General features: G+C 40.8%; 2 protein-coding genes across 8 annotated transcripts; both read left to right on the forward strand.

Annotated features, from left to right (window-relative positions):
- The first annotated feature begins 3,321 nt into the window (after positions 1–3,321).
- PTPN13 (protein tyrosine phosphatase non-receptor type 13) lies at positions 3,322–116,768 on the forward strand. 6 transcript variants are annotated; one of them, XM_032108513.1, is made up of 48 exons: positions 3,322–3,399; positions 29,659–29,778; positions 37,411–37,580; positions 41,270–41,335; positions 43,982–44,167; positions 47,140–47,233; positions 58,728–59,291; positions 68,798–68,893; positions 70,541–70,640; positions 76,985–77,204; positions 78,135–78,209; positions 78,319–78,493; positions 78,704–78,857; positions 78,992–79,130; positions 79,561–79,713; positions 81,060–81,242; positions 82,247–82,409; positions 85,581–86,004; positions 86,172–86,269; positions 88,097–88,153; positions 89,862–89,954; positions 91,242–91,349; positions 92,064–92,195; positions 92,445–92,911; positions 93,868–94,011; positions 95,814–95,907; positions 96,689–96,774; positions 97,308–97,470; positions 98,351–98,565; positions 98,647–98,745; positions 100,413–100,774; positions 100,972–101,146; positions 102,482–102,640; positions 102,876–103,047; positions 103,152–103,362; positions 104,409–104,479; positions 105,150–105,211; positions 105,878–106,034; positions 106,361–106,537; positions 107,831–107,913; positions 109,100–109,155; positions 110,245–110,348; positions 111,470–111,618; positions 112,198–112,288; positions 112,944–113,281; positions 113,808–114,023; positions 114,844–114,906; positions 115,918–116,768. In XM_032108513.1, exons 2-48 carry the CDS (start codon positions 29,664–29,666, stop codon positions 115,996–115,998), a joined length of 7,560 nt encoding a protein of 2,519 aa, XP_031964404.1. In that variant the 5' UTR covers positions 3,322–3,399; positions 29,659–29,663; the 3' UTR covers positions 115,999–116,768. The 6 variants fall into 6 exon arrangements, with proteins under 6 accessions (XP_031964404.1, XP_031964403.1, XP_031964399.1 ...); XM_032108512.1 differs by lacking the exon at positions 3,322–3,399 and adding an exon at positions 3,532–3,685; XM_032108508.1 differs by lacking the exon at positions 3,322–3,399 and adding an exon at positions 3,599–3,681.
- Positions 116,769–130,162: 13,394 nt separating this feature from the next.
- Positions 130,163–198,436, forward strand: AFF1 (AF4/FMR2 family member 1). Of its 2 annotated transcripts, none has more exons than XM_032108827.1 (21): positions 130,163–130,346; positions 153,097–153,217; positions 153,724–154,722; positions 173,207–173,251; positions 174,255–174,341; positions 174,928–174,964; positions 175,328–175,379; positions 179,667–179,721; positions 179,850–179,893; positions 181,313–181,469; positions 182,770–183,648; positions 185,308–185,405; positions 188,112–188,352; positions 189,141–189,232; positions 189,443–189,506; positions 190,309–190,445; positions 190,684–190,755; positions 191,378–191,471; positions 191,574–191,617; positions 192,375–192,619; positions 195,256–198,436. In XM_032108827.1, exons 1-21 carry the CDS (start codon positions 130,330–130,332, stop codon positions 195,375–195,377), a joined length of 3,702 nt encoding a protein of 1,233 aa, XP_031964718.1. In that variant the 5' UTR covers positions 130,163–130,329; the 3' UTR covers positions 195,378–198,436. The 2 variants fall into 2 exon arrangements, with proteins under 2 accessions (XP_031964718.1, XP_031964719.1); XM_032108828.1 differs by having other exon boundaries at positions 130,164–130,346; positions 179,850–179,887.
- Positions 198,437–288,358: the final 89,922 nt, after the last annotated feature.

The following is a 288,358-nucleotide window of genomic DNA, read 5'->3' on the forward strand; positions in this document are numbered from 1 at the left end:
TAATTGGCTCCTGTAAATTAGATTTTCTTGAAGATTGTCCTCAAGACCTGTAAGTCTTGATGTAAGAGCTACTTTCCTAGTAAACTTCCTATTTTTTTTTTCAATTTTTTTTACATGGTACCAATGTAACTATATTCCCAAATATATTTCAAGCTTCTTTTTTGCAACTGTACTGATATAGGGCCAACAAGAGCACTACAGCCTTCACTGAAATTAGCCTACCCATGGATTTCATTGCAAATGGGGACCGAAAATACTTCCACTGGCATTGAGCCTCATCAAATGTTTGTAGGCAGTGTTTTCCCTATCCCTTGATTGTCATTTAGCCAAAAACCATAAAATGGCCAGTAGTTCTAAAGGGATCTGTCAATCAAGCTGCTAAACTTCAGATACCACTTGTTCTGTACATTTTGAAAATAAGGTCCCCATTTGTGCACCAAAACTGGGAAACGCCCAGAATTAATTGTCACTTTTGAAAATCCCAGACAGTCATTGTACTGTCTTAATATTTCCCAGAGATTTAATCTTTGTGGTAGCTATTTCCCTTTGCTGCTTCTTTCTGAGCCACTCATATAATTTCCTTAGGATCTTTTAGATAATACAAGGAAAACACCTAACACAGACAAACAGAAGGTGCTTTGTGGGCCAAGGACTTGTGTGTGAATTACTATAAGATGCACCTATGTTGGGCTTTTTTCTTTTTCTTTTTTTTTATGGTTTTCCTTAGCTGCAAAGCATGAATTGTCAAACTTAGTGTCCCTCTAAACTGACCTCTACATGTACACTGCAGCAAGCCACACAGTTTTTGATTCTCAGTTGCCCATATTCATGAGCTTAAGGGAGGGTTCTGTCCAGTTTATGCACAGGTTTTGTCCTAATATACAGCCAAGGTGTGGCCAGGCATGCATCCCAAACCAGGAACTTGGAGGTGCTCTTGAATCTCCCAGTTTAGGCATAGATAAGAAGCACAACTCTTCAGTAAAGAAGTTTCAACATGAACAGTACATAACAAGTACATAACATAAATTGGCTTCTTTTTTTTTTTTCTTAAGCAAAGTTGCACTACATTAAACATAAGCTATAAGTAAATGATGCAAGATTTTGATGGTGGAGTAATTGGAGGACATTTATTTGCCAGACAATCTCTTCAGAGGAAAGTTTAATGTTTGCATCTCTGGTTAACATTTCTCTGAAACTTTCTCTGAACAGGTATGGAAAAAGTCACCCTCAGGAATCTCTTAAGTACTGGAATGTCAATCTCTGCAGTAAATGTGTTGTATTCAAAACAAATCCAGAAGTACCACACTGGCAAAAGCCATTTCATTTTTCCACAGTGGAGGCATTCCAAGGCATCAGTCTTTGTGCACAACATGCTATGTCTTTCTTCTAGTCAGTGATGCAATAAGTTTCTAAAGTTATGACAATGTTTTCCATGTATTTGCATCCCTGTAAAATGCACAGTAGGTGAAGATGATAATTATATTTTTCATTGATCCTAAGCTCCAAGTTTCCTTGTTGAAGATGTTTAATTAAAAATATAATCAAATAGTCTAATGAGATAATTGTTAAGGCATTCACATACATTTACAAGGCCAAGGAAAATGCTGTCCCAAACAGATGCTCGTTAGTAGAATGAAGAACAAGGAACTAAATCTTCTTTTGAGGAAAGTAAATTACAATCAAATTTACAGTCTTTTAAGAGAGGTGACTCTCTGGGGAGGAGACTTCTACATTCAGAGGCATATGCCAGTACAAGTATACAATATTACCTTGCTGTGTACGTTGGGTTTTAACACATCCCCCAGTCCCGCTTCACTCGTTCTGTTTACTTGAACTAATAAAGCATCTTTCCAAAAAATCATATTCCTACAAAGAGTTCTTTCTGTGCTCTATCTTCAAATACAGTGAAGACAGAACATACAGTGACATGGGTTAGGGCCACTGTGAATTGATCTGAAGTGTGGAAGCAGAGGTTTAGGATAAAACCTACTCTAGATCGTTAACACCTATAAAAAAATCTCTTTCACTGAGACACTAACCTGTAGAAAGAGGAGGTGCCATAGAATGTTTAAATGCACAGGGACCAAAATGAGCTCTTGTTGGAAATATGGATACCAACATACTCAGTTCACCTTAAAATGTAAGTAGATAGTTATCAACTTCAAGAACTTGTATTACAAGAAAATTATATTTAAATTACAACTAAATTACTTAAATTATTTAAATTACTTCAAACAATGTTAATTCGTTTTACTACTCATCTTTATTTTTGTTATGACTTACACAAAGTCCCTGACACTATTAGTTACGGTAGACTGACTTTTATGCTGAGTCCTTAATACTTTAGTTAATACAAAGCAATCGGTATTTCACTAGGAAACAGTTACAGTCAAACATTTTTATTTACTCTAATGCAACTGTTTCTACTTTTTTTTTTTTTTTTTTAATGGAAATTACTCTTCCAGACTATCATTCTGGAAGTTCATTTTCACACAGCCCCAGTTTGGGGGCACATCTCTGGTGGGATTATTCTTTGCGACTTGAAAGTGTTTTCCCTGCCCTGTGACTAGTTTCTTTCACAGTCTGTCTCCACAAAGGAGGGAGCTACTGCAGAAACCCCAGAGGAACCCACTGGGGAAGCTCCAACCCCACTGCACAAGTGGGCAGTGGGTTCCCAGAGTGGATATCACATTCAAACTGGAAAAAGCAGCCTTATTTAAAAAAAAAAAAAAAAAAAAAAAAAGAAAGAAGAAAAAACCAAAAACAAACCCCCCAATTTTCACCTCATCAAGTGGACCTTTCCCTCACCTCAGTTTGTCTGACAGCTACGAACAATCGGCCATGTTTGAAAGCTTTGCCATTAAGGCTTTTGTTTGAGGACCAAGACTTCCAGCTGAAGAGCCAAAGTCTGGGAACAGCCAGAAGATCATCCCCGAGAAAAAAAAAAAAAAAAAAAGGAAAAGAAAACAAAAAAACCCCAAAGAAACGCCTTTGGGGCCAAGAACAGGCTACTGTCACTAGGGCTGAAGTTCGCCCCCAAGAGAGGCAACTCCCGAGTCAATCCTCAAGTCGCTGTGGAGCTCCGGCTGCACCCTGAGGGCAGGAAGGGGCCGGGGCCGGTCGGGGCGCGGAGGGAGCGGGCGGGGCCGGGCGTGTGTCAGCATCTTCCCCGCTGCCCCGGGGGCGGGAGGGAGAGAGAGAGAGGAGAAGAGAGAGACAGAGAGAGAGAGGGAGGGAGGGGAGGAAGGCGCGGCGGTCGGGGGCGGTGGGCGGTGCGCTCCCGCCTCCCCGCGCTGCTGGCGGCCCCGAGGGGCAGCGACCGGCGCAGCGACGCGGAGCGGAGCGGGCAGCGGCAGCGCCGGGCCGGCGGGGCCGGGCGGCCGCGGTGCGTACCCGCAGGTACCGGGGCACTCGCAGGGGCGGCTGCGGGCGGCGGGCCGGCCGTGCACAGCGGGAGGGAGGGAGGGAGGGAGGGAGAAGGAGGGAGCCAGGGGGCGGGGAGCGCCGCCGCTCCCGCCCTCTCCGCGCCGGGTCTGGCGGCCGGCGGGGAGGAGATGCTGCTCCGCGCTGCCTCCCTGCCCGCGCTCCCAGCGCAGCCCTGCGCGGCCGCTCCGGGCGAAGCTCCGCGCTGCTCGGCTCCATCGCCGCCCTGCGAGCGCGGACGGCGGCTCTAGAGGGGCGGTAGGTGCGCGGCTGCCGCGCCGAGCGGGGCAGTGAGCCCAGCGGCGGCCTCCGCCGAGCGGGACTTTCCCGGAGGGATGGGGGCTTTCCCGGAGGGATGGCCGCCGGTGGGCGTGTGAGCGCCTGGCTTCGCTTGTCGGATCGCAGGGGGGCCGGCGGCGGGGTGTGGGAGAGGTGAAAAAAGGCCGCACGGAGCGGCGGGAGATGTTGGTGCTCCCATCGGAACTTCCAGCCCGGGTCCCGTGGGATTTGACTGGGCGCTCGGAGCAGCGGGACGCGCTCTGCCGGCCGAGAAGGGCTTGGGTTTGCCTGCGCCAGCCAAACAAAGCAACCCCCGCAGCCCTGCACTTGTTAACAGAGAGGAAACTTTTTCCTCATTAACGTTTTTGGAGAAGCAGAAATGAAGGATAAATCTGTTGGCCGGTGATGAGAAATAGCGTAGGTGTCATTGGCTTTTTATCTCCTAGCAATCGACACCTCCGCAGACCGCAGGATAATCTCTCTCATATTCTAGATTGTGTCATTCTCTTTAAATTGCATGTTTAAAGCAACAAAGTCAGTGACTTCATAGGGAACCGCCAGGAGCTGTTCTGTACCCCTCCTGTTTACTGGGGAAACATTTGGGAACCGGTTTGGTTTTGTAGGTAGGATCAGAAGTAAATGTAGGACATGGAAACTGTAAAGTTGGTTGCAGGTAATCTGTGTCTAGCCATCTTATTAAGGTGTGAGTTTGGGAGAAAGGAATATGAAAGTCTTTGCATGTGGAACTAGCTGGGGCAGTAACCGTGATCAGTTCCTGAAACCTTTTCAGGGAAGAGGACGTGTTTTATGAAACTGGGTCAGAATCCACAGACATTTTCCTGAGGGTTGAACCTCATGTGAGAAAGCTGTCATTGAATATATATATTCCGAGGTGTCATGACTCCCAGGTCATTTGTTTGGGCTCAGGTTAGTGAAATGGTGACATTTAGTACCCATTCCAGAGCAGTACTGCTGTCGGTGTTCACATTAAGCATCAAGGCTCTGACTGAACGTGGCCTCTGCAAGTCTGTCTTTGGATGGCCAGAAATAGGTTCTAAAGGCATTTCTGCAAGAGTTAGAATCAGCCAGGATAGAGGTACAAATGGGAAAACAAACATTTTGGGTCTTGTGCAAGAAATACTGATGAGGAAAGAGTAAATCTAGTCAGAGGATCTTTTGGTAGTGCAGTTACGACAGAATTTGCTACCACTCCTAGTGCTATCAGTCGGACGTATCTGTTCAGTTTTCACATGCAACAGATGTGTTTCACTTGGAGTGTCTTTTTTTTTATCTGCCAACAAGCATGTCTTTCCATGAACAGTTCTAGAATTTAAGTAGTAATTTAAGGAAAGAAGAGAATGACAGCAAGAGAGACAAAATCTAACTTTTAAAGATATTTTGTAACTCTTTTTTCACCTATCAACCCTGTTTGGTGAGTGGAAAGGCACATAATGTATTCCTTCCATAATGGGACTTGTTTTGTCCTTTTGCTTGTGCATGATAAAAGTGAACCTAATTTAGATTAGGGTTTTTATATTGATTTTTTTCTAATCAGAGTGTGGTTGTTTGGGTTTTTTAAGTTAAAGGTGCAGTAAAAGTAAGTACTTTTGAATATACCAGATGTAAAAGGAGACAGGCTGTATGACAGGGTGTTGTTCTAATGGCTTAATGAAAAAAATGCCTCTTAATTCTGAGACTGTTGTTGAGTGGAATTGAAGGCTGTGAGAACCACAGGCTCAAGGACATTTGAGTGGATGGAAGAGCAAGGAAGTATCTGTGTGAGAAGGCTGGGCAGAATGTTAAAGCATAAGTGGGTACACTGCATTTATTTTCACCGGGATAACAGAGCCTCGTGAAATGATGTGACCTAGTAGTCTATTTACAGCTTCACAGGCCTGTGAAAGTGAAAATGGACTGTGTGGATGAGCGGTAAATAACCACTGTGGCTAGTCATCATGAGCCTGTGATAACTTGTGCATAGCATTGTCGTTTTCAATGCCTTGAAGGGAAGTAGTGAAGAAGCCTATTGAAGGGATGAGATTGCACTCCTGAGAGTGAGAAGCTACCAGGACACAAATGTCACTTGTTCTGGTGGCAGGAAATTGTAGTGTCTTTGCTTTTTTTTTTCCCTTATGGTGGGACTTTTTCAGCCACGTGGTTCGTACAGGTTGACTATCACAGTGAAGACCTGAAAGTAAAAATACAATCTTTTAGCTGTTTACTTTTTAAAGAGCACAGCAGGGCAAATATTTTTATTTTTACATGTGGAACAGAAATTATTTCGCACACAGCTATTTTTCTCCCAACCAAATGCAGGTATGAACAATAATAATTAGTGGTTGTATGGTACAATAAATCTTCCAAGTGCCTTCAAATCTTAATCAGCAAGCCTTAATAGCATGCTATTCCTGCAAGGGAGGTAAGTAATTAGATAAAATGAGACTGGGCAGACTCTTAAATGGAGTTTATTGTTGGAGTGCCTGTCAGTTTCACAAAGCTCTTCTTTATCACTAAGGTCTCTGAATGCTGCTGTACTTAAATGGCTTCAAATATGGCTTCAAATATTTGCATGTTGAAATACACGACATTATGGCCCAGAGGGCCTTGTTAATATTGACATTCTCTTGTTCAAAATTCTTTACAGTGAAGGAGACCTTACTGTAGGAACCCAGAGTGCCGAGAATATTTCTCTGCCTATTTTGAAGGGTTCTTACCTCCCTGAACAACACTGTTTTAACCTCCAACCTTGGAAAAAATTACCAATGAACCGACAAGAACTAGAAAATACAGTGGTGTGAATTAGGTGATAGACTACTATGTAAGATTGTCACAGGGAGAAGAATTTAGAGGTTTTGGGCTTCTCTTTGTAGTAAATAGATAAGAGTAAAAAAATATCAAAATGAAGGATTGTTGTTGTTCTCTAAACCTTCTTCTCCTTCTTCTACTACTCCATGTTCTGCAGTAAAAGTAGTTTGGAATGATCGGATAGAGAATTCCGCAGTTCCTGCCCGTGTTACTGAATAATTGGTAGGAAAGTGAAAATAATATATGTTTTTAGTAACTATTGGTTAAATTATCTTTAAAAGACCATGTAAGTCTTGATAATGAGACTTCTCTCCTGCTTTCTGTGCTCCATGCTGTACCTGGGTCACGCTAGTGGCTCTGTTCCTCTGATAAGACTTAATAAACAACTATCCAGCAGCACTGAAACTCAAGGAAAAGTCTTCATTCATCTTTGAAACTCCTTGCAAGGACTTTTAGAAAATTCTCTCCCATCAGGAGGGATTTGATTTATGGCATGGTTCAGTGTCACCTTACACTCAAGAGCGTCTGTAGTGGTTGTTCCAGAGCACATGTGAAAACTTACTAACATGAACAAGAGTAAGATCAGCTCTTTAAGGGGACTGATTTTCTTCTGAAGAGCTTTCCAGTTTACTTGTGTGACAAGCCTAGAACCTTTAGTCCACTGATGGTAAAATTTAAAGTGATTTCACCAGTAGTTTGTTAAACCTAAGAACATTAAGTATTGCTCTGGTTGCTGCATTTTTGGAAGGCGTGTCGGTTATCTGCTCAACAGTCTGTCACTTTTTTTCCCCTCTGCTTACAGAAAGAATTGGCTGGAATTTTACTGTTTCAAAGTGAGCTAGTTAGTGAGACTAAAAGATTAAAAAGCAAGTCTTGGGGTAGTGTGTATTTGTAAGCAGTTGCCCCAAGCTGTCGCTTACCATGGGACAAGCGTGGATGGAAAGCTGTGAATACCAGAGTAAGTTAATGTTGTATGTCGCCAGTTAACTATTAATGAAATCTGTGCATCTGTAAAGAAGGGTGGAACTTCTGAAAGAAGTGTTTCCCAGCCCCACCTCCTCCTGAAGTACAGAGAAGGAAGATGGCATTTACAGATGGGAAGGGCACAAGACGACTGTTTGGTGCCATTTTTTATTTCATCCGGGCTTCTCTTTCTCCTGGGCCGCTTAAATACCTGGTGAGGAACCAGGCATGTTCTTTGTGCATCATTATCCATTAAAATGCTTTCATAAAAGGCAATGAATTGAGTAGGCTGCCTTGGGACAGTGATATGCCCTGTGAATTTGAAATTCACTTGGTAGGATAGAGATCTGCTCCAGTTGTGACACTGTAGAAAGAATAACAGACGTGGGAAGGCTTTGTTCTCAGGGTTTCATTTGTCCTTTATCTTTTATATGTAAATTTAATATGCCACAGAAATGTCTGCAAGTAATATGTCAAGAATTAAAGGAGAGCTGCTATTAAAACTGCCTATTTTTGATTGCTGGTATTTGTAGGGAATACTGGAGTTTTGCAGGACGTGTAGTGTTTTTAATGATTTGCAGGTGGTAGGGTAATGTCAGATTTTGGACTAGGTGCTGTGTCGGCTTGTGGTTCCTGCTTCTAAGAATTGGTCATTAAATTAGGTGAGATGGGGCACTTGGAAAGGAGAGGAAAGCTTTATCTCCTGTTTTGCAGGTAAAAGTAAAGCACAGGGAGAACTGACTGAGGTAAAGGTGATGAAAATTTATGTGCACAAGTTTGGAACCAAACCTCTTCATGAACTAATCTGATGCTGTCCAAAATATCACGCTTTTTTAGTAGACTTTGAGATTTTTGATTTGTTCAAATTTCTGTGTGGTTCTGCCTTGTCAGAGGAAGCATGTGGTTTTCTGGGGTTTCATGGTTTCTTTGTCCAGCTCTGCCTAAAGATTATTTTTTGTGTGTGTTTCTTGGAAGTTGTCTTACAAAAGAGCATTTGTCTGTATCTGTGGGAGAAATATGGGTGGGAACATTCTATAGAGCTTGCTGAAATTTTTGAAAGTGAACCTGGAAATGGCTTTCATGTGGTGTTGACATCTTCTCTGAGTGTTTGTATGTAGTGTGGGTACTTGGCTTCAGGCATGTGCAGAGAGGTACCTTGGAAGTGGCATATCTGAAGTCTGGTTTCTTCAGAAAAGTAGATCTGGAGCTGGAAGTCTTTTTGGGTGACTTTTCTTGAGCAATGCTGTTGCATGTGACTTACATTCGTGCTGTAAGCTTGAAATTGATGCTGAAATTGATTGTTAGGAAACACTCCTGTTTATTTCTCAAGTAAAAGAACTTAAGGAAGAGGCTTTTTCCTATCAGACTTTTCCTTGAAAGCCAGTTTTGTTTGTTGAGGGGAGAAGGCTGTTAGAGTGTACAAATTCCTAATTTTTTGATGTGCTTTTCATCATCGTGAAAGCAAAACTCTTAACTGGATAAATCAGTGGAAACACAGGTTCTCCCGTGTTTCATATGCAGTTTCACAACAGCTGTAAAAGCTGTTTTGGCTACATCTGTATACGTATGTTGGTGCAGCTGATCGTCTCTAGCACCATGCTATGTGCTGTATGAAACTGACAGTACTAGTTCATTGCAGTAGCATAATTATGCCAATGTTGTTGAAATTGCTGCATTTTTTGTTGACTTAAGTACTGTTTCAGAATAGACATTGACAGGCATAAGGATTTGTTAATGTAAATAGTTTCTGTAGTAAAATTGCGTGCTTGGAGATGGAAGCTTCTCTGAGTCTCGTGTCCATTCTATAAGTCTGTCTTTATTTTTATTCATGGAACAGCCAATGTTCTGCTCATGTAGTGGGCAGGCCCTCAAAACCTGTTAGAGAAAAAAACCCAAGGAGCTGAGTGCAAAGGTTTTTTCTAAGTTACTGCTGAGGACAGACAGAACACGGCTTATCTCATAATCTCTGGGGCTATAGACACTCTCATTTGCAGCTCCCTGTTTGCGCAGGGGAATTGGTTCCCAGTGATAAATTTTATGTTTCAGATTAGGATTTTTCCCTTTTTAATATTAATTTATTCAGCATCTCAATAGCATGTGCCTGTTCACTGTATTTTCCAGTTTTCAGATGGACATGAATGGCTACATGGAGGGCATAAATTCCCACCTCAATAAACCTGTGTGACGCACGTGGTTCCAGGGCTTTCTTAGGGTCACCAGGGAAAGGTAATGGGACTTGACTCATAAAACAATGTCTGCTTTACCCTGTGGAATGTTGCTGTTGAAATATTAACTACAATATTTCAAACATGTAAGCAGCATTAATTTGGTGTTGAATGTGTTCCATCTTTCTTGATGGGGACTGTTGACTTTTTCTGCTAACCACTTCTGTATATTGTAATTTTAAAAAGAGCCAAATTAAAGTCTGAAACTTCAGCTGTTAGAAATAGTTGTGCTTCCTGGCAAAGCCATGCCTGGTTTAAATGATGATATATTTGGACTTGGGTATTGCCTTAAGTAATAGAGCGGTAAAAAATGAAGCATGTGGATATTTAACCATGTCACACATAGATAGTCTAACTTTTCTACCTAGTTTGCTCATCAGGATATCAGTAGTGTAAAATATCTTGTGGGTTTTTCTTCTCTCTTCACAATTCATCAAGGGCCAGCATTATGTTATTTCTGATTTTACCCATTTCTCTCTTAACATAATTTAGTGTTTCAACAGAGAAAAGTTAGAGAAGGGAAATAGAGCAGAAGTTTTGCCTTTTAGTACTTTTACTGTAAAATCAGTAGGTGGAAAATCCCCTCCTAGTGCTTAGGATTATGGTCAGTGAAATAATAGCTCTATTTTGTCAAGTCAGTGCAAAGCTGTATTTGCCTTCGATGAATTCACTTGGGAGTTTGAATCCCAGGCAAGCAAGTGGTCGATACGGTTGTCCAAGTGCTGCTTTTATGCCTTGCTTTTTAATGTCAGCGAGGAACAGCACACGTGTTGCTTTGAGAGACATCTCAGTACGTGTCACTGACTGGACAATTGTGTGGTTAGGTTGATGTGGAGCTATCCCTCCAGCAGCCTAATTAAAGACTATGTGTAACTTCCTTAAATGGGATGCTTCAACAGGTGATAAGTACTAGTTTCTCCTTCAGAGGTTTTGTTATGGTATTTCTTTCAAGTGCCTTAGTGTGTTTTAACTTTTTTTCGGTGATTGAGGTGCATTTTTTGTTTGTTCTTCTGAAGCCAGTTTGCTTTCAACTTTTCTAAGTCTTGAAATTGGACTTCTTCCCATTACTTTGACATTTAGGAAATAAGAGAGTACTGCCTGTATGCAAGCATTATTCAGAGATTTTTTTGTTAATAAGCTCCCTCTGCACTTTTTGGTAAAGGATTTATCTTGGGTAGGTTTCTAGGAGGAAAGAGATTCTGTCCAGCCTTCATAGACTCTGTATTTTAGAGTTTTCATGTATCTTCAATTATCTTTTCTATGTTCTTAGACCAGTGCCCCTGAAGGGCTTTCCTCTTAACCATTAGACAAAGCTTCAGAAACACTTGCAGAAACATTCAGCTTATTAATTAATGTTAGAAAACTGTACAGAAAGTGGCAGCAAAAAATAACAGCACATCTAATGAATCCACTGGCATAATAAAAAAAAAGTTGCAGTCTAGCAAAAACTAAGAATTTGATTATATTTTTCCATAAAAATAACTTTGATGGTTTTGTTTGGCTTCTGAATTGATGCACCCTGAAGAACAATGAGTCTCTCCTTACTAACTTCACTGGGAATTGGAGTGGGATGCAAGTGGAATAGAAATGCTATTGACATCCTTATTGATACATAACATTACAGTTGACAGTGCAGTGTATGTCTGTAAATTAGCAGTGCTCTGTACAAGAGTAGCAGTTTTGAGCTGTTAAATGGCTTGTCTCTGACAATGGAAGAAATTATTTTACAAGGTAGCCAGAGTACCTGCACAGCACCTGGAAAACTTTGACCTAGAAGGTCTAGCTTGTGAAAAAAATGTTAGAAAATGGTTATTTTTTGGAGGAGCACACAGCTTGGAGAAAAAAAAGGAAGGTGAGGTAAAGAAGTGGGGAGAGAAAGAAAGGGTTGGACTCATTCAAGGTGTGCTGGGATACCTTCAGTTGCCTCCAGTTCAGGTTTGTGGGCTTACCAGAATGTCCCTATCTCACGTGCTGGTGGTGGAGGCTTCTGTGAGCTGAGGTTTCTTCCTCATAAAGATTGGGATGAGTTTTCAGACCTTCATAGCTGCAAGTACTTTTGGTGTTCCCAGCTTAGTGGTTATGTTTAAGGTCTTCAAGGGTTAATAACTATCTGATGTGTATTTTGTGTTTTTTTATTTGTTTGTTTTCTTGGTTTTTTTGTAGGTTTTTAGAAGTATTTATCCTTTTATCCCTTTTTATTTGTAAGGTTGTTCAGACTGAAAAGCAGAAATTTGTCTAGGAAGTCTTGTCATATTGATCTGTTTAATAAGAACTGCAAGAAATACACACTATAAGTTTTTGAGGAACCCCAGAACTTTAGACTTAGATTTCCTGAAAGAGGTTTCTTCTGAACCTTATAATCTGATGATGCATATCAAAACAAGCTAATATTCAAGAACCTTAAATTTTGAACAGCTTCTTTTTTCAGTGTGCCCTGTCACTGAATCCCTTGAATGACCTTAATATAGAATTTAAAGATTATCTGATTATAAAAGATTTGCTAGCTGGCAGTGCTGAAAGTTTGTTTCATCAGAAATATAGACTCGTTTATTGAGTGGCTTTGCAGTTAGGTTATCACATGTGTGGAACAGCCAAACCAGCCTGGAGCTTTAAGCACATGGGCTAACACGTAGAACTGAATTACTGAAATAGCTTTGTAGAGCTCCTTCATGTCAGTTTAAAATGTGTATGCTCACCATGAGTGGCACAAGACTTCATGTTTCAGAAGTGTGATGCATTGTAAAAATGAAGTATTTCTTTTTAATTATTCTTGTTTTCAGAGGTTTTTTGATACCACGGAATCACATTAGTTTGTTTTAATCTGCTGGCAAACAGTTTTGGTAAGAATAATTTTTCCGTTTTTCCTTGATCTGTGATCCAGTTTGATCCTCGGTGTATTTGAGGAATATGGTGTGTAAAGGAAGAAAACTTTAAGCCTGGTTTTTGTTGTTTTGTCACAAACTGCTAAGGAAAATCCTAAAAAGTGGTTTTATAATAATTTTGAAATTTTATGTCCATGCAGTGCCTTAAGAAGAGAAAATATTTAGTATGCTGGAAGATTGGTTTTGTTGGAAGAAAACATTTTCTGTTATTTTTGGTAGCTGCAAACATTTACTGTTGTTCAGTAAAAGTCAGGCAACTTTGAGGCGTGTCTGGGTCCTTCAAGACCTTTAGCATGTTCTTCTCTAGTGAAATTTGAGAAGTAAGTTGCTGTCTTACAGCAAACAAAAGAAAATACTCTTTGTGAACTGCTTAATTGCAGCTGTGTTGCTGGAACAAAATGTCATGTGGAGTGAAAGTGTACATGTGCTCAGAAGGGGATTAGAGAAGTTAACAGAACAGAAACCATTAGTGGCTATTAGATTTGACTGTGCAGCTTGAGCTCAGGAACTCAATAAACTGGTGATTGCCAGGAAAGGGGATGGGAGAGCTGTCCTGATCCAGCTTAGTACTTCTTGTATTAAACATTGGTTAAGTTTCTAAACCCACAGAAATGGGAAGCTCTTTCAAACAAAGAACTTCTTTAACCCATTAAAAAAAAAAAAAAAAAAAGCCCAAAAGCTTAGAAGAAATCTTTTGTAATCTGCCTCTGAAGCTCATGTGTGTCCACGTGGGCTTGACTTGATGTTCAGAGAAGAACAGCTGTCAGGTTCCAGCTGCAATTCCTTGCTTGTTTTCTCATCCTTTGTGTCATGGAATCTGTATTTCCTTTTCTTCAGATCACATAAGGAGGGGATTAAATGATGGATGGTCAGGTTATCAGGGGAATTAATTTTCATGCATGCGACTCTAGAGTAAAAATAGCTGCTCAGGAAGAGAGGAGAAAAAGACAGGAACACCTTGGTGATATCACAGTTTCAGTTGTAGTCTTAGGTGAATGGGAAAGTGAAAATATACTGCTAGATAAAATAGGAAAATATGTAAGTAAACTCATTCTAAATGGCATCACATGAAAAGCACAACAGAAACCAACTTGTGGAGACATAAATAATTGGATTCCTTTTACAGATGAGAAACATTACTTAAGAAGGGAAGGACAGTCTGTGGTAAGAAGAGGCATTCTTTTTGTCCTTGCTTCCCTCAACATCAGATTCTTGTGCTCCGTTGATACTACCACATGTGCTGTGTGTGCTCTTTGGCCTTGCACAGAATGGTTGGAAAGAGCATTCTTCAATGTAGAGCCCTTAGTTTTGTGATATCGTCAGACACTGAAGGAATTTGTGTCTCCAACTACTCAGTATTAATGAGCAGAATAGAATTGAATTAGAAATTGAATTTAACCTGGTATGTGGAAATTTCCCTGGTGCTTGTGCAGTGCAGAATACAGTTTGCTGTGTTACAGAAAATATTTTTGTGCTTGACATTAACTGAGCTCTTTGAGATACACATTAATTATCACTGGTTCAGTCCCACCCATTGCCTTTGCTTTGAGAATATTAAAGAGCTGAAGATCACAGAATCTGACTTTTCACCGTAATATGAACTGCTGGTTGGGAAGTCTGCTGCTGATGCAAAATCTGTTTGTTCTGCTTCCCTCTTCAGTGGTTTTGGAGAAATGGAAGAGAAACTATTGCCTGTCTAGACTTTAATAGTTTATATATATATATTTCTTATGTAGACAACATTCATTTCAAGGCTTACAATGTATTTTCAGTGATAGGCTATAAATGCCAGTTCAAAAAAAACCTAGCAACAAAACAACACCGTGGTTGTGCCAAGAGCTAATATGCATCTAAAAAGAGAGATTGCTTTTTATAATAGTTTTGGAACCCCAAGGTATAAAGCCTTCCAACTCTTTCCAAAGAATTTGTGGAATTCAGATTTTGCTGTGTGAAAAAAGCTGTAATTAGTCACCAGCAGGCGCCTGGATATATAGAGCAGCTGTAAATTGTGTGTGACTTCTGGGTCGGGAAGGTTTGGCTTTCCTTCACCTTTTTTTTTCCCCCACTCCCATCTGTCTGTGGGAGACATTGGGTTTTTTATTGCCTGTTTTTAGACTGATGGTGTAAAATCAAGGGTGAAGTCTTACAGCAACTTCCATATAAGTAATTATTGTAAAAGATCCCTTAAAAATGGGAGAGGTCACTCATCAGCATGGTAGGAAGCAAAACATAGGTTACTGCCAGCTGTCTTCAGTTAAATTTTTTGCCAAAGCTCAAAATTTTAATCTCTACCTTTTAAAATGCAGGCTGTAAACAGTTCTATGCCTTTATTTCCCCCTGAATAACTGGGTTAATATTCAGCATCTATGTATGTGGATGAAAAAGGGTCAGTAGTGTAAAACCAAATGGTAAAACAATTTTTTGAGGAAAAAGTACTTTTCTTCTGGAGTTGATTAGTAATGGTCCATTGAATCCCTTAGTTTTGCCAGCAAGGCTTGGTATCTATAATTCTAATTTATATTTAATTTATTTTAAAAATTTATTTTAATTTATTTTTAAATTTTTTTTTTTGGTGAAAGTTTCTAATGTTCCTGACTGCTCCTTTTTCTGTAAGCTTGGTATTTCTTCCCTGGCTAAATAAAGCACACAGCCTATGTGTGTTTTAGTGCAAGCACACTTTCTTTCCATTCTTCTCTCTCAACTCTCTGATGAAGTCTTGGTTCCAGCTCCTGTGCTTTTGTTCACAGTGAGGAATCTATGGATAACTTCCCACTGTGGACTAAGAAGATAATACATTTTCCTGTCTCTAAGATTTCCATCCCAAGACTGTAAAGTTTTGTTTCTCCCCTCCTTTATTTTTTCCCTCCTTGCCTCTTTACATTACTACCAATTTGGGTATTTCTGTAAGTGGTGAGCACTTGATGCTTCTCACTGATTGCTGCTACTACTTTTTCTCAGGTAAGTGTGTATGCAAGCTGAGGTAAACCAGTACAACTGGTCCAGTTTGATAAACTATCATTCAAATTCAGTATTTTGTAAGCAAAGTTTATGGGAGGATGTTTTGAAACTATTGGTAAAACATTTGAAAGTTTTGAAATCTGTTTCAGACTGCTGTCCAAGTGTTTTTTTATGAGTTTTCTGTGTGATGTATCAATGAATAACCTCTAAAGTGTTTAGTTAGCAATAAAAGATGGAAATAGGAGTTGAAGAGGTTCAGCCCATGTTTTTTTTTTCACACAGATTTGTGAAAATTTTTTTGTAAAAGCTGAATTTTCTCCTAGGAGTTTATGCCGTTTGTATACTGAAAATGTAAATATTGCTTTTTAAATAACATACCCATTTTCTTAAGTTTGCAAGAATAAAATTGAAATACTATATTCAGGACTGGAAGAAAATTTGGATTGTTGTCAAAGTTCTAGACATACATGGAAAGGATGAAAGTTGGTATATTGTGTGCTGACTATATTATATAAGACTTGAGCTCTCATGTTTTGAAGGCAGGATTTTTTTGGTTTTTTTGTGTCAGTCTGGTGTTTCTGTTTATTTTAGGCAGTTGTAGTCAGTGTTCTCTTGGGTCTCCATGCAGTAACAGAGTTAAGCTGTTGTACATGGTATAATCAAATTGATTGTGAAGGTAGCAAAATTTGATGCATTCCTCAACTGGTCTAACTCCCTTTGGTCCAGTTGCATGAATAAAAAATTCAAGTGCTGTTATATTCTCCTTTCACTTAGTCTCTCACCAGCCCAGTGACTTCAGAGATTAATGTGACCTTCTGCTTGGTTCTGTTCCAGTATAGCAAACACAATTTGTACATGGGCATTACCTGTGTATGTCCTCAGTCCGGCTAGCCTTCCATTACTATTCGTAGGAATGTTCTTCAAAGAAAAGGAAAGAAGGATGATGCTGTGAATCACTTTCCTCTCCGTTTCTAGGCCTGTAGAGGAAAAGTTTCTGCTAATATGCCTTTGTTATGCAGCCCAAGGGTGTAATACGGCTTTTTGTCCTTCTAATATGAATGTTTATCATCCAGACAAAGCAAAACTTCCCAGAACTCTGGGGGTTTTTTTTGGTGATAGCAGGCTTAGTATTATGCCATGGGAGGAGGTGCTGCTGTCTTGTTTTTCCTGTTTTTTTGGCAGTGCCATCTTCTGTAGCTTGTTCTTTCCTGTAATCTCTCCAAGTACCAAAACATTATGGAGTGCAGATAGTGATCAGATGGAGTTCTTTGTCCATTCTGGTGTGTGAAGCTAAATCAAATCTGTTACCACATGGACTATTTGTCTTTGCTATAGATCAGGCAGTGTGTTTTGCGTGGAAGGTCTGCTGAGGAGTTGTAGAAATCACTCTTGCAGGTTTTTCATGCTGCTGTCAAGCGATACTGAAGCTTATGTTCTTTGTGGTGAGGGTCTTTTTTACACTCCAAATCCCATTCACTTTCTTGGCTCAGAAACCATAAGCTTGGTAAGCACTTGAGGCTGGGCAGGAATAACAAGTAGATGAATCTCTTCTGAAAGAGAAATGCCAAGTTTTCCCATCTAACAGGAAAAGGACTAATAATCACACCACCTTTGAGGGCAGTTAAGCCATGGAGAATGTCGTGGCTGTAGGACTGAATAAATCATGCATAACCACTGAATTTAAGATGAATCATAAATTGGGTGTGTGTAAGAAATTTGTTCAAGGGGCAGTATAGTCAATTTAACAATTGTTCAGTTGTAAACACCTACTGAATCATGCAGTATATAATTATATATTTTTCTGAAGTGCAGTGAGCAGAGTGACAGGCTGAGGGACTCAAGTTAACTGGTCAGGTTCTGATTAACTTGTATGATTTTGGCACAAAGCCATATGTGCTTTGTCAACTCATGTTTTGAAGGATGATCATGATTTCCTAACCATAGGCATTCCAAGTCTTCAAGTGCCTTTGTCTACTAATTAATCTGGAGCTAAAACCTCCTAATAGCAGGATTTAAACTAGACAGTATAAGCTGCTCAGTAAGGTTTTGGCCTCCATAAAGAGCTCACTTAAAAAGCAGGCTTCCATGACCAAAAATCTTCATGTTTTATGTGGAATCTTTGAACTGATGGCTATCTCTAGATGTGCTGCTAAATAGTTGTCGCACAGACTGTACTGTTTTCAGTACTTGGTGTATACCACATCTAAAGAGATGAGTGGGCAAACAGTAGGTAAATTTTGATGTACGCTATCAGTTGCAGGAAATGGATCAGCTATGGATGGTTGGATAAGGAAAATCTGACTTTAAAATCCAGTATTTTTTCAGTGTTTGCAGAATGGTGGTGGGTAATGTGCTTAAAGACCCTGCTAATGATAGATTTAACAGAGAAGTCAAAGAACTTGGGAAATACTGAAATATGAAATCACCAGCAGCAGATAATTCAGAATTTAGGGAAATCCTATATGACCCTATAGGGAATAATATCCTTCATGTAAAAGCTTGTCTTCTATTTTCTGGGTAGTGGGTCTATTTCTCAGCATGGAAGAATATACAGCATGTTTTCTGCTTGCTCTCAGATTTTTAAGTGCCCTGCAGATTGGTTACTAGTTAGGAGTGTGTATGCAGAGAATGAGCACAGCTTTAGTCTTAAATTAATTTCTCTATGCATGAGTATGGAAGAAAGTGGAGAAAGAAGGGATCTATATTCAGAGAGGACAAATGATCACCTTGTGGTGTGGAAACAGTCTCTGGGCTTGGAACAGGCACGTGTTAAGCAGAAGAAGAAAACTCTGTGTTGGCACTGTATGCATTTAACTCAGAGGTCTGGTATCTCATATTATCCGGTTGGGGTTTTTGTCATTAATGGTTTACTGAATACTGTTTCATGTAGGTCATGTTGGACCTTATTGGTAGATCACCTAAATTACATTACAGAGATGGATTCTAAGTTACTAGGTGAAAAACTGAGATGTGTCCTGTTCAAGGATAGTTTCCAACAGTCTGCTCTTCAGCTCAGCATTAGTTCAGGAAAGGGAATATCTTTCCTATCACTTGAACAGCAATTAAGTGCTTTCAAGAAGTAGCAGTTGAATAGATAGCTTTTTCTCTGCAAAGTTTGTGGAGAGAAGAAAGTGCTGTGAGGTCTCTTCTGAGGACAGGGGTATATAAAGACGATGGATACTTTTGAAGTGCTTTGCTGGAAATGGTTCTACCTTTTAAGACTTGCTAATGCTACACTTGCAATACCGTGTGTGTAGAGTGGCAAGCTGGTTTCTGGACAGATGGAGGTCTGTTTTTAGAGTTGCAACCCATCTGCTGGTATCAAATCTGTTTTTACAAATCCTTGCAGTATCTTACTTAAATCTGCCTTGGCCAAAACCTTTAATAGGCTTTAGGGACCCTCTAACAAGGCTTTCAGGTAGTTAATGTTGACTTCTCAAGATAGATCTTGTAACTCTGTTTGTCCTTCAGGGTTTTTCTCTTGTCCTTCAGCAGAAGAATATAGCAAAATTGAAGTGGTTGGTCTGTATGGAGTATATGTGTGCACACAAGTGGACACACACTTTTTATATAGATAGTGGGTAACACATGCATGTGTGGGGACATGCACACGCTTTCTCAACATGAGTGTGCCCTGAAAAAGCACATCCTTCCTGAAGGCTGACAGACATAAAGTGCAGAGGGCCAGGTATGTAACCTCACTTGCCAGTGCTTCTCATTTCCTTAGGATCAGCTTGCCTTCATTATCCAGCCAGCTGCCTGTTCACATCTCTGCCATTCCCTTGGAGTGTTCATGTTTCCTGATGAGGTGTCAGGGTGAGAACAGGGTATTGTGAGTTATGGTTCTCAATTGGAAGTGTATGAAGTTGCTTTATAAGATTAGTCACTGATTCCCCCTGCTTAAATCTTTGTAAAGGTTTTCACACCTAACAGGAGGATATTGCAGACATTTTGAATTGTGTTTTGGTGCATATAAAAAGTATTAATTTGGTGCATATAAAAAGTATTAATCTCATGTCTGAGTAGAGGCTCTCTGCCTGAGAGCAAAGTTACTTTTCTTTTTCTGTTACAGAAGAGTGGAGAAAATGGAGTACTCTCTGAATAAGACTTGATATTTGCTATTATGCTTGAATTAGTCTTTATTTCAACTTACAGGAGAGCAGAGCAGGTATCTCTGAGCTTACGCCTTGGTCCTAGAGATAGATTTTCTTGTGTGTACAGTTCTTGACAGCTAAAATGTAGGCCTCTGTTCCATCTTGTCTGTTTTTCAGGCTAGAAATTCAGACTTTCACAATAATAATTAGTCATCACTTGAATAATAGCTTTACTCCCAGTCAGGTGAGTTCACAGATAAGATATCCATGGTGTCATCTATCTGCAGACCTTATAATGTTCTGTTTCTTATGCCATATCTCCCTCTTTTTTTTTTTCTTTTTTCACAAAAATGAACCTAAGAAATCATAACTGTATGAGAAAGCAACACACTTTCACACTTTTTTTTTTTTCTGCTGCAACTTCTGGGTGTCTGTGGTGTTGTTTGTGCTGTAGAGCATATGTAATTGCTTAAGGAAATCTGAATTTTCCAGGAGTTGGGAATATTACTTTTTTGAGCATCAAAGACTGAAGACTCAGTAGACCCTCCAGATGATCTTTCTCCATCAGTAATTATTTGGACTCTCATCAACTATTTTCACTAAGTCACAGGGAGAAAAAATGTGTGTGAGGATGTAGTTCAGCTTAGGGCATTGGGTAAGAAAGCCATTGGAGTATTTGTGAAAACTGAGTAGCTGCAGAGAATGCTGGCTGGGTAGTAACTTTTAAATTGGTTAGATTTTTTTTTTCCTTTTTAATTTTCATAGCAAAACCCACACAAGCATACAAGTGCAGTTTAATAGAAATATTGGTACATGGGGTGATCCACGTGGGAGTTTGTTAGCACTCAAATTAAATGTGTGCTTAAACAAAAAAATCCTTGTGTTGTAGCACTGCAGCTTCTTTACCTGTATACACCTGAGGTAAAGCAATCCTGGAGGAATCAGATGCAGGTGAATGTCATTTTCAAACTTGGTTCTGTTATTCAGCCAGTTTTATCTCCATTATTGAATATTATTTCCTTCCCAGGCAGGGCATGTGAGGTAGCTGCTAGTAGGAACTGTCCTTGAACACCAGGACTTTTTTCTGGTTGAGTACACAAGTCAGCAGCTCTCTTTCTTCTCATGAGTGTGTAAGGGTGCTGCTTTCAAATGAAGAGCACAGCACTTCCTTCTGAATCCAGTGGATTTTTCACGAGTACCGTACATGAGGTCATTTTTAACTATGGAAAAACTGCTTTGATATGCCATAATGATGGTATCTTTTCTACTAACTTCTTTCTCCAAAATGTCTGATAGTCAAATATATGAGGCTGACAAAGATTTTTTTGCTCAGATCCACCTTTTCTCCCACAGGGGGAAGAAATCTCAAAACCCAAGAGAACCATGGAGTTTACTCACCTGAAAAGCCTAAAAAGCCATTTGTGGAAGGATTGGATGTGAATATGTAGGATTAAAGTCAGGCTTTGAAATAATATATGGTAGGGTTGGTCTTTATACCTGTTGTGTATGTTGACTTCTATGTTATTTACAAATATACTGCAAACAACCTAGCACTTTTCTTTATTACTAAGGTTGGTGGGTGATACTGATTCCCTCCTCCCCCCCTCAGTATTATAGCACATTAACATAATATTTTTGTACCTCTCTGAAGGACTTTTTGAGTGTCACATCCAAGAAAATAGAGAACTCTTATTCACTTGACTCAATTTCTTGCTGATCCAGAAATTGTGCTACCTTCATGACACTGATTATTTACATTACAGCAAGGGGCCATGTTACCAAGAAAAGGCATTTTTAAAGGAAGATACATTCTCTGAGACTGAAAGAGTTAGCATCTGCAGAATCTGAGCCCTTTGGTACTAGAGAATTTGTCTGATACAGTAAAAGCTGTATCACCTCATTACCATGGAGAGGCCTTAAGCTAAGCTTTTACAAATCTACTCTAAAGTAAGATGATCCATTAGTGAAACTTATTGGTAGAGTCACTGAATTTCTAGTCTGTGGTAATTTATATCTTGGTGCTAAATATTTGAGCATTATTCTTCTCAAACACTGGGGACTGATTATGAATAATATTACAATATAATTATAAAATAATGTTGCAGTGAATGAAAAAGCAGTCACTGTAGTAAGTAATTGCCACTGCTCCCTTGATGTGCTGACCAGAGCCCCAGTATTTTATTTGTAGAAAGCTTTAGAATGTCACAGATGGTGGGAAGTAGTACTTACTGACTTAGAATAATGCTTTCTAGTGGCTCCATGACATTTAAATCAGTTGTCTGCTACTATTTCTGCTCCCCTGACAAAAGCTTTCATTCCCTCTTCAGCTGTGCTGAGAGCTGAGTGAGTAAGGACAGACTTCAGTCATGACCTTTTTAGAGTATGTGAGGAATGCATGGCTCTTGCATGCAACAATGGAATAACTGCTGGACTAAAGCTAGAGGTGCCATTCTTAGTGCCTTTTGTCTGATAGACAGCACATCATCACTCCATCGTGAAGTTATGCTGTCAATATGCTGTCAATAGTAAGATGCCTTTTTGCTTGTGGTTATATCAGGTCATTAGAAGGGTTTAATTTGTTATATGTGAAGAAGGGTGTTAGTGGTTCATGTGCTGTTTGAAAAGTGTCACTATTGCCAAGCTGCTTTGTAGTCCTGAAATTTCTTTTTTTTTTTCTAAAGCTTGCCTTAGTCACAGGTCTTCTGCTCCTGCTTAGCAATTAAAATGAAAGTTGCAAGTATGAGAAATGCATCAAGGAGACGTGCCCTCTCCGAGGTGGAGCAGATCAACAGCAAAATAAGGGAGTTGCCCAAGAATCTTACGCCGACAATTAAACAAAGAGAGGGATACAAGAGTCATGCTACGATTTATGTGGATTAAGCTTACTTTGTAGTGATAATTATATACTCTTCTGAATAAAATTTTAATATCAAATGTGAAACATCAGCTACCCTCATGTATAAAAAAGCATTCTACAGTTGCCTAGAAAACATGACTTTCATGGTCGTTATATACAATTTGGACTGGCTTTACTAGTTTGCTTAACACGAAGCTTCAGATAAACAAGTTTATCTGGTTCTGGTGATGGAGACAGAAGAGCAAAGGAGGGAGTCAACACTAACCTTTGCTTCTCTTCCATTGTGTGTTCAGGCCAATGCCAAAAGCTGATTTCTTTCCACCTTCCAGGAAAGAAAGCAAGCACTTTTTGAGTAAAATAAACACTGCTTGTCCTGGAGGTGCGAGCCAAGATTCTCAGTATGTCACATTCCTCTGTCTTCCAGATATGGGAATATAATACCAATTTAAGGTTTTGGGAGGAAAACTGCTAACATCTCATCTGATCATCTGTGTGTGTTCAAATAAAATTCATTTATACTTCTGGGAGTGTTTTCATATTGTGTTTTCTCATAAATTTGAGCTAGTTTCTGTTCCTTATTTGGGAGGTCTGGGCTCAAGCATCAAGCTATCAGTTTGAAGAGGAAATGCAGTTTTAAAGAAATTTTCTTGGTATAGGTTGAGGATTTGCCCAGGAGCATGAGATTTTTGTTTTGCTGGCATTTCATCCTGTCTGCCTATGGGGGAGAAAGAGGAGAACATGGAGGGAAAAATGGGAGTGGAAGAAGCTAACCTGTTCCATAACTGGAGGAGGGGAGAAATACTTGGGTGGTAATACTAATCTCTGCTGACCTCTGAAAAATGAAAAGGAATAGTGCTGAGGTAATATTATTGTCAGGTCACAGGTTAAATGAAAAGCACCATGAAAGTGTGGGGTTTTTTTCACAAAAATTTTGGTTCACCTGGTTTCTGGCAGCTCTTTAAATACTTGAAAAAACAGGGGGGAGATGGTATTTGGATCTTGTGGGGCTGTTTGTGCCCTCTTTGTATCTATAGGAGAAATGAAAAAGTGGTTATGACACAAGGGTTTGTTTCCTTGTCCTTCAAGACATTAATTGAGAATAATGTGCAGTAATTAACTTGAGAGCAGGACTCTAAAAGAAAAAAATTCTTGAAGCACAGTTGACTTGATTAGCTTGTGTATTTGACTTGATTGCATGCTTGACTTGACTATTTGCAAATAATGCCTTAGTTTCTGGATAGTCTATGCAAATTGGACTTGCAGCCATAGGAAAACCACATTTTATGTGTGTATTTGAAAATAAGGTTTCAAAGACTACTGAAGTGCAAGCTTTCTAACTTGGCTCCAGGGTTCTGCGCTTCAGCCCAGTTTCAGCAACAGTATTATTGGGGATAAACTAATTGGTAGATGTAGTCCAGATCTTGTTCGGGGGTATAAGGTGTGGGCCAATGTAAATAAATAGGATGGATGCCAGGATTCTGAAATTAAAGGGCATGGTAATGACTTAAGGTGCTTAGGTTCTGAAATGGGAGAGACCAGACTTTCAAAACTGTCCAGATCTAGCTGCAGTTCAGTGCCTGTCGAGTGCTTTTAGAAAGCACTTCATGCTCAGTGAGTGCTGAATGAAAGTGTCAGGGTTTTATTTTCAGGCAGCTAATCATGGCATAAGAAAGGTGAATTTTAAGAGGTTCTCTGGATAGAATTGTCTTGTTAAATGTACTTCTGGCTTCAGGCATTTATATCTACAGAGGAGGGGCCAAGAAGGGGCTCTTGGCTTATGTTCTAAGAGAAAGTCTCCTCAGAACCTGCCACTTTTTCCCTAATTGTCTCTGTGGAACAAGGAGCAATATTGCTCATATTCAGGACAGTTAAGGTCAGCTAACAGTGGTTTTTCTATGGGACAAATAAGGTGGGTTTTTTCTCCACAGGAAGTATTTTGTATGCCTTCTTGCTCTCTCTTACTTGTTTTAAATTTTGTCAAAGGGTAAAAATTAATATCAGAGTATTTTATGTGATTATCTAGAAATTCTAACAGTGTTTGATATTCTAGATTTTTTTCACTGCTTCTTGCACATCTGAAAGCACCTGCAGCGTGGATGCCTAGAGCAGCTGCTTTTCATGTTTCTTTGCATCATATCCCTATGAAATATCAAGTAGTATGGGGTAGTGCAGGCATTGCAGTTAGCTGATGTTAAAGCACAGCTTTTGACTAAAAGTTTTTGTTCTGAAGTTATAACATTGACGAAAAATGTTGATGCTCAAGGTGAGAAAAAAGCAAGGGATATGTCTTACTAAAACTGAAACACCAAGTTGAAGCAGTTTAGCCTTTTGACTGTTAGTCTGTTTTTAGGAACTTTTTGACAAAAAATTACTGTATTACAGTCTAATAATCACAGTTATAGCAATAGCTTTTTAATATTTTGTCTGGTGGCAGTTCAATAAAATTTGGAAAGAACAGGCCATTACAATTTTCCTAATTCTTCGTTGCTGTTGGAGACCTTCAATTTCAAATTTAAAATGTGTAAGGAAAAATGGTGGTGGTTGGGGGAAATGAGAATTTTGAGCATTTAATTTCTGTTCTGCATACATAAGTAATTAAAAAGTGAGGTGTTGTGAAGACTTTGTAAGTGGTAGGGGAAAAAGCATATGCCTTGCAGATAGTAATTTTGATGGAGTTACATGGTGTGAAGGGCTGCTCCTGTTGTGCTTTCCCTCTTACTTGGGACAGAGCAAGTGGGAGGCTGCCTCATGGGCCATGCTGGCACTGTGGATGCTCTATAGGTGGTGTGCTTTTAACATGGGTTGCTGGGACTTTAAAATGAGACTTTTAAAAGCCAAGAGGTCACTGAGCTTGTTTTCAGGTGAGAGACAGAGCCCCATCCCACCCATTGGGGAGTGTGTCAGCTGTCTGTCTAGAGGGAGGTCCTCATAAGGCAGACAGGCTCTTTTTAAAAAGTGTCTGAGATACGGGAGAGGCTTCTGGCTTAGGCAACATTTTTCCCTGTGACTGTGCTGCCTGCATGGCTTAGGGCTGAGTGGTGCTGAGAAATTGCACTCAGAGCTTGTTAATACAAATGATTTACACCTGAAGTTACTCTCTTGTCCTGGAGCATAAAAGCTGCCTCCACATGATGCAACTCCTTTCCTGTGGAAATAGTACTCCTGTGTGGTCTGGGAGGAAATTCTGCCCCAGAACAAGCAACCTGTCAAGTTCATGTCTATGCACCTCCAGCACTAACTATTTTAATTTGTCCACTGTCTTCCTACACTGTGTTGTGCTCTCTGCTGTGTGAATGTCCCTGTTTGGACATGCTGTGGCTGTGATCTCGTCTGAATTTTGGGTGTATGGATTATCCATGCCCTAGCAGTTCATGTGGCGTTCATACCCCCTAACCCTGTGACTTGCCTACCCCAATCCCATCTCCAGCCAAGTGTCCGTGTGGCTTCATATTAAGATACCATCATAACGCTGTCCCAAGAAAAAGGGAAGTCAACTCGTCCTTGGAAGGTGCACCTTTCAATGTTCTTTAATCTGTCCATTCTTGTTACAAGGAGTGAAAGGAACAGGGCACAGGATTCCAGATCTTCCTTTCCTTAGATAAAGAGGAGGCAGGAAGATGACTCACTGCAAGAAAAATGGCCTGACATGAACTGACTAAGAGTCCACAGAGAACTCTGCTAGTGCATCTAAATTTCTTTGCCAGTCAACCTGGAACACTAAAAAATTTTGATATGGTATTCTATGAAAACTTTAAATGTTTTTCCCATAGAAAAATTACTCAATATAGTCCTTATGTTGCAGTTTATCATAATGTCCAGGTATTGCATAGAACTAAAAGCTTTTGTATGTATTGAGCATTTAGGTTTCTGTATTCTCATAGGACCACGCACTGTTGAAGGTTCCCAGAATCTAAGGAGACAGCAAATTTGGAAGAGTTGTGCATTGTAAACGTTGGCATTCCTACAAATATCTTCTTGTGAAAAACATCTGACACAAACAAACTGGTGGGGGAGAAATATGTATTGTGCCAGGCACTCCCACTGTCAGCTCCAAATCCGTGCCTGGCTGATAACAGCTGCACTGTACAGGTGGAGAAACCTGGCCTTGCATTTTCCTGCCAACCACTTCACCCCAGCTTGCCTCAGTCAGTTCCTCCATGCTAGAGAACCACTTTGTGGGAGGTTCTTTAATCCTCATAACTAGCCTGTTGGCCGGCTCATTGCTGAGGCAGACAAGCACTGCAGCTAAAGATAATTTTGAGGAAGAAAAGTTACAGAGAAAGTTACCAAAAAGTTACTGAAACATCTACTTCAATGAGAATCCCACTCAAATCCCAGCTTGTGGCATTTTGCATGTGGCTGTGCTTGTAATGACTGGTTCTGTGATGGATTCTGCTCGGGCTTTCAAAATCAGTTTGAAATGGTTTGGGCTCGGTGTGTTGTGTGTCTGATTTTTATTTGTCAAGCTCCTAGTATCTGTAAAATGCAAGCAGATCTTGTTGGTTGCCCTGCTACAGCTGAGGGTTGGGTGTGTATGTTCATATGCTTCTTACTGTGATCAAGAAATTGTTTGCTGTAGGATTCCTTTGCTGTGGATGTAATGTGTTTGGGAGTTTCAGCAGACACGCTTATGGTCTCTGTTGTGCTGTTAAATAGGGAATTGGCTTATATCTGCTACAGAACAGTCCACACAATTTAATCACAGCTGAAAGGATTCAGGGTTTTGCAGGATGGGGAAAAGGGTGTTATTGTCGGTGTTATGCTCAGCATACTCCTTTAAAATATTTATCGCAAAAAGTTTTCATTTGCAGTTCATGTGTTTTTAGTCCCTAGGAGAAGATGAGATCTTTTAATCTGAATAATCCAGATAGCTTGATTCTAGATGTACATACTGCAATTTGAGACAGTGGCATGAAATGACAGAATTTCCTAGAGCAGATGATAGACCAGGCACTCGCTCTGTGCCAGGTGTATGTGAATATCATGCTGACTCGAAACACACTTGTTTCTGCTTTTCCATCCATTTATTGCAAGTCTGTGTTGGCCCCTACCTTTGTGTTTTTAATGGTTTATTTATTTTTCTCTTTGGGAATGCAGATTTCATCTTTCTTTTAAATGTGATCTGATTTTGCTTTCCCTTCCATCATCTTTTGTTGATGACTTTTGAACATTTATTGTTGAAAATATATCTGGCTTAGTAAATACGCACAGTAATAGAATGCTGGAAACTGGCAAGTTGTGAAATAAGGAAAAATAAGCTGTGCTGAAAAGCAGCCAGCAATATGTAATTTTTCAGTAGTTGTATGGAATTCTAGGTGAAAAGGCTAGTATTTTAGCAAGTACTGTCAAAACCCATGTTTTCAGTTAGAAACTACAGGATATTCAGCCTTTTATGTTGCCATTATATGTGTATAAGCCTGGTTATCTGTAAGTAAAACGACATGGAAGGCATGAAGCTGCCTAGACAGTTGGGACACTAAATATAGCCTGTAAGCCTGTCCCTCTTTAAATTTGTTAGGTTAATATCTGAGTTAGTATCCATACACCTGAGCCGGGATTTTGTGCTGATGAGGAGGCTCTGGGTAGGTGATTTAAAGGAAGGGGGAGGAGCCTCCAGCAGTACCATTGGGTCATCTAAAACTGTTGATACCAATTACTGATTTCCAGACGATGAGCATTGCTTGTGGAACTGTATTTTCCATTTCCAGCAGCAGTTTTGGAGCCTTTGAGACATAACAAACTTACCAGTGATGACTGACAGTACACCTTAGGCTCGTACTACAGCTCACTGCCTCAAGATTTTATTCTCTGGGGTTTGGAGAGAAGCAGAGAAAGAAGCCACTGCAGCTGCATCCTAATCAGAAATATAAATTGACATGAATGCTCAGTCTGAGAACATTCCATAGAAAGCTGGAGTAATTAAGTAGACACATGGGTTATTTGCTCTGAGCTCAAACAGATGAAGCTTTGACTTTGCCAGAATATTTAAGGATGCGTTCTTCAGTTTTCAAGATGGTTTTGGACAACAGAACATTATATTGTAGTATGGTCAAAATGGTTTAGCTCTTTGAAAAAATATTGAAGCATAACCTCTTTTATCCAGGGAAGGAAACCTTGATATGTTTTCTGGGGAGGTAATAAGTAGAGTGCCACTAACAGTTTTACTTTTTTTTTAACTGCAAGGAGAAGCTGAACAGAGGAGTTCACTATCAGTTCCATAGCTGTTTTGCTTGTGTACATGTTTGCTGGTAGAGCTTCTCATAATATGGTTGTGAAATACTATAAACAACCTTGTGAAAGGAAGAAGAGCTTCCTTTCCTACCAACAGCTTCACTGACTTGAACCTGTCAAAATTGTGTTAATAGCTGATTTGTTTTAATAAACCTGTAACTACTGATCGATCTGTCATCTTTATAAACACAGCAAACTCTTGCCCATAGCATATGGATTGATGCCAGTTTGTTGAGTTTATTGATGTAGAGTCTACAACATTAATATAGATCATTATTTTCTTAGCCTGAGTTTTTCTGGAGTAGGTGCTCAAAATTCTTTATCGCCATAGTGAACATTTTGTATTATTTATATTTGGTGGGTTCTGTTAATGCTGGAGAATTTTTGTGACTAAGGTTTGAACATGCGTTATTACTACTTGTGATGCCATGATGATTTTTTGCCTTTTCTTGTATACCCCGTTTATACCTTTTTATGATATTGGCTTTTTGCCTCCATTCTTGGACTTGTTGAGTGTCCTAGCTTAACAAACATTTTAGAAGCTTCGTAGTTAGGGATCAAAATGCCCCAGACCCCAAGGTCCTCTCCAGAACACATTCTGTAAACTAAGATAGAACCATCCAGGGGAAGGTTCCTTGGGGAGAGGGGCGCTCACTCGAGCCTCTCATTGGGGAATCTTTGATAGATATGCTAATTAGTAAAACCTATAATGTTATACCAGATCCTTTGGGAGGTGGGCATTGTGGTGTGCATTGGGGTGCGTTCAACCTGGACATGTGCACCTAAGGATCCTTCAAATAAATACCAAGGTAAAATCCCTTTTTCCCTTCTAACCATGTTTGACTCTTGATTTTAAGACCGGGAAAAGGCATCACTTGAATACTGCATGCAAGGAGAAGAAAAGTGTTATTTAGTCTTACATCAGTCTGTTTATTTCCCAGGTAACATGCATGTGTCACTAGCAGAGGCTCTGGAGGTTCGGGGGGGACCATTGCAGGAAGAGGAAATATGGGCTATTTTGAATCAAAGTGCAGAGAGCCTTCAAGAGCTATTCCGAAAAGGTAAGCGTTTTTAAAGACTGATGAATACAGAGCTGGAAACATCTTGGTTATGCTCAGGTGCCATAAAAGTAAACTGCCTTGTCCTTCCTAGGCTCTAAACCCAAACAATAACTTGCTCCTAAGTTGTCTCTGGGTAAGTGCCTCGCTGCACCCCAGCCCAAAGGTTGCTTTCAACCATCACTTCAAGTTCTGCCAGAGTCTGTGGCATATCCCGTTTCTTGTGGCGGTAACTTCAATTATTTTAGACTCATTGGAGTGAGCTGAAAACACAGGAAAAAGGTGATAAATAAGTGTGAGACCATTGGAACACTTCAGTACCGAAGGGGGCACAGAAATGGGTACAGTACTGTGCAGTCATGACCAGTGTGCTCTGAAGAGATTCAGTCTCAGGGGAGGCAAAGGTGAACAACAGAAAACTTGACCAGAGGGCTAGGTATGATTCCCCAGAATGCAAGTGGCAACACCTACACGCTACTGAGAGGAATGTGGTGTTGTCTTGGACTTCAAAGGAGTACAAGTATTTCTTCTCCCTCCCCCCTCCCACCTTAGTAGGCTCCAGGTTGAGCATCTGAAATACTGCTAATAATACACATTTTAGCACTAGGTCTCAATATGGAACCTTTCCCCTTCCTTGTATTTTTCTCCCTTTTCTTTAAAATCTGTAAATCCTTAAGGTCCTTCCCTCCCTTTCTTGCTTTTTTTTATAGCAATAAATGCTTAACCCAAATATTGAACTTCAGTAACATCTTTAACTTGTTCTCAGATAAAGTATATATTCCTATGATGCACCTAGTATTTCAGCACCTTTGTGGGGGGTCGTCCCCTTGTATCTAAGCATGTATATGTAAGCTTATTCAGTTTTATTAATGAAAAGCAAAGGGTCACACTTTGAAAATAGTCATTGTTTTGCCACATTACGATGCAAAGGGCACATCTTTGTTATTGAGGGAAAAATGTTTTGTATTTTTTGCAAGTATTTGATGTAGAATTTCATTAAGATTCAACATTGAAGTTGTTTTGGGTTGGTTTTATTAAGATTTGGTTTAGACAATCTGTTGAGTCAGATACTGGTTCTGTCTTATGCATTGTGCAGCCTCTGAGACTGGTCTCAACTGGACTGTTGGACAGTTCACAGGCCCCAGAGAAGGCAGATGTGGGTAAAACCTGCTATATGGTGCTTGATTTCTGATCAAGCTTGACTTAGCTTTACAAATATGAATGTTATCAACTTCTCCAATGTATTTTTTGGTAGGTGAGTTATAGGTAGTTTTGACATCCCATTCAAATTTACCTTTTTCCCTTTACCCGTGTTCTCACAGGCCATGTGTAGTAAAAAGCGTTCCCTATTAGGAATGCTGAGTTTATTGTTGCAGTTTGACCAACTGACCTGTCCTGCTGCTTCTCATATTGCAAGAAAGGGAAAGCTGGCATCTGCTTTCCTCTGTCTTTCATTCTTTGTTGTCTCTTGGAGACAGTCAGGAGAATTATTTCTTTTAAGAGGGCAGGTTGTTAAGACCTTGACTTAAGAAGGATCTTGAATGATTAGAGGTTTACTCTTGTAAACTTTACAGGAATTGACACATGAAGCTCCATCTTTTAATCCACCTGCAAAATTGCAGTTGTATGAGCCCATAGCAGTGAAACCACTTAAAATTTTGTCCTAGATTTTTTTCCAGAAGGGAGTCTCCACTGAAAATAAGAGCTCACCCTTTCTTGTCCTGAGAGTAGTGCAGAAGAGTTATCATAGTTTCTATGAAGACTGCAGGCAGGCATCCACAATGAGAACACAGTCAGTGCTCCTTCAGAAGAACAAGTACTGAAAGATGAGAGCACAAAACAGAAATATGCCCCAGGACTTCTGATACGTGTTTTTAAGGCAGGGGAATGTTTGCCAGCAAGGACTGGGTAAGGTGGCAGAAGCTTCTGATCTTGCTTCCTATCCGTGAAGACCAAAACACAAATTCAGATAAAATCAGTGCCAGAAGAATCTGTCTCTTTTTTGGAGGTGAAGCTGTTTTATTGAGTTGTTTTTCTGCTAGTTCAGCAAACTGTTTTCAGTTGCATGCTATTAATTAACCTGGGATATAGCCTTTGGTAAAACACACTTCAAGAGACACTCAAATGAAAGAGCTTTTCTGTGTAGCTAAGGTTGATAAAGGTAATCTAATTCCTCCCAGCAAGAGTTGAATAACCAGTCTTTAATGAAGGTTTGTCTTCACTAATGAAGCAGTCTAGAGACTTTTTTTGTCATCTTGAATATCAGTTTCTATGCTGGGTTGTAAAGGTGTCGTGGACATGCAGGAATGTCCATGTGGAAATGTGGAGGTTCCTGTAGGCTTGTCTGACTCAATTTCGTTCTTTATTTGTGGAGGACTTGTAGCAAATGGGGAATCCTAAAGAAATCTTGTTTTCCTTGGTCGAATTTCAGGCCCATTTCTTCCATGGATATGGCATGGAAGAGCTATTTTATGGCAGAGGATGAGTTTCCAAAATTTTTCAGAACTGACTGATCGCTCCTGGGCAGAGGGCAATAGGTCAAGCTTTTAGCTTCTGCAAGATCACAGCGTGTTCAGCTTTGACCAGCTCTCAAAAGTGTTCTTCCTTCCTGTACGGAGTCCTGAAGTCCCTGAACTTGCTGTTCTGTAACAAAATATAAGTTTTCTGAGTGTTTTGTACATTGTTTCTTCAAAAAAATTAAATAAGGCATATTGGTCAACAGTCTGTGTTCCAGCTGTTTTGAAATGAGGGGGATAAAAAAGGTCATGTCAACTCTTAAACTGCTACCTGTTGGCAGCCTCTCCACACCAGTCCAGGAACCACACAAACTTAAAGGATTTACCAGTCCAAGTAATAATTCATTTATGTATGTAGTCCTGGTAGAGTTTTGGTAGTTTATTTCAAGTTGGAAATCTTGCTATTACTCTGTCAACTGAGAACCTGTTCTTCAATTAATTTCTTACTTAAGCTAGTTTCTAGAAATTAGAAAAAAGTGTCCAAAACAAGCTTCTGTTACAGATTTGATGGCTTCTTTATATTTAAAAGTTGTGCATGTCTTTTAGTTGGTCTACTTATCCATCAAAGCACTGAATAAAAGATGCACAGGATGAAAATCCATTGTCTTACATGGTTAATTGCATATCACATCATGTCTGATTCAGCAACAGATATAGAAATGTGCATATTTTTATCCCTCTTCATATTTACAATTCTAACAGATGTTGAACTCCTTAAAAATACTTCACAAATTTATTTCTATAGTTATAAAAAATGAAAGCTTGGATTGAATTGCCCAGTTGCTAATCACCAATTCAGAAGATCAACTCTGGTAGCTGTCTTGTCAGCATATTATAAGCTGTTAAATGAAGGAGAAAGACAATCTAGGACTCACTTGCAGATCTGACATCAGTTGCACTGGTGATGTTGAGATTAATCTGGAGATTTGAAAAGGCCGATACCAGACCTGCCCTTCTCTTACATCTGTTTAATTATCTGCAATAACTATTTTGTTGTTGAAAGAGTGTATCAGCTGTTTCAGACGTGCTGTATCTTGCACTCAGAACTCCATGAGGTCAAAGGAACAAGTCTTTGAAGTAATCTCAAATGTGAGTGTATAAGCGTAAGGAGAATGCTGTGCTCGCTGCTGCTGAGAATTATAAAACAGGCGTCCCTCTAATTTGGTAGGTTTAACTGGAAAAGATTTATCTAAGCTTGAAAGTCGGAAAGCCTTCATATGTCACTTAAGCCACTCCCATTCTAAAGTGTGCGTTGAGGATTCTGAAAATAATTGGATCTTAAATTTGGAGACATGTATCTAAATGAAGGGGGAAGAGAAGGGGGAAAGTGAGTCTGATATTAAAAAGACAGGTTGAGCAAAGAAAGAGAGTCTTCGCAAGTTGAATGTCTTACAAATTTGTATGTGGGAAATGATTTATGTAAAGAAAAGTTGTATCATCTGAAAGTGGATGTGAAGAAAGAAGATTATGGTTTTCAGGGACCTGTAAATCTTGTTGACAGTCAAACTACTGTAGCTGCTTAGCTTGAGTAGGTGTAATGAAAAGAAGGAAGGCAAAGTGTGAAATGTGCTGATGGGGACTAGTGGTGAGTCCAAAGTAGTCATAGACCTAGTTGGGATGGAGCAGGAAATGGATTGGTTTGGTTGACAAGAGGAAAAATGAATAGGAAGGGGTAAAAACCCAAATCCTCATTTTCTAGCTAGTCCTTGTTGGCAGGCAATAAATGATTGCTTTTTCCCTTTGCCAGTAACTGTTAGGGAATGATTTTTTTTTTTCCCCCCATCATCTGGTGACATTTGATCTTTTGGTTGCTGAGAAGGAGAGAGATTGAGCTTTTGTAATTTTATTGGGATTTAAAAAATTTTTAGTTTCTATTCCTCATCCCTTCCTCCACCCACCCTACTCACACCAAAGAGGCTTGGTGACTACGTGCACTCTTTGCAGAGCTCTGCTGGATGTAGTCAGCACAACAGTGTAGTGTGGTGTTAGACTGACTGTGGGGCAGTTCAGGGACAACATGTGATCTCAGAAATTAATTGTTCACCTTGTTTCTTGCTCCAGTATCCTCAGGAAAGAGTAAATTTCAGTTTTCCAAGGGGTTCAGTATCCCATCAGAGCTCTCCTATCCCTTTGTGCCGAAGGGAAAGGGAGCAGAGACGCTGCAGTGCTGCTTGCCCTGCACACCAGGCATGCAGGGACATGCTGCACCAGCCCAAGGAGGAGAGGATTTACAGCATAAGTGGTCCTGTGTGCTGGCATAATCCTGGCCAGGCTGCAGATGAGTCAGTGGTCTGCCTGCCTCCAGCCTGGCCTGAGCATACACATTTTCAGGGTCCTTTGCTCTAGGAGAAATTTTACGTGTCTCAGTGAGGGCTACGGAGGGAAGCAAAGATGAGTGTTGAAAACCTCATGTATATTTTTGGATTGTTCTGTGGTTTTTAGAGATTTTTGTCAATGTGTGTGTTCTGTGCTAATGGTTGAGGCCTAAGAGAGAAGTGGGGGAAAAAGATCCTGAAGGACTGACTTGAATTGTGACTGTAGCTTGGGAATTCAAAATTGCCTGCCATCAATATTGTAAAATAGATCCATTTCAAATATTTGTATTCATGTCCCTTATAATATGGTGGGTCTTTTTTATCTTAGGCTATTTGTCTGCTGTTAAAGCACATAAAGGACTTTTTCCTTCTCTCATTTGTTTGGCAGATGCTCTGTAGCTGAAGATTATTTCTGTTTTTATTGTGTTTAAAGCCAGTTCACTCTCTCACTTTAAGTAAGACCACGCTATTTATCTCTGTCTTGGCACTGCTTGATATACTGTGCTCTCACAAGTGTTTTGTTACCGAGTTGCATAGTTCTGGAATTAACTCAGAAGGCTGGCAGCTCTAGCACAGTTGAAAACCTGTTGGATAGAAAATTGACCAGGAGCCATATCCTGAATTCCAGTGCTTTTAGAAAAAGGGGTTGGGGGTTTTTTTGTCATTTTCCTCTGTATTTTCAGGAGTATGTTACCCTTACTGCTCTTGTAAATTCTTCTGAAAGCCTAAACAGAAGATGACATGAATATTATCACTGGAAGATAGTTTCTGTTGTTGTCTTATAGTTGCTGGCTATTTGACACATTGCATCTTTGCTTCTTTTTTGTTAAAGTAAGAGTAATGTTACTGAAGAGTATTTTCCTAGGTAGGTCTACCTAGTTGGAGCTTTGAGACAGTTATTTTGGTTTATGATGCACGCCTTAAGGAAGGAACTGGACAATTAATTGTTTTGTCCTCATCCTTTGTAACAATAGATTAGATTCCCTGGAGTTGGGATGGGCCAGTATGATCTGCTATGTTAGTTGTAAGCTACTGAAAGAGGAAGCTAAAAAAATGTCAATAGAACGAGTTTGGCAAAACCAGTCCCTTTTCTAAACTTATTATTTGTCACATTAATTTTACATTGCTTCAGGTCATGAAGATTCTTGAGTAGGGGTGGATCAATAAATTCAGACTCTACATCTGTAGGGGACAAATGCTTTAAAGTTTGTTGAAATTAATATCGGGAAGACTTCAGACTAATTGTGGGAGGGGTTTTAATTGTTCTCAAAACTAAATCAATTTTTTGTCTTAGTATGTTTCAGAATATGAAGAGTTTTTATGCATTTCAAATATTATACAAAATGTTAAATTAAGATAAAAGCATCTACATTTCCTAGGGTTCTTGAGTTGGGACTTATAAGCAGAAATCTTACAATATTTTAAGATGTTGCTTGTTTAGGGTTTTTATATCAGTGTTGAATACACACAGAAGTGGTGAAAAATCCAGTAGTTACCCTCAGGATAATTTTTGAAAGTCAGTGGCCATCTAAAGTAGTCTTCCTAAAAATGTTTTTGGAAGCCTTGCTATATAATGTAGTATTTTCTTGTTACATATAGTAGGAATGGTCTGTCCATCTTTATGTTTCTTTCATTTAACATCTAAACTTACTGCTACAACAGTGAACAGCACTTACTCTGTTTGTTTCAAAGGAAGTGGGGTTAGAAAATTGAAGGACTTACTTGGTAGATCCTTTTACACCTGATACCTGCAAGCAGTAATTTAATACATTTCCTAGGAGATTAGAAATATTCTAGATTACAAGATAGTTCAGCAGTCTAGGAACCAGCACTGTAGGAATAGCCTGAGATGGAGAGTGGAAAATGTTAATGGTGATGCTGAAGGATGAAATTATTATTCTGCTGGTTTTCCTTACAATATCAAGGGAAAAGGATGTATCATTCAAACGTGTTTCCTCACATCTTGGATATATTGTGCAGCAGAAGACAGAGATATTGCCTTTTTGCCTATGAAAAAATGAAAATTAACTTTTAGTTTTACTTAGGTAAAATCCTGTGCCTCCTCCAGTGAAATTGGGTTGATTCATGTTTGAGTTGTAGAAAAAATATTTTGACTCAAGGAAATGGTATTTATTTTTCCTGCCTTTTTGTGTTACAGTAGTTTGACAGCAGTATTATTGGACATCAAAAATCTATCTGGCAAATTGCATATTCTAGATCACTTTTGGTTTTGCAATTTCAGTGCTTGTTTTGATATTTTCAGGTATTTTTAATTTTTTTTTTGCTTTAGACTAAAAAGGATTTCTGTGCCACAAAACTCTTCTGTTTTGTCCCCTTCTATTAGCCATTCTAATGAGTATTTTCCTTCTCCACTAATGTTGTCTACTGTCTTCAAAACATTGCTGCTGCAGTAATGCTATGATGGTATAGGAGCAAACTCCATTCTATTGTAGGAATTAGCATTATTGACGTGCACTACAGAAGGGGAACATTTTATATGTCAACTGTAGCATAATTGAAATAACTTTAGGATGGGAAAGATTTGTGAGTATTTTAGCAGGCTCTTCCTGAGCTTGCTGTTATGAATAAGAACAGTCATAAAAGATAGGTGTTACTCCTCAGTGTGATTAAAATCGAGGTGGTTGTTGTGGTTACGAAACACCGCAGGTGGAAAAGGAAGTATGAATCTATTCCACTAATAGTATGTAGGCTGATAATAAAAGAACATCAAGCAAGGGCATCAAACACAACATTGCTTCATTTTCAGGGTGGTTTTTGGTTTTTTTTTCCCTTTTCAATTACAGCTGATCCTGCTGCTCTGGGATTCATCATTTCTCCATGGTCTCTCCTGTTGCTTCCATCTGGCAGTGTGTCATTTACTGATGAAAATGTGTCCCAACAAGACCTGCGAGCATTCACAGCACCAGAGGTTCTGCAGAACCATTCGCTGTCATCCCTGTCAGATGTTGAAAAGGTAGAGTGCCTCTTCCTTGGCAGACAGCTCTGGTGTTTTGCTGTTGATCCCTTCACAAAATAGCTTTAAACTGTCCTTTTTATCTCCCCATGGTTTGTGATTCGTGTAATTTCTTTTGTGAGGAGGGGAGGGATCCTCCTACTTTGTTTTTCCTGGTAAAAGTGGAATTATAGTTGTATGCAGTTGTGAGGAAGAGTCTCTACTGCACCTGGCCGTGTGCATACTTGAGCAAGGGCTGCACAGAATTTCCACTTCTCCTTTTTAACCCTTTCACAAGGGTAAATGTTCAGACAGATGATGTTTGTATATGTGATCTCCTCCAGGTCATTGACAGGTACAGTTAAAATGAGTATCTTCTCAGCTGTGCTCTTAAGAATTTGTTGCAAATGGTAACACTTTCTCCAGAAAACCATTGCCTTGGCTTAGTCAAAGATATTTAGCAGTGGGAGTGAAAAGGAAGCTGAGCTATTTCTATCTCCTTGGCTTCCCTGGATCAATAATCCTTAGAGGGAAGCTAGCCACAGCCAGTGTTGTAATCTGGGAACAATTATGGCATTTGGCAGTGTTCCTCCAGGAAGAACAGCTCTTACTCCAGAGGAAAGTGGTATTGGCATGGGTAGCTGTTGTGTGCACAAGGACTATTAAAACATGTATTTCTGTGTTGAATATTTGGTGTTTACAGCTTTTTGTATATAACCAGTTTTCTTTAGGGCTCTATCACCAAATACCTACTGTAAACCCTCTGTTACTCCCAAGTCCTTTAGACATCCTTCTTGACCTGCATATTGTCAAAATTAATGGTATGGTAAAATATGTTTACAGTTTTATTTATGTCAAAACTATAAACAATTAGAAACCTAGGCTGAAAGTTAGAGAAATAATAGAGGAATAAAAATAACACTGACATAATGAAGACTCAGGTTCAGTTATGTAGGATGCAGCTGCCAAGTTCTGTAGTCATACTGCTGGAATTGTTTATTTTCTTTCAAGAGGGACAATGCTTTTGAAGACAGCAATGTTACCTCTAGTGCCAACTCTGAAGTTAATGTACAAAACAGGCCTTTAAAAATGGCAGAAAAAATAGTTTTGAAGGGACAAGTTTGTGACCTTTGTCAGAGTTGATTGCATTCTTTGCTCTGTGCCAGTATTCAATATGCTACTTTTTTTCTTTTTGAAATAAATGGAGGACTGTTACTATGAAAAGCCATGCTGTGGTGTTTCTTAATCTTTAGGAAGGAAACCCTCAGAGGGACCTCTGTGGCCTGTAAACGCCAACACAGAGCACATCAATAGGCGATGACCAAATGCTGGCACTCTGTGTGTGTGCAGCGCTAACTAATCCTCTCTGGTTAGGGCTGTGTGAATTACTTTCCTGGTGTCAGCATAACCTTGCTTGCTGGATGGAAGGTGATCCACCTACTTCCTTATGTGGAAGAAGAAAGCTCACTGAAACATAGCTTTGTCCAAAAACCAGTGTCCTTTTATGACTTTATTCGTTGAAGTTCGTAGGGCTGATAAATAGCTTATACGTGCATCCCTCTTTTTTTGACTGCTTCCCTTTGCGTTCCTGTTAAACTCTGTATCAGGTGGTACACTGGTTATTTGTAAGGAGTATGTTGACTTCATGTTTCTTAGATCACAGAATCAGATCTTGCTTTGCTGACTGTGGTAACTTTTAACACATTTAAACTTTTTTTTTTTCTTCTGTCACAACTGGCTGTAGTTCACTGAATTCATTTACTGGAAATCATTGGTGTTTTCCTTTTTGATTGTTCTACTAAAAGCTGCTGAAGCAGAAAAATACCTTGTTTTTTAAGGCCTTGTATCAGACAGTGACGGGGTTGCATTTGTCTTTTCAGTTATGATTGTGTTTGCTAATACAAGTTAAGTGTATTCACGAGAAATGCTAAATAAAAATTATCGTCAATAAGTGAATACCCTTTTGATTCCAAGACACACAGTCAGCTTGAATCCAAATATGTGTGAGGTAACTGCAGGCTTATTGGAAATAGAGTAACCAAACCATTCAATATTAGAATGAAGATTGATTTGGGAAATTAATTTCATGTTGATTTATATATTGTGGAACATATTTAAAGTATCATAGTACAGAAATTAATTACAATTTTTGAATAAATGCTTTTATTTTGAAAGCTGTTTTCAGATAGATTAGTAGAGTAGCATGTTTTAGTTTAGAGGACTGATCGCACATAGCATTTTTGGAAATATCTTCTGTTATTTTGAAGCGCAGAGTCATAGAATGATGGAATAACCTGAGCTGAAAGGGTCAAAGAGTCATCAAGTTCAACTCCAGATTCCAGAGAGGGCAACCCAGAAATGAAATCATGTATTTGACCATTGTCCAAATTTTTCTTGAACACTGACAGACTCAAGACAATGACAATGTCTCTAATTAGAAGTAACTAATTTTATAATAGTATTTTCAATTGCTGTTGTTGCATTATTGGGGGACTGAAAGAGTTGGCAAGCTTCTGTTTTTGTTTGGGGTTTTTTTTCTTGATTGCTTTTGAATTATTTTGGGTTTTGTTGCCTGTTTTTTCTGAAAAGGTTTTTTTTTGCATTCATTACTGCCCTGAAAGCATGTTCACCTCTTTCTGCATAGCTGCAGTATATCTTGATATATAAGGAAGACTTTGTAGCATTTCAGTTGAAAGGGTAATGGGTAATAAACCAGATAAAGAGCAATTTTCTCAGTATTTGAAAGAGAATGTTTCTGGTTGAATGGGGCAGTGGTATTAACTGAGAACCCCTGATGCATTTTTCTGACTACTGTCCTAATCTGTTCAGATTTTTGTCAATTTATATATCTAGAACTTAACTAAGATGTTTTGCTTTGGTGAAGAGGCTGACTTAAGTGAACTTTTATTTTATCTCTGTCCTTGTAATTGTTGTTCATTGCCTTCAGAGTTATTCAATAAATTTGTTGCTTTAAGTAACATAAATATTACTAATAACATGGTATAGGGAGCCGTCACTAGTGTAAATTACTTATACAGTCCAGAAAAACTGTGCTTTCTTTCTACACTTACCTGTTTTGTTTTGACAGTCACCTACAGAGCATGTGCTTGTGCTCTTAATTCTGCAGTATTTAAAGGTTTTATTCCCTGTACTGATGGGTGTATTATGTTGAAGATATATTAATCGTTAATTATAATGTGTAATGGTTAATGTATTCGTACCTTAAAATATCAGTTATAGATTAAGGTACTGCTTTAAATGTTTATATTGTTTTGTTCATTCCTTCTTTTTCCTTTGATCTCAATCTTAGTAATCTCATTAGGATAGCCCCCTGCTTGAGTCGTGCTAAGGTCTGCCTTACTTTCACACTCAAATTTTAAGGATCCTTGAGCACAACCATGCAGTCTTTACCCCACACCAGGCTGATTGTATGGATTACATGACTTTCTGGCTTCAATGTGAGATGAAAGCTTAAAATTGCACAGAGATGATGGGGGCACTAATTAGATGCAGTGTATTTTGTAGCAGTAGGATTTACTTCTCTGAACCTCATGTAAAGGAGAAGTAGGATTTGAAAGACAACTGAGCTTAAATACCAGAAATTTATTTATAAGCAAAATTATGTTAAGCTAGTTGCTCTCCTTTAAAAGTCTGCTTTGCATTTCCATTCCTGTTCAATGAGTTGACAAGTATCTTGTGTCTTATGGCAGGTCCATATTTATTCTCTTGGTATGGCACTCTTTTGGGGAGCTGACCACGAAGTTCCTCAAAGTCAGGTAAGTTTAGATTTGGTTTTGTTTAATATTGCAACTTCAGACTTGATATCGTTGGACTGACTCTGCATTTAAGTTTACAGGGCAGGGTTGTCATACTGAGATGCTTAGGAGAAAGGTGCCTTTCCCAGAATTTTACAGAATGGGTCAGGTTGGAGGGGACCACAGTGGTTCATCTGGTCCAACCTCCCTGCTCAAGCAGGGTGATCCCAGAGCACCTGGCAATGGATTGTGTCCACATGGTTCAGTGAGGTGACTCCACAGGTTCTCTGGGCAGTCTGTTCCAATGTGCAGTCACTGCACAGTACAGAAGTTTTCTTTCCTATACTTGGAGCTTTTTCTTGTGAAGCGTGGTGTTGTCTTGGAGGGAGAAGGTGCTGATAGTACATTTCTGTTAGTTTCCATGAAGATGTATCTGGCCTAGTCTAGCCTGTAATGCCACAGGCTGAAAGACAGCAGTTCAAGTTGCTGACAAAGGAGAAAATAATTTGTTTTGGTTTAGGCTTATATGAAAACAAGTATTGAAGTAACACACTTATTTTACACATAACAAAACAACTTGTTCTCTATGCTGCCATAGCTTCTGTGAGTCTGGATTTGGCACATATAGATACCTACCTTTCACAATGGCCAAGAAAGGGTATGAATTGTTCGGAGCAGGGAGTAGACTCTTGCTATTGACTTGTCAGTCAATGCAGATGCAGTTGCAGACTGCGCAGAGCTGAGTGTTATTGCTCAATGTGGTTATTTTACACACCCAGCAGAGCTCTTAGACTGTCTTGCCAAAACTGACTGAAGATAAATGTGATTCATTATCTTCCTGAGTGCTCCTTCCCTGCCCCCAGTTAAACTTTTAAAAGTAAATATCTAAAAGAGTGAAAATAAGATGAAATGCTTCTGAAAAAGCATTTAATGATGGACTTGCAGTTGTGGAAGAAGCAATTTGTGGTTCATATTTGGATTTGTTCCTACTAGTTGATGTTATGTATAAGACTAAGGAAGGAAATTTTTAATGACTTCAGCATTTTAGGCGTTCAGTTCCTAGTATTTTCTTTAACAGAGTGGTAGTTGGGATCTCAGTTGTACTTACTTGGAAGTAGCTGCCTGAATGCAGCTAAGTGAGGTAAAAAACTTTGAAACTCTGACTGTTTAGGGTACCTGTTTATAAGGCCTACTGTGCCTGTCCCAAAAGCCTTAGTGTTTTCCTAGATACTAGGGCTTTTCTCTTCCTTTGCTTTCCTGTCTTGTAGGAGATGAGAGGAGCAGTATTCAGCAGTAGTAGGAGAGTGACTTAAAGTAGGTAGAGATAGGTGTTGAGAGGAATGTAGGCATGAATTTTAGTCCCTGTTCTCTTTGTTTCTTACTTTGGTGTTAAGAGTGTAGCAACAGTTTCTCAGTAATGCAGTGGGAAGGCATCTACCTGTTAATAAAAGAGTATTTTCCCAAAGACAGTGTGTGGGGGGGAGGCCTGGAAGGAATTTGCTTTTGGGATGTTGTCAGGTGGATCCTCTGTCCTGTGGAGTTAGTGTAGGCAAAAGGACAGTCTTTTGTATGGCATTACTTTTGAGTGTTAATTTGCATGTGCAGATTTCCCCCTTTTTTTAATACTTTTCTGTATTTGTCTGCCTGCATTCGTTAATGAGCTGCTTCTCTGCTGGGAGTGTGGCTGAACATGAGATTCATATCTTATTCACATACGTGATTTTTATGATTAGTTAGAAGTGATAAACAGATAGATGGGAAAAGGCTACATTAATTAAATCGGGGTGGTCCAGAGTGCCTTTTAAAGGCTCACCTTAAGAGTGCTCACATGGGGAAGATTGAAAGATTGCAATTGTTTGAAGCACTCTGTGATGCAATAAGCTTGACAGTGTTTGTGGGTAACCACCCACTTTGGGAGAGTTGCAAATCAGAAAGCTCAGGTCCCAAGTGCCTGCAGCATCTGAGAACAAGTGTTATCACCAAGTGCTGCATACCCTGGGGAGTGATATTCCACATACGGTGTCTGCATTCACTGAATGGGGAGAGCAGAAAGACATCTGGATTTACTTTTTTTAGACTGTATGGGTGTTGTCCTGCAGTTAGGAAGCTCTGCTTCATTAACCAGTGGCTTGGTTGTTTTATTCCTTAATTTTTGTTGATACTGTTTGGTGATGTCACTAGAATTTGGAAATGCTAACACATCTGCTGCAAAGTATTGGTGAGGTGAAGAACTGTAGAAAATGAACATAGAGGGTTGCTCCAAATTATTGTAATGAGGATTGAGTTTTATACTCCTGACTGGCAGAATGTTCAAAATCAAGATATAAAGCTTCTCTGAACCTTTTCCCTTTCATTTTATTTTTACTTTTTCATTAAGCATTTGAGAAAGGAAAGCATTCGTGTCCTGACCTTACAGATCAGGCAGCTTGTTTAGGCCAGATTGCTGTAGAGGAGTTGAATCCAGAGGCTAAATGCCTGTCTCCTGTTCTACAGCCACTATGTTTTCCACCACCTAGGTGGTGACTTCCAAATTGGCACTCACATAATGTAGGCAATAAGTCTCATGAATAGGTACTGTACATTATTGAATGTCTTTTGTTTCTGAGTGTTCCCCAAGTCACTGCTAAAACTGATTCTCCTGTGTCCCTTGTCCTTGTTTGTCACTAGCCTATCAAGCTTGGAGACCATCTCAACAGCATACTGCTGGGCATGTGTGAGGATGTCATTTATGCCCGTGTGTCTGTACGGACTGTTCTGGATGCCTGCAGTGCCCACATAAGGAACAGCAACTGTGCCCCTTCTTTTTCATATGTGAAGCAGCTGGTCAGACTTGTTCTGGGAAGCCTGTCTGGGGTAAGTCTGTGTCAGCGTTTGAGGAAATAGTGAAGGTGAGCAGGAAAAGAGCAAAAGTGCTAATTCACAGTCACTCTGCAGTCATTCTTCCTCTTGTTTTGATATGTTGCAATTTTGACAAGGGTGAGTGTTGAAAGGAGAGAACTGCTTCCCTCCCCATGTAGCAGTCTGTTCTCTTGACAATTCCTCCTGGAACATGCATTCACGAGTTTCTGAGGAGGTCATTTTGTGAACTGTCTTCATTAAAAAAAAGGTAGGAAGAAACAGAAGAACAAGGTAATGAACTGTAGGGCAAGCCTTAGACTTGTTGCTACTCGAAATGCTTCAGAAATTATTGCTGTGAGTTTACTTTATCTTGAATTTATGCTTGACTTTTTGGGAGTTGCTTATTAACAGAAAGAAGGACTGATTAGGCAGTGTGCCAATTCTCTTGCACTTCTTCTCAGCTCTTGAATATGAGAATTGTGGATGATTTTATTGAGTAATAATGACCAAACTGTTTTTAGAAGTGAAAGAAGTTATGTGAACTCATCTCACAAAGTTACTATTCCTGATGGGCAACGTCTCTCTTCACCTAAACCATTACAGCATAACTTCAGAATAGTTAAATAATTTTAAGTAAATAAATGAAGACCGTAAATTGTCATAGAACCATAGAATGGTTTGGGTTAAAAGGGACCTTAAAGCTAGATCCAACCTCCCTGCCATGGTCAGGGATACCTTTTGCAAGAACAGGTTGCTCAGAGCTCCATCCAGCCTGGCCTTGAACACTTCCAGGGAAGGGCATCCTTAACGTCTCTGGGGAACCTGTGCCAGTGCCTCACCACCCTCACAGTAAAGAACTTCTTCCTAATAGCTAATCTAAATCCACTCTCACTTTGAAGCCATTTTCCTTTGTCCTGTCACTACGTGTTCTTGTAAATAGTTTCTTTCTATCTTTCTTGTAGGCTCCCTTCAGGTACTGGAAGGTCACAGTTAGGTCACCCCTAAGCCTTTTCTTCTCCAGCCTGAACAACCCCAATTCTCTCAGCCTTTCCTCATAGGAGAGGTGCTCTGGCCCTCTAATCAACTTGATGTCCCTCCTCTGGACTCACCCCAGCAGGTCCATGTAAAAATTGGTGTCTAGAGAGGCAGCACTGACATGGCATGAAAAATGTTTAATTTGCTGATGCTTCCTTTTCTTTATAAAAAAAAAAAGTTATGATCTAATTGTTAGATAGTTTCTTCATATATCTGGTTTGGAAATGCTTGCAGAAAGCGAGAGTTCCCTGCATTTGTCTAGTATTTGACAGCAGCTGATTATGCCAAGCCTCCAGAAACAGTGCTGAGCCTGAGCTCCGTGAAGCATTGTCTAGTGTGTGAGGTATGTCTGTCAGTCCAGTGCTCCTTACTGTAGTGTCTGAAGTCTTGTGTAGTTGCCAAGTGGAATTAGTCTGTGGTTCAGTGGAATAAAGGGCTACAGGGCCTTCATCAGTGTTAAAATAAAGATCCAATTTTAAATCAGGGCACAAGCTATAGAAACAGCCACTCTGGAAAGTGAGTCATTATTCTCCAAGTTGTTGATGGTCATTTCAGCTTAGCACATTTTCTTCTTTCCCTCCTCTTGTTCTTGTCAGCAGGCTTTCAGGGAGTCTGGGGTTAGTGCGGCAGACTGATCCAGACCATCCTGCCAAAGACAGTGACAGTGCTCCCAAATGCTTGTACTGAAATCCAGTGGAGACCTGAATCCAGCAAGTGGGCTCACATCTCCTGTCCATGTTGTTAATGAAGGAGTGGGACTAGCAGTTATCCACTGCTGAAGCTTTGCTCATTTCCCCTGCCAGTAACCTTTTCAATTCTGAATGTGTCACTGCACTGGCTTTGCAAGAAGACAAGAAAAAAACCAAGAGTTGACAGAACAGTGACAGCATAGCTGTGCTGCCAGGTTTTTGTGCACCTTAGCCAGCCATCCCTGCTGGTTTTAATGTTCAGTGCTCTGTATGTGTGCTAGAATTTTTTAAGTTAACAAGAAAAATGTATAAATTTTGGTTTTTTAGAGGCAGAATACAACTTACTATTCCAAGGTTGGCATGCCTCTAATCTTGATGGGCCTTATCAAAGGCTCAAGTGGTCTTATCTCTGTAACTGGTCATTTGGTGGTGTCTGAAGCATAGCTGAGAGGTCCCATTTGAATGTTTTCATTTGCCATGTTAATATGCCTTGTAAAGGGCAATATAGCCCAAGGCTGATTCAGTCTGTTTAATGTTAACTGAGTTGTATTTTAACTGTGAAGTCTGTTTGATTTCACCTTCCCTCCTCTCAGCTAAGCTGCTGTCCAGGTTATGCTCCCACTATATCAAAAGATCTCACTAAAAATGTTTCATTGTAGCAAATAAACTCTTCTTTGAATGATTATACATGTGAAAGTTTTTCCTAGGGAAGTAGTGATTTTAAAAGAAAAAGGTTGAGTGAAGAGTTAGTGGGAGTAGTTAAAGCCTGACACATGAAAGGAATGTGCCTGAGGGGCAACAGAAACTCCTCACAAATGCCTGCATGTGATTTGACATGTGCAGTAAGTCCTGTGAGGGTACAAGACAGTTCTTCCTGCTATACAGAAAACTCATCAGTAGAACTAGGCAAGTTCTAGTCACATTGTAATCATGGAAGATGGTTTTTGAGTGTTGCTGTTCCTTCAGTTTGCTGTAGGGGTGGAACGTGTTTAAGTTACATGCTTGTGAACTTAATTTATTCTTAGTGTTAAAAAGGTAGACCAAATGTGTTGTAAAATAATGCACAGACTATTCAAACATGGATAATTCTAGGGGATATTCTCACTGATTAATCAGTTTTTTATTAAAAAGTTTGAATGCCTGTGCTGCACTTAACTGTTTGGCACTGACTAATATCATGCATTTACATAAAAACAATGCTTGTTTCATACTAATATGAGCTCTTCCAACATTTTGACTTTATGTTGCTGCCTTTTTTTGCAGATGGATCAGCTGTCTTGTAATGGAGATAGAAAATTGCAGCCAGACAGGAGCCAGGCTATTCGGGAGAGGCTGAGGGGAAAAGGGCTTCCCACAGGTAAGTGCTTCATTGCAGCCCTGTGGAAGACCAAGTTTGGGTAGATTTTGCAAGCAAAGAAATCAAATAGAGGAGGACTTGCTTACATTCACAGAATTCTCTGATGGTTCAGTGTCTAGCTAAATGTTGATGATGGTGACAGGAGAATAATGGTTTCAAGAAAATATTTATCTTCTTTTGGTTCAGTCCTTATGGTAGGAACAGGTTTTAAAGGTTCTTGGCCAAATACTTTGTTTCTGGAGAAAGGAGGTGCTGAAAGTCGGTCAGCCAGAGGAGCAGGAAGCAGCTTTTCCTTGTTCCCTCTTTCTTGTGGACTCTGCTCTCTCATCTTAACTCTAATTGCACAAAACATCTCTCCCTGCTTCCAGGGCAGCCCTGGACTCTTTTCCCTGCACACAAAGCTTTTTTTGCTGCCTTTTCTTTTTTTCTGAAGAGAAGTGATATATGTTCCATCACAGTTCTGCTATGCTTTGACAGTGTGAGGTAGATATGGAGGCCAGGCAGGGCTGTACTTTACTTCAGGGAAGTAAGGAAAGAGGAAACTGGGAGACCAGGGAGGAGACAGACAGTTGCTATTGCCACTGTGAAGGAAAAAGGATAAAGTGATGTAGGTTGAATGCTGATGTTTGCCGTGATTTTTTGTTGTTTAAGGTCATAGACGTTGTTGTTTAAGGTCATTGGCAGCATCAGCTCTGTGCTAGGCTTTTCAGACGAGAGGATATATTCTTCCAAAAGGCTGGTCTCTGATTTTTCTGAAAGAATTGTGGAGCTGAGGTGGAGCCTTTTATAAGGCATCAGCTTGGACCAGTGTAAGTCATTGCAACAAAGATACGTTGCTTATGTGCTTGAGTTGCTCCTCAGTTCTTTAGTTTTGTGTCAAGCAAGAGTGCAGGGAATTGCAGGAGCTGAAATAACCCATGCAGCTGTCAGTGACAATACAAACTGCAAAAGTTAGGTACAAGTCTGGCAAAGGATTGGTGGTCTTCCTTTATTGATTCTTTTTCTTTTTTTTTTTTTCTTTGAGATGGGGCTAGATTAGGCTACTGCTTGATATAAAACACTTATGGCAGTGGTTGTCAGCCCTTCCAGTACGGCACTATGTGTTCAGGAACAGTTTCTGGTACAAGCTGTTTCTTCATTTTCTGGCACAAATTCACTGTTCTGACTGCTTTCTCAGGGGTTTTGTTTTCTTACTGTTTTTTTTTTCTTCTTCTTCTTTTCCAGAATATTTCTGTAGCAATAGGGAGATCTTTTAGAAATACAGGATTTGGGACTGGATCAATCTAGTTGACTGGGTTTGTAAACCTTGTAATGTCTGCCTTTTCTGAATTTTTTAAGCGCTTTCTCAAAATAAATTCTTTTCCTGGTTCCCAGCAATTTTAAAGTTTGAACCAGAACCTTACTATTCTGGTTGTTAATTTGTGTTTTCTTTAACCCTATGCTTCCCTGTCTCCAGTGTTGTCCAATAAACAGTTTCTTTATATACTTTTGTTCTTTTGCCAGTACTACCCTATTCCATATTTTTTCAAGAACTTTATTTAAGCAGAATGCCTTACTACCTCAAGCTTTTCATTTCTATACCCTCTTTCCATAATCTATTCTTCTTTTTATTCCATAATCATATTTAACTGTGTTTTGGTAACGATCAAAGTATTTGTAAAGTTTTGGAGACGTAGCAGGGTTGTCTTTAAAGTCTGTTCTCATTGCATTAGCAAATTCTGATTATTCTTTTCTATGTTGTTTCTAGTTTTCATGTTCTCTGATACAACTGACCAGTCTTTTGCTGTTTTGTTATTCATTTTCTTAGAAAATCTTTAACTTCTTTAAAATGTTTGTGGTTTAAGGAGTTTGTTTCTTTGTCCATTTGTTTTCCTACCCACAACTTCGTTTAAGCTTTTTAGCAGATTTTTCTTTCTCCTGAAGTAATGCTTGTCCCCAGTGTCTTCATTATATCTTAATAAAAAAGCTTTGGTTTTAGGATCTACTAAATTTTGAAGATTACTGTAGTAGCTCCAGCCAATATCTTCATGGCTTTCTGGGTCAGCACATGTAATGTCTGAAACTTTCTCTGAGGACTCTCTCTTTAACTCAAAGGAAGTAGACTAGATGATCCAATTGCTGTTTTTTTACTGTATTCTCTAACTTGAAAAAAATGTTGTGGCTAGAATGTTTTTTCCTCTTATTCCTGGAGACTGAGTCCACTTGGCTCAGCTGCTATCAACCAGTAAGTCCAACAGAGAGTTTTAAGCCGCCTTGGTCAAAATGACCTTCTGAAGGGTTTCTCTTGTTAGGTAACTTCATATTATCTGAAGAGTTCTAATTTAACAGAATCTTTACTCAAATAATATTTGTGGAATGAGAGGTACTGATAACCCCCAGACTATAAAGTTGGCTGAATAGCCCTCGTCCCTTAACACCTGTTCCTGTGAAGCTCATTGAAAGTGCTTGCATGTGTAGAGTGTTACAGATAATGTGTGACACCCCAGGGAAGAAATGTTTGTGCCTCACTGTTCCAGTGCAAACATTATATTGTCTGCATCATTGCAAGCCTGGTCTGAAAGGTACAAGTTACTAATGAGATACTCTTGAATACTTGACTTTTTCTATTCTTTTCAAGATGAACTGTCAACGAGCAAAAATTGCTTTTCATTTACCTTGTGGGGTTGATGGTATTTTGGTATTACAATTCTGTCTTCCCCCTATCCCTAGAAGCAGAAAATATTTTTCATATGTTCTTGTATTTGAGTCTTTATTTTCATAAAAAAAGATAAATTGACATCACTTATTCCTTTGTTTAATGTTTTGCCTGACCTGCTTCCACTCAACCATTTCCAGTTTCTCTGTATCACATCTGTGGAACTCATTTTTCTCCTTTTCCTTAGAAGTTTTACAACCCTCTTAGCTTCTCCCAAACCCTTCCCAATTCTACTTCTGTTATCAGTCACTTTTCTTAGTATGCCTTAATAGCACCATCTTCTCTTTATTTCAATCTTAGATACATTGCTTTATCTCCACTTTGCTGAGACCTCAGGGAATTGTAAACTACAAAACAGAACCCCTCAAATAACCAAACCAGCTCTAGCTGTTTTCAGTTCTGATTTTACACTGATGTTAAGTACACTGAGTCATGTGTTTGGAAGTAAGTGAGGGCCCAGTGAAACTGGGCGTCTGATATTGGTGGGAGACAGCTTGTGTTTAATTCAGGGCAGTTCAGTGCTTGTTATTTCTTTTCCTGCAGTGGTGTGTTGGTTTGCTGGTGCAAATTCTGTCAGTAACAGCACAGATCAGCTGCCCTGGGGGCACAGCTTTAAATTTCTGCTAAAGTGAGCTATAGAATGCAGGGCTGATTATACTGGTTGATAATCTCATACATTGAGGAGCCACAAGTAGAAGGCCAGATGAAGGTTTAAGAAAAATGTTACAGTAAAAAAAAAAAGCCGACAAAATCAAAACAGCTCAGGAGTGCGCATAGTCCTTTTGCTGTGTGTAGCTGGAATAAATGACTCTTAGTCCTGTTGCAAGATGGCAAACATTTAGAAGGTCAGGAAGCTACTAGACAGGATTATGATTTTTGAGTGCGTCTTTCTAATGAGTGAGAAGTTCTTTGAGTCATCTTTTACCCTTTTCTTGGGTTTAACTGCCTCTGAGAACATGTTTTGGGTCAAGTTTAGCACTGGGATGATTGGAGGGGGCGAGATGGTGCACATAAGGATGTGTATAACTTTACTAGCCACTTCCCCAGTGTATTGTAAGTCAAGTAAATACAGTGATCCAAACTCTTTGCTGGAAAGGACAGAAGACTTGTCTGATACTCAGTGAGATGAAGTTCTGTTGAGTTGTTGTGAGAATCTTAGAATTCATGATTAATAGAACAGCTGTCATACGGAGAAAAAAACAGCATAGGGGTATGGCATTTATTGTGAACTTCAGAGTATCGGAAATTTACTTGGAGCATGTAACTAAAGCTAGCTGTTAAATCGTGCTCAGGTCATGAATATAGAGATGGTTCAGTAAGAGAGATGTGCTTCTAATTGGAGAGTAGCCAACTAATACCATAGATATTTGCAGTCTTTGAAAAATGCTATGATTTTTCCTTTATTTGAATTTCATTTTTATTAGGATCAGTTTTCCATACCATGTTAATCCACAGTTATGATTGCTGGGACTGTATTGTTGACTTAGGATAAATGTTTTGAAATTTTTCCACTTCACATGTTTAAATCAAATATTTTGCTCTCCTTATGTAGCTAGCTTTGATATTTTCAGCTATTCATTTCCATCTTTATGTCTGGAAGATTATTAAATTAATGAACAGCTTTGTGTAATATTCTCCCCAGATAAATTTATTTTTTGTCTCTTCCGTGACTCACTTTCTGTGGTTATCTTGGTGAATGAGTTTTACAGCAGGGCTGGCTGCAGAAGTAATTTATTGTAAATTAATATTACAGAATGTTTGCTTTTAGTCAAGTCATACTAAGAACACAGTGTTTAGGAACTGACTTAGCCAGCAGAAATAAAAGCAATAAGACCTGTCATGAGTCATCTGAAACAATGAGTTACTTAATTTTTGTAGTTAAAACACTTTAGACCTTAAAAGAGTTTTTACATCAACAATTATATGTGAAAGTTACTTGATTGGCTTCATAAAATTCTTTTGGTGTGACAAAAGATTAGGTAACTGTCAGACTCTTCCAAATATAAAGCAAGAATTAATTCACTATGTTACTCTTTGCCACAAACTATTCTTGAAAAGGATGTGTAGGCTATTTAGTGCTCAGTTGGAATCTCCCTAACTTGTACTTGCCTGGAAACCTGCTTCCCAGACATCTAATACCCGAAATCCTGCACCTTGTGTGTTTATTTGCAAAGTTCCAGTTTATGTTGATGATCCACGAACACCAAGGACAGACCTTTGCCAGAGATGTTTCATCTTCTAAAGAGATGCAGCTAACAGGTGTCTTGGCTTTCCTACCATGAGGATCCCTGATTTTAACTTGACTTTTACGATGTGGTAGACTGTCACAAGTCCAACTTGTATATTATAATGTTACAGTTGTATTCTGACCTTTGTCTCTGCCAAAAATATGTGTCACATGAATGAAGGCTTGAAATGAATTTAAAAGATCATTTAGATTCACCTTAACTGTACACAATAGGAAGTATTTGGAAATACTGATCAAAATTGTGGATGTTGATCTGTTCAATTACACTGCATGCACTATCAGATGTAACAAAAATGGTAGGTGTTGGAAACTGAATGAAAAATGCTAAGGCTAAGTGAAGCTGCTTTTAATTTTAACAAGATATTCTAGCCTTTAATTACCACTCTCCATAAAAACAAAACAAAAAGGTCAACAAAAACCTCTCAAATAAATGAAAATGTACCCTTTTTTCTTTTGATCCAGGGAAGTTGACTGTGGATTATGTTTTAGTTATGATCTGGGTGAAAACACAACTTTTAGTCTATAAAGAAATGGTTTGTAGTGATGACCTCTGTGTGTGAACTGAAGTAGCTTAAACATTATCGTGATAAATCCAAACACACAGACTTAAATTATCAAAAACTGCAGCACAAACTTAATTCCATTGACTTGAAAATCTGTCATCTGTAAATATACTAAATATAGTCCTTTTTAAATTATTTTATTTTTTATTTCCCCTGGCTCCTCAGTTCTAGAAAAAAAGAACTGAGTAGGTGGAGAATAACTTCCAGAGTTCAGCAAAACCAAATGAAAGCCAGATGAAAGTTTGTTGTTGAAAGAAAAAAAAAAAGTATTATTTTTCACTACAAAAACCATGCCTGTTTTCTTCCAATAAGTGTTTCTGTTTGCATCTAACAGTACTGGTGGTTGGCACTGGTAAGATCTTTTAAATTTAGATATAGTTTCTCCAGGTGTAGGGAGCTTCCAGCCTGGCACTATTGGAAATGCTGCCACAGTGGTGCTGAGGACAAACTCAGAACTCTGAAGACAAAACAAGAGCAGAGAAAAGATCAGTGAGGACACCAATCCAGAGAATGCCAAACGCTGTCTCTGTGCAAAAAAGCAGCTGTATCACTGAGCTTCTCCTGGGATACACAGAAATCCAGGAAGAGAGTAGCTAGGTGGAACTTTTGCCTACTTGGTTGAGAAATGTACCAAAAAAAGAATTGGCCCATACAGCTGAGTGGGAAAGAGTGATGGCTGTCTGTCTTGCAGAGATGCTGAGGAAGGGAAAAGGTAAAATGTTGCGTTTATGAAATATGAAGTGCTGCTTGGCAAGGCTCACTACCACTGTTCTGAACAAGACGCCTGGTTTTTGGAGCTGCTTGGTGGTTTTTGATAGAAGAGCTGTCAGTCCAACGCAGAATGCAAATTGCTATACAGGATTTATAACTTGGCCATTACATATAGTGCTTTCAACAGTCCCCGTGTCCAGTTCATTTCTTCCTTCACAGAGAATGCATTGTTTAGGAGTACTTCTGGCTGAAACTTGGATTCTTCTCAACAATTTAGAAAGTAAAAGAAAAGAGGGGGTGCCTTTCCTAGCAGTCAACCCACAGGCCACATCTGGCTGTGTTGTCTTCTGTTTGGCTTTTAGCCTGCCCCAAAGGGATTGCAAACCCAACTCCTCCATCAGCTACCCACTCATATTTTAGAAACTAACCGCATTGTCTTGGGAGAAAGAGGTTTCTTCTGTTGCTTTGTTTTCCACACAAAGATGGCGTGGGAGATGTTTTTTAAACTCCTGTATAATAATTTCCTCTCTTGAGACCTTCCAATCTGGAAGTGATGGTGTGCATTCTCATGCACATGTGGGTAGTCTCTCTCTGCTCCCCCCCCCCAGCCCCTCTCTCTTCCTAACCACCCCCCACTCCCATATGTGTGCATGTACATACATCCACAAGTTGAATAACATAACAATCCATAGAAGAGTTGAAAAAGGTGTTCAGTTTTGTGCAAACAAAAGGAAGGGGCAGGCAGAAAGATTTTAAAGAAAATTGAGCTGAGTTTAAGCAGTAAAAACAGATACAGTATGTGATGGTACTGACTGTGTTTGCACTTACATAATATTGGATTAATTGCCTGTTTGATCAAGCTGTCTGCAAGTAATTGCAGACAGACTGGATTTAGTTAGAACTAGACAACAACTCTTTCTCAGAGGAAAATCAATCAGATTACTGTCAGCGTGAGTGAAAGATGGTCTGTGAATGACACTGGTGTAAAAGAGAGTATAGTTGCATTCATAGCTGAAAACACCAAAGGAAGAAGGAAACAGATCTATGGTTATTTAGAAAATATAATATCTGCCAGTTGAAGGTGTGTGTGGAAGACTGGAGTTTCATTTTAGCGCCACAAGGGAATTTAATCGTGAACTCCTGGTGATTAATTGCTATTTTTATTGTATGTATTCCCTCACTGTATATTATACGTTGGAATCATACAGTTGCTGTAATTGCATTTGAATTATTTACAGTAATTATAAATAATTGCACTAATGTAACATCAAGTAGAGGATAAACACCCAAGGGCGATACGAGAAATCAAGAACCCAGACACTCTTCAGATGAGCAAGGAGGAGAGTTTAGTGCAACAGAGAAGTAATTGGGAAAGGGGAAAGTGTTCCTTTTGAAGCTGCTTACATGCTGCAGCATCTTAATTGCTAATGGCTTGTTCTATCACCTGCACTGACAAACAGGGAGGCACTTCTCTGTCCTATTACACACCTGGGTAACTGAAGCCTGGGGTTGCTCTGTGTGGTCTCAGGTGATATAATTAATGTCTTTAGTCGAGCCAAGATACTTGGGATAGGTCTCCAGAGTTTCCATTATAAATACAAACCTTTTTTTTTTTTTTTTTAAAAGGAAGGTGCTAACATGACTCTACCCGTGCATTATAAAGACGTACAAGTTCCCTTATGCAGGTTCTTTTTGGTCATTAGTTAGATATTTATTCATTCCTTATATATAGGTTTCTGCTGGTAGTTCTTTCCTTCCTTTTCCCACACATTTCACCATAAAAGCTAGGGGAAAAAAGCTGAAGGATAAACCATGTATTGACTTAATGAATTTGGTCTTGATTCTGCCATTCAACTGAAAATCCATGTTTTAAAGAAGGGCGTATTATTCCAGTCTGCTCTGTTTTGGAGGTGTACTGTTTTCTGAAAGCTGGATACGTGAGCCTTATGCTGAGAGAGACTTCCTGAAGCCATTTAAGACTCTTGATCCAAGTAATGCTGAGGTGGTGGAAGAAGTCCAGGATTAAAAAAGTGAAAATACCTTAACAGTTGATCCTGTGACTTACAAAGTCTATAATAGTACTTCAAAAAAAAGGAAGAAGGGATGAGGACAGATTTAAGTTATTAAAAATAGAAATATTGGCTTGGACTGATTGCTGGTTGCCTAATCCAGTTTTACTACTGGTATCTGCAGTTGAGTTGCTTATGTATTGAGAAGTCTTGCCCTTGATCCTTGGCCTCTGCACTCTGGTGCTAAAAACAGCGTGCAGTTTTGGCTGGGATAAAGTACAGGTCAGAAAGTTCTCTATTGCTGCTTTGTTTCAGTTTGCCCTCTCAAGATACCCAGGTTATACACATCTTGCTCCAAAATCTCTTCTTTACCCTTCTCTGAGGATGATTTTTAAGCAGCTCATGTTGGCACTGTCAGTCAGTTTGGGCAGAGCTTGTCGAAATAATGTAATGTAGAGAGGGATAGGTTTTGCAGAGGTGGCAAGGCTGATGAAAAGCAGAAGTGGGAATGGGGAGAGTAATAAAGGAAAGATTGAAGACATCCAAGAGAATTTTGCAATCTCAAGCCTGAATACCAAAGCCAGCTGTAGATTAATTTTGCTACTATGTAAAAATCTCATGTTGACTGCTTAAGTCAGTGTGAATCTGAGTTAGAGCTGTGGAGTGGAAGTGAAACACCTCCTGCACTGCTTCCTGATGGGACAGCTCATCTCCTAGGAGTCTCATCATGCAGTTGGCTGGTTGAGTGGCAAAGCTGTAGCCATGAGTACTTTGCTAGTCACTGCCCATGAGGCAGTGTTCGCGGACTTCACCTTTTCTTGTGAGGGGAGCCCCAGTGAGTGGCTGATGTGGGGAATAGAGAGCATCTCTTGTGTGCTGAGGCAAAGGAGCTCGTGTCTTCAGTGCCTCTGTACAAACAGGAAATAGCCTCTGGTATATCCAAGTCCATGGGAACTACAGCTTTGGTGAGGAGCTCCTTTCCCCCAGCACTCTTTTTGACTGAGAGGTGGGTTCTTTCACTGCTGTTCCCAGCAGCACACAGCAAGACAGGGTTGTGTCTCTGGGGTGCTGTGGTGAGGATACCCACAGGTACTAAAAGTACCTTGTGACTCTTTTCATTGCATGTGATCCTGCAAGAGGATCAGGCTTAAGTGTGCAGAGACCTAAATGATCTTTGGAACCAGGAATGTTCTTCTGAGTCATGACCGATGCTGTACTGAGTAATCCTGCATGTATAGCTGTGGTATTGTATTGGAGTTGCAGCTCTCTGCTTCTCTTGGGTATTTTTCTGCTTTGTTTGCCTTTGTTTTGTTCAGAAAGGTCCCTGCATGTAAATAGTTTCAGTGTTAAAGAAGTGGGTGTTTGGGATTTTTTACATTTAAAAAAAAAAAGTGAAAACAGTGTGTAGAGGAGGCTGTTCTGGTTTTTTCTGGCCTAAAATTATCTTGGAGCTTTCATTACTGGGGAGGATTCTCAGAGCTCTTTTTGATTTGCGTTTCTGACCATCTTAAAAAGCAAACTGCAGTGTTTAGTTTTTTATCTCACAAATTACTGAGTTAAAATCCTTTTTAGGAATGTTTGTCCTTGGTTGCATGTACATGAATGTGAAGAAGTTTGCAAGAATGGATATCATCCCGCTGCTTTAGATGGATAGTGGGAACTTCACAATGAACACCTATTTTTAAAAGGCTTTTTTTGTGTGTGAATATTATACATAGTTCACCAGCCTTAGGATGATGTATAGTCTGAGAATAAGGTAATAATGTAATATTTACTTGACCACAGAGATAATTATGTTTAGTTTAGTATTAAAGCTATATTTGTAAAATATGAAACGAGGCATCTTTTAGAAGATTAGTTCATTCTCATTGGCAAAACTTGTTTATTTTTCTGGCTAGAGCATGTGGAAACTGTGTGATTTCTTACAAGACACTTTTTAGTGTCTTTAATCCAAATCCTAACATTTTACCGTCACATGTTTGCATGGTGGTAGGAAGCAAGGAATTACTTGGTTGCATTTGGCTTTAGTCTTGCTGGTTTTGATTGCTAGCTAAATATCACAGAAATAAAACCTACAAACTAAAAGCACAGCCCCTCTTCAAGTAGAATATCAGAGTTGAAAGGTGTTTACAGCTTTAAAAGCCATAAGCTTTTCAAGCATTAGTGACTACATTTCCAAACATCCCTAAAGCATTCTGTGAAATTCTGTTTGGAATGATAACACTCTAGATAAAGATCATCGGGAGCCTGCTGTGCAAGTGGGGCAGTTAATTTCAATCGATGCAGGCAGGACTATGTAGCATTCTTTAAGAGTAGTAGATACAGTACAGTGATTACTTTGAACTCATGACTGCTTGCTTTTGCAATGCAATCTTCAAGGCTGCTGCTCATTAGAGAATGCACATGGGAATATCACATAAAGAGGGAGCTAGCTCTGAGGAAGTCATCACAGGCCATGACTCCACCTGGGTCAAAGCTTCTTGGTCACCATGATATGATATTCTTCAGAGACCACATATTTCATTGATATTATTCTACCTCTGGCAGTTTCTTCTATTCTGGAAGTAATTTCATGAGAAGGGAGAGTGAGAAGAGATACTTCCTAAGTATTGGTGGATCCATGTATGTATGAAACATGAAGGGTGCAGACTCGTAGAATCATTTTAACCCTGGAGGCTTTGTTGGTTTTGTTTCAGAATATTCTTTATCTGGAGAGACTGCAGTCACTAAAATTAGTCACTAGAGAAAGATCCAGGATTTTTATAATTCCGAAGTACACAGTCATTGTTTTCTTACTGCTGACTCTATTGCAGGGCATCAGTAAATCTGTTGAACAAACCTGGACTTGTTATTAAAACCTGTAGGCGGTGTATTTGGGTGTGAGAGGAATGGCTGATTTCAGATTGATTATTAAGTAGTATTAAGTAGTAGATAGTCCGGGCTATTTTGAAAATGAAACTAATGAGAAAACAACTTTCAGCAATTATGTGATAGTTTGGGGGGTTTTAATATTAATACTGAATTACAGTAGGTTTTTTTTTTTTTTCTTGAGTATTTTAGAAATAAAAGAAAGAAAATGGTTGTCATGCATGAAGCAGTTGGAATTCTGTCTTTGTTGACTGAGGGAGCCCTTTAAGTAGCCTTCTCAGTGTTTTGCTTGGTAAAACCAATGCCCAAGCATGTGTTCATCATATACTTTAACTAATTTGTGTTGGACTCCTGTGTATTAGGTAGAAAATTACATGTATGAAATGTCTCCTTATTCCAGGAAAAACACTGGCGGTTGATGCACCTGATGGACACAGAGCTCACTTCTCCCAACAGACCACCCTTAACAAAGGACTTAGCAAGTCTATGGGATTTCTGTCCATTAGAGGAACACAAGATGAGGAAGAGTTTTTCCAGGGCATTTCTGCAGATTACAGTTCGGGTCAGGAAGATGCTTTCTGTCCTCATAGGTGTAAAACCAGTGAGCTTGAGAAAAAATGTCACCTTCACACAGATGTTCCTCCCAAACGGAAAATATGGGCTTCTTCCACAGATTTGCTTTGCACTACTGACAAGGCAGCTGAGAGGGACCATGCTGGAGGCTCTCACAGGCACAGCCATCAGTGTGAAACGTTTACAGTACGGACTTCTACTACTGCCAGAAACAAGGAAGCGAGATACTCTGATGGGAGCATAGCACTGGATGTCTTCGGACCACAGAAACTGGACCAAACGCGCCACATGCCTGAGACATCAGCTTCTGCAGCAATATCAAGTGCCTTTGACAGGATAAGAGAGAGACAGAAGAAGTTGCAGCTTCTGAGGGAAGCTATGAATGTAGAAGGTTAGTGAAGCTTTTTGATTTTCTGAGTATTCCGGTCGTCAAACAAGGATTTCTTGTTGTGATAAATTTGAGTTCTCTTGTAGCAGCTCTTGAAACGGCCAAGATCTTTGCTTCATCTTTTTTACATAAAGTGAAGTCATTAGAGCATCTGTTGCCAGTGAAGATAAATGTGCTTGTCCAGATTGTTTACTTAGTACAGTTGATCTCTCTAAGTCAACCAATATCAAGCTCATCAATTACAATTAGAAAAAAAAAAGACTGGTAACAGCCAATTGTCAAGTAATTTTCCTCAAAGGAAGATTCTCATCTCCAGCTATTAGAGATGGATTTATGCCCGAGGAAAGGCAGAATTTCATCTCCAGGTCTCTGTTTTAGTGCTGTTTAGCTCTGGACTAAAGCCCTTAAATATGAAATTTTTTTTGGCCTCATGTTCAGATCTTTACTTCAGTGGGAATACTTCACACAAGTTCCATCAGTTCATTACAAAAATGCATGGGGGAAAACAAGTCTTTGTAGTTGTTGTGCGGAAAGTTATAATATGATCTTGATGCAGAACCCTGTAAGTGGAACTGCATGTTTTGCTTGGTTTGGTTTTGTGATGTGATTTTCAGGGGCTTTAAGTTTGAGACAGTTGGATAGAAACTGAGCAGAGCTGGATCTTGCATGTGCTGGGCCAGAAAGCATAACTTGATTACCTAATGTACACTGTACAAGAGCTGTATGTACAGAGCTAGCTCAGGCATTTACTCAGGTGCACTCAAAGACTCATGAGTTAGCCTGCCTGTTGTGTGACAAAAGTAACTGTGAAAACACACCCTACCTTGGCCTCCTTCTTCTGCCAGAGGTGTGAACACCTCCAGATTAGGAAGAGATGATAAAGCCTTTTGTCAAGGCTGAATTTCTGAAAATGCCTGCCCATGCCCTTTGTGGCCATCCTGCTTGTATTGCAATTAGCACGGGAAGCCAGTCCTTTCCTGTGCGTGTGAGCCTTTTGTTCCAGAAAGGAGGAGTGTTACTGAAATGGCATAGGCAGTTAAAAAAGCTGCTGTCATTTCTGTACAGCTGGAGTTCTCTTGTGCTGACAAATTATCATCTTCTGATGAGGGTTACGTTATCATGTGAAGAAATGAACATAGATGAAAACAGCACTGTGGAGATACCATTGTTTATAGAAGTTTACTATCTGTTGTTATCTACCAGGATGTCTGATGAGGTACAGGGAAGCTTGGTTGGGTTTTGGTTTAAGAGTCTGAAATCGACAGGGTCCATCTCAAGTATATGAGTCAACTTGGATCGCTGGAGATAGGCAGCTGACAAAGTTTAAGAGGAGGCCACTCCCAGCATTGGGAAAGCTCAATAGCCTTGTTGTTCAGGAGCGCAGCTTTGTGCAGGTTTGTGTTGCACAAGAGCAAAACCAAAAGCATGGCCAAACCCATTGATGAGCAATGGGTTTATCATTCTAATTCGAGCAGATTGGGAGATGGCAGAAAACAAAACATGCCCATGCCTTGCAAACTGAGATAGGTCAGATGTGTGAAACTACTCTATTCATAAAGGGAATGGGTGAAAGTGCAGTCAAAGTAAACTGGGAGCTGGACTTTAATAGTCTCAGAGGCTGAGTGACAAACAAGTACACGGAAGATTGAGGCAATAGCCAGTGACTCACTGCCCATCCTTCTGAACTCAGTCATTACTTGCTAGGAAAAAAGTAAAGACATTTTCTCAACAGGTAGCTGGGTTTCAGAGTTCTCTATTTTCAAGGAAGGTGTGTTTCGCTCTTGAAGTTGGGAGTGTGCTTTACTGTTATATTTTAGGCATTCCATTGTTCGATTTCTTTGGTCAGTTAACTACTTAAAGAAAATCTTTTAGACCAGAACCTGGTTGTGAATGTGAATTTTTAATGAGAGCCAGTTTAAAGGAGTATTTTAGCAAGATGGATGATGAATGCTTTTTCACATAGGAGTTAGTTGCTGTTATGTCTTATAGGGCTTGAGAAGCCTGACTGGAAGTATCTACTCTGCTTTAGTGAGCAGATTCACAAGTCTGAATACATAAAGTCTGCTAGCCTATGAAGACCTCTTTCGCTTTTCCTTTTTTTGTTCCATATGTTGTACTGTTCCTCATCTTACATTTTTTACACCAGACATGTCCATTGGGATCTTTCATAAAAAGTCTAGTGCCAGTTTCATCTGTCAAAGAAATGAAAAATACAGTCTTGAGTTTTTTGTGCGTTACTGTTGTATGTAATTTTGAAGTACTTAGTGGGTAGACAGATATTTCCACGTCCAACACTATCAAGTGTCAAGTGTGTGTGGAATTGCTCTTCTGACCAGCATAGCTGAGAGGTATGAGCAAAAATTAGAGAAGGAGAATAACTTACTTCAAAAGTTCAGCAGTTTGGAATAAGGGTTCAGTTCCATTTGGAGGGGGAGTCACTGGAAACAGGGTTATGGTTGGGTGTAGCAGAGGGGACACAGTCTGCTTTCTCTTTGGTAGGTCTGGGGTTAGCCCTAGGTCTAGGTTACAGCTAAGCCTGTGTAAATTGTATTAAGCCTCTGCTTTTGGCTGTATATATTGTTTTTCCATTTTTGAATTGTGAAGTGACATTGGACTCTCTGTGAATTGAACTTGGCAAGATAAAACTTCCCTCCTCAAACTACAAAGGAATTTAAGTGACATGTGGCTTATTTTTCTTTAACTTACTTTGGGTTAAGCTGGAAAACTTTTCTGTTATTCATAAAACCTTAAGGAGCTGACTGCCTTGGAAAAAGAAAATGTTCTTATGCACAGGCTCTAGTTTGCCAAGCTTTCACTCAGAACAGATTTTTACAATCTAAATTATAAACTCATGAAAAGCAGAGTTTATAGTGGAAAGAATGACAGAGCTTTAATTACAGCTGTGCTGTAATAGTTTGTAGTGAGCTGCAGACCATCTAAAGTGCACTATAATCTACTGTCGGAACATCTCAGATTTAGCCTCACAAGGCTAAAGTGTCCTTGCGACTGCCTTGCTCTTGAACTTGCTGGCTTATGTTAATCTGCTGTACAGTTTCAGGGTCTTCTACACTGCAGATGATTGTTCATGATTAGGTGCCATTTAGCCAGATGGGGGCAAGGCCAAGAGTCTGCTATTTTACTTAAGGTGTAGCCAATTCTGATCACTAAGAGGAGAGTCCAAAAATATGTGTTAATTGTACCGAGAGAGTAAGTTCTGCATCTTCGCCCTTTTGTTCATTCTTGATTTGTGATGGGGGTTTTGTGACTTCAGAATTGATCAGTTATGAAGTTGTTAGGTGTTAAACCCAAACATCTTACCTGTAGCAGGAGAGCAGGTTTTGTTTTTGTTGTTATTTTGAAACTTGGAAATTGTTGCCCGGCACCTACTGATAGTGTCCCATTTCTTTCAGAAAGAAAATAATATTCTTTTACATTTTGCAAGCCTGCGCTGCAGCTCAAGAGCATGAAAGTGTCGTCTGTTCTCCCTTGCTCCAGTTTTCTTTGCCTTCTCACCCACCAAACTGATGGTATCTCCTGACACTTGTGAAGTGTACATACACTCAAATTTTCCTATCCTAGGCCTGCCTTCAAATGGCTCAGTAATAAGGCACAAAGCCGTGAGATGGTAATGGAAGCCTTGTCTGAACCTCTGCTTTTGCTTCGGCAGCTCCTCCCCCCACCCCTTGTTTTGAGTGCATGCATAGTTCAAAGTGAAAGGGTTTATGTGTTACTTGAGTGAATGAGTATCCTTTGTTAAAATGTTTTTAAATGCAGTGTTGTTTATGAGGATATTGTAAGTGAGATGCATGAGGGAGCATAAAGTTTTCCCATGTCCTTGTGGAATACAGGAGGACAAAACCAGTTAGGAGAGTAGTAATATAGCTGGCTGTGGGTTGAAATAGCAGACAGGACAAAAAAAGATGGGAGGATACCGAAAAAGTTGATCTTGCTGAAGCTCTGGAATGCTGAATCCGGGGGTGGGGAAATGGGGGTGGTTTGGGAATATTCTCAAGCCTTTGTTAAATGTTTTTGCAGTTGGGAACCATGTGAATTCCAGAGCCACAAGTTGTGTTTATTCCTCTCTCTTTTTACCTTTTTTTTCCCAACAGAAGACCCAGATTATGAAATCCTCAGATTTTTTTTTGGTCCTCTTACCGCTGTTGCTTCACAGAGTCAGCAGGAAGAGACAGTAATATTCTGTATTTCTAGAGAAGGATCTCTTCCTCCTAAGTCTTCTTCCATGTGTTTATCTCATGAAACTGTTCTCATTAACTACCTTGAAGACTCATTTGGACCCCATTTATAAAATTTCCATGTTATGATGGCTAGGAAGGTTGCAGTTGAAGGTTGCAGTTAAATGTTGCAGTGAGGGATACTGTAAATATCTGGGTTTTAAACTCTCTCTTAGTTTGAAGTTGCATTTTTGAATAAGGGAAAATTTCTGCAGGTAATCAGGCAGCTGTTGGTAGCAAATTTATCCCAGCAGATTAAGCCCCAGAGATTTGATTTTGGGAGCTTCTGTAGAAGTGGGTTAAATGGGGGATTGTATTTAGAGGGGGGGGGAAAGGAATAGTTGCTTTACAAACCTAGCTCTGTGAATTCATTGAAGTGCTCATACTTCCTTTTTCTCTTGAATTGTGTGTTCTGGGTTTCTGAGTTCACTGTAGGCGGTTGGAGTCATGCACAATGGCACATCTGTTTGCATGTGAAAGCAAAGGAAGGGGCAGTTTGCAAGTCTCCTTGTGATGCAGTGTGATTTAAATTCCCTGCTGGCAAAATAGATTCTCGCGTGGTTGGTCTGTCCAGTAGAACAATATTCTCAAATAATTTTAATGAATCTGAGAGGTAGGATTATGGACCGATACTATTTCGGTTAGAAAACTCCAGCTGTTGATTTTACTGAGACTACAGAAGTTGGCTTTTCAAGGAAAAAGAAAGATATTTGTGGGATATCTGTGAAGTACAAGTACTATGGCACTAGCAGCTATTACTTTGTGCTGAATTACACAGCTTAACATTAGATAGTGAACCAGCTCTTACAATTGCATAATTGCACAGCATAGTGACATCTGCTTTATCTCATCTATCACGCTTTCAGCAGCTCACACAGTCTGAGATTATCAATTTTTAGTCAATACATTACATTCTCAGTTGGATAAAGTATTTAAATTAAAACAGGCAAACAGCTTTATTGGACAAACTCAGTCTGGACCTGTCTTAGTTTACATACCGTATCCCACATGGCATGATCCAGATCCAGAAAAGAAAGGTCTCTTTCTAAATAGAGGGCTCTTGAGTTCTTACAAGACCCTGGCATTGTTATTGTTGATCTGTCTGTTGTCCTTTCCAGCCTAGCACTAGAGATATGTGTTCTCTGCAGTTTTACAAGGCTGCATTTTTCTCTGTAGATTAGATCCTGCCAGGCCCTCTGCATCATATTGGGCTCCCTAGGGGGTTGCCTGGATGGCTGGTGATTTGGGCTGCATGTGAAATACAGCTTTTTCATGTAGAATATGAGTGGTGGAAATCTTGCAAGTTAAAATGAGCCTGCTCCTCTGGAAGACTGAATGGGTTAGTTTCCTTTGTCAGTTGTTGGATGTGAATCCTTACCAGGAATTTGAACTAGATCTCTATGTCCCTCCTGTTAAACCTATGCTGCTTGGCTGAAGATAATTCAAATTTTCTTAGATGAAAAGAGGAAAAGAAAAGGAAGAGTAAATATGAGTCTAACCTATAGATTAAACTCATGGGAAAGAAGTGAGTCCCAGCCTCTACTGAAGGACAGTTAATGTGTTTTAAGTGGTATTATAGTACCACTCTCCTGTAATAGACACCCACCAGCAAACTTCAAAGGGCCAACAAGAGCTCTCTCCCTGTCATGAAACTGTTGGTTTAGTCCTGCTGCCTTCTCTGTGCAGCCAGAAATCATTCTGTAATGATGTGTATTTGAAAACCTGTGTATCTGATGTGACTCGTGTTCAGAATAACGAAATTCCAAGCTGAATGTGGTTCTCAGATTTCTGTTGAAGTTGGCTGAGATGAGGCTCTCTGTAAGAGACTTGTCTGGGCTTGCGCGTCTCACCTTGCGTAAATAGCGTGTTTTGTTATTTTATGCTGCGTGAGGTGCCTGGAAGGTTGTGCTCTGCTGGCTTTGATAGGGAGTTTGAACAAGCACTGCTGCAGCACAGAGACAGACTCTTCAACTTGTAATGCATCATCTACCTTTGCATCATGGGGCTACCATATGTTAGCTTAGCTTATTAGTACAAGTTTTATGTATCCATTTTAGTTACAAACTCTTAAAACGTGCTTAAACTCAGGTTGATTTTTCTATTAAGGAATGAAGTAGTTCAAAGTGTTCTGGGAAGAAACTGGAATCTAAAACCCTGAGATGTTACGGAGAGTAACTGATACAATTATTTTTGCTACAATGTGTTTGGTGTTTTATAGAATAAATCAATTCTGAAGTCTTTCTTCGGTCACCAAACATTTTTTTAAAAATGAACAGAAAAAACCTCAAGAAACCAAGGCTGTTCAGAATTCCCAGGGAAGAATGTAAATATGGGAGATAAGTTGTTTTATTGTTGTCTTTAGCTTTTGTTGCATTTTTCAGCTCCTTCCCAGCCAGCCAGACTAGAAGTTTGTCCTTATTTTTGAAACTTCTGTGTGAAAAACTAAACTTTGATCCCAGAACTGGGACTTTGTGACCTTTGGAAGCCAATTCTTAATTAGAAGCTTAGCTTGGACACGATCCAAGTGCCTTCTTTGAAGTTAAATCCTAATATGATATGTTAGAATTGAGGAGAACTTGCTGGAGGAGAGGAGAGAGCCTAAATTATTTGGATAACTATGGGAGCTTTATAGATAGAATAGTCTCAGTATTTACATTTTAACTGAGTGTTTGCAGGTCTGCAGTGCATATTCCATCTGTGCCCCAGAAAAGAAGGCACTTGGTTAAGACAGGGTGCAGTGCTGGGGGGATGTGTAAGGGATGTACACAGACATTTATGTAGACCAGCAGAGAACTGGAAGGCAGTTGCCAAAGAGAGGGTGCTCCAGCAGCAATCAGTTCCACATCTGTATATATTTTCTCTAAACTGAGTAAAATGAATATAAATCTAGAGGATTTACGTGGAATTTCAGGATGTAGCTTCTTAAGTGCCTTTAAACTTTGCCTGGTAGTCATCGGTGCAGCCCTGCGTGGAAAGGTTGTTCAGGGCCTCCAGCAGATGAGAGGAATACCTTTGCTTGTGTTCTTGGGTTAAAGTTGTACAGTCTTGATTAGGGAGAAGGATGTGGCAAGACAGGAGTGTGGTCCTGTCTCCAGCTCTACTTGTGCATAGGTTTGAGCCTTGTTGGGCCTTGTGTGGGGGTCGGTGACAACACTGAGATAAAGTGTGTGGAAATCTTGCTTTTTGTTTCTGGGCTCATGGACTTCTTGGCCTACAGGATGGCACCAGCTCCTGCTAAGAGGAGAGTCAGGAGAAGTCAAACACCCTGCAGAGTCCCGTATCATGCCACCACCTACAAACACTTGTCTTGTGGTTTAACTGCATACTTCTGTTTTACCACGTTTGGGGTTTTTTTCAAAATTTAATGTCTCAAAGAACCAGAATGGAGCCATAATTTGTGTGCAAATTGAGAAGCCCAGGCTGCTGACTAAGTGGAAAAAAATAAGTCTGTTTAAAATCTCATGTCATATTTTATTGTTCCCTCTCCATCATCTTGCTTCAAAGTCAGTTCAGCAGACTTGAAAAACCTACAGCTAATAAAACTACTGGGAAACAAGAGGTCTGGTTTTAGTTAAACATTTCAGTACTGTAGCTCCAGTGTCATGTTTGGATTGATGCCTCACTTAAGGGCTGGGAGCATTTTAAAAAGACATCTCCAAAAGCTACCCACTGAATTTGGTTTTTATTTCCCATGGTAGGCAAGTAATTGCTAGACTGGGGGCAGATTCGTTTGTTGTAAAATCCACAACGTTGAAAGTAGCCATTGTGAAAGATTGAAACAACCTCACTGCTCCCACACAGCCCCAGTGGATTCTTTTCATCTTGCTGTAGGTCCACACTGCTCCTTTCTGAGAGTAGTGTGAAATGTTCTTTGGATTAATTGGGTTTTATCCTGCTAAACTGTGCAGCTGGGATGGGCTGGTGAGCCCTGGTGGTTTCATGAGTTGATTTGCAGCTTTGCTTACCTTTCCCAGTTTTTTTAAAAGTTCCCTGCACAGCCCAAGTGAGCTGGGTAGAAATGGGAAAAATACTGGCTTTTAAAGAGGAAGGTTTTGGGAACAGATAGTCCAAAGTGAACATGAACTAGTCTTTAGTTCATGGACTACTGCATTATCTTACCTCTTTTTGTGCTTTTTTCCTATTTGGAATTTTTCCTACTTCTGTAGGAAGTCTAAATGAGAAGTGTTGTTGACTAACCTGTCCTCTGACCTAATAGAAGTTATGCAGCAGGTTTAATGTTCCCTCAGAGTTTTTCACTAGCCATTGTGTTTTCAGGAAGTTGAAACTCCTTTTTTCAGCCTCTGGACGTATCTGCTCATGTGTTCCCCATTTTGTATTCTTGCATTGCCTATTCCTTGCTCTAGTGACTGGCACTTGTTTTTGCAGCAATTGCATGTGTTTTTTCCGTATCGCTGCTTTTGTTTTCAAAAACATTAACTATAGTCAGACCAGAAACAGCCTTCTGCAAATAAGGACACCTGAGATTTTTTCTCTCACTTTGACAGTGAAGCATTGGTATTCCCAAGATGTAGAGACTTTTTTTGTGTGTGTTCTGCTTCTGTGCACATTCTGTGGGTGGTTGTTGGCTTGTGCTTAGGAAAGTTCTGGGAGATGGTTGCAAATGTCAAGTACATACCCGCTTCTGTGGAGTCTTTTGCTCCAGTATGTTATTTACATAATCCCCTGAGAGTCGGAACTGAGACTGCTGCATTGATTTCTCATCACATCAATTTAACTGTTCTGGTTAATTAAATATCCTCTAGGGGCTTACTAATTGATCATTAATCATATTTTGTGGATGTCAGAGATGAGCTGAATTACAATTTTCCAGTGCTTGCTTCGTCTCTGTGGATATTTTTCTTTTTGTGTTGTAAAGGAACCAGGAACCACGTTCTGGTGATTGCTTTTTTACATGCAAGAGGTGCACACCAAATGTTTGCACCTGTTTTGTTTGCAGGAGGGATCTGTTCTTGTCTTGTGTCTCATTGGGGTTTTTTAAATACTAGTTTTAACTTGGAATTGATGTTGAGAGAAGTTCAGAGGAGGTGGCTGTGTTGGGAGAGCCAAGAGGGTCCAGGCTGACCACAGAACACTCAGGCCATGGGAACAGAATGGGACTGCACAGCATCCCCTGGGTGTTTGCTTTTAGACTCCATAGCCACAGACAGGCATTTTAGAATGGTTTGAAAATATTTCAAAAAATTTCAAATGTTTGGTTTTGATTTTTACATTGTGACTGTTGCTTTCCTCTTCTGATACCTTGATTTCAACTTTCAGAGCCTTTGAGAAGGTACAAGTCTTATCACAGCGACGTTTATAGTACTTCGAGTGAAAGTCCATCTGTTATTTCTTCAGAACCAGATTTCAGGCAAGGTAAGACCTATGTTTTAAAACCAACCAACCAAACTAACAAAAACCCACAGAAACAAAAAACCTAAAGAAAAAAGTTCAAGATAAAAACCAGATCCCAAAAGTCTTCAGTGGGAGTCTTCATAATTGCCCTGATACAAGGTTATAAGATGATGAAATGACAACATTGTCTACAGATCAGCATAGTTGGCAGTTTGTTCAGAGAAGAGTTTGACATTTAGCACTCTGGGAGGGAACTTGGTAGGAAAAGCTGGAAATAGTTAACTTTTTACTAGAAGTGGGGTTTTTTTAAATAACATGCCGCAAAAAAATGATGGAGTTGTTGTTAGTGCACAGTAACAGTGTATTACAAAAGCTTTATATGGGACCTCCATGGTATAATTGTGTCGATGGGTTTTACTATGAGGGTTAAGTGGCTTATAATTTATATGCCAGGGATTTCAGTGTAATGCAGAAGTACTGCATAATACCAGCTGTTTGTATGATAAATTTAAGTAATTTCTATTAAATCAACGGCTTGGAAAAGCAGGAGATGGTACAAAGGATGGTACAAAGATTATTCTTCTGCCGAATCATTGTAAAAAATGGAGACAAATCGTTTGGTGAAAATTAGGGAAGAAAATAATAGTTAGGAAGCTGGAGTATACCTGCACCATGTGTATTCTGCATGCACAGTATTCTGGCCCAGCCTCCATGTACTTGCTGCTCTCTCAACCTTCTTTGTCATTGTCTGTCCTTGTGCTTACTGATCCAGAAGCCTGAGGAGCAGTAACAAGTATTGAGGCTCCTGTAATTTCTCTTTGCTTGCTTGCAATTTGGAACAGACTGTTTAAGTGTTCCAGTCCAAAGTCAACAACTCCTAAGTTTGTACAGGCAAGATAGAGCTGCCTTCTGCCTTCTAGTAGTAGTATATCTGGGCTCAATGAAATGGCTGTCAGAAAGAACTGTTTCTAAATCAGTGTGGCTGTAATGTGTTCTGCAAGAGCTTTACTGTCAGCTCTCTTTGCTGAGGGTACAGGAAGAGGGGGAAGTGTAATGGTTTGCAAAATCAAGCGTGAAGTGTAGCATCTCAGGTGCTACTACAGGAAGATCTCCCAGCAAAAACTGTAATTTTACAAAGAGAATCACAGGTTAATATATTGCCAAAAGGAAAAAAACCCAATTATAAATTATAATGAGGAGTCAGATTCCAGGGATAATGATTAGAACTTCAGATACTGCTTTCTTAACTCCTTTCTTGTGTACTGCATACTTAACTAGCTGCTCTCTTTCTGGTCTGGAGTGGTTTTGTACGATGTCTCTGCCATGTGTTTGTCTCAACTCATGGCTGACAAGAAATGTGTTGCCTTGGGAAGGTGTCTGTGCAATTGTGTGGGTTTTTATTGTGATTTCTTTTAGGCCTTCCTTAGTATTCTTCTTCAAAGGACTATCAGCTATTTTTGTTGGGGTAAACCTTTGAGATAGCTCTGAAAACTGAAATCAGCTTCATAACATTAATTTGTTTGATACTGTAATGCCATTGTGCAGAACACATGAATTCGATTCCTTCTGAGTAATCTCATATGACTGATAAATCCTCGAGTTTTAGATGGGATTACTCTGTGGGCTTTGTTGCCCAGTCAGGTATTAATTTGTCTTTTGGTTTGCTAGTGAGAAGAAATGAAGGTTTCAAGAGAGATGATGCCGGTGGTGTGTTATCAGGTGCTGATGATATCTCCACATCAAGTCAAGCTAATTCTCAGAGAACAAGGTAAACCCTTTGAAAACAGTGTGTCTTGGAGTGCTTTTTCTTCATCAAAGAATGTATTCTAAATCTGCAGGTGAAGATTTTCACTCCCATCCCAGCCTCTGATTAAGGTTATAAAAAGGCAAGTAATACTTGAATGAAAATTATAGTTATCTTATATTATTGCATTCTGAATCAACAGTCTCATGATACACTGTGATGCAGAGGTAAGTTGGGAGTCCAAATTCAATTCCCATGTTTAATGGAGACTGGGTTGAACTCTATCAAGTTGTTGTAACTGTCAGAAGGTCAAGGGCTATGTTCTGCTTGGAAGTATTTAATTATTTTTTAATTGTACTTTTCTAAAATAAATATTTCAAATTGCTGATATTAATACAGATTTATTTGTGGGTTTTTTTCTTTTAATAAGGAAATGGAAGCATGCTTATTTCCTTGAAATAAGTCAAAAGCCATATATTTGGTTTGGTTATTTTGGCAAACTCTTAGTTCATGTTTTTGTGTTTGGATTAATTTTTTTTTAATACCTCATCACTTATTAAGCAGGCCAATTCAGTAACAGTTTATGCTTTTTGAAAATTACTTTGCTGTGCAGTGTATTCTAGTATTGTACCTGTTTGAGTTCCATTTATTCAAATGCCATTCATCAATACAGCTTTAAAAAGTAGGTTCTTCTTTGAACATCACTTTCATACAGCATCTTTCTATGGCAGAAGCGTATCTTGCCATACCTGTTACATTTTGAGAACGGTTCCACTCTAAAATTTTGAAAAATTTTATTGGCATTGACCTTCTGGATTTAAAATTTTCTTCTGGTCTCTGCCAGATACCTAATCACCTTGGGATATTTTATCAAAATGCAGATAATTTTTGTAACGAGGCGGAAAAATAAAGGCAGATCTCTTTCTCCCCTATTCCCTCACCACTTCATAACAACAAAGCCTTCTCTTGGCATCTTTTTGCTTTGTATGCCATAGAGCAGGAGAAATATTGCTGCTGTGCTCGATATTCTAGGATATTGATATATTTTCAGCGTAAGTTGGAGGGCAATCCTCCTCTGTCCTATTAAAGAAACTTGGAGGTCTGTGGAGATTGGGACTGTGCTGGGTGATGTGACACTGCTGGTGAATGTGTCCTCCACATTCACTTAATGCAAAGGGTGATATGCAGTTAATGGGGCTTAGAGCCATTCTTTGAACATGGAGATGAAAATAAGTGAGTGTCTTCTCCTTGCACTATATTGTGTGCCAAAAATGGATCTGGGTAAAGCAGGGTCTCAAATGAACTGTATCTCAGTGCAGGTGAGCAAGAGAAGAGATCCTTGGAAGTCATACAGCTTTTGGTTACCTGGTTTGATGAATTGGTTTCCTTACTACCTGCACTTTGCCTGACAAATGCAGAGTCATCTAGAAACCTATACATTGGCATTTCTTGCAGGGAAGAAGTAGTTAGGTGCAGCTCGACTGAGTCCACATGGGGCTTTTTTTGTCAGGAATATGATATCTATCTGTGTAATGCTGCATGTGTTAGTGGTGTCCAAGCAGTCATGGGAATCCAGCCCATCTTCACATAGGAAGAGGATTTTGGCTAATATGTGTGTTTATAGCAGACTTCTAAAGGGGAGGGTTACTGGTTTATAATCCATGTAACCCTGTTCAAGAACTGTAAATTTTTACTTTGCGTTTCATGCTGTTTTAGCAGCACACTAAAATGGCAAAGCAGATTATTGCCAATGTTTGTACAGAATCAATATATAGCTTTCTTAACTTATTTGCCTTTTTTTTTTTCATTGTGTTGAAAACTGCTAAGTCAACCTTCATTCTGCTTTGCCTTGAACCCAGGAAATTGCCCATTCAGCGCTGTTGCTGTGCTTCCAAATAAACCGGCAGCAATTTGCGGATGCTGATAGAGAACTTTTGTTTCTATTTACAAAGTATTTCAGAAACAGAAAGTAGTATGTGGTATGTAAATGAGTCACATTGTAAATGAGTCATTGTTGTAAATGAATCGGGCCTATTATGCAAGTGAAAATGCTGAGGTAAAGCAGTACATAGTTTCTCATGGTTTGTTTCACATTATTTTATATTACTCTGTTAAGACTGGTACCTTTAATGGACATAATTTGTATATGTGTGAAATCTAGAAGGAGAATATGTTTTGCAAGCACAGCACAGACTTACCTGTTGTGCTTAGCAATGGAATGAATTTCACATGTATGTAAGTATACAGCCTTATCTTAAGGCTTAGTACTTCTTTTAATCTCCTGTATCCTTGACCCCCTCTCTGTGGTTTTGCTAAAAGATACCACTCTGTACTTGCACAAAAATGTCGTAGTAGGGTACCACAGATAATTATTTACTGTTTTTCATAATTGCTCACCCATTTTCCTAAGGTAAACAAGTTTGGCTTTTTTTATTAATCTAACTACCAGGCAGTACGTATATCCAAGATGAAAAAATAAGGCTGCCACATAGTTTCACTAGCTTTTTTTGCAGAGCTTCTGAGAAACAGAACAGCAGCCACAAGCAGAACTCAGTCCTGTAGTCATACTTTGATTATACCTCTGTTAGTAATATGAGCTGAATAGAAAACAACGTGCTCTCTCTGTCTTACTATAGCAGCTCCTAAAACATTCCAATGCTAACAAGTGTAAAAGGAATTCCATCCCAGATGGTAGTTAGTTAAGTGGGGGATTTCTAAGAAAGTAACTTAGTATTTTCATCCAGGACATTGCATGTTGCTGTAAAACATCCATGTACCAACAAACCATGGCTTTTATAGCTTCAGAAACCTCAGGTCTCAAAGTAAAACAAGTGATAACAAGTAGTTCCAAGGAGCAGGATCTCAGAGTTTACATGCTTTGGCTGGCCATTTGATTGATTCCAGGATCTGGGGAAGTATATGCAACTTAATCCATTACTTAAATTCCATCAGCGCTTGGGAGCATGTTTCAGTGTCTCTCTTGTGTTCAAGAGATACCACCTGTACTTCAATACATATTCATTTTACTGCTCCTGTAACATATTTTTAGAGCCAGTCTGTTTAATTATACATGAATTATCCTTATAAAACTGAGTTGTAAATCTACTAGGAGAATCTGGATTTGAGGGAGGTTTCTTTTAAAAGAAGCAACAAAGCTGTTCAGAGTTATCAGAAGGTGCAGCTTGTGCTGTTTGGGTGGGCTGACCTGATCTTAAATTAGCAGAAGCCATAGACATTCAGTATTACCCTTCTTGTGGTCTGTGACTGTTGTTATCCTTTAAGCTTCTTGGAATGCATTCCTTGTGGCAATGGCTTGTATCTTGTTTCCTCTCTGCTTCTTGTATTCCTTATTTTTTTCCTTTTTTTCTTTTGTTTTCTTTTTCTTCCTTTACTATTTCTTCCTTTTTCTCTCTAGGAGCAGCAGCTGACATGGATCTCTTCCTTCTGTTGTCTTTTCCTTCCAGTAGATTTCATTTGCATATCCTTCCTACTTTACCAAAAGGCATCCATCTTTCTCAGTCTACTCCTGACCTTCCCACTGCACTTATCATTAGAGAATGCCTACCTGCTTCCCTTCTTCCAACTTCCTTCTCTGATCCAATACCTGCTAATTTCTTGGTAAGTACCCCAGGTGAAGAGAGAATTCACTTCCCTTTTTTCAGAAGCGTCAGCTTTCCAGGTTCCTGCTCCCCTACCATCTGCAGGTTAATAAGCAGTTGTGAGATTCTGGTTTGCAGTCAGACACTGATGAAAATACAGAGTAGCAGCCAAGTACTTGTCTGATGAAGCACCACACAAAACACACTTCCGTGATGCTATCTGTTAGGAATGTAATTTAGATTTTATTTTTTAATTTTTTTTTTGTTTTTATAACAACACTTGCATATTCAGAGCTTCACGAATGAGCTCTCCCGTATAGGTCAACAGTATTTCCTTTTCTGTAGGAGAGATGCATTCCTTGTCTTGGAACCTAAAGACTGAATCGTGTTGCTCCCCATAAAAAACTGGCAGTCTGACCATGCCAGAGTTAATTTAACTGACCCAGGACGCTGAAACATGCAGATTTATGCTTGGTGATAGTGCTTATGTACTAAGTTAGGAAATTTTTTAAACCCTTAGGTTTTTGAGCTTCCTCCACGGACATCCCACACCCACTCCAGTTTTCAGAGAAATTAATATGCATCAACAGAGATGATAAAACAAGCCTAATGACAAAGAACTTCTCATTGCTTCTGTGCTGTATGTTTTTTAAAAGGCAAGATATTTTTTTGCACTTGGTGTTTTCACAGCAGCAAGTTTTTCAATAGAGCCAGTTGCAACATGTCTTTTTCATATGTCTTTGATAATTCATAGATATTTATGTTCAGAAAGTGTTTGGTTTTGTTTTATTTCAGAGCCCATCCTTAGACCTTGATCTGAAGGGCACTTGTGGGTGTATTTAACTTAGGGCTTTGTCAATATTCCCATATATGTTAATCCTAACAAGTTTCCTCATGGTGAAAAGCTAAGCACATGCACATGTGTTGACAAGTCTGAGGCCTTTTCTCATTTCTTTGTCATTTTAGGTGCACATTATTCAGTCTATTGTAGATAGAAGCAGAGGAGGGAGAAGGGAAAAAATGCTATGAAAGCCCTGCACAGGGGAAAGGATAATGGACTTATATTAATACCTTCGTTCTGTAACTACTCTGTGTCTGCCCTGAAATTCCATTTGAGGAACTTCAGCATTGTATGTAACTCTTATTTTAGTGCTGGATTTGGATCCAGTGACACTTAAGTATTAGGAGACTGTGATGCACTGTTCATAACATTGGTATTCATTAGTAGCTTCGTAAAAAGATGAAAATAAAATTTGAAATCACATCCACCAATTTAGCATAGACAACTGTACTGTCTTGGACAGGTGCATTTTTCTCTTAGTTTATTAACAGATTTGTCACTCATCAAACATATCTTTAGGTTCTCCTAGGAAGTAGGTTTATAAACTTAATGTATTTTTAAAAAGCCTGTATATTACCTTACTACAAAGGGCCGTGTGTCACTGTCAGTGCAGGGTTACTCTATATTTATCCATACTTTTAAACATGACTGCAATGATACACAGGCTTCTAAACATTTTCTTTGCCTTTTCATGTTTTTACTCAGTTTAGGTGGTGTGCTAAACATTCAGTTTAGAATTGCCAAAAATTGTTTTTTGTGCTTGAAAGCTACCTTAGTTTCCCCTGTTCATTTTTGTTTAAAAGTTGCCTCTGTATAATTATATTCGTTGCTTTTTCTTGTTTTTGAATTTCTACAGAAGGCTTGATTGGTTTATGTTTAGTTTGGGGTTTGAAGGTGTTCATTTGTAATCATAGGACAGAGGGAAGGGGAGTGGAAGTTGGTTTTACTTTTCTTGGATTTCTCAATTCTTCACATTTCCTAACCATATTTTTATTTTTCAAACAAAAAATGGCTTTTGTTCACCCAAGCAAGACATGAATTTCTTTCCTTCCATAGAAAATAAAACTGATAGGATGTTTGAGATCAATACTTGCTGAGAAAAGAAACTGTAGATACGTTGCTGTGGTTTTTTGAAATACTTAAGCATTTTTTTGTTTGTTTTTCCTTATTTTTTCCTTCAGATTATAAATTTAGATTTAATTTAGTTATTGTGATGATTGCATATCAGCCATGCCATTCTTGGGAATTTAAAAAAAAGGAACCATTTTCAGCAAATAAGATTGTGGAAACATTATTTTTTCCATTAATAATGGAAACATTATTATTACGCAATAGTGTATGATATTTAGAATAATTTAGTATATAGGATGTTATTACATAGGCATTTTTATGTAAATATTTCAAGCTGTACTACTTCTCAGGAGAAATCAGGGAATAAACATCAGGCCCATGCAAACAGAAAGTGTTGGAGCAATATTTACTTAGAGAAAATGCACCATTATTTCAGTTTTTTCTCTAATGACATGTTTTTGAGCGTGCCTTTTTCGTAGTCCCTGCTTGAACACAGAGATTAAGATATTTGCAAAGCATTAATACTTTTCTTCTTGTGCATCTACTAATTTTGCACTGATTCACTGGGTTTGTAGTGTTGAGTATTTTTTTAGACTGCAGCTGAGCCTTTCTTTTCATATGAATAAATGAGGCAGTTCTACAGGCAGCTGCAGAAACCTGGTGTGTTTGCTTGTTTTCTACTCTACAGTGACGGGTTGCTGCACAGAGGTAACCTCCTGGCTGCTGAATAAATGTGTTTAATGCAGTATTTGATGACTGGTGCTTGTGCTCTGTGTTTCCACTTAGGGATGTGCTTACAGCAGCAGAATGTCTTAGGCATACCTGCTAATCTGCCATCCCCTCTGACTATCCTACAGGCAGCATGAAGCACCATTTGAAGGCAAGCTAATAAGTCAAGAAGTGATGCTGAAGCGTCAGGAAGAAGAAATGGTGCAACTGCAAGCTAGGATGGCTCTGAGGCAGTCCCGGCCTAACCTCTACCCAGGGGATGCAATTAGATCCTCAGTGCTTGACATCACCAGAGACCCACTGAGGGAAATAGCCCTGGAAACAGCCATGACACAAAGAAAACTGAGGGTAATGCCTTGAGCTCAGGTGAACTTGTTTACATTGAAACAGAGCAGTGTCTGGACTGAAACTCTCCTGTGAGATTCGTAAACTTGGTCCTGTAATAAACAGTCATCAGCAGATTAAATACCAAGTGTGTGGTGTTGGCCTATTTTCACAGGGTAAAACTTCTGAGATTTAGTGGCATTAGTGGCTACAGAGCCTAAAGTGGCATCAAGAGATGCTAAAACAGACAGCAAGGCTTGACAATTGCATCAATTAAACAATATAGCATCCTAACAAAGGTAAGGCGTAGGTTTTCTCCTCTATCCTGTGGTGTTTTCAGCCACTTCATTTGCATTTCTCTTAGTGGAGTGTGGATGTGCCCCACCAGCATCAGAGGTTATTTATTAAATGAACAAGTTTGGAAGGTAAAGAGAGGATTCATTTGGCCCCTAAGTTCACCGGAATCCCTGTGCAAATCCCTGGTGCTTTCCCAGCTGTCTTGGTATGTGGATGAAATATAGAATTACACACAAAGGAGGAGACAAAGGTATATAAGTAAACAGTGTCTGATGTGTAGAATAGACGATGGCTTGATGCCCTCTGCTGCTACTTTCCATGAACTGGATATTTTTTTTTAAGTAAGGACGGGAAAACTTGAAATAAGACTCAGGGACTCGCTGCCCTAATACAGGGTAGTAATTCCTGTATCTGTCTCCAGTCCGTCACATTAAGATGAGTTAGTTTATGTAGGCTTTACCTAACCAGGTTAGTTCTCCTCTCTCTTCCTCCCCCCAGCCCTTAAGAGGTTTTTGTGAAGATGTTTTGCGTATAGTACGCAATGGTAAAATTTTAGCCTTTGATCCCTCTTTTGCATTTTCAGGGCAGGAGTTAACTGTGCCTCAGCCTGTTGTTCCAGCAACACAGTGTTCACTCATACTCTTTTGTGATTTGCAGAATTTCTTTGGCCCAGAGTTTGTGAAAATGACGATTGAGCCATTCATCTCCTTGGATCTACCAAAGTCTATCTTGGTAAGAAAGGGGCTGTTCAGCCATCTGTGGCAGGGAAAGTATGTTAAACCAACAAATGTGTTTTTATCACAAGCGTGAATGTTGACAGATTTCATTTCACAAAATGCAGACTAAGAAAGGCAAGAATGATGACACCAGGCGAAAAGTAAATGTGATGCTTCTGAGTGGGCAGAAGCTGGAGCTGACCTGTGACACCAAAACAATATGTAAAGATGTCTTTGATATGGTCGTTGCCCATATTGGCTTGGTGGAGCACCACTTCTTTGGATTGGCTACTTTAAGAGGTAAGAATAACTACTAAATTATTTCTTCTGTCCTTATTCAGTATTCCCTTGAAGAAATATTGTTCTTATTAAGTCACTGTTAGTCAATGGAAAACTTGGCTGTTCAGTGCCCAATTTCAGAGTTATAAATCTGGTCATTATCCTCCATCTGGAGCAAATACTTGGTTTTAATGCTTTTACCCATGTGCTTGTCTTTCATGTTTGTGGCAGACAATGAGTTTTTCTTCGTGGATCCTGACATAAAGCTAAGTAAAGTAGCTCCAGAAGGATGGAAGGAAGAACCAAAGAAGAAGAACAAGCCTCCTGTCAACTTCACTCTGTTTTTTCGCATAAAGTTTTTTGTGGATGATGTCAGTCTTATACAGTGAGTGTATGAAATTTTTTGTAGCCCCTTAAACCCTAAATTTGTGGACAGCAATGGAGTATTAATCAAATACTGGAGTACCAGAGGTGGTGTGTGAGTTTTTTTCATGGTTTTGTTTTATATTCCTGTTCTAGGCACACGCTGACCTGTCACCAGTACTACCTGCAGCTGCGGAAGGACATCCTAGAAGACAGGATGCACTGCGATGATGAAACAGCCTTATTATTAGCATCCCTAGCTCTCCAAGCTGAGTATGGAGATTACCAGGCAGAGGTACATCATCAATTTCATCTTTGATCTTGTTGAACTGTGATCTTGCTGCTTCATTAAAGACTGGACTGTGATCTGCCACACGTGCTCCACAGCTCTCCTCCAGACTGGAAGCTCAGCTGGTAGCTCCTGGCAGATTTTACTGTGAGCAGGTGTTCCTAAAGTCTAACACAGATAGTTGCAGAATTTAGTTCAAGATCTGGGTGCTAAAGCCCTTTTTTTCAGTGGAAGTAGGGTCAGGCTTGAATATGGAGGAACTGATATGAAATAAGCTGTGGGTCATGATGGGAATTGTGATTCCCTTCCCTTACTCAAATCTTATGATCCTCTGAGTTATAATGTATAGTTGTTTGTAAAAACAAATGTTTGTGCTTCAGTCGTGCTCATAGGGCAGTATATGGAGGAGCCATCACAAGAATATTTCGTGTTGCAGGTGCACGGCTTGTCCTATTTCAGACTAGAACATTATGTCCCAGCAAGAGTGATGGAGAAGCTGGATCTATCCTACATCAAGGAGGAGCTGCCAAAACTGCACAGCACTTATGTGGGTGCCTCTGAAAAAGAGACAGAATTAGAATTTCTGAAGGTAAGTGGGCAGCAATTGGCTTCCTTCATCTGTGACTGGAGAATTCCCTTGTTGGAATATGGGTGCATGAACTTCAAGTGAAAGCACAGTATAACAACTCAGGGTCTGAGTAACACTGAAAGGAAGAAAGCTGAAAAGATTTTGTCCAAAAGACACATCATAACAAACAAAAAGAAATTGTAACCAATGGGAAGTTCTCTCACTTTTTTTCAATCAGTAGTCTTAACTCAAGCCAGCTAAAAGCAACTATTGATCCTTGTGTTTGCTCTAAAGGAAGCTCTGTTTATGAGGCAGCACACTCTGTATTCCCCATGTCTTTTGTGCTTTCTGTAGAGGGGAAAAAACCCATAAATTACAAAAAATTTTGTTACAGCTAATGCTGTGTGTGGCACTTGGTATGAAGCAAGCCAGAAGCACTGCCAAGGAGAATTTCTTGTGCAGGTTCTATGTAAGATGGTAGGAAAGCCATTATCCTCAGATATATTTGGATTATTCTAAAAGGACCCATTGAGAAATCTAATTATGGTGTTTGTTCGTGGGATAATAGTCAGGTTGTGCCTTGATCAAAATGAGTTCAGAGGGTGAAGGACTGCTGTTGAAACACCAAATAACCATTACACTGTAATTCCACAGGCACAGTGTGTAGTTCCACCATCTCCTTGAGTATGTGATGGAAGAGGCACTCAGCTGACTTTATCCATTCTCAGTCTATTGCTCATTTTACAGAAGTATTCTTGGAACTTAATCACAGAGAACAAAGTAGGGGACATGATCCTAGCTAAAACCTAGCCTGGCTGGGGATCTGGTGGGGGCAGCAGTTAGATTCGTGTGGTTGATTCATTACATCAGTCCCTTACACCAGTACTGAAGAGACAACAGGGATTAATAACTGGGAGTGCAAAGTGAGTGCAGCTGCATATGATGCCTTAATATGATCACAGAATCGCAGTGTTAATTTGATTCTGTGTTTAAAAAATGTGTTAATAGCTAGTGCATCTGTCTAGGTACAGTTTCTTGCTAACAACTGCTTTGTGCAAGTTTGATTTACTCACACATGTTCTCTGTTTGTGCTTTCCCTGCTTGATTTTAATAAACATTGGGTTCATTTGCTGCAGTTTGGCAGGTCAAAAGTACTACCAAGTCTTAAAACCCTGAGCTGATGTGTGTCTGTCATAATGGCTGTAAACTGTAAGTAAATTGAATCAGCAGGCAGAGAGGGTTATTTTTGCAAAAATCCATACATTTATATCCATACATTAAATGAAAACTTTTATACAGTGGTGTGAAAAACTTGTGATGGCCTTAACTTCATACTCATAGAAGTTTCATTGCATTGGTCGGTACAGTTGTGCCAGAGGCTCACAGAATATGGGGTTCACCTTCATCACGTGCTGCCTGAGAAGAGATCCCAAACAGGTATCCTTCTGGGAGTGTGCTGCAAAGGAGTTGTCATTTTTGAAGTTCATAATGGTGCCCGTACACCTGTACTGCGCTTCCCATGGAGAGAGACAAAGAAAATATCCTTTAGTGTAAGTTGGTCTCTTTTCCTCTGTGTGTACACACCTCTATCTGTGTCTTCAGTTACTGTGAGTTTTGTGTTGGTCGTTTTTGCAAATTAAGCTGCTGTTTTACAGCATAATCTGACTGTGTTTTGTGTAGCTGTTGTATTATGGGATTGAAATAGGAGTTTTCATGTTTTAAAGGTTTCATTTTTTTCCTTTGCTTGCATGGACAAGGATGGTGAAGGAGCAGCAGACTGAGAGTCCTGCATTAGAGGACTGGGTACAGGCAAATGCCAGTACTCAGTATGACTAGGAGATGCACCTATGTTGCTTTCAAGTTCTATTTCCAAGAGTAGTTAAGTTAAATGATAATAGATAACAGGCTGACACTTGATCTGGACAATACCAGCCAACTTAAGTGGGTTGAACTGTAAGAACTGTAATCTGGTGATCATGTGACAGTTTTTAATGAGTCATTGAGCTTCAAATGCTAACCTTTATAAAGGCATTGAAAACAGCACTTCTAATTCTGTCTGATACCTTATTGAAAAGCTACAGCCTATTTCATCTGTGAGATGGTTTCCGCTAGAATTGATAAATTGGAGTTTAAAAATCACTAAAAAGATAAGTTCAACACCTGGAACATTAACTGATACATTTGGTAATTAGATCAGCTTTTAGTTATTTTTTTTCTTAAATGGCAGCATCCCTTGTGACTTCCTCAGGGGCCTTTGAAAGCCCCATCCTGCAAAATGTAATAGTTCTGATTGTCATTACTGAGCACTGACAGTAACAGAGACGGATTAAATAATAATAATGCACCTTCTCATCTAGCCCAGGAGTAGCTTTAAAGAACTACTTTGTAAATCTCAAATTACTTTTGACTCCTATTTTAACGGAAACCTCTCCCATCAGTGCATTTTGCTTCAGGAAAGCTTGAATGCTGTAACTGTGCACAAGCAAATAACAGAATTCTTTGTAGGCTAAAAGAAATAATTTGTCTTCAACTTTCTTCTTTCTCCATTGTGTAGAAGAAGAAAATAACTCTGCAGAACACATCAGATGGCATCAAGCATGCCTTTCAGACTGACAATAGTAAGACTTGCCAGTACCTTTTGCATCTCTGCTCTTCCCAGCATAAGTTCCAGCTACAGATGAGAACCAGGCAGAGCAACCAAGACACTCAGGACATTGGTAAGGACTGTGATGCTGTGTTAGTTTTTAATAGCAATCTAGATGTCTTTTTGTAAGGAGAAAAACTGAACTGGAGCTTCAGTAATTCTGCTGAGTGCTGTGTATGTGTAGATCAACATTTGGATGGTTTATACTGTGAAGAGACTACTAGCTAAGCTTGTTTAGATTTTTTTTAAGGGGTGAGAAAGGAGTTGGGAGAACACAGAAAAGCTGGCACACAGCAGCTCCTCTAAACTAAAAGGAATCTAAAAATAGGTCACTAATAGTACTTCCCCCTTTAATTAAAGGCTTTTGACTTTTTTTCATAAATAAATTGAAGATATTTCAATAGCAGGATTTTTATCTGTTGCTTAATGTGAAAGGGATTGGTTTGATAATGTGGAATTACAGCTAGAATGGTGTGCTCATGGGAGTGCAAGTAAATAAGGAGCATTCCATGGTGCTGTATCTCTAAGCTGTGGGTACAGCTGTCTTTATTCCACTTAATGTTGGGTGGACCTGGTAAGGAACAACACCAAGAATCAGTTTCCTTCATAATTCCCATTTCCTTCATGGATAATAGAAAATGTAAAGGCATTCTTTTTAGATAGCAAATGTTAACTGGATATTAATCATTGAAAAAATCCCTCTGTACTAATTTATTCACTATTTGGAGCAGAGCTCACTTGGCTGGCTGGCCTTCAGCATGGTCTGGAAGTGCTGTTTTGGTCAATCTGCCTTCTCACGCTTTCTTTGTTCCCTGTTATCTGTCTGCATTCCAACTGCTGTTAATCCAGACTTCCACTAGTGTAGCTGGGATGGAGTTTGACCCCATTGCTGTGGATATTGTGATCTCTAATTTAAAAAAAAAAAACCGAACAATAGGAGTGGGAAAAGGCATGTAGCAACTATCCAGCCTTTTTTCTGTTCTGTTGGGCTCAGCCAACTTCAGGCAAAGAAACAGGACCAAGAGACTTGAAGCCTTTGTACTATTCTCTGATTTAGAGTTTGCTTGTCCTGAATTGCAAAGAAAAGCAATACAGGAAAGGATTTCTTGGCTTGGCAAACTTGGTTGCTCTTGACAGATGGACTATGTGTTTTGCTGTGGGAGTCTGGAAAACAATAGTTTGCTTCTGTGCAGTACAGATCACTTGGAAATCAGAGGTCCCAGATTCCACCAGTCACTCATAATCAGAAGCAAACAAATAGGCATTATGGTTAATTCCATCACACTGATTATTAAAAGTAAAAACAATTAAAAAATTGCCTGTTGTCATACCTTCACTAAATCTAAATTGAACTCTTAATATGTTAGTAAAAGCTGGTAGTTGGGAGCACTCAGCAAAACAGTAAAGAAAAGGACATATATGTAACAGGAAAGAAAAGGACACTCTAGATTCCAGAAAGGGCATATGGAAAAACAAAAAAATGAAATGAGGGTTAAGTCAACCTTATGGAGGATGAATTTTGAGCACATGAGAATTTTCAGTTACAGGATTGGCAGAAGGTTTGAAAAAACTGATGTCTATATAGATAATATATGAAATCCATAGAAATTCTGTTTGATGTTCTCAGAGGGTAAATACAATGTCAAGAGAACATCTCAGCATGTTTTATTAGGGTACTCTTTCCCAGGAGGGGAACACAGCAAGAGCAGGTGTCACTGATGCCTTCTGTCAGAGTCAGGAGACTGGGATTTGTGGATTTCTGGTCTGATTGGGCAAAATCATTCTACTGTAGTTTATCTAGTCTAGTGGCTGTGGCTAGAGGAGGTGTTTAGTGTGGACAAGGAAGTGGTAGTTGTATACTAATTCACCTTATGAAAGAACAGAAAAACATACCTTCCACAACTACATCTTCACAATCTGTATGCCTATTACAGAGAAAGCTTGAGTTACTGTGGCAGTTAATTCCTGCCCTGGGTACTGGAGGAAGGAGGATCTTTTGGAATGGCAGGACTGAGGCTGCATTTGCCAAATACACTCTCTCCTAAATGCCACAGTATTTAGCATTAAACCTCATGGGTGATGTGTACCAAAAAATAGTGTTTTCCCTTTGAGTTACAGTGCAGCTTTCTAAAGCAGCTTGTTTCCTACATGTGTGTAGGGTTAAAAAAAGCACGGGTTAAGCCTAAATCAGAAATATATATGCAGTTGAGGATTGCTTTTCCTGAGACTTCCCTGTGAACTGACTCCAGGACATCAGTGAAATTTATGAAGGGTTCAGGTGGCCTGATTTCCTTTAAAGTCTCTAACCAGCCAACAAGTCGCCACAGCTTATCAAGTTCCTATGTGAAAGCCAAGCCACAGGAACTTAAGTGCTAGCCTTAGGAGGCAGTTAGGATAACAGGAAGGAGCCCTGCTCAGCTTTGGTCTGAATTAAGAGGGGTTTAGGCTAAGATGTATTATGAATTTGCTTTCAGCTAAGGACATCCACCCAGACAGTTCCCACGACTCAGCTGACAGTGATTTAATTACAGTCCAAAACCTCTTTCTCGCCGCTGCTTAAGGGAATCCTTGCTAATGAGTCAAAAAGTCTGGCAAGCCCCAGTCAACACTTTCTGTTTCGTGCTAGGATGTTTGTGGCAGGGGACGTCCTTAAGTGCACCTGAGTGGACTGGTTCTCTGTAACCAGGCAGAGATGCTGCCCCGCCCTCATGGCCTTGCAGGTGTACTGTAAATGTGGAGGGGCTCATGCAAAAGAAAGCAATGCAGTGGATGAATGGAAGTTTGGTCGGATCTGATAGTGTGGAGATGGGGGAGCCCTATTTTTTCAAACCCTGGAAAAGGCTTTTATGAGCAGATTAAAGGAAGTGTAGTCTTCCAGGTCACTTGGCTTGAGGATATTACTTGTTTTGCAGAAAGAGATGATGTGCCTGTATATAAGGTACAGCACCCTGATGGGGAATATGAGTCTTCATGCTAGTAAGAGGATAAATATTCTGCTATTCTGTGTTTTTGGACTCTGGCTTAGTGTAGTGTCATGAACTCCAAACTCTGCTTCCTGAGCAAACTCCGTGGTGGGTGTTTGTATGTCTCTGTTGATGCTACATACTGCTAAGCATCTTGAGAAAATACATTTTGTGTGAGTTGGTTGTTTAAAAAGCATGCTTTACACAAGGTGGTCACAATAGCTCTACTGAATAACTTCAGTTGTTTGGGTTTTGGTTTGATTTTTTTTAAATTTCCACAGAAAGGGCTTCATTTAGGAGCCTGAACCTTCACGCGGACTCTGTCAAAGGCTTCAACATGGGCCGAGCCATCAGTACTGGCAGCCTGGCCAGCAGCACTCTGAACAGACTTGCTGTTCGACCCCTGTCTGTCCAAGCAGAGATCCTCAAGAGACTGTCCTGCTCTGAGCTCTCGCTTTTCCAGCCACTTCCTGGCTCTACAAGGGACAAGAACGAGAAGACTCCGTGGGAGGAAAGACCCAGAGTTATGAGCAAGTCGTTTCACGATCTGAGTCAGAGTCACATCTCTGTTTACCCACCAAGGAAAAACGTTATTACTACTTTGGACTCTTCCCCCAAAAAAATAGAAGATATAATGGGCAGGGTCTTTCAGCAAATGCCAAAATTTGATAATGGATCAGCAGCAGGAGCATTAAAACCGAGCAAGTAAGAGTCTCTCTGACCACCCTGCAGTATCTTTGTGTACAGTCAATGTACATTTTGCATCAGTTTTGATTTATTATTCATGCCATTATTTTATTACATTGATCCTTCCCTCTCCCAACTTCCTTTTCCCTCTGTCTGGTTCCCCTTCTCTCCTTCTCCCCTTGAAGTTCAAAATCTCATGCAGGTTTAAGTAGAAGCCCTGAAAGAAAGAAAAATGAATCAGACTCATCATCCATTGAAGATACCGGTCAAGCCTATGTTGTAGGTCAGCATGCAAAAAATAATATTACTGTATTTACTAACTAACCTCTAAAATTGCTTTGGGTGTAATGCTTTGATATATTTATTAACTGATGGTAATATTCTGATTTCAAAGTGGGAGCAGAGTATCACATGTTAAAGCAATCCAGGCCATTATTGCAGTGAATCCAAAAGATCCTCCATTGGTAAGCGCCAGTCTGTGCACAGGGGTGTAAAGTAAAAGCTGTTGCAGAAAACATCTTCCAGGTTGTCACTTCAGAGTGCCATTTGGTTGTATGGATCTTTTAATAATTTGCTAGTCTTCTCAGTCTGTTTGTGAATGCTGAACTTTTTTTGTGTTTTCTATGGAAAGGATGTAGGGAGTGATTTTTTGGAAATGACTGTTTGGCATAAGCTGTTGTTGGCTAGTGCCTCTGAGTAGTAACTCCACACTTTGGAGGCTTTTTTTCTTTTATTTGTTCGGGGTTTTTTTGTTCAGATATAATAAATTAGTTAAATTTTTTTTGCAGTACACTGGGTGTTTCACAAAAACACTTTTGTAGTGAGGTAAGCCAGATGTACTTACTCCACTTTCTTGGCAAGGATTGGAGTGCACACAAGTAGTCTTACTATGCACTAAGAGAGAGAGTTCACATTAAAAAAAAAGATTCAGAGCAGCTAAATAGATTTAAACTAACGTTGGGTTATTGAACATGAATTTTTAATATCTGTGTGTAACCAGTTTCTGGTTCTTGAAGGCTCCCTGTTATAACAACAGAAACTATAATGACTGAAATATTTGTAGCCTTTGCTTGCTTGTTGGCTTTACTGTAATTACAGAACATCAGAAAAAGTGGAGGATGGTTAGCTTTCTGGGGATGGGGGTCAGTATAAACAAACCAAAAAAAAGCAGTGTGACATCCCACGTCTGCCCCCAGTGCACTTGAAACCAGGACAGACTTGGGAATGATGCGTTTCCAGTACTGAGAGCATAAATGCTGGAGAGTGAGATGAGGCGTGCAGGTTCTGTAGTGACTGGTGGCAGCCATTTACCCTGTGCTTTTAGTTTTACAAGTAATATGGTCATGTGCTTACCCATAATCTTCTGGGCAGCAGTTCTGGTGAGGATCTTAGCTACATGTCAGAAAGTCCTGCTGGATCACACTGCCCATGCTGAGGGACTTTGGGTGGTGAAACACATGCGATGAAACTTTAGGGGTCGTAGGTTTGGAGAAGGCCAGGATTGCTTTCCTAAGAAGCTGGAATTATCTTCCCTCATTTACTCTCATATATTAGTGCATTTATTATTTTATCCTCTTTAAAGTAGGGCCATATTTGCTTGGCTGTGATAATTTCAAAGAAAATGTGATTCTATATGCAAACGATTTTAAATAGAAATAGTTCAAATTGCTTGTTACTGCAGCAGCTTATTTGTTCCTTTACAAAATCTTACAAGAGTCCTGTTGTGTTGGTCTTTTAGGTTCAGATTAGATTCAGATGAATCAATATTCATCCAATATTGATAGAAAATTTAGTCTTTGACTTCATTGCTTAAGATCCATTGCTTTTATCTGAAGTTAAGCGTGGTCATAAAGGCCAAACCTCTGTCCTTCCTTTAATTCATTGCCTTTGCATGAGCTACCATCTGTCTGAACCTTTAACTACAACCAGAGCACATGAGTAATTTGGATTTGCTAATACAAAGCTAGTTTTATGTTTATTCATTTTTTAAAGAAGTAGTTTGATATTGTGAATGAGCTCATGTGAACTGTGTAAAGTCTGAAATAATTCTTGGTAACTTCTATATTTAAAAAAATTTGATGAGTGTCTAATATTTTCGTTCATGTCACAGGTGTTAGCATGAATACTTCAGAAAATCTTCTGTCATCAGCAGCATTAAAAGAGAGTGGTAAGTTGATAAGTAATCTGTCTATAGAATTAATTCAGTCAGTTTGTCACTCGTTGCTGCTGTACTGAGAAACGGCAAGAATCACGACACAAGTCCAAGGAGAATAGCTCAATTGAATTAATTATAAACCAGTTTATGTAACGTGGTCCACAAGAGTGGTAGGAGGTCATTGGTCCTTTGACCAACCACCCCTTAGAAGGATTGGCTGAGGTTCTCTAACACCCATTCAAAATATTTTTTCCAATATACCAAAGCAAGACTGGAAAACAAACCCCAGGTGCAGAGATAGAGAATTAGTTTACAAAACCTTCTTCACTGTTTCTCAGCTAGCCGTATGAGAAAGGAAAAACTTCACAAAATTGTGCAGCAGCTGGAAAATTCCTCTGCTCCTAGCTTTTTAGTATCTACAGTCACTTGCAAATACTTCACTGTTCTGCCAGTCCTGTGTCTTCAGTATTCTTAAGTGCCTCTGCCAGTTAGGTGGATAGGACCTTTTCCTAAATGCAACCCCTGATATTTATTTTGGATTGCTTCTTGGGCGAGGTGTAGACATCTGTGTGTAATATTTTTCGAATATGAATAGTGTCTGTGTAGTTTGGGACTGGAAGGGTGCTCTTACCTACCAGATCATGCTCTTGAAAGCTCGTTTCCCTTACTTAGGAGGTTACTGGTTCTGTGTTATCTTTTTAGTTCTTTCGTTCTTTAGGCTTGATGTGGTTTTGTGGGAGAAAAAACTCCTTTTCTGGGTGATGTTCAGTCTGCTGCACCCTCCTGCATCACTTCTTCTCTCCTTGTACCAGTGTGTAGAGCTTAGTAGGTTTCTGCAGCTCTGGAATTGCCTGTTCCACTTAGGGCAAAAGTATCCCAGGCACTCCAGGATATGAATATCTTCTCTAGGAAACAAGTCCATGAGTTCAGACTTGCAGTATGTTGGTGTTTCCTGAAGTTTCTCAGGAGATTGGGCTTTTTTTGTTTATTTGTTTGTATTTTGTTTTGTTTGCTTGTGGGGTGGGGTTTTTTCGTTGGTGTTTGTTTGTGGTTTTGGTTTTTTCTTCACCAAATTATTCTCCTTGAGTCTCTGAAGTGCCTGGGTCTGCTTCAGCCTGATGGAAAGCCTCAGGAGTCACAGAGTTCTATTGTGAGGATGGTCAGGTTTTAGAAGAGAATCAGCAGTTCTCTGGGAGTTGCAAATGGGGAAGTCAATTTAAGCAAGAGAGGTTTTAGTAGATGTTTCTCATTTTGGTTGGTTTTTAATGAAGAGACACCATTAAGAGAACTCACTGAGTTCAGTAACCTTTCAGTAACTTCATGTAATGACCCTCAGTTTCAATTTTACCAATGTGTTTGCATCCTCCCTACCTATGAACAGAGCATATAAACACAGATCTAAATTCTTTCCTGAACTGAGACTAATGAAGTTGAAGATTCTAGGACTCAGTTATGTTGTCACTCCACGAGACTGTGCTAACTGCTTTTCTTAGGAGGAATAAAAGATTTGCAACTGCGAAAGATGGAAGTGGGTTAGAAGGGTGATGGAGGTTTTTTTCTGTCTTTGGCCATGGCTTAGAAGATGAAAGCTGGACCCACTAGATCAAAACAGCTTGTCAAGTTATCAGAGAAGTCATATTTTTTAATGGAAAAGAACTTTAAAGTAAACCTGAAGGGAAGTGTTGAGGTAATTTCTGATCATGAAATGTTGGCTTTACAGCTGACTCTCTTCAAACAACACAGAACAGAGTTGCCACGCCAGAGAGAGAGATCACTTTGGTGAACTTGAAAAAGGATGAAAAGTTTGGCTTAGGTAAGTGGCTTTAAAATTGCTGTTGTCATGTATTTCTAGGCCAAAAACAAAATAAAATTTTCTGGTCTGTATTTAAGCATTTATTGTAGGACTGAGTAAAGCAGTGCAGGCAGTAGCTGTATTTTGAAGGCATTTAAGTTACACTTTCTGCGATGTTAAGCAAGTCTGGTTTTCAGTTTTTCCGTATTGTAAATGTAGGATAATATTTATATTGTGAACTAGTCGTCCTAGAAGTTGGCCTTTAAAGTTTGTCTCTGTGCTCAGTATAGAATTTTGTCTCTGTGGAACCTCACAGCTTAAAATGCTTTAAATGAATGCTTTTTTTAAAAAAAAAGACACAATAAAGGCATTATGAGCTAATTGTGGAATGTTCTTCTTACTCCTGTAATATCAGATGGAACACTGATTTGATGTTTAAGGAGCCTGGGAGATGAGATATTTGCATTACATTCCTTCCTCTACCACTGATTTTTTTTTTTCATAAACCCACATAATTTTTCCCCGTATGAGTAATGAAAAATTTGGTGTCAGTATTGTGCTTTAGGAAGGTTCTCTAGGGTCTCCTTAAGGACATTGTTCTGTCATTCAAAATCAGACTGTAGTGTAAATTTGAGAGGGGCAAAAAAGCCTACAAGACAGTAATACTTAGTCTTTACACTGCACAGTAATGTACAACTTGAGCAAAAAGGAAAAAAAATTAAAAGAAATGTACTATTTCTCCTCTTTCTTCCCCATGCAATTTGTGGTACTTTGCTGTTTTAGCTAGAATAGAGAAGACCTGATATCTCATCTGGAACATTCGTCCCAGGTTTACCTTGTAGAATGAACAGAAATAGATTAGAAGCCTCAAAATAAAACAGGGAGATGTAAAACTCAGATCTTAAGACCAGGGTCAGACATCTAGGTGAAACATGGAACAATGGAGAAAACCAGAAATTTTTATGTGATAGAAAACAAATTTTATCTGCTCAGGAAATGCACATTTCATGTCACCTGTTTGTGTGTGTTTCTCTTGCCAGAGTTACCTTCTGTAGCCTTTGCTGGAGTGTCCTGAACAGGCAGACAGTCTAAATTAATTGCTTAAAACAAGAGTATACAAAAAAGTTTAATCAAAAAAACTTTGCTGTTTGTTTCCATGTGGACTTAAATTTGAGGTGTCTTAGTTTTTTTACTTTATATTTATTAGAATGACTAAGTTTTTGTTTGTTCTAAAATGTGCACTTGTACTGTGTTAAGTTGCACAGCGATCACTGACATTTTTGTGTGCTTTGGGCCTTTTCTTCTTAGGCTTTCAAATAGTCGGTGGAGAGAAGACAGGGAAACTTGATCTGGGAATTTTTATTCATTCAGTTATTCCTGGAGGGCCAGCTGATTTGGAAGGAACTCTAAAACCAGGTGAATAGTGTAAAATTCCATCTGTGCCTCTGGGTATCACAGTTCCTTACAATGATGACCTTCAGTTACCTTCCAGATAATTTCTGAAAACTAGTGATACTTCTTTGTTAAACTATACAAAAACAACAGTCACTCAAATCAAAGTAAAAATGATAAAGCTTGAAGTAGCAGAAAATTGAAGTTACATATAAAAATAAGGGCTTTATTTTCTGTTGTCTGTCTTGCAGATGCATTGTAATTTAAATTTTTTAAAACTCAGTATCCGTATTTTGATTTTTGAAAAAAGTGAAGTGGAACCATATACTATAACCGTAACTGTAGTGGGGGAGGAGGAGAAAAATGTCGGTTTTTTTCCTTCTCGTTTTAGTCTCTGTCTTGAACTGAACTGCATATTGCTCACTTAACTTCTGGTTTCTGCTTTTTCATCTGGTTTTTTTACAGCATAAGAGAAGGTAGAAATCTATGGGAAGATTTGGCAGGTTTAAAAAGAGGAAGTATTCATAACCAGTTCTTGTGGTCTGGTTTGGTTTGGGGGTTGGCTTTTTTTGTTGTTGTTGTTGTTCAGGATTAGAGCTGCCTGTTCCAGCATCACTTGAGGTTTAGTAATTTTTAACCCATGCATTGTGTACAGGTTGTCAGACCTGTACTCCGTGTTGTCACTGATGGGTAAAAATGTAGATGTTAGGCTGTATCTGAACAACCCCTTTTGTGCAGGACACCGCCTCATATCCATAAACAGCACGAGTTTGGAAGGCGTCAGCCACCATGCAGCGTTGGAAATCCTGGACAGTGCTCCCGAGGACGTTACGCTTGTGATCTCCCAGCCCAAGGACAAGCTGTCCAAAGGTAGGGAACTGCAGTCGCTCCTGTAAGCAACCCCAGCTAGCGTGGGCTTGGAATTGGGTTCAGAGACAATGAAGAGATGTGTTAGGGTAACCTTTGGTGAGGGCACACCAGGTGCAGTGTGAACAGAGAGTTTTCTGTGGAATGTCCAGACGGGTAAAACCTTACTCGGCTGTAAGCTGAGAAAAGGGTGTCGTGCTGCAGATAAGGTGTTGCCAGCTGCTGATGGCTGTCTTGTCTCCTGGTTTTCAGCATCATCTAACACTGCTCATATCAGTAATGGAGCCAGGGGTTACTTGAGGAGGCCCTCTTCAGTGCAGGACAACGAGGCAGAGTCCTCTTCAGAAGAACACAACCGGTCCCGTGGTCACCAGAGGCCTGTTTCGGGAAGCCTCTCTGGATTGTCGGGAGGCAAGCGGGATGGCAGCACGAGCTCCCAGGATTCCAGGACCGAGAGCGCCAGCCTGTCCCAGAGCCAGCCAGCCGGGTTCTTTGGCAAACGTCCAAGTGGGAGAGCCCAGCAGGATGCCCAGCAGTACAGTGATTCCCAGGCTGGGGGCTCCAAAGTGATCGAGAAGAGAAGATCCTCATCGGACAGTACTCGAGCGAAAAATAAAAGGCCTGGAGTAGTGGAGCCTCTGGAATATTCTGACCGAGGGGATTCTGACATGGATGAAGCAACTTACTCCGGCAGTCAGGAGCAGCAGCCAGCTAAAAAGGCATAGTGGATTTCATATGAATATTTCCCATCAGTGGGATAGTGGTATTGAAATAGCTGTCTCTGGGTGTGAGGAAAGAGAGCCTAGCCTGGCCTGCAGCTAATGCTAGTAGCTGATTTCCAATAGCATGGTGATTTGTTCAAAATAAATGGAGAAAATCACTTCTGTAGCTTGAATCAACTTTGCAGCTTTCCAATGTCACAGGATGTGTCTTACTAGAGGCAGATGGTGCTTTGAGATGAGCCTATAGTGTACTTGCTGAGGCTGTTGGAAACCACCTTTCAGTTCTGTGTGTTTGCCCAATATGCTCATAATCTAGTGAGCACCCCTAGAGGTAAGTTTATTCACTTGGCAGATAGAGGAAAGTAGGAGTGATACATCTGGAGTGGGTAGCAGCAGAGCTCATTGTCTTCTGGGATTGATCTAATCCATGAAAAACTGCTCTTGTGCATTAAAGTTCAGCAGTGAGTCACGCTCTTGAGCAGACACAGCTTGCTGCTTCACCTTTCCAAAAGTGCACAATCACAAGTACTACAAATTTATTTCCAGCTTGCAGTGATTTCTCTGTTCAGCTGATGGAGGTTATTCAATTAAATTGTGGCAGCTCATGCTAATTAATCCAACAGACTCTAGGCTGCTGTAATACTGAAGTACTGCAGTTTCAGTGTTCTGGAACCCACTCACTTTGCCAATAAAGACTTGGCTGCTAAAGGCCAAGCATATTTCTGTGCTAAACCTGTTCAATGGCAGGAATGGAAGAGTTGAAGCAGTGAGCCTTGAGTCTTACTAATTGGTACTTTGCCAGGTGGACTCCTTCTGGCTGTGTCTGACTCAAAACCCCACCCTTTAGGGTCTTACCTGTGAACATCCGTTCTAAAGGCAAATCATTGTCTCTTTTTGTTTTGTTTGTTTCTTTTTCTTTCTCTCTCTCTTTTTTTTTTTTTTTGTAAATAAAGGATTCTTCCTCATGGAATACAGCAAACAAAGTGAATTCTAAAAAGGTTTCTGCAACACTTCTTAAACCTGGAGATATCTTTGAGGTTGAACTAGCAAAAAAAGATAACGGCTTGGGAATAAGTGTCACGGTACTGTTTGACAAGGTTTTTAGATGTTTTCTCTTTTTCTCTACTCCCAGCAACCCATTAAATTGCTAAATTACAAGGAAGCAAAATATTTTCTGGAAACACTTTTAATTATATAGATTTATTGATGTATGATTAATCTTACCAAAGCTGAAAAGTAGTCCTAGTAATTTATATCCCGTTTCTTGTCATCTGCCCTTTTAAGTAATTCTTGTTTTTTGTTTTATGGTTGGAGCCCCAAAGTCCTAATAGACTCTTATCACAGATGCTACTTTGTGACTACAAAAGGCAAGATGGTCTTTGTCCCTTGCTACCTAATCCTGTGGCAAATTTGCAAGGAAGGAAGAGAGAACCCTCCCAGACTGGCACAGCAGGCAGTGGAAGCAGCAGTGTTATTTTAGAGTATCTGTGCACGCTCAATCACATTCACCATGTTCAGGGTTCTCCCTCTGCTGGAGAAAAGGCAGAAACCAAAAAAACTGCATAAACCCAAATGGGACCTGGCTGACACTGCTTTCTTGCAATATGAGACAAAGTATGTTTTTTAAGACTGATTTCTATAAGATTTTATAATACATATATAATTTTATATATGTATATGTAAGGCTATAAGATTTTGAAGGTAGCTTTATGTTTAGGGCCTGTCATACTGCACAGTGGCACTTCAGGGAAGAAGAGAATAATTTACAATTGAGATGCACACATGTTCCACTGCTTCTGTCCTTGTATTAAAAAATACATTTTAATGTATTGTAATATTCAGCTATTTTCAGTGGAGGAACAATTTGCAAGCCTATCACTGTTTGCATATGTATGGCTAGGAGTGTAAGAGGAGCATAATGAAATTCTGTTATTTTGGCATCCCAGGCTATTCCAAGTCATGTTCCATTGCTTGAGACAGTTGGAGGAACAGAGGCTGAGCAGGAGTTGGTCACTGAGTAGCATCAGGCCTGCTGTGTGCATGCATTGGCTTTGTAGAGATGTTAGAAGATGCCAGCCAATGCAGAGATTTCCCTTAAGGGTTGACCAAGTGGTGTCTTCACTGACCTTCGTTTTTCCAGCCTCCATTCTGCCCCCGCATTGTTTTCCTGTGCAGTGGTGATGAGGAGAGGCGTGCAATTAACTGTGGGTTAAGTTTTCACATGTAGTCCCGGGTGCTTTGGGAGTGAACATTAGCACACTGTTGCTCTTCCTCTTCCCTCCAAGTCTGTGGAGCACAGTGAGCCAGAATCACACAATGGTTTAGGGTGGAAGGGACGTTTAAAGATCACCTAGTCCTACCCCCACTGCAATCAGCAGAAAGACCAAGGCCCTCCAGAAACAATGTCAGTTCAGCTTGAGCAGTTTTTTACAGCTTAGACCTTCAAACTTGTCTGAGCTGAGTGAAAGCAGCACTCCTTAATTTCCTGTTACATCAGAGAAGTTGTGTTGGAGTAGGACACTGCATGGGTGTGCATCTCCTGCTTTGGCATGCTGTGCTCTTGCACATCTGTGAGCTTTGGTGTGCATGCAAGCATGTAAAGTCCAACAAAATGCAGACATGCTTCTGCTGAAGGACATTTATTTGTGTTTTGTGCATTTGCATTGTGATGCATTGTGTTTTTACAATCTTCCCACCCGAGCTTGATTCATAGCAAATTGCATGACTGCACAGAACATGCTTGATGTAACATTTTGGTTTTGATAGTTTGTCTGGGTTTTCTACATGCCAGTAGCCCAAATGCTTCCTCAGTAGAGTTTTCCTTGTGTGATGCTGTGTTTAATTACTAAGTATTCTAACTGCAAAAAGACTAACAATCCTATTTTTATTCTCTATTTAGGGTGGTGTAAATACTAGCATAAGGCATGGTGGTATTTATGTGAAAGCGATTATTCCCAAGGGAGCAGCTGAAGCAGATGGCAGAATAGAAAAAGGTAGTGTTTCCATTCTTTTAGTGGGGACTCTTAATGTGAAAAAAGGGCAGAGGAGTGTCTGTGGTGGACTTGAGAATATCCTGTGGCTTGGAGCTAGCACTCTGTTTGCCTCATGTCCTTGTACCTTTTTCACTGGGAAGAAGAGCTGTTTTTCCAAGCTGTTGCAGTTGTCATTTTAAATATTGCCTTGATAGCTAATTCTGCAGGTGAAGATTAAAAAACTGATGTAGAACAACTGCAGAACTAGGAATGCTGAGGCTGTGGAGAGGAAAAATAGGAGATAGGCTGTGGGATTTTTGTTCTCTAAAGCAGCCTATGTTAAGGGAGAATGCTTCCATGTTCCAGGCACAGAGAGACACGGCTTTGTATTATTTGTGGCCTTCTTGCTTGGCATGCCTGGCAACTCAATACAGAAAATGCTGTAATTGTTATGGCTCTTCGTATTCGTAAGCCAGGCCACATTCTTCACTAAAGTGAGCATTCCCACTGTGGACTAAGACTTATTCTAAATAAAGAGTCTGAGCTTTGTGGCAGACTGTCATTCTGGTGGTTAACACTGGTTTTGACATGGGATTATCCCACAGAATCATTAAATTGGAAAAGACCTCTGATTTGAACCATATAATATATTTGCAAAGTTCTCTTCTTGACTCAGAGCATGAAGGGGAGGGAGAATTTCCATAAATAACTGTCCTTGATAGCTCAGACTTGAAGGTTTCTGTGCACCACAGATGTTTTATAGGTGATGCTCTGCCTACTTCTTCTTGAATTATTAATGTAGGTGACCGTGTGCTCTCTGTCAATGGGATTAGTTTGGAAGGAGCTACCCATAAGCAAGCTGTTGAAACACTGAGAAACACTGGCCAGGTGAGTGGCTGCTGCTTCTACTCCTGTCTGTGGTAAACCAGTTCTCCATGAGTGAAAAGAGGTAAAGGAACTTCAAGACTGGAATTCTCCCCAGTGTTGTTGTGGTTAGGTGTGTTTTCTTAGACTCCTTGGCTTCCTGGCACACCTGAAAATAGCCAGTGAGTGTACACATTGAGAACTGCTGAGGACTACTACTTGTGTTCACTTTATAAAATATTTTTAATCCCCTGTACAAATGTGCAAATGACACTGTCTTTGACACCTCTTAACACCCTCACAACTTTATTGGAAGAAAACCCTTTCTTACTCTATTGGCAAGTATCTTGCAAGGCCAGTTTTGTATTTTGGAGGTTGTCATTTAACAACCCTTAAAAATACGGAATAATTGGAGGATATATATGGGATGGGGAGTGTCTGTAACATTTGCTGCTGTAAAAGTGTTTACCCTGAGAAGTTAGAAGGAAGCATGTACTCTAGACTGCGCTATCTCTGTGACTGTTGCCAGTTAACTGGGGAACATTTCACCTCTTTAGGTGGTGCACCTGCTGTTGGAAAAAGGTCAGCTTTCAGGGGCCAAGGCTCATGCTCCAGTGACACCACAGTGCACGCTCCCAAACCAGGTGGGGCAGTGTGAGCAGAAGGAGAAGCCAGCAACAGAATCTACAAATGCCAAAGATTACAGCTTTGTCACTGCAGGTCAGGTCATGTAGAGCAATTGTCTTAACTGTCAAAGCATCCTTCAGTTCCATAATATTTTCTTCACTTCTTAGGATGGGAATGGAGCGGGTAAGAATCTCTACTAAGCCCTTGCACATAATGCAGTCTCTTTCTTTTTGTGCTGTTGTGTTTAAGATTTCCTTTCACATCTTGGTTACTTTGTTGAACTGCTATTAAGTGTTTGCTCTCTCACTGTTGTTTCCAATTTCACCAGCCTTACATGCCAAGGGTGTAGCAAGGTTGGAGTAAAGGGGGTGCTGCTAAGGGGTGCCAAGGGGAATTAAGATAGTTATATATAAATGAGAGGTTCTGTGGGTCCTGCAGTTCCTGTCTGGATGAGGGAAGACATCAAGAGCTAGTTGAATAGAGAAAGATTTGTGCCCCTGACTGGAGATGGACATAATTCATCCTCTCTTGCTGGTGACTTGTGCAAGTGAAGGGACGCCTGCCCAGATGGCAGAACCACTGCAGATACAGACTTTGGGTCTTCTTGCATAGGACCTATCCTGTCTGCCAGGAACTCCAGTTGCTGCTCTCACTAATGCCTGATCAGTGGCTGGAATGGTCACCCTGTGCTTTAAAAGGCTCCTTAATGGACTTCCTAGGGAATAGTCCTTTGGAGACAATATGCCTTTCTGCATATTGATGTTGTCAGGCCAAGCAAGCAGACTGGGAAGTTGTGATGGCTTTTTGTCCTCTTTAACCTGGAGGGGTCTTTTAGGTAACGCTTCTGTTCAACACAGTGAAAGAATCACGTGAGGGGGAGATTGCACATTGTCATGTCTGGGATAAGAGCACCAAACACTCTGTTCACGGCCAGTGCACTGTAGGAAATAATGATTTAATGTTTCATTTGCAGACAACACATTTGAGGTAAAGCTCTTGAAGAACAGCTCGGGCCTTGGGTTCAGTTTCTGCCGTGAAGATAACCTTACCCCGGAGCAGCTGGGATCAACTATTGTGAGGGTGAAGAAGCTCTTCCCTGGGCAGCCAGCTGCAGAAAGTGGGCAAATAGAGATCGGGGACGTCATTCTGAAAGTGAACGGGGCATCGCTGAAGGGTTTGTCCCAGCAGGTTTGTACCTATAGTAGTGAAGCTCATACTGTGGTAGTCCTGCAAGTCTGCATCTGACAGTGAATCCCTCTGTGGCCATAGGAAGTCATCTCTGCTCTGAGGGGAACGTCTCCAGAGGTTTCTCTTCTCCTTTGCCGGCCGCCATCTGGAATACTGCCAGACATCGATCCTTCATTGCTGGTAAGGTGTATGGCATGTGACTTTCTGAACGTTATTTGCTATTTGAGGTTCATTCGTTCACTCTGGTGGGTTGGTGGGTTAGTTAAATGCAAGATGCAGATGGAAAAATGGGGAGAGGGCTCATAGAAATGAGGTTCTTGGAATAAATCCCTTAGGAGTAAACTAACCATTTTGTGGCAATGTTAAAGGAATGCATGGCTTGAAGATTTTTTTTTTCCTCTATTTTGTGACCCAAGACGTGAGAAATTGGTTTAATACAGTGTGTCTGAGGCGGAGATTTCTTTGCAGCCCAATGTTTTGAAGTTGATATCAAGTAGAAATTGGATATTTCTGTGATTCTGTGAAGGATATTCTGCAAAACACCAATTTGTCTGGTGTTGATGCATGTAAAAGCAGGGAAAAGGTTGTCCTACTTACCTCCTGGAAACTAGAGGTGTCCCAAAGAATATTTTCAAAATGCTCCAGTAAATGAATTGAAAGAACAGAAGGCCATTTTAGGATGCTTGAAGAAGTGGAAATGAAATGTGTTTCAGCAAAAGAGAGTGTAGAAGACAAATAGCCTGAAAATTAGGCTCTTCGTAATACAGGAAAGTGTAAAACTAATGGAGACAGGTCTTCTATTTAAGTTCCCCAGGGAATTCGTCACAGCAGTAAGCCTGCCAGAGTTCAAGAAGTGTTTGGACAAGGCTCTCAGGCACAAAGTGTGATTCCTGAGGCTGTGCTGTGCAGGGCTTGGATGATCCTTGTGGGTCCCTTCCATCTCAGGATACTCTATGATTCTGTGATTCTGAGTTACTTTAACATTATTTTCAAACAATAAGATCATTCAAGTCTGATGAGAGAAGTTTAAATGTACAAATACACATTTAAGTGAAGTTAGGATTGGAGTAAGAGATAAGCAACTGAGCAAACTAATAATACAAATAACTACTCCTGTAACAGACCTGTTTGTAATGTGGAATAACGGGAAATTTAGTAGAGCTTCCTAGAACTTTAACAGGAACTTTAATAAAACAGTGCATGTATTAAAAGAAGAGGAAAGTCAAAATTTTCTTTATAACATTATCACAGATTGATGTGTTCATGTACACAAGAATCTCGCTATAAAAGCATAAATGAAGCTTTAAAACTTTTTCTGTCTGCTGGCTGGCATAATTCTTGGGAATATGTGACAATTGGCAAAATTGTTATTCGTTCTTGTGGGAGTCAATAACTAGGTTAACAGTCGCCATTTGGTGTAAATTATCTTAGTTTTTGTAGTCTGTTATTGTTGCTTTTTGGTTGAGAGCTTCTCTGTTTGCCTCCTGTGAGATCGATTTGACTTCAGGAGCTCTCTGAGCCTCAGCTTCTGGTTAGAAGGGATTGCATAGAAGACTGCTGGGCATAGCTTAAAAGCATCTGTCAGTAGGTTTTGTGAAGCTAAAGGCAAAAGTATTTTTGTTTTCCTTAGATGATTTTAAAGGTTATTAGCAGCATATGTTTGAAAGTTTTGCACACTTTGTCTTGCCCAAGTTGCATTGAACGTTTTGAAACTGTGCTATGGTATGTTTACACAGTTCAGTCAGTGGCCACTGACTCCTTGATTTTGGTAATTTTATGCAGTCTTCGAAACTTTCTTTTGTCATCAGAACTTGATTATGATGAATTAAATGCTTTTGCTCTTGCAGACTCCCATCCATTCACCCCAGCAAGTTTTTCCAGAGGTCAGCAGAGAAGTCTCTGGTCCATCAAATGGAGAACAAGGTGACAGCTCAGATGAAAATGAAACTACTGATCTGAGCAAGAAAAGGCTGAAGTCTCCCTCCAGAAGAGACAGCTACAGTGACAGCAGCAGAAGTGGTGATGAGGAGGTGATGGACTCAGCAGCGCAGGTGGGCCTTGGCTGGAGTTCTGCACTGTACCAGAGCTCAGGGGAAGCTGAGGCACAAGCACAGAGTCAGTATGAGGCACACCCTGGTCAGAAGGATGCTGTTCGCACCATCCTGTATCCTGATCAAGAGGCTCCCGGCAAGGCAGAGCTTGAGGACAGGTATGCTGCTGATAATGATCCTCATCATACTGCAGAAATGTTGAAGAGAGTAGTTTATTGGACCTATTCATAGAAATACTTTTTTTTGTTTGCTTTTTAGATCTGCATAAAATCAGTCTCGGCTCATATATTAATTTATGAGTGACAGACACATTGCACTTATCCCTGTTTTTCTTTGTTTTCTGCTTTATCTGTAGTGATCTGCCTTTGGATTTGCCAGTGATCCCAACCTGTAGAACTGTACCTGATGTTACCACGTCCATTTTAATAAATGACTGTTATGCTACTCCTGTCTCTGAGCTGACTTCACAACTGGGAGAAATAGATTCATTACTCACCCAGCTGGAAAAAAATGCTGAAGAATACGAGCCAGTAATACACTGTTTCTGTCTTTCAGGAGCATAAATGTCCTGCTGTGGTTGTTTTAGCCATGATTTTGAGAGTGACTGGATAGAAGTTAGGCACAGTGATTTACAAATGGGATAGTTGTAGGTTATACTTGCACTAATCTGGGTGTGTGCCTTGTAAATGGTGCATACAAGTGCCATTTGTAATCAGTTAATTGCAGCTGCTCATACCAATGTCTGCAGGCAATTTCGGTGTGGACTCTTGAAGAATTGATGCATTTCCATCTGTGAATGTGGAGGCATCCATGTGTACATAGGTGGATGTGTATATGTCCATTTCATGGGTCATTTCATCCTGGAAACCTTGGTATTAAATATTTAACTACCTCTAAACCATGTACTCAGAGGAACCTTAAATGGCAGATATCTTGCTTCTATCTTTTAGTTTTAGGGGGTTGTTCAGAGGTCAGAGAATAAATTGAGGCATGAAGGGCATCAGAAGACCCTGTTCTTTGCTGCATTTATAACTATGAATCCCAAAGATTTTCTGCTCTGCTGCAAGATGGAGCCTGTTTTTGAGGCTCTTCTGTGAAAGCTTCTTGCCACCACAGAAATGTCTTGTGTATCAGAAGGGACTTCCATATCCTCAGATAATCTGTTCAAAGATTGAAAAAAAATGAGATTGAATCTTGGTAGTCCCAGTTGGGAGGGTCTTCCAGGTTATAAAGCTGTTCTAGCCAATACTCCATTTTGACAAGAAACTGTATTTTTCTTAGTCCCTTCTTCAGAAGTTTTTTTTCATCCTTCCTGGTGCTCTGTGATTTTTTTTTATGCAAATGAGGCAGATCCATATCTTTCAAATCAAAATTAATGCAAATTAAAATGGGCAAAACACATGCATGTGTTCAGTTTCAAGATAAGCTCTGTGGTATTGTGTCTCACTTTAGGAAACTATGTTCACTTATTTTGTTCTGAATAATTATGGATACACTGAGATATTTAAAAATACAGAGGCTTTCTTATATGTGGCAGCTAGATAAGGGTAAAATAAGGTGTCAGTTTTGATATGTGCCTTCAAAATTTTGTTTATTCATAGACTTTTATTATTTTTTTATTATTTTATTATTATTAGACATGTTATTTCCATGCAAAACATTATTTGGTTCTGTCTGAACTCATCAGAGATGCTTATTTGGAGCAGCTAAGCTGAGCCTGATAAGAAACATGTCTTGGTCCAGGCTTGTGTCCCACTTAAATAAATTGGTAAATCAGTTGTCTGCTTCCAGCTGTCTTAAATTCAGTAAAATGTTCATATTGCTTCTGACTGCCCGTGTTGTAAAGTGCTGTTCTGTCCTCCTAGGAAGTGGAGCTCCGAGTGACTCTGACGAAGTCAGAAAAGGGCAGTCTGGGTTTTACAGTGACCAAAGGTAATGATAATGTTGGCTGCTACATTCATGACATCGTTCAGGATCCTGCCAAGAGCGATGGGAGACTACGGCCTGGAGACCGACTGATAAAAGTAAGAGAATTCATGTTTTCGGATACAGGGATTGCACAAAAAGGACAACTTTGAGTCTAAAAAAATAAAGTGAACTGCATTGTGGGCCAAGTCAAATGTGGTTACAGGACAAAGGCATGCACCTCCTGAGAGGCATGATTTGATAGTGCTTGAGGAACAGCAGTAAATGCTTCCTCAGTAGTGCTGTCCTTCTTGGGACCTAACGAGGACGCCTGTGTTGCTTTTGTTGTTGCAGGTTAATGACATCGATGTCACTAACATGAGCCATACTGATGCAGTCAGCTTTCTCCGTGCTGCGCCAAGGACTGTCAGATTAGTGCTGGGGCGTGTTCTGGAGTTACCAAAGATGCCAGTGTTGCCTCATTTGCTGCCTGATATTACACTAATGTGCCATAAGGAAGAGCTAGGTAACACAGAATTAATCTGCTTTTTTGCCCTAAAGAAAAATCTTCCCCTTCAGTTACAAGGAAAGCTTGATTTTTATTTTTTTCCACCTTCTTTCCCTGTGAAGGTTTGTCATTATCAGGAGGCCATGACAGCCTTTATCAAGTTGTGTATATTAGTGACATTCTCCCCAAATCGGTTGCTGCCAGAGAGGAGAGTCTCCATGTACTAGATATTATCCATTACATTAATGGAGTAAGCACACAAGGAATGACTCTGAAAGAAGCCAAAAGAATGCTGGAAACATACCTTCCAACAGTGGTGCTCAAAGCAACCAGGTATGTTCTGGCAGCAAATGCTTCCCTGTACTTTTTGTTTTTCTTGCATGATTTCATGTGTATGAGTATATGAGTAAAACCTGTTCCTGGTATGACAGGAAATTCACCAAATGTTACTGAGGACTGACTCCACAGAAAGGGTCTGTAAATTCACATTTTTGTGCTGCAGTGGAGCACAAGGGTAATGTGGTACTTGCTGTGCTTTGTGCTTTTTGGGAACACATGGCTGTGTCCAGCTATGAACTACAGGTGTTCAAATAGATCCCCTGCAATCCAGGAGGGATTAGTCAGAGACCTGCTGTGGCACTTGGACACTCACAGGTCTGTGGGGCTGGATGGGATTCATCCAAGGGTATGGAGGGAGCTGGTGGGAGAGCTCCCCAAGCCACTCTCCATCGTTTATCACCAGTCCTGGCTCACGGGGAAGGTCCCAGGTGGCTGCAGTGTGACACCCATCTGCAGGAAGGGCTGGAAGGAGGATCCAGGGAGCTGCAGGCCTGTCAGCCTGACCTCAGTGCTAGGGAAGGTTACAGAACAGATTACCTTGAGTGTAGTCACACAGCAGGTACAGAACAAGGGGATCAGGCCCAGCCAGCAGGGGTTCAGGAAAGGCAGGTCCTGCCTGACCCACCTGATGTGCTTTCATGACTGGGTTCCCCATCTGGTGGCTGTGGATGTTTATACCTGGACTGAGTGAAGCCTTTGATACTGTCTCCCACAGCATTCTCCTGGAGAAGCTGGCAGCCCATGGCTTGGACAGGTGTTCTCTTCACTGGGTTAAGAACTGGCTGGAGTGAGAGAGTGGTGGTGAATGGTGCTAGTGAGGTTCCCCAAAGCTCAGTACTGGGGCCAGCCCTGTTTCATTTCTTTACTGATGATTTGGAAGAGTGGGTTGAATGTGTCCTCACTCAGGTCACAGATGACACCAAGCTGGCTGGGAATGATTAGCAGTTTTACCAATAGTGCTATTTGCTTTAATATCTGATGATTATCGTGATTTACTTATTTTCCTTAATAAATATTTCTGTAAATATTTCTTTTCACAGAGATGGCCATGCAGTGTTCCCAAAACCCAAAAGCCCTGAGAACTCAAATCCGTGGCCACTGAAAGCTAATGGTAAGTTTTGCATGCTTACTCATTGCAAGTGAAATGCACCTGTTTGTAAAAATAAAGGAACTGATATGGGCCTTAAGATACTATCCTAATCCAACTTACTGTGACCAGCTCAAACAGGAGTTTGCTTGATCTTTCTTCTAAAAGCTCCATGAGAAGAGATTCAGCAATAGTGTCTTTATGATGCCATTTCTCGTCTAGTTTAGAAATGCTCTCTAATATAGAGAGAGCTAAAGGGTCCCCTTGAACAAGGACCCAGATGTCAGATAGTGTTTAAAAAAAAAAAGAAAAAAGTAGTCAGTGACAGGTGTTTGTGGGGTTGTACCTTGTACATTTTGGGGAAAAGGGAATCAACCCTGTTCCCAAAGGTGCGTGTTTCCACTGTAAGTGGTTAAACTACTTATCAACATTTCTCTTTGCTTTGAGGTGGTTACTTTTATTAGCATTAATGCTTTCTGATCCTATCAAATAGAACATTCAAAAAGCCATTATATTAAGTGTAGGCATTCAGATATAAGTTTGGCAACGCACAGAAACCAGGCAGAAATGCTATTCCTGTCATAACATGGTATTAAATACCCTGCTTCTTTTATAAAAATAATCTATGGAGGCAAATTTAGTTTGTGGGAAAAAGTTGCTGTGAGATTTTTGTTTTTTCCCCATTTTTGTTTAGGCTGTTCCTGTGGTGATCCCTGTGATAAAATGGAAAAGACAACTGATGCTTATGGGCCCAAGGTAAATGCTCCTGTCTTGTGCCTGTTACCATTAACCAGAGAAAAGAATCTACTTCAAACAATTTTAAAACTAAATAAATGAGTGAAACAATCTGTTGATCAAAGGATGTAAACCCACTATTGTCAATTGACATGATTAAGCAGTGATCATAATAAATATGCAAGTTTTTTTAATTGATCTTCTCTTTCTTTGGCACGGTTTTGTTGAAAGACAAATTGTCTTATGAGAAGGATGCAAGGCTATCATCCAAAATTCTCCATTCAGCCCCCAGTTTCTGCAGATGCTTGCATATTATATTTGCTAGGTGGTTTTCTTCCTTTTTTTCCCTTAGTTTTTTCTGAGAAATGCTGTGTTGTGAGACCAAAAGTACTGAAGCTTGCATACATTTTACAGGGGTTATAATAATGTTAAATTTTACTATGTATTCTCTTGTAGAAGCTGCTGCTTTGTCATCATGTGGGTTTTTTTCTTAGTTGCTTTAAATTTTTTTTATTTGTTCTTGTCATATGAAACTTCCCACCCATCACCCAGGTATCTCAGATGAGAATATGGTATGAATAGAGGTTTTTATTTGTTGCTGAGGAGAACTTTTTAGCAGTTGTTTACTGCTTCAGCAAATTGCCGGGCTCTTGAAGAGTTAATGGGCACTGTTCTTTGCTTTCTCAGGTCAATGGCAATGGCATCCTAGGACCTTCTCAGGGAAATACAGAAAACAATATCCATCACACGAAAGCACTAATGAACCTCTCAGGAGCAGCAGATGCACCTTCCCTTGGACTTGCCAATGAGATATCAGATTTTTCTAAACACGTTGACAAATCAGGTAAGAGGAGGTGAGATGGGAAGAGCATTATTCTGTCTGTATTGTACCAGTCCAAGGGAATCATGGTATTGTTGACTATGCTGAAATAAATAAATGTTAGGCTGGCAGTCAGTTTTAGAAGATCATTTCCAAGTCTTGTGCTTTGCTTTAGAGGAGTTAGTTGATGTTGAAAGTAGATTTATAGAAATTGGATTTTGTGTTAGAGAGAAATGAAGGCCAGCCATGGTAACAGCTAGAAATAATGCCATGGGTCTGCCCCTTTAATTTAGTTCTCCCAAACCATCCTATACTGGGAAAACTTGTCATTTTGTACTATTTGTCTTCAGGAACAGAGGTTCCAGATGATGAGTATTATGATGAGGATGACCACAATGAAGTTGTCCAGTATCTGTTGGATGTTGTAGATGAGGAAGCCCAGAACCTCTTAAATCGGATTAATGCGACTTCAGGGGCTCAGAGTCTTCTGCATCTCAAGAAGGCTGCGTCAGAAAATCACCTGCCAGGTAACGTGAGCCATTGAAAAAGAACATCATTAACAGCAAAACACTTTGAAACAAGGTGCCAAGTAAACAGTTGATTTGTTAACAGGGAGAGTTGACATTGATTTGATGTCTGGACTGGAAGTTTCCCAAGTTGAACACAGACAAATAGTTGCCAATTACCATGAATTTGAGATGCAATGTAAAAAGTGAGGTTCTGGTTTGATCAGTCTGGATTTTGGTTTAAGTAATCTGGGAAAATTATTCCTATTAGAGTTGTCTCTTGAGTGAAATTCATATTGTTTAGGTACCTGGTCCTGCAGCTGCAGTCATGTTGGCATGCTGAAGCATTTCAGCATTTCATTGATTTCAGATTGCACAACCTGGAAATGTGTTGAGATCTCTCAAAACCAAACAATTTGCCAACCTGCTTTGTCTCTTTTAGAAAGACTGGCTTTTTGTCAGTACCTACTTCTGACTGTACATCTTTCTTTTCCTTCATTCTGTCTCTTTGGCTCCTGACTGAGATGTAGTGAGGAGTAGGATTTGTAGTTCCTTTGTGGTGTCACACTATGTATGCATGCTCCAAAAATTCAAGCAAGGTGCTTGCTCCTTCTGTAGAGATTCCTTCTAAAACTCAAGATACACCTTCCAAAATTATAATTATTTCAGGTCATGACTTCAAGGTCATTGGGTTCTTGTCATTGGTCATTGCATTAGAAGTCAGGGATGACTGAGGTTCTGGCTGTGCCAGGATCTCAGCTGAGGAATATCATTGGAGCTCCAGTACTTCCAATATCTTGTAGGCTGTGTTTTGCAACTCAAGATGAATTGAATCCGTAAGGTGTGGCAGCAGGGTGCTTCCATAGCAGACAGATGCAAGTCAGATTTTATCTGGCATGTCCTAGTTACATTTTGTTAATCTAAAGAGTGAGCAGAATCCTGGTTTGGACCTACTGCTGGTCTAAATGTAACTGAATTGCAGAAAAACTACTGGCATGGGGAATATGATAACTTAGTAGCTGCAGCCTGTCCATCAGTTATGCTGTGACACAGATATTCTGTGCAAACAACCTCATATCATGGCAGCTGTTCCAATTACAAAATAAAGAAACCTGAAGTCTGATTATCCTATACAGTAAGAGTTCTTTTCCAACACGCCGGTAGCAAAGGGCCTTAAGAAATATCTCTTGGTTATTCTGGCACCTGTATTCCCTGTCTAGCCAGACAAGTGGGACAGGATTCGTGTCTGTGAGAGGGTGGCTCCTGGGCATTTTCTGGTGTGTTTATGCTGTATCTCCTGGTTTTCCTGTTCAGTAGAGATGAATGGAAAGGTGACAGAAGATAAGTCTGAGGACACAGACTGTGATGGGTCATCTTTACCTGAAGATTTTTCAGAGGTAGGATGGCAAGAAGCTGGCAGATGCTCTTTCAATTTGTTATTTTCCTTATTGACATAGAACTAGTGGAAATAACAATACGTGTCTTTTAAATGAGAACATCACTGTAGCTTTAAATGATGTATGAATATTTACTTTTAAATAGCATGTGATTGTCATAAATTAGCTATATAAGAGAACAAAACATACAGTTATTTTACACTGTTATATAAAGTCCATCAGCTTTCTTTTCAAAAAGGGTGGTAATAAACTACCTTGTTAATGCTACTTCAGCTTTTTAATGTGAAAGATTTCAGTGATTCCTGCTCAGAGAAGGGGAGCAGTCACAGTGAAAATGAATGCTGTGTAGGCTTTACTGTCCAAAATGTGTATTTGAAATTTCTTCTGCTGCTGCTTTTTGCTAGGATAAGTTCATTAGCTTGAATAACATCTGTATGTGGTTTACTCTACATTATCATGTGTCTTGTTTTACATCAGTCACTGGATGCCTAGGTTTTGTCTCTTGTTTTAAATCAGCATAACTCTCTATCCAGCACATCCTGGCTCTTCCAGCTTTCTGTCCAGTTAGTAGAGCTGAAAATCAAATCAGGAATCTGGCTCTGTGTCAATGTGCTCCAGGGAGAGCCAGGAGTAAAATTGTCCAAGAATGGCAGTGGAAAAGCAAGCTGGCCTAAAAAGTATAAATGATTTTGTGGAGTTTTTCTTTGAAGAAGGGTAGAAATGCCTTCCTCTGTGCTGAGTCTTCATTGTCTGTTGAGGAAGGTGTGAATAGGAGTGTGTCACTTAGAGCCCTGTTATGCTACATATCCACAGTACAGGAACTGTGGCTTGACAGAAGGCAGAAGTTTTCACTTATCAAGCTTACCTCATAAAGGGTTTCTAGGTATTAGAAACAAAAAAAGCCAACTGGGGAAAACTTAGATGACTCTATTGCTGCTGTGAGTCAGGAATGATTTTAATATAGCTTTTTGGCCTTGTTACAGTAGAGTATCTGTCCAAGTGCTCAGTGTTCTCGTCCTCTGTTATTTTGGGTTAATGAGATGTCTAAAAGAGGAAAGTCTTTCATTGTGTGCTGCTTTGAACTTAGTACCCTTCAGAAGTAGTCCCTGTAATTGTTAATTGTTTAAAATTTGCAGTATGTGAATGTTGTAACTATGTCCTTTAATGTGTTTTGAAATACTTCTAGCCAACACATGTAAATGGTTGTGAAGACTATTGTGGAGTAAAAGCTGTGCCAGAAAGGTAAGATTTCTTTCCTAGTGTTGCTTGACAGCAAACCTGTGATGTCTGGAAGTCTGAAGTGTAGTATATTGTTATGAGAGAAAAACAACAATAAAAAAAGCAAGAAACCACTCCCAAAACAAACCCAATAAAATATCTGTAGAATGTCTTGTTGAATTTTCTCTTGGTCTATTCCTTACTTAAAAGTTTGTCATTTGCCTGAATACTAGTCAGCTTTATGTGGTTTACTATGCCCTGCTTTTATTTGTTCCTTTCATAAGTGGTTACTGGACTGTGTTCAGATGTCTCCAAAGAACATAATTTGCATTGTGCTAACAACTTGGTACTTAGATGTGAGGAAAATATTCAAACAGTGCTGTCTTCAGTTCAAATCTATACAAGCTTTATTAGTGTTACATCTTCTGGTTTTAAAGCACTGCAACTCAAATGTAGAGCTGCTATGCTCCATCAGCTCCCATTTGGGTGCCTGGGGCTTTCTGTTTTTTCCATGAAGCATGAAGCATATGCCTGGCCGAGTTATTAGCTGTCCCTTTGAGCCACTCTGAACTTCAGAAATTCCCGATATTGTTTTTCTTTGTGAAATAATTTTGGTCTAAGAGAAATTTCAGTGAAAGTGCATATACTTTTATGCTTTTAAGCTTGTGGGAAGTTTGGGGTTGAGACTTGGCACAGGCAATGACATTATGACCTAAAGTACTTAATACATTCATCACTATCTTCAACAAAGCTAGAAAACTTGCAATTGAAAGTAGATACTCAAGTGTAGTGAATTGTATGAGTGGTACCAATCTCTTATTGGATGCTATTTAATTGCTTAGCCTCTGAAAAGTAATTGCAGTGGTAGTTATTACTAGATTTGTATATTCCTGGCTCTTTTTCCACTGTTACCTTTTTCAGATCCCCTCTGGGGATGTAGAAGAGAAAAAGGGGAAAGAAAAGTTAGGTTTTTGAGATCACTGGTAGGGGTCCAGTCCAGAAATAATTGTAGCTATAAATTACTTTCTAGTGGGGTTTGTTTTTTTTTAACTGGATTGCAAATGTGTTGGTTCTAGGTGTTCTTTCTTACCTCCATACCTTGTCCTCTTGTAGATCTCCTCCACAGCCTTCCTTGAGCCAGGCAGATGAGGATGAAATCACGTGGGGAAGCGATGAGCTGCCGATTGAATCAGTCAGCCAGGAACGTGTAAATAAAGGCAAGGACATTTAACATAATCAGTGGAAAACTTCAGGGTCACATTAAATAGACAGAAATGAATTTTAAGACGTCCTGGATATGTTTTGAGGGTGTCATGACAGGTATAGTGGGGATTCTAACAGCTCAGCAATGCACTTGAAAGGATCTCTACAGCTTTGTGTGACAGGTGTGTGAGAGTTAATAGGAACAAGTATTGGCAGTGTTGTGTCTGTAGTTGTACAGGTGCTGGGACCAGCTGAGATATTTCCTTCCTTAGTATCTATCTGACAAAAGCTGTATCAATCTAATCACAATCAAACTTATATATTTATTGTTACATCATGTGCTTCACATACCAGCTACTCCATGCTCAGATTAGGCAATACTTCCATCTTGACTGTCATTCTTCCAGTGCTGCTCGATGTGGCAGAGTGGAACTCTCTGCAGTTTGATGTGTTTGGCAGAATCTAATCTTCACTTTTTTGGAATAGCATTAGAAATGCCAGTTCCTGAAGTTCATATACAGCGGTCCTTTGCGTTCATTAAAAGAAAAAAGGATAATCCATGTGGTATTTCAGACTAAGTAGATTTAAGACATTTCTAATTGCAATGCCAGACAGATTCTTGGTTTATTAATTTTGTTGGGCTTCAGAGAAGCACTGAAGGCCTGATGGGAGGTAAGCTGTATTGGCAAAAAAATGCCTTTCCAAGTGATAATTGTAAGATGTGTTATATACATGTTGAGTATTAGTGCTGAAAACAAGTCACAGGCTGTAATGTGGAGAGTTCTGAATTCATATGTGTGTGCATGCATCCATCTTTGTAGGTTCTTGTGTGAAGAACTTACATTTAAAATGTACTTAAAGTTCGTTTCAATGTATTTGGAAATTGGAAGTTCTGGAAAATACTCTGTTCGGTTCCTGGATTCATCAGAGCTGATTTTGTGTCTTACTGGTTTTGCTAGTTAATTTGGTTTTGCCTGTCAAACTGAGGGTACAGCTGTGTGTTCTCTCTGGTGTATGGGGGCATTCAAGAGAAAACAGATAGTACAGTGGTGAACAGCAGCATGCAAATCCGGCTGTGAGCTACAGCTTGTTTCCCTGGTTTTAGCTATTTATTTATATTTGTATCTTCTGCTAGATTTCCCCCTAGTGACGAATGAAGAGATCTCTGCACTCCCTACTGTGAATGTGCTCCCTGGAGGCAAATATTCAGGAGCCAAGTTGAAGTCAGTGATCAGAATGTTGCGTGGATTGCTGGAACAGGGAGTCCCTTCTAAAGAGATTGAAGTGAGTAACTATCTGTCCTTTAAAGTCCTTTTTCCTGGTATGAAACAAAAATAGAATGGCTGCATCATCATTGCCTTGAATACCACAGCTCTTTAATTGGAAGCTCAAAAGAGATGAAAAGACTTAACACCAAAGATTTCTCTCCCTTCCCCCACAAGCTGCTGAGAGATGAGATCAGTTTGAATTCAGTTCATAAGTGTTTTCACATCAATCTTGCTTCTGGTAAGTTACCAAGTGAATATGAGGTAAACAGCCATAGACAAAGGCTGTGAAATCCAGCTGCTGAATGTGAAACCAGTCTTTCCAAAGTCTTAAGTCAGCCATGCTACATGATCTCTTTTTTGAGAGAATGAGATAAAATATTTACTGGCTAGTAGGTGGGGTTTGGTTTGGGGGTTTTTTTTTTGTTTATTTCATTTTCTTGGCTGTGTAAAAGATGCCTTCCTGCATTATTTTGCATATCCACATTAGGATTTGATTTTTAATGATTCTATTTGTTAATGACTTGATAACATAACTGCTCTTAATATTATTACCATTCAGTGCTTTCCTAATGCACATGTAATTGCTTCCTTACAGAACCTTCAGGAGTTAAAACCTCTGGATCAGTGTTTGGTTGGACAAGCAAAGGAGAACAGGAGAAAGAACAGATACAAAAACATACTTCCTTGTAAGTCCTACCTCATTTGGAATTCACTGTTCATATTCTGTCACCACCTGTATGGCCAGATCGATTGGATTCCTAATTCCTAGTAAGGAAAAAACTGAAGCAAGCATTTATAAAGCAGTTTAAGATCAGTGAACAATATACTACTGTGCTGCAGTAGGTATGGATGGATGGTCATAGACTTTTCAGTAGTTTCAGCAGGTCCCATGTCTTAAATGATGTATACATGTGGAACCAGGCAAGGTTTTTTCAGTTTTACCCATGCAGAATTGGAAAAACAGACACGTGTACTATTGTCAGTAAATTTCCTGCCATAAAACTCTACTTGTTAGGTGTTGAGGAGAAGTAAGAATGGACAGAGGTTAGTTCTGTTTGAGAAAAATTCAACCTCACTTTTTCAGAGCTGCTGCAGTTCAAATCGCTTATCCTGCCTGTCTGCTGATTTCTATTTCTCCTGCAGACATCTTTTTCTTTATTGAAAGTACTGATTAGTACCCTAAGTTATGTATTTAAGTGAATTATTTCTTTTAAAGCAAGATGTGGAAACATCTGTGGAGATGAGTGCGTGTGTGTGTGTAAGGCTCACCATCGGTACTGTGTGAAGGTCAGATGATGTGCACACCTAACATGAGGTCTTTCTGTTGTGTGGGGTTTGCAGATGACACCACCAGAGTCCCTCTTGGTATTGAAGGTGGATACATCAATGCCAGCTTCATTCACATGCCCGTGGGGAATGAGGAGTTCGTTTACATTGCATGCCAAGGACCTCTTCCTACTACTGTAGCAGATTTCTGGCAAATGGTTTGGGAACAAAACTGTACTGTGATTGCCATGATGACTCAGGAGGTCGAGGGAGAAAAGATAAAGTGTCAGCGTTACTGGCCAGATGTGCTCAATAAAACCACCATGATCAATGACAGACTACGGCTTGCTCTTGTGAGACTTCAGCAGCTGAAGGGCTTTATCATCAGAGTGCTGGAGCTCGAAGAGATTCAGGTGAGTGAATCTAATTCTGCATGCTTAGAGTTTTTTCTGAGTGTTGCCATATTTATCCTTATACTTCTGACTTGCCTGCTTTCACTTGCTTTGTCTACATCGAGAAGTAACCCAGGGCTTCTCCTCTTTGCCCAGTGATCATTACTGGGCAGCTGTTCCTCATTGCAGCTTGTGCTACTCTGTGACCTTTATAGGAGAAGGCATTTGGGCTGGGTTATGATTTCATTATGCTAACGAGACACTAAATTTTGTCTCCCTTTGGCCACAGAAGCATACACGGATAGGAAATCCACTGATAATTCAGTCTGTCTGGTTGACTCCTCTGTGTGGTCAGCTCAGTCTGGACAGTAAACCTTACACATTTAAATTACTTACTAGCTACTTCCAGTTCAGCTCTTGTTTTATTGAGTTACAAAGCATCTTCACTGGGCAAATCCCTCTTTTCTGTGACTTTTCTTTGGGAACTCAATTTCTTTCTTTTTATTCCTGCCACGTGCTACATGTTGTTGGTGTTTTTAAACCTCAGACAGGTGAAGTGCGGCACATTTCCCACCTGAACTTCATCGCCTGGCCTGACCACGACACCCCCTCCCAGCCAGATGATTTGCTCACCTTCATCTCTTACATGCGTCACGTCCACAAGTCGGGACCCATCATCACGCACTGCAGTGCAGGCATCGGGAGGTCGGGCACCCTCATCTGTATAGATGTGGTTCTGGGGCTGATCAGCAGAGACCTCGACGTGAGTATCCCAACGGATGGGCTCAGTGGTGCTTCTGACCTGCAGGAAATGTGTTCCACTGGATCCATGCAATCTTTTAAAGAGCGTGCCATGCTGTTGGCAGTACCGTGTTTGCTTCTTGGTGATCCCAGGTGGGGAGAGCTCTAATATCTAGTGGTTCTTGGGTTAGCTCAGGGAATCTTAAGTGTCCTGTCTGCTGGTCACCTCAGCAACCAGGTGCCGCTTGAAGTATGCTGCAAGGACATCTTCTACCATAGTGGACTTCTGGTATATGGCATGAGAAAAATGGTGTTGCCATGATGGCTTGGGCAATTGATGGAAGGGGTATGCAAATTAACTTTTCCAGCACAACCACGGAAATGCCTTCTAGGGTGACCCACAGGAGGGTGCTAGCTTCCCTGTTTATGTCCTTCAGCGGCCTGGGGTAGCAAAACTTTGGTGAATTTCTGGAGAAGATGAGCTACATCACACTTAGCTCAATTGGGTTTCTAAGCACCCTCTGAATGTCTAGAACTTTATAGACCTGAGAAAAAAAAAGTGTTTTGTTAGGTTGGACTGAGGGGCTCTTTTCTGCACACTTAGCTTAGAGTAAGCAAGAGGACATATGTACAGAAAGAAAACAAGGGAAGGGGGGAGTGTCTGATGTGGGACCACATCCAGATTGCCCAGAGACACTACATGTCTACCTGACATACAGAGGCTACAGTGAATTATTTGTTATTATTACCTAATTCTATTCCCTGGTTTGATGCTAGGGATGTTTCTTTCCTCTGCATGTCTGCCTTTTTTTGAATGTTTACCTTGCTGTTTGTTTTGGTAGTTTGACATCTCAGACCTGGTGCGCACGATGCGTCTGCAGAGACATGGAATGGTTCAGACAGAGGTGAGTCTGGATTCCCCAGGTGTCCACTCAACCATCTGATGTGCTAGAGAACTTCACGATGCACACAGCAATTGTCTTTGTGCACTGTAATGTAACATTTGTGTCGCAGGAATTAAATCAGATGAGTAGCAGGATGTGTTTAACATTTATAAACACAAGCCGTTTTTAACATGCTGTATTGTTTTGATCTGCGTTTTAAAAAGATAATTGTGCATTTTCATCTTCAAAAGCATGTGTTTATTAGAGGAAGTCAGCTAAGCTTTTTGGGCTTAAAGTTGCATTATAAACTGAAGAGAAGGTCTAAGTGTAGCGGCTGTGAATCATTGATACTATCAGAGATGTCTTGAGATCTCCTTTGGGAAGGTATTCAGCCAGAAATTCAAATCTTTTAGGAATAATCTAGATCTACAGCTAATTAACTTTAGAGATGGTCGTCACAAGGTCTTGTTAAAATCTGCACTTTTTCTTTGAATGGGAAGGAATTGTGAAGTTATAGTTAACAAACCCCTGAAATCAAACCACAAAACTATCAGTCTCATCCCCACCTCACACCCCAAAACATGTATTAGCCCCCACACCTCTATCACTGAGATTAAGGTAAGAAGCTGCACTGTCATCTGAGTTCTCTATTTGCTGGCATTGATGAAAGACCTTGAAATTCACTTGCTCTCTTCATTTCACTTCTGTAAAGTGCCTCATCTCCTTTAGGTGGTTTTGGTGTGAAAGAAGGATAAACATCCCATATGAAATATATCTTTAGTGGCAGATCAGTGTCTGTATTTGCTTTAAGTTGAGGTTGCATATTTTTCCACTGTGGCCTTTTTGTTTGTTTGGGTTTTTTGTTGTTTGGGTTTTTTTGTTCTCTTTGGGAGTTGTTGTTGTTGTTGGTTTTATTATTTAATAGAGTAATTAGTATTAAAATCGAGTGCTACGGAACTGTGAAGTGCAAGTGAGAGCACTTAGGTGGTGCAGACGTTTTTCACGTGTTCTGTAATTTCCTTTTCCTTGCAGGATCAGTACATTTTCTGCTATCAAGTTGTCCTTTATGTCCTGAATCATCTCCAACACGAAGAACAACAGAGAGACAAATAAAATACTGAAGCAGAAGTGCATTTAAAATATGGAATCAAGGAGGTTGAGAGGCTCTTGAGCATTTTATTTGTCCTGCCAGTAGTTTTCTAATCCCTTTCTCCAGTTGCTGTCCAGTGTCTTTTCTATAAAGTCTCTCCATCATTCCAAATAAGGTGTATAGTTCTAAGGGAAAGGGATAGCTCATAAAATACCACTGTTGTACTCAGCCCCGTGGATACACATGTGAGATTTTTGTATAACAATATTTAATAAAGCTGCTTTTTTTTTTGCAGCTTCCTTATTATGTCATAAAATACTGAAATAAAAATATTTTAATTTAAAAAGAAAAGTAAAGGGGAAGAAAAAAGTAATCCTATAGTACTTCCTGCAGTTCTGCAACTGTTTTGGGGTATTTGTTTCTTACAGGGTGGGCAAGTGGGAGGGATGAAGCAGTATTTTTATCCTGACAAACTTTATTACAAAGACATTTTACTAGTCTATTTTGAAAGCTTGTTCATGGCACAGAATTTTTTGCCCTTCTAGTACAATTACAGCTATTTTATAGAGGGTATCTTGAAATCAGCATTTAAGCTCTAAAAGATGCCTGTTAGCATAAGGGTAGTAGTGAATGTTAACTGTATCACAGTTAATAATGTTTACTTCATAGAATTTCATGTATATATTTATATACTTTTACACACAAAAAAAGCTGAATTATTGGGTGTCTAACCTTATAATTGATTAGGCATCTCTACTCTGTAAATAAAAATATACCTAATGTACACTGGTCAGTGGGTCTGGGTTTTTTTATGTAATTGTGACTGATTTGTCTTGGCCTTACATGGCATCATTCCTTGTGGTTGCTGCCCTTAAGACATGAAGGCTGTGCACATTTCAAATTTTGTGTCCTTCTGTTCTTCAGTATCTGTTTGAAAAATCTGGCAGAACTGTGAGCTCCTTTCTGGAGCGTTTCTCTACTATGCTGAAAGGAAGAGTTTATTTTCCCTCCCTCCTTGTTTTTCAGCACACCTGGGCATTGAGACCATATCACTTTTTTGGGTGGTGTTTGCACTGCTACAGCCATGATCTGACAACAATGTAACCTACTCTGCCTACAGCAACCAGGTTTGAGGTTGGAGGCAGGATATCAGATTCTAAGTAGCTCAGAGGTTTAGTGATACTATAAGCAGTCAAAACTATTCTGATAGAAAATTTTCACTTTAAGCTCTGTGGGAGCCTTGGATGGTGAATAAATACCATCAGCCTCGAGTAGCCATTCGAGGGCTTGAGCAATATTCCTGTCCCAGCAGTGCTTGCCAGAACTGAAGCTCTTGACTTGTGCTGTCAGGAAGGGTATAATTTAACAGCATTCTGCATTGAAGTGGTGGAAATAAGTTCAGAGGCTGGTTATTATTCAAGGGTTTCACTCTTCAAAATAGTAGCCCACAGTGTTCCAGTGTCCCAAAACTGAGACCATTAATGTCTTGCCTTTTTCACGTGTCACTTGACAGTAATACTGTGTTTTGTATTTCCTTCAGCATCATGGCAAAACTGTGCATTTTTCAGAGCAGCATAGTTTGAGGAAGGAAAATTAATTCTGTGTAGATAGAAGCAGAGACAAATTGATTAGCCATGTCGGCAGTATACCTATATGAAGGAGCTATAAACTGAAGACAGAAGATTTTCGGGACAACAGTTGTCAGCAGGCAAAGTAAGTAAACACAGCTAGTTAATACACTGCTGCTGCTGCTTTAACATAAATAGTGAGTTCAGAGGGTTTGGGCATGTCTGGGTTTTAGAAACAAAAGAAGTGTTACGGTAACCAGACAGTACGATTAAGGCAGTTAAATTCTTCTTTTAAATGTTTTCAGGTACATGGCAAGCAATGTAGAAACAGAAACAGATTTTTTATAATGTGCTGCACGAAGCCAAGTACAGCACAAACAGTTTGCATCAGATTACAGCTTATGGGAAACACAAGTCAGCAAAAGATTCCAGGATTTGCTGCTTGTCCTCACAGATATGATGATGATCCTATGGTATGGTATGTTATACCCAATTTCCTTTCAACAATGGACACACAGAAAAGCAGCAGATAACTAACTTGAGCTAACCTTTCTCAGAAAAAGGACACACACAAACAAAAAAAGCAGAGACACACACAAAAAAAGAAACACATGCACACACACAAAGCATTCAGGTGTTCCTAAGAAATGGTGTATGTATGATAAAAGGTGGCATTGGCCTCCTTAGAGAAGTGCTCTGAATTTCTTTGGGTTTTTGTCTCAACACTGAGGAATAGAGTATCAAATGAAGACTGAATGCTCACTAGTCTGACACTTGCTGACGACACTGGAAGGTTGTCTGTTCTGGTGGAACTTCCCCTCTGTGACACCTGATGTGGTCAATTTGGTTGAAATAGACCCCACAGCTCAAAACTCATTACCAAAACATGGATGTGCTTATGCAGTGTGATGGCTTAAACTTGTTTTCTGTAGAAAATCTGGTTGGAAATATGCACCCATGCTCATCTTTTCCTCATCTTTTTCTCCAAAGAATTAGGTTACTTAAAATCTTTATGCTCCCTTTGAAGAAATGAGAAGTAAAATTATTAAGAAACCTATTTCCTTGGGAGGAAAATTGCTGTGTGCTTTCTTACTATGCTGACTATATGATTTGCAGGGGAAAAAGGTCTTGAGAGGCTTTTTTTTTTTTAGAACTGTGATGCCTTACTGAGTAAGCATCCAGGACATGCTCCAGCTGAAAGGGATTTTCCTTTATATAGGTATCTGATTTTTAGCAGGAAGTTTACCAGACTAGGGAAAAAACTGATATATAATCCATTATAGTTCTAATTAAAGAGCTGACCCTGTGTGTTAACCCAAGAGAGAAAGGATCCTTTTGTTTTTCCAGCCAGAATTAGCTGACAGAAGCACAAACACTTTGCCACATAAGCAGCCCGTGCTGTTAGTAGTTTATCATATCTTTGTTTTACTTGCTGGTCTTTGCCCACAAGAGAAGGGCAACAAAGGAAGCATTCCAGTTGCTCCTTGGAAACTGTTTGGAGGGCTCATTACTGTTGTTCCTTGAATACTTCTGAGCAGCCTCTTTCCTTACAACTGAGGTCCTTCTAAAACTAAACTATTATCTGGATGGAAGTTTGAATTTGTGACATCCACTGTTAGGCAAATCATTACTTGGGGCAAACATCAAGTGGCTTGTGAATGTTGGTGCAGCTGAAGTGGAGAGTCTGTTCTGTGCAGCTGGTCTCAGGGGTAAACTCAGGGAAATGTTACTCAGCATTTGAGCAGCTTTGAGAGGACAGCAAGGACTCTGAATATTAAGAGCATTCATTCACCAAATATTCATTGAGTGAATGATATTCTCCTGGCTGGGCAAAGTGGCAAATAAATGAATGAACGAGCCAGCAGAGAAGAAAAGGCCAACTCAACACTAGGACAGAAAATGCTGACAAAAAGTGGCTGATACAAATAAATGCTTTATTGCATATACTGAAAAGACAACGAAGAGCAGACTTACAAATACATGAGATAACAAGTTCCCATGGCACGTGGTTCTGAGTAGTGTTTGCTGCAAACTGGAGCACAGCCACTGAGTTGGAATTGGAGGTAAACAAAAATTCTGGATTCCATCTTTTGGAAAATTCCTTCTGGAGTTCCCGTTCAATTTCAAGTGACTTGTCCAGTGGAGTGTTGACTGATGAAGGTGTTATACTTGACAAGGGTCAATCTATTACATCTTCTGGGCATTGGTGTGTTTTACAGGAGAATTTGTGGAGTGGGATGTTTCACACCAACCTGTCCCATGGAGAGAGCTAGGATGAAAATGACCATTTCTGTCTGAAATTTTGGCCTATATAGATCTCTTGCAGATACACATCTTGGTCCATCCAATTCATGTCAGCTTCTCATAAAATTGGTAGTAGCCATCATGGAAAGTCTTGTATTGCTGTGGATGTGGTGACTGAATTTCCACTGCTGCTTTGGTTAAACAAACAAACAAAAAAAAAAAAAAAGGCAGAACACCACATCCTGTGGCTGCCATTCAGACCTCAATTTGAACATTACTTCTTGGGCTTAATTCCTAGTGTTTTGTGTTGGCCAGCCCAGCAGGCTCTGTGGGGAACTTTTCTTCCTAATGAGACATTAGGAAAAGGGCAGTTGGTTTTGTTTTAATGACGTGCTGGAAAGATCTTGCTGGCTAAGCGAATGTGACTTGAAGGATAAATCATTGGACTGGGAGCAGATTTAATTGCTAATTTCCTCAAGTGGGTTCTAGGAAATGGATTTCATCTTCCTTGTGGGACTGTGATGACCTCCATAGTCAAAAATTTTCTCTGGTAGGGCTCTGACTGTGACTTCAGTACAATAGCCAGATTCCCAAACCAAGTTATTATCTCTAAACAAGTTAACTTGGTTACAGAAGTAGCCTGGTATTCAGTAACAAGTGGCTCTGTATGGTCTATTTTGCCTTCTCTGCTATCTTTAAAGCCAGATTGGATATTTCTGCACTGTCCTCAACAACAGTTACACTGGGATATCCCATTAAAATGCCCTCAAGTTACTGTTCTTTCCTTGAAGTCTTGTCAGATGTGGAACTCAAAGCTTCAGTAAAGGAGCTTGATTTTGGTTCCACCTCTAACATTATTAAGCTTTCAGGCCAAGCCCACTGCAATTGGAGTGTGCTGAGCATTTGATGTATAACAATTCTCTGCTTCCTTGAGGTGGGTAAGCCAAATTTGATGTGCTGAGCCAAGCCTGCAGTAGCCTTTTGGAAGCTGGACAGGGTTAGAGGATAAAGCAAGAGAGTTCTTGGCTATGCACTGTAGAATGGGGTCAGTTTCTCCACAGCTCCTTTGGCACTTGTCAAGGAAATAAATTTTCTCATGTCAAATATTTGTGGGTTTAAAAATACCCTGGCCTGGAGTGGTCAAGTGCTGGGGAGTGCAGCAGAACTTTCATTGCATTTCCTTGTATCTCCTGTGTGTAGCCTAGTGCAGGATAGAGAAGGAAGACAGCCCATAGGGCATGGTCCCCATAGTTGTGGGTTTCCTCTGTTCAAATCTGTCTTTAGATTCTGCGGTGTTCAGTACAGTCTTAGCATGTGACAAGGCTTTTTTAAAGTTAGTTCTTCTAACAAAGAATGTCTCAAAGAACTGTGACCTGGTAATTAAAATAACTGGTCTGGGTCCCCTTGATGCATCCAGGAGAAAAATGTTCATTTACACTAAATGAAATGATAAAGTAAGGTCAAGTCCATTTATCCCCTCAATGTCTTTATTCAAGGTGTTGAATGCTCTGAAGCAGAGGTGACACTGCCTGGTTCCTCCTACAGCTGGCTGTTGGTATAATGACACAAAGGCAGAATTCCCAGTTCTGCTATGAAAAGATTGTCATGCTGATGCTACAGATAACAGGAGAGTGAGTGGTTATCAGGAGGCATTTCCTCAATGGTAGTGTTCCTAGAGCACTGCCAGTCTTCCCACCAGCACAATCTGCTCATGTTACCCAGTCCCATGATGGAAATAATTCCTGAAGAACAGCTACCTGCCTTGCTTTTCTCAGGGAATCATGAAGCACTAGACAACAAGGTTAGATTTAGGCAGGAGTTATGTGAGCCCTGCTAGGTTGTCCATTCATATGATAATTATTTTGCATTCATCCCCTTTCTGTGACCTGCTTTTTCATGCACAGCTGCATTTTTTTCCTAGCAGAGCTTAAATTTTGTTTTGTTTGTTTCAAATCCCTGTATTGCTGTAAGCATTCAGCAATTCTGTCTGCTGTGATAAGTCCTTACCGTGACTGCTTTGTGCTCCCAGCAGCCCAGGCTACTTGTCTTGGGCCTTGTGGTCCCATGACTTCGGATATAAACTCCTTGTCTAGTGATGTGTAGCCCTGGCATGTTGATGGTCGCTTTAGAAATGAGCATTATCTCAGGGCAGGATTCAGCAGAAACATGTGCCTAAGTGGGATTTGTGTGTCCAGCCACATGGGTGTACTAGTAGGGAGGGTTGCCTTATTTACCTCAACAACACTTTCCTTCTTCACCCCCAAATCACTTTATCTTTTTTCTTTCTCTTTTTCATACCCTCTTGTGAGAGAGACATTATTTACATGTCTCTTGTGTGACAAGTGACTTGATGGTTTATAGCACATGGGGATAATGCAGTTTTCAGAATTTGTGTTCTGAATCTGGACATGATATCAGAGGCTTCTAGAGATACAATAACCTTCTTTTGCACTCCAAGGTTACAGAACTGGGCAGAAAACAAGTGCAACCAAGGGAAACACGTAGGTACCTTATCATTCAAGACCTCCTGGCTTCCCTAGTACAATTTATTGTGCAGTCTGTGTCATGTTGTCCAGTTGTCTCATTCACTTAATTTGTTGAGATATGCCAGTGTTCTTGGCCCTAGGTAAGAACACAAATCAGCACCTGACATGAGAAATTTTTCATATTATGTATGTGGAGAGGAAGATGATGTTACATTCCAGTCAGTTAGTTTTTGTAAAAATTCACCTTCAAGCCCAAAGGAGCTCAGCATAGCTGAAAGAGGTGAATGGAAAGAGGTGAGTTCCACAAAGGGCATTTCAAAATCTTCCGCTTCCTCTGGAACATAAAGTTACCTCACTCATTGTGCATGAATCAGCTCATCGAGGAGAGGAATCCAAGAGGGAATTGTGCCGAGCAATCATAATTCTAACAAAGCCCTTATGAAGGGTCTAGTCAAAGTGAAATGTTTATTTAAAAACATCCTCTATCTAGCTCTTGCCTTGGTCTTTCAAGCAGCTTCTGTGACCTTACACTTGTCTTTGTTGAGCTTCATAAGGTTCATGTTAGCCCAAGTTACCCATAACACCCACTCTTCCAGCCTGTCCAGATCTTCCTGCAGGGTGAGTCTCCCATCTGAAGTGCTTGTTTGCCATTTGGCAAACCTCATCAGGGTGTCCTTGGTCCCATCACCCAGATCACCTGTGAGGATATTAAACAGTGTTGGGCCCAATATCGATCCCTGGGGGACCCTGCTTGTGACAGGTCACCAGCCTGAAGAGGAGCTGTTTGCCGGCACCCCCTGGGTGCTCCCTGCCAGCCAGTTCCTCACCACTGCACAGACCATGTGTCTGTCCATAATGTGTCCTTTTCCCGAGGAGGAGGCTTGTGGGAAACCATATGGAAATCCCTGGAGAATCCAGGTAAACACTGTGCACCGCCTGCCCCACTTGAACCAAGCACTTCCTTTGCCACAGAAGGTGATCAGCTCTGTCAAGCACGATTTGCCCTCGGTGAATCCGTGATGGCTTTTCCCAATCACCTGTTTCATTTATCTTGTGATAGCTCCCAGGTGGATTCCTTTGGTAACTTTCCCAGGAACTGAAACACAACTTCGTTGCAAAAGCATTTGTAACTTGGGGAAATATGTCAGGTTAATAATGCCCACACAACTGCAAATCCATGAGGCCTCAGTGTGGTTGAAAAACCTGGCCCCATCGAAGGCATTTGCCAAACTTGTAGGTTGTTTAGTGAAATCAAGATTTTACTGCTGGCTCCTCACATGCTTTCTAGCTGTGTTAAGATGAGTTGGCAGCAGAGCAGGCTTCCCCCACACCCTGTTCAGTCACATGCGCGCGTGCATCTCCATCTGCCTGTGTCATTACAATGTGAGGTCCGTGCTTTGGCTGAGGAAACCTCTCTTTCTGTGGCTTGCAGAATGCCTGTCTGATGGTCCCTCACCTGGTGTTTAAAGCCATAACCTAGAGGTCAGCTTCTTCATCTAATTATCAAGGCATCTGTGCTCCTATTTCTTATCAGATGCCCTAAGTGGGTCAGTTCATGAGGTTTCACATAAAACTTCTGTAGCCTGGACTCCTGCCAGAAACCATTTTGCTCCCTCAGGAGTGTGACATGCTGCAAATTAATGTCACAAATTGAAATGTAAACATTTTCTGTCCTATCTCTTCCTGTTAGAGACTTTTTTGCTTCTGCTGAGGGGATCTTGCACTTAATAAATCAAAGCTTGCTCACTCTTTTCTTCCAAAGTCTTTGTAGAACACATTTTTGTTGCAAAGGACACCCATGGGCCAGGCCAGGCCGCATGACTATAATTTTGATGCCATTAGTTCTGAACATGCTTCTTTGCCTACTTTTCTGTGAACCAAAGACTAGTTTTGGGGCAGACAGGATAGCGAGAAATAGGTGTTGGATGTAGTGAGTGAGCAGCATTGTAGAAGTGTGAGTTCACTTCCCTTGCATGGACCAAAGCAAGGGGAATTTTTTTTTTAATTTACTGTGATGAGCCAAAATGGTGCCAGTTGTGTAGTGGCTGAAACTTAGCTGTGTCTGAGGGCCCCTGCTAGGTGGAACTGCCCCTTACAGTGACATGAGGAGCTTAATTGCTACAAGATCTTCCCCCCTTCTATTTCATCCTTGCTTCCTGAACACTGCTACTTTGGATTTTTATCCAGTGTTACCTTTTAATCTATAGCTGTCTTTTTAATGTTTGTTTTTTCCCTTCTCCCCTTTTCATGAATGTTGACATTCATCAGAGGCCTAGTTGGTTGTCTAAAGGGAGGGCCCTAACAGCACATTTATTCTTAAAATTGAACAAAATATCCTGGAGCCAGTAGCGGTAGCCTGGTTTGTCATGCTCTTGGCAAGCCTGAAGTTCTCTTTAAGAGCTGACCTGAAATGCAGCATCATGGCTGGGAGAAGGGAAAAATGGATCTCTTGGTTCTCCCTTTCTTAGCTACGTATGATCCATGTGTTAGGCTTGTATGTTTAGGAACACTGCAGTGACTGCCAGTTGGACATTCCAGGCTCTGTGTGTAGCATGTACCTGAAGATCTTGGGCCAGTGCCCCTCATCCAGTTGCAGCTGAGTTCCCTGTGTGGAATGCTGAAGATCTCAGCAGAGATGCTGGCTTTGGCAGCTACTTGTCCTTTGAAAAACCTGCCAAGAGAGCCAATGTCACATGGCAGCTTCCACTGCCTTGCAGTTCCAGACAGGCAATTACTAAATCTATTTTGTTGTTTCTTGACAGTTAAAGCAAAATTCTGCAAACATTCATTTTGATCTACTAATGAATGTGTGTGGCTCTAAGAAGTCTATCTGAAACCAACAGAAGTGTTTACAGGAGAATTCTTAGCATTTACAAGCTTTTCCTGACCTCAGCTTTTCTTGAACTGTGTGTTTGATGCAGAGATTGTGCCTTAGCCTACCAGTATTGGGAACTGTGTGTGGAAAAAGCTGTCAACCTAGTGAACATCAAAAATTAAAATGATTTGCTGCCTCGGGTAAGCAATCTGTTCTTTAGGTTCCATCTAACCTTCCTGTTGTGTAGTATTTCACTGAACGTAATCATAACTGAATGATGATTTAGACTGCTAGGGAGAATCTAGGAATTCACACAACTCTGAAAATCTCTGTGGGAGTGCTGGGGGAGAGTATTGTTTATCTCAATTCTGCAGTTCAAAAATTATTTTTGGAGAGTTAATTTGAAACGGAGAATTTCCCATGTAACACGCACACAAACCTAAATGCAGTGTTCACCCACAGACACACATCAATGAAGGAACCAAATGTTTAGATTTCATTTTTTATTCACTGTAACAATTACTGGAATGACTTGCTGCTTTGGAAACTGAAGAGTTTTCATGTTTGCTTGCTTGACTTTCCCTTTTTCCCACTGTTGACTCCAAGGAAGCATGTTTTGGGTTGGTCTTTTTGACTGTTGAAGCAAAGCTTGGGTGGCATCTATCAAGTACAATGTGCTGCACTTTTGTAAGAGAGATGTTGAATATCTGGTTTTTCCCTTCTAGAGAAGCTGACCCAAATCAAGCCTTCATAATGGAATTTATAGACATACAGAACAGTGGTAATAACTAGGAATTAATTTGTTGCAGTCTTGGCTTCCCAGGTGCTATGACCAATGTTGAGATGGTTTAAACAAAATAATCCCCCCCTCAATACAAGAATCATAATCACTGAGTGGGAGGAATTTTAAATCTAACATACTGTCTTTTATCAAACAATTGATTCCTCTTGTAACTTGAATCTATTGGGAAATGATCAGTGCTGGACACAGGTTCTCAGTGAGACCCTCATGCAGACGTAGTGCTTAGGGTACAATGCTTGCAGGTACAATTCTTTGGAAGTTTGGACAATGAGGGTTTTACACACATATAACTTGCCAAATGTATTATTCTATCCCTGCCCACCCTCCCCCCACAGGACGATTTTTATGCAGTTTCCATTTGTTTCTCATTTAGATCTTTACAGCTGCAGTGTGCTCTACCCTCATACCACTGCTATCGCTTTCCAAAGTACATCTTACTTCTTTTGATTTTTTTTGGCAATATACCTGCAAGGAATGAACCTTAACTTGTGAAAGTTCATAGGCATTATGGAACATTTTAAAGCATTCTGAGTGATTAATGAGTAATGCCAAGTAAGATGATGGAAATTTCTCCTGTTGGCTGCCAAAAGCTAGTAGGGCGTAGCCTCTAGTACAGTCTGGTTCCTGTGAGAAGGTGGCTTCTTCTTTAAAATCAGTTTTCTTCAATTTTAGATATTGAAAGATGAAAGGTTGTTTTCCTCTCAGAAAAGTTTGATTCTTAACATCTGTAGAGCAATTACTTGCATAACGGACTGTACTCAAGTTAGTCTTCCTTGTTAAAGTCAACATATCCTTTTGGTTGTATTCTTCCCTACCCCCTTTTTTTCAGTGCTGTACTCAGCTATTTCTTTCCTTTGCCCTGCAGCTCCTTTAGCCTCACTGTAGGTACACTGTGTGGGTTAGACCCAGTGAAATCCAAGTGCTTTCCAGGATTTGTCCAGCAGGGATGTGCTTCTGGCAGTCAGCTTTGGTTCTGGAAAGTGCTAAGGTTAAGGAGGTGCAATAAAACAACTCTACAGGGAAGTGCTTTGCTGAATCAGGGTTAACAGAGAGTTTTTGCTGTCTCAGCCTTCTTCAGACTCGTCATTGCTCGCCAGCTTCATTTTACCTTGTTGAACTGGTTTTTGTGTGTGCTTGCCTGGATGGGTTTCTGAGTTTTGCTCACTTTCCAACTCAACTTTGGAGGCAGGACTTTGAGGATGGGATTAACCAACTCCTCCAAATACGTGGAAACCTTGAAACCCTGAGCATTATGGCTGTAGCCTTTGCTTTACAGCACCAACACAACGTATTTGTAGTGTGGCCAGTTCCTTGCCTACTGGTAGGGAAAGACATGAGAATCAAGCCCTTGGGAGGTTTGTGCAGGTTTTGGGATTGCCAGAACACAAGAACTCTGCAGGTGTGCCAGAGTTCTCTGTAGTGGTAGCTCTCTGTAGTGGTAGCAGGGAAATGCAAGGCAGAAGGGTGCTGAGAGCCAGAGGGGCTGGCAGGGCTCAGGGGTCAGGGATTATTTACGGGGCTGGGGCAGCAGAGCCTTTATGGAGCACAGTCCTCGCCTTCTGACCTGGTGCAGAAGTGCCCTTTGCAAATGAAAAGGCCACCCAGGGCTCCCTCAGGCCGGGAAACACAATATCCATTGGACCCTTTTCACCTCCAAATGTGAAGGACTCATCAGTGGCAATAATAAATGGCAGCGGTAAGATGGATTTCTTGTCAACAGAGCTGGGAGAACACATTTAATTAAAGGACAGCAGTGACTCGAAACAGTGAAGGTAAGGGGTGTGTCTGTTTAAAAACCTGATTGCAGTGCACTGCAATGAGATGTTTTGAACAGCGTGGTAAGGGCATGAGTTTGACCTATTTTCTGTGTATAAACAAATACATGTTTTACTTTACAGCAAATATATTTCAGGAAAGCTTACTGACCATGTCTTTGTTCTAATGATTTTTACTATTGCTTGGTATGTGTTCCTTCTTCATTGGTACTCTGTGCTTGATTAATTGTTTCACAATGCCATAAGCTCTCTGGCATTTGTCCCACAAACTTAATGAAGATCATACCTTTATTAGTATAATGTCATGTTACTATTTTTTTTCTGGAGTTAAGGGATGCTGGCATTCCCCTTCCTGAACAACACTCAGGTATGGTCAGCACTGTTAGTGGTGAGCAAAGAGATACCCCATTGTTCTTCTACAGGCCCTGCTGTAGATGTTGTGGGTAATTTTTTTGGCAATGTATCAGTATCTGCACTTTATCTGGAAATAATGTTGTTTTATGCTTGAAACTTTGATTTTTTTTCTTTTCATTGAAATATCCTTCTTGTCAACATGTCCAGATACAGGTAGGTCTATAGGCAGGTGAGAGGCGACTTTAAACATAATATACCCACAGGCCTGTGCTTTACCAGTGATGCCTGAAGTTCTGTAGCCTTTTCAGGAGTTCAGAATTAAGTAACAACAGCATGCAGGCTGCCTGCACACCTTCATTTGTTTTTGGTTGGATTTGCATTTCTGTGAAGTGTTTAAATCACAAGGCTTCTTCTCTGGAGAACTCCATTCTCATCCAATGCACAGGTAGATATGAATGGTTCTTCAAAAATTATATACAGCTTAAATACCATTTGGAATGATGATCACCTGTAGGAAGCTTTTCCTGATAGGTTTTTAAGGCAAGGAGCTCACTACTGCATTTCTGAGCTTATGATGAGCTGAAGAGTACAAAGAGTTTATTGATTTGTTTTGTTTTGCAATTTTTACTTAGGGGAGATATTTTTCCTTCATTTGCAATACATCTTACAAAGACAATGACTGAAAAAGGGGAAACTTGTATCCCTGATCAGTGAATAGAAACAGGTGAGAAAAGCTGCAGTCTGCTGATTTTGGAAACAGACAGGAGGGATGAGTCAACAGGTGACAGAAAGCTTTCTTTGGAGAAACACTGATTTATCAGACACACTTATACAAGTGCTTTTGAAGGGGGGCAGGGTGGAAAACTGCTAGGAACTCTGGGTGAAAGCAAACCATTTCTTTTCCTGGAGAAAACTCAGCTGTTGTGGAAAGTCTAGAGAATATTTTTTTCCATTATCTTTTGTTCTGAAAAAGATAGCCCTGAAAAATCAGCCTGAAAGAACTGATACGAAGTTTATTTAATCTTCATGGAGATAGCTCAGACCTCGAGATTCCCACAGAGGTTATCTGAATAAGAAAACAATCAAGTATAAACCCTTCTCCTAGTATCTGCCAAGTACTTTGACACAAGCTGTGCTTTAAACCAGAAAATTACGAGGAACGTAATGTTGCAGTTGTTGGTAGAAACCTTAGCCATACACAGTTGCAGAGAAAAGTTGAAGGGATCTTGGATAAATGTTTTTTGCCTGCTGAATGCTTGGTTAATTCCTGGTTGAAAGCAGTTGCAGGAGTAGTTTGTTTTTTATAATTGTGCCAAGAAACGCCCAGAGTAAAGGACAGGTATTGCTGCTTTCCGAGTGTGTCTACAAACCGTGGTCAGGACCAGAGCCCAGCAGAAATTGCATAACCAACTTCATCTGCGCACAACAAACCTTTTCCCACAGGTTTCTTAGCCTGCAATTCCAGCTCTGGGTTTAGCAGCACGCTCAGGGTTTCCTTTGCTGCGTCTTTGTGGACACCTGGGATTCGTGTTTGCAGCTAGGTTCTGTGTTCGTTTCGAAGATTTTGAACCGTCCGAAATTTTTCAAAAATTTGAGCCGTTTTCTTTTGGTTTTCCAAAACAAAAACCTCCCATACATATAATAATAACAATAAACAACCCAAGGAAAACAAACAAAAAAAACAACAAAAAAAATAAGCAGAGACGCCGCAGGAGCACCCGCGGGGCGTGGCGGAGGGCAGGGGCCGGCTGGCGGAGCAGCCGCGGAGCAGCCCCGGCCCAGCCCGGCCCGGTCCGTGCCCTCCGGCCCCGCCGGCCGCAGGCAGCGCCCTCAGGAGCGGCGCGGGGCAGGGCACGGCCCTCGCGCCGCCCGCCCGGGCAGAGGCTGGGCCGTACCACGAGCGCTCGGCCGGGCAGGGGGAGGCGGGGCGCGGGGCGGGCGCGGGGGCCGCGCTGCCCGCAGGTCCCGCCGCCCCCGGGCACTGCGGGGACGCTGAGCGGGGCCGCGGCCCCGCCGGACGGCGGCGCCCAGCCCCGCCGGCCTGCGGGCCGGACCGGGGCAAGTCCCGCGGGGCCGGGCGGGCCCCCCCCTCCCTGCCAGCGGCCGGGGGAGGGCCGGGCGCCCGGATGTCGATCAAAATGAGCGAGCTCCAGCCGTGCGCTGGCCGCCCAGGCGGGGGGAGCCGCGGCGCGGCGGCAGCGGCGGGGAGGCGGCCGGCACATGGGACGGCAGGCTTTCGCAGCGGGATAGAGCCTGGACAGCTGCGGACGGAGCTCATGGATAGAGGACGCTTGGCAGGATAACCCCGCGATGGCTGCCCAGTCGAGGTACGGCATTAAATAACTTTGGTCGCGCCCAGTGCATCTCGCTGAGGGCTGCTCGCAGCCCGGCGCTGTTTGTGATGCCCTGGCTCCGGCTCAGGCTCACTTGGCTGTGGGGTTTTACCCCGAGCCCCGGGTAGGTTTTGTCCGTGTGTTTTGTTCACCGAAGTGCCCGCTCCCTCTCCCCACCGTAAACTTTCTTCCAGCAGGAAAAACAAAGTCTTAATTGCTCCCCGTCAAATCTCTCCCAGTCCGAAAAGTTAAAAGCTCTTTGAAACTGATTTGCTTCTCCCCCGTGGACCTGTCTGTTTAAAAGCTCTTGAAACTGATTCTCTTCTCCCCTCCATACTTGTCTCGCATTTGTTTGTTTCTGTTCGCCTGTAACCAGCCCGGCGTGAGCAGGTTTCTGTCAGTGCTTACAGCAGTGTTTTAAAAGGTGGGGAATGGTTTCTGTTCGGCCGGGTTGCAGAGCTGGCTGGGCGCAGTGGGAGCCAGTTGTGTCTGCTGGATAGATGGGAGGATAGAAAATTGTTACAACAGAGAAGAGTACCGAAAAGAGTTACTTGGTTGCTGTCAGGGAGCAAAATTCAAGTTGAAACACCGATCTTGGTTAAATACTTCGCAGCTGCGGTTTTAAAGAAGCTGCATTTTGCCAGCTCTCGGGGGAGTGGGGGAGTGTCCTGTCTAAAGTAAATTTCACACTCAGCATGGGGGAGGCAGCTTTTCTTATGCAGTAGTACTTGATGGAGCAGTGCTATTTAAGGTACCTGTTAAATGCCTTTTAGCGTTTACCATGCCTTAATGGGCATTTCAAAAATGCCAAAGAGAGAAATTCCTTTTTGCTCTTAGTCCCACACCAAAAAGCCACCCTGCTCCCCTTTCCTGCAGGCAAGGGGGAAAAAAAAAAAAAAAAAAAGAATTAAAAATGGTGGTATATCCTACACATAAGTTTGGCACTCACGGTGCATTTTCACAGTGGTGCTTTTCTGCAGGTTTGAAGCCAAGAGCTGGCTTTAAATTACAACTGGAGAAGGACAGAGTCCTGAGGTTTGGGGAAGAAGCAGGGGAAGATTGATTGCTTGGTTAACAGCTGAGCTCTTCTCCAGCTTCCACGGCCTACTCTCTCGAATGTGGGTAGACTGGGAGTGTTTGACATAAAGAGTACTTAACAAAAAAGGTGAAGATTGAGAGTTTAGCATCTTTTTTTCCTTTGTATGATCCGTTTTCATGATTTACTGGCCTGCATTATCAGCGTTGCTGTAATAGAACCACATGCTGGATGCAGCATAAATCCGAGGGATGCTGGCTGGCCCTGGAGCTTGGCTTGGCTCCAGGGCCAGGGACATGCCTGATGTCTCAGAGGTCGCACAGCCATTCTGCTGGGTGGCAGGAGGGCACGTGGGAGCCGGGTCCCCAACTCCAGCCAGCTGGCCGAGACAGGCCAGAGTTGGCACTGGGGCCAGTGAGCCACATCCCTGACCCCTAAGGTGAATGGCGCAGAGAGCCGAGTGTTGCACGCTGAGTGGCTCAGACTGAAGGGAGGAGAATGGTCCAAGGCCTGGGTCTGGGGGGCTGAATTTTGCAGGGCAGGTGCAAGGACCGTGCCCCACACCTGCTATTTGAGACAGACATGGGGACAAGATGTGCATGTGCTGTTCTGTACTCTTCCTCCTTCTCCATCCTGTGTGTTGGCTTTTGCTTTTGTCAGGATGCTGTGAGGTGCTCAAGCTATAAAACTGCGTCAGAACATTTCAGCACAGCAAGTACAGAGGTTACTCTGTATGCCTGAAAATCAGTGTTAAGATCTCTGATTATTGCTTGTTTTAAGACATTTAAAGAGTGTGGGAGTGCATATGAGTAGCAGAAATGAGTCTGTAGGAGAGAGGTTGCATTTGCCAGAAAGCCTGATGCTTGTGGTATTTCTGTTTCAGTGGCACAGATATCTGCAGGGTTATCCATCTCATTTCAAAAATTTGTGCTTTGTGGTGTGTAGAAGCTTTTATTCAACAGTAAAAGATGAATTAATATTCATAATAATTAATTAGAACTCTACTGCATGAGACTGAGAAGCCATATGTCTCCAGAATTCATTTGCTGAAACATGTCAGAGGGTTTACTCTGCAAGGTAGCTGACAAAAGAAACGTGTGAGCTTTCTGTGTTCATTTGTGCTTTGCAGAAAATACAGGCAATTTTTGCAAGCTCAGTAAATTACTGATGAGGTGGTGTGATACTGAGCACGGCAGTGGTGTGTGTATCCCTCTATACAAGGCCTTCAGGCACTCCTCCATCTGCTCACGTTTTCTATTTCTCACATGCTGTTTGCTACAGCTAGTGAAAGTGATGTGACATACGGGAGGATGCTTGTTTGGAAACAAGAAAATCCAGCATCCTTTCTTCAGCTTCAGTGCTGTGATCCTCAGTGCTCACCTAGCATTTGGGTTTCACTATTTTGAAGGGTGGAAGGGTAAGGAAAACAAGGTGATAAAACATGCCTGTTGCTGCTCCTTAGCATTTTAAAGACTGTAATAGTGATAGCTGAAGAATTGATGTGCTAATGGATGCCACAGCATTCTTTAAAATCGTCATCTTAAGAAATGGTTACAGGGTGAGTTGGGCATGGCTTGAATGTCAGCTGTTTGAGAATGATCAGCTTTTCCCATTAGCTGCTGTAAGTATCTTACATCTGGAGCTATTAGGTGGAGAAATTATCCTCCAGTTAGCGTTGTTTTGTGTATAATGTAAGGTTGTGTGGGTTTTCTAAGTTGGTCGCTGAGCTGTAGGTTTGCAGCTGTAGCTTTCTATGCGCTCGCTTCTGGAATGCACGGATGATCTGATGCCTGTGGTGTCCCCAGGCAACAGGGCTTGTGTCAGGTTTTTATGGTGTATTCAGGAACGTGTAAGCAGAAGCAGAACTGATCTGAATGAGGACGAGTTTACTTTCTTGTCGAGTGTGGTGTGATGTTCATCATGTGCCGTTCAGCTGCTCTGGGAATACGGCAGGACCCTTGGGAGGAGTGTGGGACAGACTGGCAGAGCTCATCTCTTTTCTGCTTCTTTCTTCATTAAAATATCTGTTACGCTGCAGCAATTGCAAGCTGAAGATCTTTAGATGAATATCTGCCGGCTTTTTTTAAGATGCAGGCTGCTTTTCTCAGGTTGCTTGAAGTAATTTTAAATTGTCTGTAGACCCTGTCAGTTACACTTATTTACAGTAGGAGGATAAACAAAATGCTTTGTTTCGGACGCTAAGAATTTCCAGTTGTCATATATATAACTTGCCTTTCAGTGTAGTCATGGTTAGCATCATTTCTGGTGTCCAGAACGAATGCAATTTCCTAATCTTTGTACACAGGTGAATGCAGTACACAGTCAGAGCAACATGAAACCTGAGTGTTGTGCTGTCATCCCTGCTGGGCTAACCTTGCTCTTCCTCCTGAGTCAGCCCTGCAGGGAAGGGTAATGATGGACAGCAGTCTGGGAAACCCTCTGTTTTCACCCCCTAAAGCCAAGTTGTACCAGCTAAACTCAGAAGAGTCTTGGGAGGAGGCTGTGCTGCTCATTTTGGTAGAAAAAAATGATGCTGTGAAGAAATAAAATGTGGCCTTATCTGTTTTAAAAACACAGTAAATTCTGAAGGGAGTAACACTGAGGCTTTTTCCTGAGAAGCTATGTTGAATGAGCTTTAGTTCATTCTATGTCATTTCACAGTTTTCCAGGCCAGATGTAAAGACACTTTTCGTAACTTTTTTTTTTCATGGGTCCTGTTGGTACAGGCAAATGCCAGTATTGGTGATGCTGGGTTCCAGAAAGCTGATGGAGGTCAAAAAGGGCTGAAACAATATCTTGTTGGAGTTTACTTGTCTATTGAAAGCTAAAACATCCCATGAAACCCTGTTGGTTTTGCTTGTACGTTGCCACTAGCCCTGCCTAGAAATACCACTCTGTTCTCTCCTGAACTACATGTCTAGATGATCTATGGCATGTTTTGTAGGCTGCTGGGGATTTTCCGTTTGCAGTTCCTTATTGCCTGGACTTTCTGAGCCTGGAGTTGCTCTGGCAGACCTGCAGCTGAAACGTTCCCACACAGAAGAAAGAGATGCTCACAGGGAAGTGGATTTTTCAGGTTGGTTTAGGTTTTTTTTGGCAGTGGATATTCCAATTTAGAGTAGGCCATTTAAAACTTTGAAGTACAATTGTCATGGCATACTTGAGCTGGTATACAAGGGAATGTTTCCTTAGGTCATGTAATTTTCCTGTGTCTGAATCTGTGTTATAAAGAGAGGCCTCTTCTCACAGCTTTTTATGAGAAAATCATTTGCTAGTACAACTGCAAGACACAGCACGAATAGCAGGAAAGAAGATTTTAATGAGCTGCATAAATTCTCCTCAGCACTTTTCTTCTGAGAGTAGCCATAGTGAATGATGCATGACGCTTTTAAATACCTTTAAAATATAATAGGAAAGGTGTCTCCTTAAAGTATGTGGGAATGCTACAATGGCATTGTTTTCCATGAGGTGGAGGGCAGTGAAGTGAGGAAGAGTTCTCCACAGAGCGCAGGGTATCATCCTAGGGCCTGGGTTTGGTGCTGGGTGGTTGGGAGTGCAGAGGCTGGTTTGCTTACCTGGCATGACAAGAGTTACTGTAGAGATGCATGAGCCTCAAAAAAAAGAGAAAGTACTTTTCCTGTTCAGTCTTGAACACAGCCTGGAGATTTTTTTTTTTTTCCCTGTGGTATGTTATAGTGGAAAATGTACTGCCTATTTTATGTTTTGCAATATTGGCTGCTGCAGTTGATCTGTGCTCATGATAAAAAAGAGAAGACGGTGTAGGACTGGCTGGGGCAATTATCACTCCCGAACGAGGTGTTACCGTAAGTGGATTAAGATAGAGCTGCCTCTCCAGAAGAATGCTTTTGTGGGGAACAGACAAGAGGTGCTGCATGTGCTACCAGAAGCTTTTCCACAGTTGCCTATTCATAGACAATTCAGGGAAGAGAAGCTGAATTCTAGATCAGAATCAAGCAGCTGTGGAAAGTGGTGAGAGGCAGAATTCTTGCAGCCCAGAGGGAAGATGGCTCTGCACACAGCCAGCCCCCAGCTCTCTTTTGCTTCTGAGGTGCAGAAGTTGTTGATCACCTTATTGAACTGCGTGGCTTTTTAAAAGTGCATTTCTTTTGCTGCCTTATTCTTGTATGGGAAGGGAGAGGTGGCAAATGGGGAGAAAGAGGAGGTGTGTGGGCACAAAACATGCATTTGAGAAGTTGCTCTGCTCCTGTTAGTGCTTCAGAATTGTCAGGCTGAGGTATCTAGGCACACTTGATTACGCAACCTTCATCACAAATGCGATATGCTTCGTGAAGATGTTTATCTTCTGGATTAGTTTAGGCTTAGATGTTGTTTGTAGAATTGTCATTTTCAGTTGTTCTGAGTGTTTATTGTACTAGCAACCTAAAGTTTTCCTTTACTGTTGTTTTTGCAATGTTATCATCAGGTTAAGAGAAAATAATGTCCCTGCTATAATTTTTAGAGAAAGTTCAACAAGCAAATTGTTAATGTTTAACCTCAGAGGCAACAGCAAAACTCATTTTCAGAACTGCAGGTTTCATTTTTGTACTTGTAAATAAAAAAAAAGAGCAACAAAAACCAACCACAAAAACTCATCAAAGAATAACAAAAACACCTCTATCACCAGTTCAAGGAAAACATAAGTAAGAAGTAGCCCAACCAAAACATAAGTAAGAAGAAACAAAAGAGGAAACTCTTGAGCATATGGTAGTATTTTTATTTCTGTACATCTTTGCTTTTTAGAATGCCATATAGTGTGTAAGCTGCAAGCAGCAAGTGATGTATTCAGCGGTGTATGATCAGCTCCTTCTCAGCACAGTGATGTTTAGCCGGTGGTGTGTGCATGTGAGGTATGTGAGAGAGCTTGGGTGCATGTACCTCCTCCCTGAGCTGAGCTGTGGGCACTGCAGGTGGAAATATGGATATCTGCTGGCATCTGAAATTGAAAGGAATTATGGAAATGTGAAGCAGTAAAGGGATATTGACATATTTGGAGAATTGGAGGCGTGATAAGAAATTGCTTTTGGTTTTTTTGTTCTTCTGCAGTTTGTAAGGTTTTGCTTAAAAAATATTACTGAGATAATTCATCTTTGCAAGCACAGCTCAGAAGCTCTCCCTCATAACTGGTATGCAGCTATTTCTCAATAGTCCTCTCCCCTGCTGTAGGCTATTTTGGAAAAGTCATCCTAATCTGAAGGCAGGGAATATACTGGCAGTTTAGAAGTGCTTTGGTGACATGCTTCTCTCTTCCCTGTCCCCACAGCCCTCGGCAGAACAAGCTGTTCTAGGAAGAGTTGTTTTCCTGATGTCAGTAAGCCTGTGGCTCTGCTGAGAACAGGCTGTCAGTCTAGAGACCTGTTTCTTCATAGCTTTGCTAAAATAACATGTGCTAACAGAAAGAGAGCCTGGTCTATCCCTCTGTGCAGCAGAGCAGGGTGCTTTGCTTGGATTTTTGAAAGACTCCCTTAGAGCTGCCACTACCTGGAAGCTGTCGTGTCTGTCTGTCACTGCAGGCCTTTTTTACTGTGAAAAGTGCTGGCATAGCTAAAAGGCAACAAATACACTGCAGAGGTGAGATAACTGTGTTGGCCCAAGTGTGAACTCCATGATACTGGTGAAGAATGCTTTTTCTGGCCTATGGCTTCAGGGAGGATGGCTATGGGATGGTGGTTATAAGCTGTGTTGGCCAAAGAGCTCTTCTGGACCACTGTGTCTCCCTTCTTTGCTGAGACCCTTCAGCCCCCTTGTAACAGAGTGGTCAGCTTTATCCAGCAGTTAACTCTTAATCAGTCATTGCTTTGACTTTGGGTTTCTGATTTAACGCATGATGCTCTGTAGCTTGCATTCTGGAAGCAAGATGAATGAGTTGCCTTAATATTTAAAGGGAATGTGATCACTTTGCCGAGGTTTTGGAACACTGTAGGTGATCTTTATCTGTTTGCAAACCCATATCCATTTTACATGGACTGGCTTCAGCAAACTAGTAATAGGCTCTCTTTGCTTAGCTGGGTTTGTGGTCCTCCGTAAAGGGAATGCCTGGTTCTGTCTAATGTGCTACAGGGGTAAAAAAACTACTGGCCTGGAGTTTAAGAAAATTCTGTGTAACCACCCAGACTGGAGAGAGACAGAAAAATAGGTAAAATCATGTGCTGTTCTTTGAGAAGGACTAATCTGCTTATAGAAACACCATAATAATGAGATTTATTATTTGGAGACATGGGGTACTTTTACCATTGCGTCCTGCAGGAAAAGCAGTTGACTTGTACAATGAGGAATTAAGAACAATAGACCAAAATAACTTCCTAAATTGACTGACTTGGGAAAATTCAGTAACTCACTGTTTCACATATGAAAAAAGACTAGGTCATTTAGTGAATTAAATGGCACAAAGCTTTCCCTTGCAGTTCTCTATTTATTTGTAATAAAAATGAAGAGTTTAGCCTAGGATGGGAGAAGAAAAAACATGCACAGCTTCAGTCTAGAATTTCACTCTGAAGATGCCTTTAACTTTTTGCTGTTGTTCCCTTCCCCTTCCAAACCAGTTCCAAACTCTTAGTCGGTAAATGGGATGACTTCAGCCTTGGTTTTGGTTCCAAGTGACCCAGCTCCAAGGTGGAGTTTCTGTACCTGCTTTAGCATGTCACTGATGAGTAGTGCTGTTGCTTGGTGCTGTGGTGACCAGACAGTGCAGCTCTGCACGAGTAGGACCATAGTGGATTAAAACAGATGGATGAAACTGTCAGTCTGTAGAAATTGATAACATTAAAACTTGGCTACCAAGCTGGTTCTTCCATTACTTAAACATGTGGATCAGTCTGGTTCCTAATGATTTGGAAAGGGTGTTTTCTTTCCACATCAGTTAAGTAAACTGGATGAACTGACTGGCAGTAAATAGGTTTCTCTCATTACACATCCCTTTTTCCTGCATGTTTGGAGGGACAGACTGAATTTATGTGCAGGCAACCTACTGCTGTTTCTTCCTCTTAAAATATAGACAGCTGATGTAGTGTAGTGCTGTGTTTCACAGCCAGAACCTCCTTTCTGTGATTCTTGAATAAACGAAAGCAGTTTGTAATTATTGCGTAATCTGGGAATTGCAACCAAAACCTTCTTGGGATCTGGTTTGGGAACTGTATTGGTGTGTGTTGATATTGTTTTGCTATTTGAACAGCTTGTGAGAGAATTTATTGTGAAAACTGAGAAACTGTGCATACTAAAAAACCCCAACTAAACACCCCAAATCAAGAAAAAGAAAACCATACACACACACACACAACCCCCTCTCCTGTAATGCTTATAAAGTCTGATGCAGTCTGGGTTAATTTTTAAATATAATGAACATTTAGTTGACGTTCTGTCCTTTAGGCTGGACACTGGCCAAATACAGTGGTTTCAGTTCTTACCTAGAACTGACTTTGGTATCCGTGCTGTACTTAGTTATAAAGAGACACATATGGAGCTCGTGGTGTTTTAGTCACAGGTCCTGTGTTCAGTACTGTTTCCACTCAGCTCCATTAAGAGTTCTTATTCCTGTAACTGTCTGATTTGGCAGTCCTTTGTGCTAGTCAAACAGTAGAAAATAGGAGAAAAGGTCCTATTTTCAACTATAGCAGGAGCAAACATCAAACTCATGTTTGAAGATATTCCCCCCATCCCCTTGAAAAAGTCTGATAGAAATGCTGTATAAAAGAAGGTATTGTGATGAAAACTCTCTTCTTTCTGTGTCCCAACCCCATCTTCTGGGCAATTTCTTCTTTGCTTCCCTGTTCCTTTGTGCATCGATTAAATATCAAGTCAATGGTTTCCTTTTATAAAAATTGCTTCCTTGAAAATGAGCCATCCTCCTCCCTCGCAGCCTAATGATGGAAAAGTACAGATGATATTGATATAAGCTGTGTTTACTTGAATGTAACAGCTTGAAAGACTGTGTACAGTAATCTGCCAAGTGAATAATGATTTGGTTTTGCTTGTTCAATATTTCTTCCTTTCCCCTAGAGAGGGGGAGGTCTGAACAACCAGTAGCAGTTGCTGAGGTTAATAAGATGCATTTAAAAGGTCTTTAATTATGCCGTGCAATTTTCTTAGAAGGTCCTTGAACTATTCTTTCACCCCTTCCTCTTCTGTTTCGAGTGGGTGAGTGCAAATAAGATGGAAGTGCAAGGGAGGTGCAGGCACTGACTAGATACAGATCTAGGATCCTGCAAAGTCTCAATGGAAAGCAGGAAACCAGAGGAGGATTGAAATGGTTTGTGTGAGTTCAGCTGGCCAAGGGTGTGCTGAAAGCTGAGGCAGTGGTGAGAACTTGCGTGACAGGGCTCAGCAGGGTGAACACATAAGGTGTTGTTACAGCTGCTGCTCCAAATTTTATTGGTTCCTCTGGGTGTTTCCGTGCCGTCCTCATTTGGGACCAAATCGTAGCCTTCAGCTTGTACATTGGGTTCCAGCTGATCTACCCCTTCCATATCTTTTGAGAGACTTGTATAAGGCAATGTTGTACTTTAGTGACAAGAGGAATTTACACCAGTATCTGGTTTTCTAGTTTCCTTTGGCTTTAAGTTTTTCAAGTCCACTTCAAAAAGTTGTTCCTGGTAAAGATCTTCGCTTAAGCTTGTGCTCAAAAAGAATTCTTGACCTGGAGCTTTTACACAGAGAATGGGTTTTGCATATGTATAAGCAAGTGCTCAAAATGGATTCCTGGTTCACAGCTTGAAACTGAGGAATGACAGAAAAAGAGATGTAGAAAAGGGAGGGATATTAACCTTACAATTTCCTGTGTTCTTTCTCTGTTGTGTGCATTACTACAAGCACCACATTTCGAAGCAGGGCTGTTAAGTGAAAAAATGGGGAGTTAAGGCACAATTTGCTAGTTGGGAAGGATTCTAAGAGCTGTTCTGAGGATTAATGAAAGGGAAGTTTAAAGAGGGATAGAAAAATGCATAGTGAGACTCTTTCCTTACTCTCTTTTTTAAACTGGCTTCCAGAAATACTTATGGCAAGCTTGCTTTGCAGAATTTTATTATTTTGCAGCCCGTGTTTAGTAACCACAGGCAAGATGGAAAAGTTACAGAATGTGTCAGAAAGTGTGTGCTGAGGATGTAATCCTGCAGTTCCAAATTACTATGATCAACTTGCCTTTTCTTGAAAATACCTAGCTTTCTACAGTTGACTTGGCTGGATGTACCTGGGTTATGTGAGGCGTTAGCTGCTGCTGGAGGTGTTATTCATTCTGTTTGTGGGTGTTTCATTAATGAATCTCGGGGCCAGCGAAAGAATATAGAGAGATGAAGCAATCCTGAGTCAGCGCATCCCTGTGATGATGCAGGAAGCTGTCTGCTTGGATGCAGGTTGTTCAAGAGGCTTTCTGTGCTTGGCACTGGATGTAGCTCTAGGCAGACAGTCAGGGGGAAAGGAGTCCAGCAGCCTGCATGTAAGAATGTAAAACCTTCTCCAGGAGCTTGGTGCAGTGGTTACTGCAGGGCGTCTGCTCTGTCCCTTGGTAAGCAAAGCGCACGCCTCCTGCCTCATCCTGAGGGCAGGGAGTGAGTATTGTTGGGAACGTGCGTGCGTGGGAGGGCAGGGATGAGGAACCCCGGGGAGAGGCAGTGCTGATTCATTCTCCTTCCAAGTCTGTTGCCACCATGCTGCTGAGGACAGGAACTTGTTGGCTGTTGCGCTGAAAATATTCATAAGGGCAGAGGCTTGGAAGGGCATTATCAGAGAAGGCGATGTATTCCCTGGAAGGTGCCGTGAGTCACCACTGAGTGGACAGAATGCTGGATATGCCTGGTGAAACCCCTCACATGTATTTCTGCAGCACTTCAATGGGATTTCCAGCCTTGGCCACCATCTTGGCGTGAAATCACCACTGTCATTTTCTGGGTAGACGTGCCTTCCTTTGGCTGCCAGGTTTTGCTCCTTGAAGAGGTGATCAGTTTTTATGGAAGTAGAACTTCCTTGACATTTTTTGCTCTGCTCTTAGAGGCACAAGAAATGATGCTGTGTTTACAGAGGAATGCACCCACTCACGACTGTCTGGCCAGTGACTCTTCCCCAGTTTCACCCAACCTCTTGGCAGGCAGCCACTCCCCCTCTTGCTTACTCCACGCTGGCCCATCTGCAGTCCTGCTGCCCATCCTCTCTCTGGCTTTGGGATCCTGCCTAAAATGAGGGTTTCCCTGTGGACCCATGAGCACTGCCTGACCATCCTGGGCTGCTTCACCAGGGCTCTGCCTGACAGGCATCAGCTCATGTGGCTCCTGCTGTTGCATTAAGTTGTTTGCTCGATTGTTTAACAAAGTGCTTTTAATGGAAACATAAAACTGGATAGAAATACAAAGCCTAATGGAATAATCTCTTAATTGCAGTGCTGCAAATGACTATTCAGCACATGATTACTGTACTTCCAGGGGGAACAGGGAGGAGGAAAGGATATTGAATGAAAGACACTAAACACTTAAGCTGCTAAGAATGATGATTTATTGCCAATCTGAGCATCGGGCTAAGCAGGGCAAATAGACTGACAATAGTAAGTGCTTTTGGAGGTAGAAATTGCCTCATTCAGGGTATTCACTGTGTGTGCAACATGTAAATTCTACCAGGATAAAAGCACAAAGAGTGATTAATTAATAGTGGCCAGATACTCATGCATGCAGTGTCCTTAGGCAACCCAGAAAAAGGTATTAATCAGCACATTGCCCAATTATTGGCAGATAGCTCCTGGTGTGTAGTAGTTTGCCGTTTCAGCTAGAAAATGCTTTGTTCCTCTGCCTCCCTGTAAAAATAATGGGGTTTGCTGTGTTACGTGGTTCACAAAAAATACTCCATGTTTTTAAGCAGCCAAGGAGATGTGCTCAGAGGCACATTGACGTTATCACTTTTTAGTATTGCTGCAAGCCTTTCATGGTACATTAGTCTTTAGAGAAACTGTGTCCATCCTTCAGATATCTCACCCAGGTTAGACAGCAGCAGGTGAACAACTATTATCTTGGTATTGAGCTGGCTGTAGATTTGGTGTACAGCTGTGTGTTCTCCAGACCAGGGCATGATTAGCAGGGAACATGTTCCCCAGGAGCACATGCTGCTCAGGGAGGTGAGGTAAGCAGCCTTACTGATTCCCACCAGCACTTCCCTTTCTCATGATTTAGTGCCTGGATTCCCGGTGCTGCCTTAGGCAAGGCTGCCTGACTTCACCTGCCTGCAGAAGCCCCTTCGTTGCTCAGACCTTTCTTTGCACTTCTGGGACGTGCTTGGTGCCTGCTGGACTCTCCCTGGGGTGCACAGATGCAGACCCAGCACCAGGCTTGCACCAGGCAGGTCAGAGATTTCCAGTGTTTGCAGTGGCCTTGGCACTGCCAAAGCCATGCTGCTGTCCCGTGGGAACTGGAGCTGGCTGTTGCTTTTGGTCCGAGCCAGAGGGTGATGTTCCCACTGCCTGCACGCAAGTGTGGCTAATGATGCTGGAGCTGAGCACTTGGCTGTTTCTCAGTCTGCTTCCAATACCAGGGGAAAATAGGTGCTTTTTAAGTAGAGGTGCAGATGATGTGGTGAAAATGTGTTTTGTTTTGCTTGTTTTGTTTTTAAATTTGAAAATCAGAAATATGTCAAATAAGTGTGTACAGAATTGAAGGGGAAAAGTATTTGCATCCGTTTTATTATTATTCTTTAAAGGGATTCCTTTTTGTAGTTGGTTGCTAAAAGTAACAGCTTATGTAAATATTCTTAAAAAGCAGGAAAAAGGAAAGATAAGATACTTCAGAGTGTATTTTGGAGGGGTATATGCTTTGCAGTGTGCATTAGGCATGCATCAGTACCTGCCTAATGCACCCTGTCATGGATTATTGCTCTTGCTTAGATTGAACACTTGCCAAGTTCTTTCGAATGACAATGAGATGCTTTGTTCAGGCTGATGATTCGATTGCAGTTTGAAACTCCAGCACAGAGAGGTACTCGGCTACAGAGCATGTGCACCTCTTAATAAAATTGAAAAACAAATACAAACCATAGGAAAGTTAGCAGGTCCTTCTGTGTATAGATGAAAAAAATTAGGAAATACTTCTGAAATAATTATAGTCTGGCAGAGACTGCAGGAAAGATTTTCAAATAGGCTTTTCAGCATATAAATAGATCTTTTCAACAAACATTGCTAATCTCGTTATGCTTCTACGTAGTCCTTGCTATGCAGATAAGACTTGTCCAACCTGTTACTTGGTACATGCTGTTATGTAAGTGAAAAACTCAAAAGGATAGGAAACCTTTCTTTCATGCATTATGTGTTTGCTGCTAATTCCTATGAAAGTATGAAAGAACTTATCTCTTTAGTATTTTTTAATTTTTCTTAATCTCAATTTAGTTACAGTACTATCCTGTTCATAGCATGTTAGATTTGATTTACTCAATTGTTTGGGAAGGATTTACACTGAGAATGTTTCACAAGAAATGTTATAAAGTTGCTCTTGTGTTTAATAAAGTTGCAGGGGATTAAAAATTCAGGAGGCAGAGTTGCATATATCCATATTTCTGAGACAGTTTCAAATGCTCATATTTGCAGGTTTTGCTTTTGACATGCCTCACAGCAAATTAAACCACTGATAGCATTTGATGTGGAGTTAATTCTTTGAACAGCTTCAGGTTTGCAGTCGGAAAGGAGCAAATTCTCAGGCTGATGTTACATTCTTTTACACGCTGGGCTTTGAGCTGCATTGAGCTGTCAGCTCCAGGAGTCTGTGCTGGCCCTCAGCTGGGATGGTCACAGAGGGAAGAAAGGAGGACCCTTCGGACTGTGCAGGAAATCTGAGGTGAAAGGCTCTTGGGCTCTGCAGCAGTCTCACTGCCAGCCCTTGCAAGCTGTCTGACAGCATTTACAACAAGCTGGCTGAAGTCAGGTCTTTAGAAAACAGGGGTTTGGGGATGGCTGAAGGGAACTAAGCTAAGCTGAGCTGTGTATGAAGTGAGTGTGGCAATACGCGTATGTTAAGGCACCTGTGGACCTCATGGCAGAGTGACTGATGGAACAGGAGCTACTTGGCACAGCATGGACAAGGTCAACTGAGAGCAGGCTCCTGGGGAAAGCCAGTGATATATTCACTTGGCCAGATGTGCAGGGATGGTAGCTATGTGAGGAGAGTTGTGTGAGAAATGCACACCCATGAAGCAGCTGCTCACTAAACATTTCTGGTTTTCTTCTACTAACTGTGTATCTTGTTGAAATTATTTTTTGCTGTAGTGGAGAACAATAATGTTGGGGTTTTTTTAGTGGCATTTAGGAAATTCTGTAAAATCAATGAACAAAAGGCATGTCCACTTGAATAATTTTAATGTAGTCCTAAAATAGAAAATGTACTGCATTTGACTTCCTGCACATGCAGTAAGCATTTCAGTATCCTCTCAAAGAACTAAGGTAGTAAAATAGATTGTAAGCCTCGAACCTTTGATTTAACTTGCAAAATTATTTCACATGGAAAATTAAACATTAGTTTTCTGAAATTTAACAGCTGATATCACCTGGATTATTATTTTTCTTTTTTTATGTTGCTGCAACTTGCTTTTTATCTTAAAGCCTTTTAACTGAGAAGTCTTTCAAAGGCTTATGACTTTTATGAGGATCCTGGGGAAACTGTAACTGGGTTGGAGGGGACTGTTGGGCTTTGCTTGACTGAGTACTTCTGTGTTACATCAGGAATAACATGTTTGGACATGGGTAGGTCTAAGAAGCATGGTTTAATTTCCTATAATTCCCTATAATCAGTAAACTGAAAATATGTGTGTGAATCAAAACGTTTTAATTGTGTGAAAAAATGAATTAAAATAGGTCTGGGAAATTAATATTAAAGGAAAAAATACTTTTTCTTGATCCCTTAATTATTTAGCTCTCTTTCAAATAGTACTAGTTTGCAACAGCCTTTTTGCCTAATCTCTCATGGTTTGCCAGTAAAGGACATTGTTTTGGAGCATATTTTAAAGAAATAGAAAACTGATTTCATTTTTACATTCTGCTCTTTGTACGTTTCTACTGCAAACACGCAGTTCTCTTGCTGCCTTTAAACCTATTGATTTTACTGAACAACAAGAACAGCAAAAAGAGAAATTTCAAGGCAAAAGCAAATGAACAGGTAGGATAGGTTTTATATAAGGTAGAATGTAGGTTGTGCCCCATGCTTTTTCCCAGGCAAACCTACAATAGTTCATCCCAGGTGCTGGATTTCTGCCGTTGAGATGAGGAATTCAGAGGCAGATGGGTACAGTGGGAGATTTCATGCACCATTTCACTGAAGAAAGTCTTCAGACTGCTCGGGCAGCAGCTGATAACCACTTCTGACTATTTCAAGTACGCCTTGTCAGTGTTAGAGACACTGATATTTTGCAAGTGATGGGTGAGTTAATAAAATATCCCAGTCCTGCCTCTGTGTTTCCGCTGGGGAACACCTTCTCCCTGTGCTGGGCAGTTGTGCACACATGTACGTGCTCTGAAAGGCTTGCTGCTCACCTCGTGGTAGTTACCCTGCTGCTGTGCTCATGCAGCTGATTTAAAGAGCCCTACCAGAAAGATTAGGCTTAGAGATAACAGCTGAAGACAGGCAGTGAGGTGCAGAGTGCTGGAGGATCTGGCCAGGCTTAACAAAATTTGAGATTTGGCACTCTTTCATTGATTTTACTTCAGTCATGTAATTTTCCTGAGCTGGGGTTTGTAAGCTAATGAGTTAAATTTGTTTACATGTCTCAGGCTGACTTAAACAATCGAGAAAAATACATGATGTTTTTTATTGTAAGTGACATGTAGATAATCAAGAGGAAGAAACACTGTGGGAGGGGGTAATGCTTCAGGGCAGTCCGTTCCCAAGTAGTGAGAGTTGTTCCAGGTGCTGTTAATCCTGGTGGAGAGCAGAAGATATCAAGCTGCGTTTCTAATGGGTCTACTCACTTTAATTTTTCTTGCTGCCCACCTCCTGCCTGAACACTGACTTAATCCAGATTGCCACTGTGCTGCTCTGACGTGGACATGCGTGAGTTCATGTCTACATGCTCAGGTCACAGCAGTTGCCAAGTGCTTTACCTCCATTTTCATCACGGGGAATAGTCCAGCTTGCAGCAAGCTCCAGGTGCTTCCCTGCAGAGGCAGGGAAGGTGCCACTCGAACAGTCGCTGCAACAGCGGCTGGGGCACAGGGCTGGTGACCCTGCTGTGCCAGCATCCCTGTGCTTGCCCTGTGGCAAGTCGGGAATAATGCCAGGTTGCATTTTGTGGATGAGACTTCGTGACTGCAGCTGACTTTTAAATCCATAAAAATGGGAAAAGGTCACTTCTGAGACAATCGTGGATGACTCAGAGTCCCCTCTCTGTTGGAGCAGGATCTGCTCAGCAGGGAATGCCGCTTCTCCATAGAAGCGGATTCTCAGACAAAGCCAGGATGTAGCGCGCTGTCAGAGGGATCTGGGTGTACCAGCTGAGCCTGACCAGATTGGCCCTGGGTCTGAGAGCTCTCTATGGGAGGAGGCACTTGGGGCTATGTGAAAATGTTTGCTCAGCTGTGCAACAGAGCAGTGTTGATGAGTTAGTGGCAAACTGAAGCCTCCCATTTTGATACAGAGAGTGAAGTTTAGAATAACTTATTTTTCACTGTCACCTCTGCAAAGTAAACCCATTTGGGCAACTGTCTTATCTGTATCCTGACAAAGCTAACTTTTTGATCCTTGCTGATGAAGTGAGAAGAGACATGGATGGGCTTCTCTTGGCTGCAAAAGCTGCTCACATGGAAGCTCAGCCTTGTCTCGGCTGGTTCACCACAATCAAGGTGTGCAGCTAGGAGAAGGCTCTCAAAACCTGGGGAACTCCTGGACTTGGGTCCCATCCTAAGCTGCACTTCTAGAGCTTCTCCATCGGCTGCGGCCAAGGCGCCAGCCGCCTTTCTGTGCATACGCGGTCACTGAAATAGCACTTGAACTGCAGATCTTCACTCACCTACCCAAAAAGACACGCATGCCTTCAGGGCTGAATGGCAGTCAGAACACTCACGTGGCTCGGGGAAATCCTGGGATGTGTGCCTGTGACTGCCGTGTACGGAACGCCTTGCAGAGGCGAAGTGGTCAGGATTTTTCATTGCACATACCCGGTGATTTAAATTTTTCACATTTCCTGCTTTGCCTGCCACATCCAGAACAAACAAGGCCTTGAATTCATCAACTCCTTGTCTGTTTTCCTTGTAATTACACTTCACACAATCACACCTTCTTAAAAGCTCTTGTAGGATATTTGCATTTAGATGGAGAATGACAGCTTTCGTGTTCCCCATCTAACTTATAATTAACACCTTTTCTGACTGTTCTATTAACGTCACCTACATGGGGAGAGGCTGTAAGCCTGGGTTACTTGAGAGACTTCATTTCTACAGCATCTCAAGTAGAGAGGCTGCCTCTTGGTTTGTTCAGGTCTTCAGCTATGGCACCATAGTTACATGCTCTATAATTGTCACGTTTTTCCAGATTTCCTAAGTTGGTGTTGTAGGTGGCAATTTATGACTAAATAATAGTTAGATTTTAAACTTTTCAGGGTGTGAGGGAAAGTTCGAGTCATAAACTTTTCACTTGTTTGCCTTTTTTGAGTAGGCACAAGAGGTTGTTACTGTCAGTTATTTGCATCTTTTGACAAATCTTTTTCCTCTTTTGAGACTTCATGGACCACAGGCTGAGAAATCTTGGGGTGTGTTTTTAAGTTCACAGCCATTTGCACTGGGGTTTAGGCTCAGTTCTATGAAGGATCTGTCATGTTTGAAGAACATCTGAGAGTTCCCAGTTTCTGCTAAAGTTGCTGGGCGCTGCAGGGACTCAGTTCTTCTCAGGAAAAGATCAGGCTTACTCCTGGGAACTGCTTGATGATCAAAGGCCTATTGATGCTGAAAGGAAGCAAAAACCTTTTAATGGCTGAGTAATGAATATAACTTTAAACTTGGCAACAGTGGGAGGAAACAAATAAGTAAGAATTTGAACCCAAAGATTACCACAGGAGAGGCTGAGATGATGATTAATGTTACAAAAGTAGAACTGGTTTTTTTTCCTGGCAAAAGCTAACTTAGCTTCTACTTAAGCAAAGTGGCAGTTTCCTTCTGCCTGTTACAACATCCCAGCCTTCTCTGCTTCAATTTTTTTGTGTAACCTAGAGGGCTCTGTATTTAAAACATAAAAAGAGGTGTATTCAACATCATTTTTCCCTATGCTTTGAAGGAAAGGTTGCAGCAGTGCTGCATTTTCTTGGAACATTGTTTTTGTTCAAAAATATTTGACAGGAGGTTTCTTACAGTCATTGTAGATAAACAGGTGGGCTGTGAGGCCTTGATCTCTTGCTTTGTGGGTCTGATGTCCCTGTCATACAGTCAGTAAACAGGGCTGGATAGACTTGATGAGTTGAAGGAGCTAGAGGAAGCAAAATCTTGAAAAGCAAATTCCAATTCATATTACTTCAGTGTGAAGATATGTGTTTTTGGGAAGCACGTACCAAAGCTGATTGATGATGCTGATGCAGAAAATTATTGACTAACTGTACCATCTGTTGTACTTCTGCCATATGTTTTTCTCTTACCATTTGTGTATGTTCAAACTGTGTGTTTTCTGAGAAATAGTGTTTGATGTGAAACAGAACTTAAAAAAATTCAGCAAGTAGCAACTTGTCAATGTTTGCATAAAGGAAAGGAAGCAAAGGTTGGGCCAAGGAGTTTTTGATGCTGTTTGGTATTAACTGTAGTGTTGTCCTTTCATCTGCTTGTGTTGCAGTCACTGTCAGGCAGCATAGGTGATACCAGTGTGAGAGCTGAGCACAGCTGTGCTGCTCAGGAGCTTTCTGTGCCATGCCTTTATCCACGTTTCTTTTCAAGCTCATGGCCTGATGAATGAACTTGCATTTTTAATCTTTGTAGATGTGGTCTTGGCTCTATAAATTGGTGGCAATTCTTCTGTGGAGACTTTCACAGGAATAGAGCTGGGATGCTGCAGCAAGGCTGTGGTGATGCATCCTTGTGATATCTGTTTAGTTGTGTCTTGCCTTAAACAAAAATGTCTCTCAATCATGATCAGCAGTTTCTTATGTGAAAAAAAGAATCATTTTTAATGCCAAAACAGCTTCAATCAATTTGTGTTTTCCTGCAGTTGTACTAAAATGAAATGTTGTGTCTCAGTGTTTCAGAGGAAGAGGTTCTGCATGTTGAGAGGGAAGTGAGTGTTTTTTGTATGTTTGCTTTTTAGGCTTTCTCCACCCCTTTTCCCTGCTCCTTGGTAATTCCTTTTGGGAGCCAGAACTAGATCTTATTACAAATAAAGCAGATTTTTATTTTCATTTCATTTTCATTTGAAGAATGCATGGGACAGAAGAGGCAGAATTTCTTCCTGCAGCAGTCTGTTTTTTGAAAATGTTGTCATGGTCTGGATTGTCACATATCAGCATTTGAAACTCTGTAGTAAGGATAGGCATGTCACTGAGAGCAGCTTCAGAGCACGTCGGTATTTGGTGGCTTGTGTTACAGATCTAAGTCTGGATGATGTTGTGGGTCAGGGTGTGTGCTTTGCTGAACTTCCTGAACCAAATCCCTTTTTATGGGAGCCAGTGCAGTGCCTTCACCTTGGGCTGCTTTGAGCCTAGCAGGATTCTACTGTTTCAGTCTGTAACAAAGCACAATTTCGGGTTTTTTTTGGGGGTGGGGGTGATTTGTGCGTGTGTCCCCCAAATCCTAGGCTCCCATGTGCTTGGTGTGTTGGTGCCGAGCCTCAAGGTCCAGTTTCCCCAAGCTTTTCCACAAACCAGTAAGGAAGAGCTTGGGGGTGGTTTTGAGGTTTTGCTTGAGTTCTCATTCTAGGAGAATCTGAGTATCAAAGCTGTGAGTCTGATGAGGTTCCTGAAGAACAGGGGTTCTCCCTGCAGCTTTGGCAGAAGCAGGGTTGGGGCTACGCGTGCGCGAGGGACGCCTTGCTGGAGCCTGGCAGAGGGCGTCTCCGCACGGGTTTCCTTGCTGGCGCCTGGCAGGCCATGGAGACCTCCTCTCCTCTTGGCACGAGGCCACGCAGGGCCTGAGCTGACCGTGGTTCTCAGAGGCTTTCTGCCTGGCTTCCTGGCACTTGACCTTGAGGTAGCTGCTGTGTGAGTTACAGCATAGCCCAGGTTTTCAAAAGGTTTTCATGATACCTATATGATAAAGTAGAATTGGAAGGAGTTTTAGCTCTTGCATTCAGGTAGTTTGAGGTCTTTTCTGTAACTTGGAGAAGGGAGGGCTGCTGCTCTCAACTGCACGATTAAATAAGTAGCTACTCAGTGTTTTTTCCCCTTATCCTCTGCTTTTGAAACTGTAGCTTCTTGTGTTCAATGAAGTTGGAGGAAAACTTGGAATGAAAATTACATTGACCCAATTCAGACAGGGAGGCAGAGGGTGGATGGCAATCCTGAGCAGCAAAGGAGAGGGGAATGACCCCTGGTCTGGCTGCAGGGGCAGTCAGCTGTGCATGGCCAGCAGCCTGGGCCACTGTACCCCGTGAGGATATGAAGACTGACCTCGCTGAGCATTGCCCGGTACTCCCGTACGTGTGCGAGCACCCGTGTCCGCCGGGATGTTCCCAAGCAGGCACCTTTGTTTCTTCTCAAATCTTCAGGAACTGGCACTATGGCAAATAGGCGGTGTCCCTGCCCATCCCATCTGCCCCCCTTCCACACTCTTTCTAAAGAATTTATTGCTGGGAAGAGAGCTTGGGGTCAAGGAAGGTTCAGGGAAAGAAAAGGCCTTTAGGGGTATTACAGCTGCTGTCTTTGCAGCAAGCAGCACGTAAGTTGTTTTGCATTCAGTGTCAGGGTACATATAGGAAACATAGCTACTTCTCATCATAAACATTATTGTTGTGAGAGACTCAAGTGGTTAAGGGTTTTCCTTTTGTTTGAACGTGATTAGAACCTCTGAGCAAAACAACTTGATTACTCTGAATTTGGGTGCTTGCCAGCCTAGAAATAGAAGGACATCCGTAATTCTCATGGATGTAGCGCAATGTTTTAGTAAAAAGCAATTTTCAGGGTCATAATATGTGGCCTGCCTTTTTGTGAAACACATTCACTTAAAAAAATCGTTTGCAAGCATACAATTTCAGATAGTAGGTATAGCTAAGGTTACTTCTAGCTTGCCTTATAATTATTCCTAAGTTTTTGCTTTTTGCAGTTGGTGTCTCCCACACCTGACTGCACAAAGCTGTCCCGGTGCACACACAGGGCAACTGCCCAACTAACTGCTTATAGATAGGAAATTGCTGGCATGCAAAATGACATCAGATGCACTGGGGAAATGGTTCTATTACACAGTTTATTATGGAAGGATTGTATGTATTTACTGAAGCAGTGGTCTGTGATTCCTGTTTCCTTCTTTTTTCTTTTATGAATATTTAAAATTGTTTGCAGAAGTAGGGTACATAGATATTAGTGGACACTTCTCTTTTGCTATATTTGGAAACAGTTCGGCACTAGCAAAGGTGGAAACTATGCTAAATGTGCACAGTCTAACCCCGAATATGTTTTTCTGTCTTAGTGGTGCAAGTATATCCTTACTGCAGTTCCATATATAGAAATTTGCCATCCGGCAGCATCATTTTCCAGAGCTCCCATTGAGTCAGGAAACCCCCTCTGCAGCAGTCAGACCTCTTGGGTAACTGCTACAGCAAAGCCAGTCCTCTGCCTCTCCTCTAGGGATGATTAAACTTCCAGCAGCAGATTATTGGTGTAGCATTTGGGAAGATGTCACTGGTGGGGAAGACAAGGCTCTTCTCGTGCAAAGTGGGACACTTGAGAATTAGCATGTTTGAAGAAGAATATAGGAATTGTATGTATATAGTAGACTGTGCAGTAGAGTAGAATTAGGACAGGAGAGAGATGCCTGCGTGCTTTTTCTTCCCCAATGTCTATAAAGATTAGAGGAAGAGATTCCTTTGTTTTGCAGTAGTATTTCAAAGGCAAGGTGTAGTTTAAAGTATCTGGTTTTCCACGAAGTCTTTCTGCTGTGCATGTGACAGAGGTTTATTGGTGCTTTGGTGTGGGGCTGGTGGAATTGAGTGCATGCAGATGTGGTTGAGGAGGAACAGGGGGATTTGACCTGGTGTTTTCTGGGTTTCTGAGACCTTTCTAAATACGTTCGCACGATTGCCTTAAATGCAACTACACGGGTTTCCTTGTGAGCAGCTTTCAAGCCTGTTTACTGCCAAGTAGGCAAAGTTCGTTGTTTGAAAGTGGCAACACCTTCAAAATGATGGATTCTCTTTTACTCCTGGGTGAAGAGTTGGGGTGGAAGTCTGGAGGAGAACAAGAATAGTAGTTTTTCACACTTTATTGTTGCAAGTGGATTTGCCAGCTGGTGTGCTTATCACCCCCACTGACTGCTTCTCAGTTTGTTTCACAATGAAATGGATGGGTAGTTTTTTCTTTCCCACTCTTCTTGAAGGATGGTATCAGGAGTAGAAATCACTGAGAAGGATGCACGTACCTACCTCGTGTGTCACGTTACTGTGTTGTGCAGCAAATTCTTGATGTAACTTATTTGTTAGCTGTAGCCATCCCGTGGATTTCAAAATGATCATTCTGGATGTATGCCATTGTCTGAAAACCAGGATTTCTGTACAAAGTAGATACTTGCTGATAACACTGGTGTACAATGTTAATCGTCCTTCATTTCTCTCTTTCCTAAAGCTTGTGCAATGAGGACAGAAACTTGCTGCGGATTCGAGAAAAAGAGAGACGGAGTCAGGAGGCACTGGAAGACAAAAAACAGTTCTCTGAGAAGACTCCCCTCTTTGCAGAACCTTACAAGGTAATGGTATGGGCTGTGGTGGGGGAAGAGAGGAGGAAGGAGGGTTGGGGTGGAAGAGGAGGGCTGTAGCTCTACATAGGGTGTAGCAGACTTGAGCATGATAAATACAAACACGACATCTTCCCATCTGCTTAATTTTATTTCCTCAGAGTATGTGCTTGAATCTCTGTCGGTTGTGCAGGAGCAGTATGGACTTTAGACTGTCCTCCTGTAGTTAGAGGGAGAGTGCTCAGGAGCAGCTTGGCTGCCTGTCTGCCTGCAGCTATATAACAAATGGATCTGATTTTCGTGCTCCTGGAGGCTGCAGGTGCACCAAGCTCAGGTTGGAATAACTGATAGTGGCTCAAGCAGTCCTGCCTGCTTTGGAGAGAATTGCAGGATCAAGATGAGCTTGCCACTCATGGTGATGTGTGGTGATTAAGTTAAAATCCTGAAGAATGTCTCTTCCTGAGCTGGATCTCTTGGGGAGCTTTTGAAATATCCACCTCTTTGTTCTTCTGTTGCAGACTAATAAAGAAGATGAGTTGTCAAGCCGAATTCAGAACATGCTGGGCAATTATGAGGAGGTCAAGGAGTTCATGAGCAACAAATCCTGTCAGAACCTTATAGGGATTCCAAAGAGTGTTGCCCCTCTGTTTCCCCCTGGACAGCCTGATCACCCATACTTCCCTGAGAAGGCCATCCGTACACTGCCATCTTCATTCCAGCACCCGACCCGCCGTCCACCTGTGGGACCCATGGTTGTAGCCCCTCGTCCTCCAAGCCACTCCAGTCACTACCAAAAGGCACAGTCAGGAGCAGAACCACCTTCAGCTTTGCACACCAAGAGCCGCAGCTTACCCAGCGCTCGGAGCCACGGTCAGGAGCACGGCCGTGGTGGCCGGGACAATCAGGCAGGTTTTCCCCACAGCCACAATGACAAGCCTGGGAGTGGGGAAGGTCGTGTTCATGGCCTGCAGGCCTCCCCTCTGGCGCTTTCCCCGTTCCTGCCATGTTTGTTGTCTTCTCCAGTGGCACCCCTGTCACCTCTACATTCCAGCCAGCATATCAATTCCAGGTCACAGAACAGCAGCAAAAGTTATGGGTCGACCTACAGTCAAACCAAATCATTACAGGACTTAGTGACAGGATCGCAGGAGAAGGAAAGTTGGGAGAGCCCAGTCGTTACCTTGACCAGCACCACTCAGCCTTCCTCTCAGACTTTTCCCCCTTCTTTGGCATCAAAAGCCAGTGCAATGCAGCAGAAACCAACTGCCTATGTCAGACCCATGGATGGCCAAGATCAGGCACCATTTGAATCCCTGGAGCTCAAACCTCTCCTGGAGGAATACCATGAAGGACCCAAAGAAGATGTCTCAGATTTGAAGGCAAAAGTTAAAGCTGAACTATCCAAGTTGGAAACCTCTTCTGAGCCCAAGGAAGAGACTGATGAAGATCTCTCAGATTTGAAGGCAAAAGCCAAAGCTGAACTATCCAAATTGGAAGCTCCTTCCGAGCCCATAGAGGTGAGTGCAATTTTTGGGGGTCTCTGTTCGAGCAGGGCAAGTTTGGCTGTGGAGGAGCAGGTCAGCAAACAGCAGTGACTGCCAGATGCAATGATGACTCTGTGTGTGTTACCCTGTTTGGAAGGTGCATTTTGAGGTTCACCTGGGTGTGAGATACCTGTTTGAATGGTGAAAATGTGACACTTCCTGTGATTTTTCTATTGTTTTCTCAGTGAGGCTGCAGCAGGTTTTATGGTTCGAGCCTGCCTCTGTGCCCATAATTTTTGTTTTCCTCAAAGACTTGTTGAAAAGAAGGGGGAAATGATACGATGAGAAGATAAAGTGTTGATGCAGAGTGTCAGTACTTTGAGTGGTGGTGGGTGGAGGCCCCAAATCCTCACTGAATATTGGGACAGCCAGCAATGCAGTGAATTCTGTGGTCACCTGCGCTTTGTGATAAGGGACTGTGAACACCTAAGGATTCTCCTCTGTAAGTTTGTAAAATCTCACTGTAGATCCACAGGAAAGTATGACTTGATACTGCAAGCTTCCTTGTTGTACTCCATCAGTTTTTGCTGACCCAAGGCCACCTCTGATTTGTCATGTGGGATGCAGGCAGAAGCCCAGCCTGGTAAAGCAGTGGGAGATGAGGAGCAGCACTGTAGATGCGCTGTTCAGCAAATGCAGCTCCTTTTCCTGTGCCCTTCGAAGCCCAGTTTCAGCTGTCCCAAGGGAGCAGCACACTGACTCTGCCTGCCTCGTGGCTTGGCCTCCTGTGAGCTCAAAGGCACTTGGTCCCCTGCTACATTTTGAGATTTACTGTGCTCATCCTTCAGCACTGAGGTTATTGCTATGCCCTATGGGATGTAGCATCCCATGGTGCTGACCTAAGGCAGCTGGGCGAGGTGAGCTATGGAGATTGTTTCAAATAGTATTTTGCCACCTTTGTAATGAAAAGAAAGAGTGTGAGTGCAGTCTGCTTTTCATGGAAAAGGGTGTGGATCAGCTGCGAATGGCTGTGGGCAGTATCTTGTGGGAAATGAGAGGAAACTGCCAAAATGACATTGTTGAGAAGTTGTGAAAATACTTTCGTGCTGAGAGACTTTATTTGCTACCAAGTAGGTTTGGCATTGCACATCACACCTCAAAACAGGAAGTTCACTGAGGTCCACATTACCTTATTTGTTTAGCTGGATATTTTACTCCTGGGAGATAAAAAAAGCAGTGCAGGGCATCACCTTCTACATTATCTTATTGTCTCATCTGCATTATTGTCTTATCTCTTTTCCCATCCCCATACTTATTCTGTCATCTCATGTATCTCTGGTTTAATATGAATTTTGATAGGGCAGCATTAGCTATGACTCTGTGTGCTGAATGAAACCTTTTTCTCACTTTCTGTTGGGCATGTGAGTCTGAGTCCAAATGCCCATGAAAATCCTACCATTGCCGGTGCAGGAGTAGCATTGCTCATGCTCCTTCTGTTAGATTTGTAGCAAAGGAAGAACCCAATAAAAAGGGAATTGAAGATAATAAGAGAAATGGTTTTGCGCAAACCAGGACCTGGATTTTAATTATATGCTTAGTCCCTTTTGAAGCTGATAGAGGAACCTTTTTTGTGAATATGCTAAATGATCCTCCTTTGCAGAAGGGATCTTTAGGCTGTGGCCCCTGACAGTTTTCTGTGCATAGGCAGGGAGGAGCACAGGCATTTTGGATAATGGCTCTGTAAGCTCTAATGAGAAACACATTACTTCAATTTCTGCTTTTTTCAGTCTTGTCATTGTCATGTTTGCTAATTTCTGTTTGGTCTCAGTGATAAACATCTATTTGATAATAGAGCCCTCCAGTGCTGAAGCCTGGAGAAGAGGAAGAAACAGTGAGGTTGCACCAGTGGATATATGGCCTGTGTGCTAGATGTACAGTACAAGAGAGCCTGATTGGGGGTCTGTTGGCTGATGAAAGGTCGTCTTTAGTTTTTGGTGAAACAGGAGCTGCAGGGAGGCTCCTGCCCTGCAATGACCCTGACAGTGAATAGGTTTAGACCAGAAGAAACTCTGCTGTTCTTCCCTCTTCTTCCCTGAACTGTTTGGCCCCAGTTTCCTGAAGGGCCACATGCCAAATACAGTTTTTCCTGTGATCTCCCTTGACATGACTTAGGAAAGCCATTTCCTGAACCACATGTGTTCTGGTTAATTGAATTTCTAAGGCGTGTTTCACCTGCAGCTGTAGATTCATTATTGACAGCTTCTGCTCATGGGAACACTGAAAAGTTCAGCCTTCCAGCCCGAATAGACACACAGTTTCACTGTAGAGTGAGTGAATCCAGAGTGTGTAACAGTGCAGTGTCTTACTTTGCATTCAGAGACGCTGAACAGCTCCTTCCCCTCTTCCCCAAATCCTTCACTTTCAAATGTCATCACTGTCCATTTAAGGCATCTTTCCAAATTTGTTGTGAGAAAGTTTGAAAATATAGCACACATGAAGAAGCTTAGATGTATCCCTTCTCTTCATGAGAGAAGGTGCCAGGTTTTACCTCTTCCTCAGCACCTAAACAAAGATGCTTTTAAAGCCATTCTCTCTCTCCATGTCTCTAGGAGAGCTGCAGCACCAACAGAGACCCTTGTATTGCCTCCATTGACACAGACTGTGATGTGTGAAAGGGAATCAGCTTGACAGCAGGGCAAGAAGCAGCGAGGCTGTTTCAAGGAAGAGTGTTTATAAATCCTCAAGCATTATTAAGGTCATAGTGTATGGAGGAATGTATGGCCCTTTAAGTTCACTGAAGATTTGGCTTTGTTTTCCCCAAAATTTTGTGTATGTTAAGGCATAGCTCCTTTTACCTTGCATAATGAGGCCTCATTGGACTCTTCTGCCTGTGAACTGGGAAGCAAATAGGGAAACAGCCAATTTAAAACACGGAAACAACAACAAGCAACAATGAAGCAGCCCAATATGTTAAGTCTTTTTAGTAACACTGTATTATCTTTGAAGCGCAGGGTGCACACAAAGACCTCTGTGTTCAAATTGCTGTCATTGGGCTGTGTTTTCCTCAGTAAACATTTATCAATGGTCACCAATTAAAACATGGTTGATGTATAGTAAATAATAATTACTAAATAGCTATGAAAAAGTTTGGATGGCAAATATAGAAAGTCCATTCTAGATAGATAATTTTTCACTGGACTTCTCTTTATGGCACCTGAGTTTTTTCTACTGGCGGGAGTTGTCAGACAGGTGAATCCTGTAAAGTAGAAATAAATGTATTGTTTTAATCCTGCATCCTTTCAAAATGAAAATCTTTAAAGACATATGTAGCACTGTTGGCCTTATGTAATGAATGCACAGTATTCATTCATGTAAGTTAGGATTTAAGCTATTGTTGTCATCTTTCTACCAATCCTATATGTATTTCTCATTTACTGAATAGAAGGGAGCTTGTGTTTTGTTTGGAGTTTTCCCCCTCACCCCTCGTATTCCGTTTTTTGACTATTTTTTTTCCTTGCTTTGCGCCAAGGCAAGTAACAAGGTGTTACTTCTGTGTCTCCTCTGCTGCCCTTTTTATAATCAGAAGTGCCTTAGGTGATTGGAGAAGGGTTTCCATGCTTCACCACAGGCGTTGTGTCAATTCATCCTGTTGCTGGTGTGTGACTGCTAAAGAAGCAGATCAAACGTGAATGAGAATTGTTACTTTTTGTGACTGTTTCGGGTAAGAAAAGTTTTAAAGGCAAAAAAAGTAAACCTCAACTTCACCATAAGAGCTGAAACTGAGCTGTCTCATTTTTGGTAAGCATCCCTAACAACTTGCATGTAAATATCCAAAGCTGTGCCATCCAAGGCCTTTCCAGAACCCTTGGGCATTGTGGTGTGAGTTAAACTGAATTGCAGCCAGAGGAAGGTTTACTGTGGGATTCTCTGCTGCTTCTTGTCATACCAGGTGTCCAAAGATGTATCCTTTTACTTGGGTCTTCTCCATATTCCCTTTTGGCTCTCAGAAGTGAAAGCAGTTGGTACTTTTTATGCTCTTACATTATTTTAATTTCTTTTTCCCCTCATTCACTGGGTTGCAGGTACATCCAGAGGCAATGACCTTAATCAGTGCCTCTTGGGATGGTTGCATGGACCACAGGGAGTTTGGGGGTTTGACTAGTGGTTATGAGGTCAGGATTGCACACAGCTTTTGCATTTTTAAATGCATAAACACATGTTGGCTTCTCTTGTTTTCTCTCACTTGATGAGCATGCAATATCTTAGGAGAAATCACAGTCAATCCCAGTTGACAGGAAAGAATTATATGTCAGTGCTGTGTTTTGTTTGGGTTTTTTCAGCTAAACCAGGCCAGAGCATGAGGGTGTAGTTATGTAAACAGAAAAAGCTACTTGTATTTGATTTAATAGGTGAGTCCCACAGGATGCAAAAGAGGTTTTTCCCTTGTGTGCCTCTCCTTTGGAAGAAGCCATGCATCCTATCCAGGCTGGAAATAAACCAGCAATAAAATGCTAAAGCAGCTCTGACGGCTCACACGAAACATCCTCCACCAACCTCTCTGTAGATTTTTTAAACTCTCCGCACCGTTTCTTGCATGAGTGGAAAGTGCCAAAGGGACAGATGTTGCCAATTTGAACCATACAGGGGGAAGGCAAATATTGCTAAGCAACCGAGTGCTTGAGAGAATTTTTCGGAGAGGAGCCAAGGGAGTTATGCCTGGGAGCGCCTGCAGCTTCTCATGGCTCGGTGCGAGGGAAGAGATTAAAAGTTCTTTCCTGTCAGGGCTGACGCCGCCAGCACAAAAGACACCATAACCTATTGACACTGATTAGGGCTGACAAGGGAATGTATGAAAACAGGAAATCTGCCCTGCCATGTGGGAAGGCAGTAAGACATGTTCACAGAGGTAAGTGCAGCACACAGCTGGTGCCAGGGTGGGGTCAGCAGATGGCTTCAGCGGGACAAGGTGAAACCCAGGCAGGCACCCAGCCCCGTGAAGTCCAGTGGAGGCCATGTCTGGGTCTGGCTTTCACATCTGACTGGAAACAGGTTGCTCAAGGATAGGCTGGCAGGGAGAGGGGGGTGTTTTCAGTGAATCTTGTAATAATTACAGGCTGCTTCATGTAAATGGAGTTAACTTCTCTAGTTACTGAAGGATGAAAGAGCTTATAAACAAGGCAAGTCTTAAAACACCTGTGTGTGGTTGTGCTCCTTCCTGACCAAGCAGCACTTCATAGCTAAGTGCCAGCCTGAATGCCACTGGAGATGTTTCCTCGGAGAGTGAATCTGCCTGTTTCAAGTCTCTGAATTCTTTTGGCTGTAGATTCTGGTGTCTTGTTCAAGAGATGTATTTTCAGGAATGAAACACAAGATTTATCTTCCTGCATTAGTCATCACATTAACACTCTCCTAAGGCTACTTTGAGCACCTCCTGGACTTTGATCTGATTCTTTGCTTTGTTTAAATGTGCAGAAATGTTTAGCATGTGCTTTGTGTTGTATTTCTTACTTCATGGGATAGTTTTTTACTAGCTACCAGTGAACATCAGTGGAAGTGGCATTTTGCAGCTTAAGGATGCTCCATAGGAATAGTCTGGATCAGCACAGTGATGAGGGTTATGACAAGTCTGGTGGTACCGCTTTTGCTTCTTGGGCACTGGTCACGGTGCTCTTGCCCCATGTGGGTCTTGCAGCAGGAAGGTGCCTCACTGAGGTGTTGGTCAGCTCTCTGGTTTTCAGTGAGCAGCAACATTAAGGGGAGAAGAGTTTTCCTGCTGTTTGTATGAGCTGGTACAGTCCTACATCGAGAAGGGCTTCCCAATGTTCCTGCGTAGGGCATGAGATTGCCAGAGCTCACTGAAGCTTGACTACAGTAATATGGTATTTTTTGAAATGAATTCAGTAAGTAGTGGTGTTCTTGCCCTGGCACACTACTCAGTGCAGTCTGTTTTTCTATAAGTGTCTGTAAGTTATGCCTCTCTTACACAAGTAAATGCCTGTCATTATTGTGTGCCTTGAAGTTTCAGGTCTCATTTTTAATTTTCTCTGATGTCTAACAATGTCACTGTCTGAATTATCTTTAATATCCTTCTCCCTCCCAAGCTCTAGATGCCAGTTTTCATCTTCATAATGATGAGCATTTATTACCTAGACAATAAAATAGTGCTTAATTATTTTAAGCAGCAGAATATTTTAATTCCCTGTTGGAAAAGGTGATACTCCTAACTTTTTGATCTCCTGCTTTTCAACACACCAATTTCTCCTCTTAACTGCTTTAGCAGTGTTATGTTTTCTTGCCAATTTGTTCCATTGGTCAAATGGAACATAAATGTCATTAGATATTGAGGTGCTCTTTATGCATGCAGTCAGGTGTATCAAATAGTGGGAGACATGATCTTGGCAGTCCATCACGCTCCAAGCAAAAAGCCTGGGTGCACTTCCCAGAGAGGCTCTGCCATCAGCCCAGCTGCCTTTGCATGTACCCAGCCACAGGGAGACAAACTGCAGCTGACATCACTTTGTGCTTGTTTCAGACCCAGCAAGGGCTGGATGCTGGCAAGTGTCCTCTGTCCCCTCCCTTTCCTACAGCCACCTTCATCTAATAAAAGACACTACTGCCTTCTATAAGCCCCTCTTTTCCAGGATACTGAATTTAACAACTTTGGCCTTTCTGCCTTTTCTTCAGATGGAGCTTTTCTGGAATCAAAGGAGGAAGGAACAAGGGTGATGTTTGCTTTTGCTGCTAAGGAAATAAAACTCAATAGTACTTAGCTTGTGGAATAATTTTTAACCAGTTATGAAACTTGACCTAAACTTGCATTACTTACAGAAACTCCAGTTTGGGTGACTCATTCAAAAGTGCACTTTCCTTTGAAGAGAAGTAGTAACTTTTGCTATTCAAGACATTACTGTACAGCTTAGGTTATGCCACAGTCAGAAATGTTATCTTGGCTGGATTGCAAAGCTTCACTAAGTCAAAAGAAAAATTTGACCATTAAAAAACCCCCCAAAAACCTACTTAAAATTTTCAGATCTTTTTTACTGCTTGAAGTTAGAAAGAATAGCAATAACATAGGAATACTTATTTTTTTCTGTTTCTTGGGAGATGAGAGAGTTCAGTATCTGTATTAGGATAATTTTAAGAGAATTTATTTACCTTGAATCAGAGCCCAAATTCAAGAATTTGTTTTAATACACTATTGAATCGAAAGCACCCCAAGAGGGAGAAGTGAGTGAGCACTTCCCCATTATTTTTAAGGTTAACTGCTGTATGTGTTTACAAGTATTTTTCTGTGTCTCTAGAATGAGCACACTGGCAGAGTGACTGAGCATTTTACAAGTTTGTTGTAAAATAAGCAATGTGTGGAACGATTCCTTATTAACACTGTGTGGTATCTATTTCTTCTAAAGCTTGTATTTTTGTAACTTGGTTTAAGAACATTAGTTTTTTAAAATATGACTTATGCATGTTGTGTTTTGAATAGCAGTGGCTTATGAAGAATGCTATAGGTTTGGGAAGATGTAGGGTGAATTCATGTAACAGGAAACAGTCATGTTAGATTCAGATCCAACCAACCTAGTCCTCCTCATACAAGGAATACTTTGGTTTCTTTCATCAGCCTGTCAGCTGATTGCTGTTCAGACCAAGTTGTAATTCAGACTTGGCTGGACACCATCTGTTCTCTAAAGGTGACGGGTATGGTGCATTCAGCCTGAATGTTTTCACTTGAAGCAGGCATTTTACTGAAGGTGCTCTTTGGCTGTCACACGTTGCTTGTCTCTTTGCAGTTTTGCTTTGTTAATCCTTGGCTGGGTGTGCTGAAGGAATGCCATCTGTGCTTTACCAGTGCAGAGGACACCCCTTGCCTCCTTGGTATGCTGTACTGTGGAGCAGGATCAGCTCCATTCCTGCCCCTCTTTGCTAATACAGTATTCGTGTTACCACAGTAATACTGCACACTTTTCCATAATGAAAGCAAGAGGAGAAGCAGTGTGGTATTTATTTCTGTGTTTGCTATGGTAGCAGTAACCCCTTGGGTATGTCCTACCCTTCCCTTAGACATTTCCTTAGACATTTATTTCCTCGGAGCCTTCTGTGGTGCACATGTAGGGAAATGCTTGTCCAGCTTTCAGGAGTCTAAGGATTCTGTGTGAAACTATTACAATGTAAAGACTTTGTCTGAGAGGACATAAAGAAATCACAGTACACAAAGCTGTTGAGCCCTGTCCATCATGTGGCTACAAATTATGAACCTGCCTGCTCACATCCCTGAAGTATTTTAAATGGTTTGAGTGTTTTGCCATTGGTTCTTGGGAACTTTTCGCACAAACATTGGCATCATTTGAGCAATTATGTATGAAGGAAATTATAGGCAGTGAAACAGCAATACAGAAAATCTGGAAATGTCTGTGGTCCTCTCCAGTTTCCTGTCCCTAAGATGCTTCAGGAAAAGATGGAGAAAGCTTTTCCTTAGGCAGAGGTTGGTTGGTGTCTTGGTACTTCTTGTAACCATGTCTCCTTGTTTGGATTTTAATTAGAAGCCATTCAGTCAGTATGTTAAATAAGCAAAAAAGCCATTGCTTCCCTCCAGGTTATACAGACAAGGAAAGAAACAGTGAACTGACCCACTCCCATCTTTTCAGTATTTTTTTGTTTTCTGACAGCCTTTGAGCCCGGGAGGCTCATGGCCTGTAGCCTTCCTATTACACCTGACTGACAAGGATCGCTTCTCAAATGCCGGCCGGGTATGTTAGCTCAGCACCCCTTTTTTACCAGCTTGGCTGCAGGTAAAAACTGTGTGTGACAGCTCTGCAGGGCATAAGCCTGGTCATAAAGAATTTCTGGGACTTGAGAAATACCATCTGCAGTCTTTAATGCAGAGTTTAGGGAATGATAAAAATGTCTTTTAAGGAAGCTTACACTTTGAGTCATGACAGAAGCAAGTGTCCTCTATGTATGGATTTTAAATATTGTGGACTGGTTGTTCTAGGCACAGCATGAGCAAAGAAGGTTCTAGAAGGCTCTGTCCAGCCCTGGCCTCTGTTCCTACCTGGCAAACAAGCTGAGGGTGCTGTGGGGTTTTTGCTGAGTGCACAAAGCTGTTTGCTGAGGAGAGGATGAAAGTGTCTGTGTGCGTGTTTGGTTGAGTAAAAACAAACATCTCCTGGGAGCAGACCTTGTCAACCTTGCACACTGCTTTTACAGCTGAAAGTTTAAGTTAAGCTGCTTTCAAGTTAAGCTACTTTCATTTACCTGGTCACTCTTTTTAGCACACAAAACTGAAAAGACTGACCATGTAACTGGTGGACAGGACTTTCTCTGGTTTCCCGTTGTCTTTAGCAAGATAGGGAGCTTCAAGACACTTGTCCAATATTTGTCTCGAGGAGGATAACTTTCATCTGTGTATACATGATGATGAATAATAATAAGGCACTTTGCTGTTCCAACCACAAAACATAAAATCTAGAAATAGTTTTTTTTGCAGTTAATTCAATTGTAAAACAATGGTGATAGTTGCCTTTGCAAGCAAAAGGATAATCTGCTATTTTTTTTCCCACAGGTTAAGTTCCTTGGTTTGGAAGCATTTAAAAATATTTCTTCCATTTCCATTAAGGTTTAAAAATAGCATGTAGGCTCTTTCTGAGTTAAGAACTTCATTTTCTTAAGGAGAGAGATACAGTTCCTATCCTTTCAACATATGTGTTTTCTTCTCTTTCTTCCTTTGGGAATACTATCCTTAGATGCACTAACAAGCATCCCTTTATTCATGTCCCTCCCTCTTGCCTTCTCCTTTTATGTACTGGTCCTGGTGACTGATGCCTTTTAGCTCCCCTCCAGGTTGAGTGGTGTGTCCCAAGCAGCAGCAGCAGAGTTGTGCTGGGTGCTGGCCTGGGACTGGTGATGTTGCTCCAGGCTCCAGCCTGTCTCTTCAATTTGTTTTATTTCCCAAACTTCTATTGGCAGTGGTGGTAATGAAGGGAGGTGCCGAGGGGCACTGCTTTCAAACAGAGGGGAGAGCCTGCATCTCCAAGTCTTGTTTACCGAGTCATTAAGGGGAGGTGCACCAAGTACCACCACTGCCATCATAAATCTAACTCGGCTTGTTTTCCAGGGGGAAAGTGGTCTTTGGAAAGGGAAAACATTTCTGAGAGATGGCAACAGTTAATTATCTGAGGTGATCCCCAGAACCACAGGATGCCTCTCACCACCAAAAGCCCCAATTTCTTTGATGGTCTTAACAAACATTATTATTATTATTATCTTATCTTCTGTTGTTTCGGCTGAAGTGACCAGCTTTTTTTCTGGAGTAGGCTAGCATCAGGCTACTCAAAATACTGTAAAAGTATATCTATTAGCATAAATTGCAACAAGGTGGTACTAGAAATGAGAAAATGCCTGAAATGGTGGCTTGCTGCTCTTACTGAAATGCTTACATTGAAAGACAACCTCAGCCTTTTATGGACACAATACTTACACATTCTCATTAAACAGTATTATAAATTATTTACTGGAAAGATTTTAAGGGGACAGTAGGTAAGAAAGTTCTGTGGAATCAAGGCGTCAGAATTAGGTTTTTGAGAGCTACTGTACAGATGGCAATTGCAATGGAGAGGTGCTCTTGTGTGGAAGTTCTTTGTGCAGAGCAATTTACTAGTGAGATAATTAGCCTTGGCTGGAGTCCGGGTCTGCATGGCTATAGACAGGTGATGCTGCACTTAACTTCCATGCTTACTTCATTTGGATTTCAGTAGTATTATTATTAGATGAAGGCTAACAAGAGATGCACAAATTTCTGTCAGCAGCTCAGGATTTGTAACGAATCCTTCATTAAAACATATCAACAGTCCGTTCCCCCAGGACACAACCCCCTTGGCTACTTCACTCAAAGAAAGACAAAATAGCAATTTGTTTTTCTTACGCCATTTGAACACAGGGAGGCCCGTGCATTTATTTTTAGATTGAGCAAAATAATCCATCTCAGGGTTAGAAAAGCGTGTAAAATCTTTAAAGAATGTTTTATTTCCTGCAGGCACCCACGCAGGGACAGGACAGTACAACCATTGTTTGCTGAGCATTTTGATGTAAAATGCTTAAATTGCCAGGATCATTCAGTGTCAGCTGAAGAAAGCTCGTGGGAATGGTTTGATTTGTTTTCAAACCTTTGTCAGGGGTGGTGACAGGCTGGAGCTTCTGTCTTCACTTTGAGCTCGGCTGCTGAGTTGAGGCGTGGGCAAAAGCAGAAGTGAAGGTGATATGGCATTTTTTTAGTGGAAAAACTTCGGTATTGCCATGGAAAAGAGAGGAGTGGACTCAAAGGGGTTAAGTGTGCTTGTGGAGCTGTCCACAGGGAGCCTGGCTACAGGTGAGCTGCTGGTGAAACCTTGGTGCCCACAGAGGACCTGAAGTAGCACCCAGAGAAATTATTTTAGAAGGCTCCTTGGAGTCGGAGACTGGTAGATTGGATTTGTAGTCTACAATGAAGTCTTGTGACTTCAAGCAAGCAGCATAAACACAAATGAGAAAACAAATGCATTTATAGTGTAATTTTGAAGATTTTGTCTGGCTGGATGAGACAGAATCCTTTTGTACATTTCTGTTGGTACCTCAGCATTGCTTTGGTGTGCACAAAGCAAAAAGCATAAATAGGTTTTGTTTTTCACGGAATACAAAAGTGAAACTTAACTCTGAAAGCAATGTCAAGCAGATCTACTTCAGCTTTGCTTTGATTTTCTGGATTTATTCCAGTCTCACTCCATTAGGTTGCAGAAGTAGGTTGGTGAGAGGGGAGACCCAGGCTTGTTTCTACTCATCCTCCATAGCTAAACCCACCCATCTGGCTACCTGAAGCTGGCACAAAACCCAAACAAGTACATCTCCAAACATATTTTTTACAGCTCTGCAGTGTGTGCTACCTTGTTATTGCTTTCCACAAAGAGAATCTGATATAAGGTTTTTATAAAATTTCTGCTATTTCAGGTTTTTTTGTGTTTAATTTTCTCTTTTTGTCCTTTTGTATTCTATCTTGTGTTTGAGGTTTTTTTGGTTGCTGTTGTGGTTGTCATGTTTTTGTTGAAATTGAGTGAGCTTTCTTCTGTGTTAAAATTGATGTGTCTTGCAGTAATTCCTCCTGTGAAAATTAATCCTAGTCTTGGACAACCTGCTGAGAAAATTGCCTTCCCTTCTCACGGGTTTGTCGTTCTGTGACAGCAGCTTCCTGAATTTCCTGGAACAGCTCAAGCTGCTGTTAGAGGGTCTCTGCTGCTAAAGAGTACCTCTATGTTATTTTATGGTAGTAATGAAACCTCAGACAATATTCCCTGTAATAAAATGGCCTTTAAAATCTGCAAATCTGCAGCCTAGTTTATGAAGCCAGTCATTAAGGACATATGGAGCCCTGTATGATTTGAGATTTTAAGCAAATGATGTCTATAAAGGTTTCATGACAGTAATGAAAGTCCCTTTTTATTGTATATTTCTGAAATGTTTTTGAGCTTAATAGAAAAATAGCACCAAGGAAAACCTAAATATAAGCATGTATTTCCACCCTTGCATATGAGGGAAGTGTGAAGTCAGGAAGGGATGGTCTCGTCCTTAAAATACAGTTTGTTTTGAAGTGTTTGCACACTCTTTGATTTGTTATTGACTTAATCCAAAGCTCACAGGCAACAGTGCAAAGACTTACACATCTGTAAGCTTTAGACTTTAGACTCAGACTCCACATTTTATCTTTTAAAAACACTAATACTTTTTGCACTAACTTTAAAAAGGAAACAAACAAAAAACCCAATCCCTACAATTTCTTAACATGAAATCAGAAGAAAATCTTGTGTTGACTACCTGCCTGCATCTTTCTTATTTGACACAATTTTGATGGTTCTGTTTGCTTTTCATCCCTATTTCCCCTGTGCAGTCACTTCTCCAGTGGTTTGCAGGGGTTGTTTTCATTGCAGCAGCTGTGACAGTGATGTTTTCCTGGGTTCACCTAAATGATTGTTGATGCCAGAGCTGAGACAGTTGTGTTTTGTCAGAAGGGGTGGGTGCTGGTGGAACTTGTGGGCTGGAAATCAGAGTGCGGTTTTATGCCCCGGGGAGCTGTTGTGGTTACTAAGTTTCACCAGTATGTGCTTCAAAACCAAGTAATTTTCTATTGTTTCCAATCCATTTAGCTACAAGCAATCAAAATATCCCTGCTCCGTCGTTCAGGGAATACAAGGCCTTGGACTAGGTTAGTGCATGTGGGAAAATACAGCGTTATGCACAGACTTTGTGTGCTTTCTAGGGAAAAAAAGTTGCTGGTAGCAAAGCATGCATTGATTGCATAGCAGGTTTTCTTCGTGTTTTTCTCATAATATAAAATACCCATTTCATAAATGTTTTTAAAGCATTATTTTCAAATATTGGGTACAATATAAGAAGCACTTCAGATGTGTAAAATGAAAAGCGTTGTAAGACTTCTGATCTGTGATATGGAACATTCAAACACCCTTGGCAGAGAATCTGCTTGGTGTCTGGTGTTCCTCAAGATAGTGTGTGAAAGCCTTTATGAATTTTCATGTTTATGTATTTCTGTCAATCAACAAGACAGTTTGAGCTTCAAGCTTTGGCAGCCTTTTTCAATACATGGCAGAACATTATTGCATCCATCATCAGGATTAGTAGGGGCTTGGTTAAAATATGCCTTGTTTCTTATTGGCTGGGTCATTTTTGAAACATGCCTGGCGTGTGTCCATCTCTCATCTGTCTATAGCATGGAAAGGATGGATTTTTAATTGTACAAAAATACATCAGGTGGGAAGTTGCTTTGGAGAGTAAGTTGGCTTGGTATCGCTAGCGTGACTTGTGTGCAAGGAGGAGAGGGCATCTAATATGCAAGATCTCCTCCTGCTCTGACTGGCTAAGCACAGAGATGGGTGAAGTGAGGACAGGGTGGTAGGTTTCAGTCTGATTTCTGTCCTGCTGTTTTTTTCAAACTAACCCTTCACGCATATGCAGTTTTGTGATCTTCATTGCATTCAAGTGGCAATGACTGTGCAGCTGACATGAAAAAACAAATTTAAAACTAGATATTCCTATTCAAGTATAATAAAGTGTAGTATTAAATGGGAAGCAGCTGAAAATGTGATTTTTTTTATTTGTTTGGTTGGTTTTTTTTAGTATGAGGCTGGTGACCTTCTCTGCTGATAGTTGCAGGGGCAAAGCTCTCATTAGGAAATGACAAAAACCTGACAGCGGAATGAAGGGCACAGAACTCATAATTGGCTTTTCTCATCATTGCTGCACAACTTGCTTGGGTTTTGTTGGCGTTAATAATTCAGTCTGAGATCAGGCAAAGAGCAATAGCTGGTGTGTTTGGGCTTTACACACACATTTCAGTTTTAATTAGGAGGAGATATCAGGCAGCACAGGAAACTCACCCGTGCTGTAGCTGTTCCTCTCCTACACTGCCTGGGTACCTGCAGCACCACTGTCACCTAAGATGGAGATGGGAAAACAAGGGGCTTGTTTGTGTACAGGATGTCAAGGGGCAGCTCCAAATGGGCTGTGACAGCAGAGGTTTGCAAATAGCAGGGATAATCAGTTGGGAGGAAATTACTGAGGTGATAAGAAACAGAGAGGTCTGCAACACCTTAATGCAGCCTGTATCCATTCCAGTTAATGTCTGCTTCCAGACCTCCTGTCCTCCTCTTGGCACACTCTGTGTGCTCTGACTGCCGCTGGCCTTGTTTGAGCCCACACATCTCGGCAGTGTCACGTGGTGGCTTCTGAAATAATGCATGGCCAATTCTCTCTGGGAGGCGACTTTTTGACATCTTGCTTGAAACTATTCTGCCACAGCCTCCTGATGAGGCAAGCTATTTAAAGACCAGGGAGAAAGCTTCAGCCCCCTTCTTCCACATGAGAGCCATCCTTCAGCTCCACTTGGCACATGTGACAGAGTGGGATGAAAATGTGTGCTGTAATTTTTAATGGAATATCTTTTTAAAAAGAAACAACCGCAGAAGCTCTTTAACCCCATCTTCATTACAAAAAAAAAAAAAAGCAACCAACCACTGCTTATTCTTTGTAGCATCTATGGCCCACATATTATCATGGCCAGTGGGGCATCCCTTTTGTGTGCCTGGTGGTTCCTTAGGTGGTTTAGTTTGGTTTTGGGGATTCTTATTATTGTGATTTCCTCATTCATTCCCGAACAGAGCTGTGCAAGGCACAGGGCATGAGCAGAGCTATGTGTTCATGAAAGTGCACGGATTTTGGAATTGGAGGAGAGGACGAGGAAGTATTTCTGAGAGTTTCGTCACACAGTTGCTATGCAGTGTGAATTGAGTGCCTGCGCGGATTTTAAATTGTTTTCTAAATTAGGAGCTCCCTCTCCTCTTTTGTGGGTATGTGCACCTGTGCATTTCTGCAAGCCTGTTGTGGTAAAGACAGACTAATTCCTCAAGTAACTTCTAGGGCTTCTTACGTTTGTGTAGATGCTTGGAATTATTTTGGCCTGAAGTCCTTTTCAGTTCAGATCAAAGTAGTAGTGAATCCTTTAGTGGCTGTTTTCCTTTTTTTACTTTTAAATCAGTATTCTTATTAATATTATTAGTAATTAAATGAGTATTATTGCTGTGGGAGCTAGCTGTTACTGAAGCACAGCATCAGTTTGGTTGTGCTTGACCTTGACCACCAAAACATCTTGTAAGTGACATTTGGAGGTGCCTGTGTCATTCCCAAACTGAAAGTGTGTGTGAATGTGGCATAAGGAAATCCTAGCTGGGGACTGTACAAATGTCAGTGTCAGACAACAAATATGCACCAGGCTTAACTGGAGTTGTCTGTGGGGAGCACATTATAGTGTTCCCAGGAAAGGCTGTAAAAGTGCTAGCAGGGATAGACAGCAACGTGGAATATTTGATCTCCCACACCCACAGTCCTCAGTGGAGCTGAGCTCATTTCAGGGATTTCTTTGGCTTTATGGTTTTTTAACTCTTCCTGCAGCAGCATCATATTTCTGCTTTTCCCTAAACTCTTCTCTTAAAGCTGGCAAGGACATCCCTTGCTGCTGGGTGGTAATTGTGGTTTAATGGTGGTTTAGTAGTTTAACAAGCTGAAACACAGCCAAGATGTGACTTGGAGAAAAAAAACACCAAACAAACAAAAGGGAAGAAAATACTCAGGATTCAGAAAAGCCCACCTCCTTCAGGCACTGGATGCATAGCTTTGTAAAAGATGAAGTGTCCTCGGTCACTGGAGCTGGGATGGAGGGAAAGGGGGAATGCCCCACAGGTTTGGGGCACAGGGACAGTCACAGTCCTACCTGAGAGCAGAACCTCCATGCAGTCAGCTGACACTGACCAGTTTTGGTGTGGTTTTGACCCTGTGCATGTCCCAAACAATCTGTGATTGTAATCTCTAGAGCAATCATTTCACCATGTATTTGATAATGGTATCCTAAAAAATTCAACAAAGACAGAGCTCCTTATGCTGTCGATGCAGTCTTGTGTGGTGCTTGTTCAGTGTTGTGTGTTTCTTTCCCTTTAAATTTTGTGCCATGAGGAACAAAGTGGTTTCTGCTGAGCCCCTGGACCTGTGAACAACCAGTCACTGAACCCTTGGGGGTTACAATAAATCCTCCTGACAATTGAACTATAAATACTCTGTGTATGTAAACCTGTATCAATGTCAAAGTCTTTTCATACTCATCAGAAGGAACTCCAGGAAGGGTGATGTGGGTTGTTTGGCAAGGATAAGAGAGGTCCAGACTGGCTGTTACAGATATTCTCTGATTCTCAGGTTAATTGAATTCCACTTTTGTCATCACTTATCACCTCATAAATCTTAAGTTTCTGAAATGGGTGAAGTAAACTGATTTTGATTTGTTGCAATCAATCTATTATAGAGAGAGTTTTCAAATACTTTGTACAGGCAGGATCTTGATTTCTTACCGGTTTTGTGGGAAGTTTTTTTTTTTTTTTTTTTTTTTTTTTGTGATGCTGTCATAGGATATCTCAGGAGTTTCTGGAGCAATCTGTACAGGAAGATGCAAGTGCTTGTGTCTGCTGTTTTCCACTTACTGTATTAAGAAATAAATTAGGCTGAGCTACCAGGTTAAGCTTGCTGGGAAGTAGAAGAGGAAAAGAGGTGCCTTTTTTGGCACTTGAGTTACAAAGCATCCTGGTCTCTTGCCATGTGGTAGTTCCTTGCTGTTCACCCTCCCTGTCCCCTCCTCCTGCCTGCTGTGGGACACATCTGCAGGCCTTGCTTTCATTTGTGTGACTAATCTGGCCGTGCCTCAGCTTTTGTTTGTTTGGGTGAGTAAGGTCAGAAGCAGCTCTCCATACGTGATTTTCTGAAGAAAAGTCGAGGCTTTGTCAAATGAGCACTGCCTCAAAGAGAGCTTTATGTAGACTCAGACAAATGGGGCTGCAAGGAAAAGGCATTCCTCATCTCCTCTTCTCCTTCCAATGTAAATAGTGCAGCATGTGGGAAACAGATGAGTGGACTTCCTGTGAAAGGGCCAAGGATGATAATTTTTGACTTTATTGAAGTGTTTGTTTGCTTTGCTCTTTACTTTTTTCTGGGGAAGTTCCTTCTGGTTGGGTGCTGTAGCTCACTGTCCTCTTCCTTGAATGTGAATAAAGTCTCCCTGGCCTTTCCCTTTCAGCAATTACTCTGATGACTGGACGCTTCCATAGAATTTCTTGTTTATAGACAAGAAACTGGTCTGGGATGCATTTTGCTTGTTACGACTACTCAGCTCTTTGGTTGTTTTCTGTTTCAGCCACCTTTAAGGATATCAGTTAGGAAAGGACATGTAAATAACAGATACTCTCAAAACACACACTTTGTTAGTGGGTGAGAAGCTGATCTGTGGAAGGGAAGTGGTGTTCCCCATGGCTGGGGCACATCAGTGTGTGGAACCACACATACGCTCTGAGAAGGGATATGTTAGAAGACCCTGCTGTTAAAATTTGGGACTGGGTTCTTATAATATCAAGTGATTGACTGTCAGTCACATCTTCAGGTCAGCTGTGTCAGCTCAGCAGCTTTAGATAAGTTATTGGTAGTATCAGTAGAATGTTTGCTCCTTTATCAGGTACCTTTACCAGGTCTGCTACACCTTCATCTCACAATCAGGATGTTTAACTTGATGAGTCAGACTGGTTTCAGCGTTATTAAACACCAAAAGCACTGTGATGCCCCCTTCTTCATTTACCACCAGTAGCTGTGCAATGCCATTTGCTGCTGGTGGCCTTGTTTGAGGTGTTTTACCCCATTCCAGGCTGAGCGTCCTGTTGGAATCTCCCCTCACATCTGCCAAGGACCTGAAAACAAGAGGCTTTTTAGAAGTGCATTATTAACTGCCCTTCTGATGGGGATTTTAATCCCTACTAGCATTTTATTACTAATGGGCTTCCATGAAATTTATTGAGCTGTTGGTAAGCAAATGTTCACTGAGTGCATGCTTGTCTCATGTCAGTTGGTAAAAAACCCAAACAAACTCATGCTGCTTTCCTCTTTCTTGTCACAGCAAACCAACCCCATTGATGTGCAGTCCATTGAAGAAATTTTGAGGGTAGGTACTCTTAAATAATAGATCTCTGTGTTTGCTTAGCTTTTGCCTTAAGGTAATGGTTGGGAAAAACTCTCTGTTCACTCAGCAGAGGAGAAGTAAAGATAAGAGTCAGCTGGAGTTGTAAGATCAGTCTTTCTTACCAGTACATAAATGTAATACCGTCTGGTGCAGTTTGAGGCTGACAAGTCATCTGAGACAGCCAGAGCTACTCCTACATCAAGTCAGGGCGTTGCCGTTTCCAAGTGCCCCTTCTCCAAAGGCTCTGGACATGCTGCCTTGTGTCCATGCTGCCAGCCCCAGCAGCATGGCCCTGAGCAGGAACACACCTGTGTCCTTCCCACCTGTCTGTGCATGGCATTGCTGCTGCTCCCTCACTGTAATTCCAGTCTACTCATGCAGAGCAAAGCCAGGTCTGATGCAAAACTGTCTCTGCTCTAACCTTGTGTCAGAACTGACTCTGTCAGCAGTGCACAGGCTCCCAGTGGCTGTGGCTGAGTCCATGTTACCCCTTCCCTGTGCACAGTGTGAAAATGCCTTGGGATTCCCAGGCCAGTGGTGCTGATCCTGAGGAGACAGTTCCTTGATGTCAAATGCTATTCTGAGACTCTGAAGTCCTGGTGGAACAGTTTGATTTCTGCAGTTCACTTCCCTCGCTGTTGCTTGAGGTTGCAAAATCCTGATGCCTCGACTGCTCTCCAGAAGCTGCTGTTGGGGCAGTGTTTTAGCTGGAGGGGACCTGTGCACAGGTGCCCACTGGCTGCCCTGTGCTGGTTGGGGTTGCAGCATGAGGATTCCACCTGGAAGTCTGGCATCCTTTTGTGTTTCACCAGACTTATCCTATGTTCCTGCCTGTTAGTAATACATATCACTATTTTTGTAGCAACATGGGGAAACATGTCCAAATGCATGAAGAGGTAGATCCAAATGAATCTCTGAAGCATGAAACTTGTTCTGTGTCTTTTAGCAAAAATCCTGATAGCTGCTCCTCTCAATCTCTTTCCAGGAAATGACCCGCTCTTGGCCACCTCCCCTGACAGCTCTTAATACGCCTACTAAAGCAGAGCCTTCCAAATTTCCATTCCCAGCAAAGGTAAGATGCCCTCTTTCTGCCAGGACTTTTGATAAACTAGAAGAGAGTTTTCTGGCTCTTGCATGTGTTTCCATCTGATTTTGTCCCCCTCGTTAAGGGCTATTAGAAGGTATTACCTTCAGAAGTAGTCAGATAAATTAAAGCACAATGGGGATGAATAAAAAAATGCTTCAGCAACTTAGACGTTTGTTGTAATTGTGGCCTTCAAATGCAGCTGCTTTTCTGAGACATTTTAAGTATCTCTGCTGAAACACAAAATACATTTTATCTTTTTGTCAACAGAAATATTTGCTGACTGTGTTAAACAGAAGTGTTTGGCAGCTCTTATAAAATTTTAAAAATATTTCTTCAAGCATGTACATACCCCTAATATGCTAGCAACACATTTTTGGTGACAGTAGCACATTACCATTTCTGTCCGTGCTAAGCTACGTCAGGCCAGCTTAGACTATTGGGTGCTTTGACAAGCTAGTTGAAATGTTTATTACAGTAAAGTAACACATGGAAAACAAATCATCAGTATGCTGCTCTTACAAGAGAGCTCGTTTATTTTATTCTCAATTTGCACTTTGTCCTTTTTTTCTAGGAATTGCAACCTGAAGGATCTGTAGCAAAGGATCAGAGTAAGTAGATACCCGAAGGAAATACACAGTTATATGTGTATTGACAGATAGTTTTCTGTGTTGTGTGTTATACATGGCGTGTAAAATGTTTACAATAATTAAGAGGCGTGGTTTCCTCTGCTTTGTTGAACAGTGATGAATTTAGAAATGGCTCAAGAGTTTGTATACATTCATTACCTAGACATTAAGGCAGCAGTTCATCAGAAGACAAACATTATTTCATTAGGAAACCCCATTTGAAATGATGAATAATCTGAATGACAGTTATGTCCTAGATGAGTCTACTCTGGTGCTCAGAAACCATAGGGTAAAATAGGCTACAAGGAGGCAAATAAACCCAACCTATTCATTTCTGATTTCCAGAGCAGTATGGAGCACCTTCAGAAACGTTACCTAGTTCTCAGCCAAGAACATCGTAAGTAACCAGACTCTGTTCACATCTCTACTGTGCAGTTAATTAAAAGGACCTGGAATGAACTAAATTTTGGGTTACTTGATGTTTCTGAAGATTAAGGTTTTATCAGTCTGATTTTTCTTAGAGAACTTCAGTGGAGGGAATTTTCACCAGAAGAAATAGAATTGTTGCATGATGGAATCATAGAATTGTTTAGGTTGGAAAAGACCTTTAAGATCATCAAGCCTAACCCTTAACCTGACAATGCCAAGTCCACTAAACCTTGTCATGTTTATGATGACTGTATTAAAACCAAAACAAAACTGAAGGAAAAAACCAACTATTAATGCGCCAGATTAAAGTTATTTTGTTCTTTTGATCTGTGGCTGTTTCACATCACACTTCTGTGCTCTTCAACCTACAATAATCTATCCAACTGACATAAATTACAAAGGATCCAAACTGAATCTGATTCTGGATATTGTTTTGAAGCCTGGGAGGGCTAGTAAAGCTACAGCTAGAAGAACTGTAAAAACCAGGGCTGAAATTTTAAAGAAAAAAAAATTGGTACATAAAATAACTTGGTGCAGTTCTTGTAGGTGAAAAGTGGTTATCTGCTAATTAGGTTAATTACAGAAGTTGCTTGAAAGCAGTTTTGTGTGGGCTGACATTAATCTTTCAGGATTAATTTGGCCAAATGCAGCATTGGTGGGTTCTGAGCCCCAAGTAACAAATGGAAGTCTTTCCATGTCTGGAAGGCTCAGGGGTCCATGTGCAAGGCACTTGCTGAGACATTAAATTTAAATGTCTGTCAGTTGATATGATACATAAAGATCTCATTACTCCATGATGTGTTGTTCCATGGAAGGCTGCAAACTACAGACTTGTACAGCTTACTCCACTTGTTTACCTTTTCCTTATCACAAATAATTTAATTAAAAACAAAACAAAACTGGGCTAGTCACAAGTAAGAGCAAAAGCATGTCTCTGTCTTGGTTGCGATTTTAGAATTTTTCACTCAAGCTCTGTAGGGTCTGTTAAACATTCCTTTTCCTACTGTTGCAGCATGATGCACTGGAGCCCTCACTCACTGGGAGCATGGGATAGTGTCCTGCTGAGCAGTCAGCTACTCCCTTAATCTCCTCCTTATTTTGGTTCACTTTCTTCCACCCCACTTCGGTCCTCAATGACTTCTGTAAATTTTCACTGCACTATTAAAACTAGTATTTCCAACTGCTCCAGGCTGTGCCTTCCTCCTCAGCTACCCTATGGCCATCATCATTATTTCAGTTCTCAGCTGCTTTTAAAAAATCCCTTTAGCCCTTCAGTCAGTTTTCCAGGCAGCAGAGAGAGAAGAGACTTTTCCTGCAGACAGGAATTGGAAAAGACTCCTTTCTTAGCCCACAGGGCCAGAATTGTGAATTTGGCGTGTAAATTTGGCTCCTTTAGCTAAGGAGCTCTGTCCTTAGATGTAATCCCCTCTCTGCTCAGCATCGTTGTTGGGCCCTTCAGAGCCAGTGCTCACCTGCAAGGGATGTGTGTGCCCATGGCCAGCAAAGGCAGTGGAAGCAGGAGGAACAGGGTGGCCTGGGTTTGTGTCCAAGTGAGGCTTGCCCGAGGACTTCCTCTACATCTTTCCCTTGAACTGATGCATCCCTTCTTTTTTGTGTTTGTTTTCTTTGGCACAACAGGCCTGGCTTTCTGTGCTGTTCAAAGCACACGTGACTGTCTGAAAATTCAGCTGCCTGGAGTAGCTTGTGTTGCAAAGTGTGGCTGGATGAAAACAAACAGCGTTTGTGCTGGTTAATTAGAAGATGAAATCCCAGGGCATCTGTGTGCCCAAATTAAGCATTCAGCTTTTCAGACCGTGTAGGGATTTCCCAGATGGATTTCGTTCTTGAATGCAGCCTTGAAGTTTGCACCTGGCACTGCTGGAATGGAAGCAGCCCTTCTTTTACAAGGGGACATGCCAGCTCATTCTTGGTGATTCATCTTTAACCTGGCTAGCAGAGAGGCACCAGCCTATGCTTTCAGTGAGGTTGTTTGGCAAGTGATAATAATTTTAGTGCTGTTTCTCTCACTGAAAGAACTCTTTTTAAATAGCTGTAGGGAGATTAATGGTGTGTATATAAGCTGCAAATGAACAGGTCCTGCAAATGAAACCTTGGCATCTATTAACTCCTGAGCTAACTGGAGCATTAAAATTATTAAGACAGATTTATTTTCTTTAACTAGCCTATTTAACAATTTGTCAAAACCCTGTTTTGGGGAAACTGGCTTTGGCTACCCTTGCAGAAGTATGCCTTGAAGTCTAGTGTTCTTCCTTGATCCCAAATAGAGTATATGTAGTTGCAGTGTTCTTTTATGCTGATGGATTTTATTTACCAGCAGCTCAGGTGGAAAAGGTAATCCTTTTTATTAAAAACAGCTAAATCAGATATAAGAAGATCGAGGTAGTTTCTTTGCACATCCCTGTCCACAGCAGGGTTTTGAAATGAAATGATCTTTAAGATTCCTTCCAACACAAACCATTCTGTGATTCTATGATTATCCTCTTACCTCTAAAGGAAATAAGTCTTTAGTCCCCAATTCTTAAAGCAGAAAAAAATAAAACAAACACAAACGAACAAAAACCAAACCCAAAAGCAAACTCAAAAACTTTCAGCGTATTTTTGCATCCCTGGAAGTTTCTTCACTACCATTTTGAAGGACTCCTTCCCCTATGGAGTTGTAAAAGAAAATGAAAAGGATTCACTGAGATACCAGTAGATGCTTGGCCAAACTGCCCAGAAGTGTGAAGAGTGCCTGTATTACTTTTTATCTTTCTGTGCCTCATCTGTCTGGCAGTGAACTTGGGCTCTGGCCCACATGCAGTGCTGGCTCGTGCAGGATTACTGCAGGCTGTGGGCTGTTTGCCTTCTGTAGGAAATTCAGGGCTCTCCTTTTCCAAGGTGGTGTCGCATAGAGCTTCCCTTCAGTGTTTACTCTTAGTGAAGAGGCAAGAGGTGATTTCCACCGAGAAGGTGTGTGAGGAAATGAGGCAGTGGAGGGTAGCTCACAGGGGAATGGCAGTCAAAATGCCTGAACAAAGAAAGAACCAACTTTTTCCAACTTTCTCCCCCTCTTTCCAGGGTGATGTGGTGTGGTTCACTGGGGATCACTTATGTTTGTTTTCTTGCTATAAAACATGTTGTCATGAGGGGTCACAGTCTTATTTTTCTTATTTGGTAATAAGAAAAATTTCTCACAGAAAACCTGTGGTTTGAAATGAGGTTGAAATAAGCAGAGTTTTGATCTGATTGATTAAAATTCCTGTCTCAGTTCCCAAGCTTTTGATCCCATTTTTGGAAGCACACTTGAATAGTCCTCTGGGTTGAGGAGTCAATCACTAGCTAGTTTCAGGATTTGAGTAACTGTACTTTTGAATAGCCAAGTTTTGCCTGCCTATTTTCCAACTCCTTTGGGATGCCTGCAAGTTTGCCAAAGAGGGGGATAACAATCTGGGAGAGCTTTGGGTCCCTCTCCTTCCTTTCCAGCCTTTTAACAACCTTGGTAATATATTGAAATTGCAAACAGTAGTTACCACCTGGAGGCAGAGGACTAAATGATGCTTTTGGAAATATTTGTGGGCAGCCTGCTCTCTTCTCTAGCAATAGTGAAACAGAGCTTGTGCCTCCCCACTTGTAAACTGCTCTGAGTACCTGAGCTGCTCAACATTACTGCTGAGATGTGCAGGAGCATGGAGTTCATTGTGAGGGGAAGAGATGGGAGATGGGCATTGACTTACCTATGTGTGACAGGAGACTAGAGCAGCAAAATGAGAGTCCTTGGGACAGAAGAAATATTCGCAGCCCCTGAGAGCAGAGTGTGTGGACATGCACAGCTCCTGGTGCTCCTGTTGCTTTCTGTCCCTTGAGGAGCCAGTGCAGGCTCATAGCATGAGAGTTCTTACTGTACCAGGATCAGACTTCTTCCACCCTGTGCCAGTGTGCTAGGTAGCCTTTCTGAGGAGCATTCCCCACACAGAACTTGGTCTTTGTTGTCTGTAAATGGCAGCCATTGCTACAGACCTCCATTGCAAAATATCCCAAGGTCAGTTGGAAAGCAGAGGTAAAAAAAAAAAAAGCAAAACATTTTAACCATTCATTTCAGGTAATGACAGGGTTTAGTAGATTGAGCATGCCAAATGTTCAGAAAGGATGGGGGAGGTTGGTTTGTTTTGGCAAGCACAAACCAAATCTTTTTCAGTGCCTGCTGCTTCAAAATGTGTCTGCCTTGGCTGATATTTATCTTCTGGTTGTCTTTCAGAATGCTCCAGGACGACCTGCAACTCAGTGATAGTGAAGAGAGTGGTGACGACCAAGTCGGTTTTAGCTGTTTTATACAATAGGCACACAGACTTCCCTTTAAACATCACCACTTGTTGCATTGTTCTGAGTTCTGAGCTAACCTTTCCTCCCCCTCTCCTCTTTGTTTTTGTGAACAAAACAGGTTGTTGAAAAGTCACCTTCTTCACTTGCTGCTCCAAGGTACAGGTTTGTTCCCAAACTACTCACTAGACCACATAAGGAGTAAAACAAAACTGTTTTTTATGTGTGGGGTAGGAGGGTAAGGGTTCCTGGTTTCTCCTGTAGCTACAGACTTTGGTTTCTGGCTGCTGTTGAAAGTCAGCTTTAGTTGTGTGGGGTTTTACAGAAAGCTCCAATTAGAAATGAATAATCCAGGCATGCTGGATTTTGCCTATGAACCAGAATTGTATTTCCTCAACTGCTCCCATCTCTTCTCCTCCTCCCCTCCACCAGTGTGTCTGTAGATCACACTGCAGCTAATGGGATTTTCAGCTGTAGTGGCAATGGGTGAGATGTGAGTCCAGTTTTAGCTCAGAAGGAAGCCCAAAACAGCCAAGTGGGTAAAGAACAGGAAAGGGTTAGGAAGGCTCCTTGAAGCTGTTTCAGCTCTTCTTGATAAGGAAGCTGACTGTAAGCAGTTCCTGCCATGTATTGTTAGTCAGAAGCAATAGTCAAGGTAGACTGAACAGCCACATGCCAGCATTTGAGGAAGGAAGGCGGAAAAGCTCACAATTTTTCCTATAGGAGAGCGCTGACATAGATTTTTTTGGCTTGATATATATATTCTTCAAGCACAAGGTAGTGGTCTGCAAAGTCAGACTTGCAGAGGAGCACACCAATGCTTGGCATGATCTGTGTCTCTGCAAACTCTTAAAATAGGAGTGTTCTCATGATATCAGTCTTGTATCAGCAAGGAGCTTGCCTCCAACTCGTACAAATGTGTTGATACTGATGTGGGAAACCAAAGCAGAAAAAATAAAATATCTACATTTTAATTTTGTAAGCCCATTTCAAAACAAAAAAACCACTGTGCGTAAAAGTGACAGCTCTCCCTCAATTCCATCCACTCCACTGTCAGTGTGGAGCAAAACACTTTTGGTTAGAGGAGGGTGTTGCAAGAAATGCTGCTGCCTCATGTGGCTATTAATGAAGTGGTTACAGCAGCATGACCAAATAATACAGATGAAGTGAAAACTTAATGGGCAGAACAGGAAAAACAGAAACCATCCTGAAATATATGTTCCTGTCTTGTTCACCTTTATTTCAAGTTTTTCATTTTGAGGGTTGGGGTTTTCAGAAAAGCACTGGGCAGTTTTGGTGCTTTTTAAACTTTGATTGGCTAAATGCAGTTTCACATTGTGGCAGTGCCATCCTGCTTACATATTTGACTGGGTTGGAGTTGAAGGTTTATTATTTCCAGCAATTTTATATTCTGGTGCTTTATGTGTTGAGTATGCCAATGTATATCTCTGGCCTGCTCCCCTCTCATCTCAGTGCCAAAACACGGGGTTTCAGTTTTATTTTTGAATACTGCCATGTCAATAAAATAAGTAAGTAACCTTCAGCCATGCTGCTTTCTAATTTTATCTCGTGGTGGCCTTGCAGTTCCTTACAGTCCCAGCCCAAGAGTGTGGCATCAGCACATTCCAGCAGCTCGGAGTCAGGGAGCACCAGTGACTCAGACAGCTCCTCAGACTCGGAGACAGAGAGCCACTCGAGTGACAATGAAGTGAACGACCCTCCAAGAGCACCAGCACCTGAGGTGAATGCAAATAAAAGGCAGAGGCTGCTTACACAGCCCCTTGCCTCACACTCTCGATGCAGTCAGGGCAGGAGACCTGAAACATTGTCATTGTTCAGGTGTCCCTTTGACATCTTTGCTGCATCACTCGACTTTTCTTGCCCTTTGCTTCCCTTCTAGAGTTTGTCAGCCTTAGTTACCCTTAGTAACAACATAATTAGACTTTCAGATGCCCAACCTGGGGGTGCTCCCCTGTGTCCTTTGGCATAGTTGTCTAGCTCTCCTGGAGGAATCAATGCCTTCACTGTGGAGATACAAGCAAGGCACAGATGGGAAGCATGGCTGGGCTGGGCTGTGTGGGGCCCACCTCTGCCCATGCAGGATTTCTGGGTGCCTTTGTGGGCAGTGGTGGCAGGGTGAGACCAGTTTCCTGATAATTTAAGAGGAGCTGCTGCCTCCCTGCAGCTCCTGTGCCCGAGTGACAGATTCAGCTTCTTCCAGGTCGCAGCTGAAGAGATCAGAACTGCAAGAAGGGCTGGAATATGCTTAGTCCTGCTGCTGTTGAATTTGGCTTGGATACTGCTGCAGTGGCATTTCTGAGGCTTTTACTGGGAAAACAGACAAACAGAACTTGGTGCCTTAAACTTTCATAATTGAGACCATGCATTTTAAAAAAAATCTTCTGCAGAAGTACTCATGTCCCATGCTTTCAAACAGTTCCTCCAGCTTGCAAAACGTTCTCAAGCCAGTGGGAAGTGCATGGCTGTATCTGCAGACCACAGCTGATGTAAAACAATCTACTGGCAGTTTTGAGGTACTTTTACAAAGCCCTTTCATTTATTTTTCCTCCCCTGCCTCAGCTCTAGCTTTCTTTATTTTCACCTTAGAAGTGCATGAACAGGGAGACGCCAAAAACAAGCTTTGAGACAGCCTGTCTTTGCATCTGACTCTAATACTCTTTGCCCTCCAGCAGTTCAGTTACAGACTTTGCCCACTGCAGTATGGTGTCCTTGAAGGAAGATGTTATACTCTCCTCTTTTACCAAATTCTGTCTGTTTTGTCCTGAAAATACCAATGAAGTCCTAGCTACTTGCCATTGACCTTTTTATCCTTTTTTTTATTCAGCCAGATGTTCGTCTATGATGCTCTGGAGCAAGTTAGTGCACGTGGCCTGTTTGTTTATAGTCAGTTCTTCACATGCAAAAGCACACACTTTGAGACCTCTAGGCAAGAGTCCCTGGTCTCTGGTGAGCTGTGCTAGGGTGGAAATAGCCCATAAAGGCATCAGTTTTGAATCCTCCCTTTCTCTTCTTGTCTGCAGCCTGAGCCACCAACTTCTAATAAGTGGCAGCTTGACAACTGGCTGACCAAGGTGAATCCACCAGCAGTGCCAACAGAGAGCCTCAGTGAAATTGCCTGTGGGGATGGACGTGAGGAGGGCAAGAAGCAGGAGTGGGGCATCAGCAGCAATTCCTCCCAGCAGCATGCTGAGCTGAGGGAGCCTCCTCACAAGAGCCAAGTGGCCAGGGCTCCTCAGGAGGCTCCTCTTCCGACCAAACGCAGCTGCCAGAAGCCTCCTGCGCATGCTGAGGAGCCCTTGCCCAGGCAGACTGTGGGGGTCAAAAGGCCCAGCAAGCCCCTGGTGCATGAGGGATCCAAGAGAGGCCTGAAGGTGGAGAGTGAGCCTGGTCCTCTGGAGGCTGCAGACCAGTCTTCTAGGGACAAGCTGAAGGTCAAAAAAACACTGAAGACAAAATCCACTGACAGAAAAGACCTGAAGCCAGGACTTCAAGAGCCCTCTGAGAAAAAAAAGGACAAGGGCTCCCACCAGGCCAACACCAAACCCTTCTTGGACCCCAAGCTCATGGGAGATGCCCAGGCACGTGATGCTCTCAGTCCCCTTCCTCAGGGCCAGGGCACAACCCCCATCAGGACCAGCAGCCACAGGCCTCAGGATTTGCACAAGGAGAAACTACCCTTGCCTCTTGGGGAGAAGTTGCTCTCACCAGTGAGGGACCCCCCAACCCGTGAGCGCCTTGTGGTGAAAATAGATCTCTGTCACCTGGAGAAAGTCCCTCAGCCCCCCAGGAAAGATGGACACCAGAGGAAAGCAGAGACCAAGGACCTTTCTGGTGGGAGGAAGCAGAATTTGAAGAGGAAAGCCACGGACACTCCTGAAGAGTCCCTTGGAAAGAAGAAGGTGAGAGGTGGAGTGGGAGGTGGGTTTGTACAAGGACCAATGTGGTGTTTGAAAATCCCATGTGGAGTTTCCACTTCATAGGTTGGGAGTAGAGCCATTATCCTTCTATAAAGCTGTTATCAAGGGGCATGTGAAGCAAGACTGTCTGCGGATGTTTCTTGTTGGTCACAAATCCCCTCCTGAGCAAACAAAAAGCCCTGGAAGCTATCTAACGTGCTTTGGTGTTTCAGAATATATTTTTGCTCTGTTTCCTTGAAATCCTAGTTTTGTCAGACAACAAAACCAGTTGTAACAGTCACTTTCCCTTGAATTACAAGAAAGTCCTTTATTTAACTGAGGTGATCATTGCTCACAAGTGTTTTTTGGAAAGCTGACTCGACTATGAATATACCTCCAGCCAGCTGGGTCAGCTGCACAAAGAGTTGTCTGCAGGCCTTGTGGTGAATAGGTATTCCCTCTGGATATTTCAGTCCCTGACTCTGCTTTTGCTCCTCCTCACAGAGCAGGTGGCTCAGCATGGGTGGGTGAATAACCTTGGTTTGGGTTTCATTTAGTTTTGCCATTTAATGAGTTTCTTGTAATTGTGAGGGAGAATTGAGAAGAGCAGGGAAATAGTAAAGAAACTTGAGAGACCCCCGGAAGTTTCTGCTCTTGCAGAGCAGTGGGAGAAAGGGAAGCAGGCAGTCGATCTGGCACATCTCTCCTGTTGTCTAGGAGACACAGGAGAGGAGTTATTTGATGTTGGACATGTCTTCCCTTGCAATCCCAGTGTGCCTGACTGCAGAGAAACCCCCCTTAGAGCCTCACTGTCAGTTCTGTCAGTGCATTAGTACCCTTGGAGGCTCAGGCCTCACAGCAGCCAGCTGGGTCAGGTACAGCTGTCAGATGCCTTTTGTGGCAGTGTCGAACCTGAAAAACAGCATAAGGATGTGATCTCAGTGCTGGAGTCTTGTCCTGAGCACCCTGCCAGAGGCAGGCTTTGTGTCGCAGCACAGCCCAGTGAGTGACACAAAGCTGGCTGTGTCCCAGACATGAGTACAGACTGGGAGAACTCACTGAGAGCATTCCAGCGGAGAAGGACCTGGAGATTCCATTGGATGAGAGCCTGGACATGACCCAGAGGTGTGTGCTTGCGGCCCAGAAAGCCAAACGTGTCCTGGGCTGCATCCAAAAATGTGTGGTCAGGAGGCTGAGGGAGGGGATTCTGCCCCTCTGCTCTGCTCTGGTGAGACCTCACCTGGAGCACTGCATCCAATTCTGGGGTCCCTAGATTACCAGCACTTAAAAATTTCACCTGTATCAGCATTTTCGTAATAAAAACCAAACCCCCTGCACATCTGGAGTATCTGCTTGATCCAAGTGACACGCAAGTGCCTTGCTTTTGATTACTGTTAGCAGCAATAGGTTCCATCCCTGCCACTACAGAGCAATTAATCTATCCAAGCAAAATTAGATAAAATGTCATTTTAGGTTACTTGTCAATGAGCTTGCAATCTGTATCTTCTGTGCTGTGGATTTGCAATTTGTTGGTTCCAATAAGGTATTTTTTCTTCTTTTTTTAACCAGAATCAATCAAACGTAGCCATGTTGGTCTGTATTTTATGTGAACTTTGAAAACCTAAGTAATTTTATTTTTCCTTTTTTTTTCCTTCCTATTAGAGGGAAGAGAAGGAGGAGACTGATCGGAAGAAAATGAAATCAGAAAAAGAAACAAAATCATTGCGGTCTTCAGCTAGCAAAGACTCCAGCAAATTGAAGTGAGTATACAGTGGTGGAATAGCAGAAGGATGTATAAATGCAAGTTTTTCCTAAACAGCTTAGATCAAGGAACTGTATTTCCTGTCCTTACACTCATGGGTTTGCTTCTAAAATAATGTGCCTTCTGAAACCTAATCTACAGATTTGCCTTAACATCCTGGAAGTAACCAGTCCAGAAAACAGTTCTGTAGATGTGGGTGGGTAAGGGTAGGGAGCATTTCCTTTCTCCACTAAAATAATCCTGTTGTCTTTCCCTTGTTTTCCTAAGTGACCCAATGGACACACAACTACCATGCCTTTTGAGTCCTGACTGTCTAGAATTACAGGTGGCCTTCATGGCCAGGAGTTCCTCCTTTTTCCCAGCACAGCATTTGCAGTGCTTCTGGTGGATCTGCTGCAGCTTCCCCTGTAATTTGCATACCAGAGCACTGCCAGCATTCTGGCTAGGCCTTTGCTAGAGTGAGTGCTTCCAAGAGCATGTTTCCAATTGGGCACTGTTCCCAAGAGGAGAGACTCATGCCTCAGTCATGGGCTACTGCATTCAATTCCTGCTGGCTTGTGGCTTGGATTTGAGGTGTTGGCTTGGATTGCTATGCAGTGTTGAGGTTTGTGTCCTGACAATAGGAGTAAACTGCTTTTCTGAAGAGAAAACACTGATGCACTCCGGAAGCACTGAGGCATTGGGACTAACATTTAGTTGGGTGAAGTGATATTTGAGCTGTGGTAGTAATGGAAGAGCTTTAATGCTGGGGTTTATTCCTCCCTTTTTCTCAGTGAAAATGAACACCTGTTTTAGTCATGGTCTGGCTTTTGGAATGTGAAGGATAGGATGCATTTTTGGGGAGAGGGTGCATTGGGGCAGGTCAGGTGATGGTTCTGTGCTCTGTGGAGCATCAGCTGTGCCAAGGTGGAGAAGCTTGGGAGCATGTGTGTGATGTGAGTAGGGGCCAAACCATGAGAAAAGTGTGTGGTAAAAGAGGGGAGAGGACTGTCCCATGTACAACAGAATGAGGCAGGATGTGCACCATCACACCTCAGTCTTCTCACTGGGTTAAACTTCATTTCCTTCTCTTCTGATGTTGCAGTCCCTGAGCTGGGATTCTCTGCTCAGTGTTTTCTTGCAAACTTTGAGAAACTGATTAAAAATATGTAAAAGAGAAGTGATAAAACAAAGTTTAGAACTATTTGGTGCTGTTTAGAGCTGCCAGAGTTCCCTGGTCATCCTAACTTCAAATGATCAGAAATCTAGTATTATTCAATGTGATGATCTCTGCCATTTAAGATCACAGCATTTTAAGTCTCTCTCAACTTTGTAAGTGTTGTCTAGTTCATCTGGGAAGTCTTAAAGGAAGAGCTCAGTTTAATTCTGTCAAAGTACATACAGGATCAAGTGTCAGGGTGAGTATCTCTGACCACAGAAAATACCATCTACCAAAAGGGGAAGAGGCAGGCAGTGCTGCAGTTCATTTGCCTTGTTGGGTGATTCGTCCCAGGGATTTCAGTCACTGAATTACCTCCCTCGTGGGCTGCCCACGTGACAGATTAAATCGAGATGAGGTTGGCCAAACAGCATGTCAAAGACAATATTCTTTCAATATGAAGACTCGTCCCAGACCTCTGGTAATGGTAAAGGACCTGTTTGCAGGGCAGTGGAAAGGACCCTTAGACCTACTACTAACATGGGGCAGGGCTTATGCTTGTCTCCACAGATCACCATGTGAAATGGGTTCCTTCGCGGTGTGTGTGGCCATTTGTTGCGCCGTCCTGAAGGGTGAAGGCACTACTAATGCCTTACCCCCAAGATGGACAGAGCATGCTACACGTACCGATACCATGTGCATATCGTTCATGCCACAGGCGTATGTTGGTGGTTTTGAAAGGTTGTTACTGGGTACTCCCCCTCTTCCTTCGTCATATTACATTTGAAAATGTTTCAGGACCTGTTCAGGTTTTTCTCAGTGTGTTTTTATTGATTAAACGAAAAAGGGGGAGATGTGGGAAATAAGAATACCTTTGTTAGAGTTGTTAAATTTTTTATATTCTGTTCACCAAAAAGCACTCTGGGAAGGGCTCAGCTGTGGCTTGGATGGCCGGAGAGTCGGTTGAGAGTCGCCTCGTGTGTGAGGCAGTGATTGGCTGGGGAGACGTGTGGACACCACGTGAGCAGAGAGTGATTGGATGAAGGGACGTGTGAACAACGACACCGCGGTGGCGGCCAGCCAATGGGTGCTTGTTTCGGTTAAGGCTCCCTTGAGTTCGGTTGAGTTGAGAGCATAAAAAGGCTGGGCTCGTTAGGATGAACGAGCTTCTTCGGAGCTACAAGGAGGTCCGCGTGTCTTTGTTCCCCACTGCTACGCCCTCTCGGAGTGAAAAGGGGCTGTATTGGAGGTGTGCTTTTTTTGCAGTGTCCTGATGTTCTGGTTGCAAGTGTTTGCTCCGAGGACAAGTTTTGAGACTTATAGGAATATAATAATATAACTTGAAAAACAGCTTGTTTGTATGTTGATGGTAGGTGAAGGTTTGCTGCCTGAAGCGCAATGAAGCCCCTGAAGTTTTGTTTCGCTTTTGTTGAATTCTTTGTATTAACAAGCCATCTCACACTTCCAGGGGAGTTTAAACAGAATTGGTACGTGGTGTAACTAAGTTTGTAAAAAATCTCTACGTTGTATGTACACCGTATTCATGAATCTGCTTCCCATCTCCAGAGCATCAAAAGCTTCCTCTGGAACCCAGAAGAAAGATGTGCTCCCACCACTGCCGGCCGTGTCTACTGCACAGCCTGCACCAAAGTCAGCCAAGATGACCCAAAAGAGACCCAGAAATGAGACTGATGAGCTGCCTGCCATGGATAACCCTGCCAGGAACAAGAGCAACCACAAGGATCCTTTGTTCGCCAAACACAGGAAAGTGGAGGGAAATCATATGGAACTGTCAAAGGACATCAAAGTAGGTATCCAGGATAACTGGTGGGATGGTTCCCCCAACCCATGGGTGCTATGTGATTCTCTTTAGAAACATACTCTGTAAACACCAAAGGCATGAGAATCATGTTTATGCTGATCACCATTTTGGATTGTAGGCTACTGCAAATACAATACTGGTGTAAAAATAGGTGTGCTTATAAAAAGAAAGAGGGGATTGCTTAAAATAAGAAACAAGCAACCTGTGGTATTGGCTACAACCCAGATATAAGCCTTTATAGCTTATTTACAAAATGGTTCATGATCCTTGCCAACTGGTTCTTTGCATTTCTGGGTTACAAAATTCGATTACATGGCTGGTGTGGTCTGGGATGTTGCTCTGTGTGTGTTAAGCCAGACTGTGCACACTGTATTAGCTGGCTTCTAACTGCTTGCTTTTTCCTGACAGTGTTGTTAGTATTGGGGAACCAGCAATTGTTGTGTGGTTAAGGTGGAAATAAGTGTGAATGGATCTTACCATTCTGCCTTGGCTAGGGGACATGAAAACGGTGCTGCTTGCAGCCTCACTGCTCTCTTAGTCATTGGGTAAGGAAACCTGCTGCCGAATTTCTCTGTGCTTGGGAAAAGTTTGAATGGTGTTAAGCATTACAAACAGTCAGGTGAGAAGCAAGCAGGGATTGCTGAGGAAGAGAGCCTGGAAAATAGACTATGCTTGGGACAAATAAACATTTTCACTTGAAATTTAGGAAAGCTGGGCTTTGGAATTATTTTAGGCATATCTCTCTAACCAGCTTTATCTCTTTGTTTTTTCAGGGATCTGCAGATGAGGTCACAAAGCCTTTCCCAGTGCCTTCTTTGCCAAATGGTACCTCTAAGCCAAGGAGACCTCTGCTCAAGTTTGAAAAGTAAGTTTTTGTTTGACACCCCTCATCTGTACTTTCTGAAGGCTGGATCTGAAAAGATGATCATAGAAATGGGTAAAACCCCTGAAGGCATGAGGCAACGCTGGCCCTGAAACCACCCTGGTTTCTGCTTTTTCCTGAGATGTGTGAGACCTGCCTTGTACCCTACCCTGTTTCTCTTTCAACTGTTTTTCCTCTCTGTCCCCAATTCAGGCAGCATTCAAAGGAATACTACATTGAACAGGCCCAGAGGCTAAAGCACAAAGCTGATGCAATGGTAAGCCTTGACCTTGTGCTGGGAATGTTGACCAGCTCCTGCACTCAGCCCTGGTACCTGTGTGTGTGGGAATGAGGTTCACTGGCTACCATGACTTCCTTACTCCATACATGGAGTATGTTCAGTCATGTGTTGGGAGGCTGTCTTTATTTGGCAGGTGTTCAGATGTTCTTCTTTGATGCAAACACATCTAGACAATGGGATTCAGAACTGGCATTGTCTGGGGTTAGCTTTGCAGAGCTATAAAAGAGTCCTTGGAAAACAGATGGAACAGTTAGTTTTAAGATATTTTGAAAAGTCGGGATCCTGGCAGCTATTGAGTTGCTGGTGGCCAAGACTTGGAAGTGACCCTGACAGTCTGATTTTTCTCTGCTCTGCACAGTTTAACAGTGTGCAGGAGTGAACATATTGCTTTGCTAATTTTGGCTCAGTCAGATAATGTCCATTTGCTACTTTCTGTTTACCTGTGAAAATGAAGTGAATACTGCAGTGGGAAAGTTCCCTGTGCCTCGCAGAAGGCAAGCCTCCAAGACCAGACAACAGTATCTAACAAAAGTGAAGATAATAAATTACTCAAGGAAACCATTGAGCAAGAGGAAGAGAGACAAATGGAGCATACAGAGCTGATGACTGGGATCACATTAAGGGTTCTGCTGAGAACCTTTTAGTTGTCACCAGAGGCCAGACTGGAATCTCTTTCTTTCTTCAAATCCTGCCTAGCTAGGAAGAAAAGAGAGCTCAAGTACACTTGAGAGAAGTGTGTTTGGTCCTAGTTGAAAAATGAGAATTTTTTCCCCAATAGACTGACAAGACTGGAAAGGCCTTGCAGTACCTGGAGGCTGCCCTTTTATTCATCGAATATGGAATTGCCTTGGAATCAGACGTGCTGGAACCAAAATCAGCTTACAGCATACTCAGTGACACCATAGTTCTCATCAAGTAAGTGGCTTTCAGAGGGTGACAGTTTGGCAGCACATTTGGAGGGGAGGGCATTTTGGCACACAGTCCTCTGCTCAAGATCTTACAAAGTTCTGGATGCCAGGACTGGGTACTCGGGGCAGGTTTCCTGACTTTCCAGCTGTTTTTTGAGATTATTGCATGTGCTGTTTTTTCACGGTCTGTGGAGCTTCAGAGCGCTCTGGTGGCTGACAAGGTCCTGTTTATTTTGTCTCCTTAGATTCATTATGACACTGAAACCATTTGCAGACTCCTCAGTCTCTTCACATGGAAAAATCTTTGCTGTGTTACGGTGAGTAATTGTGTTTCTGTTCCTTCATGTTCTGCTTTGAAACTTGATAGAGGGAAAGATCCATTACTTCCAGGGGTGAAGGAATGAGTTAAATGGGAGTTAGAGTTATGCAAAGAAAAAAAAACCCAATATGAAGGAACAGGAAAAAACACAATATAAAAACCAGAATGAATTGAAACGTCTCTGAAGTGAGCTGGGAGATCAGTAAAGGACCACATGTAGAAAGCACAGGCTTTAAAATTTGATCTGCTGGTAACTTGAGAACCACATAAGGGCTTTCACCTAAGGTGAAAGAATGTGATTTGGCTGCCTATGTTTGAGCTGTGTAACTGAAGCTGTAGCTGAACATGGATGAGGCACTTCTGGATGGGGGCTTACTCAGCCTTTGGCACCTCTGCGAGCCTGGGCACCTGTTTGTATGAAAAACCAGAGAAGGCCCTTCCTTGTTTGTTTCTTTCCCTTGTGATGTTTTTCACAAAGTCTTTTTTTATCATGATCAGAAGAAGGAGAATTTTGAGCTTTCTTGACTTTCCAGTAGAGCTGAGGTGTGCCTGCCTCCATCCCACAAGGCTGATGGGGGCTGGGCACAAACACTGACCCTCGGGTGTGTTTCTGTTCACAGCATGCGCTGCCAGTCCATTCTGCACATGGCAATGTTTGGGTACAAAAAAGACACTGCAATGAGGTATTCCAGACTCCTGAATGACCACTTCAAGGTAGGGCACAGGTATTGCTAAGCTGCCAGCTGGATGGCTGTGGTAGTTACTGATGTCAGCTGAACAGGCCAAAACTAACTACACTTTTATTCCTTGCTGCAGAGTAATTTCAGAGTAATACAAGCACCTTCTCCAGGTGTTGCAAGGTAAGATTGAAAAATTTGTTGTCACGTGTCTGTGTTTCAATGACAATGAGTAAGAGCTTTTCTGTGGTCATTTCATGTGGCAGACAGCTATCAGGCTGTCTTTCAAATTCTATGGCTGGGAGAAGGTTGTTTGGACTTTGATGGTGGTACTGATTCCAGTTACATTGTTTGGCCACCTTGCACAGGCTAGTTCATTGGGAAGTAAATGGTCTCTTGAGAGCAGTGGTGGAAGCCCTGTAATACCAGTGACTAAAATTAGATTGGTTGAAGTGGTGGGGGTGTGATGAGCCAGGCAGTGTCTGGAAGGTGGCCGGCTGACCACATTTAGCTGCCCTGGGTCTATAAATAAGTGTGTGTAGGCTGACCTGGCTGCTCTGAGTAGCTGCCAGAAGCTCCAGCCTCCATAGGAGGGGAGCTTCAGTGTGTCTGAATTGGAAAGCATTAGGGAAAACACTTGGGTAATCTGGTGAAGACTTTCACAAGTAGGTGTAGATTTTGGAAGATAGATGGGTGGCCCTTTCTGATGTCTGGTCCCCACATTTTCTCTTGTTGAGCAGAGTCCTTCTAAATCACTTCCAAAAACTTGGCCTTGCCCTCTAAGTACAATTGTTTGTGCTGTAGCTGAACACATCTCACTTTTCAGCATTCCACTCCATGCTGCAGGCCTGGGTGACACTGGATAGCTCCTTGCATGGGGCAGCCTTGTGGAAAGATGTTTAGCTCTGAAGTTGAATGTGGTGTTTCTTTTCTGCTGCAGAAGCACAGGCTTGCCTTCTCCTCTCTCTCCAATACCCTCTCCTGCTGGATCTGTGAGTTCTCAGCCGGGATCAAATGATAGCAGCAGCATTGGCCACAATGGCATTGGCAACAGCACTGGCTCTACTGTCACTGTCTCCTGTCATATCTCCAGTGTCACCTCCTCCTATGTCAACATCACCTCCTATATCCTTCATGCATATGAAATTTGGGAAAAGGCTGATGCACTGGCCAGAAAGAATAAAGGTAAGTTTTTGCCCTTTGTCTTTTCTGTCTTGTGTCATGGTTATGTGTGTTCTTACTTCAATCCTAACAGTCAGTGCAGCAAGCACCATACCTAAAGATCAAAGCTTGAAATATGTGGAATGTCTCAGCCAGGGCATATTGGCAGAGATACTTGATGGTGATATATTGATGAGTGTTCCCATTAAAAGGTTGTCTTGGCATCCTCAAATGTCTAAGAGCTACGGGATGAGGGTGTCGAGTGCAGGAAACCAGCCAGCTCGCTTCAAGGTAACACAAGAAGCGTAAGGGGGTTGGGGTTTTTCTGTCTTTCCCTTTGAGGCACTGAGCTTTTCTGAGTTGATTCACTTTGTTTAAAAACATCGTTTTGGCCCATAGCCTTGTGTTTTAGTTTCTGTCAAACTTCCAGGTCATTTTGTCTTGAAAACGGTGAAGCTGCCTAACAGAGAAAGCTGAGCAGCACTTGAATTTGAGTCCTTGCTGGGTACGTGCCCAGTATTTGCCAGCAGCAATTCCTAGAATTGCTGCAACTTTTTTTTTAATTTTACAGTTTTGTTGTTAAAAATGTTGTATTGTCCTGTGGTGAATACACAAAAGCCACAGGGTGGGTGCAGTCCAGCCCGTGACCTGCCATCCCACATGGCCTTAGCAGTGTCGTTTTTCATAAAACACAAAGTTTTGTGAGCCACTGTGGGCAAAGAGATGCATTGCCATGACCTGTTGGGAAATAATCTTGCAAAGGAAAATAAGCACAATGTGCCTGGCTGAATTGTTGGAAGGCTGTAAAAATCCTCACACTAATGAGGCAGTTGTTGAAAATCAAAAGGCTTTCCAAGTCACCTCTGAATAAAATAACTGGATGTTGGCTGTCCTCTGAGCAAATCTGTGCTTGCAGCAGCAGTTCATGTGTAGTATTTTCTGTTCTGTCCTCAAAAGGCTGATAAAAGACTGTCACATAGAAGCAGTGGATGCTGCTAATAAGCCAAAGCAGTGAGTCATGGAGGAAGATGTGTGGGAGGGCAGCTTGAGCACAGCCTTGCATCAGTCAAGACTAAATTCAAAACGTGCTCTGTGACTGGTCCCGATGTAGGGGGATCATGAGTGGGCTACTAAATACTCTCTAAGGAGTGGATCTGTGCAGAGGCCAGTAAATACTCATGTAGGCTTGGTGGTGTTGTCACTGTTCAGGACGGTGGAGGCATTTCAGAACTGGAACTTACTGATAATCAGTGTAATGTATGAAGAGGTACAGAGAGTGAGAATGCAAAATGAATAAAAAAGGCCACATCCTTGATTCTTTTATACAATTCATAGGGCATAAGAAGAGGAAGAAAGAGCAGTAGCCTTTAGCTATCAAGATCCTATAAACCAGGAAGTCCTAAGCTGTTGGAAAGCAGTGAGCTGTAACTGCTGTCCAAGTCACTTGTGCAGAGCTGAAGATCCTTCTGGAGGGCCCACTAACAGGTCCCAGCTCCTCACTGTAATTCATGGAGCACTGTGGATCACGAGACTCTTAACAGGCTGTCTTCCAGCCTCTGATCTTCCCTAGCAAGGACAAGCTGAGGCTGCAGGCATGGATATGGAGTCCCTCTCCTTTCACATGATGCTGTGCTGACAGATCAAGTTGTCTTCTGTTTGCTCAGACAGGGGCTTTGAACTCTGTCTATTCCCCTTGGAGGGCATGGATTTTGTAAACAAAAGCAGGAAAATCAGAGGGAATGTATTCTCTGCTTCTGCATTGGCAAGTATTGGAAAGGAAGTGTGTGTACTCCGCTTCTGAAGAGCTCCTTGCACAGCCAAGCAGAAATTTTCCACCTCTAGCTTCAGTCTTTGTGTATCAAAAAGAAGAGTTGAGAATGACCAGTTTCTGGAAAGGTGTTTAGCCAACATGGTTGAGCTGAAGAGTGAGGGACTGGGCCTGTGTCAGTGGGAGGCAGGTCATGCAGGAATGTCTTGGAAAGGTGAGCGCAAAGGAATAGGTGTGAGAATTTCCCACAGCTCATGGTCACCTGCACAGATGGTTGCCAGCACAGCAGGGCTTGCAGCCTGCCAGCTCCTCATGGCAGGGTCAGGCGTGCTGCAGGAGCCACCTCCTGTGTGGGAAGAGGAGTGGGATGTCTGGAGTTGGTGGGATGGGAAGAATGTGAGACATGCTCAACTATAAGCAATCCAAATCAGAGCTGTATAGCCTGGCAAGCTACACAAATAGAGACATCCTGATGTCTCCAAGGTTTGAGGATGGATGAAGGAAAGGGGCCACAGCTGTGTGTGCTTCTGGGTGCTGCTCTGGAAGACACTCAAATTTGGCCTGTTTAGAATTTGGGGGAAGCTTGAAGTAGCTTGTGTGGTGTGAACATCCAAACTTTTGCCCACCTACCATGGAGTCTCTGTGTCCTCTAAAGTCTCAGGACATGAGGAAGTGGCTCAGTGTGTGTAAACATGTTTTCCTGTTGCCCGCCTTGCCTGCTGTGCTTGCCACCCTTCCCAGCCCTGTGACACTACTGAGCTGTCTGCACTGTTTAACAGGACTGGCCAGCTGACTGTGTGCTGCTGCTGTCACTCCTCGTCTGTCAGATGTGCCTGGTGTATAAAACCAACCAAATGTTTTCTCCTTCTCTCCCTTTTTTTTTTTTTTCCAGAGTTTTTCGCTGAGCTCAGCAGAGCGACGAGTGCTCTGGCACTGACCAGTAGCCTGACAGACCTGGTACACTACATCAGACAGGGATTACAGTGGCTGAGACTGGAAGCAAATATGCCTTAACTGGTTCTCCAGGTGGTTAAATACCTTGAAGTTTTTTTGCACTTTCGAAGCCTCAGAAACAGTTTAATTTTTTTTTAATTGTTCAGTACAAAGCACCTGCAAGGGAAAATATTTTAAATAAAGTTGGAAGTTATCTGGTTACACTGGAAAACCCTTGAACTGTGTTTTTCATGGGTAGCACTTTGCTACCTTGAAAAAGAAGAGACGGAGGATGGCACCTTCCTTTAAAATGATCGAAGTGCAATGAATTGTCTGAATGGCCCAATGTATTGATGGTCTATAAACATTTCTGTTACAAATAACCAGCAGGACAATAATTGCACATGATGCTGACAAGAAGGAAATCTGCCTCCAGAGGTGGTTATGCAACATCCCACAGTCTGCAGCAGTCGTGTGCCCAGACAACATGTCAGAGGAGCTGTTTTTGCAAGCACAGATGCAATCTTTGGTGTCTTTGTTCCTCAAGAGCAAGTAGCAACCTCATCAAGCGCCGAATGGCATTATGTTACAGGAAAAACAGCAAAAGGATCTGCTCTGCCTGCTTTCCATCCTCACCCTCCTACTTTTGTCAGCCAGCTGACAGAACTGAGGAAGCCACTGCCTTCAGTGCTGCAAGTTTCCTTTTCAGATCATCGCTGCTTTGGTCCTCCTTGCTATGCTCTCGAGCGCATCCATGCCCCAGGCACTCCAGCTGTGTTACTGAGGGGCTGCCTCAGCTTTAGCCTTGCAAGCCAAACACAGTTGGGGTGGCAAAACAACGTGGTGTGTTTGGAGCAGCCCCACCTCTCTGCTGAGAGATGTCACCATGAGGATTCTTTGTTGGGCTGATTTTTGTCATTTCAGTGGGTGGGGCTGGAAAGCTGCACTGCTTCATTGTCATTGCTTGGACATTGTTCTGAGAGCTTCCATGGGAAGGAATTGCTTCTGATTAAGGAGGGATTAAGTGGCTGAATGTGGAACATAAGATAAATTTTTCATTTGGATATCTGCCTGCAACCACTGAGGGTCTTGGTGAATATCTAAGAGCAGGATTTGTACCAAAGTAGGGTTTTCTTCATGTGGGAGACAACTCATGTGTTCTCTCAGCCATACTATAGGATGGGCCCAGTGACTTAAAAACCTGTCAAGGGAACAAGAAAGGGAATAACGAGCTGTTTCCAAGCATTTTGTCCTTGTAACAGTATCAGTGAAGGCAGCACCCATGGCATTTGTGCATTCAGTGAGGTGACACCCTTCTCTACCCAAAGATTCCTTGTTGTGTGACAGCAGCAGCATCCTGCCATCCCCGTATGTAATAGTGTGCCTTAGCCCGCTGGTCCCCTCTCACATCCCTCGCCCTCTCAGACAGACCCATGGGACTGGTGAAGAGAAAGACGGTATCCCAAAACAATGGTGTTTACAAGGAAGAATAATCTCCCTTTTCCACATAATTTCATGATGGAGGAACAGGTCTGCAGACGTGCAGCAGTACCCTCTTTGCAAAATACCTGCTCATGGGTTTCAGGCTCATGAAAATGGACGGTAAATAAATACCAGCAAAAGGTCTTCATTTCCAAAAATAGCTTCTGTAGAAGCAGTCCCTGCCATGGGGAAGCCTGGGCTCCTCCTGGCTCTGGGAGGAGGTGGCAGGAATGTGCTGGTCCCAAGCAAAGGGGTGCTCTCCTGTCACCTTCCCTGGCAGTGCAGGACCACTGGGATCATGGCTGGGCCCTTCTGCACCTTGAAGGGACTGGCCTTTTATGTTCACTGTGTTAAAATCCTCAGAGCATTTCAGGGATGAGCTGTCCTAACAAATGGAAGGAAGATTCATGTCCCCCCTCCCCATTTTACCTATCAAGCTTCGCTTGCACTCCTCCTCCCTGGAGCAGTGAGTGCTTGGAGTAAGCCAGGGACAAAGAAGGGCTCAGCATTAACTGTTTTGTTCTCAGGAAGTGTGTGGATGGGCAGCCAGCCTGGAGGCTGATGTGCACTTTGGAGCTCGATCCCAGACTGGTGGATCGATGCCACCTTCGGACTTTGTCTTCAGACAAAGCTATTTCTAGGATCACCAGCTGAGGAGGAGGAGGAAAGATGAAAGCTTTATTGAACCTGAAGACCACTGTGGGAGCCTGCAGGAACCATAGCAGAGTGTTAGGGGAAGGCATAAGGAGCAGCAGGGACAGGGGTGTCCTGGTACTTTCCTTCTGTGCACATCCATGTCCCTCCCTGCTGCCAGGAGAGGTGCTCGCCGCTGTGCGAAAGCGGTCACGCGAGGGCTGCTCCCATTCCCAGCACAAACTCCCCTGGGCTTTGGGGGAAAGGAAATCACAGGCAGTTTGTGTCACAGGTGTGTGGGGGGACCTTTGAGGGCTCTCACTTCGAAAGGAATCTGTGGAAGCATCACTCCCAGGCTCCACAGCAGGAACATAGGTTTTGTTTCAGGACACAGAGAAGACTGTTTAAATAATAGGAAATTCTTAAAAAAGCCATCATATTTCAACCTTGAGCCAGGTCAGAGGCCTGCAGAGGGTTAGGGAAGAAGCTCATTGATTTCACCTGGGCCTATTCAGGTCTTTAAAAGAAACAAACTAAGAAGAAATAAAAACAGAAATCAAAACGTAGCAGTGGAGGAAATAACGTTTGCCATTAAGAAGCAAACCATTAATCCAAGGAAAACCAGGGGTGATTGTTTAATCCCAGAAGGAAAGGAGGCAGCTATGGTGGCAAAGCAGCATCATTTCCATGCAATATTTATTTAAAAGAAATAATAATACATGTGTTGAAATTGTCAAATGTTCTATTTTTAAGATGCCATTTATTTAATAGTTGAAAACCCCACTTACATGGAGATAGAGATCTCTTCTGTAACTGAAAGTCAAAGTCTGACTGCAATGTCCTTGTTTTTGGTTTTGTCCTCTCCCCTCCCTCTTGGTTCCCATGATAAATCTGTACATCTTTTTTTGGGGATGTATGTCCCTCTTGTATATAACTTTTTTCTGCCCTGCGTGTGATGGAATTTCTGAGATGGTTGATTCATATGGGGGAAATAATAAATGAATGTTTGTTATGAGGTGTTTCAAGAGTCCTTGTGTTCTCAGCTTCTTGCAGAGAGAAATTCTAGCATAGCTTTTCTCTGAATGGCCTTAGTGTTTCCCTTCTGAATGAGGTTTAGGTATGAATTTCTGTACAAGAAGTCTCTTGTTCCCTTTGCTGCCCTGTTTGTTGCCCCTTGCCCTTTCATTAATGCCCAAAAATGGTGCAGATGTAGATGCTCAGAGTGGCAGGAGTGCCATGACTTGGGACATGTTCCTCCTACCCTCCCAAAACTGATCCAGGGAAGGCTGTGCTGGGCCAGCTGCTGACAGCCAGCAGAGCCCAGCTCTGAGTGCTCCCTGACAGGAACATTCCACAAGTTGGGTTCAGGCAGTCCAACAAGATAAATAAGAAAATCAGGAGGCAAGGCACAGAAGTGTGGTGGCTGAAGGGTCCTGCTCTGTGTTTGCCACAAAGGTGTTGTGAGCTTGGATTGGTTTCTGAAGGGCTGTGAGAAGGATTTCCCTCAGGGAGTCCCACAGGATTTCATGCCCTGTGGCAGCTATGTCTTGGTTTACAAGGGGATCTCTTTGCCATGGACTTGCACTTCCTGTTGGAGGCTTTTCCCACTTTTTGTTTTCCAAGCTGTTCCTTGAAAGAATGGTTTTGGCATCTCTGCAATATTGATATATAATTTGTGTGTGTGATTCAGGTCTACTCTGCAGCAGGCGTTGCCCCCAGGATGTTTGCTAATAATGGATGTGGTTTTCTCATGCACTGTGTCAGTTGTAGAGGATACTGATACCTGCTTTAGTACCCACTAGAAATGCTGCTGTTACAGGTGCTCTGCATAGAAATGCACTCTTGCACTGTGGTCAGTGCAGGGCCAGGGCAAAGCAGGGAGGGTTAATTTTGGGGGTGGGATGGGAATGGTGCTGAATATGCCAGCAGGGAGGACATCCAGCCAGGCAGGATGTGGGGCTGTAGCAAGTGTTGGCTCCCTTGCTTGGCTTTCTGCCCAGGGCAGTGGCCGCCCTGGGCTAACACAGCCAAAAATATTTTTCCAGTAATACTTTGTTGTAGTTTCTTTAATTATCAAGTCTTTATTGCCCAAACCTAATTTTGCAACCCTGTTTAATTTATTTTGAAATTTTTTATTGATTATAGATGAGCTTGCATTCTGTCTTTGGCTTGGCTTATCCTTTTCAAAGACAAATGTCATTTTTGGCAAAACAGCTGAGTTAAAGTCGATTGCACTTTGTCAGCCCTGTGCTGCTCTCCAAACACTAAAATAGCCCCCTGGCAACCTGTGCTTTCCTTACATTAATTGCAGTTTCAGCAATCCCTGTCACAAAAACCAACACTGTTCCTGGGCTGTCATCAACCTTTCTGAATGTGTTTCCATAAACTTTGTGTTCCTGAAGCTTGTGCATGTTACAAGAGCAGTGTGCACTCACTGCTGCTTTGGGATGTATTTTATCACAGTATTTGGTTCCCAGAGTTTCCACTGGGTTTTCCTCATCTCCTACTCAGTTTTGCTGAGGTTAAAGGGTTTTTTGTGCCTAGAATTTCATGTTGTAACATTAAGGCCATGTTTTACACTGTCAGAGGCACTTGCAAAACTTGTAGATTATTTAGTGAAATCTTGATTTTACTGCTGGCCAGTTGCATATGAAGAAATACTTGTAAATGGAAAAAATAGTTCAGATTTTTTTCCAGTTTCCAAGTAATAAAATGCATCTGTTTTTTACTTGTTGCATGTGGGGTTTTTTTCCCAGATGCCTGATGTACCTTTTCATTTGGAAACTATAGCTGTGGTAAATTCAAGTCTTTGTTTAAATTTTCATTTGAAAGAATCAGAAAATACTGTCAGCTTAACAATTATAAGGGAGTCATTACTTAGACAATGTAGTGCCTTGGGAGTAGTTGGAATCTTTTGGACCAGGGAGGTTGTGAGCAAAAAGTAGCTGGGCTCCAGACCAGGTCATGAAATACCATGCAGGCAGATCAGAACTTGGGGGCATTAGGGGTGTATATCTTGAAATCAACGCACAAAATCTCTTTTAAGCCACACAGCTGGGAGAAATGAGCTTTTGAGTATATTCAGTGCTAAGTGGAATAGTTAAGCTGAGTGCAGGTAGTAAATTAGACTAAACAGTCTGGCTGAGGTAAAAGGGGAGGAGAAATCTGCAGATCACAGGCACACCATTTATTTTAGCAGACTAAATCTGTCTCTTAACAGCCAGTTGGGTTCTCTGTGATGATTATTAAGCTATAGGCAAAGAGTTCATTGTTTTTCTGTAGCCAGTGGAGGAGAAGACTCACTCCAGACAGAGGCATTACTTCCCCCTGCTGTTATTTTGTGTAAGGGCAAGGTTTGCCCTGGAAAATAGAAAATCCCATGCTGCAATTTGGTGGCTGACACAGCACAGTTCAGACATGGTCCTGGTGCATCCCTGTTCCTCTCCAGTGATTCCTTGGCACTGAGTGGGACAGACCATGCACCATGAGTGTGCAATGACTGGTGGCAACTGGAGAATGGCAAACTAGTTTGCAAGAACATTGGTAAAGAAATAAATGTGGATTTTTTTTTTAAATATCTTTTTTTTTTTAAGTGCTCCAAGGGCAAATTAATTCTCCTCATAAATCCAGCAGTAAGCATGGGAAAACAGGACACAAGAGCTTATATCCTTTAAAACAAAAATGTATGTTTAAAGCTGAGGAAGTACAAAATTTTATAATAAAACTAAAAAAAAAAAGGTGAAATTAAACCTCCAATTTTATTTCCAGTGACTATAGAAGTTCAGGCTGGGGAACTGGGTTAGGTGGAAGGAGGCTGGGCAGTAGCTCTCGTGTCTTGGATGAGGGCAGGCAGCAAAACATGCTGTTACTGTTGTGGTTGAAAACAGGAATTTAATAAGGGATTCCCTCTTTTCGGAGAAAATTTTAGGATGTAGAGTTACAGTGTAGCAATCAAATGTGAAGGAAGATTGTTCAGCTGACAGGTAGTCAGAGCAACAGAGCTGCAGGAATCTGCTCTCATGAAAAAATCATCCGGTACTTATTTTCATCATCAAGGTGAACAAATCATGTCCTTGATTTGTTCAGGAAATTAGGTATTCTTGGAATTGATGGTTTGTACCTTATCAGTGATGTGTTGTTTTAATTTTTTTTTAGATTAATTGTGTCTCTCTGTCTGAAATGATTTAATACCACATTCATTCACCATTTGAGGGGATTACTAGGTGTGCAGAAGCCTTTTCTCACATGAAGTCTTTCAGGAATCAGCTGTACTTGAAGGAAGGATAAAGAATCTGTGAATCATAGAGATTAGTTGAGCTGCTGTGGTGTTTCTCTGGCTACAGAATTCCAGTGTCAGTTTGTTTTTCTTATCCCATTAACCAATAATTTACATGTGAAATTCTCGTTGCAGAGGCCCTGCTCCAGGACTTCTCCTGTCAGGACTGGTAAAGAGCCTCTCTGAGTTTCCATCACTGCTCAAAATGTGCAAGTAACAAAATTTCTTGCCACTTTTTTTCACTGAATGCCCGAGCCTGCAGCCTTTGGACCAAGCAGCTGCACAATTTGGTACCTGAGGGCTCCCTGCATGGCTCCTTCTCAGCTGCTGGGCAAGGCACGGGGGTTTGGTGACATGGCTGTGTCCTGACATTTGGAAGTGTCGAGCTCCAGCAGGGTCTGTGAGCAGCCCCTGGTGTGCAGCTCCGACCTCTGACGCTCTGTGACACCCGGGCACCTGCCAATGGCAGAGCCCAACCTTTGTCAGCACAGATCCCATCAGGGCTCGCTTTCGTTTTGTGGGGTATTCGTTGTCAGAAAGCCTGTCTGTGCAAGGTAATTCTCTGCTTGTCTGGAAGGGAGGGAAGGGGCAGGCACTGATGGTCTCTTCTCCCTTCCATCCCTGCAGATCAACAGGAAGAGCTTCATGGCCCAATTCTTACTGGTACCTCTGCAAGCTGAGAGCAAGAAGTTGTCTCTCCAGGGAAATTGCAGGTAAGGCTGGAGCTGCTGGGAGAGGCTGAGCTGAGGAGAGCCATGTCTGCACAGGGGAGCGAGGTGAGAGCTGCTGGGACAGGGAGCCTACCCTGGGTGAGGTAACTCCTGACTCCAGACTCAGTCAGTCCTACAGCTGAGCTGTCACAGCTGGGGAAAAATGATAAAGCCTCTGTGGAAAAACCCAAATAGCAGAAGCGAAGCCAAAGCTTTTGATTTATTATTTTTTTCAGTTTTAATAATCCAATGTCTTCTGTGGCTGTACATTGAGGTGTCTCTTCAAATAATTTAATGTATGCAAAGACATGAAGTTCTGCTCAAAATGATTTCATGTCAATGTTAGTGACAATAGCATTGAAAGGAAGGGAAGCTCTTGAGAGGGTTCATAAAGTTTAACTTTTCCAAGCAGCTTCCATGTTCCATTAGAGCAGTTATTTGCCTGTGGCTTGATAGAGAAAGGCAGAAAGAAGAGGAACCAGTAAGTCCAGGAAAGGGATACAGAAATCAGTTTGATTAAATACAGAACTCTAAAAAAACAGGGGAGAGCCTTTGGAATGGAAGCTGCTGGACTGGAGTTTCCCATGTCTGTTTTCCTGAGGTCTGCACCTTAGGGGTTGGCATTTGAGTAACTGTTTCCCCCAGCTGCCCCCAGCCCTATGGATTAGGAGGCATTGTTGGCTCACCTGGGGTTAGGAGCAGGTGTGGACTGTTTCTTGTACTGCCAGGTGTCTACTTCTTCAGCTTTAGGGAATCTCTTGATTAATCTGTGTCCAAGTGTGTGAAACAGAGCTCGGCTCACTGGGATACAGTGCAGGTGGATTATCAGCAGCAGCTCATGGTCAGGAGGGGGTGCACCATCTGCCTTGGGAAGGCTGATTTTGTTTCACCTTCCAGGTGCCATCAGGGATTTATTTATGGTATTTCTGCAAGTGCTCTGCTGTGTAGTGCTAATCTTTCCTCTTTCTTTTTTGGGATGCAGTATGGAGCATTTCAACAGGACTTGACAGTGTGATCACTATTTGTTTTAAGAGCTTAGCGACTACAGAAACTGTCATCTGCCACCTCTTTAAGCAGCCAAACCGTTTCAGGCCAGGTCCAACAAATGCCAGCTCTTACAGATAAGCACTATGGTAGGGCAAAGGCTCAACTGCCCTTCTGATTAGATTCTGCTTGGCTTAACAGGGAGAGGGCGGTTTTAATCCAAATAATCCTCACTAATGGGCTCAGTCTACAGCAAAGAGGTCCCTCAGTTCTGCATTGTCCTTTGCTAAAATATCACAAAATTCTAGAGAGGAGTGAGATGTTCTCTCCCGGAGATGCCAGGAAGCCTTTGCCAGGTTCTCAGCCACATTGCACTGGGAGAGACAAGCCCTGAAGCAGTGATACCAAGCTGTTTTCTTCTCACATCAGCTCACCTGTCCCTGCAAATGTCATGATCTTACTGAAAGCTAGAGGACTTTTAAAAAGGAATATTTTCTATTGGCTTTGTTGGTTTGCATAAGAAATTACTTCAAGGCCCTGACAGAACCTAAGGGGGTTCCTGTCCTTCAAAAGGGAGTTACATAAATCAAGATTCTGTGTACTCCCATGCTGATTTTCTTCCTCCTCTTCTTGCCTCTGCAAAGCATGTTTTCTCCAGTCCATCTAAAGGAGAAAATTTGCATTTTCTTTCAGTTGTGCAAGCCAGCAGGGCAGAGCTCTGCATCTTCCCCTGACCACCAGGAAAGAAGAAAGATTTCTGGCACCCCATTAGGAACACCCAGAGTAGTGATGTTCCCACTGGTTCATACAGCAGTGTACAGGGCAGGGTTTCATTTGTTACTTTTCTGGCACACACTTGTTCTCTGTTGGCTGGCTCAGCAGTATTTAGCAATTGTTCCTTGCTTACGTGGAAATAGTTCTTGGATTAGAATTCCGTCTCTCTGTGCAGTTAGTTTGTTGAACTATGTGGTAAAAGAAATGTTATTTTGCCCTTAATCATTGTTAACAGAAACATAACCATGACCAAACTCTCTTGGATATACATACAATTTTCAATATAATGTACAACAAAAGGCATTGTATTAAAAATTTCTATTGAGTGTCAATGGTTTTAGTTACAACCTATAAAATTACACTTAATGAATCCCATAATGTTTCACTTACGGTGTCTCTGTCCATTACAAATGCTGAACTGGGAACTGCCAAAGGAGTATTGCACTGACTCTCATAATAATAATAATAATAAAAAAAGTGTTCATTGCAGTTGTTCCACATAATCCTCCATAACTTGCTCTTTCCAAGTTTGTGATCCTTTGATGCTTATTTGGCTACAAAATGAAAGCCTTGTCTCCAGATAATGAAGGAAAGGAAGGTTGTCCTGGACCATTTGAAGTCTGGGAATATTTGATTCTTTCATTGTTTACAGCTAGACTTGAAAAGGATCAAAAAGATTTTTTCAGGACTAGCTTAGTGTAAAAGCTTCTTTCTGACTTGTAGCACAGGCAGTGACCATAAAGAAGGTATTATCTTTAGGAATCAATTACACAGTAATTAAAGCAAACTACAGATTGCTTCATACAGCAGGGACAGGAAGTGAATATGGAAACAACTTCTCTATGTGCAAGCCAGTAAGCTTGAATTCACCTAAACCCAAAGTTCTCTCTTTACTGAAAGCTTCAGTTTGTTCTTACTCTTTTACACTTGTTCTGGAAATCAGCAGACACCCAGATTGCTGTTAATGATTGCACTTGATTTCCTTCCAGAAGCTGTACCTAATTATCCAAATGGAGCACTAAGACACAACAGAGTAAAACAGATTAAAAACGTTTTCAGCTTAGTTCTCCATTTGAATTAACTCCATTGGAATGAAATTTCACTGGTCTTAAGATCTAGAGTGTTTTAGTGTGTAGAAATGGGGGAGAATTCCCCTAAAGAGTCTTCTAACAATCCTTACTATATTTTGTTATTTTCAACACAAAGCAGCAGGCTATACAGGCAGCTAAGCCCAGAATGTCCACTGTTGAGAAAAGGGCATTTGGATCCCACATGGGAGAACACAAGAGACAGTGTCAGGCTAGGAATGCATGGTGAGTCCCGTTTCTGATGGATTGGTATCTACTCGGATGAACTAAAGCCAAGATTGAAACAGGGACAAGGCTAGGGCACTGGATACATAATTATCCTGCTTTAAAGGAATTCAGACCTATTTTGGGACTAATTTAGTGAGAGAGGCTTCTATTTCCTGATCAGACCCCAGGATCAGGGGTCTGTTATACCTGAATCAGTGGCCTTGGGAAAGAGATGTCAGCAGCGTTGGGGTTACACCAAGACTGAGAGAACCTGTCCCTTCTGACCCAGGGAAGGGGGCAGAGCTTGTGCTAAGCTAAGGATAAACTTGGTAAGGAGATTCACATGTGGGATCCTGTTGTGAGCACAAGTATCTTTTGGCAAGGAAATTCATCTTCATTCACAGTTGAAAGTGGGCTTTCCAATGATAAAAGCATTTGAAGAATTAAGATCAGAGAAGAGAGAAATCAGAGACCCAGTCCAAGGCTAGGACCAGGGTCTGTGTGAAGGTAATAGAAAGGATTTCCAAAAGAGCATAAGCGGGTACAGAAATGCAGTTTTATGTATGGAGCACCAAGAACAGCTCTTCTAAATTGGGGGAAGAGAGAATCTCCATCTAAACCAGTGAATAACCTACCAGTGTACTCTGTCCATTCCTGATGAACACAGAACTTTGAGGTCTTACACTACAGTGCCCACCAAAAGCAACAGGACAACGGAAACATGAAAGGCAATCTCTTGAGCTCTGTTATATAAAAAAAAGCTATTAAAAGAAGCTTCTTATTGTGATAACTGCTACCAAAAATCCTGTGTATTAACAGAATATGAAGCATTACCTAGAAAATCTTCACTTTATTTTTTCACTGTTCATGTGATAGGTCTCAAAATACTCTGACTTGGAAAAAGGTAGAAAAGTCCTGATCTCACATATTGTTTCTAAAAAAAAAGACTGATTTATGACAGATTCTGCTTGATTCTATTTACAGAGAATCCTGCTGCTAAGGGAAATTGGTATTGGCACTGACACCTTCACAAATTGCTACCATGGGTGAAAATGAACCCTCAACATCACAGCTATGGGAAGGTGTAAGTAGTACTGGCTGCCAGGTTGATATGTAAATGTGTGTATTCCAGTATCACAACCCCTCACAGCAATGCAAAATGTTTGAAGGAAAAATTATTATTGCTACTGAGAATATCCTTCTCAGCACCAATAATAAAAATCCTGCAAAAGCCATGCTGGCCCATTACCTGGAAATGCCAATTTCTGTTTGCTGGTAGAGGTAGGCAAGAGAGCTTCTGACAAACATCTAAGTACAACATGTTCAGCAGAGACTTTCACCTGCCTCTGATTTGCAGGCTGAGAAGTACAAATCATGTGTGACTTGTCTAAGGAGGAGGAAATCAACCACCAGTCATCAGCTGATAAAGCCACAGGACAAGATGTTTACTCCCATTTTGGTTTCTTTGGTTTCTGGGTTTTTTTTTTTTAGTATGAGAGTTACTACTTTTGTAACAATAATGTTTGCTAAATAAACCATTATGCTTCTTAGCTGCACATTTTTCTCTAATAAAGACAGTTATTTTCTTGAATTTTTATTTCCTCATCTAAACACTGACTTTCCCCTTTAAACATGAGTTTATATACCAAGATATTTACCTTAATAAATATATACATATTTATATTATATATTGGTTTGTACCCTTCTAACTTACATATATGGATGTAATTTTTAAAACTTTGTGACTAAGCTGAAAATTCCTTGCTTTGGGAGCACAATGATACAAGAAGACATTAAGACGATTGGGTGTGATCATGGTACATGTTGCAATTTGGTTTCAGAAGGAAACATGAGAAGGAGGAACACTGAGCTGATACAGTGCTCTTGTTAGTCTTTCATAAATGCTTTTTTTCCCTGCTGTTTTGCAGACATTTGATGTTTAGCCGGACAACTTGTTTCAGCTAGATCAAATAAGGGTTTTCCCTTTTACCTGGGATTGTGTTGTTACAATCTGTGTGGTTCCTCACATGTATCAAAATGCTCCTCCAAACAATTTGCATTTGGAAGCTATTTATGCCATACATCAGTTGTGTTAAACATAGGTTGAAGTGCATGACTGAAGCTACAAGATAGTGACTTATGCCACATTTCACAAAAATCTTTCAGATACTGCCATGGATAAAGACAATACTCACACCAAAGTTCCTCCTGAAGGGGAAAAAATAATTCTTATATATGATGTCTAAGCATGTGAGGCATATGCCTGGGTATTTAACTTTCCAAAACACAGAAACCCCTATTGGGACATCCAGCCTTTCCAAAACCCAGGTTGCACAAACCCTTCTGGGCTAACAGGAACTGACAGTAATTCTGGCAGCCAACACTGCCCTCCAGTGTGGGTCGTGTTAACTTCGTTCTGCAATGGCTTCCTTCTTCAGGGTTAATAAATTCATTCAGTGTGCATTGCTGAATGTGTCATCCCATTACTTAATTTAACTTTATTTTAAGATAAATATTTATTTTATTTTATTTTATGAAAATAATTTTTAAAGCTATCGTTTATCAGCTGTTACTCTCCTTTCTATGAACTACTGCACATATATAAAGGAATGTGTAAATATATTATTATTTGATTTATCATTTATGTTTGTTTTATACTGTGTTTAGCATTTTTTGAAAGTTCTACAGACCCACTGGATCCCCTTCAGAGATGATGTGTAATATATTGTGGATTTGTTTTCTGCAGTTATATTTCTCTATATAACAGACATAAAGGACGTCAATATTACTTCACTACTCTCCCTGCAGATTTCTGATAGTCCATACAGTACATATACAAAAAAAAAAGGATGCCACCCTTTCAAATCAAAAATTCCCTCCAACACCCTCAAAGCATGAGGAACTGTTAATCTCTGTGTACAACTCATCTCATAGTCAACACACTGCTTGTATATACACAAACACCTCGATCTCATTTAGAAATAACTGGTGTTACAGGCATAGCTGATTTTAATTTATCCCTGAATCATCTTTTTTCTATCATTCATCTGAATTTCAATCCCAAATCACATTAAAAGATAGCATTAATGCTAACACAGTTAGGATGCCCAATACTCCCAGCCACCAAGTTGCAGGAAGGTTTATTTAACCCCATATTCTCTGTAGGTTTATTAACTTATTGAACAGCCACCAGTTTGCATTTCATAGGGAGAAGAAGAGATGGGGGATATGTCTGTGTGTCTGTGTTTTGCACTGTAGAGAATAATCTCCAGTCAAAATGTGTGTATACAATTCCTGCTCAAAACTGCCCACCTCAGGGACTGTGTTTTGCAGAGTTTGTGCAAACACTTCACTACACTGCTGTGTGAACACACTGTAACACGGGGCATTCTTTAACTATAAAGAAATATCTATTTTCCCAGATTAAGACACTTCCCAGAATTGTTCAAAGCTGTAATTCTTTATCAAAACATACCATAGAGAAGGTGGCTGGAAAGTCCATTCCAATCAAAAGAAGGTAGGCTGAGATTGCACCTTCAATTGTGCTGAGAACACTGAATGATCCCATTGGTTCCAAGCCCTGCAAAGAGCTGTTTTGTGATGCTGTACTTGCCCTCACAAGCAGCCATGGTCTCAAACAGCCTCCTTTATTGCATGAAGTGGTGCAAACCCCTCAGTTCTAGTGCCTACTGCCATGCTGAGCTCCCCAGTTTGTATTTCATCTGATCTGTGGGTAAATAAATTCCAATGGAAATGCAGCTCGGCTTGGCTTCTCCTCAACCTCCTGCTGGCACCAGCAGTTGTTCCCAGTCTTTCTCTTGCTGCAATAGGGGAGGTTTTGTGCCAGGCAACTGCAACTGTCAGTGTCAAGGGTCAGCTCCACAGCCTCTTGTCTTTGTCACCAGCTCCCACAGCTGGCTGGCATCCATTTATTCTATTCTCTCAGTTTACAATCAGCTTGAGACTTTCTGCCACACAAATGCTGCTTCCCCCTGTGACCCCAGCAACCTTTACTTGAAATGATCTGTATTGTTAAATCCTGAGGTAATTTGGCTGTGCCCTGGGCATTGGTTCAGTTTCTGTCCCCTTGCACCATCCTTGTGTAGGTTCACAGAGTTGTCAGGTGCCATCAAGTGGCAGGGCACGTTTCACATTTTCTATTCTGCACCAATACAGCCCCAGTACTGACCCCTGGGGTACCCCCTTGGCTTCCAGCTGGACCCAGAGCTGCTGATCCCAACTCTTCCAGGCCAGTGGCTCAGCTGGTTCTCAAGCCACTTTCTCAGTCTGTATTTCATCAGCTCATCCATGAGGATGTTTTGGGAGACAGAGTCAAGAACCTTGCTAAGGTTGAGGTAAACAATGTCCACTGCTCTGCTCTCCTCCACCAAGCCAGACATTACATTGCAAAAGGCTGATGGGTTGGTGAAGGTTGGCTTATCATAAATCCTTGCTGGCTACCAGTTCTCAGGAATCTACCCCATCCCTATGACCACTCAAATATTACTGAGTACTGTCCCCTAGCCACCCTTCACACTGTATTAGGAGCATTTATCTTCTGGATTTATTAGCTGTGAGCTCCTCATTCCTCATTTTTAAGGAGGTTATAATAGCAGTGTAGAAAGCAATCCCCATCTTTAATTTTTCACCAATAAACGTTTTCACTGGAGCACCATCAGAATAAATACTAATTTACTAGTCCCGAGGTGGTAATGACAAGCCACGAAAAAGCATAGGGCAATCACATTTATGTCACTCACATCTGGGAGAGGCAAGAGCTGAGTGTCTGCCTCAACAAAGACCATGATACACAAACATGTTGCCATTGTTTTCCATTCACCCTAAGAAAAAGACCTGAAGGAAAAAATGCTGGTTTTGTTCTTGACCATTCTCCAGAGACATTTTCTGACTTGAAATCTGAGACCATTATCTTCCAATATGATCTCACTGCTCCAAGTCATTCCAGTGGACAGCTAGAAACTTGTGGAAAAATGAACATTCAGGGATGTTCAGGAAGGATGATAAAAGTACCTCACAGGACAATGTTGTAAGAATTTTAGTGAAATGGGAGTTATACTATTGTATAGTTTTGTATCTCTTGCACAAATTAGTAAAAAAAAGTTAATTCATATGCCTTCTGCCCCTTCATTTTTCCTCAGAAAATTCTAAATCTCCAAGCTGATAAATCACTTCTCCCTTCGGTTCTTTTTAAATAAAAATGCTGAAGTCCTATTGCACTCTTCTAGGTCTCAGGCTACATAAAAAAAAAAAGCCTGAGAGAGTAATAAGCCTGCAGTGAGCCTCTGGGGAGGCAGTTTAAGGCAAAAGTAGGAGAAACATTGTCTACAGATCCAGTTGGAGAGCCCTGAAGTGGGCTGTTCTTCTCTTTGAAATGTTTTTTTCTTTCTTCCCACTCCCACTTTAGTCTATCTTTGCATAATCTCTTTTATTTTGTTCAAAATCTCTTTTATTTTGTTCAAGTGAAGCAGCAGCAAGAAATTCCCTCCTCTCTTTTTTTTCTTTTAATTGAGAAGAACTGCTGGTACTCAGCCTCTGGTGGGAAAAAGCACAGGCCGAGGCAGAGTCCTGGCTCCCTTCTCCCACATTATTCACTCTGGTGCAGTTAGAAGCCAATGCACACTAATTGCTGTGATCTCCCCATTTGGCTTTTAACTTAAATAGCCATCTGTAGGAGAATCTCAGCTGCTTTCAGCAGCCAGAAGCACTTGAAAACAGCAGCCCCTAACATTGTTTAATTTTTACTTTGAGGTCATGAAAGAGACCACTAACTGTTTCAATGAAACTCCATAGGATGGGCTTTGGCTGGATGATTTGTTTCTGCTTTAGGATTTAATTTTAACAATATGGACTTTTCCCCATTAGCATAAAATAAATCAGCACTTTGCGCTGGTTTCCCACGCATCACTTTCCACAGGCTGCCAGCATTAGGGATCATGTGGACAGATGACAAGCACTCAAACTACTTACATCTATTACAGTCCACTGGTCACATCAGCTCCTGGTTTTGATCATTCTTTGCCTTCTATATCACTGTTACTTGCTTCTCACAGTCACCAGGTTAATATACACACATGCCTTGTATTTAGACAGTCATAAATTCAAATCAGGTAGCAAGGGTTTGAATAATAGAAGACATTTTTTCTCAGGCAGTTATTTGAAATACACCATAGCTATACTTGTAGGATTTCAAGGAGATCAAATATTAGAACTCATACTTTCCTTCCCCAGCTTTCCATATTTGTGTTAGCACATAAAATGCTGTTTTATATAGAAATGATTTTGTTCCACAAGTCTAACTGAGATAAGTTTGAGATTTACTGAGCTAGAGTCCAAGTATGGCACTTCATCATCAAAATCACATGGGATGAAACAAATTATCCAAGTTAATGAAGGGAAGCCATTGAGCTAGCTGGAAAGAACAGGGTATTTTTCCATGAAAGATTTGCAGGCTTCTCCTTCCCCACTCCACCACTCCTGCCTTCCTGCGCTGTGCCATAGGGGACATCACCACACTGCTCCAAAGCTGCCCCATCCCTTTTCCTGGCAGCCCTCCAGGCTCCATGGTGCCTTCACCCCTTCCCCACAGCCATGCCCTGCTGTGAGCTTTCCATGTTTGCCCACACAGCAAACCCCTCACCCTCAGCAGGACCAGCAGCCTCCAGTTCTACACCAAAAGAGACAACAGAGAAAAGGGATTCCTGCTGAAGCAGCAGTGATGGGACCCAATAACATCCCTGCAGTCAGTGCTACACTGCTTGGTACATTTCCTCCCATGCAAAGCAAAGCTAAGGAAGTACACTTGGGTTTTAGTCATGTAACCATGAGTTCTGAGGACAAGGAAACCACTTAAAAATAACCCCATTGCTGGATTTTTTTTGTGAGGCAGGTTATGTCCTAAACTATCAATGAGTTAAGGCATAGGATACAAAGGTCTGGGGACATTTACACGTAAAAAAAAAAAAAAAAAAGAAACTTAAAACTAATCAGAAACTAGGGCACAGGCAGGAAAAGCATGGGATTCCTGGCTCTGGGTCCAGCAGAGTTGGTGATCTTCTGGGTGTGTCTGTTGTGGAGAGTTTCTACAAACAGTTTTGCAAACTACAGCAAAGGTCCCAAATATTTACAAAACATTCAGAAACATTCAGCTTTTTGCACGAAGTGAAAATGTGTGTTCTACCCACGGTCAGGGGCTTTACCTACACACTTCTAAGATCATCTTTTCAGATCCAGCTAGCTCCAGTCCAAATTAATCTGCAGTGCTTCCTGTCCAGACTAGTCTGTATACTGTCAACTCAGATGCCAGTTTTAACTATGAAAGAAAGATTGGACTTGCTGAAGAAAGAAGTCAAATATGTATCTAAATACCACAACAAAACAAACTGCAGATGCTTCTCTGAAAACCATGTCACATTAGAGATGCACATTTTTTGCTAAACACTTCATGTTTCAATTGGCAGCTCTAAGCCAAATTACTCTGCCTAACCCCAGAACAACACATATACAGAAGCATCAAAATTTCATCCAGAAACGTTTTTGAAAATGAGGGGATTTTTTTCTTAAGACTCTACATGAATAGACTAAACATTTCTAGATTTTTAAAAATATACGAAAGTCAGATGTTGTCCACCTGTTAATCACTGAGGTCAGATAGAAAACAAACCCAAATTGCTCCACGCTCACATCTGAATTTTTGGTGTATGTATAAAAACTTCATTTTGTACAACTGTTAGAGCAGTTCAGATTAAACCAAACATTGAACTAAAGAAGTGGCTTCATATTTGTATTAACAAAAGATAATTTTCCCTGTTTTGCTGGACAATTGCAGCACAGCTGCAAGCAGCATCCTTGGATGCAAAACCTTCCTTTCCTGCATTCACCTCAGATTCCAGTGCTGCAACAGCTCAAAGATGGGTTTTTAACTTTGGTAGGAGTTCAGTAAGCATGTGCATTTGTTTGTATTTGCAGAGTAGATTACAGCTGGAAAAGAAAAGGGGTAACTTTTTTGTTTTATGGGAGGAAATGAGAAAGACCAGTGCCATAGACAAGGATTTCATTAAGATGAAGAAATTCCAGTTCTCCAAAGGGAAAAAATGAAGCTTTGCTTGAAGATCTTTCATGAAACGATTTGTGTGGTCTTTATAATTTCAAGCTCTTAAAGTGTGATAGCTGCAGATTTGCATGATTTTCTGAACTTGTCTTGGAATTTGAGTTTTCCTTTAGCCTGTTTAAGCCCTGAATTCCATTTCAACCAAGTAAAGACAATTTTTGATCAAAAAGCTGTTGCACCAGTATGTAATCTTCCAATGAAATCTATCAAAACTCTAACAATAGGCCTAAAAGGAGACACTAAAACTTGACAACCAAAAAAATGAGCTGCAATTTTGTATCATTGTCTCATCCTCACTGCATCTTCTAAAGCAGTCATCCTCCAGAGCTCATATAGAGCATGTTTTTGCATGTCAGCAAGTATTTCCATTACCCCAAAATATGACCAAAAAGTCTCACTGTGATGTTAAAATGCTGGAAGCAGCATAAGAAAGCAAGACATTTTTCACATCAGAAAGTGAAATAACCTGAAATTAAAAAATGTATTAAGAATCGGTTAAGATGGGGCAAACCCAGCTTATTCAGATATTATTTTCCATTATTTTTAAACTTCTTTTTATGTAGCTGGTTTACTGTTATTTTTCACCATCCTTTTCCAGACCAGAAGTGGAAATGATCAGTCAATAATGAAATCTTGTCAAAGGCTATGGAGTGGTATAGGAGAACAGGAGACACTATCTCAGAGCATATAAAGTGGGTTATTTCTGAGGGAAAGATTATAAATAAACCCAGTATTTTCTAGTTGTTATTAGTGTTTTTCACTTGTATGTCAAAGCATCCCTAAAGGGAGTCAGGGTCCTTAGCAGGAGGCCTACAGTTCTTTTGGAAATATGAGAAACATCATCTACAGGGAGAGTATTAGTGGGAAAACACTGAAATGGAGGAAAATTATGAATAAACTGCTGTACTCATCACACCTTCTAAAACCAAGAGGGGAACAATTAGAAACAATTCCAATAGCTGACTGGAACAACAGTGGAAACACTGAGAGAACTCCTTTCATTTTACTGAAGCAAAAACTGGCATCTGACTGCACATCTAGGAAGAAGCACTTCCCCAACAGGATCCCATTTTTCATTCTCACCCCATTAATTAGATAGCACAGATGAGGTAGAGTACACACAACAGCTTCATATTCTAGAGCTGCAGGAGGGTAGGGCCAAGAGGAAGACTATTTTCCCTGAAAGAACAAGGAATAATTTTGATATTTGTATCCCACTGCAAGCAAATAATGTATACTTCTTTATCACTGAAAGCCTCTGAAAATTTTCAGTGATTACTGATCTCACCAGACTGATTGGAAGAATTACTAAAAACAAAGAGTGTTTTGCCCAAACATCTAATCAGGTTTTTCTGAATTCTTCCTCAGCAGCCTGTCACCTTGATGTCATTCTCACCACTGCCATCACACACCCTATAAATAACTATATTTCATACACTGGAGTACAAAATTAGATTTCCTTGAAATTTCTAGCTGTCCATTGGTTTCACTGTGGTTTTCTGAAGGGAGGTGCTCATCTTCCTGAATGTCATCTGAAGAGACCATGAAAATGCACTGTCATAGTATTTGAGCATATTTTTCATTGGGTGCTTTTGTTACAGAATTCTCAGCAGGTGAAATGAAAATCTCTATTAAAAGATAATTTTCCAGTTTTTGAGAATTTATCAGTCATTTGAAGCACCGTGCATATTGGAATTATTTAGGACACTGCTTTCCAAAATTTGAGCCCATTCTACAGTTCAACTTTTTTCATTGGAAGGGATTTTTGTTACGTTACCATAGAAATGAGTGAAGAAGCAGAAGCTGGTTCGTGATGAATAAAACCCACAAAAAACCAACTGCAACCAAAATCTCCCCCATCAACCTCCCAAATACAAAGTTTTAGCAAGAATTTTCCTGAAGAGGGGAAGCAAAAGATTCTTACTAACCTTTCCCTTAGGGATATAGGGTGTATCATTAACTTGCATTGCATTTGGTTATTGAAAACCATGTATGTGTTCACACAACCAGACAGCAGGGCTGTTGTGTAGGAATCAACATTCTATCACTAGGAAAAAAATTACTCATATTTAGAAACATCCAGGCCTTCAGACAAAACTCCTATTTCCTTATTTATCCATTATGTAACATTTGGAGACTGCAAGATTTTCTATTCCATCTTGTGAAGAAACATCTGAAAGGACACAGTTTAACCGAGTTGATTTCGGTCTGAATTGGAAATACCAGTTCATTTGGACTTTTCTGTTAACTAAAAGGCCTTCAAGTAAAAAAACATAATTGCTATGTATTTTCTAACCATCAAGCTGGTACCAATACACTGACTTAAATATAATTAAAGCCTGTGCCCAACAGCTGTGTTTGCAAAGCTGCTGAAGGTACAAAATATTACTTTTTTAAAGAAGAATGCTTACATCATCAATATTTGGGCCAAAACCCTCTGAGTTCAGCATTACTTCTAGCTACATTTTTGTTTTTCCCATTACAAGGACAGTCCTTGGCTACAGTACTCAGGTCACACATAAGCTCTCATTCTGAAGCATGCTGGTCCTTTCTAACATTTTGATGCCTCAAATGAATACTTGTGACTTTGGTTTGTACTCGCCTTTAGTTTCACAAGGTTAAACACTGAAGTGCTTGATTTCACTCCCTAAATCCCAGCATTTTCTTTCCATTTCCTTTTATCCAACGCCTTCACTCTTCCAAGCCACCACCTCCAATTGTCTTCCCTCACTTCAGAGACTTCATCATTGTTGGTTGCTTATTATCTTGGCTGCTTTCAGCCCTCAAATCTCAATTCCCCATCTGTTCTTCCAGTCATTGGTCTTTCAGTACTCTTTTTGCTATTTTAGCTTTTATAATCTTCTGGACTTCTTAGACCTATTACTTCAATTTATGTAAACTATTTCTATCCCTGATCTCTGTCCTTGCTCCATTCTTGTCCCTGGGCATCTGACATTGTCACTAAAGCCTTATACTCTTGCTTAATCTCTCTTAATCTTTCATTTATTCTTCCCATGCTCCCAGCTCTCATTCCAAATTGGAAACACAGCTTTTTGCCATAGAATTTCAGAACTGCACTTCTTTATTTCTTGCATCTTTGCAAAGGGGGCATCTGTATCTGTATTGTTTATATGCAGAAGACATTTTGGTCATGCACGTTGTGTGACTACATAAAAATTGCATTGTTCTGTGCCTCCGCACCACCTCTGAGGGTTCCAGGATTCCGTGTGGTGAAAAAGCACAAGGGAATTTTAGAAGATCGTATTTTCCACTGACAGCTCATTCTGAGCTGAAATGAGTGCACACAACAGTGACATTTTTAGCTGTGAATCCAAATGAAATTTTTTTTTGTGGTAAAAGCCAACCTAACCCTAGTATTCAAAGGGCTGCAGCTATATCCACTTTCTCTGGTTAATACTCGGCCCAGCCACATCTGCTTCTAACCTGCCATTCAGCTCCAGACTTGTGGTTTCTTTGAATCTGGCATAATCTACACAGCTGCAAAATGCTGAGCACCAGCCTTCACTAGTCTGGAGTTGTCATTAAAACCTACCTAATATATCCTACAGTCAGGAAACTGAGGATTCTGTGAAAAGCAGATATGTTCTCAGAGAGGCAGATCCTGCCATCAGACAGTGTCTTAGGAGGAGCCTGGACTGGTTCTCATGTTTTCCTCCCATTTGCACCAGTAGGCAGAGAATGAAGGACCTTAGTGGGGGAAGATATAAACTGTATTCCTTGATGAATAAGGATGAACTCCCTGATGCAATTTTTATTTTTCTTAATTGACTGGTTTTTGTCCAGCAGAAAACGGAACTCATTAATTGTAACATTAATGAAGTCCATGAAGGTTGGGATCAGACATTATCTGTTCAGTTATCAGTCCCTGAATCCAGTGCAAACATTTTGGAGAAGAACAGAGATAGGGATTACAATATTGTCATTGAGCTCACGACTTCCTTCCAAGACCTTCTTGCTAGGCTCCACTCATGCTTCCATCTCACCTCCTGCACTCTCAGTGAATGCCCTTTCTTTGCCTGTGAAATGAGAGCTGCATCACAAGGCTGGATTTTTGTGCATTTCACAGCCCTGCTCACAAGAGAAGAGCAGACAGCTCAGCATGGCTCACAAGCTGCAGTTTTGCCATGAATTCATCATCAGTGAGAAACTGGTGGCCTTAGCTGTCATTGGTATGGAAACAAACTGAGGAGCTGAACCAGTAGGCCATAAAAAGGTGCCAAGTCATCTGTCAGTGTTCTGGATAATTTCCACCTGGAGTTAAATTTTCAGTTATTTTCCCCACTAACACACAACCCAGTTTTGGTGCCAATCATATTTGTAATGAGCCCATGCAAACCTGCTTCATTTTCTCAGTTGGCTTCCTAGAAAATATCTGTACATTGGGAAAAAACCATGGCCTTTACTGACACTAACCAAAATACTTGTTAGTAAAACATGTGAGTAACATCCATATTTCCAAAGATATTGCGACTCCTGTCAACATTTCTAGAATCAATTAAATTTTCCTGGTAAAGGAGTAGCCTGTGACCAAGGAGTCACATTTCTCTTTTGCTTGGTTAGCACCAAATGTGTAGAACAAAGTCTCTTCATCTCAGTTCCACCAGCACAAGCTGATCAGGAGCTTACTCAAAAGAAAGAATCCATTTAGGATTTCTAGGGGAAACTAGCCTTCTGTGATGGCTCATATCAAATACAGCAGATACAAATACTCTACAGAGTCCTGTTTTACTGCAGCTGGTGGCCACCTTCTATTTTATGTCATGGCAACCCAACCCTCAGTCTTTCTTTTTTTCCTAATTTGTTACTTTTTGCCCATACTGAGTGTTCCTGAAGATACATGTCTGGAAGCAAACCTTTAAAAATTTCAGTCACTACAAATCCCCAAAACTGACTTGGCTTCTTAAACAAAAGTATTACAAATATGTTTGAAATAGAAATTTGAGGGGTTTAATAAAATCTAAAAATAGCAGGTATTTTACCTTGTGAAAGGTGGCTTCCCCTGTCCTCCCCCCAGTTCTAGACCTTTCCTGATTGTATAACAAATGCAAATCCTGAATGGAATGTATCTTTAATCTTCTTTGAAAACCTTAGACATGCTATGCCCTAATTCCAGTTGTGTATGTTCCCTGTTTCCCTTTCAAGCCTGTTCCTAAATTAAAGCTGGGCATTGGGATATCAGATCAGATAGATATCAGGAAAAGGTTTTCCACCCAGAGGGTGGTTGGACAATGGAACAGGCTCCCCAGGGAAGCACCAAGCATGACAGAGCTCAAGAAGCATTTGGACAAGACTCTCAGGCACATGGTGTGACTCTTGTGGTGTCCTGTTCAGGGCCAGGAGTTGGACTCAATAATCCTGATGAGTCCCTTCCAACTCAGCACATTCCATAATTCTGTAACCTTCTCTCTCTAGTACTGAATCTATGCACTTCCAAGAAGTTATTTCCTTTTTTTGCTTTTAAAGAATTTTTTGCAATGCCATTATTTTAATGAGAATCTTTCTGATGATTACAGAGTATTTTTCTATCATCAGGGCCTATTATTGGTTTTGGAATTCAATATGCAGTTAAGAAAGAAAATCCAGCCTTCTGAGTCACTTGAATGTCTCAAGGTGCTAAGATTAAAAATGTAGAGGTGATTAATAAATTCTTCTAATTGCAGTAGGATCAGAATTTGGGATTTCTTAATCAGAACTTGTTAATCATCCTCACCATAATCCCATTTTAAAATGCACTTATTTAATGCCGGGATTATACATCTTGATCAAGATGTGTTCTGGGGTGACAATGGGGTGCCTGTGAGAGGGCACAGACAGACTGCCTAGGTGTAATGAGGCTGAGGGAGGAATAACAATGTCCCTATTCATACACCCAGACCCTGCAACATCTGAGCCATCTGCTGCTGAAACTGCAGATCTGGACTGAAGAATGGCAGATTATTTCCCTCTTCTGTTATTCAGACAGCACTTCTCATTTGACATAGCTTGCAGGCACTAGGTCTTTGCTCATTTGTTCTGTTAGAATCCCAGAGCAACTTTTTACTGTCAGAAGGCACTTTGCAAGCTCAGAATAACATGCAGCTGTGGAATTACAGCCCTTAAAAGAATATGCCTAACTGGATGAAACTGTAAAAGGAATTCCTGTGTCAACACAAAAGGGATCTAAATCTAGAGTTTTAGTTATGGAGTTCAGTTATTAAACTCTAGTTTAAATAAGTTTGGTTTCTAAACTTAGAGTTAAGTTGTATGGTAGAAGAGAATAGCAGCACAGTATCTGTAGCACAGAACCAGTGAAATGAAGCTCAGTAAATTGCTCATGTGAGTGGTCTTGATGACTCCAGCTGATTACTGGTGTGAGAAAATTTTGCACAGTTTGGCTCATGGTTACAATGAAAACTGATTTCTTTTAGAAGTGATCAGCAACACTTCTGAAACCTCCTGAACACCAGGGCTTGACCCCCAAGAGCCACAAACCATCATGGCCAACTTCTAAAAAGGGCACAAAGTTGCTTACCAGCACTCAGCGTGGACACTCTATTGCAGAACATTGTAAAACCTGTGCTAGATGAAGATGGACTCCTTGTGCAAAGATCAGATTTTTGCCAGCTATTAAAGGTGATGGAATAAACAATATAAAAATGTTTCTTTCCCCCTAGAAAACAACAGCCTCCTGAGTAGTAACCGAAAGCCTGTTACAGTCACTCACTGACTAAACAGGTTTGATTCCTCGGAATGTTTTTACTCTCTGCTAACAGCAGCAATTCTTCTTCTATGTTCTGTGGAGAAGAGAGGGAGCTGGACTTTGCTTTGTTTCATAGAGTTGATTTTGCTGTCTTTAATAATGAAAAAAAAAATATTTGCACAAGATGGGAGTGGACTGTGAACAACCCGGCCTAGTGGAAGTTGTCTGTACCCATGGCAAGGGGTTTGAAATAGATGATCTTCAAGGTTCCTTCCAACTCAAACCATTCTATGATTCTACATACTCAAGAACTACGTTAACTAGCATATGTGAAACACAATTTTTTCTCCATTACTTCTACATCTTTATGTTTCCCTACCCAGTCTGTAATACTAAAGAATTCTTGCTGGAAGTAGCTGCAAAATATAAGAGGCAGTCTGATGAAAATTTTAAGTAAATAGTCCTCCAGAAATTTATTTTCCATTTTTGTTTAAATAGAGTCAGGTATACCTGAAATACACACAAAGTACTTCCATTAAAATCAGCCCAGGCATTCCACTTACTAAGGCTACACTACAGCTACACAAAATGATTCCTCACTAACTGCAGGAAAAAGTTCTCTTGTTTGGTGTACTTTTGATGGCACAAACCTGGCAAAAGCAATTCTGCTGCTTCTTGTTCAAAATACCCTATTTATGCAAAAAAAAAACCCACAAAACCCCAAAAAAAAACAAACCCAAAGAAACCAAGTTTTGTCCAGCATGAAATGAAAAAGAGGGTGTTCCCAGGGAGGGGCACTTCACAAAAGCCTTATCACTGGCACACATTAGAATACACCCCATTCCTGCTCTTTTAGGTGTACTGGGGTCCTCAGATCAGACAACACAGATGTTCCTACTCTGGCACGTATCCCGTCTGTTACTTGAGCACACACAGGAGGGAACAGAAGGCCACAGTCAACTATTTGAATACCATTAAAACATGATTCTAAAGTGATGTCTGACAGCAGAACTTAGTGCTTTGAAATCAGCTGGTTGGAAATTCCCTGCCAAGGACCCGTGTCTTTCTGTCAAAAGTGCTATCCAAAAAAAGCATCCACTTTGTCTCCAACACTGCTGCTTCCAGCCATCCAGCCTAGCTCAAAGCTCAGTAGTAGGAAAGCTTGTGAGACAGAAAGATATTCCATGTGTTTGTCTGTGTGCCTGTTGAATGCTTTGCTTCGTGGCAAGGACTGCTGAAGAGCAGAAGCAGTCCTCCAGAGTCTGGACAATTCACTGCAAGGTGCTTGCAACACTCTTGTTTGAGGCGGTGTGAACTGGCCTGGCAGTGGTGGCTGCACCTACTGTCTGTCTAAATAAAGGTCCATATTGCTAATAACACCCTGGCCCTGCAGTCCTTTCTCACCCCATATCATATTTACCATTTACAATATTCCATCTGGTTTCATTTATAAGTCAAACCTGTACAGACAGGAAAACATGCTGCCCTGCTGCTGGGTTTGTTTCTAGCATATACAGAAGGGGAATGCAAAACAAGTGGATACAAATAAAATTTTAAAGGCCTGAAGGATGACTTTGCATAAAAAATGTTTTAAGGGTTAAAAATGTCTAAGTTTTTACTGCCCAGCTTGCAATATCAATCATATTGAAAACTTTTTCCTCCTGTTTCTTCTTCTTCTGTTTATGAGACAGAGGTTAATGCAACTTGTGGTGAACCTTTCAATTTATGTTGAACTTTATGTTGAGCAAGAGTAAATCTTGGTTTGACCAAGATGGCTACTGTGTATAGATCCAGGGATGTACGTAACTAGTACAAGTGACTGTGTAAAATACTGTCCATGTTCTTCAGCCAAACACATCCTTTTTGCTTCAAACTTGCGTTTCACACCATAAGTGCAGACACCAACTTTTAAAAAATTTGTAGAAACTGTAAAAATTGCCATTATTACCCCAGAAAGTACAGTAACTTTCCATTTCCAGCCTCCATTTATTAAAAGCAGATGTGCTTTCACATTTTTAAAGTGCTAAACTTTAAATCAATAAGTCACACTGTTAGTTTGGAAGACAAAGCAGTTGTCCTAGGGGTCTATAACATCATGAATGACAGGGGAAAGGGAAAGAGAACTGTCCACTGCTTTTGCTCATGGTAAAAAGATGAAGATGATAGTGAACAACCCTACTGGATTTCTAAAAGGGAGGGAGAAGAGATCTTGAGCTGTGTAACTCATGTCTTCAGCATGTTGTTCCAGTCAAGTCTGCACTGCTGAAAAGGCAGGAGATGTGAAAAGGTTTAAATACAAAGTGAGGAAGATCACCCACATCTGCTCTATGCTTATTTTTTGGTAAGGCACCTGTTCCTAGTGCTGCTGGCTGCAGTGTACAGGGCTTTTTAATTTTTTGCAAGTTATCCACAAATGAAACTAGCTGCTGTACAAACACAACTATCTAGCTGTGGTAGTTGTTGGAAATTGGAAATTCAGAGCTTGAAGGGACCTGCAGGGACTATTCAAAGCAACCTTCTTCACACTGTGCTGGTAATAAGGGTAATTTGGGTAATCTGTTTTTAAAAGTAATCTCCAGTTAGCAAGGTTCCAACACCGCTTTGGGTAGTTTGGTTTTCTCTTCTTGTACACAAAAAGACTTAACTCTAAATGACATAAAACTCATTTCCTTCAAATTGAGGCAATTCCTACTCATCTTTCCTATAGTGGAAAAGAAGCATGAATAAACTATAAAAATAAACTATAAAAATATATAAATAAACTAAAAATGTGCATATGAATGCGAGGACCTTTGAACCACAGGTAGGAGGGGTTGCTGGTCTGACTTTTGTATCCCCAGCTTCTGCTCATCAGGGCTTCCCTGATTTCCACACGCTTCTCCCTTTCCATTTATTTCCTGTCTCATTTCCGATCAGAGCTGCAGAACATGGTTCTTTCAAGTTTTCTGTTGCCTTGTCTGAACATGTTTTTGCAACACCATCTCCCCTGTTTCCCAGAAAGCTGGGACTGCCCTCTCCCCCATGGCTCCATCATTCCCATGAGCTGCTCCCCTCCTTGGCAGGCAGGGAACTGCAGGACTGTGGGCCAAAAATCCTCCGACTCTGTGAGCACCTGTGTCAGCCCAGGTGTTGCTCAGGCTTCATTGATGCAAGTAATTGCAAGCTCACAGGTAGTTTATCTGCTAAGTACTCAGCATCTACTCCTCTGGGACTGGCCAGCCAAGGTAGAGGAATACTTTTTCAGCAATCACAAACATCTTAAACAGTGCAATAACCAAACATGAACACCAAATAACACATACTAAGTACTATTTCTAGCACACAAGTTCTGTAAAAGCTCAGAAAAAAAATACAACCAGTCCAAAAGCATTTTCAAAAGCAAAGTTATTCACAAAGAAGAGGCTTGCAAACATCAATTACAAAGCACTGTAAACATAGTTTATATGAATTATTCCTTGCAAATATTTGTTATTCTTATTTCCCCTGCATTCAAATAATACTGTTTGTTGCCCAGGGCACTCTTGATGCAATATCTAAAAAAGCATTTAAGTACTTACTAAATTTCTATTAAATGAAGGAAAAACAGAAGATCCACATTAAAAAAAAACCCACCATATAGGAAGCAGATTTAGCCCAACTCTCCCACCCTAAATAATATTGCTACACATATAATTCATACAATTACCTCATTCTTAAACTCAGAGTAAGCGAACAGAAATGAAAAAGATATTGTTATCTACGGAGCCAATGGAAAAAGTGATGACCTTTCAAATATTCCTTTGTGTTTTGTTTCACAAAAGTCATCTGAAAATCTCTTTTTGGCTTTAATGAAGAAATTGTCTCTATTTGTAGAGAATGTCAGTTGGCACCTGAAATTGAAAGCTGACATGGGGAAAAGTAATACTGGTTTGAGAAGATTTACAAAAACCAGAATCTGTGTCTTCCTGCAAATTTACAGCTCTCAGGGTAGCTGCACTGCTGTGGGACTTACACACTGCATGCTTTTAAATATATTTATCTTCACAGATAAATACAAGCTGGGGACATACTACTGGTCTTGCCCTACAGACCAGGAGCTCAGTCTCAGGAATAAATGTCACTTGTCAAAGCTCACACAAGAGTATTCTGATGGAGTCATCTCAGAAAATCCCCTTACCTCTCTGCTCCTCTTGTCTGTACCATGTTCTGGCAGGGCAGCCCTTTGTGTGTCTGTATGTCTCCTGGGCCCCAGATTCCCAAGCTCCTGCACAGCCAGAGCCCCAGAGCACTCCCTGGCTGCTGAGAGCACCTGGCACCAGTTAGTGCTACTCAGTCATGGGAAGAAATAGTGGAAGAGTGGCACTTGATTATTATTAAACCGATTTTAAATTTAAGAATCAGTTAAGACTGGAAACCTGAATTTTATTGGATGATACTGTCATTCTTCCACTACTTCTTCCCCTGAGAAGCACAAGGAGCAAGCAAAGATTTGCAGTGGTCATCTTTGATCATGAGTGGGTGGGTGTACCAACTGTGTAATTTTAAATTAAGTGTAAATGAAAACAATCACAATAGCTAGCCTAGTAAATGAACCAATGCCTAGGAAACTCCCAGGCACTGGAATAGCACTGTTTATGCTGGTAAACTAGTTGTGGCCCAAGCCAGATTTTGGACAAGAAAACTTTCCAGGAGCCATTTCCAATAGGTAGTTCACAGGTATACAAGCACAAACAGTGGCCATTCCAGCTAGTCTCAACAGTGGTGGTGTTTCTGTGCAGGGGTAATTTATTAGAAAATAGTTTAAGTGTGGCATTTTCCCTAAAGAGGACATTTATAACTTCAAGAATGTAACTATTTTGCAGATACAGCTCTTTTGAGAGTGCTGTTTAACTATCTGCAATGGAGAGGGCTTTTCTTTCCTCCCAGAGGGTCACACAGCAGCTCTCCTGCTGTCACTGCACTGCTCTCTCAAAAGGCCACTCCTGTTAGTTCTCAGGCACCGGGAGGGCTCTTAAGGACACTCCAGCCTCACCGTAGGGGATAGGATTGATTACAATTGAACCCTCCTGTGAAAGAAACACAAATACATTATTATGGCTGCAGCGTGCACCTGAGCTACACAAATGCAAAACCAATAATGTCAGTATAATATAAGTTCTCCCGATATTTTTCCTTATTATTAAATTGTTTCAGTAACAGACTATTTTTGCATATCTGTTTCTATAGTGTTACTGCATTTATTCTTATTATTACATAAGTTACGTAATATTTTAATTTTTATCAATATTAACTCATCACAGATAAGACTGTCTGTGACAAGTTATTATAGCATAAATCATGATAAATAATTACAGGATCTAAAGTAATTCAGACAGATAAAACTCACTTGAACACTTCAATTGTCATTGCTGATGCAGGACCTTTTATGAAAAAAACTGTAAACCAGAAACCATTCCTACAAAAATGTGAGCAGGTCCTATCCCAGAAGGGAGTTAAGCTGAGGTAAATTAAATTTCAGTTATAAGCTGCCTAAACTTAAGAATGCCATACAGTGGCAAAAACTCCCCTCCCAGTAGAAAAGCAACTACAGTGCAAATGAACATCAGAAGTCTGAGTGAAAAGTGGGAAGCTGAAACTTCATGTTCTATAACATACACAGATACAAACAGTAACAAATATCCAAAGAAAAAGACTTGGACTTACCTGTGATTTTTTCCATGCATACCAAAAAGCAGCAACTATAAGAACAAAAAGCAACACAAGGGCAATGCTGACTCCTGCCACTAGAAGAGCAAAAAGAAAGGTAACCATGACTCTAAAGCCATTAAGACAAGGAAAAAATTAATACCTACATTTTTTGGTGGGTAATTATACAGCATAAAATAGTTATATGTGACACTAAAATATAGGTCTTGATTTTTCCTACAAACACAAATCTCATTCAGGTCTGGGTTTGTACAGAAATAAGCCAATCATGTCACAGATCACTACAGTACTTTTTTTTTTTTGGCAGTGCAAATATGTGCTATAATTAATTTTTTTTTTTTTGTGAGCAACAGTTACTGCTGATCACAAAATTAATATTTGTGTTACAGATCTTGTTAAAAGGAAAAGGCCCAAATACTAATTATAGTAATAAGAAAGCAAATTACTATGGTTTAGTCTAGTAGAGTGATACCCTCATTAAACAAATCACCAGAGAAATACCATGACTTGCAATTAAGTAGTGTCTTAAATACTATTATATGAAAACAGAGTTTTTCAGCAAGTCCATACACAGTTTTTGTACTCCATGACCACTTGCAGTAAAAGAAGTTAAAAATTCAAAACTTAGGTAAAGAAAAAATCATTTAAGTACATATCTTGAAGTTGTCAACCTACCTACTAGAGTTGGCAGACTTCTTCCTGCCAAAAGGGAAAAAATAAAAATTAGAAACTTGAGAAAACTGCACAGCCATGTGTAGTGAAGTTAAAGCTGCTTTCCCTACCTCAGTATAAGACACAGTATAAAAGACTACAAGGGGAGGAAATAGGGAGGGCAGGTGAAATCCCTGACACTTCAGCTGCTAACACTGCCCTAGCAGCTGCTAGTGGAGACCACCACCACCACCACCCAAAGCCCCACAAATGCAGGATTTGAGAAAGCATTAGTGTTCTGAGCCTGCACGTACGAAGCTTCATGCAGCCTGCAGCTGTTAAGAGAAGATGTGGGGCTTGAGAAAGCAGAAAGCCTCCAGAAAGCCCAGCAGGAGCAGGGTGGCATTTGAGACACACACAGAGGCATGTGCTGCACAGAGAGGTGTCACAGAAACAATCAAGACACTTCACAGGTCGGGGGGACCTTTTCTGCTGTTATCTTCCTCATTAGTTGTCTTCTCTTGGCACAGAATATGAAGCTACCCACTGATCATGGAAAGTGCCTGATTTTATATTAAATGATGCATTTCCTGCCCCTTTACAGAGAATTACTTAGGCTGTATTATTTGAGATGTCTGAAATATTCTTTGTGCTCCAGCTTCCACCTCTGTAGAAACAGGTGGAAACCTGTTTAAATCAATCACATATTGCTGCTAAATTGGTTTGTGCTCACAATTCTTCTAAGGAGAGTCATTGTGTGGAAAACAACAGCGGAAAAGTGCAACAAGGCATTCACAAGACTCAGGTGTGCCCACTTGAGGGAAGAACTGACTCAGGACTTGAAGGAAGCAACAACTTAAAAAACAGACCTGGAACACGATCCTCTGGATCCTCTGTTTCTGGTGCAGAACTTGGTGAAGAACTTTGGTTATATTTACCACCTACCCAAGGAGGTGATAAACCACCTGTTGTTTCTGCGTAGCCTGCATGGTTTGCAGTTGTTGATGCATCCTGAGCGTTACAAAGATATCCTAAAATTTAAAAATTTCATTAAATTATTGCTGGAGTACACCATACCATGTACTCTTAAGGTTGTTTGATAATTTCAGTTATAAGATTCAAAAGCTCATAATTTGGACAATCTTGCCTGCTGTTTTACATTTGGAATGTTTCCCTTCATCCATTTTTTTGCATGAACATTTCAGTTGAAATTGTTAAGATGTTTCTCAGAAAAAGTTTGGAAAAACTCCCCTCACTGCCATTTACTAAGCTTTGGGAAAAAAAAAAAAAAATCACAGATATTATTCTCAGATATTGTTTCCTTGCTCTGGAGTAAGAAAATGAAATCCATAAGGGAACAGTAGCAGAGCTTTTACTAGATTTGGACACTCTGTGATAATTAGCAAACCCATTTTCATTTGTTTTGATGGGGGTTGATAGGATATGGCAGCTCAGTTCACCTGGGGCCTTTATTGATATATTCATCCTCATTCTCACTTTTCCTCTTTCCCTATATGCTTCTCAAATGGGAAGCAACCACATCGATGGAGATGGTGACACTCATTTGCTTGCTTTAGTTAACAAATATAATTAACACCCTTTCTTTCACATTACTTCTCCATTTCTATTGCAAACTGATGAAAAAGAATTGGGGAGGGGTGAAAGATACTTTTACTGAACTTTTTGTTAATGACAGGAAGAGAGGAAAACTATAGCCTTTTATAAGTTATTGGAGCATTAAGGGAGTCCTTTTTACAGCCACAGTTGTGACATAAAAAAACAAACTAAAACAAAACCTCCTCTGTAGAAGCAGAAGCTCCAGGAAATTCCACATGGACTCTGAAACATCACAGGGCGGCAAAGCTGTGCCCTGAGAGATTCTTCGACACATAAGTTAAAAAAATACAGCATCATCAAACAACTTATTTAATTCTGGTCTCCCCTGAGATTTGCTGTCTGCAAAGTTCCTCCTAGAATTATAACATCCCCTCTGGACATAACATCCATCCACAGTTTCTCTGGAAGAGAACAAACATGTGCACCCAACAGTACTTATGGGCAGATGCTGCCTCTCTCTGAGAATGTGCAGCACTTGTTAGCAATGCATTAAGGTTACTCCAGGCTTAGGAGAGAAACTTGCTTTGTCACTTTGAAGCTTTCATAGGTCTCTGCCAAGCAGGGCACAGCTCAGCAGAGAGGGGTGGTATGCATATTTCCATGAACTCCTTAGAAGAGGGACAGCATAAATTCTCAGGCAGGCTTGTTTCAGAACACATGTACCTTCACGATAAGAAAGTCCATTAGCCAACCCCCTCCACCTCTTTCCACCTTCTTAAATTCTCCCTCTATTGCTTTAGAGGTGTAAAGAAGAAAGTGCTTTATGTCTTTGCACCAGACAAAGCCTATTTTCTTCTTTTTCACAAGCAAGAGTGTTCTGGTGGAAATGTATGAAACGGATAAAAGTAGTCACAAATTCTAACAGACAAATATAAACCCCTTTCATTATTGCCTAATACTTTACTCAGATTATGTAAGGTCTCTCTAATGCAACATTCAGACACAAATTCTGAGTATCAAACGTAAACGCTTTCATTAGACATAACTGATACAAGGGGTCCTGACAGTCCTAATTGTGCAAATGGTGCAGTTGGGAAGTTCATGAAACTTGCAGAGGGAGATCCCAGCCATTCTCACTTCTAATCAGCAAATCTACAAAGTCTTTGTAGGGCAGGTGGGAAAGCCTGGTGCTTATTGTTAAAAGGCTCGAAATAATTCAATTCTTTTGTTTCCTTGCAGCATCACTGAGATACTGCCACTGTACCTGTAACCAGCAGTGCAGACAAATAAAAAGGGATGAGCTGTAGGTGGTGTCATTTCTCTAGTTTTATTGTTGATTGTTAGGATATTGATCATAACTGATATTAACATTTATTTTTGTCATTCATTAATGAGTCTAAGATGACTAATGTTGCAACAAGTCTTACCTTTTATACTGGCCATTTTGTCTTCCTGTACCTGCAGAGGATTTCTTAAAATACAACCTAAATAATTCCTGAAGATTTATTATTAGGAGTGCCACAGATAATTGCATGGCAGAATAACTGTGCTTTTTAAGCATTCGTTTACTGATTAAGCTTAATTTACTGATAGGGATGTAACTAAAGTAATCATTCATGTGGTACAATATGATAATGCACAGACAAAACACTTTCAGTGATTGTACTTACAGATCAAGACATGAATTAACACTTAGAATGTACTTAGGAATATTTTCAAGAAGTAATTACAAATATTGAAGAGGAAGTATTGGCTGAGAAAAAATATAAAGAAATGTTCACTCACCTGTAAACACCAGAATGAACATAGGCATTGCCTTAATCATCTTCATTTTTTGTTTTTGTGTCTAGAACAGGGCAAAAGCACCAGGGAAAAATCCCCAGGTCTCTGTCCCCACAGCAAAGAAATTGGGGGTGTTACCCGCAAAAGCCACAGACCTCAAAAGCCTGCCCCTGCTGCGCTTATCATTCTGCTGTGCTGCTTATTGGCTGAATCAGACTGGTTCCTGAGACAGCTGTTCCAAGGACTGGGATGCCAAATGGGCTGTGTGACTCCAGCAGTTCGGGATCTGCTGAAAAGAAATTTTTCACTTCACCAAGTGTGCAGGGAGCACAGGAATTATGAGACCAACAGGTGAACGGCAAGCCCCACTCATATGTAAAACAAGTTCTAAACTGCTCATTCACCAAAATACTGCAGTTTTGATGAGGATGTTCTCGTATGCCACACCTACAGAGAGACTGTGTAGGTCTCAAAGCTCTTGGTAAGTGTGGAAAATGCATCCAGATGGAAAAGCCTGGACGCACAGAAGTGAAATGCCTATTGATCGCAAAAGCCAAGCATTTTCTTTGGCACTGGTCACAGATACAGTCACAAATATTCACAAATATTTAGTGCACCATAAAGTGAAGCATTCAAAGCAAAACCAGCACCAGCCTGTAAAGTGTAATGACTATTCACACACCTAGATATTTAGGATTATTTAAAGAAACAGTATTATGCCTTCCATAGCTGCTTCCCAAGTCCATCTCAAAATTGATGGTCAGTGTTCCAGATGGGTTGACAGAGGTATGAACTTCATCAGAGGGTATACCATAGAATATGCTGAGTTGACTACTGATAATTTGAATTTAAAAGAAACAAATTTGTCAAGAAAAAGGAATATGCTTGGCAAACTATCATCCTGCTGCCAAAATTCCTCCTGCTGCCCCCTCTTCTCTGCCGAGACGATTTCTTTTGAGGTATACAGCAGTACAACAGGGAATACTTGTGTCTCTCTGGACCCACGAAAAAGGTACCAGCTGGACTTTCAGGAGTGACAAGCAAGCAGGAATAACAAGCATTTGGACAAATATCTCCATTCCACCAGACAGCATAATGCTTGCAGCAATGTGTCATTAACAGCTCTTTTTCAGTGCACACCCTTATCTTTTACTCGAAACATTTATCAGGCTACAGCAGACTTTTGCAGTGAGAAACACTGGTACAATGTTTTCTGCCTTCCAAGTCCATTGCTAACCAGCATAAGAAACCACTTTAATTGTGCATCCCTTTTTTTTCAAAGGCTTTCTCCCAAAGACTGCTTGTGTAACAGACATTTTCTTCTTAGATTTTCTTTGAAGACTATCTCCAGTAACAATTATGTTTTCTCTGCCTTCTTACCAACGTTTTCACTGGAGTAAGAAATTAATATCTTCATGCATCTCCTGTGTACACACACAAAAAAAAAGTATTCATGCAAGAGACAAGTTTGAAGAGCCCTCAGAGAATACTCTGGAATTCCCTACCCTGGTTGCCATATTCTGCATTTCTGAAACCTGCTGTCATTGCCATTGCTAGCAAGAATGCCAGAGTGAATCCAGTCTTCTAATTTTACAAAGTGCCACACCAGCAATAGGTGCACTGTAAGACAAACAACACTGATTTATGAAACAAAGTGGAAGTAGGAGAGAAAATTCAGAAAGACACCTATAAACAAGTTTTCTGAAACTGCAAAATTCAGAAAGATCCCAGTTCTCTCCAGGAAGCTGTCTAAATATCTGGAACCCTTCTCAAATCTCTCTCAACTCTGTATTCTCACTTGCAGTGAGAATTCTTGTCCTCACACATTCAAATACAGGTACCTCCTGAAGTGACAGCAAATATTCTGCATAATTTACTAATAACACTTTCTAAGTTTTTTCAGACCCTCTGAAATTTGCCATTCCTTTTCCACCAGTGGCATCTAGGAATGTTGGATGCTCCCTTCCTTTTAGGAGTGGGATGTGACAGCCACACACACTAATTTTCATGTCTACACTATTGTATGTGGTCGGGAGCTGTGGTATGAATAGAAAACTATGATAGGGAAAAATAAGAATCATTACATTAAAACTGTATGATGTTTCATGATCTCCTTGCAAGATAGCTTCTATTTACTTATGAAATAGTAAGTGGCATATGTCCTAAACCAAAAGGTCTTTGTAACAAGATATTTAAGGTGACCCAAAATCATTGCTGCTGCAGATTCAGTCATACACACTGCAGTCTACCACTTGTTTTCTGGTCCTCATACATATATAAATGTACACCCACACAGTTATTTTTCCAGGCAAGACTAAGGAGGTGCTGCAGGAATAGTCCTGCTGAATTTTCCTTGGAAAAGCAGGGCTTATCCCTCTGAAGAACGAGCTGCCAGGATCCTTCTCTGGCAGGTTTTCCCAGCCCTAGTTGCGTTTTGTGCACTGCTCTTGTTACACAAAGCCATCACCCACAACTGAGATAACTGAATAGAGCAGACTTCTTGAATCTCTGTGGTTAATGAGCAATGTGGTTGTAACATGTGGAAGAAATTTTGTCTAGTCTGATCTGCAGCCACTCACTGGTAGGTTCTCTCTCAGAAATTTATGCAGCGCCTAGCAGATATAGGAAGTGGAGGTAAGTAGTTCATTCCTCTTCCTGCTTACCTTGGCAGAACTACTGACACCACACAAGAAGTTTCAGTATTGTGGATAGCAAGAAATCACTGCTGTCTTCCACCTCATATTTGGAGAATTTCAATATTAATCTTATTATCTTTGCCTTTTGAGTTAAAAGTAACATGTTGGCCTTTTATGTTAGCTCGTTGTCACAGCAGTCTGTATGGGATGTTGTTTAATTTGAAGAAAATGTCCTCTTTATACTGGACCTGCAGATATGTATAACACAGAACTTCTGTCTTAAAGCAGCTTTAGTTTCATTTAGGTCTGTCCTGCTTTTCCTACCTGCCAAAACTCTGCATTACCCCTAATGCCTACAGGAACAAAGGAGATTGATCTGCACATTGAATTGAATTAGCTCAGTTACTGCACAAAATGATCCCGTTTATTGAGGAAGGACCCTTCACAGGCCTGGTGAAAATCTAACTCCCAAACAGCTCTCATTTTCATGCTTCCATGTTTGTGTTACAGTGGCAAAGTCCTTCCTTCACAGACTGCAGGTAGTAGTTTGCCTTCAGCACCACATACAAGTTGCTGAAGTGAGAGACTGCCAGCTATTTATTTTTTCACATATGAGCATTTCACTCAGGAACTATAAAATGCTTCATCCTCTCTGCATTTTGTAACGGAGAATAACATTGAGCCCCCTGTGTTTTAGTTCCCTTGATCTATTGACCACACATTTTAAGGACAGGCTGACAGCTAGTATGTCAGTTATTTTCAGATATCTGTCTCTGTCAAATTCAGAAATCCCAAGAAAATAAACGAAGTGCAGGATTATAAATACATGTGAAATCAGAGCTGTCATCACTCTCATGGATTTTCCATTGTGCCTGCTGCACTGTTTTTAGGCTAAGATTTCCCAGATGTTTAGTAGGAATGTTTAGAAAGTAACGCATTTCATTTTTCTGATGGGTGCAACATTCTTAAATTTAACCTATTCACAATTGGGGGGTTATGCCTTTTTTTTTTTTTTTCCCCAATTGTATCAGTGGAATAGAATAATAAAACCAAAGTTTAGCAAGTCTACATAGTTCCTGATGGCCTGAAAGTTGTTGTTTCAAATTATTAGGTAGTCTTATTTATTCAGATGAATAAAACATGACAGAGACCCCCTGAAAGGATGCTGCTCATGTGGGCTTACTCCAGTCCTCAGAGGCCACCACTGGGTCTGTATTGCTCTGAGCCATAGTGGAGCAGAGCAGGAACTATACTCTGATTTAAAATACAAATTTTAATTATTATTAAAAATTTAAAGCTGGAAATTTTATCCAAAATCTTACCTTGCTACTTGATATAACTAAATACCTCCATCTTTCTGGTCAAGCAGGAGGATAATTATACATTTTAATGGAAGTAAATACAGTTTGAACATACTTAGAAACAGTTTGTATGCAAGTTGAAAATGTTGACTGACCCATTTTCTATGCTGCCTAAAATTGTTCCCTTTCACTTGCCTTTTTTTTTTTTTTTTTTTTGGTCAAACTGCGCTTGGAAGAAAATTTGATTCCCGCTGAAAACATATAAAAGTTCTAGAATGAGTAGATCTTACATTCTTACCCTCACAATGAGACATCTTATGATTTTTACTCTCTTTCTGGCTCAGACTATGGATGATTGAGCCACTAAAACAATCTCAAAGGCAGGAAATACCCCCTCTGAATCTTCTGAAGAGGCTGCTGTTGTCAGAAAGGTACTTGGAGCCCCCAGGTGCTTGAGCAGTGATGCCTCCACCAGAGCAGTGCTTTGGCTCTCTTTTAAACACCAGTAGTACACTTTTACTACCTGAGTACTAATGCTGCTTGCATTCCTCAGGCAGCGTGTGCAGCATTTTGGATCACTGGCACCTCACAGATCCTGGCCAGAGGACTGCTGCTGGACAGCCAATGGGATAACAGGGTAAAAATGTTTACCTTAAGAGTATTCTGCTCATGTTTGAGTTAAGATGTCAGCTGTTTCCCATGCCTTTATTAAAATACAAACATTTTCCCCATTCTGAAGCTTTGCTGTACTTTGTATGCAGTCAGCTACTCTTACATAAGCTGCAGAAAGCTTAAAAGGTTGCAGCTAGGTGGCTTGTATTCATAGCCCACAGCCATCAAATGACATCAGGAATGAAGTCATGTAATCAGCTTTGCCACCCAAGACACAGATTTTAAGACTGCACTTACATCTCTCTGTGTGTAAATGGATTTGGCATGGTTTATATTACAGGGAAGACCAGCTTCTGTACACACCTCCTCTCCTTCCCATCCCCACACTCTCTTCTCTCTCTCACACATCCCTACACATGCTTTTAGTCAAGAGATGTTCAATAGCTACAAGTCTGAATTCTGTGACCCTAGGCCATTAGCCCTCTCAGGACAGACCCAATAAACAACTGAAACAGCAAAGAGCTTTAGGCATTTGATCTCTGGAGGAAACACCAGCACTCTGCAGAAGATTTCTGTGCAGTGACAAGTGAGATGAAGGCAGGTCGGAGTGGTGACCTACAGAGCCTGCAGGCTGAGCTGTGTGCTACCATATCACAGGAAAGGTTTGTTCTGCGACAGCGACAGCACTGCCACACTGAGCTCCCTGTGACACAGACTCCTGGCACAGAGCTGCAGGATAATGCCTTCATTCATCCAGGACTTTCAATTTAGAATCCATTGCAGCATCCTTCTCTTTAATTGGAGAAGAGAGCAGCTGCCCATCTCTCCTGTAAGAGATTACATTTCAGAGCACTCAGAGGTACAATTCCTTCATCAGTACAATGTTGAGGAATATAAAACCCCAGGGATTCCTTTGTTTGAGGTCCCTCCTTGGAGGTGTCAGCTTGAGCTCTTATTTTGTTGTTGCACCATGATTAAATTGTTTTAAGGAGCCATATGTCTGAGACTCTGCTGTGGGAAACATGGGTTGGTGAGGGACACCTGTCTGTGTGACATTAAAATATATATCTGCAAAGTATTAATGCATGCATTCGCTTATTAACTCCTCCATACACAATTTTTGAGCACTTCTGTCTAGCATGCTTCTCTCAGAGCACAGTTTAATCCACTCCTGTTAACACTGCTAAACATGAGCTGTCTTCTATTTGCACATCACTGAGTTAACATTAGCCAAAGAAGATTTCTCATTGCCTAAAATCTGAGTCACAGGCAGAGATGGACTTCATGGAAGTCAGATATACCAAAATATTTTGCCCAAGAAACATGGAATGCCTGGACCTTTGTAACTGCCCATCACTTCCATAGCTGACAGGATAGCAGTGACATTCAGAGCTGCTTTCCAGTTTGATGTCTATTTGACAATATTGTTGTGAAGGAAATAACTAAGATATATTTTCCTACCTTTATGCTTTCCCATACTCTCATGTCAGAGTGTGCTACATTAAAAGAAATATCACAATATCATTAAAAGAAATATAATCATAACTAAAAATCAAGCTCTGAACAATTGTGGTCTTTGAGTGGGTACTTAGGCTTCCCATTTTCTCAGCTAAATTCCAGTGAGTTGATAATAATGTTACCTATTTAGGCCTCATGCTTGAAGGTCATCTGCTCAGTAGTATGTGGTGGCTGAAGCACGACCTTTCCAATGTAAGTTTGGTTCCTTTTCACAGACTGGGGAAAAGACAAAGGCCTGAAACAGATGGTCCAAATGTGAATAATCTTGCACAGTATTCATTTTTACAAATAAAAAGCTTTCTAGTCTTACAATTAGCATAAATATTTTGCTTCCCCTAATACACTAAGTTTCTATCTTATTATCTTGCACTTAAAATACTGTGAACTGAAAGCCCATGTTAGAATTTTTAACATTGAAAAAAAGGACTCTTGCTTTATTGCACGTTCTCTCAAAGCACTGCTTTGGAGAAACTTTGAATACCTGTTCTTGTCCTTGGACACTAGAGGTCACCAGTGGAACAGACACGAGGAAAGGGATTGGTTTTTATAGTCCCCAGTAGTACGGTGGCCTCAATCCCTCTCCTGTGACTTTCATTTAAGTTGTTACTGGAAATCCTTTGGCAACTCGAATTTTCGAAGAGTGAGATTAAATTATTTCTTTCAAGCAAGTTATGTCTCAGATGTATAGCTGTCTATCTATTTGAAAGGGATGGGTGTTTCTTGAAAATATGATTTATTCATCCCTCTGATATTTGAGAGCTACTTGGCTGATACCTGATGTATTTGAGCTCTGAGTAATGTTGTTGAGACAGAACCACAGAACACCCAGCAGAAACACATGTTGTTTCAAACGAAATAGCATGGCCCATTTCAAGGAAGAAACAGTGCTCCTTTACTGGTTCCATGTGTGGTGTGTGAGGGGTTCACTGAAGCAGAACGTTCAAGAACATCAGTTGCATTTTTTGACCAAGAGACATCACCATCTTTTAATACATTCAGCGCTTTCCATTTCTATGAGTGACACTTATGACAAGAAAACCTCCAAAATCCTCTTGGATGTGAAGAGGGTCAGAAATGCTTAGAAATCTATGCTTGAGCACAGCTATTCCCTTAGAGAAAATATATCCAGATTTTAACCTCTAAAAGACGAAAATTTGCTTAAAATATTTGTGTCAGATCATAGCTAAATTTAACAACCATCAAGTTTATATACTCTATCAGTTATTTATATAATGCATGCTACTATTAAAATCCTAAAAAAGAAGCAGGTTTTTTAGTGATGATTCATTTTACGAAAGTGTTGGATTTGTTCAGTGTAATAAACATATAATGTGTAATAAACATAGTGCTGCATTTATGGAGACTGACTATAATCAAACAATTCTACCAACAGAATGTCTTCTTGGTTCATTGAAAGTTATTATCATGTCAAATATCAACTCAAGGATTGTTTTGTCAAAAGATTTCAAAAGATTTTGGATATTAAACCTATCACAGATTGAAATTTTGGTGAAAAGTCTATTGAAACTCTATAAATCCTAAAACTTGCAGTAAGTAGCAATACCACACAGGCTTTTTGCACACTTGCTTTCTCTACCCAGGTTGCATCTGACTTTGAACTCCTTTTACTTTGAGGTGCAGCACATAAAGAAGTCTTGAATGATACAAAGATAAAAAATATCAGGCAGGCAGGAGGAATCTTGAAATAAATAAAAATAACTGGACACTATATGCTACATACTTTCACTACTTTGTTTAAAATAGCATGTTGATGTACTTAAAACACTTCAGATCTGTGTGTTATTTATGATGCTGTAAACATACAGAAAAGCATGAAAGTCACATTTTCCAGTGCATCCAAGGAGAGAAATTTAAAATTACAGCTATTGGAAATCTGGTTTACGAGCTGTGTGAAAGGTGCAGTTAAATGCAGTGCTGTAAACTTTGGCCTACAATACCCTACATGTAGCAACTCCTAGATAGGGTTAAAGAAAAGAAAAATCAAACTAGATGGAGACTCCTGGCTGCATTCTGATTTTTCTACATTCTTCTGGAAGGAATGTGAGAGCACATGTGAATCCAGCCCACATCTTATATATCCTTGTATGAGCAAGACACAAACCCAGAAAACTGCAATATATAAGTTAACACACAACTTATGATCAAAGGTACCCAGGGAAGACAGCTCAGCTCAGCAGGGAGGAGTATCAAGGGGTTTTGTGAAGCTTTGTGAGTCAGGCATCAGATCTGGGACACAGAACTTTGAGGAGGGTCTTTTCTTGTGAGCTCCTGCAGCTTCTGCTCATGGGCTTTTTTCCCTTCTCTTCTCCTCCCCCATCTCTCAGCAGCCCACAGCAAATGTGAGCTGAGTGTAAGCAGAGCATAACATGGCACACCTACTGTACTCCTATGCCTATACCCAGCCCAAGGTATCCCTCACACCAGGACCAACACACACAGGAAGAACAAAGCACCAGCAATAGCTGAGAACTGGGCTTGCATGGGGAATTCACCATGGGGCAAATCTAATTGCCTTCTGCTTCTTTTGGGCAACCAATCCGTGCAACACAGCATCAGTACATTCAGATATGGTTTTTACTGCCCACAGGATTTATCCAGTAAGTCTGAACTGGACTTACCTAAAAAAAGGTTATTTCTTTTACTTAGTGCACTCATAAAAGGCTGGAACCAGTGAAGAACGTTAGACACTGGGTTATGAGATACAGCTCTGCAGAGGTAGAGCTTTCACAGGGATCAGTTCTCCATTGCCTGTACCCTGTATTTGAGGAATATTTGAGGAAGTGTGTGTTCTACAGACACAAATGCTGGTGTTGACACAAGACAGCACACACAGGAAAGGACAGGTGGGACCAACCCTTTTGGCAAAAGTCTGAATTAGTTTGACTGAAAAGTCATCACTGAACTGCAGCATGTATTTTACGAATATGCATATAAAAGACAGAAGTTGGCATGAGAGTGGGCCTTCAATTTCCCCTTTAATGCTAAACAACCAGAGATGTTGATATTCAGGGTATGCTACCAAGCTCATCTCATGCCTTTGTGGATGTGGGTCTCAGCAGAGGGTAAGGGTAGTAGCACATGAGACTGGCTATGTAGCTGGGTTGGAAGAACCAAGGTGTTTTTCTTGCCGATCTCAGGGAAGCATCTGACACTTTTACTGTAATAATTTACTACAGTTTTCATATTTGGTGGATATATGTAGGTCCTGGAAAAGCTCTTCTGTATTTACATAAATCTACTGTAAACAAGTCTCATTTACCTTCATCCACCCATCATAGAGTTCTGTAACTAGAGGAATTAAATATTGCAACTAGCAAATATAATATTTTATCCCTCTGGTCCCTTCCCATTTTCTTAACTTTCATCATCTTCCAAAATTATGTTTCTGTTTCAATTATTCAGTTGTTTTGTTGTTTTGCACTTTGTTTCTTCCCCCTAAAAATGTCTTCTTGGTGAGAAAGCTCTGATCAGCTGGAAACCAGCATTCTGAGGAGTAGAATATACGTTCGGGTTGATGAACCCAACAGATGGGCCAAGTGCATCAGTTTTCTGATCCTTTTCTCTAAGCAGCTGAAACCCTCACTGGTTTGACAGGATCAATGTGTTTCTCAAGTCCTTACAGCCTTGCTCTACCTGCTTTGTGCTGACCTTGCAGGACAAGGGAGTTCACTTGGGCATTTGGGGGTCTCTCTATAGCTGCAAGAAGTTCCTCTCACCCAGGTCCGGGCCTATGCTCAAAGAGAAGAGGCTGCACCCATTGCCACACTGGCTCAGAGGAACCTGGCTGCTCGTGTTTCTCAAGAGCTCTGGCTTGCTGTGTAACTCAGGCTAAATCCTGGCACAAATAAATTGCTTAATCTTGAGATCTGAGCACACAGCAGTGCCAGCGAGGTGACAGAGGCAGTTTAGAACTCCCTGTGTGCTTTGTTCCTGAACCTCAGCGTGCAATTCCAGAGCTGTTGGGGTTTTCCACCAGGCCTGTGCCATACCAGGGGTGAAGTTAACCATGACGGTTACCTTTGCTGTCAGAGCCCCTGCAGTCCAGGCAGGAATGCAAGCTCAGGCTGGTAGCCAGCTACCCTGAGACTGTATAGTTGCTGGACTTCAACAGAAATCAACTTGTAACACAGAGACTATGTTGGTGGGGGAAGGGACAGCACTCTATCCATGGCCACCCACTGCCTAGGAAAAGTCTGGCAACAGGGGTGTTATTCTTGTTCCATTGGCAATCGTGGGACTTTTGCTAGACTTGATCCTAAATGAATGCATTTTTCTGACCCAGAGTCTTTTTATGTGGTTCGGTATGGAAAAGTGCCACGGTATTTGTCACAAAAAGTCCTTGCTGGCTAATCTGTTTTCAGGATTGTTGATGGTTTATAAATTAGAATTATTAGTCAAACATTGCTCTGTGTGTGCAAATCCCTACAGACTGGGCTATAGGGCCAGCATGGAACCACCTTTCTACCTATAGCAAGTTGTTTTGACAGAAGGTAAAGGCAGTCAGAGCAAAACCAGAATGGTATGTAAGCAATTTACCCCTGACACATACTTTAACATATCTTAGTCATTGTATTGGTGCAAAACATTTATGAATCTCCAATAAAAGTGAACTTCTTACATTCAAAAGCCTTGGCAGGTCCCACTTACATGTGCCATATCTCTGTGGCGACTAACTGCCTTGTGATTTCTCTCCATGTTAAACAGAACAGGGACACATTAGCAATTTAAAGGTCAAAGAGGTAAAATTAGATGAGTGTGCTGGTTCTCTTTAATCAAAGCACAAACCCTTCAGTAGTGCACCAGCCTGCCCTTCCCAGGCATTCAGGATCCCTGCCCTAGAGGTGAGCTGAAAATGGCATTTAGAGGTGAAGAACCCTTCACGGGTGCATGGCCATAAATCCCAAGTCAGGAAAGTTCTGTTACTTACAATAGATTGAAATAATCAGAAAATGAAAGCTGGCAGGCACTTATGTACATCCGTGTGTTGCTCTACTAACCCGACTCAGATGTCTCACTGCCAGATTCCCTCACTCCCTTTGTATTCCAAATTCCTCATTCATCCAATTTGCATGAGTAAATTGATATAAAAATATATATAGTGCTAAATTCTGTGACAGATGTAGATCTGAGCCTTGAACTGCAGAACATTCAAAGCAGCAAAAATGGCTCAAATAATATCGACCCTGTATTTTTTTGTCGTTCCACACCTGGCTGAGTTTCAGAGCCCCTTTGCCCACTCTCTGAACACACCTTCTTACATAAGAATGCTCCTGGGGAAATGCAGGATGGATGAATAACGTAAAACCAATATGGATTATTTAAAAAACAATTGGGAATTTTTTGCCAGTGTTCCTCTCTGCCTCTAAAATTCAAAGCTTGAAACTCAGAATGGGCAATGACATCAAATGTGAAAGAAAAACACAGTGTTAGCTGCTCCTGATGCCCTGAACTTAGGCCACCTTCAATTGAATGATGTTTCAACAGGAACCTGTATCTTTTGTACTAGCGCCATGTCAAAATCTGTCCCTGCAGTTTCGGTAACTATTTTTTGCATCAGACTTGTTCTGATAAACTTCCTTTTTTTTTTCTTATTCACATAAACAGAAATTCACAGCTTTGGGAGAAGGACTTCCTTGACCCATAGTTTTTATAGAGATAGAACCCAAATTCTGTACATTCTGCTCTTTTCCTAGAAATGCTAATTACAAAATTAATACAATGTGCAAAACTACAGACTAATCTAAAGATCAAATGGGGGAGGGGGGGAGCACAGAAACCAAACCCAAACTCCTGTTTACACTGAGTGTAACAGCACAGAGAACTATATTTGCCATCCCCCAAACAAAATTTCACTTAAGAACCAACTAAATATATTTGCTTTGATATGTCTTTCAGCCAAGGGACTTCACTCTCTTTTCTTTTACTTGGCAACCTGAAATACGTTGTTTGTTTTGTGTTTGGCAAAAGATATTAGAAAGATTAGAAGCGTTTATGTTATTCACAGTCACATTAGAATGAGAGTGTGACAGCTGCTAACTGCCTAGAATTTATGCAAAAGTTCTCCATTTAGCTTTCTACATACATATGTATGTGTGTGTGTAAAAAAAAATTAATGTATGTATATATATAAATGTATGTGTATATATATATATATGTATATATATATATAAAAGCACATATACAGCATATGTAAGTATACCAGGTCAGCTTACAGACAATTCCTCTGGAGCATTTTCTGCAGCAGCTGGTAGAAACAAGGCTAAAAGCTGACTTGAACAAGTGGTAAATCTGTAGTGGCAACTTTTCTTGCCAAAATTTGTTGGGCAACTTCTCACGTAGAGGAGGGTTCTAAAGCGGTGACTTGAATGGCCTGAACCGTCTTCTTGCTGTGTGGCCAGAAGTCCACACCATTTTTAATCCTTTTTACCTCTCAGGGGAGAAAGGAAGGTCAGAACTGTGTTACCTCTCTAAAAGATGCACATACATGTGAGTGGAGATCAGCCTTCCTTGGATTTCTGGGCAGTGGCAGTGTGAAAAGAAGGAAATGCAGGCTTTTCCTGCTCATACTTGATGTTTTTTCATCTAGCACTATCAAATGGCAAGTTATGACACACAATTAAGAGAATTAATTTTCTGTGACGGTGGACAGTGGAGATGTGCTCAGCTTCTCAAACATAAACATCCCCCCCCCCAAGAAGTATGATCTGCAACAGAGCCACTTAATATCTTCTAATCAACATTGTTTCCTCCTATCAAACATTCTAAAGGACACATCTGTGCAGATGAGAATAAAACCTATCAAGAGGGGACAAAAATGTGTGAAGTTGAGCCTGTGCTCTACATGTGCAGAGTAAGACGATATGCACAGAGTACCGACTCACCACAATTCTACCATGTAAGTGAACATGTTTTAGCCTTGTCTGCAGCTACAACTTAACTGAGGCTAAGCAGCCACTCATTTGCATCTTTCAGAGGTACACATTGTCAACATGTGATTTTCAAAGTGTTAACAACGTGCAAACTTAAGACATTTGCAGTCACTAAGCATTATTTTGATTTTTTTTCTAAAAAAAAGTGAACATACGAAAAAAAGGAAAAACCTAAATTGCTGAAAAATGCAAACTCATAGATGACAGATTTCAGACCATAAGACAGACTGCCAAAAACTTAGAGCCTATAAAGTGATCAGGGCTGAACTTGAGATGTTCATTTGGTTGAAATATTTCTCTGCTTTGTTTGATCTTTGTTGGTTGGTTTTTGTTATTTTCATGGTTTTGTTCAGCTCACTCAGTCAGCCCAAGTTAAGACTGTGTTTTTCTGCAGTATGGATACAGCTCAAGTGTCAAGGGTAGTGGTGATTAATACATCCACATTTTTCCAAGTCTGGCTAAGCCTATATGATCTTTCTCTTCTTTCTTTTTGTCAACTGTTTGTCAACTTCTCTCCCTTCTTTGTTTAGAACATCTCACAGGTTAGATCCTGAAAAAGGGAATTCCATGACTGGACAGAGGTACATGGGATCTAAAATATAAAAAATTCCTAAATTTGACATCAGCTGCAGTTGCTTACAAGGCACTGCCTCACTCCTGGTTCAATACTGTTTACAAGAGAAGGAAAGGAATGGTCAACATATGTTATGGAAAGAATGAACGACCCCGATGGAATGGGTACCAGAGATCCTGTACATTGCTCACTGGCAAGACATCTGTTTTCAGCTGTGGGGCTTTTATTCAAGAACTGCTGAATAAAGGCTCACCATATCTAAGGACCATTGCTAACTCTGGTGACAGAATTTCTCTGCATGTCACCCCTATCACCCTGCACTAGTGATGTTGCCTAAGCATCAGGATATGCTAAAGTTTGATTGACTTCTTACTTCGAGTTGCCACTACAATGTCTCAGTCATCATGCCAGGCTAGGCCATCGTGAGCCTAATTTAAACACTGAAGATAGAGTAGGACATGTAAGTAGCATTACATCTCTAAAAGAAATTAACCTGTTTAAATTTCTTCTCCATTTTGCTAAAAACTTTCTTTCAGAAATACTTAAAAGTCTGAAATTAACCTGCGTATTGCCACTGAACTGGAAACATCATCATCACAACACAGAAAAATCAGTTAAATACCCATGGAAAGGACATTCAGATAGATGTAATTCAGACAAAATGCAAATAAGCTCCAAGAGTCAGACTTTTTAAAACAATAATTCACTGTTATTGGGAGGGAGGAGATGTTTATGGTCGTCTTATCCCAAAGGCCACCACATACGATATTCCCACTGACTTTAATAGTTATAGGAGGTGCTGATTTATGATTGGGTATAAGGATGTTTCAGTCTTCACCTCTTCACCTCTTATTAGCACTTGTCTTCTGCTTCCTTGCCACGGTTTAAGCAGTCCCAGATGCTGTGCAGTTCCAAAGCTCCCCTCTAGCTCACATAAAACCAGAAAAATAGGATCTTGTGGAGTACATTGTGAGTGGTAGAGATGGGGCAGGAGGGCAAAAGGGAAGGATTCTCTGTAGAATATGACCGGATGAGCTAAGGATGGTCTCAACTTGCTACTAGTTAGAGTTAAACCCAATGTTGCCCTGAATATTACACGAATTTTCAAGCTTAATGCTTCCACCAGTATAAGTACCTTCAGCAAATCTCAATCCACTTAACTGAATATCTTAGTAAGAAAACTTAGCGGTGAGGGGTTAATGTGTTTTAGTCAGAAATGTGAAAAAACAAACCTATACAAATTTAAAACAAGTATACATTTCTCACTGCCTTCATGAATGAATCTACTCAGGCATTTCAAAACTACAGTAATTCTGCCAGTTATAATTTCAGTGATTGGGATAAATGAAATCTTTATATAGAATAAAAGAATTGAGGCTAATGCTGTTTTATTTGAATAAGAATGTATGGAACTGACTTTATCCTAACATTGCTGTTTAAAAATACCATTTACATTGCTCTAAATCTGGAAGAAGTTCCTACAAAATCTCTTGGGCTGTAGAGTAATGTGGAGAAATGTATATAATTTTCTCTGGAGAGTAATATATTCTTCTCAGAGTATTACAAGTCCTGCAGTTTATGAATGATACTTTCTACAGTGCTGTGGTAAACAGGAATTTTCACTTACCATATTCTAGCTGTAATTAAGAAAGATGGTTTAGTCACTTTGTCTCTTCCTACCTCTGCCAGAAGGTCAAGATTCATATAAAGATACACAACTGCCTCTCCAGTATTCTTTTTCTTAAGTAGCCAAATGCCTCTCCCTTTTCTGGCAACCACACTCCGACCTCATTATTGTGAAGTCAGGGATTGTGCCTGCAATATTGCCATTAAAATGGCATGCTGGGGGCAATTTAGCAATGATACACACATGCATCAAATGCCACCGGCATTCCATTTTGCATATCCCTCAGTTTTTTTCTAAGCCATTCCCTACATCAGTAAATAAAAGCCACAATAACAACAACAACAAAAAAAATACCTTCTCCTTATTAGACTGCCAGAGATCCCAAAATCTAGTTGATATCTGGTTCCAATTTGTCTTTGTGGAAGGGAAGCCAAAGCCTTGCTTTTCCTCCTCCGTGCAGAACGCAGCCAAAATGTAGCCTAACCTGGGTGCACCCACCCACACTCACCCGTGTGTGCATACTGGTCATGGCTCGAGTTAATAAATTTGATTAGCTCGTACAGTACTCCAAGCCAGCAGCCCACAAGGCAGGTTCAACCAATACCTTTGCTCCACTCACTGCTCTCAGCAGACCACCAAGGCTCTAGTTTGTATTTTTAAACCTGGGTTAAATTGTGGCATAACCACAAACCATTGTATGCGATTAACAGTGGGGTTCCAATGACTGACTGACAAACAAAATCTTAGCACACTGAGTCTGCTTCTCCCAGTAGTAAACACATGTTATTAATGAAATGATTCTAACAGGCTACACAATTGGAAGCCTTTTTCTTGATTGACAGACTATGCTTTTCTCAACAGGCAAAATAAAGAGGGCAAGAAGAGTACACTTGTATTTTTTATTTTGTGAAGTAAAGACATAAAACTATTGCAAATAGTCTCTCCATTCAGTCATAGCCCAATGGGGTGTTTCTCTGGCCAGCCACTGAGTGATGCATTACCTTGATACACAAGCTCTGTTTCTGAGAGGGCCAAGGCAAAAACAGTTGGCACAGAGCAGGCATCTTTCAAGGGCTTTTTGTAGTCTTTTAGTAGGGAAATTTCTGAGGCCTCAATAAGCAACAACAAAAGTGCTGCCCTCCAATTCTTATTGCTCCCTTTCCATCGTGGACCCACACCTCTGTCATCACTGACATAGCTTAACAAGAGAACAGATGACTGGGGAAAAAAAGGAATATGTCAACATGCATGTGGCATGAGATCATGACACCATCACTCAAAACCACTGCAGACTGGTACAGTTTAATCGCCAGCTGCTGGAAACAAGGCTCGCTAAGCTAGACTGGGTATTGAGCAGCAGGGTGGAACAGATGGGCTTCTCATTCCTAGGCACTGGAAGTTCATACTCTCCAGAAGAAACAGCAATGGCCAAAAAACAGGATGGGAAGCATTACACAATTTCACCACGCCTTTTTTTTTTCCACAAGGAGCGGATGAAACACATATCCAGCACATCTTTAATGAAACAATTCATACCAAGACTGTCATCACAACTGCCAGGGCCTCTAAATTGGACCTACAATATTCAGGCATGGGATTTAGTTACACACTCAGTAGCTGTGTTCTTCAGGCTATGAAGCAGCCCTCCCTACTTCAGTCTTTCCCTGGACAGTTCATATACGCTACTACAGTGTCATTTGCCAGGCTGGAGGACAAAAAGAGGAAGCAGGGGGTTCTGTCAGTGCTGCTGCCAAAAGAGAAAAATGCAAGTTTTTAGCCTCACTCTGATGAAATGGCCCCAAGTTCACCCACCTGGATTATCACTACACCTAACAATGCCATTACAGCCAGTAAACAGTAACACACACGTTACTCTCAAGGTAAACTTGCTCCTGTACTCAAAAGGAAGGTTTGGAATATTTGTCTTCATGCCAGTCTGCACAGCAGAGCTGCTATCATTACACCACATGCTTGGCCTCGAGTGCTGCAAAGAGAGGATGAGATGAAATACTTGCCTTTCAGGGGAGGTTCTTACTGGGGAGCAGAGAAGCAGTATTTTACACTGAGCACATTCAGCACTCCACTATCAGCACTTTCTCATGCTTTTTTTCATATCAAACACACTAAAAGGAAAGATCAATATTAATATTGCTATTTTGAGTTTATTCCAAGCAATTGTTGCATCACCTGCATGTGAATGGCAATTTTGCTGGAATAAACAGTCAGTGTCCATGGGATTCACTGTTTCATTTCAAAGAAACAAGCTGTGAATGCTGAAAGGAGATTTCTTCCATGCAAAAGGTCAGAGTTCATGTTAGAGCAATCTGTCACAGTTGAGTCACTGATATTTCCATGCTGCCCTGTTCTCCCTGTACGTGGTATACAGCATGCTGAACTGGGTTTGCTTGGTCACTTTTTATAATTTATTATTGACCTCCCTCTGGGAGACAGATCTCACATCTCAGAACTTTGCAGCCTTCTGGGGCAGAAGAAGAAAAATTTATGGGTGGGAGGGACCAGAAAGCTAGAAAAGGAAGGACTGGAGGGAATGAAACAGTACTGGTACAGCCAGGCAGGATTATGTGTCAGCCTGTGACGCTGCCTTCCGAAGGCCCATGAGGGATGGTGTGGATTTTCTCCAAACAACTAATGCAGATATTCCTGGATGTTTCCTGCAGTTTGATGTGCACCCACTGCATTTCTGTGCACCCACTTTTGTCCTTGCCTTTTTCTGTTCATGGGGGAATAAAATGCTGCTTCCTCTGCAGAAGTGACCCAAACTAGAAAGCCAGTTGTTACTGCTCCTTTTTGTGGATAGGTAATAGCCACAGGCTAACCTAGAAGTTCTCTTCAGATTCTGCTCCTGAGGATCATTCTTCTCAAGAAGAGACTAATTTTTCTTCGAATAGGACTTCAAGGAAAGAGATAAACTGCTTTTGCCTGCTTAGTTGCATTGTTTTCTGTTTCCCTCATTAATAATAGAGCGGCAAAAAAGGCTCCCCCACCTTCCACAGAGAAGAGGAGAAATGGCAAAAACAATAGAAAATAATCCAGCTATAGATTGCTTTAAACACTAGGCTTAAGCAAGGATTTCAGTCAAGGCACTTTGGAATCACCCACAGCATGGAATATTTCAAAATAAGGTGACACCCTCTCATTAAACCTTAGAAATTAGTAACCTTAAACTTGTTGACAATAGTTTCAGTGGGATCAGTGACTTAAATGAACACGTATAAATGCTGATAAAAATTTGCCTTATTATACGATGGAAATCATACTAAAGGTAACCTGACATATTGCTAAGCAGGGATTTCTGCCTCCCAAGGACCAAGGAGTGAGAGAACATGAAGACTGGGTTTTATTGCTCCGGCTGGGCTGGCTGTGATGAGGGCTTGGTTCTGCTATCATAAAGCACAGACACATCCTGTTGTCAATTAGACTCACCGGTATTCTGGGGCAGCAGCATTGGGCCCCTGGGATGTTGTATAGTTTGCTTTGCTATGTAAACACCATGAAGTAATCCAGGCAGTGAAGAACACAGATGAGCAGACAATTTGCAGCATACTAAGCAAGAGAATAAAAGGTCTGTGAGCGAGAATCAGAGAATAAATATTAACAATGTCCCTGGGATATAATATCCACTGGCCTGCAGTCATTAAAAATATATACAAAAGAAAGTTAAGGGACTAAGTAAAATAAAATACATCTGTGTTTTGCTTCTGTGGATAGACTGAGAGAAGGACATACTGTAGGGCGAAAATTGTTTTAGTTATTCACTTTTAGCACATATCAAATATAGCTTCAAGGTGGAACTTTTTTTCATATAGCACCTATGCTTGATTCAACTGGGCTTTGAATCAAGCTGTAAAACCAAACATTCATTCTGTACCTGTTTATTTATCTCTTTTGTGAAAGTAAAATGTAATAAAATGTCCTTAGACACATTTTAGTTGGAGCAACTTTGGTCCTCTTTGTTTGAAAATGCAGTCCCACATCACCCTTGAAAAATCTATTTGATACCAGCATAAACTTGTAAAAAAAATGGGACTGCAACATATTTGAGAATGTGCTCCTGTGTCTGTCTTCCTCTCCTTTTGGACACACAGAAATTAGATATTCAGGATGTTTAAAACCTATCAGAGTCTATTGATCAAAGAAAATATATAAACTCATGTTTATTAACAAAGTTTGTGTTTAAATAAAACTAACGACAGCACACCAACATCAAAATATTCCCCTTAGTCCCTTGGTGCTCTTTGTTTATGGCATTCAGCACAGAGAGCTCCTTCCCACCCTCTCATTTATAAATAGTGCTTCGCTGATGGTAGTCTTCTATTATCAGTTTTACAACAGCATGTCATTCTGTCTTTGAAATTTCTAGATAAGACTATGGAAAAATTGCATGGTTTACTGTTTTGAAGACTGTCTTGAGAACCAGCATTCCTGGTTTCTATTCCTCTCTCTGTCAGCACTTTGCTGTGTGGATGCAGCCAAGTTTCTCATCTTTTCTCCTCTTTGTTCCGCTACATCTGCCGTCTTCCAGATCCTTCATCCATCCTAATGTTGAATAGGTGCAAGCAGTTTTCTGGAGTTTTGTCTCGCTACTTACAACAGAATAGAAACTACTGAAGGCAAGGGACAGAAAAAATAAACTCTGTCCCAAAGGATTTTGTTTGTAGTGAAAAGGCCAGAGATTTCACAGGAAATAAAACCCAGGCAGCAATGTGACCAGCCCTATGCACTGTTCAGTACACCCAGGAAGGAGCAGCTGAGCACTCATGAAAAAAAACTGTGGGAAGAGGGGATATGGAGATGCATGGCAAATAAATAAATTCAGAAAAAAATAGAGAGGAAAATGTTAAAAACCAAAAAGGTACAGTAGAAGCTTCTGTTCAACAGCTCAAGCACATCTTCCATGCCAGACTGTGTCGACTGACCAGCCACAACTGGATAATCCTGGGCAGCTGGTTATTGACTTCCCTGGCTATGGCAGGAAGCATCACAGCAGGAGCCAGCAGGGCTGGACACCCCTCTCACAGACAGCATTAAAATTGTTTGGTAGGAATTATCAGTGTTTAAGTTTTCCCTCTCTCTCCCCATCGTTCCTTCCTACCAGAGTGAAAATGTCAGCTCCTCATCTGAGAGGGCCAAGGCAAAAACAGTTGGCACAGAGCGGGCATCTTTCAAGGGCTTTTTGTAGTCTTTTAGTAGGGAAATTTCTGAGGCCTCAATAAGCAGCAACATTGGAAAAGAACTGAAATCTCCTCTTTTGCTAAAAACATCCCACATTTTACATAGGAATGGGAGTTTAGCCTGCTAGAAAAGACTGAAAGGCAGGTCACTATTCTAGAGACAGTGAGTTAATGGGGAGGTAGAGCACACACAGATTCAAACTTGACTTTTTTTTTTTTGGTTCACACAATGACAGCATAAAAATAGATTGGTTTATGACAGTGTGAGCAATGGATCTGCCAAGTTGAATTTAAACTCAACTCCATAACAGAATTATATCCCATCAAGTGGCATGACATGCAATATTTCATTTGCTGGCTCACTACTACACTTTCTGTGAGAAAATATAAAACCAGTATCATTGCAGCCTCTATTATTTGTATTTTCTGAAACTGTGTGGTATTAATTAATCAGAAAGGAAGGCAGAATTCTTATATGAAATATTTTTTCCATTTTGATCCTCATTAAAACAAGCTGAGCACAAAAATTGTAAGAACCGATCATGATCACTAATTGTAAATAATGAAATGGAAATATACTTACCCAAAAGATTTCCATTGATTCACTTTTAGTATTACTTCTTTTATTTTTCCCTGAATGAATAATGGAAAGCTGACTTTTTTTTCCCAAATAATTAATCTTCTATTCATAAAATTGGAAAACTCATCTTTTTTATCATCTTCATTTACTATTGCACTGGAAAATAAATTTCAGAACATGACAGTTAGTTTGTAGACCAATTACTATATTGCTTTAAAGCTAGCCAGAACCCCACCTTCCTGTGCTGGCACTATACAGCCCTTGGGATTTCCAGAAGAGAAGTCATGACAGCAAAGACGTCACGAATTCCACATTTTTCACTAATGTATGCATAAATTTATATTCCTGAGCTGGTGGATTCTGATAAAGTAATTGTTCATATTGTTCAATTCTTTAAATAGGTGCTTTAAATCATACAATCACAGAATCATAGAAACGCTTGGGTTTGAAGGAAACTTAAAGATCATCCAATTCCAACCTCCCTGCCATGGGCAGGAACACCTTTCACCAGACCAGGTTGCTCAGAGCCCCATCCAACCTGTCTTTGAGCACGTCCAGTGATGAGGCACCCACAGTTTCTCTGAAAGAACCATCCTGACCCATAAGGTATATTGGAACAGAGAATAAGCAAGACATTCACAGTTCTGAAGATGACCAGTGTCAGGTCTGAAGTGATTATGTAGTTTACTGTATTATATCAACATCCAAAATGGAAAGTTTTCATCAAGAAACATATTTCTAAGGTATAAAATTGCAAACTCCATTTGCTGAGAAAGATCCATGTTTGTGCAACTTGAGCCAAGTAAAAGCATAGAAGCAGAGCAACACAGCATCAGAGAACTGTTTTCATTTTTTTTTTCTATTAGCAGAGGAAATCTAAGCTGATGGCAAATCTATCAGCCAGCTCATTTTAGATCTCCAGTAAACAACAGTGGTCATAGGCAGGGGAGGATGGCTTTCTTTGGAAACACATTATACCTATATTAACTTCTATTAAAAATTGGCTTTGGGCACAAAATTCTTGACAAACCAGAGATTTTCTCGGTGGTAGGGAGAAAGAAGTGCTGATTATCCCAGTCTTGTGCTGCTGCTCTCCTACACCCCTTCACATCTCTAACTCTTCCGTAATAAGCACCCCAGCTCCCTGCTGAGGACATTTCACATGACAGGCTCCCCACTAAATACAACATCCCAGCCCTTCTTTCAGCTCCTTCTCAGAGGACCCAGTGATTAGGACAGAGAGGACAGCAAAGGAGAAATAATCCAGGAATATCTGGGGGAGGATATGGGAACAGGGAGAGAAAAACTGTGAGTCATGGCATTCCCTGTGCCATCTGGCAAAACTCCTCTGAGGGAGTCCCTAGCTGGGACCTGGTGAAGACTTATTTGCAGATGGGTTCCGGGAAATAACAGCTTTTCCTTAATTTCCTTTCAGTGTTGGGTTTCTTCATTCCCTCCTAGGCTGGATTTTAGCCCACCAGACAAAACAGTTCTGCCAGAGCTCTCTGAGTCTGTGTCTCTGTGCACCTCTTGGGCTCAGGGGATGCAGCTACAGGCTGTCTGTCTGTCATTTACTACTTACTCCAGAGGGATCCAACTGTACAGAGAGATGCTTGGTTAGCTTTGCCTTCTCCAGAGCATTTCTCCAAGAATTAAAGCCTTAGGGGACTTCTGTTCATTTCCACAGGAAACCAATCTTTCTAGATTTTCATTGTTGCCTTCCTCCATTTATATGATAATATCATGTTTGGACATTAATATACATTTGAGTTGCTGTACATATGGTATCAAGGACTCCTCAAAATACAATGACACACTAGATGAGGCATTTGTTCCAGACAAAATCTGCAGCAATTAAGACTTAAAGAGTGACAATATAGCCATTGAACTTAGAACACTTAGCACAGAGGAAGATAAAACCAAAGGTGTTGAAAGACTATTATCTTCCTTCTGAATCTATCAAAATAGTAAGCATTTTTCTACTAAAAAGAAACACAGAAAACTGAAGGATGCTGATATTAATAAGTTCTTTGAAGTCTTAAAAACAAAATAAAAATCACTTGGCCAAATATTTTTAACCCCTGAAAAACCACGAAGAAAACATTTCTCATCATTTGCCTTTTCAAGACTATTCTAAAGCGGTTACAAGCTGCCGCAGATACTGTGCTGTTCTTTGACCAAAATAAAGACAGAAAACCAGATATGTCTCCTGTAGAAATGTTTCCAAAACCTGAAAATAATTGAGGATCCTCAGTGGCCCACCCACAGACTCAAAAGTAGAGCAAGTAAAAATGTTTATTCCTAGACTAAAGCAACTTTTGCACATCTTTGATGAAATAAAGATCACTGCAGCATCCTGCTAATGTAATACACTCTGTTCACTACAACGAAATTCCCTGAAGAGTTCACTGAGTACCAGACTGGACCTGGGGTGATTCTGTTGCTGGATGCCCTAATGGTCTTCTATGATCCTAGAAAACTACCCCTTTGTGCCTCATAGGAGGAGTTTGCAAAAATACCTTCCTGCCTTTTCAGAGTATTTAATGACCTACACATGAAAACGTATTCTTTTTTTCCATGTGTTTCATGGTACATACATTTTATACCACCAATTCTAGAATTTGGTAGATTTTTGTACACTAATAAAAATCTGCATTTCTTTCTCTGCCAATATTCAAACCTGACTATTATAACAGAAACATTTTTGTATTTGTTCCACTGCCGTTCTCTGTAGGATTAAAATCAGAAGAAGTACATGTGAATCAGATGACTGAAGTAAATGCCAGTATTTCCTATGAATTTAATGGGTTCCTAGTATCTCTCAGGAATAAAAGTTTCTTTCTTAAAATTTATTTTGGACACCAATGCTTTAAAAATACTCACTGGAAGCACATTAAACTAAAGCTTAGTTATTAAAACAAGTGGAAGATTTAAGGAATGTCTTTTTACCCCAGAGATTTTTAAAATAGAAAGCCTCTTCCTATGCAAAATATCAAGAACCAGAGTTGTGACGAATGTTTGAAGAGCTGTGGCCATTTTGTTGTTTGGAGTCTGTGTTCCATAACAAGTATTATAGACTTGTAGAACTGAGGATCGAGACAATGAACTGACACTAGTAAAACCTCAGCTCTTCACGCAGTTGAAATTGCATCAAGTATCTCTTCCCTTTGTTGCTTACTTTTAAATACCAAGCAGTCGGGTTTGGCACTTCTTCTGAAGGGAAGAGGTTGCTCTAGTCTCCAAATTTTTTCTTCACTGGTGCCTTGCCAGTTGTGCTCATTGTGCTACATGGTATAATAGAGAAAACAGAGTCAGTCCAGCCTGCTAGACTCATTTTCACTTTTCAGTGAAATAAGTTTTAACCAAATTTTTAAAAGGTGAAAAGCCAGTGCATTAACACAGTAATACAGACGGAGAGGTTTGAAGTCTAGAAGTGTTCCATTGTAAACCCAAGTAATATATTACATGCTCTTCAGATTAAGCTCCTCCATAAGACACATTTGTTCCAGAGACGGTTAACCTCCAGAGAACGTAGTTCTCAAATCTCTGTGGAGAAGGGTTCTTTCTGCAGAGGAAGAAAATATTTCCTAGTGAGAGAATTTACTGGAAATACTGTAAATTCATGCCACATAAAGATGACTGGTAACTCCTTCAGCATCTTCAGGAAGGACAAAACCCAAAGCCAAGGGAATGTCAAATTACTTTAAGGCTTTCCTTTGCCTGACCTGAGTGAGAACCTGAGGTTTTATCATAAAAGGAGAAAACTGGAAACTGAATGGACTGGCTTGCGGTCGTTGAGAAAAAACATCAACATCTGTTTCTGGTCTTTTCCTGAAGACTCCTTCCAGCTGATCATCTGGATTGAAAGTAAATTGGTTTGTTTCCATAGGCCCATTTCTTCCAAGCTCAGATAAAACAAACCTCTCCTGTGGGCCTGATGGTTTGTGTTCTGAATTCTTGGTTCATGTGGCAGAGATTCCCTGTATTATATTGCTAACATATTATCCCTCTTGAAGAACACAAAGCCGGCTATGCCTTGGCATGTTTCTGTACGTTTCCTTGTCTAGTTTTAAAAGATGTAGTGAAGGCATGGAAATAGGGTCCTGATAAATTTTCCATGGTCAAGGAAAGGTAAGTGTGCGGGCATGTATTTCTGTATCTGTAAAATGACATTTGTCACAAATGTCAGCTACAGCATTTTTGGCGGTTTGATGAGCATTCTAGAAGGAAATCTTTAGTAGTTCTTTACTAGCAAATTCCGCTCCTAGATATGACAAATATTGCAGAGTTCACTTTAAAGCTCTGCCTTAAGCATGAATTCAAGGTTTGGCTTCAATTCCTGTGTGCCTATGTGCTACTAGAATTACATTCAAGAGTTCTGGGCCCCTTACTTCAAGAAAGACATTGAGGTGCTGGAGCGCGTCCACAGAAGGACAATGGAGCTGGTGAGGGGTCTACAGAATAAATCATACTAGGAGCAGCTGAGGGAGCTGGGGGTGTTCAGTCTGGAGAAAAGGAGGCTCAGGGGAGCCATTATCATTCCCTAAAACTACCTGAAAGCAGGTTTTGGCAAGGTGGAGGTTGGTCTCTCCTTCCAGGCAACCAGTGACAGGACAAGAGGAAACGGCCTCAAGCTGAGCCAAGAGAGGTTCAGGTTGGACATCAGAAAGAATTTTTTCACTGAAAGGATGGTTAAGCACTGGAACAGGCTGCCCAGGGAGGTGGTGGAGTCACCATCCCTGGAGGTGTTCAAGAAATGACTGGACATGGAACTTACTGCTATGGTTTAGTTGCCGTGGTGGTGTTTGGTTGAAGGTTGGACTTGATGATCTTGGAGGTCTTTTCCAACCTAAATGATTCCATGATTTTGTGAAGATGACAGTTTAAAAAGTTTGTCCTCAAGGAAGGTTTCAATCTCTTGCCCAAAAGTAAAATGAAAGCATAAAACATGAATCTTAGAGTGAGATTCACATTCTGCTGATTCTCCATGGGACAAAGTACTTTCTTAGGAGCAGAAAAATGTAAAGTCATGAGAAATTTATTTGGGGAGACAAAATTACAGATATACAGCCATTCTAAAGCTGTGATTTGTCGTGAAATGTTTTACTTGAGCACTGTAATATATGAAAACAGTTTTCAATTTCTTTACATCTCAGGGGAAATAATAATACAAGAAGAAACAGGAAATTACCAAGTCTATCTTAGGAGAAATATATTATGGTTACCATAATTCATGAACAGGAGTAATTCTATCGAAGATGCTCTCCCTGACCACCCATATAATTTTTCAGGACATTAATTATATGGGGCAAGTACACTCAGGAAGCCAGTCAGGGAAAAAGCAGTATTTTAATGTAGTTTAACATGTTAATATAGGATGAATGAAACTACTACTTCTTTCTCATTTTTATCTCCCGACTGAGGATATTTACATATTTACAGTAGGATTTTTGCAGATTCATCATCTTATTTCCCATGAAAGAAGAGCAGGCATTTTCTTTATTTTCATTACAGCATCAAACCCCCAGAGAACCAATGGAGAGCACAAACACTGCTCACAGGGCCTTCTGCTCAGTCTGGCAGGGCTGTGTGACTGCTGTGGAAGGGCTCAGTGACAGCTAAGGTAGTGCCACTGCAGCCTGCAAGAGTTAGAAAAGGCTGCCATGGACCACTAAGTTCCCACCTGGTTTTGTGTGTTTTAGAGAAGGAGGTTCACAGGAGCACTGTTTTTAAACAGATATAAAAAGCCCTGGTTTTCTAGCATCCATAGCATTAGGGAACACAACCAAATTCTGTGTGCTGTGAGCAGTAGAGGAACAATAAAACACAAAAATATAATAAAAATACTTTCATTTTCTTATTTAATTTCAGCTATACACAGTCTTTCAAGTGCCAGTTGAAGAAGACTCAAAGCTTTAGTCTGATTTCCAGTCAAGTTACAAATACAGACTTCTCTGTATATAATGATCACAGTTTTATTTCTGTTGAGTAAAACAGTTTTGTCTGGAATCTAATCTTAATTTCATTGCACCAAATATAAAAAACAGTTACAACTTACTGAGGGGTGGTCCCTTCTTTTGCCAGGGAGCAAAAGAAGAAAAAGGACCTCATTTGATTAGTTTTAAAAATGCTTACAGACATTCCCAAAGACTCAGTGAAATCTGCTCTGAGAACATTTTCTGATATGCAGAAAAATCTCCAAGAGTGGCATGTTCTTGTAACAAAGGTTATTTACAGTGGGAAACAAAATATGGGCAATCTGAGGGCTGAAACAGCTACCCAAGGCTCTGTATTTGGAAGTCAAAAAGGAAGAAAAAGTGTCAACAGACATTTACAAACAGGCCAAATAACTATCCAGGTTAAAAACAGCACTATTTCGGGGGGGGGGGGGGGGGGGGGGTGTGGGGCAAGTCTCACAGAAGATCAGATTTTCTGAGTGAGCTCTTCACCTTAAATTACATACCTACTGGTAAAATACCAAAAATTGAAAATGGCCTTCAAAAAGCTTAAAGAAACTCTTTGTATTTCACTGAAAACCCAATTTTTACATTAGAAAATAATAATTCTAAAAAAAAAAAAAAAAAATCACTTATTCTTAAATACTATAAGAATTCTGAGGCCATTTCTCTGACTTAGGAAACCCTAGCACCTAGCTAAACTACCTACTTTACAGATACTACATACAGAAATCGAAATGAGATTAATGTATTGTGCTCTTTTTTAACAAAACATGTTTTAAAATGCTGTTTTGATAAAAGATGATTTCTTTCTTTCTTTTAATGATTGTAAATGACTTTGTCCTCCAGATTTCTATACATGGTACACCATTTTCCTTCAAGAATATTTCATTTGCTTGGCAATATGCATTTAATGATGATACTTTTTTTATAAGACACAAGCTACCTTTCAGCATGAGCATTTGACAAAGGAAACTAACCTGAAATTGAGTAAAACGAAAATATGCTACAAATATGTTAGGTCATTCAAAATCTACAATTAGAAGTCTTCATCCTTGACTCCATATAGCTCTCTGATGAATTGTGATTCTTCATCTGCTGGAAGTTGAGGAACCAAAATTTCCACTGAGCTATCTATTGTACCTGATTATGATTGGTGTTTTCTTTAGGGTTGCCAGAATTTCTCATAAAAGTAGCTGAAATTTCCAGATGTTTCGTCAGTGAAGAGTTCTACTTCTTCTCTCCCATATCAAATCTTCCCCAAAGACCACAACTTTCTTTTCACAAATATTGTCAAACATCACAGCTATCAATATTCTAGCTTCACATTTCACACTTACATTGTTGAGTTAATTTAGCAAAACCCATGAAGTAATTCAGACATGGCATGTTCTGCTCGGATTGTGTGTTTGGGTAATTTTGCCATTCTTGAACTAATGACAGCTTCTTTCAGCACTCCTCATGAAAAAACCAAGTACATCTCCTTGGTTTTGTCATCTGACTTATAGTGTAACATTATTGGGGAATTGAGACTTGCTTCTAAGTACTTTGAAGTTTCAATCATTAAGAATCCCCCAACTTGCATGACAATTCCAATAAATTTTCAAGTTTCTGCTGGCTTACTTTTGAGCACATTACCTCCAAAAAGTAACAGTGCAAATCCTATTATTTGGGCAAAAATGCCTTCTAGTTGATCAGCAAATATCTTCATCTATTTAACTAGTAAAGCATGTAATGCATCAATATTTGATATAATAAATATCTGAATATACAAAACAATGTATTTATTTATATATCTGTCAAAACCAGCAATATCACAATACTAGGCAATTAATTTTCTTACTCTGAATGATACAGGGCATGGAGTAGTAAGAGTGGAAAAGAATAAAAATTCAAAATGTCATTAAATATTTATTAGAACATTAGGAAAAAAATTATTCCAGCAGTAATGTTAAATTTCAAATTGCTTGACTGTTGCTGATCACCACAATAACAGTAATAATTTCAAGGCAAAATTAAGAGAAACTCAACTATTTGACTGCTGAATCTGAGAGTATTGAAAGACAGACAGCAGATGAGTGGGACCTAGACTGTCACATCTGAGACCGTTCAAGGATCCCTCCTAAGCCTGGGGAGAAAAATCAGTACTATTAAGGCATGAGACATCTCATTCCAAGGCTACACAGACTTGATGAATAATAGTTAAGAAATGCCTCATTTTTTTTCACTGACTTGAGGAAGTTTAATGACTAGTTCTTACAGTGGTCCTATACTGCTGATGTCCAGCTAACCAAGGTGAATCCTGTACAGGATACCTGAGCTGGAGCTACTGGGGGACAGAAAGAAACATGACGATTTAAGCCTCTACCACTTGGCGAAGGAGTAGGAACAGAGCCTGGATCTGAGAAGTTTTATGAACATGCTTAAATTTCTTAGTGCTTAAATGAACCAAACCGCAGAAATCTGAGGCTTGCCCTTCATGAGCTGGCAGATTACTATTTTTGGCACTCAGTTTTTGTGATGATGTCAGAATGATTATTTTATTGTAATCAAAATTTGAATGTATATGACATTTTGTTTATGCCAGTCCTCTTTTTGTTCTCCATGTGTATAAACAGATACACCAGCACTAAACAACTACAATTTTGTGTCCCAGACACAGATGTGGAGCAATATGGACGCTTTCAAAAACTTCAAGGTTGCCAAAAAATAATGTTCCACCTATCATCTCGCACCAGTGTTTCAGAAGACTTGTGCACCACATACACAGCAACTTTCTACTTGTGTAGTAGAAGAAAAAACAGGACTTTCCAGGATTTGGTTGCTCAAGAAAGATGGCACACTTACAACTTCTACCGCGAATATGTCCCTAATCATATTTTAAGAGTTTCCGATCAATTCTAAATATCTGCACTTTATCAGAATTTCAGAACATAATTTGAATGAGGTCAGAGCTGTCCATACTGTAGGACCAAACTGCATCTTAATGTGTTTAGCAGTGCTACAGTACCTGCTCTTTGCAACAAAGCAGTTATTGGTGGTGGTTTTCCACAAGCACATAGGCTATTTAAAGCTACTTATTTCATAAACAGCTTTTAAAAAACTCAAACAAACAACCTAGAGATTGTAGCCTAAAAGGAAAGCTCTCAGTGAAAATCTCTCCATCAACTGGGATGGCAGCTTCTCTCCCCATCGGTTCTTTGGGGTGTCTTTAAAGACCGCTGAGCCTGTGCTGTGGCCAGAGGTGTGACAGTGGGGCCTCCAGGCACTCCTGAGCGGGAGCCCCACCTTGTCAGGAGCACTGTGAATGCAGGAGCCAGGATTCCAGCACAGGGTTTCTCTGTCACCCCGTGGGGCTGTCGGTATGACTGTTTCTGCCACAGGCACACTTCTGGTTGCTCTGCAGACATAAGTCACCTCACTTGATTTTGTGTATCTACAGCTGAGTCAAACTTTCCTCGTGCTACCAAGCCCTGTGCTGGCAAGCTTTCCTTCTGTGTACAGTGAGTCAATATACTCCGACTCTGTTTTCAAGATTCTAGAAAGACAAGGCTGGAAAAGCAGTATAAATCATTCCATGTTGGAAATAATTACTTACATTTGAATTCTGTAATCCTTATTTGAACAAAACTCACATAGACCTTAGTGGGAGTTCAGCTCAGTTAATGACTGAAGTACTTGGCCCTTAATTCCTTTTTCTGCCCTGCTATCAGATGTATTATTATTATGAGAAACATCTGTAATAATACTTTACACTTCCATAGCCCCTGACATCTGGAGGCTTCAACAAACTCTCTCTGAAATTACTATTAGGTATTCTTATGTTACTAAGGATGTCAAGTAATTTGCCCAAGCCAGAGATACTATGTTTATGCTTTATGCGGCTTTTAAAAAATTAAATGAGGTTGCACTGATAAATACCATCCATTATACAGCCCATGTATTTATTAACTAGCTGGAGAGAAAGACAACTTAAAAAATTACTGATGCTGAAGATTAAAAGAACTGTAGATGCCTAATATCAAATAATGTCAAATTCAGCCCTCTGTACTTGAAAATTTTTGTTTTGCTTTTCAGACTCTAGAGATCACTTAACAAACACAAGGCCAGAAGTCTAAGTGAGACAATAATGTGGTTTCTGTAGATGCTTGCTAGCTTGTCTGTCTGTGTTTATCTGAGGACTGCAGCTAACTGATCACATACCATATCTGTTCCAGTGTGGCAAAACAGCACTATTTGCTTTGTTTTTCTTCCTCAAGGTACTTTTAAAAATGATTCCAAATATAAAGCAGCCAGTTATTTTAGGGGATCTCAGACCTGATCATGTTCTATCACACAAAATGTGGCACATGGCAAGCAAACCCTCAAAAATGCACCTGAAATGAGGTGCGTGATGTACATGTGGTCGTTTTAAAAGAAAACCCAACAAATCTATACGCTACAAGGAAAGAAATTACAGATTCATCTCATTATATGAGAGCAAGAAACCCAGAAGAGATGTAATGTCATGAAGAAAGTGTCTGCCAAATTGATCATAAACAGCAACATGTTCATGACAGTGAAAGGGAAGGGTCTATTTTCAGTTCACAGCTAGTTACAATTCATCCCTCATTGTAAGGCACTCAGTTATCAAGACTTAAGAATAATAGTTCATTGTTCTGTTAGCTCTTTCAGACACTCAGAACCACAGGATTGCACTTCTCCTCTGAGTATCCCTGTCACTGTAAAAATATAGAACACTTTACAGCCATGTATGTCAGCTGTTAAATCCCCTTGTACCTTCTTTATGTGGGCTCTCAGGGTGATAAGGCAGTACAGTACCTCACTTTCTGGATACTTCCAGCTGTAATTTGCCCTTTATCAGATGAAGAAATACTGAATAGAGGCTGAGATAATTGAAGCATGAATGGGCACAGAGCCAAACAGAGTACTTCTGCTTTAAAATACAATATATGATTTATCTCATCAATTACCACATAACAATCTACAGAGAGAAACAGATTCAGTTTCAGTCCTAAAAATCTGCTAGGATGTAGTGCCTTGCTGAAGCATTTGAATGGCTTAGAAGTGTAAAATGCGTGGTTCACAACCCTAAGTCTTCACATGCATGTTCTTTTAAGGGTAGAGGGCTGACTGAAAGCATTGCCTTAGAGGAGGGGGAGTGAAAGAAAGTGAGACCAAGTGTTCTGCCTAGCTGCCTACAACTTTTGGCAGCGGATCAGACAAACAAGTTCAGCAGAAAGTCGATGTAATTTTATTGGACCACACTGTCTCAAGCAATTAGAAAAATATTTGTAAAACATCAGATGAGAAGGGGAAACGTGGAGCCCAATAATGCAAAACAATGTTTATAAGACAGAAATTGTGAAACTAGAAGAATAAACATAATTACTCTATCAGCACCTCCAGTTCTGAAGATTGCTTAGCTTAAAAGCAAAATGTTTTCTTGTTTCATTTGAAGGAATTCATAGTTAAAAGAGATTTACGAAGGCACATGCATATTAAAAAATGTTATATATGGATTTTTACTGTGGAGTTGTCATTGCTCATCAGCAGAAGATTACATGCTACATGAATGCACTTTATGTTCTGACATTCACATGCATATTTGGGCAAGGAATTCAAATCCATGGTTGAGCAAGAAGGATCATTTTTAGAACCACAGATTCTTTTTAGAAGGACAACAGATCATCCAATGTATGTGTAAACCACTCAGATAAATTAATAGTGTGTGAGGCAAAAATCTTTCTTTGTAATTATTATTTTCCCCCCCTTAAAGACTGTGCTGAGGAAAACAGTTTTGACAACTTGCACGCTGCAAGCTTAGACGCACACAACAGTAAAGATGACCATATGCATTTCTTTTTAAGTTGCTGGCAGGCCAAAAATTTGCCAGGATCTTAAGTTGGGATATTTGTTCTTTTCTACCAAGTAGAAATACTTCATTTTCTGCCCCAATTAACATCATAAGACTTGTCACATTAACTGTTCTGTTAAAACTCCAGCTACTTAGGCATTAGCGCATAGAGAAGATTTATCTGTTAATTCTAGGATAACACAGTACTGTCTGACTGTTGGCAGCTATCTGAGTAATAGGATTGGACAAAACATAAGTATTACTATGTCCATTAGAGGTTCTATCAAGATTAATGATGGTCGTTAATGAATCAGAAGAAGATTCTGAGCTCCCTGGAATTCAGGTGTATTTGGTCTATCAATCCAAAGCTATCTTCAGCCTGCGGTCCGTGTTTATCCTTTGTGCAAAAAGGCAAAGAATACAAGCTGTTGAAAGGATTGTTTTGACCTGAGTCTCAGTGAAAAACATGGCGTACCAAACAAGAGAAATTTAGGTGAAAGAAGGGCTTTCTGAGCAAAGATTTGTGGTGCTGAGTGACAGAGGCAGGACTTCCACAAACACAGGTGGCTTCAAGCTAACAGCATGGCAGCCCAGGGTCTGGAAGAATGCTGCTGTTCCTACACTGGGAAGAACTCTTAGTGTAGTAAACACTGGGATCCAGGAGTTGGAGCTGCTAAAAGTTTCAATAGTTTATAGACTACTACAGTTACTCAGTTGCAACCTCAGCAAAAGCAGGAACAGGCCTTTATAACACCAACCATCAAGTTTACCTTCCAGGCTCGATTCCAGTGCCAACATACTCAAATAAAATCCAGAGAGAACAGCCTGTGTTGCCCAAACAGCCTTCTTGTACCGAGCTGTACAGCAGTGATTTCTGGGCAGCAGTGCAAATTATCTACAGTATAACAGACTTCTCCCACAAGCACACTCACAATGAAAACAAGCTGCGAATTTCAGGATAAACCTAAGTCTAGAGAAAGCAGCTCTGTTTGAAGTTGTGTTTACAGTGAAACTTTGGCAGTCCCAAAAAACAGCTAAGCTCCGATTTCCGTACATCTATATACTCTGCAATATATCTTGTGTGGACTAAAAATGAATCCTTTGCATTCCAGACGCATCAAAGGACAACTGCTGAAGAAGACTAAAACTTCTGTGAGTGATTGCTGGCCACGTATGTGTCTGTGTGTGTGACAGAGCTGTAGCCAGACAGGACATTAAATGTCCCAGCAGAGCTGTTGCTTACACACATCCTTTAGCATACTGTCAACATTGGAAAAGAATCTGTGCTGGAAAATACTGGGAAAATACGTTTTTCAATGCTTGTTACGTAGTCAGCTGAGCTAAGGCTCAGGAACAGCACATGAATTAGCTGATATCCTGTGTTCAACCAGCAGCATGGAAAAAACATGAAGGCAAAAATGGACAGAGAAAAGGAACTAGGCAGATAAATAAGAGCATGGAAGACAGTAGCGAAGTTGTATGAAGAGATTACATATGGGGTTTGTACAATTTTAAGGAAAAAGAGTTTAAAGAAGCATGTCATATAAGCAAATTTCATTCTGAGAGAAGTACTTCAGCAGATCAATTTTCTACTGAATGTCTTCATTGACCACGCAATATTTTTTTTTTTCAAGGATTAATGTTGAGCAAATACAGGGTAAAGAAACCCTTTGCAAGAAGTATTTACAAACAGCCATTTGAATAAAACCACAAAGTGCTTTGGGTGGTATTTGGTTTACCTCACCATTCACACTCTAAATAATGAAAATGACTCGCATTTCCAGAGAGAAGAGAATTTTGTTATTAATATTTTTTAGACTATTACATGGAATTAAATACACAATAATACCTTTAAAGTTTGTGACTGGAAGTTACAGTTATATAACAGGTAAGATGCAATGACTATGCTTATAAAGCACGCCAGAAAAGACTGCAGGGTTGTGAATATTGCTGGCTTTCTCACCTTTCACACTTGGGGGCTTACTACCTGTTTGGAGAGCAACGTAGCCTCACTGGAGCATTCAAACAACAGTAATAACTGATAACACAGTATCCCAGTGCCTCACTTTCTTGGCAAGGATTGCATCATTCCCAAAATCAATGTCAAAGGCATTAACAGAGCTACTGAAACACACCTGACAAGGCAATCCTGTGGCTATGAGACCCTGAACCTTGAACTGTGTGGTCATAAATACACCTTTTCTATGCAGACATATTTTTAAAATTAAGGATTCACAAATCTGGCATTTTTAACATTTCCGATGTTGATTGTCCCTCCCGACCTTGAAAGAAAAATAGCATTGCTGGAGTTTTCAAGATGGTCCTCTCCTTACACAGCAAATGTTGCTTAATTAGAAATAACCTGCATTCTCAGGGAATTCAAAAAGGGAAGATTAGACATGTCTGAGGATAATGAATATATCAAAAGTTATATTAAATCTTACTTTTTTAAAGAACAGTATAAACTCATGTACTTAATGAAATATGCTAACACATAAATATTTGAGGGTAAAAAGTTGCTTCTCAAATACATTAGATTTACTCATGTGCAATTCTTTGCTGTGTCCTGAACCAAATACTTGCCACATATTCTTTACCAATGCTTGAAACTCTATTTGCATGGAAAACTCCAGTAGAGGTACAAAGCTAGGAGCCTTATGAATCAGATGATGGAGTAGTAAGTATTAGAACCTCATCCCAAGTTCAATTCAAGAAGCCCACCTATCTGAAAAATGTAGGTTAAGTTCAGAAAATTAATGTTCTTCAGCATGGCAGTGAACTGTAAGACAACATGGAAAATAGCCCAAAATATGAGTATTATTTTCCCACTGTCACATTACTCTGTCTTCCTCTCATGGTAAAAAAGTGAGACCTAACAGAAATAATACTTTGATTGGGATCTTCTCCAAATAATTCAAAAATTAGGGCATTCCACATGTAGTTCTAACATATCCTTTGATTCAATGGTTTCAGTTGTCTTCAAACACAAATCAGCACTTTTCAACAGTTTTTCCTGTATCTCAAGCGATACCATGTACACCTACCCCAAGGGAGAGCATGAAAGGGGATGATATAGGGTGATCTTCCTCCTGATGTGGTCGCTTAACATGGCAGACTATGCACCATTACATGACCACAAACACCCTGAACTAGAAGTTACTCAAGTAGGAGATGAAAATACCATTTCTGAAAACATTTCAAACAAATCCAGGACACATTTGTGAGAAAGTCTGTATGTACTCTTTTCCCCTTTTCGCATCTTAATTGCCTTTGCAAAAGCATCAACTACAATTGGAAATAGAAGAAAAGTAGGAACCTACAATATAGTCAAAAAACTGAACTTGGAAAATGTTGTTTCAAAGGAAACTAGTCCAAATTACTGTAAAGACTTGTAGGTTAACTTCACCTAGAATAAGTCACTAAGCCTGAATGCCAGTTCATTCTAGCTGTTTAGGTATGAGGCAGTGAAACAACCCATGAACAAGAAAAATACACAGAGTGGTTCTGCAGTGTGCGCTACATAATCTGAAGCAGTAGGCAGCAATAGCAGCTTTATCTTGTGAGTTCCCACAGTCATTCCTTAAAGATAGTAGGATAGAAAAGAAAATGTACAGATCATACTTTCACATAGAAAAAAGTAAATGGAGGAGGTTTTCAGTTGGCCACATACAGACACATTAGCTTAAACTTCTCACAGAAAAAAAGAGAACTGAACAAAGCCATCTTTGTCTTGCTTCTTTGCATCAGTTGACAATCATGGTCCATCACAATCAGCTTACACTCAGGTATAATAAACAGTACTGAGGAGGTTATATTTTAATGTGAGAGATGTAATTTGCTGCTGGTGACAGGATCGAACCATGCCTGTAAAACCATCATATAACACATCCTCTTTTAGTCCTACTTAGATTTAAAATAATAATACTGAAGGATAGGTTTTGGCTTTGGTACTTACTGCAGACATTTCAAAAGGACATACAGGGAAATGGGATGAATTCGATTGACTCATCCAGAGGACTTTCTGGGTGCATCCAACAAACCAACTTAAAGAAAAGCATGCCCATGCTCTGATCACATAATGGTCCTCCTTTACATTAGTGCATGTGTGGACATGCATGGCTGTGTAGGAGACAGGGAAAAAGACACAGGAGAAGGAAACTTCTCACCCCATTAGGCACTGAGTGCTTCCAGAAGCTCTGCAAACCATAACAGCAATTTCCCACCCTGCCCTGCCCCCAGGGTTCATCTAGTCCTTGCACCATCGTAAAAGCAGGAAAGCTGTAGAATCACACAACTCTCAGCATCTTCTTGTTGACATCTTGGGTTTAAATAGGCCTCTGTAGTGCTCCAATACAAGCATTGCCACATTTTGATTTTATGTTGTTCTCTTTTCCTTTCTGGAGAAAAAAACCCTGTGGTAGCAAGTGAAAAAAATCCCGCTTTGATGTATTCTCTTACAGTAAAGGACATAGTATTAGGAATTAACTGTCCCAAAACAGTAAACTTAACAGATTTAGTGAATCTGAATAATAATTTATCTCATGTAAGTCTGGGGAAACGAGTTTGATTCCAAATATTTGCCCCAAAACTAAAACAAGCAAAGTCTTCGTAAAATTTTAGTCAGTTTATTTCATTATTATTTTCCATGCTCCTAACCCTAGCAATAACCAGACCAGATCTGAAAGGCCAGAACTTCTGCAAGATTGCCTTCGTGGATGGTCTAGTCCCCCACCTTAGATTTTGAATGTCGGGCCAGTTTAGATAAATGTTGTTGATTTTAGGCACCTATCCAAGACCGTTGCTTGTGTTATTGGGATGTGAGAATTTAATTGGAAGGACACACTTTTTGTAGAAGCAACTGATTGATTACATTATGTGCAAACTCCTATTCATAGAAACAGCAGAACACAGCATTCTACAGGCTGAGATAAAGAGTGTTTGTGTGTGTGTGGCTGAGGGGAAGGGGCACAGCAGGGGAGTAAAATACTAAGAATATCGGTGCACCAGATGAGATGTCAGTGGAATAGAAAGTCATCACAGGATAATGGTCTCCTGCTGCTAAATGAAGGCCAAGGCAAAACAGATGTTGACTCAGAGCAAAGAAGTTTATTTTTAAAGCACAAGACACTGATCCTGTCCTAGTAGTTACTCAGCTAAACTGCCGGTAAAGTATCACTCATTTCACTTGACAGAGATATTGAAGGAAAACATTACTTATTCCATGATACTATTGACTTGTTATATTTTTTACTTAAAAAAACCCCATCAAACTCCCCCACTACCCCAGACTTACTGTTGTGTTCCACCAAGCAGAAAATAAACTGGTACTGAAAGTATAACTTCACTGGAAATTGCACTGAACCTTCATGTTTCTGCAACTTTCTGGCTGAGGCTGGTTTACTGAGAGGCTTCAGGTCATTAAAAACTAAGTCACCTATCAGTGCAACTGGCTGGCTGCAGTTGCCTCTTCTGTAAAAATCAGTCATTCATCCTAACATGCAAGTGCAGGAAGGAAAGGAGAATGTTTGAGTAAGGAACCCAATTTTTTGTTAAAGCAGACACTTCTATTTTAAAAGCTTGGATAAGACTAACAATTCTAGATGGAAATCTTGGTCCCACTTAAATCAGTGGCAATATACCCATTGATCCACAGGTACTAATGATTTCACCATTCGTTAGTCTGAAAAATAGATGTAGATGAGAAATGTCCGGTGTTGGAAATTCCTGTCTGCTGCCCAGTGATGCACTTAAACTTTGCTGTTGGAAAACCACCTCAGTGAGGGATAGAATATCTTCCCCTACTTGTTTATGGCCTTTGGAAAATCCTTTAATCCCAGTTTCTCCTTTGTACATTATGTGATCCCCTTTTCTTATTTTTGTTACAGGATCTTCATGGCAGGGACTGTTCTGAACAGAAGATGCATGGGGAGAGGGTAAAATCCTCAGGCACCGATCACAGCTATTGTCATTGAAACTGCTGTGCTAGAAGATAATAAAAACATATCTGACACCTCACCCAGTATGCTTCTCTGTTCACTGGCTTTCTGTTGAACACAAAGACAAATAAAAGGCCTTGACAGTCACATCCGAAATACTTCACAGATTTGGGTAAGGCTATTTGAAGAATTATTTCAACTCGAGTTACAACTTTTCATCAAAACTACATTTGGAAGAAGACAACTCCTTAACCAAGAGGACAAGAAACTTTCCTAGCAAGTTGTGAACAGCTGTGTGTCAGAAGAATTCTAATCTGGAAAAAAACATCACAACTGCAAGTTAGTGTCTTCTTCTGAGAGCCATTAGTAAATCCTTCTTTAGAGTCTATATTTTAAAAAATCATGGGCATTTATGAACAGAGGACTCCTTAAAAACCAACAGAAATCAGGCTCCCAAGCCTTTCTGTTGCTCTAAAGAACCAAGGTTACACATTATTTTTTAAAGTCGCTCAGAATTGTATAGTGTAGTATGTATAGTATAGAATTTAAATGCTTCAGAATTGTACAGCTGTTCATCTCTCAATAAGCTCTTGAGTATAATAGACAGCATTCCTAAAAAATGAGTGCATCTGTTAAACTCCTCTAACCAGTGCAATACAAGTATCAGGCAAATCTATTTAATTTGATTTTCTTGATGTATATTGATCACCTCTTTACTAAATTAAACACACTGTACTAAATTGAGCAGCTGTGCTATAATTTTCGTACTTTTTCTAGCACATTCCCATTGGTCAAAGGATAGTAGTTCAAATGTAGACACAGAATATAAGCTCTTACAAGAATCTCAACCACAAAAATCAGTATTACATATAATTAACAATACGGACAAATATGTCAGTACTAGCTGAGAACACACCCATAACTGCAGTGACAGTAAATTGCAGCTCTAAGAAAGTGGAAGTCACCACTTCTCACAAAATAGTAACTATATCACAGACCACAGCCTGTTTTTAAATACTAATCTATTTGTACATTCTGGTCATCAAAAGATGACTAAAACCAGATTTTATTAGAATGGGCTAGTTAATGAACCTGCTCAACTCACCCCAGTTTCGCATTCTAGACAGAGCTTTCACATGTTTGAATTCAGGTTTGCCCAAGCTGTAAAATGGCGATAATGATACTTTCTCTGCACTTTATAGCTTGTCTATATAGACTGATAACTCTGTTGTGCAGGAGCAATCTCACTGGGCAGTTTATACCACACAGCAGGAATGAAAAACTACTCTAAAATGCAACAGATTTTTTCAAAGACATTAAACTAAGTACTAGTTAACACAAATGAAGAATTTTAAACATGAGTGTTGCTACTGGTAGTAGAATTCAGGTGATATTTAAAACATACTACTTAAATGCTACTTAATTTAGTTTCTAATTAAGCACCATTTTTTATTGTAGTCAACTTTCAGAGCATAGGTAAAAGGTGGAACATCATTTTTAGAAGTGGTTCCGAACCCCCTTTGCTCTATCCACTTCTGTCATATTTTCCTGTCCTTATGGATTCGTGGGGCTGTGCCAAAGAAGAGCAAATCCCAAATCTACTATTCCTGTACTCCCCAGTTATTCTATAGGTCATTGTGCAGGTAACCACTGCAGATGTTTAAGAATTAACGATGGGAAAAAGCAGGAGGGACAAAGTGATTTTGGGGTTAAAAATGGATCCTGGAATTAGTTGTCACTGTCTGAGCTACACCACAGAGTTAACTGGTTAGGCCATAATTCATCATGTGCACAATATTACAGGTAAAACATGACACAAGATGGTGGTCAATGAATTCACATTTTGGGTACGGCTGATTGCAAGTAAGATCTTCTTTGAACAGACACAGAAGTGAACGGGGGATGTGTGCAGGGGCAGGAAAGCAACAGAGCACACACAGAGCCTCATTCAGGTGAATCTGAGTGCCTGGTGGAAAGCCTGGTGGACGTGGATTTCACCATCTGGAAATGAAGCTGCTATATGTTTACTAGAGTTCTCACAAAGAAGATTGATCATTTCCAGATTTCCCATTTTGTTGGGATGGATTAACATCTGGAGAAAAGAAATGCTGTGTTTGCTCTTGCAGAAATTTCTGCTACTTGAACACCTTTGTTGAAGCCTGCAAAGTGCTGGGATATCAGAGATTCCAACTGCTAACCAAATCTTTATAATTTCTAGATAGTGGAATTAAGCTCAGAAGGATTTTGCCTGTTCTTGGTAAAATAGTTACTGCTGTTATGTAGAATGACAGGATGTAGCTCACTCGGAGAAGTTTCTGTTAGACTTGACTGTCTCCCTTGTAAAAGTTTCCCTTTGATTTCACCAAAACAGGTTTCTGACAATAGCACTGATCTTACAAGACTCTTTTTTGAGCAAGAATCTTACTGCCATCAGTCTGTCAGGTTTTGCTGTTATCTCATCTGAGTATTCATCCAGAGTTCTGCATGATAACTATTCATGAAATAAAAATATTTAAAGAATTGAGGACATACTGAATATCATTGATACCACAGATTAACGATTCATGTCCCAAAGTCTTTTTGGACAGAAGAGCAGGGGCTAATAAAAATTACAGATTTCCATTTTTCTTTAACCATTGATCAGATTACTTATTTTGTAGAATATTTTACTTAAATGCCAATCTCTCTGAGTATGAATCAAGAAGGCACTTTCATAAAAATTTTTTTAGTGTAACCTGAAATACTTTCTTGCACACAAATGAAAACCTGTGATGGTTTGGACAAGCTATGTGACTCACTCTATTGCTTTTCAAATAGTTATGAATTGTTTCTTAAATATATGGAAGACATTTTCTATGAGAAAACATGGGCATTAAAGAGATATTGATCAAAATAAACTAAAGCTATTTTGAAAATAAAATGGTACATAACTTCATAAAAAAAGAGAACTTCTTTTCTTCAGTCTGATTAGAAATTGCTCTGCAGAACTCAGGGAAAAAGAGATAGCTTTTATAAGCTCTAAATCAGCAGTTTGTTTGTACTCAGAAAAGTGATTTAGTACAGGTTTAACTTCAGGCACATGGTTAAATTCCATTGATTCCTATGGAAGTAAGGCAGATGTGCTTGGAGCAGGTCACATGCTTGAATAGTGTTGAATTAGAGCCTTTATACTTTACAAGTTCAATATAGCAAATGGTAATTAGTCCTCACTGCACTCCTCAAGAAATGTCTCATTACTAAGTGCAACTAGTGGGACTGGAGATTGCCTAATACCTCCAGTAGTGACTACTTAATTTGTGCTACAAAGTGTTGATGCAGACCTCCTAAGCTTTCTCATTTTTCTAGCACTGCAGAGTCACAGATAGGAAGGAGGTGCTAAAGACAAAAAAAAAAAAAACAAAAAAACAAACCAAACAGTTTCTTGTCAATAGAAGAACTTCAGTAAATACTTCTATGTTTGTGTGTGCAGCCTATATTTCAATCATTGTTGGTGAGACACTGAGAAAGAAAATAAATACGTGCAGTATGGAGGCAGCATGTATTCTTAGTGGTCAAAACAGGAGGTGAAGAAGAATGATAGTCAAGAGAAGCAAATTTGATAACACCACACTATAAAAACTAAAGCCTCACCAGTGTGGAGATGTCTAAGACTACTAGACCCTGGAAAGGAAGACCTTTCAAACTTTTTAAGACAAGTAAGTATAAACAACAACTTGTGAAGCTTTTAAATGAATCTTGCCATTACTTCACAATATAGGAGAGTAGGAGGGCACTTCCACCATGTCACCCTGCCAAACAGTCTATATTTTTTAACATCAGAAGAGGCCTGAGTAAAAAGGAGGCTCTTTATATTTTGGGTAGCTTGTGGTAAGCATGGTTAAAAGGTCCAAACCAAAGACAACCAGGCTTTCACCAATCCCACAACAGGTTTTCAGGGTTGACTTCAATAACAAATACACATATGCCTCCGACTAGATATTTCAGTTAGTTGATTAATCAAGAACAGATTAAGCTTTATAATTCTAGTACAAGACATATCCAGAGTTAAACCAATTCCATAAGAACATTTTCTACACTTTAATAGCACACCATTTCATTACTAGCCCCGCATAATTTACCTCCATCTAATCCCTCCTTTACATCAGGATTTTGTCAGTCATCAATATTGCCATAGGTAACAGCCTTTCATTATTCATCAATAGCAGAGGGGACCTATATTCTTGGTAAAGAGAAGAAAATGCTGGGACATCTGGCTTTCCTCTCTCTCTCCAGTCACTTTAAGAACGGATTAGAAAAAGGTTAATGGAGAATATTTTAAAATTAATAGTTCTGTTCCGTTACGATTTTTGTTCCCACTCCCTCCCCGCCAGAACAGTCTTAACAGTCATAAAGTTTCTGAAGAAAATTCCAGCATCCAGTCTTATTTACTTTGAAAAGCAAGACTCTGATGTCGAACAAAGCATTCATTAGGAACAGGACATCATGGGGAGCTGGATGGTTTTCACCTCACACTCTAGAAGTTTCTTTAAAGATGTACTGCCTAAATTCATTTTTGCACACTGACACTGTCCTACATCCTTCTGACAAAAGATCCTCCATGGTATTTCCCTTTAACAGGTAGCATATGGGGGGGAAAAATTTTTTTAAAAAGTCTTCCCTAGGAATCTCCAGTGCCAATATTGGAAAATGTGACCATAGACAAGAAATGTGTTGTCTTATTTTTATGTCGTAGTGTAAACTGGGGTAAAAGATTTCCCAGTGCCAACGGGTTGGCTCATTGGAATAAACACAGTGGTCAGTGGCTTGAACCTCCTGTGGCCAAGTGTGTCATTAAAACCTGGTGGTCCCTGTGTAAGGTGAAACCACGGCCAAGTAAACACACACGCCATTTCCCACACGTCCCAAGGAATGCTAGAACCTCCTACTTCCCCATGGAGTGATGCTGTTTTGTGGGCAGTGGAACCTGGGAAGCCAACGTAACAGGCTGCCTTTTGCTCCCCTCAGTTTAAAATTCAATCGCTCCTCAGGAATACTTCTGTGGTACTGCAAATAATCAAATAAAGCATCAAAGATCATCTCCCTCAAAAATGACTGAACAAATTGAATCATACTGAATAAAAAATTTCTCTCCAAAGCGTCTTTCTGGATAAACACTTTTCCATCAAAGAAACAGCACATTCTGTATGAGACTTGTTCCATTAACCCACAGAAACTCTTTATGCTCCTAATGTTAACTGTTACTTGGAATCAAGGCCAGAACAATGACATTGTCATAGGATCAAGACCAGGTTTAATGTAAGAGTAGTGCATATCCTCATGGAACACTTTGTAAAACACAGAAACAGCAATGTACTATGCAACAAAACAGAAAGCTGATGCAGCACTAAGTAATCATTTCCAAAGTAAACCTTAGATGAATTTCTTAACTGGCTAGCTGCTTGGTTATCACTGCTTGCAACTCTAAGATGTCACTCAACAGGCATTATCAAATCAACTATCATAGTCAAGAACCTTTATGTGGTAGGGGCACGGCTGACGTCTAGAAAAAGGAGTTCAGTCTTGCCAGGAATGGACAGATACTAAAAAGAGCAAGAAATAATAAATTTAAAAAAAAAAATCAGACCAGAAGAAACTACAAAGAAAAAGAGTAACACGGAAATAAAGTTACATCGGCAGAGCTGTAGGAAGAGATCTCAACATACACTTTATCAGTTCTCAGCATACACAGAACTGCTCCCAAAAGATCCAGAGAAACCCATTTTCAGATTTAGAGTGAAAAAAGATTGGGCGGCATCCCCAGTGGCCACTTTCAGGTGACTTTCCTAGTGCTTGTGAGAGCTGCCCTGGCTGGGAACCAGTTTTGCTCAGAAAAGCCTTTAATTCCCCTATGAATTCTGCCACGCAGTACCTCAAACCTGATCTGATATGCTGCCTGCAGGATTATCCAGGCAGCAGCTATGCAGCTTATTTAGGGTAATCATTTTGGATGTGGGCCATTTAGAGACATTAATTGCAGCAAAAGTGTGCCTTCCTTTGACTCTCCAGCAAGCCCAAAAGTGGCAGAGTTATCCAAGAAGTATTTATGTGCTGATATATTTTAAGAATACTAATTATTTATTTTAGAATTGCTCTTTGTTCTAATTTTCCTAATTTGGAATGGTCTTTTTTTCATGCTTTAAAGCCATATGCTGTCATAAGGCCCAAAATAATGTTCAATATGTATCTTAGAAGCTGCAGTGGGTGCAAAGTCCACACTTAGGTTTTGATTAGCTCTACTCCATGCTATATGTCAGAACAAAAACTCTTGCAAACATTGGCCTTATTGTACTGTAGGACCTACTCATAATTATTTCAAAACACACAGAAAGTGGCATGCAGCAAAGCAACGAATAAAATATAAGGAAAAAAAGTCAAGAGAAGTTTTAGATACTAGAAACAAAGCACTTTCTGTAGGACTAGCTTCTTTTAAATCCAACATATTTATAAGGGTACCCTGCTTTAAAAAAAAAAAAAAGGAAAAAAAAGAAGCTGTATATAAACTAGATAGCATACATAGCTGCTCTGTTTAGAAAACAGCAAAGTACCATGTAAAAAAGTCTCTGTTTAGTCAGCCCACCCACTATGAAAGAGAAAAAAAAAGAAAAAAGCTGACATTTAGAAAACAGGATATACTGAACAGTTTTCACAATTGTGCCCAGCAAATCTCATAGAGCTTTTTGTGTAAATTCTACAGCACAGGCCCAATCCTGCAAGTTACCACATATTGGGAAATGAAAGCTATCAAGGATAAAAATTAAAATAGCCTTAGAAGCCCAACCTTCCTTTATAGCATGGCATTTTTAAAAACCACGAGTTAGCAGGGAAATAGGGAAACAAACAGTAAGTGTGAATCAAATATCTAAACAGCCCCACCTTTTGGAAAAGTGATCTTTTCAGTTCTACTATAGATACGACAAAATATTGTTCCTGACAGATGAAATGACAGCTGAAAAGCCCCCTACAAGCCCAAAAATAAGTACATATAAACATGAGAAGAAAACCCAAATACTCTTAGATAAAAATTTCAGAACATGGATTTTCCTATGTGTTTGGAAAAAACGCTAAACACAATGAGGTCCAGATGCTAATTGGAGCCACCAAGCTTAATGCAAAGCAAATAATGCACAGACTTATCATGCAGGTCACTTTGGACACTCCTCTCACTGCCTGGTGCAGGGGCAGCCCCTGTGTGACACTGCTAGGGGCAGTCTGGGTGTGCTCTGGGTGTGACGTCAGCCGTCAAACACAGCAGTGAATTATGTGTGTTTTGGTGTGGTGGTGTGAAATCTCCTGAGTGCAGGTACAGGTGGGTGACATTCAGCCTCTGAAACCACATCAATACAGTCTCAGTCCTTCGGGTTTCAGATTTTCAGCAGTCATGAAGCCTGTATTTACACACACGCCCACATGCACATGTGTGTGTGTGTATATATATATATGCATACATTTCTGATTGAAAATACTGCAGTAGGGGGCACATTTACTGTGGAAAAACAGTATAATAAAGAAATGTCATTCTTTACTGTGTTATTTGTTCTTGAGAACCAAGCCTACCTTGTCTCTGCTTCTGGCTTGCCTGCTTCCCTCCCTGTAGCCCAGTAGGTCTTTTCCATTTCCCTCAGACCTATGAATGATAAAGAGCATAGGCAACAGATAAGGAACAACTTTAAACACTGCAGAAACATAAACAGAACTTTAACTGCAAATTGAGTGATTTTTCTTTCTTTAAACGGCACGCACAGCCCAACAGAGCCATCCTATACTAAAAATTCCAACACAGAATTCCTGCAAAAGGCAAAATCCATTGCCAAGGAGTCTCCCCTTGAGTATTCACTGAACCTTACTAACTAGACAGCGGTTGAAGGGGATTCCATTGGGGCACGCACAAAATCAGCCCTTGTACAGATTTGTGTCAGCCCTGCATCTCAGGAACAGAGTAGTCTCAGAAACAGCGGCACACTGTCAACCCGATGGCAGGCCCAGCAATTCAGCTCCTGACAGGTTAAAAAAGTGCTCACTGTCTGAGCAGCAAGTCAATGCAAGCCAGGAAAAACTTTCAGAGATTAGACTAGTGGCTAAACTTCAAGGAACAGAGGAAGTTATGCTGAGGAATCCACTGCTTTTTTTCTTCTTTTCTCCTTCCTGCCAGAGAACAGAAGGTTGGACCTGCAGTGCAGGCTGGCAGGGAAAACAAGAAAATGAAGGAAGCTTTCCTTTAGCTCCTTCTTATCCAAAATTATAGTATGTTCTCTCACCCAGTTTCCTTCAATACTGCTGAAAGACAAGGATCTACTCTAAAAGCAAATGTTTTGCCTTTGCCTTCTAAACAGAGGTAAAGGGTTTAACTCTTTTGAGAACCACTAACTGCAGATTCATCCCTAGGAATAAATCCTGAAGGGTTCTTTCAGTAAGAATATGTTTGCTAAGAATCAAATCACCCTATTTTGGGGAATCCTAATTTCAAATTATAATCTTGATAAACATTAAAGACTACATCCACAATTTTCATTAGTGTCTCTCCAAGCTTAAAAAAATACTTCATGTTTCTCTTGTTCAGTGGATGGACACTTAGTTCCTGTATGTCCCACCCAATCAGACAGTGAGATGCATTACAAGTGACTGAGTTCTACTAAAGGCCTTAAACTGTAAAATGCTGCTAAATTATATAAGCCTTTCAGATGCATAGGCTATTGATTACACACCAAAGTATCACAGAAATTTTTAGAACAGTTAAAAACTGGAATTCATTAATGTAGGGTTCAAACAAGTCTGACCATCACTTTTTTCATCCACTTGACCTAGAAGAAGCAATGGTTCTTCCATTAAAAATTGTTCTTGAAAATCTTCATAACTTTCACTATTCAATTTAAGCTTCTTCGACTGAATTTTTATCATACTAGAGGACATACACATTTGGAGTTGGTCTAAATGTGGCAGAACTGATTGCAAACAAAACTAATCCAAGTGTCATTGAATAATGATATACAGGAAGAGAAGATAAGCAGATAAATAAATCCTTCGGTTTTTCCTGGAGTGCTAAAGACTGCACACTCAAGGAAAGCTTCTGTTGCTTTTTAGCTAGTGGACAACCCCAGGTATGGAAAAGTGCTAAATTCATGTCCCTGTCCACAACATTCACATCTTTTTTAGGCTCATGAAGAATTCCTTGGCAATACCAGAAAGGAGAGATAAGTTCTGTTCTTTGCCAATACCATATTTAAGACCACTATAGAAAGTGCTAAAAAAATTACATGTTTCTCTTGCCTACTCTTCCAAATTTTATGGCTATTCCCTGCCTCTCTCTAAGTTCCACTGGGGCATTGCTATCTGCTGCCATATGTTTGCCAAATTGAAAGGAATATACAACTGTACTTGTATACACTGAATTAAATGACTGGCACAGCAAAGAACTTGCAGTTTGGCAATTGGACTGATCAGGGTGGGTGACAACAGGGGATGGGGATATATGTCAGAAATCCTATGTTAACCTAAAATGGTGCCTCCAAAATGCCTCGCACCAAACCAGGTAAAGGTGCAATACCATTATCAATGAAAAGTGAAGGAGAAAATGTGTGTTCTGAAACCTGATAAAGTCTCAGTAAATGTAAGGACTATCATTCTGTATCTTTGTTAAATGTAGTCTTAAAAATATTTACTAAATGGCTAACCACGAGACTAAACAAAAGCATTACCACCATTGTAAATCAAGATCAAGGCAGTTTCATGCCAGGCAGGGAGGCAGCTGATAATTTAAGAAGAGTGCTACAGATATTATGAGAGGTGAGAGATGATGACGATCCCATTGCTGCTTTTTCTTGAGATGCTGAAAATGTATTTAATAGGGTAGGATCAAATGCTGATATCTACAATACGCCTCTTGCAAGTTTTGTTTTGGATTAAAACTCAGAAACCTAATTAAAACAATTTACTTTCACCCATTAGCCTTAATCCTTATGAATGGCTTACTGTCTTCCCTGGTTATTTTACCAAGAGGCACTTGAAAATGATGTTCTCCCTCTCCTGTCCTACTTTGCACTTGACCTTGAGCCTTTGGCCATCTCCTGCATTTTTATTCTGAAAAAGTATTTGGCATCCAGAAACTACTGGTATGTGTAGGCAACATCCAGACAGCTATTACATGGCATTTTCAAAGAATAACAAAGATTTTCAGTGCACTGGTGTACCAGAATATCTAATACATCTAATAGCCAAAATTTTGTCTATTGCCTAATTCCCATTGAGATCAACTAGTGTTACGAAATTTGCTTGCTTAGGGATTTTTTTTTAAAAAGCAGTGGATTCCCAAAATTTTAAAAACATGGATTTCTTCTCTAAGTAAGAATCAGGGTATTACATAAACTATTATATTATAAACTACTATAATTTTATAGTTCAAAGAAACAAAGCTCTGCCAACTGCAGAATGAAGTTCCTAATTCTAGCATTTACCTTTAAATCTTTGATAATTTTTTCAAAGTGCAAAATACTTACAAGTAAATTTGGAGCTCAAACAAAAACGAAAAATACAGTGAATGATAAAAGCATAGAAAACAATTTAAAGGTTTCAAAACTGAGAACATCTGAACTGTAGTTCAGTCTTTCAAAAATTGGGAAGCTTATATAGAGACTTAGTTCCTCTCCACTGGCAAGCAATACAGAGTCCATCCAGTTGCTCTAAAGAAACAAAATATACTGAAAGGAGCAGAAATTCATACCTCTGGCAGGTGTAGGAACTGTTCTTTCTGTAACTGATTTACCCAGCTTCCTACTCTACATCCATCTTTAGAGAGGTTTCCAACTAAATCCATGGTAGCACACTTAACAGACATGAAATGGAGAAAGAGAAGAGGAGTCAAGTTGTCTGATATCCCTCAATCTAGGGTGATCCACAGAGTCCTTAAGGGAGGGTTATAAGTCTTCTTCCAATGCAAATTCTACTCATTCTAAAGGAGAGAAAAATTAAAGGCTTTGTCATGCCAATGCAATGCTATTTCAAAAGACAATCTTCTATCCATTACAAATCTCACCATATACTAGTGAAAGGGCTTCCTGACAACATAATTTCACCTGCTTGTGCAGAAAATACAGTTTAGATCATGAAAAAGCAACTTTTCAGTGTTGCTTTTTGGGGGCTTTTTTAGCAGCAACATTGAGGTTGTTTTTTGTCAAAGCTCCTGGCCAGTTTTCAAATTCTACAAAGTAAGTACCTACTAAATCTCACCTAGGAACAAGCAAAAGATCCAGCTGACTCGGCTTTATGACTCACTCGATGGATCTGTGCATGTCAGAGACTGTCAGCAGCTTTGGAAAGATCAGTAATCCAAGTACAGTAAGTAGCATTTCCAGCTTTTCAGAAAAACAAGACTCACTCTTTGCTAAAACTGAGAAAACTGGATGTTGTTGAAAGAAACGTCCTTGAAAAATCTTAAAACACAGAGAAAGCTAAGTAAAAAATTAAACAAAAATATTGCTGCTTCATATTTTCTTCATTATGAAGAGCTTTTATAACTTTTCACCATTCTGGGCATGTACTTTTGCCCTACCAAGCCCTCACTGCTCCTCTGCCCATCAACCATCAGCTTGGTAGCATGCACATTGTTCACTCGCATTTCTTTCTACCATTTCTCAGTTTTCAAACCTCTATAAAAAACCCTAAAACCCTACCTTGCTTGACTTATTTTTCTCTCTGTGCTAGAAAAAACACCCAGCTAAAAAAAAAAATACAAGTAAGTCTCCAGTTAAAAGCCACAGAATTCCTGAGGTTGGAAGGGATCTCCGGAGGACTTCCTGCTCAAGCAGGATCACCTCGAGCAGGTTGCCCAGGAGCTTGTCTAGCTGTGTTTCCAAGTATCTCCAAGGATAGAGACACCATAACCTCACTGGGCAATCTGTGCCAGTGTTTGAGTATCCCATAGGAAAAAAAAAAAAAAAAAAAAAGCAAAAAAAAAGCCAAGCACAAAAACAACCAACCCTCCCAACCCTGAACAACTAAATCCCTCAAACCAAAAAAAAAAAAAAAAAAAAATAATCATACCACTATTTCAAAAGCAGATGATATATTATAATATTCCTTCCACTCAAAAAGGAAAAAAAAATTAAATTTGCAAACTCTGAGTGACTAAGCCTATGTAAATATGAGTACCTAGGTGCCTGCATATATGAAAGTTTCTCCTATGTTTATTTAAGTATTTTAATAGGAAATGGTCTGTTCAGATAGAGAAATTTATCCCCAGTGCTGTCCTAGGGCAGAACAAAAATAAGACAAGAATATTTATCAGTACACATTTTAACAGATAAGGCAGGTTAAAAAACAGCGGCACACCTTATTTTCTTGAGAACAGAAACTAAAGTCTGTCCAGCTGAAATATAATATATTTAGTTTAATAACTTACTCTATTCGATATATGAATTTATATCACCATACACATTAATTTTCAAATTTTTTTGTTATGATTGGGAACAGAGATTATTTGATAACACATCTAGTGCAATGCATACAATATTATATCTAGAAACTGAATTGACACATTCCATTTTTAACAAAAGGATGAGCACAACCACAGTTTATGCTTGACATGTTTTCCTATTTGCAGCATAGGAAAAGAACAGCTTTCAACAAAGAAAAATAGGTGAAATTCTGCTCTTAAAAAGTGTCTCATCGTTTTCCTCAGTTTTTACACAAGAGTAAGAGAAGATGGCCTTTTAAAATCTCAGCTGACAGTTTGCCATCAATGCTGCAAACCCAAGGTTTGTGTTTATTGAGCATAACATCAATTTCTCTCCTCCTTAAAATCTTTACTGCTTTGGAGTTGTCCTCCTCCGCCTTCCTGAAGCCCCTGAAATACATGACTTTCCTGTGCTTTGTACAGGTTTGCATTTAGAAGATCTGAGAAAGATCACATTTCCTCAGTAGTGTCATTTCTGGGAGCTTGGCTGGAGGTTTTTCAGAAGAAAAAGAAGGCATCCAATTCCCACTGATTTTCTGTGACTCATATTCTTAGGAAAACCTCATTTCTTCCCTGTACTTTCTTACAACGACAATTTTATATACTCTGATTATCTTCTTTACCTATTGCTGCAGATAGCCCTCATTATTTGAACACCCACACTGATTTTCTGTGACCATTTGTGTCCAAAGGTTATAATAAATTTCACCTGTTCAATTCTCTGACATTTGTTGTTGCCAAAAAAGTTCAAATCTCTTTTCAGCCAGTAATAATCTTGGTGTCAGCTGCCAGGTCCTTTCCTTTGTGGACTTTTGCCCATTTAAACTAATGGTGTCTTATTTGTTTTATGATTGTTTTTTTTCTAGTAGCTGCCCTTCTGTGAAGCCTTCTCTTGGCTATGTAAGTCATACACCAATCTGGAGGACACCTGCTTTTTAGTACTTGCTGCCAGACCTATTTGAAAAGTCAAATCTCCACTAAGCACATCAAACACTCCAGTCTCACTAGATCAGAAACACTGTGAGTTGTTTAAGAATGTGGCTTGACATTATACATAATCTGGTCTAGCTGCAGGTGGCTGCCAAAAGGGGAAATCCTGCTGCCCCTACCCCCAACCTGTGAGCTGAATGCTCTCTCCCTCTCTCCAGCCCCATTTGAAAGCAAAGATCCCGAGGCCTGTGGCTGAATCAGTTCAGTGAGCTGCTCCAATGGAAAAATCCTGCCTTCCCCCATCAAGAAATGAGTGATGCTGGATGAACTGACTCCCTGGCAGCAGCACGACCTGCTAGACCTGATGTAAGGAGAATAAACTCCTGGACAGGAGTGAAAGATACAGGAGCACCTTCTGGCAAAGAAAGAGGGCATTGATTAGGAAGATTCATGCAATGGACAATATTCTGTGCTTCGAAACTCCATCCCAACTGTGGTTTTCTTAGATAGAGTAAGAGCTAAGTATCTTCAAAACGAATTCTCAGAACACTTTTTTACAAGACTATTTGTAATCTACTTCTCACAGAGAGAGTTTTATGTATTACAGAATAGTCTCAAAATGACAGATAAGGGAAATGAAGCGACCATCCTGTCCTAAGACTGTAGAATACATTTGGCAAATTGCCATAGCAGAGAAAAATATCTACATACAAATAAAAAGATGAAGGCAATGAACAGAAAATATATTAAAAAGGCAAAGCAAAAAAAGAAGCAATAAGTTATGTGAGGGAGTTATAGTGCCAGGGTCTGCACCTAGCATTTCCCAATGAAAACAATTGATTCTAGATTTGGAAGAACTAATTCTACATTAGGTGAAAAATCCATGGAATAGTTTTCATAGTAACTTTCATCTAAGGATATGAAATTGTTTGGCAAGTAGGAAGTAATTAGGATGCAGAGATGGCTTGTGTGCTTAGGGAATATTCATACACACATTCCAACGAGAAGAAATTAAACATCAACCAGAATGTGACATTCCCAAGAATATTCCCAAGAATATTCTATTAGAGAACCAAAAATAAAACTCACATCACTTGTACTGAAGTCCTATATAAATCCAAGCAATTATAAGATAGACAATATGTCAGCATACTGATTGGTGACAGGCAAAACTCCCAATTGTTTAGAAGACATTCTCCTGGACAATGACTTCATTGACTTATATGTTACATATTTTAGTTCTAGTTTGGTCCAAGAAGATGCATATAATAATGTGTGCTACAGAAAACTTGTTCAGCAAACTACTGCATGATACTAATAGAGCAGCTCTGTGGACAAAGAAAGCAAGCCTCAAGGATGAAGAAACAGGATAGAGCCTGACTTTGGCTGCTATTATAATAACTTAACCATAATAGCCACTCTAAAACTCTATTAGAAATTCCAGCAAGCAAAGGCATCTTAGCTTAGCTTTCAGTGACATGGAAGTCAAAGACAATGCTCCCATAAACTAGAAGATCAAAATCATTCAGATCTTATGACTAGCTAACAGAAAATCATGAGAAAACTCTGCCCTTTGACTCAAGAGCAAAACCAAGCTCTATGGGAAATGATGCTGATAGAGTGGGAACCAAAGTGGAACAAACTGAGGAAGCACATTATGATTTTCTCTACTGTAAGTGATGGTTCCTTACAACGCAGCCTTGACAAAACTGAAAAATGGTTGACGAGATTTAAGTGTAATGCATATCCCAAATGAGGAGAGGTGCAACCCCCAAGCAGCATCTGGTAGTAATACTGTACTGTAGCAAATACAATAACAGTAATAATAATTTACATTGCTATATACTCCCCTTCAAGGCATCTGAAACTAGCTACTGTCAGAGAACAGATGTAGGACTAAATGGCACGTGTCCAATATAGATGAAAAACCTGATTCCTGACTGCTACATTTACATGAGGGGAAAGAAAAAAAAACCCAAAGCAACAAATAATAAGAAGAAATGACTGCTCTTTCTTTTCAGAGAAACAGCTTTTAACTGTAATATTTATGTGAGTATAGGCAGACCCCAGTAATTTATACTAGGACCTCATTATCAAAAGCCTAAATTGCACAGAACAGTGAAGTTAAGCTTGCAGATCACCTCCAACTTCTCTGAGTTGGTCTTTAGCGTGACTTAGGTGAAAATATCCCAAGAGCTGCTCTAGCTTTTATCAGCTGTCAATCACTTCAGAAATCACTGTTGAGAATTTCAGAATTCAAATAATTTCTCCATGCCCTTCATGCTTCACTCACAGAAGGCAGGTGCAGTCACGATATTCTGAAAAATATTTTGCTCATACAAAAATGCTTCCAAGGAAGGATCTAAAGCTACTGAATGTGTAACCACTTTATGTCACTGAAGCTGTTCTTAGTGACACAAGCCACTATGTGACTTTCCAGGGAAAAAGAAACCTTTTTCCCTGAAAATTGTTGAAGAAGAGAAAATTGTTGCTTTCAGTCAAAAAAGCTCAGAGTCAAGACTACAACTTGCAATGCAGAACTCCTAGAGTACTAACACAATCCTCATAAGTCAAAAAAAAAAGAAGAGGCTGTCTTCACAAGAGAGAGAAAAACATCCCAAGTCTGTACCATTTGATTTATACTTGCAAAGGAAAGTTGAGCCAATTCTATGCGTAAACAGGGGCTGAGCTGATGCGTTGCTTTTCTCCTCTTCCATTCTGGGAAATGACTGTGGGTGATCCCTCTTCTTTCTTTACCTCCCACTGTCTCTTCCTCCTCCACCAGAAAAAGGAATTAAAGAAAAAAAAAAAAGGAGAAAAAGATCTGTTTGCCAGTAGCCAGTGTGAATACCAGCTGAAACACCTGCACGCCAGACACATCCAGCTGTCCTCTGCCCTGCCTCTTGCTGACAAGGCATCTGTGCTGCACACCACACACACCAGTTTGCTTGCTGTAGGTAAGGAGAATTTTAGGATTATTATTCCCACTGCTCTTGCAGTTCTCCATACCATCCCCCATAGCCTGCAGAGGGGAACTTCCCCACAATGTACAGCAGCCCAGCAAATATGCTTGGTATAACCTAAAGCAATGGCTTTTCAAATTCTCTTATGGTACAATCACCACATCATTCCAGTCTTGGGTTACAGGGCAGCATGAAGACAGAGCCCTCCTCTAGGCAGGAAATACAGACGTTTATAAGGTTAAAACCAGGCCTAATCCTCTACTGCAGGACCTCCTCACTCCATTTTCACAAATTGCTGTGCTTAGATAACAGCATCACTTCTCATTTCTTCACATATTTTCTTCCTGGTTGTGCAAGAAACAGGAATAAACTGAGCACAGCAGGAAGTCTTCCACCTTGAGAATTCAACCCTTATTTCAGACATCCCAGAAAACTGGACAGGAAGGATAAACTTCCAACCAGAGTCAAGCAAAAATTTCAAACCTCTGTGCCTTAAGATTATGAAATAGAACTGTATGAATAACTTCTTTCAGTTCTTGTCTAAAGGAAAAAAAGATTTTTAAAAACTGTTTCAGTTTAACAAATTATTTTCAGGGGTTTCATCTGACAAGATACAAACGATATTTTGTAATTCATTAAAACAAAAGAAGTGCTATACACAGGAAAGATTGTTTCAAAATGCAAAACCAAAATACATTCTTTTAAAAATGTAAAATTAGTATATCTAGCCTTTTTCACCTACTTTTTTTTCAGCAAATAATTCACCATATTTTCCTATGTATGTAGTCTTTCAAGTGCTGCCCACACTTAACTTTCTGCAAAAAGAAACGTTGCATGACATTCGTTTCCCCAAAAACATTTATAAGTGAAAATGGCCTGAATTTCAAAACTGCAAAACACTTGCAGTACTCTTTCACTTAAATTACTTCTGTTTTGTGGGTTCTGAGCATGTATAGAAACTGATGCCTGTGTGCAGAAATACAATGTAAGCTCTTACCATTTGTCATCTAGATTTTAAAATTTTGGTAACAAGTCAAAAATCTGCAAGACTGCAAGACCAAATGCAAAGACATACATATATAGTATTGTTATTTACATAAAATCAGTTAAATTTTAATTTTTCCCATTTTCCAAAACTTAGTGACAAAAAATGGCGACTTTTACCTTGTCAGATATTTGATACTAAAAGAACATAATACATTTTATACTTGATTTTTTTCTTTTCTTTCTCACGTGCTCTCAATAACTTCACTAAATACTAGCAACAAATCTTGCTTTTAATTATGCTGAAGTTATTGTTGTTGGAGCTGACCAAGATCAAACTGCGGAAAGACAGAATGAATCTGGAACATCAGTTCCTAGAGCTCTGTATTTTTTCCGCTCATTCTCTTGAATATTTAGTTTCTAAGAGGTGTGTTCACCATTTTCAGATAACAAAGAACATTTTTCAGAAAACAAACAAAACCATTAGCAAAGTGTTTGTGATTAAATTTTAAGGCTCCACTGGGTTTCATACATGGCATGAAGAAGGATATTAGTGCTGGGAAAGCAGAATTTCTAAAAGCTTTTTAAAGGCTACAAAATACAATTTTTTCTCTCAGTATAGGTAGTGATAGTGGGTTTATTTTTTAATATACCCGTGTGAAGACAGTTAGGTGTCAGTAGGAAAATAGATACAGAGCACTTTAACCTGCCCTTAAAAGTCAAAAAATCAAGTAAAAGTAGTGGCAGTGCTGCCATGATAAAACAGATGATTTCAGTTTCTTCCCAAAAAGAATTTGTGGTTCTGCCATTCTCTTGAGCAAAGACAAGGGCAGACTCCTAATTTAGCCCAGAGTTTCACCCTTTTAATCAGAACTAGTACTGTAACTGGTCTCAAGCAATGATGCTCAAAAGTTGTCCAAACCTGTTTTCCTTTAGAGTTCTAAGCAATACATGAAGAAAAATATTGTTAGAAAGTCATGTTAACATGAAGAAAAGTAGGAGATGGGAAAATGTAAACAATAAGCCCCGTAAAACTCACGAACAAACCAGGACATTTTGAATTGCTCTTTGGTAACTGATGAAAAAAAGTGTTATGAGGCAAATCCTTCACTGGGTCACTCACTGGGGAGACTGGTAAAAATAAATTGCACAGCTCTAATTTTCCTAGCAGCTTCCATGCTATTCTTTGAAACTGAGTAAGAAACCCTTGGCCTAATCCCAAGAGCCAATCTATAGTAAATAGTGCACACTTAATGCCTAAGTTCCTTTTTAGCACCATTCAGACAGTGACTTCAGCCACACAGCTTAGTCATAGCAGACATTTTTGTGGTGAAAGCATTAAACCCACATGCAGCTCTCTTTCTGTGGCCACTGGGGGTCATGCTCCTTTCCCATTAGCTGAATAAATCATAAAGTCTGCACAGACCACACAAGAAGCAAGGCTAGCAAGCCACAGGCAGTGCCTACAGCCTGCTATTTCTTTTCAGAATTTAAAAAAAAAAAAAAAAAAGGAAGAAAAGAAAAACAGGAGAGAAACACAGCAAAACAGCCTAGCTTTAAGAAATTATTTGCTTTTCTAAAAAAATTTGATCTCTTTGAAGTCCACAGAGATTTGTTTGTTTGTTTGTCTTTTAACCCAAGCAGCTACAGCAAAGAAGAAAAGCAGAGAAAAATAAAAAGAGTGGCAGGCAATTCTTTTGTCCTATGCTGCAACAGCAGAAGGTACAAAATCCTGCTGGTCTGTTAAATAATAGAGGCTGTCATACAATATAGAACCTTATCAGATACCCCGAGAAATCAAAATAGTTGTTGATAAATAATATATAATATAGCACTGAACAAGGAATCAAAATAGTGCACGATAGTTTTCACATCAAATGATTTATTCTGCCAAAGAAAATGACAGTAACTGAGCAAGGTCTGGAAGTCTAGAGGTTGGTTCAAGCTCCCATCAATCAGAAAACAAGATAAGAAGGAATTTTAAACATAGCCATTAGCATGCAACTAATGAACATGGAGAAGATATGCACAGCTCATTATGCTAAGGAGTGTTCCTTTAAAATGTACCAAACTCTGAAATAGTTTAAAAAGTGCACTGAACTTTAGCGAGACTTCACATAACAGCTTGATTGGCAACTCGAACATGCCCTGCTTCTCAAAGCCCCCCGGTGGGGCGGGCAGGGGGAGCGGCTGGGAGAGCAGCTTTTCAAACCATGTTCTTGTTCCATGATCCCGTCTAGATCATTTGGACATGCAGTGTTTAGAAAATAACATTTACATGCTTCACTGTCTACATGCTGAAAA

Source organism: Corvus moneduloides, chromosome 5 (genome assembly GCF_009650955.1).
Source record: "Corvus moneduloides isolate bCorMon1 chromosome 5, bCorMon1.pri, whole genome shotgun sequence".
Taxonomy (NCBI): Eukaryota; Metazoa; Chordata; class Aves; order Passeriformes; family Corvidae; genus Corvus; species Corvus moneduloides.

Coding starts and splice junctions, on each gene's coding strand:
- PTPN13 (XM_032108513.1), top strand. CDS start 29,664: ATGCATGTGTCACTAGCAGAGGCTCTGGAGGTTCGGGGGGGACCATTG. Junction 68,894..70,540: donor AGAACCAGATTTCAGGCAAG/GTAAGACCTATG, acceptor TTGGTTTGCTAG/TGAGAAGAAATGAAGGTTTC. Junction 112,289..112,943: donor ATACAAAAACATACTTCCTT/GTAAGTCCTACC, acceptor TGGGGTTTGCAG/ATGACACCACCAGAGTCCCT.
- AFF1 (XM_032108827.1), top strand. Junction 153,218..153,723: donor TCTTTGCAGAACCTTACAAG/GTAATGGTATGG, acceptor CTTCTGTTGCAG/ACTAATAAAGAAGATGAGTT. Junction 174,965..175,327: donor ATCTGTAGCAAAGGATCAGA/GTAAGTAGATAC, acceptor TCTGATTTCCAG/AGCAGTATGGAGCACCTTCA.